A 288,358-nucleotide genomic window follows, 5' to 3' on the forward strand; every position below is an offset into this window, starting at 1 on the left:
TAAGATCACCCATTGGGTTTCCATGGCTGAGGTGAGGATTCCAACCCAGGTCTCCAGAGTCATAGTCCAACTCTCAAACTACTACACCATGTAGGCTCTCATTCGAATATGTTACAGTGACAAAAATGTTACCCATGACAAATACCAAGAGATAAGATGGCATATCCTTTAGAAAAAGAAAAGAAAGTGACTGACATCTGGGAAGATTTTGCAACTATTCAACTGAAAATTCCACAGTGTTTTAGGTCTAGTCCTATATTGTGTCTGTAACAAAGTATGTGTCCTGTTTTATCAAGGTTAATAGAAAAACAACCTTTTTCCTTTCTAAAAATTAATATTCAAACCCAATTTAAAAATTGTCAGCATTGTAGTGTTTTTTTCTTCTTCCTGATATCAATATATAATATGCTTTGGTTTAGTTTTACTTCCTTTTTCTTTTTTGGTGAGATTTATTTAACCATTGTTTTGCCTGCCGGACAGACATTTGTACTTTATTCAGTTATTGCAAAGTAATTGTAGTTTATTTATGTTGCCCAACTGCAACATGAGGACATGAAATTATGACTATTTCAGCAGAATTTGTGTTGGTTTCATCAATGCATTCTCCAGTGTGGGGCTGTCTTTGAAGGGTGTTCACAATAGGCATGGTACATATGACAGATAAACAGTGAAGAAAGCAGACTGGAATAAAATCAATTCATTTGAGATGTGGTGCTGGAGAAGAGTGCTGAGAATACTGAGGATAGCCAAAAAGACAAACAAATGGATCCTAGAACAGATGAACTCTCCTTGGAAGCAAAGATGACACAACTGAGGCTGTCATATTTTGGCCACATCATGAGAAAGCACAACTCATTAGAAAAGAGAATAATCCTTGGGAAAGTAAAAGATAGTAGAAAAGAGGAAGACCGCACACCAAAGGGATCCATGTAACCAAGGAGGTCATGGGCTTGAATCTGTAGGATCTAAGCAGAGCAATGGATATAGTGAAGATTGGAGATGTCTCATCCACAGGGTCTCCATTAATCGGGATCAACTCAAGAGTAATTAGTAAAACATGAGAATGCATGCATATTCTGTGCAGAAAACATGCTGCCTAGAACATCTCTGATTTGGGTGGAAGAGAAATGTGAGGATGGTTATGAAGAAGACTTTGATACCAATTAGCAGCATCTCCGAGCAAGCCATACTGGAAAAGATCAGTGGCTTTGGCACTAAAAGAAAGAAAGAATCCACAAAAACAGTGTTCTAGACAAAAGTTTCAGTTCAAATATCTTTTTTGCCTTTAATCATTAATATATGTCACTGATGATACTGTGGGACAAGCATAAATGAAACATTTGTTTTGCAGTTTATAATTTACTACCCAATTGGACTGTGCAGCTCAAAAACATATGTGTTGAAGAGTTTTTATGCTTATTTGCTCTTCGGAGCCGAGTTGCCCCTTTCTGTGCTGTCAAGACATGTTGACCACTGTTAACAAATATTAAGAATACATCCACGTGAAGTTAGGTGCCCCCAATAAGTACAACAAACACTCAGAGTGTGTTCTGACCTCATATGCTGTGCCCTTGACATGCACAGCACTGGGGCAAATGGGTGGCTTGGCTTCTGAGAACAAAGTACTGTCAGCTCATTTGCAACAGCTCCAGGTTTCCAATGGAGAAACCAGGCTTATAATGGGGAATATGTGAACCTCTAGATCAGGGCTGGCTCTAGGTATTTTGCCACCCTAGGCGAGAAATATTTTGGCACCCCTGTTGCCCCTCATAATTATTTTCACCCCCTGATTTCCGGTGTTTTGTTTGTTAAAGCTAAATATAACCAGAGCTCTCCAACAGAGAAGGCTAAATATCTCACAACAACATTATCTGCATTTAATTCAGGCTGCTATCACACTGCTATCAATGTTGTTTAACACCACTTTAACTCCTTAATGCTAGAGTTATGGAATTTGTAGTTGCGTCAGAGATCTCCAACAGAGAAGGCTAAATATTGCATCTTTTCTGCCTCTTCTTACCTGGGTGGAAAGCACACCTCAGGGCACACAGGTGCTGCTGTCATGTCAGAGCAGGAGGAATAGAGAAGGGAGATTAGCCTTTCCCCCCTTCACTTTCAAAGCAAAGCCAGGAGCATTGCAATTGGTGCCCTGGCGCGCGTGCGCTCCAAACAAGCGCCCTTCGTTCTCCTTACCCATGGCTTTGCTGCTCTTTGCTCCTTGCAAAAATGCAAGGAGCAAAGAACAGCAAACCCAGGAAAAGGGCCCTTTGTTCTCCTCCTGGCTTTGTGCACGCTCCAGGAAAGCACCCCTCACTCTCCTCCTGAGCAGCAAAGCCAGGAGGAGAGCGAAGGGCACCCTGGCGCTTGCCTGGGGCTGTGCGCGTGCGCACTCCAGACAAGTGCGGTGCCGCCCCTAAACTTTTTATGCCCTAGGCAAGTGCCTATGTTGCCTATAGGGTGAGCCGGCCCTGCTCTAGATCTTTTTTGTTTACTGCTCTCAGCATTCTCCTGCATTGGCAATGCTAGCTAGGTCTGATGGAAGTTGTGAGCTAAGGGCATCTGGAGAGACTTGCAGCAGAGGGATGTGATGCTGTTGCACAGAAAGCCAAACATATTTTAGCCTGCATTAACAGATCCATAGTTTCCAAGACAAGCAGTGTTGCCAGTTTCTGGGATTTTCCCCAGAAATTGGGAATTTAAAAAGTTTTTCCGTGTCATTTCTGGGATTGTTAATTTCCAGGAAGATTCTGGGAAATTCAGCCTTCAGGGAAATTCAACCTTCCCGGCCAAAAATACCTTCCCGCCCCCAAAAAACCTCCCGACATATCTCCCATCCTGGAAGTCCCGCCCCTTTAGCTTTGCTCAGTTATCCCCCTCCCACTTAACCTTGTAAGGAAGGGTCTAATTAGGGGAATTTTAATTAGCTTAATTTGCTGAGAGGGGGTGTTACAAGGAACCTGCGAAACCGCTTTCCAAACTGTCCTTAAGAAATAGCGCAGAGACAGGCTTCTTCAATTAAAGTCTAAATTTTATTAAAAGGGAAAAAATCACACAGCAACACAGATATACACACACTCATACACGGCTCAGGGAAATCAGAAGGTGGAAATAAGGGAAAGTTTGAGGCAATACTAATGGCTATACTTACTCTAGAGCAGAGTCAGCAGACCTTCTCCTGGAATCCAATAGAGTGATGTTAGGGGTTGAGACAGTCATAAAATGACTGGGCCAGAGCTAGACCAGAGTAACAGAGTTCCCCCCTTCCTCCAAATTAACATAATGAGAGCAAGAACCTGTGAGTTTTTAAAGAGCAAAACTAAGCTCTGACAAGAGATGCATAATTGCTTGGGTGACACCTGGAAAGAGGTTTCTGATTGTCTTGGTGCACTAATTCAGTAGGACAACAGTCGAGGAGAGGTGTTAAACTCATCAGTTGGAGCAAACGTAGGGTTGCCATAATTCTCTACTAAAAACCGGGACAAAATGTAGGACAAAATTTAGACCAAAATATAGGACAATTGTAGGATAAAATTTAGCCCAAAATGTAAGAAATATGGAGGACCTTAAATGTCCTACATTTTGGGCTAAATTTTATCCTACAATTGTCCTATATTTTGGTCTAAATTTTGTCCTACATTTTGTCCCGGTTTTTAGTAGAGAATTATGGCATCCCTAAGCAAACGTTACACCTTTTCTGGGTTATTTGGATTAAATGATAGTCTCATCTGCAACTCCCAGATTATCTAGAAGGTATTATATTATATATCCTTTCTCAGATATGTTTTCTCTCCCCCCCCCTCTCTTTTTTTAAAAAAGAAACATGAGCAACAGTGTGCTAAACGCATCGAACTTAAGGATGAATATATGGAATAGCAAGTAAGTTTCCTGGTTCTAGGTCATTCACTTCTTGGTTGGGTCAAGAATTTCTCAGCACCCCCTCATAAAAAGGGTCTCAGCATAATGCAGCCTAACGCCTACCATTAATTGGTCCAAAACAATTCTGCAGATTCAGATTCCACAGGAGGCAATTAAGAAATTAAGCCAATTCAGAAATTACATCAGTCTGAAAGATGATGTCAGAATAATGGAAAAGACACTGCAGCCCACTCTTCTTTGCCAAATTGTAGCTGAGATGCACTGACGTAATTGCTCTTGCGGCTGGGAAGAAGAGTTCCAAAGGGCAATGCTACCCTCTGCTGGTTATTCATAGTATTATTCATACAAACTTCCCCAACTGCTATAGAATCATAGAATCAAAGAAGTTTATTGCGTAGGCCCTAAAACGGTCGCGCTGCATCCTAAAACGTGTGCACGCAGGGGCACGCACGGAATGGGATGTGTCATTCTCAGAAATGGCGCCCTCTGGAATGGAGGGAGGATGTGATTGGAATGCCTGGTGGCAGTGGTGGCGTTCCAGCGTGCAGTAAAATGCCGTCCTTAGCCCCATCCCATTCCGTGCGCGCCCCCGTTTTAGGACGCAACAGGCCTGTTTCAGGGCCCATGCGATAAACTCTATAGAGTCGGAAGAGATCCCTGATCATCCAATCCAACCCCATTCTGCCATGCAGGAACTCAGAATCAAAGCACACACCCGTGACAGACAGACACTCAGCTTCTGTTTAAAAACCTCCAAAGAAGGAGACTCCACTCCGAGGAAGTGTGTTCCACTGTCAAAGTGCTCTTACTGCATAGAGGTTCTTCCTAATGTTGAAGTGGAATCTCTTTTCCTATACGTTGTTCCAGGTTGTATTCTCTGGCGCTGCAGAAAACAAAGCTTGCTCCATCTTCAGCATGACATCCATTTATATATCTAAACAGGGCTATCATATCACCTCTTAACCTTCTCTTCTCCAGGCTAAACACCCCCAGCTCCCTATGTCTCTCCTCATAAGGCATGGTTTCCAGACCTTTCACCATTTTGCTCGTCCTCCTCTGAACATGCCCCAGCTTGTCAACATCCTTTTTGAATTGTCGTGTTCAGAACTGGACATATAGTATTCCAGGTGGGGCCTGACCAAAGCAGAATAGAGTGGCACTATTACTTCCCAAATGAAAAGGAAGAACAGATGTGTACAGGAGCCATGGTCCGGCCTCTTTGCAAAGGAGCATTGTGGCTTTCTGCACAACATGGAAAACTGAGGGGAGGTGTGGTGGAAATTCCTTTTTGAAATATAAAAACTATAGAAAAATGGAGTTACCTTTGTCAGCCAGAGAGATGGTTTTTGAAATAAAGGCTTGGAGTTTAGTGAAACTAGAGCAAAGGAATAGTGAGTGCATCTTGACCTAGATGGAAGCTGGCACCAGTAAAAAGACATAACATAAACTACTGAGATAAGGACATTCAGAAGCAAGGTTAGGAGGAAAGCCACTGAATTCCTACAGGAGGGGGTAAAGAGTGATGATGCAGTTTTAATGTATGCATGTATTTCTGTTCTGATTGTAAGAATTCTATATGTTTAAATTGTAATTAGCCAATCAGGTGTATTGAAGAAGCTCCTTTGTCTTGAATAATATAAAAAGAGCCATTTTGTCTTGTTCGGGGTTCTCAGCTTTTGGAACTTGAATTCCACTGAGTTCAATGTTTTCCTTTGTCGACAACTGGAAATAAACTTATGGATTTTCAATTATTAGGTCCTCTTGCTGATCCTTTTGCTCTGCAAAAACCTAGAAATCTAAGTATCCTGAAATTTCTATTACATATTTGGCGAGCCAGCCAGGAGGCAAGGCAAGCAGGAATTGGCAAAGAGTGGGAGAAATTAACTCCTTCCTGGCTGTACATGTTTCTACCTACTGAGTAGATTCTTATCAATGCCCTGCGCGCACTTCAATACCTTTTGATTGAAGAGGGATAAGATAAGGATTGGCTCAAGTGGTGGAGTCAGAGTCTAGCCAAGGAGACCACTTAATAATTTGAAAATTCACTGGGGGGAAAAGGAAAGGGAAAAGTAAAAATAAAAAGAAGAATCATCTCTTCAGGAACAGGTAAAGTATAAAATATAGGAAAAGTGCACTAAAAAGGGAGCCTCGTTGACCGGTCCAAATCTTTGGATGCGAGTGGGAGAAAGGACCCCCTCCCTGTGTTAGCTGAGCCAGTAGCAAAGGTTCTGCCCAGAGAAGCCTTCTTGCCAAAACTCAGGAACCGGGCCCCTAGGGAACATAAGTAAGGAACTGGGAACTGAAACATTGTGATGTAAGAATTGATTGCCAAAGTGTGGAATTAGTGTGGAGAAGTATAAGGCACTTGCTCAGTTGTGCTGGGGGTAGTTAATCTACTGATCTCCAAGTGCCAATACATTGTTGACCTTTTGTGTGGTGGCAAACCTTTCCCTTCTGTGGTGTTTTGTTTTAAATAGCTAGAAGTTAGGTGCTGGTGGAGAGTTGGAGGAGAGCATTGGTCTATTGTGAGTATAAATTGTGGTTGTGGTATTTTGTTTCATTCTGTCTGGTTGTGGTGGATGCTCCAGTAAAGACTGTTGAGTTCCAGTAAAGAGTAAAACGTGGGTATATAACGTGTGGAATTTGTCTGCTGATTAGTGTCTGAGATTTGTGGGTTTTGCAATCTGTCCTGTGTGTACTTTTAAATCCTAATCCTATAGTGTTTGCGCCTGTTGAAATTGTGCTTGTGGTCTTTTGTTGTTTTGTGTCTAAGAATGGCTGAGGGAGGTAAAACTCCTTTGGGTTACATGGTTGGTCATTTTGATGAATGTTTTAGGAAAGGCATGGGGAAACATTTGAAAAAGGAGCGGTTAATCTTTTTGTGTAAAGATGTTTGGAGTCAGATTTTGCCAAATTGGCCGAGAGAGGGTAGTATAGACATTGACATTGTCTTGCAGTTGTATTCTAAAACATTGGAGTCAGAAAGAGGGTTACTCAATGATTATTTGTATATTTTCTATTGGTATAAGACTGTTGAGAAGAGCCCACCTGGGTTGAATAGTTGCAGAGAATTGGTGTTTAGAAAGGATGAGAGATTAATTAGTATTAAAGAAGCTGTGTTCAAGATTCAGATTGATTTGGCTCAGATTGTGGAAGAGATAGAAAGGATAGAGATAGACTCTGTAGAGAGAGGTGCAAATCAGGGAAGAAGGCCCTCACATGACAAGAAAAGTTGTATTTTGAATTAGCTTTGTGTGTTAGACAGTGGCCAGGAGCAACCCAGAGGTAGAAACTTGTTGTTTGGAAAAATTGAAATTGTTTAAATTATAAAAATTGGAAATTGCCTTTGTGTATATTGTGGATAAATTTTGGGGAAATTGGTGTTTTAACTTGAGGTTTTCATGATTTTAAATGATCAGTGCCTTTGGGAAAGTTCTGCCCTAAATTTGAATGCATACCCATTTAAAGCCAAAGGAAAATCTAAATTGAATATTAAGCCTGTGCCTTCCCAAAGACATTGCAAATTCTTTTGTCAGTGAAAGTTTTAACAAGATGGGCAGAAATAAGTGCTTTATAGTGTTGTTGTTATGGCATAGTAATAATAAAATAGTGAGTTTTAAGCTTAGCTAGTAAGCTTCAGCTGTGGCCTGATTTTGTAAACTGGACTGTGGCTGGAAGTTATCTAAAAGAGGAGAAAATTGTGAGAAAGATAAAAGAAAGTGTTTGAAGGTATGAGGATGTGAAAATGATGGTGTGTGAAAGTTGAAAGCTTATGGAGCGAGTAGCAAGTGGATAATGGTTGGAATGCTTACAGAGGAAAGTATAAACAAGGTTTGTGTTGTGAAATTGAAGGCTCAAGCATGTTGTAAAAGGTTTGAGTATGTTTAAGTGCTGAGAAAGATTTAGAAATGAGTTTGGTGCAGAAGGACAAAGTGGTTTGAGTTCTGGCTGGAGTTAGAGAGAGAAAGGGGGGTTACAGAAGCCCACGGTTTGCATTTTAAAACTTTTCCTTTGGCTAAGGCTAGAATAGTAGAAGCCTATAAGGGGGAGTTAATGAAATGTGGCTAAAGTATACCTTTAATGTATTCATAACATTCTAATAACTTGTCAATTAGTATTTTTCAGTGTTTTTGCTTTTCCTTTGCCTGAGAAAAGGGGGGGGGGCACAGATAAAGACAAGAGGAGCGAAGTTTAAGCCCCACTTACAACCGGAAGCTGAGTGGGCTCTACTTTGCCATCAATCAAGAAAAGCTAGGCTGCACCTTTCCAAGACTCCAGGTGCTCTACGCCAGCTCCTCTGAAAGAAAGATTTCAAATGCTCTCTATCACCATTTTTCTCTTTTATGATTTCCTATATGTTTGTTATAAGTGATACACAAAATAATAATAAGAATACACATACAGGTGCATGTCCCATTTTCACACCCCGGAAGCTGAAATGGGCACCACCTTGGACTTCAATCAAGTTTGAGCTGAAGCTCCATCAAAATATTATTTTTTTCAGAGACATTGCCTCTTTTTCTTGTCTATATTCCTTGTTTGTGTTCTCTATTTATGTTTCTGTTTGTTGTCTGAGGTTTTTATAAGTGATTAATGCTAAAAGTGATAAAGTTCAATCATACATATTCTCAAATCAAATCACATCCCAAAACATAAGCCTACATATACATGCACATATGTTCCTGACATAAGCAATAAACATATGATTTTCACAATAAAGTTAATAAAGCAACCCTATTGAAAAGAAGAAATAAGCTCATCAAGCTCCATGATCAAAGACATAATTGTGTTTGTCGTCAGGATTCCTATTGTTAACTGTGGAATTGGCATAAAATTCAAGTCAAGCATAGTAAGTTTTTTCTCAGGACGCTCTTTGAAAGGAGGGAGACCTTTATACATCTGGAGATAGTCTTAAAGTGTGAAGGCCAGATCTATTCTGATTAAATGGCATTACACAACAAGAGCTATTCCATAGTGATCTCCCTGAGGAAACGTGAGATGGAAGATCCCCCTGGAGTGGAGGAACATCTGAAACATGGTGGCACCCTGGGCATTCCTATTCTGTTATGAGAGTAGTCCAGAGAAGCATAGTAACAGTTGCTTGGCAAGAGTCTGTAACATCAGGCTAAAAATTATAGTTTCTCAATGAGAGGTGATTCTGACAGCAGATACAATATTCTTTATAGTGGAGTTTTCCTATTGAATCATGAAACAAATACACAATACATCACTATTAGAAGATTAGCTTGGTGTCCAGAGTAAACTCCAGAGAATCAGATCCAACAAAAGTGTCAAAGGGTTAAAAGCAATGAGAATATGTGTGTTTAACTAATGCTATACACTGTCTTTCTGAAATTGGACGCCTGGAAGATGTTATTGCCTGGTGATGGTAAGAATATTAATATTTTGGTAACTGCTAGACAGTTTTGTTTTGTTCTGAGTTTAGTGTCATATAAACATAGTTAATAGTTGATAGTATCATGCAATATGAATATTGATGAAACATCAAAAGGGGGGAATGTGGTGGAAATTCCTTTTTGAAATATAAAAACTATAGAAAAATGGAGTTACCTTTGTCAGCCAGAGAGATGGTTTTTGAAATAAAGGCTTGGAGTTTAGTGAAACTAGAGCAAAGGAATAGTGAGTGCATCTTGACCTAGATGGAAGCTGGCACCAGTAAAAAGACATAACATAAACTACTGAGATAAGGACATTCAGAAGCAAGGTTAGGAGGAAAGCCACTGAATTCCTACAGGAGGGGGTAAAGAGTGATGATGCAGTTTTAATGTATGCATGTATTTCTGTTCTGATTGTAAGAATTCTATATGTTTAAATTGTAATTAGCCAATCAGGTGTATTGAAGAAGCTCCTTTGTCTTGAATAATATAAAAAGAGCCATTTTGTCTTGTTCGGGGTTCTCAGCTTTTGGAACTTGAATTCCACTGAGTTCAATGTTTTCCTTTGTCGACAACTGGAAATAAACTTATGGATTTTCAATTATTAGGTCCTCTTGCTGATCCTTTTGCTCTGGAAAAACCTAGAAATCTAAGTATCCTGAAATTTCTATTACAGAGGGGGTTGGAGTGGGGTATTGTTTTGTTTTTTCGTTTTGAACCACGAACTCCCGGTTATGTGCGTTCATTGCTTCCACTCTGCAATTTTATTTGCGCAACTTTCTGACAGGTGTCTCGTGGCATTTCTCCCAGTCTTCTTTGCTTGATCACATAGTTCCTTGGGACAGGGAGGGCAGGCAGGCCTGAAGCCCCCTAGCCCCAGTGATCTGGAAAAAAATGGAGCATGCTCAACAATTTTCAATCAAAAGTGTACTAAGAAATATTTAGTCTTCTCGTCTGTCTGACACTCCCGGAAGGAATAAAGCCTGCTTCCATATTTTATGCATATTTATTTGGGAATAATCTATATTGACTGAGAGCTAGCGCAATATAGTGGTTTGGTTGTTGGACTGTGATTCTGGAGACAAGGGCATTTATCAAACGGGGGTTTTCCCGCTCAGAACCACAGTGAGTGCGGATTGAGCAATGCGAATTCACGTCATAATGTTCATGTATTTTCACACCTAGTTGTTTTCAATGTGAGTCCCTTCCATGGGGCTTCCGTGGGGCTTCCGAACTAAATCATTACTGGCTCCTCATTTGGGGGAGTTCGCTAAATAAGTGGATTGACGGGATTTGCATTCAGGCTCGGTTCGAATTCACTGCAAATTGGTCTGGTGTGGAATGCCAGTTTGCTTGTGCTTTGGAACCACCGCAAAGCCCCCGGGTTGCAAATTTCCCATGATGCCGTGCTGCAATTTTGCCCCATTTGCTTCTGGTGCTCCCCCCTGAATGAATAACGTGGACAGGAGGCATGCTGGCGAGGAGGGGGGGAGATTGCAGGGGGAGAGAAAGGGAAAAGAGGGGGGCAAAGAGAGAGAGAGTGGGGTTAGTAAAGTTTCTAAAGGACTCTTTGGGTGTGGTGGGGGGCAGGACGTCCTCCAAAGTGGGGCCAAGGTGGAGGCAGGATTTACTTCCAAGTAGAAATGTAGTTTCTACACTGATTATTTTACAGTGAAAGAAATTCATTATTATTATTATTAAAAATTCTTTCACTGCAAAATAATAACAATAATAACAATAATTTTGCCAGTGGGTGATACATTCAGATGAAACAGAGGGCATGTAGAGATAGGTGACATTCCCTCTCATTCATGTGAGGCTAGGGATGGAGATCCAGATGACAGATTTGAAGAGAAAGATACAGGAGGCTGGAGGGAGAGAGGGAACTCCCAGAATTCCATAGCCTCAAGCCAATGACCTCACAACAAACTCCAACTCCCATAACGATAATAATTTATTTTTAAAAGAATAATAATAATTTATTATTTTAAAATAATAATATTATTAATAATTAATTTTTAAAATAATATTAATAATAACAATAACAATAATTTAAGTTATTAGTTTGCTGAGGCACCAGAGCTCTCTGGTAGAGAAGGCTCAATGTCTCAGGACACTACAGTTCCCAGAATTCCATAGCACTGAGCCAGGACAGTTGAAACCGGATTATTTCCCCAGTGCAGATGCAGAGGCTAGCATTCACATGAAAGTGGAAAGGGATGGGAGGTAGATTTCAATCCAGATGAGAGATGTATGTGAAGGAAATGAAACAGAAGGCTGGAAAGAGAGATGGAACTCCCAGAATTCCATAGCCTCGAGCCAAGGACCCCACAACAAACTCCAACTCCCATAATAATAATAATAATAATAATAATAATAATGTATTATTTTCAAATAATATTAATAATAATAATTTAAGTAATTAGTTCGCTGAGGCACCAGAGCTTTCTGGCAGAGAAGGCTCAATGTCTCCGGACACTACAGTTCCCAGAATTCCATAGCACTGAGCCAGGACAGTTAAAGTGGAGTTAAACCAGATTATCTCCACAGTGTGGATAATATGAGGACAAGAGGATAGATCTTGATGTGGCTGAAATGGAAAGGGGCTCTGACACAGAGGACCCCTTTGAATTTGGCTGCCAGGGATGGGGAAATAGAAGGGAGGAAGAAAGGGGAAGCTGTCATTCCCGTGAAAGTGGAGCCAGGCTCCCTTCTTCACCCCGGAAGTGCATAGGTTCAAGATGTGTCCAGAGCTCCACTGAACATGCGCAAGGGTCCCAATTCAAATCAAGTTGAATCCGCATAGTATGCACCGGTGTAGTAATACAATTTGCACTACACTCCGCTTTGCATGAATCCGCATCACGTGACTTGCCTTGAATTTGATTCCCCCTCGATTCGGAAGGGCAACCAGGTGTGATAAAACACTCACGTTATGACGTCAATTCGCATCATTCGACCGGCAGTCACCCCGATCTTAGCTCCAATAACCTCAGTGTGATAAATGCCAAGGGTTCGAATCCCTGCTCAGCCATGAAAACTCACTGGGTGACCTTGGGCAAGTCACACGCTCTCAGTCTCAAGAGGATGGCAATGGAAAACCCATCTGAAGGAACTTTCCAAGAAACCCCATGAATAGATTTACCTGAGCAGCCAGCGCCATAAGTTGGAAACGTCTTGAAGGCACACAACAACAACAACATCTTGCATTGAGCTCATGGAGGGACTTCAGCATTGTGCTTGTAGGGGTGTTCATATGTAAGGAGTTTTGAATGATAACAGTGGAAGTGATTTGGTATTAAATTTAATTTAACTCTTATTTAAATTCTGTTTTCCCGCGGGATCTCGCTAGTGTAATAAAGCTCATGGTTGTGCCAAAAAGCTTATGGCTGAAGGAACCATCTTATTCAAAAAGCCACAAGGGGCAGGAAGGCATTGTGACCAGGTGTCCTCACCACAAAGGAGGACAAGGCACCGCCAAACGGAGGATCTTCAAGGGAAAGAGAGCCTTTGTGGCTGAAGAGCAGGGTATAAATACTCACAATAAATAAATAAATGTAGGACATGACCAAATAAAAGCTAAAAACACTCAAATAAAAATAGAAATATAAATTCATGCTTCTTAATTCTGCTCAAAATGGAGGATGTTAAATGGAATTCCTCCTGGACAGAAGTCTGAAATGGAGGCTATGTCCAGAAAAAGGAGGACTTGTATTAAATTGCAAAATGAAGGTTTGCTTTTGGGAACAGGTATGGTTTGGGGATGTTTTCAAGCTGTGGATAATGTTTGAACCCGTGGATGTGGATGGACAACTGTATCACAGGGTGACCAGATGTCCTTCCTGCAAAGGAGGATGAGGCAAAACCTAGGACACTCAAGAAAAATGTAGGGAGATGACCAAATACAAAGCTAAAAACAATTAACACACATATAAACTCATGCTTCTTAAGCCCGCTCAAAATGGAGGACATTTTGGAACTGCTCCCGGAAAGAAACCTGGAAAGGAGGACATGTCCTGGAAAAGGAGGACATCTATGAAATGGTTGCTTTTGGGAACAGGTATGTTTTTGGAACGTGTGGATAATGGTTGAAGATAGATTACTGCACTACACTCTTATAGAGCTGCTATTTCACTTTAGCTGCTCTGGCTGATTCCTGTTGCATTCTGGGATTTGCAGTTTAAAGGGGAGCATTTAGAATTCTCACACAGAGAGCTCTTAGGCATCACTGGACCACAAACCCCAGAATGCAACAGGAGGCAGCCAGAGCAGCTAAAGTGGAATAGCAGTGCTGTAAGAGTGTAGTGTCATGTGATAATATGGTCAGTGTCTGAGATGTTTACAGTGCTACCTCGGGTTACGAAATTAATTTGTTCTGCGGCGCCGTTCGTAACCCGATACATTTCGCAACCCGAAAAGGCTTTCCGTTAGCGCTGGAAAGCCGCTAGCCGCGCTTCGCATTTGAATTTCGCGCCGAAACACGCCAAAATGAATTTCGTTTTCGTACCCCGGAAATTTCGTAACGCGATCAATTCGTATCCCGGGGTACCACTGTATATGATTTTCATCACCGTTGTCTAAGGCAGTGATGTCCAAACTCTGGCCCTCCAGGTCTTTGGACTTCAGCTCCCAGAAGCCTCAGACACCTTGGCCAATGGTCTGGGATGCTGGGAGCTGAAGTCCAAAAACCTAGAGGGCCAGAGTTTGGGCATCACAGGTCTCACTACACTTTAGAGCTGCTATTCCACTTTTAACTGCTCTGTCTGCCTCTTGTTGCATTCTGGGACCTGCAGTTTAAGAGAAAGGCATTTAGACTCCTCAGCCAGAGCTCTTAGGCCTAGCTGGACTACAAAACCCAGAATGCAACAGGAGGCAGCCAGACTAGTAGAAGTGGAATAACAGTACTATAAGAGGGTAGTGCAGTACTATGGTCAGCGTCTGAAACGTTTATATGAGTAAATGGCACTAGACTCTTTATAGTGCTGCTATTCCACTTTTCACTGCTCTGTCTGCCTCCTGTTGCACTCTGGGATTTGCAGTTTTAGCATCCTCAGCCAGAGAGCTCTTAGGCCTCACTGGACTACAAGCCCCAGAGTGCAACAGGAGGCAGCCAGGGCGGTAGAAGCGGAACAGCAGTGGTTATAAGAGGCTGGTAGAGCAGTGATTTGGAAAGAAACCGTGGATATGGAGGGGCGACTGTATCACTCTCCTCCTCCTCCTCCCTGTCCATCCTGTCCCTCTGCTGGTGGGTTCCGGGAAGGACGGCTTGGGGCTCCGGGCGGCTGCTGCTGCTGCTGCTGTCTCTGGTCGGTGTGCCAAGTAGTCCCAGGAAGGGAGGGAAGGGAAAGGCAAGAGGGAGGGAGGGAGGAAGGGAGGGAGGAAGGATCCAGGCCGGCCATGGCGCGCGTCCTGATCGTGGGGGCCGGTCTGACAGGCAGCCTGTGCGCGGCGCTTCTGCGGAGGGAGCTCCCCCGGGCGCACCTGGCCCAGCTGGAAGTCTGGGAGAAGGCGAGGGGCGCAGGTGAGTCTCCCCCGGGGGCCAGAGGGGAGGCAGGCAGGCAGGGATGAGAAGGGTCTCCCCGCCCAATGGAGGACCACTCAGGACACCCGTGGAACTCTTAGACCCCTGCTTCTTCTAGGTCCTGCTCGGAATGGAGGACCTGGAGGGCCAAATGGGAAGCTAAAAGAGAGGGTCAAAGCTTTAGAGCCCGTGCTTCGTGGTCCTGCTCAGAATGGAGGACGGTCAAGAAAAGTACTCTGCTAGGAGGACTAGGAGACGAGGAAAGGCACGGCTTCAAAGCACGCCTGGAACTCAGGGCATTCGTGCCCCTCGGTCCTCCTGGCCAGGCATCTCAGGAGGACCTTCAAGGGGAAGCTTACAGAAACACTCAGGGTGTTACATTCGGATCATTAGCCAGGCTCAACATGGAGGACGTTCCAGAAGGAGGGAGGACATGCAAAGCTTTAAAAAAGACACTCACTCCCAGGGCATTAAATTCGGGCCTATTAGTCAGGGTTAGAATGGAGGGCGTTCAAGAAAAAAGGAGGACATGCAAAGCTTGCCAAAACACTCCTAGCAATATTCAATCCGTGCCTCTTAGTCAGACTTAAAATGGAGGACGCTCAAGAAGAAGGGAGGACTTAACGAATACAAAGCTAGACACCCTCATAGAAGTATTAAATCCGCGCCTCTTGGTCCTGCTCAAAATGGAGGACCTTCCAGAAAAATGTAGGAGGACATGACAGATACAAAGACTTTAAAAAACACTCATCAATATTAAATTCTTCCTTCTTAGGTTCAAAATGGAGGGCATTTTTGGAATGCCTCCTGGAGAGGAGGTTGAAATGGAGGGCGCGTCCGGGAAAAGGAGGACGTCTGCTTACTCTGCCTCAGAAGCCAAGGCTTGCGTGGGTTTGCTCCAGCTGTGAGCAGGGTTCGAATCCCGGCTCAGCCATAGAAACCCACTGGGTGACCTTGGGAGAGAGTCACATTCTCTCAGCCTCAGAGGATGGCCATGATGGCAAAGCTCCTCTAAAGAAACCTTGCCAATGAAACCCTAGGATAGGTTCGCCTTAAGGTTGCCATGAGTCGGAAACGACTTGAAGACACACAACAACAAGTTTAGTCAGTGAAACCCCGTTGTGCAAGGCAATTTTGATCCGAATCAAAACCGATCTCCCCAGAAAGGAGTTGAAAGGGAGATTAAAATATTATTATTATTATTATTATTATTATGTCATTCCATCCCTTATAGATTGGCTTGGGAGCTATGTTTCTTCTTGTTGTTGTTATGTGCCTTCAAGTCCTTTTTGACTTATGGCGACCCTAAAAAGGGTTTTCTTGACAAGATTTCTTCAGAGCAGAATGACACCTAAACATAAAGGAGGACCAGGCGCTGTTAAATGTAGGACAGTCCCAATGTAGTAGGACCTGACCCACAACACAAAGCTCAAATCACTCATAGCAATAGTAAATTCATGCTTCTTAGTCATGCTGAGAAGAATGGAGGTCATTTTGGCCTCCTTCTTCGATAGGAGGTTGACATGTAACAGGGCCAAGCAAACTTTGCAGTGCTCTATAAATAAATGTTAATGATAATAGTAATAATAATAATGTAGGACGTGTCCAGGATAAGGAGGACATGTCTGGGTTTTCTTGGCAAGATGTGTCCAGAGGAGGTTTGCCCTGGCCTTTCCCTGAGGCTGAGAGAGTGTGACTTGCCCAACGTCACCTAGTGGGTTTCATGCAGGTATCAGAGCCACAAAGGAGGACCAGGCACTTTAAATGTAGGACATTCAAACACAAGGGAGTAGGACATGACAAAAACAAAGCTAAAAACCACTAGTAGGAACATTAAATTCTTTCTTCTTGCTCAAAATGGGAGGACATTTTGGAATTCCTCCTGGATACAAGGAAGAAATGGAGGACGTGTGTTGGAAAAGGAGGACGCGCCTGGTCACTCCTTACAAGTTCTTTGTGACTTATGGCAACCCTATGGGTTTTGATCCATATGGACAGGCAGGATATAAATATATTATTATTATTATTATTATTATTATTATTATTATTTCCTTGGCAGTTTAGCATTGCCTCCCCCTGAGGCTGAGAGTGTGGCACAGGCAAGATCACCCAGTGGGGTTCCATGGCTGAGGGAGGACTCGAACCCTGGCCTCCAGAGTCGGAGTCCCAGCACTCAAACCACTATGCCACACTGCCTTTCATGACTTGGGACTCAGGGGTCCAAAACACACTGGAGAAATAAACCAGTTTGAGACCGCTTTAACTGCCCTGGCTCAGTGCTAGGGGATTCTGGGAACTATGTGACAGACATTTAGCCTTCTCTGTCAGAGCTCTGCACTTCCCAGGATTCCCTAGCACTGAGCCAGGGCAGTTAAAGCGGTCTCAAACTGGATTATTTCTCCAGTGTGTTTTGGTCCAAAACACTGTCCCTGAGGAGTCTAAACTTTGGTGTGTGTTTGTGAGGAGAGTTGTCCTCCCATCTTTTGCCCTGGGTGCTAGGGAATCCTGGGAACTGTAGTTTCTTATGGCACCAGAATTCTCTCTCTGACAGAGAAGGCGCAAAATGATTCACAAAAACTACAGTTCCCAGAATCCCCCAGGGCAGTTAAAGCATCCTCAAAGTAGATTGTTGTTTGTTTCAGCAGTGTGTGTTTTTGTTGGACTAAACTCCCATTCCACAGCAGCCTACTAGAGCCTTGGCTCAAAAGCTGTCAGTTTGGCAACCCAGGGCGAAAAAGATGGAGGACAACACCTCTCTCCTCACACAACAAACACAGGGCAAGAGTGGAGCGAGTGGCTGGGAGGAGGAGGAGGAGGCGGTGGGAACGCGCTGTTACTAACGCCCGCGTCGTTCCTGCCGCTTCGCCTTGTTACTAGGCGCCAAGGAGGGCGCTGATTGGCTCGCCACACTCGGCGCGGGATTGCTTTTCATGAAACCCTTCTTGTCTCCACGCACGTGACCTTCAAGGGGGAAGAATGGCCACCAGCCGCCGAGGCGGCGCTTCGAATGCCGACTCCACCGCCGACCTGGGAGCCCAGTACGTCACGCGGGGGCCCGACTCCGCCCGAAGGCACCCGAGGTGAGCCGAAGATACCCGAGTGGCAAGCTATGCCTGCTGCTGCTGCTAAGCACCATGGCTCCAGGCTGTGAAATGGGAGTTTGGTTCAAAACACACTGCTGAAACAACAACAACCCAGTTTGAGAGTGCTTTAACTGCCCTGGCTCAGTGCTGGGGAATTATGGGAAGTGTAGTTTTTGTGACACATTGAGCCTTCTCTCTCAGAGAGAGCTCTGGTGCCACAATAAACTACAGTTCCCAGGACTTCATAGCACCCAACCAGAGCAGTTAAAGCAGTCTCAAACTGGGTTATTTCTGCAGTGTGTTTTGGGATGGTCTTCAATGGTTGAATGGGTGGGTATGGAGGGATGACTATCTCAGGGTGGCCAGAGGTCCTAACTGCAAAGGAGGACCAGCCACTGCAAAATGTAGGACCTTCAGGAAAAATGAAGTAGAACATGACCAAATAACCCCCCCCCCCCAAAAAAAATAAAACCCTCATATAAATATAAATGTTTGCTTCTTAACCCTGTTCAAAATGGAGGATGTTATGGAATTCTTCCAGGACATTGTCCTGGAAACAAACCACCATTCCCAGAATGCCATAGCCTGGAGCCATGGCAGTTAGAGCGGAGTCAAACCGAATTATTCCTTTTACGTGCGGATGCAGCCCCTGTCTGTCCCTGTTAGTGTTTGGTTAGTTGGTTTTGTCACCCCCCCCCCCCCTTTTAGAAGGAGGCATTCAGGTGATATAACAGGTGAACTTACTTACTGGTGGCATCCTCAGAGGATGCAAAACAACCCAAGGAGAGAAATACATTTTTAAAACAAACAAACCAATCTAGTGTTTGACTTTGGGAGGAAATCACAAACGTTAAAATGGAAGGAGGCATGGAGGTGGTATAACAGTTGGGACTGACTTACAACAACAAATTCACACAAGTTGATATGGAAGGAGGCGTGCAGGTGGCAAGGTTGTTGTGTGCCTTCAAGTCATTTCTGATTTATGGGGACCCTAAAGCAAACCTGTCATGGGGTTTTCATGGCGAATTTCTTCAGAGGGGGTTTGCCATTGCCATCCTCTGGGGCTGAGAGAGTGTGACTTGCCCAGGGTCACCCAAAGGGTTTCCCTAGCCGAGTGGGGATTCGAACACTGGTCCAACATTCATATCACTGCACCAACCTAGCTATTTACTAGAGACTTACTTATTGCTGACATCAGAGTTTATCACACAGGAGGAATTTCTCTTAATTTCAAATGAAAAGAAAGTGGGGTCAGAACGCATTCATGTGAATTCACTAGTTCAGCAAATTTATGTGAATTCAAATTGTGTTCGAACTGACTTCCCATTGCTCGAAAATAGCATGCCCTTGCCCCAAATTGCGTGTGATCACCTCTCACACAATAACATGAAACCCCATGATTGTGTTTGGACTGACTTCCCATTGCCTGAAATTGTGTGTGGTAGTCTATCACGCAATAACGTTAAACCCCATGGTTGCATTCGAATTGCCATTGGATTATACTTCCAATTTCCCTTGTCTGATAACGTCCATCTTCAGAGGCTACAAATCACCAAGAAAAGATACCCATTTCAAAACTAACCAAACAAACCAATCTAGACCTTGACTTTTAGAAGCCAGCAAAAAAAACCCTTTGGAGGATATCACATAAGTTGATATTTTTACAATTTTTGGTCCTTACTGAGCCTTTGAAAAAGAACTTCAGTCTCTATGACATTTGCACCCCTCTCTTCCTCCCTCAGTAGTTGACAGTGCAAGTTATTTTTGAAAAGAAGAGGGCTTTAGTTTTGCAGACATGCTTCTAGTTAACCATAATATTTTTTTTTCCCCTGTGCTGAGAGGGCTCTCTAGCATCACCAGCTCCAAAGAAAATGATTCTGCTTTTCCATCTTTTGCTCCTTGGGATGACAGAGGAGGTGATGATAAAACATGGGAGGATTACAGATGGGAGATGATGTCATCTGGAGCCACTAATATCATTCTGTCCTTGGAGCAGGATGCTTACACGTTTTGTTTTATTTCTTTACAAAAACCTCATTTGGCAGTACCCCTTGTTGAACATTAGTGGTGCTGGTGGTGCGTTTTTGTCTGTGCATGAGAGAGATGGTGCTGAAGCATCCTGAAAACTCAAACTGCCTTTCCTTTGCTTTAGTCACAAGTATACAACATTCTCATTATGCAAAAAAGCTGGAGGTACAAATTACAAAATGGTGTTTAAAGAATTCCTTTGAAAGACCAGATGAGGTTAGTTTGTGAAGTCTGACACGCTGCTTCCATATAGCTCAGGCAAAGCCTAAGGAGTTTATCACACGGGAGGGATTTCTCTTAATTTCGAATGAAAAGATTCAAGCATACACAGTTTGAAAATGTTCCAAAAAAGTATAGATTTACCTTGATTTTCCATTTTTTATATGGGACACAATTTTGCTATGTCATTATATTTAATGGAACACGGATTTTGTTATCCACATGGGATCTTGGAACCAAACCCCTATGTATAACAGGGGTCCACTGTATGTTGTTTAATTGCAGACCTCACCGAAATAAGGTTACATACATACACTGATATTTTTTATATATATATAGAACATGATCTTAATCTGCAAATGGATATAGTTGGTAAACAAGAATGGGGGGGTGGGGAGTTGAAAATTTGTTTTGTTAGCTCAGTGCAGACAGTACATTCTGCATATACCAGACTATTAAATTTGGCTTGGATGGACTTTCAGTTTGATGTTTGGGGCTTTTTTTTTCTTTTTTTTTTTGCAGCTAAGGCCCATAGTGAACTCAGTGTCCACCAACTTCTCTCAATTTCCTGTTTTGACAATGATTTTAGGGGCAGCTCTGTATGAATACATTGGCTGGTGACAGTGTGTGTATATCCATGCTATAGAAAGCTTCACCTGTTCATTTTTGCACACTAAACCACCATAAAAAACACAAAAGCAAGGCAGCTTGGATACTCCCCCCTGCACACACACACACACACACATCATTTCACAGTCTAGAACTAATAATACATATTATGTCTCCCTTATCCCAAATGCTTTGGACTGGAAGTATTTTGGATTTAAGATTTATTTATTAATTTATTTTGGATTTTGGAACATCTGTATTTGCATATATGTACATAATGAAGTGGTAGCACCCAGGTCTAAACACAGAATTCAATTACGTTTCATTTACACCTTATAAACATATACACATAGTACTTTTCTACACAGCATTTTTAATAATTTTGTGCATAAAACAAAGTTGAATCCCATTCTGGGAGAAATCCTGGAAATAAATAAATAAATAATACACCGAGCCATCAGAAAACAAAGGTGTCACTATCTCAGCCACCTTTGAAAAAAGTTTGGGGTTTTGGAGGATTTCAGATTTTGGAATTCCAGATAAAGGAGACTCACCCTGTAGTTGATTCTGATTTTACTTCAGTGCTTCTGGAGGGGCACTGGCAAAGGGAAAGAAATAACATTTATTATTATTGTCATCAGCATCACTGAAAGTCCCTAAATATAAATGTAAACAATAGGAAGGTGCCTTTGGGGGCATTGGTCCATGTACTTCAGTACCGTCTTCAGCAGGGTTGGGCAAGTGGATCCCTCCAGCTCTTGTTGGAGACATGTCTCCCAGCATCCCTCGCTAATTGCCTATGCAAATAGGGTTGATGGACAGTCCAGCATTGTTTGGAGGGCCATAGTTGCCCGTCCATGGTTTGCAGTGCCTGGCAGTAGCTCTCTGGCGACTCAGGGGAGGTCTTTCCCTGCAACAAGCTGGGATTTTCTATATCCAAAGTGTTTGTGCTTTTGCACATTCTCCCTTGCTTTGCAGCTTCTGAGATTTCACCCGGCATTGATCATACACTGAGGGGCTTTTTATTTCTTTTTCAGGAAGCTAAATCCTGCCCCTGTTTTTGCATCTGATGCGTGCGCATAACCCTGATTATGAGCAGTGCCTTGTAAGAATACTGCAAGCCAACAAAGCATTTTAATGAAGATAAGTTCATCAGAAAACCATGATTGAGTAAATCATACATAAAGAGAGTACATAATGAGAGCCAGTTTGGTGTAGTGGTTTGAGTGTTGGACCATGATCCTGGAGACCAGGGTTCAAATCCCCGCTCAGTCATAAAACTCACTGGGTGACCCTGGGCAAGTCATACTCTCTCAGCCTCAGAGCATGGCAACAGCAAACCTCCTTTGAACCAATCTTGCCTAGAAAACCTCATGATAGGGTCACCTTACGATTGCTATAAGTCAGAAATGACTTGAAAGCAGACAGCAACAAACAAATTATATCATACATCCAAGAAAGGGAACCTATGGCTCTCCAGCTCACTCAGTCCCTTCACCAATGGCCCTGCTGTCTTGCGATTATGGGATTTGAATTCCAAAACAGCTGGAAGGCCAATTGCAAAGAAGGCGCTGGGCAGACTTGGCTTGAAAGCAGCCAGTCACAGCTCAGGAAGGCTGTGAAGGGGGGCTCCTGGGGAAACAGTGCGTAGCAAAAGCAGCAGCTTGTCTCTTGGAGACAGTCGGATAGGGAGAAGAAGAGATTCAACAGGGTTTGGATTTGAGACCTGGTTTGAAGCTGACACTGACAGCATGTTGAGCTGACAGAGACAGAGTTTTGAATTTGAGGAAGAAGAGGGATCTGCCTATGATGGCAGGGAGCCTAAAGAATACAATACTAAGGTTTATTATATTCATATACTGTGTTTAATAAATCTGTTATTGTTATTTTAAACCTGTCACTGGTTGTCTGTGAATCCTGAGTTGGGAGTCAGGCCACACATACGAAACTAAAGAACCCATGCAACAACACAACCGCATGCCCACATTTATAGGGGTTAACCTAAGGCCCAGTGTGGTGTAGTGGTCTGAGTGTTGCACTTGGAGGCCAGGGTTTGATTCTCCTCAGCCATGAAACCCACTGGGTGGCTTTGGGAAAGTCACATGCTCTCAGCCTCAGTGGAAGCCAATGCCAAACCTCCTCTGAACAAATTTGGCCAAGAAAACCCCATGATAGGTTTGCCTTAGGGTCTCCATAAGTCAGAAATAACACAACCCCAAGTTCACATTTATAGGGGTGATCCTAAGGCCCAGTAACCCAATGAAGCAAGGATAGAATGGGGGGAACAAGGGCAGGGTGAGTGGCAGGACTCCTACGTCTGAGGAAGTAGACCAAGTCTACAAAAGCTTATGCTACAGCTTCATTGTCACAATTAGTCTCAAAGGTGCTATAACATGCCTTTGTCTACTTATATTCCAGACTAACATGGCTATGGCTGCATCTGCTTGACACCACTTTAACTAATGGTTCAGTGCTCTGGAATCCTGCTGTTTGTAGCTTTGTGAGATATTTAGCCTTCCCTGTCAGAGCGCTCTGGTGCCACAACAAACTACACACCCCAGGATCCCATAGCATTGAGCCATGGCAGTTAAAGTGGTGTCAAACTACATTATTTCTGTAGTGCAGATGCAGCCTAACTCTTAGGATTCCTAAGGGTTGGAGTTTTGGGACCAGCCTGGGTAAAAGGATCTGTCACAACAGTGTGTCCCACCCTGTCTTGCGTCATAGTGCTGAAGTAGTTGCTTAGGTTTCCATGCACCACTCATCTTTCTAGTACATATGAGTTGCTCTACCTAATCTTCAAAACAAGTAAGGTTCTGATATCAGTCCTCAGTCCTTTTTGTTGAGCTACAGTAAAATAGTTTTCCATTAAATCTGAAAGCCCATTCAGCTACTTGTACATGTGTAAAATCTGTTGATTGTAATGGTTGTAGGCCCATCATACCTTGATAGATACTGTACTTTGAAAGAAAATGCCATAATTACATTTTGGGACGTATATGTCCACTTGGTCAGCTAAAGCATTAACTATATGTTTTATTTATTTTTATTTTATGTTTTATGTGTTGTTTTTTGTGGCTTTTTAAAACTTTCTTTTAGCTTTTATGAAGATCTGTTGGCCCATGGAATACTGAAGCCATTAACTGCTGTATTAGAAGGAATGGTGGTGAAGGAAGGAGCAGAGAATTTTGTTACACCTCAAGGAACTTCATCGATTGTCAAGCACTATTTAAAGGAGTCAGGTACAGTAATAGTGATCTGGCATGTTTGTGAAGGATGGTTTTCGGAACTGACTATTTCTAGACTAACACATGTATGTTGACATATATGTGGGACTTTAAATAAGTGGGAAAGATTTTGGAGCAGAAATACAAAAAGATTTTTGTGGAAATAGATCCTACGTTTGAAAGTGAAAATTAAGAATACAATCCTAGACAGAAAGTAGATAACGATCTACTAGCAGATTTTCCAGTGATTTGCCACAGAGGGGCAAGCATTCCTAACTCCAGAATGCCACTAGTAAAGGGACCAGACAGATGCAGAGCACTTAAGAGCTTAGGCATAGTGACAGAGATAAGAACTTGTAACATTAGGTTTAACATGTTAAATGTTAGAACCTAGGAAATTAATACATTAGAAATAAATTAATATAAATAAAATAAATTACCCAAACCCCCTATGTTTCTTTAATTGGTTAAGGGCCTTCACAGACCAGTCTGAAATGCAGGCCTGGGGGCAGAGTCAGGTCGCAGCATCCTGACAACGCATGTCCGACCCTGCCCCCCTCAGGCACCTGATGCCACGCACCGCTCCACATGGCGTGCAGCATCATGGAGCGCCTCTGGTGTTGTGTTCAGGTGACGGGGCGCAGACAGGGCGCCATATAGCCGCACCTCCACAGCTATGGCACCCTTTCAAGGGTGCAAAAAGGAGCCGCTTTTTTGGGGCTCCTTTTTGTGCCCTCAAAAGGCTGATGGGGGCCACGGCATGAGGTTGCTACAGCCCCAGTCCGGAGTGAAAAGTGGCGGCTGCAGGCCAACCCTTCAGGATGTGCTAACTATAGAGTCCCTAAATTATCATTAATCTCACCATTGAAAACAGGCAGAGCAAGGGATTTACAGAAAATGGCAAAGAGATTGCTCACATTGATCCTGGTGTTATATATCTTCTTGACACCTTCAAAAGTGCCCTTTTTCTTTTTTTTAAAGTTGTCTTTCTCCAGCCTAGAATTCCTTTAATGTACCACAAAGTAGATAATGCAATTCTTGCCTGGGGATACTGGGACTTCAGCGTGCCTGGAAATGGTCAGGCTGTCCTAAACAGTGTGATTGCATCTTACAACCTCAATTAAGTATTTTCATTGAATCCTTTTCCCTCTTCTTTTTTAATCTGCTTCTACCCTCACCAACGAGAGCCGGCATGGCGTAGTGGTTTGAGCATTGGACTATGACTCTGCAGACCAGGGTTCGAATCCCGGCTCAGCCATGTAAACCCGCTGGGTGAACTTGGGCAAGTCACATTGTCTCAGCTCTGAAGATGGCAATGGCAAAAGCTCTCTGAAGAAACCTGTCAAGAAAAACCAATGATAGGTTCACCTTAGAGTCACCATAAGTTGGAAATGTCTTGAACGCACACAGCAACAAACAACAAACATGTGGCCTGTTCACTTCTCCTTCTATCGCCTTGTTTATTAAAGGTTAATAAACAGAGATGCTAAAGGAACAATACAGTCCACTAGAAGTTGTTAAACTGTAACTTTCAACATTCCTTACAATTGGCTATTCTGGTTTAGGACTACTAGGGGTTGTCTGAGTGCATCTAGCAGGCAAAATGATTCCCACCCTGTGTTAAAGGCTAGTAAAAAATAATGAGTTAATTTCAGCTAGGAGACACAGATTCACTGCAAGTGCAACTATATATGACTAGCTACAGAGATCAGTCTTGAATAAAGGATGACGAATTCTAAACCAGAAATGTTTGGAGTGTCTCTGTGTATATGCAGAACATTTTTCTTTGTAGCTGTGTGTGTGTATATATATATATATATATATATATATATATATACCGATCAGAAACATGTAGCCGAATATATATTTCTCCACAGTAGTCCCCATGTATTCACATGTGTTCTGAAGTGTTGTGGAATATTATTCAATATTCTGTGAAGAAATATACATAGTTTTTTAATGCAAAAAAAATATGCTTTCTTTGGACAGGAAATGGTTTTACGCAAAGAAAAGCCATTTTCTATGTAGAAAATATTTTTTGGTGCATAAAAGTATATTTCTCCACAGAATAATTGCTCCACAATACTGGAGGAAATTCTAATACTGAGGGAAATGGTGTAAAAGTCTTGCTCCTCTACCATTTATCCCCATGGGGTTCCTAATTGTCAAGAAACCTGCATTTTGACCTGGAAATGAATAATTGTGAATATTCTTTCTGTCCCTACTTCAGAATGTGTGATACTCTGAAGACGGGTGTGGGTAAAAAAACAGAATGAGTGAAGTAGGGAGGATAGAACTAAAGAAAAACCGAAAAAAGAAAATAGCAGAAACGTTCCGTTAAGGAATACTTGCCATGTATTAGCCATGTTTGCAGTATTGTGTGAGTAATAAAGGATTACCATGGAGTTCCATGGCATTTTTCGGCAAGGTTCTGAATCCCATTGTGGGAGAAAAGCAGGCTATAAATCCTTGAAATTAATTAAATAAATAAATGAACAGCTCCAGGGGTTTCTGGATGAAACGGATTATGTATTTCCATTTCATTCTGGTTTCAGGTCTTATTATGGGACACAGACAGCTTTGGTCACCTTGGTGGATGACCAATGCCAGGAGCTAGACAGGGAGAGTGTGTCTGTTGGCTCTGCTGGAGCTCTCAGTGGATTTCAATATCATCAGCCATGATATCTTTCTGGGTCACCTTGCTGGGATGGTGTTTGGGGAATAGTTACAGTGGCTTCATTTCTTCCTGGAGGGGTGAACCCAGAAGGTGGTGCTGGGAGACTCCTGTTCAGCCCATTGGCCTGTGGGGTGTCTCAGGATTCAGTTCTCTTCCCCATGCTATTTAACATATACATGAAACCGCTGGGAGAGGTTGTTGGAGTTTTGGAGTTCAGTACCATCAGTACATCAATGATACCCAACTCTATTACTCCTTTCCAGCACAAGCTAAGAAAGCTGTTTTGGGATCTGTCATCAATAATGGACTGGGTGAGGTCAAACAAAGTGAAATTTAATCCAGACAAGATGGACATGCTGCTGTTCAGTCGAAAGGCAAATGGGGGAATAGGGATTTAGCCTGTGCTGAATGGTGTTACACTCCCTCTGAAGATGCAAATTTTCAGCTTGAGTTTGCTCCTTGATTCAACCCTGACATTGGAAGCCCAGCTTTCAGTGGTGGCTAGGAGTGCATTTGCACAGTTAAAGCTTGTATGACAGCTGCGTTCATTCCTTGAGATATCAGATCTGGCCATGGTGACACATGTCTTAGTTATCTCCCAGTTGGATTACCGTAATGTGCTGTATGTGGGGATGCCTCTGAAGAGCAATTAGGACCTTCAGATGGCCCAAAGACCTGCAGCCAGATTACTAATGGCTACTGGCTATAGGGAGCACACAACTCCCTTGTTGCAACAGCTCCATAGAAAAGGATGCCCTTTTCTATGCTCCACCACCCTCACAGATACATCTGGTGGGAACATGAAGGAGGGTGTTTTTAGTGGCTGCCCCCAAGCTCTGGAACTCCCCTCCCAGAGACGTTAGAGGGGCACCCAACTTACTTTGTTTTCACAGACAAGCAAATACTTTTCTATTCCAACAGGCATTTGAGGAATGATTATATAAGGCCCATCTTACACAATGTGCTGGATATTGCTAATTGTTGTGCTGATGTATTTGTGTTTTAATGATACATGTTGTAACCTGGATTTGGTGTTTTCCCCCTGGTTGTTTAATTGTGTTTTAACTTCTGTATCTTGTTGATTTTTAATTGGTTTTTTTAATCATTGTAAACTGGTGAAGATTCAGGATAGAAATAATTATAATCATATACTCCCAAAAGTGTGTGATACACAGAATGAGTGAGGAATGGAAAGCAGAAGAGAGGGAAGAAGAAAGAGGAGAGAAGCCGAAAGAAGTGAAAAAGGGGATGAGTTGGGGAAAAACTTTTCACTTTGGTCCAAAACACACTACAGAAATAATTCAGTTTGAGACCACTTTAAATTGTCCTGGCTCAGTGCTAGGGAATCTGGGGAACTGTAGTTTATTGTGGCACCAGACTTCTCTGACAGAGAAGGTTCAATATCTCACAGAACTACATTTCCCACAATGCCCTAGTATTTATCCTGGGCAGTTAAAGTGATCTCAAACTGGATTATTTTTGCAGTGTTTTGGACCTTTGCATGTTATACAATAATAAATACATAATAGAAACCAGAGCAAAAACAATAGTGGATGGGGACTGAAGGGACCTACAAGGTAAGATTGAAGGGAGGGAACTCTAGCCTTTCAGACCTAAAATGGCCTGACATTCTGCAAAGGCTGTGACTGGTTGAGGGCTGGGCAAACAAATCCATCCCGTGTCCCATTTCATTTCATGTCCGGACACTCTTTCTTCTTTTGTTCCTTTGCTTCTTAGTTATTCTTTTGCTGGGTTTCCAGAACTTCCTCTGCCTCACTCTTCATGGTAGCAGTGACAACAGTAAGCAGAGCAGCCCGCTTAGCAACAAGGCCATTTCCTCCAATCCTGATCCTTCTTCTCTTCCAGCCTTCATGTCTTGCTAATCCGCCAGCGGATATAAAACCACCGGCTTTAATTAATTCAAAAATCCTACAATCGATTAACTTGATTTTGAACTTATGACATGAAATTAATGTATATCTTAATCAATGAACTTACGGCATGGAATTAACTATGCCATTAATCAGTCAATCTAATGAGTTAAGCCACAATATTAGAAACTTCTTTTGAATTAATAACAATTTAAATCAATTAGTTGTTCCCAGTCTCTGGCAAAGGAGGGTCCAGTTGTAGACTCATATAAACAAGGACTGGGCAAAGGGTAGCCCCAATGCCATGAGTAGCCCTAGTAGTTCTGTGTAAATTTACAGCGCTTTATAAATAAAGGTTAATAATAATAATAATAATAATAATAATAATAATAATAGAGCAAAGTACAATAATATCCCAAATCCACAGAACAGTGATGCCTTTAATCGAACAACCAAAATGCACAATATACATGTTGCGAGCTTTTGAAGCTTCACTGGCTTCTTCATCAGGCAAAGATGTAAAAATCATAAAGGATAAAGAAAAAAATGATGTTAGTCATAGTCCTGCATTTTGCCAAGGTGTTGTGGTTGTCCTCAGTTCAGATGGCATAGAGGGGTATTCTGGTTATGTGGGTACTGGAACATTCTTAAAGTCCAGGAAATAAAATAGCAAGACAAAAAGATAATAGTAACCACAACATCCTGATGAAAGGCAGGCCTATGACTAATATCGACATTTTGTTTCCTTTCTGCTGTGCGATTTTTAACAACTTTGCCTGATGAAGAAGCAAGTGGAGCTTCGAAAGGTTGCAACATGTATATAATGCATTTTGGTTGAGCCCTTAAAGGTATCACTGTTTTGTGGATTTTTGATGTTGTTAAACATTTTAAACATGTTACACATCCCTTGCATAATTTTGCCTAAAAATACCTTTCAAAATCAGAAATGGATTTACCTCTACTTCTGGGTGTGTAGAGGGTTTTTGTTGTTACATTTTTGTGAGTTCAGTTGCACCCCTTCCCTTTGCAGTTGCAGTTGTTCAAATGGGTGGGCAATGGGTATTCTTTAAGGATTCTGGCCTTCAGCTACCTAGGGCTTTGATGGAAATAATTTTGGGGGCCTTGGAAATGTTACTTCTTTCGAATTAGAACTTCCAGAATCTCCCAACCAATTGGTCATCGGCCATGTTAGTTTAGGGATACTGGGAGCTTTAGTCCAAACAAATAGCTTTTAAAAGTGCTAAGAATGTGTTCATTTATTGTTCAGTGAATTTATATGCCACTATTTTAATAAGTACGGTTGGCCCTCCATAGCCACAGATTTTGAATTAACAGGGTTCAACCATCAACGGCTTGAATTTTTTTTTAATTCCAAAAAGCAAACCTTAATTTTGCCATTTCATATAAGTGACAGTATTTTTACTACCCATTGTATATAATGAGACTTGGCCATCCACAGATTTTGGAATCCACTGGGGTTGCTAGAACCAAACCCTAACAGATATCAAGGGCCCACTATATTTGGTTTTAGTCAATTAACAATCATTGAAATTATATTCACAACATGCTGCCAGTGGAGGCTACTAGTGGATCCTATGTCTGAATATCTGAAAAGACATCCACATTGCCACTTTTCCTGCAATGTGGATGTGGTTTTGTGCACAGAAAACTACAAGTTTCCTGCACAGAAGACAGCATTTTTGGTACAGAAAATAACAACCCTGAATAAGAAATGCAGGAAACTAATTTTCTGCACAAAAAATTGAACAGAATAAGTCCTTAAATGCAGATAGTCTTTAAAAGGTGCATTTTTCCCAAAGATTTTCTCACAGTGATAAAAAAACTGGTAAAGTTATTTATTCTTGGAAGAACAAAATTTGGGGAGATTTATATCTCAAGTCCCATGTTTTAGGCTGCTGCCACACTGCAGAGATAAAGTGGATTACGCTACTTTAACTGCCATGTCTCAACACTGGAATGCTGGGATTTGTAGTTTATTGGGGCACCAGAACTCTCTGACAGGGAAGGCTAAATATCTCACAAAACTACAAACTCCAGAATTCCATAGCATTGAATCATGGCAGTTAAAGTGGTGTCAAACTGCTTTATTTCTGCAGTGTGGATGCAACCTGAGTTTGAACTTGAAAGGATCTATTCAGGGTGCTAAATCTATTGGGAAAGATAGGTTCTTTTAAAGTTCAAAGTAAAACCCCAAATGTTTTTTGTGGTTTTTTTGGGCTATGTGGCCTTGTTTCAGAAAACCCCAAATGGATTCACTATTTTATTGACACAGGAGTTACCATCTGCCACTGCACACTACTATAGTCTAGTCTGAATAAGACACAGGTATCTGTGATGTTAAAGACATCATAACTGCTGTGCTGGATCAGACCCAAGTTGTGTAGTTCAGCAGTCCTTAAAGTGGTCTGTGAGAAGTCCTCAAAGCAGAACATTAATGCAACAGCATATTCTTGTTCATATGTTAAAGTAACTGATATTTAGAGGAATCCTTTCCCCAGTGTTTGAGTTGATATACAGTCATCCCTCTGTATCCACATTTTTTTATCCACAGATTCAAACATCCATGGGTTTGAAAATATTTCCAAAAAAATATAAATTCCAAAAAAGAAACCTTGGTTTTCCCATTTTGTATAAGGGACACCATTTTACTATGCCACAGTATTTAATGGGACTTGAGTATCCATGGACTTTAGTATCCATAGGAGTGGGGTCTTGGAACCAAACCCAGAGGATACTAAGGCCCATCATAATTGGTAGCTATCACCCCTTGCACATTAATTTGGTTGAATGGCACTCATTAACTAAGAATAATTATACATAAATTCATCTGATCCTTTTTTAAAAAAATCTATATTGACCTCCAGCACTGCATCGTTTGTGGTGGATTCCATAGTTTGCTGTGTGAAGAAATAGGTCTTTTTGCCTGTCCTAAATATCCCACTAGTCAGGGCATTCAGTTCTAGTATTGTGAGAGGAGATAGTCCTCACCTTACCCATTTTCTCCACACCAAGTATAATTTTATATACCTCTACCCTATCCCTTTCCCTCTCTTAACGTGCCCCTTTCAAACACCAATGTTGTAGTCTTCCATTACAGAGGAATTGTTTTGGCCCCTTGACCATTTTGATTGCCCTTTTGGGTACTTATTGATTCTTTAGTTTGCTCAGACACACAATAATTTGTGTTTCTTTCTGAAGCAGATGCAGATATCTTCTATGATCGTCAAGTTACTCACATCTACCTCAGAGATGGGAAATGGGAAGTCTGTGTTAATACAGGCTCCTCAGACCAGTTTGATGTGGTTATTCTTACAATGCCTGTCCCACAAATTCTTCAGCTTCAGGGAGACATTGTGAATAGTAAGTGTTAACATTCAGTCTTGTTTTACTTATCTATTGTATTTACTAGCTACATTGATAATTGTTTCCCTCCTGACACCTTATGGTAGTATTCATGATACTTCCCCTCTTTTCTGTTCCAACAACAATCCTGTGAGGTAGATGAGGCTGAGAGATTGTTACAGGCCCCAGTTTACCCAGTAAATGTTTTGGCCAAGTAAAAGTTCAACCATAGTCTTCTTGGCCTTAGTACTACACCCTGATAGCTATATCACACTGGCTTTCTATCTGTTTTTACTAGCGTTGTGAAGGCTACCATGTTGAGTTTTTTGTGTGTCAATTTTAAGTACAGTATCTTTTAAAGAAAATCTAATTAGGTTGACTTGAAAAATGAGAGAATTGTGGTCTGAAGGTGTGATGTTAATATGTAATATATGTTGTGCAGAACTCTTAATGTAGCTGTTATAGCAGATGAAAGTCTGTTGAACAGAGAGAAAGTGGTTATTTTATAATGTGCTGTGGCTTGGGGCTTTTGACAGTAAAATAGAGGTTTGCTATGTCAGATTGAAAAGAGAAAAACAAGAGATTCCTATCAAGCTAAAACATCAAGAGTTTGCCTATTTCCGGCTTTATAGTCTTCATTACCACATATTTAATTTTTGTTCAAAGTCTTACTAATTAGGTATGAAACTGGATATGGCTTGGTACCCCCCATACCTGAAGCACTTTCTACCACTCTGACCTACCCAACTGTGTGTCCACCATCAGACTTTCAAATCCCATCTCTATCCTCTGTTATTTAAAGCTAACTGGGTGATGACAGTCTTTTTGGTTTTGCTCTCCTGATAATTTGGGCAGAAGGCAAAACATTTTTCGTTACCTGAAATTCCAGAACTTCCTGTCAGCCAGACCTGAATATAGTTTGATCTGTTGTCTTAACCATATTCAAGAGAGAAAGAGAATAGAAAATGAAAGGTATACATGCTACTGTGGGCAGCAGCTACATGTTTAACATAACATGCAATTTTTGCCAGCTAGCAGGAGAAATGGCTTTAACAGATAACTGTTGTTCAAGGACATAGTTTCTTTTTAATATCTATATTTTGCTTATTCATGGATATGCATGGATAATTATGTCAGTCAGCATACTGATGCTAATATTGCAAGTTGTACCTGCTTGAAACTAAATTCTGTTGAAGTCTGTAATGACTAAATGCTGTTGAAATCAGTAATGACTTAGGAGTAAATGTGTTAAAGAGGGAAGTGATAAGCATAGATTATTGCAAAAGTAGTCCTATACAGTATTTGATTGCTAGATCTGTTTTTACTGCTTTGTGCTGGCTGTGTGCTATAATAAATGCTGCTGTTGTTTTCAAGTTCCATAATGAACGAAATAAATGTGATAACTAGAAATCCCCACATGTAGAGTTTTCTGTGATTGCAGATACATTTTATATTCATGGAATCAATTCTTCTATATTTCTCCTCTGTTTTTATTTTGCTTTTGCATGCTGCTTTAATGCTGCTGCTTTTGTGGGTATGGTCTATTGATGTTCTAACAATAGCGGAAAATAGAATAAGTCATTCTATTATTTATGAGGGTTTTTCCCCTCTTGGTTGCACCAAGAAGTCCAGATGAAGAGAACTAGACTCTTGTAAGAAGAATCGTAAAGGATGTGTGCCTGATTTTGTTTTGTTTTTACTAGAACATTCCTTTAGCAGCTTCACCTTATTTGAACTATGTGCAGTGAATACTATTTTGACATGTAGCTGCTCAAAGCATGTTTAGGCCTGGGACTTCCTTGCTTTGTTATTTCCTATGTGTGAAAAAGGTTTGGCATTTCAAGGGTTAGCAGAGAATGAACCTGGAAGTATTTTACCTGTTGCACTGGAACCAATCTCTTAGCAGATGAGGCAATTCTGTATCTAGTTGCAGTATTTTAAGGAAACGGTGGATGGCAGCATTCTAATGATCTTTGAAATGGCTAAATCAAAAGGTCCTAAAACATGTAAGCTGGGATCAGAGTGCTGTGAATAAATGTCAGCTTTTACGTGAAGCTGAATTTTGGCCTTTAAGTTACTGTTTTCATTAATTAAAATACAAGGTAGCAAAAATGATTTGTGGACTTGTATATGTTTTATTAAAATTTTGAAAAATGTATCAGTAATCTGTATTGGCTGTTCCCCTTCCCCCTACATCTATACTAATATAGTTTACCAACATACATTTGGGGAACTGAGATTCAGATCTTTTATCTTGTTTAGCTTCATGTGTCACGTCTTTAGACTGAATTTTGAGTGCCAGCTCAACATATCAGCTAGTTCCAGAAATGCATTGTGGTTGAGGTGTCATGTGAAATTTATGTCTCTGGTGACAGAGTTTTGGTGGCAAATTCACACATATGCTGGTCAGCAGGTACGCATTTATGACTATAAAGTCATGTGCAAACCAGTTCTGGGGTTTTTATTTTAAACAAACAAACAAATATCCAGAGACATTTTAGAGGACTGGAAAATTTTTCCAAAATCAGTAAATATCCCCTACCCAATATTAAGGCCCATCTGAACTGCCTCCCACCTGGAGGAACAAGAGATAAGTCCTTTTCCTAATTTTACGCAAGGTAGGGAGGTTTCTCTGAAGATGCCAGCCACAGATGCTGGCGAAACGTCAGGAAGAAACTCTTCTAGAACATGGCCACATAGCCTGAAAGACCCACAAAAAACTACGGACGCCGGCCATGAAAGCCTTAGATTTCACATAGGGAAGTTTATTTGGTTCCTTTTGTGGCTTCCAGCTTTAGGTTCACAGCTTTTATTTTTTTGTGGGTTTTTCGGGGTGTGTGGCCATGTTCTAGAAGACCTTTTTTGCCAATATTGCACTTTCAAAGCAATCTTCCCCATCACAATTTGGGTGTGAAGGAATATACACTGTTGATCTTATGTGGAAAATAAAACAATATGAAATAAGCATCTGCATTGTGGTGGATGTCTGTGCCATGCTGTGCCTGAGTGCCCTTATTCCATATAAATACCACATTCTCATTTTTAAAGTATACTCTTTTTTTTTTCTCCACCCCAAATCTCTGTTGAAGATATTCCAAAATCTGTATACCTCCCAACATTTGTCATCCAGGTTTGTTTTGAGAACTGAGCAAATAATACCTTGTACCTTGTTTGAACTATGTTTTGCAATGGAAGAATTTGAGATTCTAAAGGGAAGAAAAAAATTAAAAAACAACTCTCTCAATAATTAGGTTTCATACCATTTAGTTCCTTTTGCATTAATGAAAATGCCGATAGGCATGATCATTCACATTTGTTCTCAAATGCCTCTCAGAACAATTCCCCACGCCTTTGTTCCATACAGTAACACAACACAATTGTTTCGTAGCACAGTCAGTCATCTGTAGAATCTTCAGTCAATTATCTTTCTTTCCCATCTTAATGTATGGTTGGGGATGAAGTGAAGTAGCCAAGCTGTCAATCTGAGAAAAAGGAGAGTCATTGAGGCAGGATAACCAGATGGTTTCTTCTGCTGCACTATGTGCCTTGTGCTTGTCCCAGCCTTTCATTCAAGGGGCATTGCTGTCTTTCATATATGCGTGGTCACTTGTGTGATAGCAGTTTTAGAAGGCGTGTGCATGAAACCGAGCAAAAAGAATACTTCAAAATAATTGAAATTATACATTACCTACTTAGTTTATATGCAAAGCTTGGAAAAAGTACTGTTAAGCATGAACATGCGTCTTCATCATATATGTGCATGCATACAATTTTTCCATGTTTAAGTTAAAAGGAAATTGAAAAGACTTTACAATACATAAAAATAATGTTAATATAATTAATAATAAGAGAAAAAATAAGTAAGAGATAAATAATAGCATCATTTCTCAAACAGCAAAACAGTGAATTAAGTAAAATTATAGACAGAAATTAACGAGTAGTTTCAAAGTCATGAGAAACAATGCATACCAGAATTTAAAGGCTGTTTCCCATAAATTGTCTATTCATATCCCTTCCCTTGTTTTAGCCTTCTTCCAATAACGTCCCTCTTTCATATTCATTTCTTTCTCCTTTTCTTTGTTTCTTCTTCTTTCCGTACTTTATCTCTGGCCTTCCATCTTTCTTACCCTTCTTGTACTTCTCATTCTTTTTCCATTTCTATTTTCCTCTTTCCCCTTCCTTTCTCTTTTTCTGCTTTCTCCATCTTCTTTGGGGTGCTGTACATTTGCTTGTTCACTTACAATTTTGGAACTGAATTTCAGTGGCATACCACAATGGCGGTAGATTGCACCACCAAATTTCACTAATGGCTTTCCACCATTATCATCAGGAACACTTTGGAGGGTGCAAAAAGGGGCTAGAGGGGCTGTATGTGCCCCAGATACCACACCTCTCCCCCATGTCTCACATATGGAATTGGTGTTAAATCAGGAGCAGTGAATGTTAGGTTTTTGAACTCCAATAAGCTCCCAGGTAGCATGGCCACTGGTAAGGAATTATGAAGTCCAAAACATTTGGAAGACCAAAAGTTCCTTACTTCTGTCATTGTCCTTTTACTGGATGAATCTCTCCCTTTCTCAAAATTTATAATACCACTAGCATCCTTATAAAGGTTCTCCTGGTGGAAAAAAAAATCCTCCACTGAGATAATGGAGAGGCTTGGACCAGGTCTGGGAGTACTGGATTCATAAGCCCATCGCTGTGAAGGTCACTGGATGACTCTGAGCTGGTTTCACACTTTCAGCCTAGGTTACATGAGAATAAACTGAGGGACATCACTGTTACTTTGAATACCTTGATGGAAAGGTGGGATAAAACTGTTGTTGATTTTGATGATGATACTAAGCTGCTGTTCCTGGTTTACGTGGTTTGAGATACATAGGCCTGTTACAGACTGCTAAAATAAAGCTGCTTTGGGTCTCTTTGGAGGTATGCTGTTTAAATGATGCATGCATCCTAAGAATCCGGAAGCTGCACCAAAGCTGCACTCCAGTCCTTAGGAATGGAGTGTGGCTTTGGCGCAACCTCTGGACTCTTAGCACCCCTGCATCATTTAAATAGCATACCTCCAAAGAGACCCGAAGCAGCTTTATTTTGGCAGTCTGTAACAGGCCATAGTAATGCAATTTTGTCATATCACCATCTTGCAACTAATATAACTTGGATTTTTAACCTGCACATCTAAGAGCACCTTGCAATTACATGTTTTCTTTTTATAAATGACACTTTATACTTAAATTTCAAAAAGTGTGCATGCAGGCTTGTACAGCTTGCATCTGACCTAGCCAAGCCCATTTGCTGTTTGCCTCCTGTTTTTGTAGTCTCAGGCAGCCAAGTAAAAATAAGAAATGTATTGAGCCACTGTGTGTTGTTCGTTGGATCACAAATGATTCAGATCCAACAGTGTTTGGGCAGGCTTTCTTCTTATTGTGGAGTGTTACCCCATTCTTTTAATTTGAGAGCCCTCCTCACTCAAGCAGATTTATTTAATAAAAAGATGGTAACAGAAATGGCCAAAACATCCATGTTCCCTTGGTTTCATAATACTGGTGATTTGTTTTTCCCATGCCCTATTGACGGAAATGTCTCTATCACACTTGCCAGATTTGAAAATACAGTTTTGCGGGTTCTTTGCAAGTTTGCCCCTGAAAAAAATTGTAGCCCTGGCACATCATTTTCTAAACAGCCATGATGTAAGGAACCGTGTCTGTGAAAGAAGTGAGATTTTTCAGTTCACATCGTTTCTTTGTAGTGGGGATATCTGAAAGGAGGGGTTTGTTTTTGCTGAGTAGTAGGCATCTAGAGATTTGCATAACTGAACAATTCTTTTAGGAAGGACAGAATTTAACTTCCTCTGTGAAACTAGTTTTGTCTTTCTGGTTTGAATGCATTGTTTAAAAGAAAGTATATCGCCCTGGGTTTGGAGAAAGTAGTGGGATGCTTTGCAACATAAAAGTTAAGTTTTACAACAAGATTCAGAAACCCTGATTATTATCTTGGGTGGGGTAGGGCATTCCAGAAGTTCACATGCAACCTCTGGACCTCACTCTGGCCTCTGAAGTTGCCCACCAACCCCCCCCCCGCCAATTTTTGAAGCCCTCCAACTTTTTTAATATTGGCATGTTTTTTATGTGATCCTTTGCCTGAAAACTGCACAGGAATCCCCTAAAATGCACAAAGCATCTCAAAACTACTCCTGCCCAGCCCCCATATTCATTTTTGTTGGATTCTCTCTCAAAATAATTCCTATTCACCATTTTAAAAGGGGCACTGAAGAAAAACTGAGATATTTTGGCATTTTGGAGAGTACGGATACCTGAAAGGAGGGCAAATTTTCCCCCTGGCCCCAAAAATGTTGCTCTCCTAGATCTAAGGAGTTGAAATAGGTCTCTTTCATACAAATGTCTATTAAATGTGTGCTCCACTATTATTCCACTTGCATTAGATTCTTTTCACAATTATGCAGCCTACCAATAACTAGCACTTATTTCCCTATTTGCTTTGCATAATATTACTCAGTTTTTTTACTTTCTGGTAGCAAAATGTGCATTAAAAGGCTGATAATGATTTGTGGGATGTTAGTCTAGCTAAGCTGCCTCTGATCTCTCATAAACCAGTGTTTAAGGCAGCTTTTCTATATAGGTGTCATCTAGATGTGTTGGACTATAAATGTCATTATCACTACCCATGGTGTTATAATTTGAACACATCTAGAGAGCTCTTGGTTGAGCAAGCCAGGATGGAGTAGATACGTAGTACAGAACTAGCAAAAAGGAGAGAAGAAAAACCTATGTTATTTTAAACCACACAATTCCCCCCCCCCCCCCACACACACACTTGTGCTGCTAATTATTATTATTGCAGACAAAAATCTCTGGCATAACAACTCTGTGTGTGTATGTGTGTGGTGTTACCTGCACCTACTGCACTGACAAGTTTGCATTCTAATATTAGATTAGTGCAAATACGTCTCTGAAAGAGATTTAAGAATACAAAGACAGCAGATGTTACATGATTGACTGTAAAAAAAACAAAAACCCAAAACTGGTTGGCCAAAACCTAATTATTATTCTGATCCAGAACAGATCTGCTTGCCTCATTGGGAACCTGGTAATTGATTCAGTGGATCTTTTTTAGTTGGGACTAACCATCAGTTAAATAGTAAGACAAGTTGTATGCTCATTTCGTGAAATGCAATGTAATTTCTGAATTTTTAAAAAGATTTGTGAGGTTTTTCATGATGAAATTTGGCCATTTGGGGATTAAATGACATTACACTTCCTAACATCGTCTACCCCTCATTTAGGTTTCTTTTTTTCTAAACGTCTAGGGGGAAACTCTCCTTAGAAATCAAACACCTGGCATCCCCAAAGTTCCCTGAAAAAGACATTTTGTTGGACTGGTTTCAATCAGAAGTGGTCTGTCTTGTCAGTCTATATGGAAAGCAGATTTGGCTAAATGACTAATTGAGATCCCCCCCACCCCACCCCAAGATCTGAATTCAGCACATGGTTGTAAATGCGGTGAGAATGTTACAGGTGTTGGTTAGTGCAACATTAGGTACTTTAGAAATAACTAATGATAACCATTAGAATCAAAGCGCGTAGGGAGAATGCCATTGACGTTCAACACAAGAGGATCCCAAACAGATCACTGGGTGGGATGCAGTGGTGTGTGAATAACGGACATGACGTTGCACTGTTCCTCATTGTACACTGAACATTTTGTGGTTCCCAGAGCATATTTTTGCAAATGGCAATTCAGTTGGAAGGGGGGGGTCATCCTGGCTTTTCTTGCCTGGTAGAACTTGAAATGCATGGGAATTATTCTAGCAGAGTTCCTCCTGCATGTATCTGTGTGCTGTTCTTAATGGTTATTAAGGATAAGCGCTGAGTCAGTTACCTCCCACACTAGGCTCTGCAGTTATATAACTTGTTAGGTTGCGGCAGCTTGGGTCAGCTTGTGTTGAGCTGAGTCCGGGTCCGTGTGGGAACAACCGGAGGACAATCTGAGCCTTTGGATGCCTGGAGACGAAAAGGAGAAAAGTGATAACCAAGCTTATTGTTGTGGTGTCTGATCTTACATGTAAAAAAAACAAACATTTAAGCATGTCTTATGAAATTAGGAAGAAGTACAGTGTGTGTGTGTCTGAAAAGCCAAACTGGTTAGTTGCACAATTATCAGTGACAATGACAGTGGTGCTTGTTAGTAGCCATGCTAACAATATTAATAAAGTCACATGAACTGTACCAGTGAGGGCTGTGCCTCCCATCTGTTGAAATTTTAATTTGAATATGAAGTTGTGGAATTTTTCCATCCATGTTGCGTGCAGTCAGTATTTACTCTTCCCAGATTGTTTTTCAACATGAAAAAGGATGAACATCTGTTATGCAATGTCAGGAAAGAGGGCCTTCCCCAGACCTTTCCACTAACTGAGTGCTTTATATGACACCCTCCAGAGCTTCATCTCAGTGAACAATATTCACCAATTCACAACTGCTAAACTCCGGGAAACTGAGACGAAAATGGACTGTATAATTAATGTTAGCGTGCCACACTCTGTGTGCTTACCAAGGACATTGCTAGGGAAATTATTCCATTATTTAGCATTATAAACCAATTCTTTGGAACAGCCCAAGCTGCTCATGCATGCAGGCTTTCGTTTCCACTGCTCTGTTCTCTTGAGCACACGCTGTCTCATAGTACAGTACAATAAAAAAAAAAGGGGGGGGGGAGTCTTTGCAACTTAAAATTTTGCTTTAATTTCATTTATTTTCACATAAAGAGCCAGAAATGAATCACTGGGGGATCACTTGCCTGATTTTGTTCTCCCGTTAATAATTCCTGTACCAAATGTTTTTTTGTTGCATCGCTCAAACTTTCACCCTGCAAAAGTGTGTGAGAAACCGAAAGGATAGAACACTGCAAGTAAAAGACACATTTCTAAATTCCTAGAGGCAGTGGTAAGAAGCTACAGCTGGATGTTAGGAGTGTGCATCACTTACAATTTCTCTGCTACATTTTAATATAATTGTCAAATCAATCCTGTGCATCTCTACTAGGAGATTACTCCCATTGAGGTAAATGAGCCTTATCCTCATTCTCTAGTAAGCATCTAGGATTCCAGTTATATACAAGCAAATCTCATTTAACTCAGTGGATTGAGACAAACCGCCTACATCAGTTATGCAACATGACATGTCAAGACAGCCTCTCACTGAGAATGAGAAAATGTGTGAATATTCTAGGCATCATGCAACTAGTTAAATTATATGATTTTATTTATTTTTATTTGGAAATCCCTTTGTGTTGATTCTTGCTTTCCTTCTTTTTCCAAAAGTGCTTTTTTAAATAATGTTTTTCTCTGTGTGTGGTTGCTACCCAGTACCCTTTGTGTTTATAGGATTTTCACAAGGTTTTGGTTTTGTTAATTTCCAGCTTCTGCAGTTTGGGTAAGAAAATGTGAAGTGCCATTATTATTATTATTATTATTATTATTATTATTATTATGACTCAGAAAGTCTCCAAGGGGTAGGAAAAGGTTAGGATGCTCAGTCATAAATTAGGTCCTGGTGCTAGCCTACCATAAATTATTTTAAGGTAAATCCTTTTAAATAAGGGGTGTACCAACTGAGAAAGTCCCAGGGGCTTATGTCTTAATAGAATGTATAGGGTGGCCGTGCATGCTAGATAACTATAGGATAGAGACTGTTTTTATAAGTTTTTAAATATTTATATTGTGGATATTTTATAAATATTTTATTTTATAAACATTTATATAATAAATATATGTTACATTACATTTTGAATAGATTTATATTATGTTTGTAGTATTTATGTTACAAATATATTTTTCAGTTTTATATTTAAAACAAATTTAACTACACCAAACCCAATATAAATGCGATGTGATTGTGAACAAAAAGGAGACAATTGTACCCCAAATGCAGAAAGAGGAATTTTAATTGTCTGCTGACAAATGCCATAGGAAATTTCTGCCATTTATACAATTACAGCAACTACTCTTTCAAAATGGAAAGGTATTTTAAATCTTAATAGAGATTATTGTTTATAATTTGGGAGGAAACCTAAAAACAGGAATTCTAAAAACAGATGGGGTTCATGCATGGGTTTACAGTTCATGTATTTTTGTTTTTTTAAAAGCACAAACCCTCTTCTTTTAAGTTCAGCTCCTCTGGTTTGTATTAGACTGTTCAATAGTTCCTTGATTTCCAAACCATTTCATTATTATGGATGTGCTGTAAGCATAAATTCTTCTGCCAACTTTTACTATTTTTGTACATGAAGTAATACCTGAGGAGATAAAAATAAAATCTGAAATGGTATGAATAATACCAGATGGAGTAGTTATGTTTCATCAAACATCTGTCACTTTATGAACTCGCCTGTGTCCTCAGACTGCCCTCAGATGGAGTTTGCTTTTTGTCTCGTTACCTTGGGTTGTACATTATTCCCCTCCAGCTATGCTCTGACTGTGTGGGGGAGAGGTTTGCGTACCCTAATGAAGTTGTGAGCTATGCTGGCAGTGGTATAATAGCCACCGGCAGGGCCTCCCATGCCAGACAGGTCACAACCAAAGGGTCTGACCAAGAGCGCCAAAGGGCAGGATGGGCTCTCTAGCCTTATGGCAACCATCCTAGGAGAAGGAAAACTCTAATCCCAAACCTGGGCAGATGCTGCTCGTCTAACCCTGTAAGGTCAACCATCTAAGAGAAGGACACTCTAATGAAACCTACGACCCGAGGACCTCACTGCCACTGTCCATGCTTGTCAAGGCCTCAGCAGTCGAACCTCTGGTTTAAAGGGTGAGGCCAGTTCTGTGCACGCTGCGCTCCACCAGAAAAATCCATTCCACAGGCTCGAAGGATACATCCAACGTCATCAACGCGCTTGTAGAAAGCACGGATGAGTCCTTCCTGAATCTTCGTTCGCGAAGTAAAGCCAAGAAGATTTGTCAGCCATAAGTAGAAGAAGCCAAGTCAGTGCAGAAGTTCCTAAGTTCAGCATGTGGTGTGATGCAACACTGTACACATTTTCTTAGAAGTACACTAGGCCCTCCACATTTGTGGGGGCTAGGGATGAATAACCTCTGGAAAACTGAATATACGTGGCATTCTCTTTTCTCAGTAGGACCCTCTTAGAGGCCGGGAGGAAACACGGGGTGATGCAGCTACCATGATCCCCAAGGGGGCTGGCTCACCCTCCTTGCCTTTTCTCTACCCACCCTCCCTGCCTCCTTCTCCAGTGGCTAGGGTGCATGTGGAGGTGCCAGGAGCTATGGAGTGAGCTGTGGGGAGCAGAGCTGCTTCCCTGCCTTCTTCCTTTGCCAGGCACTGCCAGTACTGCTGGGGGGGGGGGGGGTTGCTCACCTACCCTGCCTGTTTTTCCCACAGATGTTGTGCACATAGAAGCACTGGACATAGAGGAAAGAAGCATCTGTCCCTTCTTTCCACCCGCCCCCAGACAAACTTGTGAATAATCAAATCTGCAGATGATAAACCCGCAAATGCGGAAGGCCAACTTCACATCCCACTGATCATACTTGGAATGAACACTAAACCATAGTATCATGCTATGCACATGTGCAGGAAGGATCCCTCCACTCCACACACAGACAGGAAAAGGAAGAAATCCGAATTCTGTTTCCCTTTGGCCAATTCCTGTCTTGTTGTTAACCTGTAAACCAGTACTTTTAGTTAGAATAAGCATTTGCTTGTTAAACTAATTGAGCATTCCGGGGTTGATTTGTTAACATTTGACTACAAGTTGTTTCAACCCACAGTTTCTAGTGATCATGGATCAAGAAGGAGGAGAGGGAAGTGTGCAAGCACAGTCTTTTTTCCTGCTCATGTGCTTACCTGTCAAATCATAGTTTGTATTATATGTATATCTGGTCCAAGGAGCTCAGTGAAACTTAATTCCAAAACTGGTCTGGAAGAAATATCTAGGGTTTGTAATAGAAGATAATTTATGGTCCTCACTATGGACAGCCTCTTTGTTAAAATCAGTTTCAGCTACAATATGTGAATAGTGTTTTAAAATTATTTGTAAGTGATACGGTACTCCACTGAAACTCACTTATATAAATAAATAAGCATCTGCTAAGTCAGTGACTGCCAACCTATGGCACCCGTGCCAGAGTTGGCACTCAGAGCCCTCTCTGTGGGCATATGTGCCGTCACCCCAGCATGGAGTTTGCCAGAGTTTGTTGTTGTTGTTATTATTATTATTATTATTATTAACCTTTATTTATAAAGCACTGTAAATTTACTAGAAAGCTAAAGGGATATGGCACTTGGCAATAAATAAGTGGGTTTTGGATTGCAGTATGGGCACTCAGCTTCTAAAAGGTTCACCATCACTGTGCTAAGTGTTGGACAAACTAACACACTAAGGCGGGTTATAGACCGCCCATTTGGGGCGGGCTGCACCCGCCCCTTTCCCCGCTGTATCAGGGCCTCAGCGTGCAGAGCGGCAGCCGCTGAGGCCCCGATCCGCTGCTTTTCAGGCTGCGGGGAAGCAGCAAAACGCCGCTTCCCCACAGCCTGAAAAGGGGTGTCCTTGGGGCTTCAAGCCCCAAGGACACCCCGCGGCGGTGGGGAAGGGGAGAAAGGGGCCACTTGGCCCCTTTCTTCCTTGCTTCGCTGGGCGCAGCCGTCTGAAGGCTGCGCCCAACGAAGCAAAGCGGCGCCTCAAACCAGGAAGGAGCTCCGAAATGGAGCTGCTTCCTGGTTCGCGCAAAGGGCGCCCTGGCGTGGAGCGAAGACATCACGTCCGCGCCGCCCCATGTAGAGGCGGCGCAGCCGTGACGTCCTCATGACGGCAGCCATCTGGAACGGCTGCTGTCATTTTTTATGCGCGGAGTGCGTATTAGGGTTAGGGAGGTGCGGAAGCACCGCACCTCCCTAACCCTAGTACGTGCTTTGCGCGTACTTTCATGGCGGTCTATAACCCGCCTTTATAAATAATTCACTTTGGGACCTCTTTAACTGCCCAGGCTCAATGCTAGGGAATTCTGGCATTTGTAGTTTTGTGAGATATTTAGCCTTTTCTGTCAGAGAGTTCTGGTGCCACAATAAATAACTGTTCCCAGGATTCCCTAGGACTGAGCCAGAGCAGTTAAAGCTGCCACAGACTGGATTATGTCAGTAGTGTGGTTTGGACCTAAAATGATGTAGATACCTCCTTTCACATGTGGTGGTGGTGTCCTTAAGTCCATTTGGGTTGGAAGCTTTTTGATGGAAATGGCAGAAAATACAAATAAAACAAAATACACTTTTGCCAGCAGTAGGTTTACTCTCTTTGTAGAAGAAAACAAAAGTCATATTAGAAAAAAACAAAAAAACTAGTATATTTGTTGTTTGTTTAGTAGCTTGTATGGTGTTTGCTCAAAAATGGATAAGACCGCATTCTTTATTTTCAAACTATTGGTAAGAGAAGTTATAGTCTATTGCTCTCAAAGAAAAATTAACACAACTTGAATTCACAACTCGAGAAATGAACTGCATGAGGACTCCTTTATTATGGATTGGTTTCCTTTTATTTTGTTTGTTTAATAAAAATGGATGTAATCTAGATCCACCTGGTTCTCATGTCATTCTCTGGAGTGGCATCTTGTCTTGAAGGCTAGAAAAAGATATGTTCGTTACATGTTTTGTTAAGAAATGCTGACAGTCTGTAAATGTTACTCTGTTTTGTGGAATTTTTAAAAGTTCTATTACTTTCAATAAAAACTTAAAAATTAAAGTTAGCCAGAATAGGAAAGGGAATAGGATTACAAACATTATTTCATGGAATTACTTCTCACATTTTTCTTCAAACGGCATGTCTCTGCTGCTGCCATTTTCTGTGCAGCTCAAGTCTTTGCCTTATGAAACAAAAAATGGGTAGTATTAGTTGCATTGGGAGGCTCTGAGTGTTGCTGAGTCACAGCATATGAAAATGATGAAGCTGTATGCTTTACTTCCCCAATTCCAGTTTTAGATGTAAAACTAAAGGGCTTTCTGATATGCTCTTCCCTTTATTTTTATTTTACATTCAACTGAAGTTCTAGCACTGTGCACGTAATCTCTGAATTGACATATTAGTTTATATCAGTTCATCCTTTTGGTTCAAAATGATTGTCCTAGTTGGCAGTCTCATTTCAGAATTTCCTTTTTACTCAGCTTAATTATAATAAAATGCATTTGCACGTGAAAGGTAGAAATATTTTCAGAATGAACTGGTGAGGTTTAGTTTTTCATTAAGTACAAAAATGCTTTCACATTCTCTCAATTAAAATCAAGTGCTCAGCTTGGTTTAGTTTGATTTCTTCGTACTAGAGATGAGTAATATTCCAGTGCACATAGTTATTCGTTTTAAAAAATTCTGGTGTTTTATGCACATGGGAAGAAGGATGATTTCATTTTAGAATTTTTACAGCCCCCCTCTCCCCCAAAAATCTGGCTATGATCCATCTAAAAATAAACAACAACAAAATCAAGGTGAGGTAGGATCCAAGCTAGAGTGTGAAACAGAACTTGGATCTTTCCTGCAGTAATGTTTGGAAGCTTTTTATGGGTTTGGCCTTTTGTTGCTACACAAGTTTCTTAAAGATTTACTCTTCTCTGTTTCATCCCAAGCCTTTATTCTTTCATTCTTTTTAAAAAGATTAATTTACTAAATGGCTACATGTGTGTTTAATGTCCCACTCCAGCTGAGAATAGAAGCAGGCTCTGTGTGTCTGTCTATCCCTTACAGAATTTATAAGCCAGTGCATGCTCGGTTTTTCTTTCCTTGCCTTGATGCAACAGTTAAAGCATCTTTTATTCTCTGCCACATGCTCTATTGCATCAGAACCTTATATGTTACAAACTTTGGCTCCTAAATGTTCACAAAGGGAACTCCTCCTTCCATCTTCTCTCCAAGCCCTTCATACCATATCCCACATGATTGCCATTAGGGATGTAGTTCTTCACTAAGTTTTTTCTTGCATATATACTCTAGCAGCAAATAATTTCAGCAATTTTCTTCCCGTTGTGAAAAAGTTTTTGAGAACGATGTCAATTTCAAAGGTTATTCACAATTCAAAATTTATTCTGTGCAAAATTTGCACACAGTGGTTTTGCGAGGATAGGAAACAGCATTTTCTGTGTGGAAAATAAAATTTCAGTTCAGAAGTATAGATTCTTGCACATAAATTGTCGGTTTCTGCACAGAAAAATGCTGTTTTTATGCAAATCAACCATTTGCAAATTTTTCACATAATAAATTCCCAATTGTAGCATTTTTTTGCACAGGAAAGAGCATTTTCTGAGTGTAAAGTAATATTTCAGTGCAGAAGATTCCTGCACAAAATGATAAGTTTTCTGCACAGAAAAAAATGCTGTTTTCTATACAAATCAACCATGTGCAAATTTTACATAGAATAATTTCCGAATTACAGTGAGCCCGTGTCATACGTGGGCTCATTATAGGTGGCTTTCAGCTTAATCCGCCCTACATAATCCGCCCTCAGAACATCAGGGACATACCTACTTGAATACCCCAGGGTAAAATTAGTAGCTACTCATCAGAGAGCCTACACGGCGATAGCTCCCGCTCACTGGAACGCCCTTCCCGAAAAGATCCGACTATGTTCCACACTGGAAGCCTTTAAGAAGGCATTGAAAACTTACCTTTTTCAGATAGCATAAACCCCGGATTCACTCTAGAGATAGAACACCCTAATTAAGATCCGGATGCCCAACCACAACTGATAGTTTTTAATTGTTTGTATATGGTATTAGACTTTTATTGAACTGTGTAATATTGTTGATATAACTGTTGATATATTGTATTCCTTGATGTATTGTATTGCTTTGTATTGTGACATATGTCACATAACTGGCATTGTGTGAACCGCTTTGATCAGATGGAAAAGTGGTATACAAATAAAAGTTACTTATGCATAGTTACTTTTATTCTTATAGGATAATAAACATTTGCTAACGCTACTATTTATTTTTTTAAAAAAAGGAGCACTTACTTTTATTATGTAGGCTTGCTTTCATATTATGGCAAAAAATGCCCAGCAACTGCATGTTAATCCAACACAAAATTTACACATACGTTTCCTGATTCAGAAAGAGAAGTGTAGGAGGAAGCATCATGATGGTAGCATAACAAGAGCTGCCCTAGTTTTAAGATATCTAGAGAGGCACTTCTCTGGGTCCTAGAGCACATTTCGGAGGGACAAGAGATGGGTTGTGGCGGTTTGGTATCTGCTGCCAGGCTCAGGAACACTCTTCCAGGGAAAGCTAGGCCAGATATCTTTCTGCCACTTGGGAAAGATATTTTAATCCAGGCAGACTTTTTTTGCAACTGACCAAAAAGAGTTTAATGGGAATTTGGACATGCCATGAAAAGACATGACTCCTTAGAAAAGACAGTAATGACTGGGATGGGAGAAGGCAGTGGGAAATGAGGAAAATCACATTACAGATGGATAGATTCCTATCAAGAAAACCACAGTCCTGAATTTGCAAGACCTGAGCAATTATGTTGATAATGCTTGGAGGTCTCATTCATAGGGTCACCATGTTGAAATTGACTTCAATTAACAGCAACAAATTTTTTCTTTTACTCCTTTATACCTCGTATTTCTTTTTTTTAAGTATTTTAAAATTGTTTTTAAATCAATGATTATTGCAAAACACTTAACTCTGTAATTTATTTTTAATTGTATTTGTTTTAACTTTTGCAATACCAGGGAAAGGGTGAATTGTGTTTTAATCATGTTGTGAGCTGCCTTTGGCAGAGAAGGACAAGCTATAGATGAAATAAATTTTATAAAAAGCCCTTTCCTTCCTATGCTGAAAGTGAGGGAAAACAGGTTGGGAGGGAGGAATATTCCCCTTCAGGCTTAGACGACAGAAGATTAAAAAATATCTGACTGTAGCAGGCCAGTGTTGCACTGCTGAAGTGACTGACTGTTATCTTATTTTGAATTATCTTTGTTCTGCTTTAGCCTTCATCAACTTGGTACCCTCTCAGTACCCATCTTCCCTAACCTGTTTTGTGTCAGTATTTTCTTTTCATTTAAAAATACATGTAAAAGAATTTAAAATGAAATAAATTAGTAGGGAATTGAAGAAGTGCATGTATTAGGCTCTGAACTTTATCAGATTATGTGCATGAGTGTAAATGAACACATAATTTAATTATAAAAAGGTATTCCATTGCTGAAAGAAGACTTAGTGATTTTTCCCCTCTTTGAATAAGCTGAATATCTTTCTCCCAGATTGGGGGAAAAAACATAGTTTTTTCTTTTGTTTTTATTATTAATTGTAAAGTACCCTGATTTTTATATTTGAATGCTAACTTTCTCATGTAATTTATAAGCAGGTTTTAGGGCGATTTGTTTATTACACATTTCTGCCGTGTTTCTATTCCTATTAATCCTTCAGTTTTTGTTGCCACCACAGAGTTCCATTTTCTTGTTGTTGAACGAATTACAGTCTAGTTCTTTGCATTATTCAGGGCCCTTTTTAAATGTTAAAGCAGAAGAGTTATAGATTGCCACAACCACACCACTGCTTTGTGTCTAAAAATAGGCTTCTCATCCCCTGTGTAAGGTCAATGATACAGGTCTTTCCACCCAATCACTCCTCCCCACACACACACACTCAATTTGACTCAACAGTGGTTTCATGGAGCATCATTCTATGTGATTCTGTCTACAGGTTGAGTCTCCCTTATTCAAAATTCCAAAATCCAAAATATTCCAAAACCCAAAACTTTTTTCATTGATGGCTGAGATAGTAACACCTTTGCAAAACCTTTGGTGGTTTAGTGTTCAAAAATTTTGTTTCATGCACAAAATTATTTTTAAAATAATATGTGAAATTACCTTCAGACCATGGTTATAAGTTGTGTATGGAAACATAAATAAATTTTGTGTTTAGACTTGGATCCCATCTCCAAGATATCTCATTTTGTACATATATGCAAATACAGTACAGGTATTCCAAAATACAAAAAAAAAAAAAAAAAAAAAGGGGGGGGAGCCCAAAACCTCTGGTCCCAAGCATTTTGATTAAAGGATATTCAACTTGTACTATGGTGGTGGAGTTTAAAATGTTATAGATATATCATAAGTTGAATGCAAAGAGAAGCTGCCCCCCGTGCCTTTTTAACATTTCAGAAACAGAAACATGAAGATTTGGGGAAAGGGAATAGACTCCTTTCCCATACATTTTGTTTTGCTTCTTTCTGAACCCCCATATCTCCATTGACAACTCAGTATTAAACTGGTTTTGCTGTCTCAATAATTATTTCCATAGGTGTTTGAGTGTTCTTTGATAACTTGTCAATAAATTTCAAAATGAATGAAGATTATAAAGCTTTCAATAAATGATAAATACTTCATATTAGTTGAACTTCCTGAGAGTTGGTCTGTATTGACCAAAACGACCTTTTGACATTTAAGTCTGGCCAGATTCAGGTGTTCCCTCTCTCCCCTTATGCACATAAATACAGCACTCAAAAAAATTAGGAATATAATTCAATTTGAGAGACTGGTTGTGGAGACTAGGCTGTAATTCTTCATTAATTTCATTCCTCAAGGAGAAAGCAAGTAATTTTAGAAATTTTCTTCAAATTATGACAAAGTCATTGTAATCTGCACAGTGTTCAAAGACCAACTTTATTTATTTTATTTTTATCCTGCCTTTCTCCCAAGCTGGAATCCAAGGCGGCTCACAACACACATTCAGAACCCAGGCCTGCATGATTTTAAAAAGCTTTCTGCAATAAAAATGTTTTTGCTTGCCAGTGAAAGGCCAGCAGGGAGGAGGCCAGCCTAGTCTCCCATGGGAGTTCCATGGGATGGAAGCAGCCACTGAGAAGGCTCTCTCTCGTGTCCTCAACAAACAAACCTGGGATGGTGGTGGGACCAAGAGAAAGCCTTATCCTCGGGATCTTAGGGCTCTAAGTGGCTCATATGGGGAGATACAATTTCTCAAATAGTCTGGACCTAAGCCATGTAGGGCTTTATAGGTCATGACCAGCACTTTGAATTGTGCTCGGAAACGAACCGGTAGCCAGTGAAGCTGTTTCAATGCAGGAGTTACACACTCCCTATAACTGGCTGTAGTATTTTGGACCCGCTGAAGTTTCCTAATAGTTTCCAAAGGCAGCCCTACATAGAGTGTGTTACAGTAGTCCAAATGGAATGTAACTAAAGCATGTGTCACTGTAACCATATCTGATATCTCAAAGAATGGGCACAGCTGGTGCACTAGTTTTAATTGTGCAAATGCGGTCCTGAAACCTGGGCATCCAGCCTCAGAGTTGAGTCCAGGAGCCCACCCAAGCTGCGAGCCTAAAATTTCAGGGGGAGTGTAATCCCATTCAGCTCAGGCACAGACCCTATTCCCTGATCTGCTTTACAACTGACCAGGAGCACCTCTGTCTTGCCTGGATTAAGCTTCAATTTGTTTGCCCTCATCCAGTCCATTACTGACAGCAGACACTGGTTCAGCACAGAGACAGCTTCCTTGGAGTCAGATGGAAAGTAGGGATAGAGATGGGGGTCACCTGTATACTGATGACACCGCACCCCAAAACTCCAGATGACCTCTCCCAGAAGTTTCATGTAGATGTTGAACAGCATGGGAGACAAAATAGAACCCCATAAAGCCCCCACAGGTCAATGGCCAAGGAGTCAAACAGGAGTCCCCCATCACCACCTTCTGAGTCCACCCCTCCAAAAAAGACCAAAACCACTGCATACCAGTGCCCCCAAGTTCCATCCTAAAAAGTCAACTCAGAAGGATGCCATGGTCGATGGTATCAGAAACCCCTGAGAGATCTAGCAGGACCAAAGGGACACACTTCCACTGTTCAGTTCCTTGCGGAGGTCATCCACCAAGGCAAACAAAGATGTCTCTGTCCCATAGCCAGGCCTGAAGCCAGATTGAAATGGATCTAAATAATCCATTTCATTCCGAAATACCTGGAACTGGGAGGCCACCACTCTCTCCAGAACCTTGCCCAAGAATGGAATGTTAGAGACTGGCCAGTAGTTACCTAGAATGGTGGGATCTAGGGAGGTCTTTCTCAGTAACGGCTTCACCACAGCCTCCTTTAGGATGGAAATTTGCTTTGCTGCAGTGAAGCATTCACCACTCCCTTTACCCACTCAGCCCTCTAGCTGATTTCAGAAACCAGGAAGGGCAAGGATCCAGTATGCACGTGGTGGCTCTCACTTCTCCAAGGATCCGATCCACATTCTCAGACTGCACAAATTGAAATTTATCCAATAATATGGGACAAGCAGGCACTATGATTACATCCACTGGATCTGTCACAACTACAACATCCAAGTCAGAGCAAATCCAAGCGATTTTGTCTGCAAAGCGTCTTGCAAATTCCTCACAGCGAGCTGTCGAATGGTCTTTGTTTCCTTTTGGGGGGGCAGAATGTAAGAGGCCTCTGACAACTTCAAACAGCTCTGTTGGATGACAATGGTGGCAGAAAAGTACAGTTTCTTTGCTGCCACCACTGCTACAGCATAAGCTTTCTAGTGGATTCTAGCCTGTATTCAGTCGAATTCACTTTGAGTCTTCCGCCATCGTCTCTCTAGTCTCCATCCTATTCATTTCATTACTATCAGGGGCAGGTCTGGTTCCACTTTGTGTGAGGGGATGCAAAGGGCGAATTGTGTCTAATGCCCTAGCCATTTCCCTATTCCAGGGATCAGCCAGGGCTTCAACAGGATCACCTCCAAGGCAGCAGGAAATTCCCCAAGAGCCATCAAGAATCCATCCGGACCCATAAGCCTCTTGGAGCGGACCATCTTAATCAGCCCTCCACCCTTTCAAAGGATCTGAGTCCCAGTGAGTCTAAATCCTACTAGGCAGTGATCAGTCCATGACAACGGAACTACTGTGAGTTCCTCCACTCCCAAATCACTGTCATCCTGCCCTGAACAGAAAACCAGGTCCAGAGTGGGTCCTGCCACATGGGTGGCTCCTGATATTACTTGGTTGTCATGGCAGACATGAAGTCCTGAGCCGTGCCTAACTGTGTAGTCTATGCATGGATGTTGAAGTACCCCAGCACCACCAACCGAGGGGACTCCCAACACCACCTCAGAGACCAACTCCATCAGCTCAGGAAGGGAGACTGTGTGCAGCAGGGTGGTTGATACACCAATAGAATCCTTATTCTGTCCTAACCACCCATCTTTAAGTAAACACACTCATACCTATTAGACTGTGGAACAGGGCACCTGGTAAGGGAGATGGAACCCCGATAGACCACTGCAACTCCATCTCCCTGCCCCATGCCTTGACTGCTTCTGAAATGAGAACCCAGGTGGATAAAACTGGGAGAGATTAGCCCCCCTAGCTTCATCCAGCTAGGTCTTCGTAATATAAGCCAGGTCAGCATGCTCATCCAGGATCAAGTCCTGGATCAGTAGTGTTTTACCATTTAGTGACCTGGTATTGAGCAGCAGCATTTTCAGCCCAGGGAGTCTGCTACCAAGGATATCCAGGCTATTTGAATTGGGGATCAGTTTGTGAGTAACCAGTACCCTTTGGGGCTTATTCTGTGCAACTTTTGCACATGGGGATTTGGGGGGGAGCCCACAGCATTTTCTGCACATAAAATAATATTCCTACACAAATATATTATTTTATGTGGAGAAAATACTCTTTTCTATGCCGAAAATGTTGTACTTTGCATTTTTTTTTACATAGAGAACAAGTTTTGTTCAGGAAATATTTGTGCAGGAAATATTTTCTTTCCAAGGTGATTTGGTTTGTTTTACTAAGATTTGAGACTATGAGGTCCTTGGATCCTGGTGGCCCTGAACATGTCGTGTTAAATTTTATGGCCTAGTTCATTGGGTCGCTATAAGTTGACAGGCAACTTGAAGGCACATACACACAGTGAAGGCTCCAGTGTAGTCTACGAAATAAGCTTGAATAGGAACTGGGGAAATGCCATGGATGTGTCAGTGGGAATCCTCATGGATATAAATCATCATGGTGTCTTAACCTATGAGAGTTTGGGGTTCAACTCATAATAAGCCTCCTTCCAAGCTTTAGTTGCATTAGTACTGTAAAATTCAAGATTTTAATTCCATTCCATTGTCTCTAGGATTTTGCCTGTTTTGTTCTATTAAATTTAGTGTCATTTAATGATGGGGTTTTTTTTTTGGGGGGGGGTGTTCTTGCACATTGAAGTTCCATGAACCTTAAGACACCACCTCACAGAGGATCTTGGTTATTTGAACAGTTTGTCACTTGTCAAGTAAAACCAAGAGAAAATGACATAAACCTTTGTCAAGGTGTTGCTATCTTTTGTAGTTGTGGGGAGGGAGCTGCAATTGGTGAAGCACAAGGAAAGCTTATTGTTGGTTTTTTATTCCTTACTGTGTTTATTTCTTTCTAATAAAATGGAGCTGCATGTACAGGTCAGTAGGTTTATGCCCAGTGAATTCATAATGGCTTCCCAGATGTTCCCTTTTAACAGCAACCATCTTTCTGAACGGAGAGATGCATTCAAAGGTTATCTCCTTGATTAATTACTTTTACTAGTCCCTACTTTCAGCTTAGTGGTTTTTATCATCTGCAAGAGAAATTAACTGTATAGTTTCCCAAACAGCAACAAAATAATCATACCACATGCTGTGCTCAACAAATGATACTGATTTTTAATTGGGTCTTACATATGCACCATACAAGTCAACACCATCACTTGTCCATCACTTCCATCACTTTATAGCTGTCAGACAAAGTGTCACTTGAAAAATATTGAGTCAATCAAAATATATGATCTAACAATATATGTCTACACATAAGAATAAAAAGATCTGCACTTTGGGAGTGTATGCATGCCATCACTGAGTGAATGATACTATATGTGAGCTAGATATCTCTGCATATAAGATTAAATTGGCCCATAAGACTGTTGTGCTTCAAGAATGGGGTAACAGAATAGCACAAATCCTCATTTTGTTTACACTGTGGTGGGCACAAAATTTCTTGCTGAAGTTCGTTCTGATGTCAGATCGCTGAACAAACCTTTTGGGTATAACTTATTGTGGTGTGACATGAAAGTTATGTCTCTGTGACTGCACATGAGAAAGACTTAAGACTGCAGAGAATATATGATGAATGTTTCTGGATGAAATCTCATGGCCAACCTAGTTTTCAAATGGGAGGTTCAGTTTGCTTTGAATTCAAGTCACTGCAAGATATGTACATCCATGTGAGTGATTTGCATCAGAGCTACAGCACTACATTTTATTTGCCTTCTCCCTTGCCCCTCCCCTCCAACTTTTTCACAAGATAATGGTAGCCACAAGGTTTAAACACATTAAAGGGGGATAAGGCAAACTTGCTGCATAGCTACCTGCAGGATCAGAACTACAATGCCAGAGGGATCAGAGATAGCACTTAAATACTATCATGTTTGGCTTGTGGGTTTCTTATGGACATCTTGTTGGCAACTGTGCCGAATTGCATGCTGAACAAGGTTGGTCTGATCCATAAGGCAATTATATTCTTGTTCTTTCTGGTTCATCCATTCTCCATGTGATGCATGATGGATCCCATCATGGATCTCCCATGCCATGTCTTTTGGCCCTTAGAATAATTCAAGATGAAACACAGATTGTCATTAGGGTTGCCATTTCCTGGTTTTCCCCAGGACAATCACGGATTGGAGGGTTCAAAAACTGTCTCGTCCTGGCTGAGCATATTTGTCTCTCCAGTCCCAGATCCCTGCTTTGACCAGGCCACATTTTGTCAATCTCCAGTCAGACTGGAGATTGACAGAATGTGCTTGCCTGTAACAAGGCAGGATTGTCTCCTTCCCTCATGTAACCTCTTCAGCTGTGCCCCTTCCTTCCCCGGCCTTGGACTCTGCCTCAAATAGAGCCTAGTGAGAGAAGATGACAGGGCCAGGCACCGATGGGATGGAGCTGAGGAGGAGGGGGGGCGATGGGGCTATGAGGAGGAGGAAGGAGGGAGGGATTAATTAATTAATTAATTTCTGGGAGGGAGGGTTGGAAGGAGGCTAGGAAGAAGATGAGGGTGAGCCCAGAGTGATGGTGGGGCTGCTGCTGCTGCTGGAGCCAGAGCCACCAGGCTTTTTGTCCTCTGCTCAGCCAGGCCACTTGCTAGTCTGGGCTGGAGGCGGAGGCCAAGGAGTAGGCAACTCTTGGAGCCAGAGCAGCACTTCCCACTGAGGCTGAGGCCCAGTGGTAGTGGTGAGGCCATGCCATGGTTGAGCAGAGGATGGAGATGGCAAAGGCAGCAGCAGCAACAACAGCAGGAGGTGGCGGTTATGGGGCAAGGGACAGCGGGGCAGCCTCCTCCTCCACTGCCACTTCTACCAGGACTGGTCTTCTGAAGGGTCTGCTCCCTCGTCCTCTGGAGGAGAGCCATGGCCCCCTGGAGCACTTCCGCCTCCTTCCACAGCTCCTTCTCTCCACTTTGATACGCTGCTCAGTAAAGAGGGGGGCAGATCATGGGGTCAATGAGGCAGCAGGTTACAGCCCCTCCATCTCCTTTGACCCTGGCTTGTTGTGTACCTTCACATTGTTTTCTGACTTATGGAGACCCTAAGGTGAAACTATCCTGGGGTTTTCTTGGCAAGATTTGTTCAGAGGAGGTTTGCCGTTGCCTTCCACTCATGCTGAGAGCATGTGACTTGCCAAGGTCACCAAATAGGCAGGGAATTGAACCCTAGTCTCCAGAGTCCTAGTCCAACACAGAAACCACACAAAGCTACATCCCAATCTTCTGTCCAGAAAGAATGTAAAAATGTCCTCCATTTTGAGCATGACTGAGCAGCATAAATTTATATTGTTTTTTATTAATGTTTTTGGCTTTTAGTTGGTTGTGTCCTCCATTTTTCTTGAACGGTCTACATTTGTCCTACATCACATCCTACATTTTTCCTACACTTTGTCCTGGTTTTGTGGAAGAGAATTATGGCCACCCTAATTGTCATGCAATTCTACACGTTCATTTTTAGTTATTGAATTGCTATTATTTTCATTACCTCTTTATTTGAACTTGAGCTAACTTATTACCATTGCTGTCAGGGGCTGCAAACTGGCTTTAAATCCAGGTACTCCATATCATTGATATACTTCATCCTGTGTTTGATATTCCTACAGCTTTTATTTCTAGACTGATATTTATGGAATAGTAACTACCTCTCATACTACATTAGTCTGTGCACTTTTGTCAGATTTGAAAACATTATTGGCTGCTGTGCCTCTTTTTAACGACCTTGGGAAGTAACACAACCTGTGTGCTGACAGATGGAAGTTTTATGCACTCTACAATATAGAAATTCAGGATTGAGTTTACTAGTTATCTTGACAGCTAGGTGTTTCCAAGCCCGTATTCTGGGATATTTTCAATGTAGTGTTGTGGGAGGCTAGCAATTAGAAGAGGTGCTTTTTCCTACCTGTGCCCACTGATTCTCCTGAAAATCCTTCTCCTATCCCACGCCGCCATGGGCTTTTTTCCAGCTGAGCAGGTGCCAGCTGGGTGGGTTGAGTGCAAATTGTTAAACAGTCTGTTTACTGGAAGTCACTCTTCATATAGAAATGACAGGTCATATATTGCTGCTGAATCCTTTAATTCTTTGTTTAGTTACATTAGATCACTTATTACAATTCACCATCTCGGTGCAGCAGGAATAATCAGCCATGATGGGATAGGGGGATGCTCCATTAATAATGGAATAGTAATTAAAGATTCGGGACATCCTGGGTGTGTTCACATTAACACATTATTTGTGGATTAACAAAGTTCAACACATTTATAGCACTTGCTGAAAATTGATTTGGGGGGGGGGGGTTGTGTCTCTTCATGTTGTTTCTGATTTATGGCAACCCTAAGGCAAACTTATCATGGGGTTTTCTTGGCAAGATTTGTTCAGAGAGGGTTTGCCTTTATCTTCCTCTGATGCTGAGAGAATGTGACTTTTCCAAGGTCACCCAGTGGCCTTTCATAGCTGAGCAAAGATTTGAATCTTTGGGTCTCTTTTTAGGAGAAAGGCAGCATAGAAGTGATATAAATAAATATCAACTCAAATCACTATACCACACAGGAGACACTTTAAATGTTGCATTAGATATATTTATGGCTTCTGTTTGGACTCACAGGCAGACAAGGAGAATAGATGTGGATTGTCCCATGGAGGTGGCCTCTGTTTCTTATCAGTTTCCTTACTTGAAAAAGGCGCCATTTCCTTTCACAACAAATTTGACTATGTGCCAACTGGACTGTAGCCAAAACAAAACCACTGAGGGGGCAAAGGGGGAAAATGAGAGTTTGCTTGTAATCACAGATGGCAAAAAGTATAAAAATGCTCTTGCTTTCTCTGTCTCTGAGAGTCAAAATCCTTTTCAACTTGCTAAACTGGGGGGATGGGGATGGTGTTGGTGATCTTATTCCTATTTTTTAATTTTTGTGTCACTACCAATATTTGAGGCAGTGTACTTCTGTTTATTCATTGCTAGCAGACATGAGAGGGTACAGTTGTATTGACGTCCTGCTGATGGGCTTCCCTTAAGCATCTGGTCATCCAGTTTGAACAGAATGCTGCACTAGATAGGCCTTCAACCTGATCCTGCATGGCTTCAGTTATTATCTGCTCTTCTGTGATGCACACTTGTTGCTAAGATGTTTGTTCAAACTTGCAAAACTTGTCCAGCAAATATTTATGTATTTATTTATTTCATTGAGCTACTTTTATTCTGTCCCGTATTGGAGGATCTCAGGGCAGTTAAAGTAATTTTAAGAGCTTAAAAGAAAATTGAAAGTAATTTGAAAAGACTGGAGACCTGCTTTAAAAAAATTAACAGGTTAAAACAACTTATAAGTTAAAACTACATTTTAAATTAGTAAATTTTACTTCAAATAAAAAGCCTTGTTTTGAATTAATGGCAGAAAGAATCTATCATTACGACCAGTTGGCCCTCCAAGGGGTGGTCATTCCAAGAACAGGGCGCCGTGGTGTAGAAGGCCCCTTTCCATGGATTCCCACAATGAACTGCTTTCATGGTAGAGACAGTTGGCAGAAGAAGTGGGTTTTCTGTTTAGGAGAGAGCACAGAAGTGAAGAGGTACAGCGTGCTCTCTCCTAAACAATGATCCAAATAATATGAGATAGCATGCCTGTTGTAGCACCAGGTACAATGAGGCTTAATCACTAATGAGTGCGTCAGATGCTGCCACCATCTTCAAGTAATTCTTCTTTCAAATGTTGGTTTCTGTATCCACTTTATCAAGGCTAGAGAAAATTCCATATGATGTTGAACACCAGTCCGCATCAGCCCTCACAAGCATAGGCAATACAATTCAAAGATATAGCCGTGTTAGTCTGCTACCAACCTCTTCCTTTCAGACAGTCTCAAAGGTGCTACAAGATCCCTTTGCAGACATAGGCAATGTTGGGGTAGTAGTGCATCAGACTTTAGAGGACTGAAGGTTGGACACCCTTGCAATATAGCCCAATCCAAGCAATAACATCTTTGGGTAGATTCTTTCGCTTTTCCCTTTGTACATTGATGTTTTAATGCAAATGCCTTGTCTAAACTAGCATAGCGCATTCATAAGATTAACTGCTTTTGATGTCACTAGTTCAGAAAGTAGGCTTTTGTTTGCCATTATTTTGTTGCAAGCCCACCCAGTGTGAAACGGCAGGAGGGAAAAATGAAGCAACCTCGAGGTTGCTGAGCAGGAGAAGAGTAAAGTATTTATTTTGGAGATCAGAAGAGTGGAAGCTGTCATGGGGCAACAGAAGAGAGGCATCAGAGAAGATGGTAGCTGAAACATCCCAAGTCCATAGGGGTTTCTTAGTGTGCCCCCCCCCCCCGATATATCTTGATGCACCGGCAGTTTTCACCCAGATCCCTGAGTACTGCAGGGCAGAAAAGGACAATTCGGAACCAATCAGGAAGTACAATTGTAGCCTCTAAATATGGTTAGGCAGTTTTAAGTGGTTATATATAGTCTAACTGTCCTAATTTTGAACTTTTTCTGTCAGCTCCATGGTAATGAAATATTCATTATCTTTTGAAGTTTACATTGGACTGTACTTCAAAAACTATCAGCACATCAAATTATAATATATAACTGCTCTTTAAAAAATCTGATAGTTGTAATCCTTTGTGAGATGCATTTTTTTTCTTTTTGCAATTTCTTCATCAGTGCAGATGTTAGCAACTCATGCGGGACAGCTAAAAATGTCTTTCATAAAAGCTACAGAAGAAAGCTGTAAATCATATGCTCCAATTAAAAGAGAGAAACTGAGTTTCTGTAGCTCACAGGAGTGGTTCATGGGGGAAAATTAATACAAGAAAACTTATAACACTAAGACTAACATTTTTCTTCCTCTTCATTATTATGTGGATCTTCATTGCCAGTGATTGGAGTCCTTTGTAGGGATTTGTGTCAACACTTTGTTTTCAACTCTTAGTCTCTGCCCAGGGGACCGATTTCATGATCCATAAAACCAGAGCTTGGGAAAGTTCCTTTTTTTGGAGTACAACTCTCAGAATTTCATAATCTGTGATGTAGTAAAGAATAAGCCCTGTATAAAATCAGGTTCATCTTAGGAAACATAGTACAGTAAATTGGGCATCTATATCAGCATATGCAGTGTATATCTGCCTTATCAGAAGCAATATATGGTGGCAGGGTCTAGTTTGAACAAGTTCTTTGTGAGCCATACCCAGAAGCTTCTGAAGCTTGGCATAGTCATGCTAGGACACTACATGTTGGATGCCTTCAGTCAACTTGAGAAACAGCAAACTTTGAGTGAAACCAATAAGGAACTTGGTGCCCAAATAATATTAGCATACAATAAACGGTGACAGTTCCAGTCTATTTATCCTGTTGCTGTTTTCTTGTTTCGTGATCCTGTTTTGTCATAGGATGTATCAAGGTATTGGGCATGGGCTAGTGTAATTCAGTCCATTCCTGAGACATACATGAGCAGAGTGGGTTTTACATCTGACCTGTCATGGCCTTCATTCTCATCTTAATTTTGTTGTGGTAAAGTTGTCATGGCTGTTGTAAGCCGCCTCAATCGTACTGAAGAGGCAATATGCAAATAAAATTTTACTACTACTGTTATTATTATTATTATTATTATTATTGATTTTATTTGAGGCTGTTCACCTGGAATTTGTTGTCAGATCTGACATTGTTCCTCCTGTTGGATTAGGCTGTGGGCGTGTGGAAAATCACTGCATAGAGCCAGCACAGCTATCCATGAACAGGTAACATCTAGGTTAAGACTATATGTGGAGACTATTCTGAAACTTCAGTTAATCCAACATACCATAACTAAATTAGTGATATGATGAACCATGTTTTGTCTTGTTAATGCATCTCTTTTGGTTTCTTTTGTGTTCCTAAGTACAGCTGAGGAGGAAGCAAGGAGAACCACAATGGTAGGAGCAGCTGTGGCTAGTTCATCTCCCAGTTTATTAGGACATTTAATGCTAATATATGTTCTTCAGATTGCATTGTGGCAGTCTTACAGTCTGTACCATCTATAAGTTGTGTATAGCATGGTGTGGGCGTGGCCGGCGCGGCGGGTTGCATGATGGGGCATGTAGTTGTCGTCGGCTTCGACACGTGCGTAACAAACTAACCCTGAGTTACAGATGCTGCAACAACGACCCCTTTTATTGGTAACAGTTAACGTAACAAGGTGTGCAGAAACCAATAACTAAGTCTCAACAACAACATGTGTCCACCCTCTTCATCCAGGTTTTCCAGTCCCCGTGAGGTTGGGTTCAGTTTGGAGCCAGGGTTCTTCCACCCAAATGCTTCTCCAGGCGCTCCCGGTCTGCCTTTTCCCAGTCCTGCGGTTCGGGTCCTTGCTCCCACCTCTGGCCCTTACTGTCCCACCATTCGCTCACTAGCCTCGGAGCCCCCGCTTCTCCCCACCCCTCATCCGTGGGATAGGGGAAGTCGCCCTCTTCTCTAGGGTCCCTTAACTTTAGGGACTCATGAGGGCCGGGGGGTCTAGGGCTGGGTTTTGTCTGCAACGAGACTGGCCTTCCTACCCGCTGAGGGCTGTGGGTTACCTTTCCTATCCCTATCTCGACCGCCTCTCCGCGTCCTCCTCTTCCGCGTCTCAGCCCTCTCCCCGCGCCAGGCTGCTCCTTCCTTTTTATCCCCTCCGGGGGCTCCGCCTCCCTTCCCGCTGGCTCCGCCCCTGGTTCTCCTTCTCTGATTTCTCCCACCTGATCGCTCCCTCCTCCCCCAACTCTCCCTTCCTGCACCTCCACCTTGCTACACATGGCTAAGGATCAGATGGTGGTTAGAAGAAGGAACAAGTACTCAGAACCAGCTTCTTCCCCACCTCTCACCCCTACTATGCACCAGTTGTCTAGCTAAGCTGTGTAGGACTCCTTCCTGGTTTGGTCTGCTCTCAAATGCCAGGTGTGCATGCTGTGCCTCTTTCTCTTCCCTTCCCTCCTCCCCCCACCAAAAAAAAAATTCAGGTCACTCAAGATTAGGGGAGAAAACATGTCCACTCCAATTACAGCTGAGTTGTTGTGGAGCCACTGTTCCTTCATGTGGTAATGAATGTCTACAGGTGCACTGGCAAGGCAACTAGTTCCTCACTAGGAGCGGAGCAAATATCTGAGGACAAAAATTGAAAACAGATTAAAATGGGGGTTCCCAAGTGTTGAGAATTCCCAACAAGGAGAATTCTGCCCAAAGCCCTGTCTCCAGTAAGAAGCTCCAGTCTCCATTTTTTGTGGGGTGGCATGGAACATAGGTGGCTGACATCTATGTCCACATGCTCGTTTCCTTGCCAGAAGCCTGCATGTTTTTCATGAACTTCAGGGAAGGTAACCAGTCAGGTAGCTGAGCAGCATTTCAAGGAGGCTTGTCCTCATAGGGAGGCACAATAAGCTGTACAGTCTCTGTATCACTTAACAGTTGGCCCTTGCAAGTACATATGTACCATTCTGCAGAATTACTTTTCACACCAATTTGCATTGTAAACCGCAAAAGACACTCAGCCAAGGAATTGTTGAATCTGGTCATTATCCATCATAAAATAAGAGTATGCTTGATAACCAGTGTTCTGCTACAACTTATTGTAGAAGAAAACTAGTATGGATGAGCAAACTGTCTTTTTGGTGAAACTTGTATTCCATTAGTGATTTTATCATGGAGGAGTTCTTGGTGAATAATCCCAAACTGCAAGAAAGTCTTTGAAGTTTTCTTGTTTTGAAGACATTCTTGCAGCAGAGAGAAAATTGAATAAATAATATGTTCTTCCCTGCAAGGACAGAATTAATGACTTACACACCCACCTCATATCATGTACCTCAAACAACTGAGACAGCTGTCCAGCAGCTCCTTCCAGTAATGCTGACTTATCAAATCAGACAGTGTCTGTGTGGTTCTTTAAGTTTCATTTTCTAGTTTCAGATTTGCCTCCAGACATGTTGAATAGGTACGAATCTTTCTATCATGTCCAATTGGTTGGGTCTTACTCTCTTCAACTGGATGTTTTACATAAGCTTTCTCTGACTTTTGTTTTGTTAACAGACTTGTGTAAATATTGGCAATCCCATAATTCTGACACACACACACATACATACACACACTGGGACCTTGCTATCCATGGACTTGCCATCCACAGATTTCAGCATGTGCGAATGACAAGCCCCTATTGTCTCCAACAGCACCAAGTGCACATGGCTGCACTGCCATTAAGGACAATGGGATGGGGGCTTACCTGAAGTCCCATTGTCCCTAATGGTGGCGTAGTTGTGTGCACGCTCCAACAACGGGGGCTGTCCCTAATAGTGGTTTGGCTGCGTGCACATGCTGCCATTTGGGACAACAAGACTTGGAAGTCCCATGGATTTTGGTATCCATGTGGGGGTCAGGAACGGACCCCCCGTGGATACCAAGGTCCCACTGTGTATGTATATGTATATATACAGAGAGAGAGTATAGTGTAATTTTGCTAGTTTTTGCATTAAAAAATCAGCATTCACCAAAATTGGGTTAATTACTGCTTTGTATGTTTTAATCTGAATTTGTAAAACAGATATTTTTTAACTTGTGTACTGGACATGTCTAGCATGTTAATCATTTGATGAACTTCAACTATTACAGAATATCACAGCTAGATTAGCCACATGTAAAATGATAAAAGCTTCTTGAAATGTTTCAAGACCAAAGCCAAAATTTTGTTGGGCAGTTACAAATGCATAACTTAGAGTTTCACACCTGTAATAATTTCTTATTCATGATCCCTGCATAGTCCCTAGTTAGGAGATACATAGGGACCATGAAAGTTCCCCAATTACAAGGCAGTAGCCACTGTGATCACTGGGGCTCTATTCTCATGACATTCAGGAAGCCGGTGGCAGTCAGCATGAGGAAGAATTATGACGGGGTCTTGCTTCTGCCTGTCTCATTGGAGATCATGGTGGGAGGAGGTGGGAACATCAGCTATTTCCTGATTGACAGGGAAACAGTCCACCCACCCACCCACTGCTGCCTCATAAGTGGGGATCGGCGGGGGGGGCGCGGGAATCAGGACAGGATTGTGTTTGTAGCATTGTAGCAGTGCTTAGACATATGCAAATCCCCACCAGGAATCTAGCTCTAATCAGTGCCTGAGGTCATATTGGATTTTGGAGTTCCATGCCATCAGTATACTGATAACAACCATCTCTATTTCTTTTCATTAGAGTCAAGTGAGGTTTGTGGAAGTGCTGAAATGGTTCTGGATCCCAATAACATAAACTCTGTGGATTGGTGGTACCTAGGTTCAGGAATTAGGTAGATGACCTGCCCTGGATGGGTTTGAACTCCCCTGAAGAAGCTGGCATGAAGCTAATGAATGTTGTTTCCTTGTAGAAATATGTTTACTTTATTTGTATGAAGCATTTTTTATCCTAAGCTATTATTACACATAAAAACAGGATTAAAAAGGTAACTGCTTATAAGAAATTCAAGCAAATAATACCTCATACTCCATCATCTTCTACAGAGAGTTTCTCTAACAGATCAAAAGGGATAATTAGGGTTGGGGATGATATTGGTGAATTTCTTATGGCTGCTATTCCTGCTTCAACAGAAACAAGAAATTAAAATAAATGCCATAAACTAGAATTCCCAAGTAAAATCGCAAACCTTCTAATTAAAAATAATAATTGTAAGCCGCTCTGATAGCCTTTAGGGCTGAAGGGTGGGGTATAAGTACTCTAATAAATAAATAAATAAAATTTGATTCCTGTCAAATTGATTATTGTCTATTTATTATTGTGCCATTCACAATGGTTTTTATAGTGTTTGTTTTAATATTTTCATGGCTTACTTTTTCTTAATTATATTTCTTAACTGCAAGAAGTGCCTTTTTTAGTATAAAAATGGTTTGCAATATGTGGCTTTCATTCAGTGGGACAATGAATCCACTCTAAACTTTAATGAATACAATCTCCCAAATGTGTTCAGCACCCTGGATAGCTCCACTTCACTAAAACATGGAACAAATTCACTGCCACACTGACATGGAAGCCACCAGCTAGTGTAAAGGCAGGTGACACAGTAGACACCTTATTTCTCACAGAGAGACATGTAAAATGGCACCAATAAATGTGGAACACATTTTGTAGATCAAATAGGCACATTCTTGCATTGAACAGAAAGCTGTTTTGATTTCTCCATAAGCCTGTGTTAACTATCTGCCTATTATTATCAACCACCAAATATGTTTTCTGTAGCTCAAATAGTCAAGGGAGCAGCTTTGGACATAGTTCTGACATGTCATTATCTGCAACAGCTACAGTGCCATTGTTAGGGTTGAGAGCCAACCCTACCAGAAATAAGTACCAACCGCCTTAGATCCCATTTTGGGAGAAATACAGAATATAATTAATTACTTTGTCCTCTTAGACTTGATTTGATGCCTTGACCACCAGTTATCTAAGCTTCATCACCACTATTTTCATTGTACAGTGCTCCCTTGCCTTATGCGGGGGATCTGTTCTGGACCTGACCCTAACCCACCCACCCCCACGTAAGGCAAATATTGCGTATGCTTGAGCCCCATTGAAAATAATGGGGCTCGTGCATGTGGTGAGCACTCCATTGCCGGTTCTGTTGTGCAGCTGAAAGTCGCATATAGCGCACTGGCGTATGACGCGGGTGCACCGTATTGGGTTCAGAGCCAATTGCTTACATGATGGTAATACAAAAATGAGGCTATACCAATATAGCCCATAAAGGGGATGTGTGGGTGGGGAGAAGTAGGTCAGAAAATAAATCTATAAAAACAAGTATTTTTTATTCCTCTCTACATTCTAAAAGTAGAACTATCTGTCATTGGAAATTAGATTTTGCATTTCCATCCCCACCTGTAGGAGCTTATGACTAGCAGTAAAGATGTGTAATTACTCTTTCCTGTAACTTTTGGCAGTAATTTGGCTGGAAGTCAGTTTTACTTTCTGAGAGTACAGGTTGTGATTCATGACTTTTAGGATTGCAAAATCTTGCTCATGACTTTAAAAACCTCGTTCTCAATGAGAACTCTTTTTCCAGCTTTTTCCCAGCCATCAGGTAGAGAAGGGGTAGGGGTTGTGGAAAACACTGCTTTTCGTCTGATATATTAAAGACAAAATAAAAAAAATTGATTGGGGGAAAAAACAGAGAATTAATTTTTTACAGCGTGTGTCTCTCAGGGCCATGTTAATTTCCTGTGGGCAATTGTGTTGCATAGAAAAGAATGATTTTTCATGTGTTCATTGAATGATGTTCTATGACCATCTGAAAATGCAGATGCGAAGGAATAGCAGTGTCATAATTGCACTGGCATATAAACATACTCCTTCCTGTCGCCTTCTCCCATTTCCATTTCTCTCCCCCCACCCCCAGCTGTTGCTTTGAATTCTTTTAAGAATAGTTCTTTCCATTATTTATTTATTGGAGCTGTATTCTTTTAGAAAGTGTAAAGCAACTTTATTTAACTCTCTAGAACAGGGGTAGGCAACCTGCGGCCCGCGGGCCGGATGCGGCCCGGCGAGGCCTTGGGACCGGCCCCAGCCTGGTCCTGCCGCCGATTGCCACCGGGGCCTTTGGCCTCTCGTGCGCAGGGGCAAGGGGGGCAATTGTCTATAGATGCCTCAGAAACATGCATTTATATTAACATTTTTTTAAAAAATCAGCAATTTTTTTTTTGCGTGTCCTCCACATTTTTTTAAAAAGTGTCCACCATTTGAAAAATGTTGTCCTACATTTGTCCCGGTTTATTTATTTATTTAAATTTTTTAAAAATTGTTTCATTATTTATTTTTTGGTTTCGGCCCCCCAGTTGTCTGAGGGACAGCAACCCGGCCCCCGGCTCAAAAAGGTTGCCTAGCCCTGCTCTAGAAGGTCTTTCATCCAAGCACTGACTAGTTGCTACAATACACTTGCTTATCATCAGTATAACTTCACTATATTATTAATTCTGAGTTATCAAAATAAGTTAATTTTTAAATCTAACTTGGAGATAAAAATGCATCTTCTAGTCACCCAGATTCTTACAAGGTCCTCCACCCATACTTCAAAATTCTTCTTAGCCTTGGATCAAATTGTGGCACATTACCTCTACCAGTAAAACCTACCCACACATTGGGTTGGATCCAGATGGTTAATTAAGTTTAGATTCCACTGAAGTGAGTAGAAACACTTACCAGTAATTTGCAACATAATGTAAATGCTATTGTTTTAGTTAGGAACGGATTTCCACTAACTTTTGAAGCACAGCCCTATATGTCTACCAGAAATAAGTCCTATTTATTTATGTGGGGCTTATCCAGCAGAATGCAGTTATAAGATCAATCAGTTATAATTACTCAATCAAGTTTGTTTCATTTATTTTGCTTAATTCATAACTTGCCTTTCGGTCAGAAAAAAGACACTCAAGGCAGCATTTTATTGCATTGTATTTGTTGGTGGGTGGGAGATGTCAGTAAGTGCAGTGTGGGCTAACGAAGAATTTGGAACCTTCAAATAAGAGTAATATCATTTTATCTAGAATGACATGAAAGCATAGAGCCCTGATGTAAAGACACACAATGATTTTCTCAGATATGACTAAACAATGGATAGTAGTGCATCTGAAATCAAAGATTAGACCTAAACCCCATTGATTTCAATGGTTCTTCTCTAAATATGTATACATCTGGATATAATAATTTCATTCTACTCATAGTTCTATTTATATCTAATTCTACTTCATATCTAATCCACAAGTTGATTGGGTAGATTACAAGAAAAATGCTTTGGGGCAGTAACCCTCAAATGGTGGGGTGGGACTCTCTGGGAGCACAAACGTGTTAATGAAGATACACACACTAAATAAACAAAATAGTTTTATTAATAAATAAATATTAATAAATATTAATAAACTACATCAACAAGCAAAGTCCTGATGTAGATGTAAAGGCAGGTCCCAAGGGCAAAAGGTTTGACTACCATTGTTTTGGGGTAAAGCCTGTGGCTTTTCAAGTAACCTGAACCAATATCCCATTGCATAGATATGTTTTGCAGCTCATATCCCAGCTTAGCTTGTAAAAAAAGACCACCACATAATGTATTAAATAAAGCAATAATATCACTAGGTAAAGTTATCATTGCCTTCCATTACCAATGAGTGCTAAAAGACAGCAGCATTTGAAAGCCAATGTGGCTTAATTGTCTGGTATCAGACTTGGGACCCTTTAACACTACACTGCTACAGTGCTGTGATTCACTTTTAACTGTCATGGCAACATCCTGTGGAATCCTGGGAAATGTGATTCAGAACCTCAACAAACTAGAAACCCCACGATTCTGGAAGAGTGAACAATGCCAATTGATATAGAATCCTAGTGTTGTAATTGTGTAGCATGCAAGCACCCTAGAGCTGAGAAAACCAGGTTGAAACCACCACAAAGTTTTCCAGGTAACTTTGGAAAAGTCTCCCACTTGCTCAATTTAGCCCCCTGTGCCCAAATTATGGGAAACCACATATACCCCTTTTTGAGTTCCTTGGAAGAAACGCAGAGGATATAAATGTATGACATAATCCCAAAGTTCACACTGTGAGGAAAACTAATTAGACTTATTTTTTTTAAAAAAAAATATTGATTAAAAGCAAAGTTAAACATCCAAAATTTCATATACATCCAAAAATTAATTGACAAATTATACAAGCATTCTTATCCTATAATTACCTATTACAACACTTCCAAAGGCTATTTCTTTTCCTACTTATTTTATCTTTTATTTTAGACTTACTGTATTTTAATAGAGAGGTTTTCTCCTTTTTGAGAAACCTCTGTCCAGGAAAAAACTGCAGACAGAAACTGGACTCTGGTTTGAACTAGTGTCATTACAAGCAAGATGAGGCATCTTGTCTGCCTTCATGTTACACCCTACTTCTGTGAAATTCTTCAGCAAAGACTGGATTTAATGAGTTTCCATTCATTAGCATGGACTGGAGTTGGCCCTTTCCTGTTCCCAAGTGATGGAATGATATCTCAGAATAGGTTCATGTAGAGAAGAATATCTCCCCTGCCATTCAGGAAAGGTTGTAAAATAAATTTATTAGAAAGGAAGGAAACATTTTGACAACAACGCACTGGGGAGGAGAGGTGCTTTTTACTCTTTACTTTAGTAAGGGTTGAGTGTGTGTGTGTGTGTGTGTGTGTGGTTTTTTTTTGGGGGGGGGGGTTTGCTTGTTTGGCTTTTCCTTGTGTTCATCCCTATGATTTTAATTACTGTCATGAGGTTCCATCCAGTTTTTGAACAGGTGGGAGGCAATACAGTTGGCCTTCCTCATCTATGAATTTTTTTATCCACAGATTCAAGCATCCATAGCTTGAAAATATTTTTAAAAGTATAAATTCCAAATAGCAAACCTTGATTTTCCATTTTGTATAAGGGACACCATTTTGCTCTGCCATTATATTTAATAGAACATGAGCTTCCATGGATTTTTGTTATCCACAGGAGATCCTGGAACCAAACACCAGCGGATAACAAGGTCCCACTGTACTTTAAAACCAATAATGCCCAAAGTGTGGTCTGCCAGATGTTTTGGACTTCAGTTCCCAGAATCTCTGATGGTTGATCAAACTGGCTAGGTCTTTTGGCAGTTGAAGTGTAAAACCTCTGGAGGACCAAGTTTAGGAAACACTGCTTTAAACAGATGCTGTGTCTGAACACCTGCATTCCTGCTAGGCCAGGGATGGGCCCAGTGGAGGTGATGTTGCCAGAGTCCAACAACACTGGGAAGCCTACACTTTACCTAGCCTTGTGTTAGCTGGTGGCAAGACATTCAGTTGCTTCCTCTGCGTATTCACATAGATCAAAGGTAGATGTTGTTGAACTACAGATATCAACTGTCCCAGTCAGCACAGCCAATCTACAGTAGCTAGAGAACTGCATGATTGCCACCTTGCAGTTGCCTCTCCCAAGGAAGTGTATGCTCAAAGAAGTACTTGCTTTGTGCTCCATCTTATAGTCTACTCTTCATGTTGGCCATTGTTACCTTTTCTACCACCCAACTCCCTTCTCCAGCTCTGACTTGAATGTCCTGCATCCCTTCCCCCTTAACCAAATTGCCAAATCTGAGTCCAGGCTTTGGAATACTGGTACCAACTGCAGTTAAGTCACAGGAAGGCCAGAATGACCCACTTTTTGCTCTCCTTCAGTTATCAGGCAAATTGATTATTGTTGTTTTTTAAAATTCTGACAGGCCAATAATAATAACAATAATAATACTTTTATTTCTTTCCTGCGTCTTCTCAGTGCTCGAGGCAGGGTACAACATATTAAAATACAGAGCACAATTTAAAAGCACATAACACCAACAGTTAAAATACAGTACTATAAATTTTAAGAACTGAAGCTTTTTTTTAAGATGAGGCATTTAAGAGCATGCAATACTGTTATAATTGTGCTGTTTTCAAAACTGCTTTCTACCATTTTTTAAAACAATATGTTTAAAACTTTTTATTCTATTCAATTCCATTTAATGTTTATCTTGTGTATTTTGTTAACTACAGTGTGCCCTTGCTTTACACAGGGGATCCGTTCCGGACTCCCCCGCGTAAAGCAAATACTGCGCATGCTCAAGCCCCATTTAACTGAATGGGGCTCTTGTATGCGGTGGCATGGGCGCGCTGTACAACATATATGTTTTAATTTATAAGCTGCATTAACATCTGATTTTGGGAGAAAGGGAGGGATATAAATAAAATTAGTCGTTGCAGTCATCATCATCATTATAGATAGGTGGTCATCTGCCTTTGGTTTTTGTTCTTCCATTTTGCCATACTTTCATTTTGCTTGTTTTCAGCCTTCTTTTCTTTTCCTTTTATTGATAACCAGACCAAAATAAAAATTTTATTTTGATTTGGTTTAGCTATTATACTACTTGTGCTCTTAATTTTTTCAGTTTACTGAGCCTCGGCAAATGTTTTATTGGAAAAATAAAGGCCCACATTTACCATTTTAAAAATAGGCAGGCTCTTTTTAATTTGTGGGAATCCCAGCATGGATGGAGGCGATTGCATTGTCTGAGAGCTGTGTGGGCTTTATTGCCCAAGTATGTTAAAAGTAGGCATCTGTTATCATAGCTACCGCCCCATTTGTTCTGAAATCTTAATTATATGATTATTACAATATGTAGACTTTTTCATGTTTAAGGAGAAAAGGGACCTTTGAACTTAAAAGGGGGGGGGTGCAAGGTTTTGTTGCATTATCTGTCTGATCTTATTCTGTTATTTATTGTTTTCTTGACTGTGGACCGGGGTCTTGTGTAAGCATTGTTCCTTCATGTTCATTTTAAAGGGAGCTCCCACTCATAAACACAGAAGGCCCAGACATCCCTAGATGAAAAGAACGCCTTTTCTGTCCAAACAGTCATCTTTTGTAGAATGAAAATTGGCTGCCTGATATTTAATGAACAGAGGTTTTACTTATCATATAAAAATAAGTGGGAGCATTTACAGCATTTCTAGTCTGTTTGGTTTCTAGGATTTGGAGAACATTCTGTTGTTGCTGTTTTTAAAAAGTGACACAGAACTGGCATCCCTTATTTAAAACTCAATGAGCCCAATTCTCATCTGCCACATATGCTCCTATGCACACAAGAAATTCTATTTTAAGGTTGGAGAAACTTTTGGACGTCTAGATGTTTTTGACTACAACTCCCATAATCCCTTGCCAATGGGCATGTGAGCTGGTACTTTTGGGAGCTGAAAGGGCTTCTGGAGAAATGGGACTCACCCTTGCTCTATAATCATGGGCTTCTCTATCCACAACAATGTTAGATACAATGCTGTATTCTGTTACTCATGCAGGAGATAAGACTACATCAGTCTTCATTTCCTGTACCAGAAGTATTGGACAAGAGAGAAAACCTGTTTCATTGCATTTATGTAACATCGTCAACAGACTCGATTGAGAAAAACACTTGTGTATTAATTCTGTTTTGATAAACTGAAGTACACAAGTGTACTTCATAACAGCACAACTGAGATGATGGCAGAATAACAATTAGCTTCATATGGAAGATGCAAGTCAGAAAGAGAGGCTATGACCATGTGCATAGGAATATATTAATATGCCTTATACTGAATGAGAACATTGATCCACCTATTCCATCATTATCAAATCTTACTTGGAACAGTTTTCCAGAGTTTCAGCCAGGATTCTTTCCTAGCCTAACTTGGAAATACCTGATACTTCTTGGTGGTCTACCATCCAAGTGTTGACTTGGCCAGCTTATTTGTATATCTTATTTGTCCTTTTGTCCTTTTAAATTGATTTAACTGATGTCTTTTTAACTGATGTTTGTTAATTGCTGTTGTTCCCTGCCTCGATCCATGGGGAGAGGCGAATAAGAAATTATTATTATTATTATTGGCCAGACCCTGCTTTCCTTACAAATTTAGAATTGTTCAGGTGTGTTCTGGGTAGGATGGTGGTAATGGTCTAGTAACTTTATGGTTAAGGTAACTAAATGGAAGGTTTTCAGCTTACACTCATAACCACAGTTTTATTTTATTTTATTTTTTGGTCATTTGAATTGATTTAAAAATCCCTCTCTACTTTATCTGGGTATGACCATGCTTTAACTTGTTTGGGTGTCTTTTAAGCATAACTTGTATTATTCATTTACTGGTTATGCAATACTTGCTTGGTGTAAAGTGAGTTAAGGCCTTGTTAACATGAAATAACCATTCATGTGAACAAGCTCTGAGACAACACAGCTACTTGAAAATTCAAGGTGAGAGAAAGGTTTAAAAGTTCTCTGTTATTATCTTTTTGTGCCAAAGATAGACATTCCCTTTTAAGACATGTTGAAAATTCCAAAGGTTTTGTAAGGACTTGGCCACGTTGAATGTGTGTTTCATTTTCTCAAGGTGTGGGAATATATTTGAGTGTTCTTCATTCTGATCCTTGTTATAGCTAAAGCCTGGGAAAGCAGTGACATTCAATGAATAGAATATGCTGAAAAAAGGAAGATCAGATTAAGGGAGCAATGTATGAACCTATTTACACTGGCATAGGTTTTTGTGGCATACCTTATTGTGCATAGTGAATTGTTATCTTCAGCAACTGCAGCTGTAGCCCCATATGAAATAGCTCATATAGTTAAATATAGTGGCATTGTGTGGTTTGCATGGTGAACGAGTCTGTCCTTGGGCTATGTGTAATTGCCCTCCAAAAAGGTTATTATTGAGTATTAGTTGTATATGGTTGTACCAACATAATCTGGCTCTGTGGGTGGCTGGAATGCCTTTAGGAAGCTTTGTAGGTGTATTGCACCTGGTTACACACCCCTCACTCCTACACCTCAGCCCAATCTGCATCTCACAATAGCTCTGAACATAATATCTACTTGTAGTAAAAAAAGAACACCATTTTGTTTTGTGGCATAGCTTTTTGTGCTTTTTAGCAGCTGCACAATGGGAATTTTTTTTATTGGTGTTCATGTCTTCAGCAGCATGACAGGAAAATTTGTCACCATCATGCAGCTTTTAAAAGCCCTAGTGCCTCTCAGCAACCATGTTATATAACACCTCACCACTAGACCAAGCAAGTGAAGATGTGATGCTAGTCGAGCAGACATTGCACCTTATTGTAAATGTTTGATTGCTTAGAGAAACTGTGCATTTTTCATTTTTAGCTCTTTATTCAAAACATTTATGCCCAGTCTCTCCTACCAGGGCAATAAAAAACCTCAAAGCCAAAAGCACCAATAAAACATAAATTAAATATAATTAAAATATTATTTTTAAAAACATATGTCCACTAAAAATAATGGGTAATTCAATACATCCGCTTTTGAGCTTCGCTGTAGCCCAGTTCAAGTATGAAGAAGCATATAGATTAGATATGCAAGGAGGGGAATGTGCTAGGACATTCCCCTCTGTTGTCATTTTGCTTGCATGAAAAATGAAGGCTCTAAAGAAGAACACCTTGTCTATTCATGGAGGATTTCCAACTGAATTAGAACCCCAGTTTGTCTGAGTTCTTGCTCAGTTGGAGAGCCTCCATAGATAAAGGAAGCACTCTTCTTCTTAGGACGTCTTGATCAGACCATACAAGGAAAGAAACAATGAGCTGGTGCACTCCTCTCCTCATGTGTTTACTTAAAAGACTTGAATAGGGCATTTATTCTGGCTAGATTGTGGTATTAATGCAAGTAAACCCTGGACAAAGTGTTCTCAAATACCATCAGCTTCTAATAGGACTGCTTCTGTTGAGCCTTGTAGCATTATTTGGGTTTGGGGGGAAATATGAAGGATGGACAAGAAGGTTCCAGGAGTGGGGAAAGGAAAGAACCCTCCCCCCAATTTCTTGCTTTTCTAGAACCTTCCCTTGATGACTGTTTCTAAAGGGCCTAAATTTGTAATTGAATGGTGGACCTTAACTTGAAAACCTTATTGCTATATTACAGAACTTGGGAGATGTTTAGCCTTGCAGATATTCCTGGATTCCAGTTCCTGTTTCCCCACCTCTGCTGTATATAGAGTGCATAAAGGGTATGAGAGTTTTTGTTGTTGCGTGCCTTCACGTCATCTCCGACTTATGGAGATCCTAAGCTGAATCTACCATGGGGTTTTCCTGGCAAGATTTGCTCAGAGGGGGTTTATCGTTGCCTTCCTCTGAGGCAGAGAGCATATTACTTGCCTAAGGTCACCCAGTGACTTTCATGGCTGAGTGGGGAATCAAACTCTGGTCTTCAGATTCATAGTCCAAACCCTCAAACCACAAGTAATTTTCCAACCTAATGGTGTAAACCACTCTGACCTTGGGTGTATCTCAAGAACACTATAAATGTATTCTAGGAGGCCAGTTCCAGAATTTCACAAGCTACAGTATTCAGGCAGTTGCGTTACCTCTGAAATTCATGTTCATGAAATGATATCTGTCATTTATCTGTTGCTCACATGCTCATGAAACAATATCTGGTTTAAAATCCATGGTTTAATCAGGTCACTTATAGGTTTAGTGTATGCTGAGAATATGGAAAGACTGTGGTGTTAGTGCACTTTGAAAGAGTGCATGGTTTGTTTGTTTTTAAATCAAATACTAAAGCACATTGAATTGGAGAGATGCCAAACGAATATATGAAACTTGAAACTTCTATACATAGGTGTGGAGGCTCCCTGTAATTAAATAATCCCTTAGAACATTTTATGAATTACTGTTCTTAATTAAGCAGCTGCCACTATTACTATTATTATTTCAATATAAAGATTTACCCGTAACAGAAAGTATTCCTTCTTAAAGTAAATCTTTGTGGCTGAGTTTACAATAACTTGCCTTGGTACACCGTTGTGTGGTAATCTATTTGTAGTGTCTTGCCTTTTTTTTCTTTGTATTTAAAAAGTCCCATTGGTGACATCATTTAACGTAGCTAGTTTATCCACTTAAAATCTGTGGTGGTGTCGTAATATTTTCCCAGAAGGTTCTTGACTTGAGACTTAGATCCTCTTCCATGAATGGAATGAAGGCTTCAAAAGGACACAGCAAGATCTTATCTTTTATTTCTTAAAATTAAATTAAGCTTGGAACAGGGATGGTGCTTGGTACAGCAGAATGTTCTGTTGGCAAATTACAATAAAAATGTGTGTGTGTGTGTGTGTGTGTGAGAGAGAGAGAGAGAGAGGTTTTATCATTCCTCCACCCCATTTGGGTATTTTGCAGACGTAATTTTAAAATGGATGTTTTAAGAACATAATTCCAAAATAATACCAGCAAGGGATTGCTAATAGTAATAATGTAATAATGCTGAAACTCTGAGAAGTTGCCATCATTATGGGAAGGAACAGCATTTACATGGTTATAGTGTAATTCAGAACATCATTAGAGGGGTAAAAACAATGGAATTAGAAGTAGGTCATAAGGCGCTTTTAAATATTTCAGTGCATCTGTTCAGGTTTACAGTTTGTCCATTAAAGGCTTAATCATACTGTACTTTGGGATAGTTTACAAGTAATACCAACAGTTGACTTGCAGATTTGCAGTATATTTGCCTGACCAGAATAAAAAAGCTTTTAAAATTCATTTTACTTCAGTGAATAATTGCATTCTACCTGTATGTGCAATAAAAATGCTGTTATTATTGCATACAATAATGATTTAAGCTGAAGGACCATACAATATACCCCATTTTCAAGTATACGTATAAGATGTTTCAAGGATACTGCTAAACAGTATCAACCTTTTATTCTTGAATTCCCAAAACAGTGGGTTAGTCCTGCCCATGAACTCAAGCTTCTCTGTCATTTTGCATGGAATGCTCCAGGAAGTGTCCCTGTCTTTTGAGATTTTGCAGAAGTCCTACTGTTTTTCTCATTTCCTACCCTTTTAATATTTCATCTTCAGTATATTTGCTACTCTTTCTTTTGTACTTTTCATTCCACGCAGTGCAACTCATTTGTGCTGAAAGACTCATCTTTACAATGCATAACCCCTTTCTATTTCAGAGTTCAGACACTATCACACCAACCTAAGTACTCACAGCAATCATGTCATGAAAGGGAACATGAACATACTACTTTGAAGATGTTTCCTATCACACTTCTGCACTGCTTTGAAACCTCCAGGTGTGAGAGGTCTCTTCACTGCAGTTCCGGCATTACAGCAGTCAGTGCCATTAGGAGGTCTCCTCTTTTTGTCTCTCCCTTCTTCCTAGTTTACAACCAGAGTAGCTGTTGGGTATAATAGCTGGAGGGTATATGTTACCTCTAGCACAATGCCATCGCCACCATTATCATGGCCACTCTTCTGTTTCAAAAGACTACCAAGCCTACTGATAGGACCTGTTTCTGCTTCTTCCTGCTTCACTTCTCTTTCTGCTCCTTCCATGAAAAATTTAAAAATTGCCCACGCTTATATTAACTTATCTTATTCAGAAGAGGAGGAGGGAAAAGGAGAAGACTAGGAATGTAACTCTGCTGATTTCATTCTCAAGAACAGTAATACCTTTCTTAGGCCAACTTTAAAAACTATATAACAAAATACATCATGCAAACTCAATAGAGGTAGTATCACTGTTATGTGGATTTTGGAATTTGTTGTTTGTTGCTGCATGTCCAGAATGACTACTTGTGAATATGTTTCCTTCATTCTCAAGGGAAGTGATGAGTAATTTTAGGAATTTCTGCCGTTTCATTTTTTTGCAATTCAGGGATTAATCTGTGCAAAATTTGCAAGGTATAATTCTCACAATTTTCTATGCAAAACACTGCCAACACAGGAAGTGCCATTTTCTGAACAGAAAATAGTATTTCTCCATATAAATATTTTTTATGTAGAAAATGTTGTTTTTTGTACTAGAAAAGTGGGTGAACTTTGCACAGAATATAACTCGCACATTTTGAGGATTCTAGTCGGTCCAGGATTTTTCTTGTCCATGTTTCCTGACACTTGTGAAACATATTTTTTGATAATTTTCCAAATATTTTTGAATATATTTTTAACCCTAAAGAAGGCAGGAAGGCTTAGTGCTGATAATACCATCTCCCATGCTTACGTTCTTGCTCTGTCACTCTGTGAAGTTTGAGGAGACTGGAGGTAGCTCTACTTTTTCAGATTTCCCACAACGTTTCTCACCTAATATAAGGAATTATGGGAAGTTTAAAGTCACCCAACCATGCTTTTTTCCCTTTCCAGTCAGGAGGGCTGTGCATGGCTCAGTGACAGACAGGGGCTCTAATCTGAAAGTGTTTTGCCCAGGAACCCACTGGGCCCAGAGATGACTCATCCCCATCCAGTGCCATTGACATCTAACCAGAACTAGGTAACAACAGTTGTCAGATAAGTTGCCCAGTTCTCTTCTTCTTATACATTAACAGTATGTGATTAATGTTTTTACAGTGTGGGAGAGCAAACACTGGGGTAGTACACTTGTGTATGAACAAACTGATGTTACATAATGATATACCTCAGTGCAGTGTTACCCTGCAGCCTCAAAGCTAAATGAGATTTAAGTAACAGATACATGTTATTAGTCTCTGGAAGGGTTTATTTGTTCTCTTATAATATTAAATAAAAAACACCATGAGCAGAGGGAGTCCTAAAGGAAGAGAATATTTAATTGTTTCCCCTCTACCTGCTTTTCTCCATGGACACAATTATTTATTCCGTGCAGAGGAGGAGAGATTTGAATGTCGCAAAGCAAGTGGACATGATCATGATGAAAAGGAGTAACAGCCACTCAGACTTTCTGTTTGATTGTGTGGGCAATCATATTCATTGAACAGGAGGCTGTGGGGCTTGCAAAAGGTGTAGAGTTTATACCTGAAGGCATGGCTATTACTTTTTACAAATATTCAGTGCTTGGAACTTTGTCCAGTGCAATGATGACTTTGGGCAAGGTATGTAAATCTTTCCTCATGGTATTACTGCATGGAAGAATGAATAATTTCAAGAGGGTTTCTTTGTATGTGCATTCTTAGAGAAGTTTCTGCACTTCTGGAGAAGAACTGCACAAATCTGATTCTGCACAGGAAACGATGTATTTTGTCCTATCTATCTATCTATCTATGGTTAGAAGAGACCCCAAGGGCCATCCAGTCCAACCCCCTGCCATGCAGGAACTCACATCAAAGCATCCCTGACAGATAGGCCATCAAGCCAAGGGAAATATAAGTTCCCCCTCTTTTAAAACCTGTTGTTTCCCATTATCTTTTGTATCAAATGAAAGAAGAGAGATTGTGTGTAAGTTTACAAAGCAGAAGAGCAACTCTTCATGTGCTAGATGCCTCCTATTGAAGGCCAGGAAACATATAAGAAGGAAAGCGCACTTACTAGCATATCTCTGTCTTGAATAAACAATGTAAAATAAGAGAGAGAAGCTGTGTGTGTGTGTGTGTGTGTGTGTGTGTGTGTGTGTGTGTGTGTATGCAGCATCTCTCTCTTATATTTATACTGTTTTTTGTGCAATGGTTCGGCAGGCTGTGTAAACAGTTTTTCTTAAAAAAAAATCCCTTAATGTCTTGGATTCACAGTATCTGAAGGGCACTGGGCCTTTCACACTGCAACATTGCAGTAGTTTGATACCACACTGCAACATTGCAGTAGATTAATTTCTGGAGACCCACAAATCGTCAGATGCATGAAAGGGAAACCAGTGAATGTGAGGGACTGACTGTATTGTATTTATTGTATTGCTACCTCTCTCCTTTCATCCTAGGAACTTAAATTAGTACATATTTCTCCTACTACATATTTACCCTCTTAGCAACCCTTTGTGCTTGATTAGGGTAAGAGAGAATTACTTCCTCATCCCTTGAAGAAAAGCATCACCCACCATGTTATTTTTTATGATTTCAGGCCTTTTATAAGTCATAACAGCAACTTGATTTATGCCCAGTAGCCAGTGAAGCAATTAAACAAGGTGCTCGTGTGTTTCCTGTAATTGGTCACAATGTTTTGGTCTGGTTGAAATTTCTAAACATCACCAAAGGCCATCCTGCATACAACATGTTACAGTGATTCAGGCATGCATCTTGGTGGCCAGAATAGACATCTTGTGGAAAAGGTTTAGGTGAGGTAATTCACACCTGGCCACTGCCAAAACCTGAGCATCCAGACTTAGGATTGAATCCTGGAGAAAACCAAGTTGTGTTTTCAGGGGGAATGTAACCTCATCCAGTGCAGACTGAACGTTCAATGTTTTCTTTTTAAAGGGTGGTGTTATTTTGTCCTGGGGGTGTCAGAAATTATCTTGGGGACTACATTTAGCCCACAGGCTGCAGTTTCTCCATGCCTCATGGAAATAAATTCCACAATGTAGTAGCATTTCTTGTCCCAGGAATTCACAAGAGAATTTTAGGAGGCTTTTCTTTCCTTGTCCTTACATCAGTTTAACTTAGTGAGTCATTCTGTTCTCTGAGTTTGGCTGGTTTTATTCCAGACTGTCAGTGCACTGTAAAGAATGACCTTTTCCCGTGGCTTTCTATCCAGTATGAAAATTACCATGCTGTTGACCAATAATTTTCAAATATCAGTTTAGGGATATTTTTAAAGCTTATTCTGCAAAAGAAAATAAAAGAGGGGTAGGAGCAGATACAGAAATTCCCTGGGGCAGAGCTAAACCAAAATCTCTAAAACTGAATTATATACTTGCTGTGTTGCTTTGTTAACATACTGTAGGTCCAGAGAGATGACCTTGGAGGGGGGGGGAGCTGCACAGTTTTCAGAAGTTAAATGTAATCAGTTACAAACAATATTCAAACATCCAGCTTAGGAAAAGCATGAGACCTTGATCCTTGTGACTCCTACTACAGTATATGGCAACTATGTTTTTAAACTTACTTGGTGGGGGGAAAGCATATTTCTATTCTGAGATTTTTCATAGCAATGTATTTCCTTTGTCCTTACTCAGACTTTGGTAGGAACAAGCAGGATAGTTTGCTAAATGTATTCCGGTGTTTGTCTGTAGTAGGATGAACAGCCAGTGTGGTGTAGTGGTTTGAATGTTGGACTAGGAATCTGGGAAAACAGGGTATGAAAAACCCCACTTGGCCATGGAAACTGACCTTGGGTAAGGTACACTCTCTCAGCCTCAGAGGAAGGCAATGACAAAACCTTGTGATAGGTTCAGCTGAGGGTTGTCATAAGTCAGAAATGACTTAAAGGTACACAACAATGAGAATGTAGTAGGATGCAAGTATGTGTGCTGTATTTCCTATTAAACAGTAGTGCCTCTTTGATTCCCATAAGAAGTAGAAATAGTGTATACGTATTATTCAAAACACAGATTCTTTTTGTGAGGTCACTGTTATCCCTCTGTGCCAAGAAATAGTTCATAATGTTTCTAGCACATTTAATGGGCAAAATGTTTTATAAGCACGATGACCTCATTCCATTTTATGCCAAGCCAGTGAGATATATAGGTCATTAATACTCCCATTTGGTTGAGGCTATTAATAAGATTGATCATTAATACCCCTGTGAGCTTCAATCCGATGGAATGAAAGGGTTGGTTGCAGGTCATGGTGTGATTAGAGCTTCTGCCTGTTGATGGGTTTATAATGGCCAGAGAAACTTAAGTCTATGAGATACGTTAGATTAGGAGCTAATGACTTGACCAAAGCTTCCCTGTGTTCCTCATAAATTTATTCAAGTCCTCCCTGACATAAGGCAAAATACTCTAATCATGGGCAGACAACATATCTATGTATAATCAATATGTGGAGAATGGGACAGACTGGGACTGCTTTGCCTTCGGTTTCCACTTGATAAGGTGAAGGTCTGCTCAGTATATCAATGGTATTGATGGCCCCCTCAGTAATGATCAGGGGAAGGAATCACACCTGTCTCCTGACAATGGGGCTTAACAGGGCTTCACCGGGACCTGACTCAATATGCCAGGCCTTTCCTATTGTGTTTCAAAAAGCTTGGAGTTTGTTAAACTATTGGATAATTCCTGTTTAAAAATGTGAGTAAAGATGGCGAAGCTAAAGGACAGACTGATACAGCAAAAAAAAAAAGCAACAACGTTGAAATAATCAAGCCAGACCCAACTCATCTAATAACACCATTCCTTAATAAAACGATCCTATTAAGTCTTCTCTAGTCTCTTCTCTTTGTTGACTCATATTCTGATAGTTGTTCTCTCAGTCTCTGTTATCCCCTCAGCCACTCAGTTATTTTATCTGCATTTCTAATTTACTTATTTACCAAGTATTATAGGAATGAGGGAAAAGACTGACAAAATGGAGGGGTAGCAAGTCCAAATTATTAGGGCCTGGCAATCTGAATGGGCCCTGGGCCCTGACTATGGCTGCATCTGCACTGCAGAAATAATGCAGTTTGGCACTAATTTAACTGCCATGGTTCAGTACTATGAGATCCTGGGATTTGTAGTCGGTTGTAACAGAGCTTTCTCACAGGGAAGGCTAAATATCTCACAAAGCTACAAATCCCAGAGTTCCATAGCATTGAGCCATGGCAGTTAAAGCAGTGTCCAATTGCATTATTTCTGCAGTGATGATGCAGCTTATGTTGTATATGCTTTTTGTTTTTAGGGCAGAGCAGGCCAAAATCCTGAATTTTCCCCCCATCCAGTGAGAGCAGGAAGAGTGGGCACTAGCCAGGCTCACGATAGACTAACCCTTAAGTGTTTCTACACATAGCAAAATAGCCTCAGAGTACATACCAAATGTCTATTGTGAGCTCAGCTGGCATCCACCCTTCCTGAGCTCAGCTTTAGATGGCCAGTCAATTGAGGCAAGTAATAAGCAGGACAGGCCTATATAAAATCCACCTCAAATCTCGTGACAATAGGGCAGGAGTTCTGGGTTCTGCATGATTTCTGATCTCATGCAAGCCTAGAACAATCAAGACATTTTAAGTGTGCTTTAGGCCCTGCCACATATGCACCAGCGAGTCTTGATCTGACCTGGCAGTACAGGAGGATATATTATCTATTGTTGCTCAAAAAACCTGGCAAGCGTTGTTGGGAGGCCTGAAAAAAATATTTCACCAGGGCCCAATCCTGCTCTCAGATGCTCTGGGTGGAAATCATGTGGTCTTTAAGGTATTGTTGGACTGCAGTTCCCAGAATCCATTGCCAACATAGCCCATGGTGGGGAATGCTGGAGAATGTAGTCCACTGAAAAAAATAGCAGGGAGAAACTGGCAATGCACTGCCAGTTTCTCCCTGCTGTTTTTTTGGTGTTGTTTGTGAAACCCTCCTGTTGTGTTTGTTCTGAGAATGTAGTCCAACAATATTTTGAGGGTTACATTATTCCCACAGCTGTTTGCAATATACAAGAGATGATCTGAGTGTTGTAGAGCAAGGCTAGGGACTAGGATTCCCAGAAGGAAAACTGGAAAGGGTATTTTACATAGGGGTGGGCATAGGGTTGCCATAAATGAGGAGCTCCGAACCGGGACAAATGTAGGACAAGGCTTAAAAATGTAGGACCATTTTTTTTAAAGGTCCTACATTTTAAAACCTTGTCCTCCTCCTCCTTCCTGGCTTGGGAGGAAGCCTCGGCCTCCTCTCAGGCCGGGAAGGATGCAAGGGCTGCTCCTCATCACCGCGGTGGGAAGCAGCCTCCTCCCGGCCCCCACTCCCTTTCCCGGCCTCTGTGAAGGCTTGGGCCTCCATAGAGGCCGGGAAGGAGGGAGGAGAGCGCCCGCGATCGCGGGCGGCCCCCACTCCCTTTCCCGGCCTCTGTGAAGGCCCAAGCCTCCACAGAGGCCGGGAAGGAGGGCCAGGGCCGCCTGTCATCGCGGCGATCGCCGCGGTGGCAAACGGCCTCCCCCTCCTTCCTGGCCTGGGAGGAAGCCTCGGCCTGCTCCCAGGCCGGGAAGGAGGCGGAGGCCGCACCTCATCGCGGTGATTGCCGCGGTGGGAAGCGGCCTCCTCCTCCTCTCGGTCTGGGAGCAAGCCTCGGCCGGCTCCCAGGCCGGGAAGGAGGCGGAGGCCGCCCCTGATCGCGGTGATTGCCGCGGTGGGAAGCGGCCGCCTCCTCCTCCTCCTCCCTGGCCTCGCTGGGGCCCGGGAGGGAGCGTCTCCACGGCTGGAGCTCCAACCGCGGAGAGCCCTCCCAGGCCTCAGCAAGGCCTTGGAGCCGCCGCCGCGGCTGAGGTGGCCGCGGTGGGCGGGGCCGTCCCGGTTTGGGCGCCAAACCGGACCGGGACCGGGATGGCACCGCCCAAACCGGGATTGTCCCGCCCCCCGGCGGGATATGGCAACCCTAGGTGGGCAAAATGTGCCCCTTGGGCCTACCTGCACCCCCCAGGGCCATTTTTGTGGCCCTGATGACCCTCCAGATGTCAGTTCTTTTTTGTAAAAATAATACTGTATTGTGTATATGTGTGTGTGTTTAAAAAAAGTGTTTTGCCCTGAAATGCTCTCAGATGCCTTGTAGGTGACAACAGGGACATTTTTACCATGTTTTGGAGGCCCTCTGGCTTTTTTTTTTTTTTTTTAGGCCAAAAATGTTTTTTCCCCCCCCTTGAAAGTAGGATTGCCATAATTGTCCACTATTACCAGGGACAAAATGTGGAACAAATTCTAGACCAAACTGTAGGACAACTGCAGAACAAAACTCAGCCCCAAAATGTAGGACATTTAAGAAAAATGGAGGACCTTAAATGTCCTACATTTTGAGCTGAGTTTTGTCTTACAGTTTGGTCTCGAATTTGTTCCACATTTTGTCCCTGGTAATAGTGGACAATTATGGCAACCCTACTTGAAAGTAATACTTCTAGTCACTTCCTGTTTTGGGGGGGGGGGGAATCTCCTGGCCCTAAAAGCATAGCAAAAATGCCCCTCACATACCCTAGAGCAGCCATGTCCAAACTCTGGCCCTCCAGCTGTTTTGGACTTCAGCTCCCAGAAGCCTCAGCCACCTTGGCCAGTAGTTTGGGATTTTGGGAGCTGAAGTCCAAAACACCTGGAGGGTCAGAGTTTGGAAATCACTGCTCTAGAGAGTGTGTGCGTGTGCCTCCCCAAGGTCTCCGGGGGGGGGGGGGGGCTACTGCAGCCTTTTGACTTGCTACAGTTAACAATCTCTGCTTAAATGGTTGTATAGAAGAGAGAATTTCAGCAGGTGTTGTTGTCATGCAGCCAGATAACAAGCAACACCTGCTGAAATTTCCTCTTCTACGCAACTATTAAAGGTACTTGAAGACTCTCCAGTTTTCACTTTGGCAAGCCTGCTAGGGAATCTTTGGACCATATAGATGTTTTGCCTTACAGCTTCCATCAGCTCCACCCAGCATGGATCAGTGAAAAGGACCTGTGGAAGTTGTTGGCCAAAACATCTGTAAAGCAAAGATTCTCCACTTCTGTTACAGGAGGAATGGTGAGGAGCAAGAGACCTTGTCTCTTCAATAGAATATGTACCATCTACTGGAATATTTCGCACAAATCTTTGCAGTGTCTAACGTGTATATTCAAAGTGTATGTCTTTGCAATGTCCAAAGTATGGCGGTTACAGAGATGTTGCTGGGTATATAAATTAGTACAGGAAGCAGGTCTGTAGAGTTGGTGTGGGAGTCATGGAGTTGAAAGAAATTTGGGGTGGTGTCAGAGTAGGTAGCTGCTCCAACTCTTGTTTCATAATTAAACTCTACAATGTTATAATATGATGGTAAATTTATCATTGTATATTTATATTTTATACTGAATTAGATCAGTATATTTTTGTCCGATGTAGCCTGATAATTCACATGGTGGTGATGAAATGTTAGCCTTGTGTTCACCTTGTGATGATGTTAGCCTTGTGTTAACATTTTACTGAAGTAAATTTCTTATTACTAATTCACATACATTTGTCATTTATGAAGGAATCAGAATTGGAGAGTAGAAAATAGGGGAGGTGTAGTTATGTTCAAAGAACATGGCCACATAGCCCGAAAACCCCACAAAAAACTATGGATGTCGGCCATGAAAGCCTTTGACTTCACATTATGTTCAAAAGTTTGGCATACCAGCGCTAAAGATCTGATAGTAACCCTTCCTTGAAAATTAATTATTTGGGCTTTTAAATAATTAAAATAATAATTAATAATTTTAAAATAAATATTAGCAATAGTGTCTATTTTTATTTTTCACATGCTTGTAAGCAAGTACTTTTCACTGTCTTTGAAAAGTGTCATATGGATTCCATTGCAGGTTGAACAAAAGATCCAGTTCATAATCTTCCTACAGCTATTGCTAAGAGTAGTGGAATAAAAGGGTGTGGATTCAACAGAAATGGAAGTGTTTCAGGCAGGCAGGTCAGTAGATGCTCAGCATTCTCGGTAAAATCCATTTGTTGTCTAAGTGGTTGTACTGTTGTGGCGCCTACTTTAATTAAGGCCTTGACAGAATTTCCATTATAGGCCATGTTTTAAGAGGTTTATTGCTCAGTTGTAAAAAAAAAAAAAAATGCTCCAGGCAGAATGTCTCAGTCTGCCAACATTTTCTCAAATTTTGATAAAATAAAACAAATTAGGGTCAAAAGTTACACAAATATACTGCTTTTCAGTTGCACAAAACTATGTCATCTCTCAGATAAGAGCCCAGTTTTGTGTTTCAGGGTCCGCAACAAAGAGTTGCATATTGAAATGACTTCATTTCAGCTATTTAATGCAAATATTTTGCTCCTTCATGCTTGAAAGATAATCTTCTATCATATATCTCATCACAAGCCCTGTAATCAACTAAGGGAGCAAGTATTAGTGCATGTTTGCATGGGGGCATGTAAAAAAGATATTTGTGGTACCTAGCCTGTAGTTCTCAGAGCTTTCTAGACTAGGGCCCCCAAAAATCCTCCACAATGTAGTCTGGGGGGAGGGGGGAAATTCCCAAGCTTTGGTGATTCTTTAAAACTCCTCAAAGTCTGCCCTTGATGCACCTTCTGGATATTTGTTCATAAATCTTTTGGATTTAGTTTAGCTTTTAGTGGTAAGAAATAAAATGCCCCAGGGAACAATTGTGGTATTTCTATAGCACCATGGGGATAGCTATGCTTTTTTTTTCCCATCACTTTTTACAGGACATCCATGTAGTCACCTGTTCATTGTCAAGATATTTCCCCTTTGTTTGTATGTTTGTTTTTTAAATCTCTTTTGAGGCCACAGTTTGCAATTTTCTTAGATGCTAATGTGCACTTGAGGCAACCAAGGTGTTTCTATATGAGGGACATAATACATTCCTAGAACAGAGAGAGGGGATGCAGAGAGAGAAGTGATGGGGGAGAAGAGATGGGGAAGAATTTGTTGGTTTGCATCTTACACCACAGACTTGAGGCTAGAGCACACACTTCTTTACATTTTTTGCTCTTCTCCAAATGTTGCAGTGCGTTTCTCTGGTTTTAAAAAATTCATTAAAGATGTGCACACTAGAGATAATTGCATGCAAGAAGGCATTCATTAGGAAATATGTATTTCTCCCAGTGTAAGCCCTTTTGTATGAGCATGTCCCCCCCCCCCCCATGTCTTTTTGAATGTGGTAGGAAAATCTGTCAGAATATTAATGTGTCTTTTTCCTTTTAGAAAGAAAGAAAGAAATTTGATTTAGAAATGCAACAGTATAAAGTGTTTCAGAAAGCTCCAAGGTTGTAAAACCTGAAACAGTTTCCATAACCAGAATGCCTGCTGGGCCTTCTGAAGGTATTTTGGTGCCCTGTGTAACATTCAGTATCCACCCCACACACACACACACTTTACAACAACATTGTTATTTCCTGGACAGCATAAAATGTGTTTCGGAGTGAACACAATTTTCTTGAGATACTGATTTCTGAAGTTTCTCACATTCTCATGAGCCTTTGGACTATATTGAGCAACTCCCTTTTTAAAATATTATCAGTATTATAGTTTTCAATTTTACATTTATTTATAAATTATAATTTTAAATATTATCAATCTGAAATTCAATATTAAATCAAAAGAGCCAAATTCCTTCAACAGCACTTCTCTAAAATGAAGGCTATAGTTCTATGCATGCTTACCTGGGGATTAAACCCCACTGAATTGTATAAGATTTACTTTTCATTAGGCATGTGTAGGATAGCTTTCGTTAGGCATGTGCTGGATGTCTCAGATTGATCCAATAAAGCTATGGTATTAACCATACAACCATCTGTGTCAGTCTTTAAGACATCACAGGTTTATTTTAAATTTAACAAGAAGAAACACTCTCTAAGGAATAATTCTATGCACAGCTTGAGGCTGCAATTATATATCTATGTACTGGGGATTTAGCCCCTTTAAATCAGTGGGGCTTACTCCTGAGTAGGCATATATATAATTGTTATTAAATATCTTTCCCTATTTCGCATTCCCATCTTAAAACAAAAGTATACTTTAGGAATTCATATTCTCAATCCATATTTATGGCTGGGGACAGTGTCACCAAAAACATATAGGGAAAGAACAAAATACCTTAAAACCTCTCAACAGGCAGCAAATCCTCCAGCACAAACCAGTGTCACTTAGCATGGGAGCATCCCAGCACAAACCTATGACACAAGGAGCACATAAACACACACACACACACCATGTCTGATGTGTGTGTATTCTGCCCCTCCCCCCACAAACACACACAGAGATCATCCAGATTGATCTAAAGAAGTGTGAGTGCCCCCAATATACCTTCTTGGTGGTTGTCATCTAAGCATGTACTGTATATACTCACGTATAAATCTAGAAATTTTTTTTCAAGAAATTGACCCCAAAAAGCTGGGTCAATTTATCCATGGGTCAATATAAGTAGTGTATTTTAACTCTTCTCCATCTCTGAGTAGAGTGGCAAAAGCTTAGTTTATCCTGGGAACACCCAAAAGATGCCCCACCCTCCTCTGCTCTTTCCACCTTGATGTTGCTTCTGCCCTTTTTGAATGCTTGGGTGGGAAAATAGCAGTGGTGGCACCTCTTTGGTGCTTCACCTCAAAAGAATTCCAAGAGGAATTGGGCTTTGAAGGACATTTCTATATGAAGACAGTAAACTTTGTCCTTTGTTGCATTCCCCTAAATTTTATCCTCAACTTATCCACAATTAGTTTGGGGGCCAAAATCCATTATTTTGGCCCCAAAACATGCCCTCAATTTATACATGAGGTCGACTTATGGTTGCATATATACAGTACTTGTTTCATTTTAGGGGACTGTTTATAATGATTTCTTGGATCTGCACTAGGTCTGTTACCAAGACTTTTTCCAATGGGTAGCATGGTTGGAAGAGCAATTTTTTCTTCTCTCTGATTTTTTCAAAACAATTTTAGTATTACAGGTGGCCCTCCTTATACATGGATTTTTATACACAGATTCAAGCATCCATGGTTTGAAAATGTTCAAAAAAAGGATAAATTTCAAATATCAAACCTTGATTTTCCATTTTTTATAAGGGACACCATTTTGCTATGTCATATTTAATGGGACTTGAGCATACACGGATTTTGTTATACACGGGGGATCTTGCACCAAACCCCAGCATATAACAAGGGTCCACTGTATATTGTTCTTGTGCAAGTGCCATTACACTTATGTTCTATAGCACTATAACTTAAAAATATTAAAGAGAGAATGTAGAGGAGAAAATACTGTTTTGTTCCATTGTTTCATAATTAAAAAGAAACCCACTCAGGAGTGGGAATAAAATGTTGTAGCTGGTACCAGGAGTTGCCAGAAGATAGTTCAGAACAACAAAAACACCATTTGGATATTTCTTTAAAAACATGGAGAACTGCAACAAATACTGTACTGCAATCTTTTGCAAGCCCCAACACATCTGGAAGAGCTTCTATACACTAAAAGCAAGGAGAACCTCTGATCCATTGTCTCAATACAAGAGGACATGTGAGCAGTCAGGAAGTGATATTGGATTCATTTCAATCACCAGAAGTCCAGGTAACCTTAGTAGTAAATAGCACTTCTACTCACCTGGTACCTCAGGTACAATCATTCCTGGACAAGAACAGTCTCCCACCAGTTATTCTCCTTTGGTAACCATGAGATTGGACTGTACATTGAGCCCTTGATATCTGATGGGATTTGGTTCCAGGACTCCTGATGGATACCAAAATCCATGGATGCTCAAGTCCCAATGTACAATGGGATAGTAAAATGGTGTCTCTTATATAAAATGGCAAAATCAAGATTTGCTTTTTGGAATTTGTATGTTTTAAAAACATTTTCAAGTCATAGATGCTTGAATCCATGGATGAAAAGGTCTGTAGCTATGGAGGGCTGACTGTATATAATACATGGGGATGAGGGTGCTCCTTCATTTTGGTTAGATGGTTGTAACGCTGCTCAGTGGAACAGCTGGGCTGCTTGCTCACTGGGACCTCCCACTGTGTATGTGTACCTGTTTTGAAAGATCTGTACTGGTTGCCAATTAGATACTGAGCCATGTTCATGGTGTTATTTTTTGTTTATAAGGCCCTATATAGTCAGCATATTAATATTCAACTGTTTCATTCTCACAAGTGAGGATGAATGATTTCCATAGTTTTCTTCCCACTGCAGAGAAAATGAATATTTTTGTACAGTTCTCACCTGGTATTTGCATATTCCAAAGTGTTTCAAGAAATACAGGGAGTGTTTTGTGTGAGAATGCCGGGGGGGAGGGGGGGTTGTTGGGGGGAAATCCTACTTCTTTTCAGGCAGTCCCATGTGTTTTTTGAACAAGGTTGCTGTTGCAGGGGGTTGAACTGGGTGGCCTCTGTGGTCTCTTCCAACTCTGTGATTCTATGCAAAAACAACAGTCTTGAAAAACAAAAACTCTGCACAGAAAACAGCAATCTCGCACAACAAAACTATGTGCTTTTTTGTACAAAATTCCTCTTTTTGTGCAAGATTTTTTGTATAAGATTTTTGATGAACAAGGTTGCTGTCACAATCCTTATGCAAAAAAAAAAGTGTTTCTTGTTGTAGTATAATTTTTCAAAACATTTTGGTACGTATGAATACTTGGCAATAACTGCACAAAATTCTAGCTAGTGTAGTATTCTTCCTTACTGGGTTTCCAGAAGATTAATTGGGACTGTCCCTGCCAAATTGGGATAGTTGGAGGGTAAGTGAACCTATTTTTGAATGAATAACCATGGATTTTATTGTTTAGTGTTTTACTGGTTTTGTTGTTTTGTCACTGTATCCTTTTAAATACTGTTATATTGCGCCTGCTTTTATTGTGAACCATTTGGGGATTTTTTTAAATGAAAAGCAGTATATGAATACTGATCAAAGAAAAATATATAAACAAATATGCCTCACCAGTTCTGATTACATCAAACTAAATGACAAAGTGCAAAGCCGCTCTGATAGCCTTTAGGGCTGAAGGGCGGGGTATAAATACAATAAACAAACAAACAAACTTGGTGAAATAAACTATTTGCTAAGAGTTCTTTAGCACATGCAACTGAGCAATAAAAAGAGAGCTAATTGGTTGTTAGCTTCTGTAGCTCAAGCTTGGAAAGGAATTAGAAAAGTAGGAAGGGAAAGGAAATGGTCCAGTTGGCAAAACAAGTGCCAAGGAGGCATAATGGGATGCCCACTGCTGTATGTCACAGCTTCCTTCCTGCTTAAAGTCTCTGTCTTCCAACTACCCAAGAAATGACCAGGTTTGGTGGTGATCTGGAGGGCAGCTAGCATCAAGAGAAAATAGCAACACCACTCAAACCAGCAAAAAAGTGCAGCATGTATGTGTTGATGGCTGCCACTCCTTCTTTCTGTGTTCCTGTTGAATATTGGCCCAAGCAAAATGAGTGAGCTTGTATGGCACAAGGAGCAAAGCCACAACTTCTCACATGCTGCTGAAGGGTGTGGTTAAAACAGGATATGCAAGCACATATAGAGAGAGCAATAGGGTGTGGGCATGTGTGTGCACTCACCCACACAACAGTACATAGGGCCTAGGAAAACCACCTCCCTTGCATATTCCTAAGGAAGGCCCAGCCCCTTTTTATGGAAGCAACCCTGGTATAGAGAGTACTATATAGTCTAGAGGTGACATGGTTGTAATAGCAATGCCCTGTTGTTTTCTGTTTGTTGTACTACCCTTCTTCTGTTTCACTACTGAGAACTGTGCAGCCTGTGTACAGAATTCCTCACTATTGGTTATGCTGGTGAGTGTTGCCTGGCGTTGCAGCCAAACAACATCTGTAACATGACTCCCACCCCTCTTTTACTTTTCATTGAGACTGTGCTGACCCTTGAGGTGCTGCTGAGGGAAGACACAGGTGCATGCAAACCCTTTTAGCAGCTTTGAGTGTTTCAGATTCTTCTTTTTGTGTTTCAGCAGGCTGAAATACAAAATGAAGGAAATTAAAATATCTCTCAATGTCCCCTTCCCAAAACAAGTCTGCAAGAGACTTCCTCCTGACTCATACATCCTCCTTACCATACATCAAGGAATTTTTCCAGGTTTTCAACCCATTTGAAAGGAATTTGTTTCCTTCAGTGTGCTTTGACTTTTTTTGACCTAATCAATCCAATTTAGTCTGTAACTCAAGACAGATGAATGTTGCCCTTAAAATAAATAGCGACATCCAACATGGCTACCACCAACAAACACTGTAGAATTATTCTTGGAACCACACAGTTTAAGCAAAATTTTGCTGATATTATGAAGACAGACTAATATTAGCCATAACATGTCTCCCAAAGGTTTTAAAAGACTGGATTAAAAATTACAGAAAACAACTAATGGAAATTTATTTTGGGCAGCATGTTGTGAAATCATATATGTTAGTTACAGAGCATTACACAACACATTAGTTTGACGTACAGGTGCATGTATGAAAGCCCTTTGTGATACTACAGGTGCTAAGAAATAAAAATTTAATAATCCAAAACTCAGTACCTCACAATTAAGATGAAATAAGTATATCATTTTGTTATCGAAACAATAAAAGGCTTACAACTGCAAAATCTAATGCTACCTTAGAACAGTTATTTACAACTTTTAATTAGAGGTGTGTGTGTGTGTGTGTGTGATATAAAATCTCACTATTTATTTTAGTAGAGACAAAATAGGAGGATTACTATTCTGAAATGAATCAAATTGCTGTTTATTCTCCTAAATTGTTGATTAAATCAAAACCATCAAAATTACGGATAAGGTTTTTTTGTGCACACAGAAACACAAAGTTGTGTTTTCTTATCTTGTTTACAGTTAATGCAAGGATTCCAAAGTATTTTGTGCCCCTTGTGCCCCAAAGTATTTTTACCACCTTTTCTCCTCAGAGGGCTCCTGTGCCTTTAAAAACTGCATAAATTAAGGTTAAACAACAGGTATCATTTTTTTCAGAACTGTGGCTTCCACAGAGTTTAAAAGCCTACTTGAGGAATCTAAAATTAGCTAATTGTTCCTTTGCTAAGTTTCATGGCATCACCTGTAAAATGGTACATACTGAACTGACTTAGGGTCACTATAATGATTACATATCTGATGTAGGAAAAGCGTTTTGTATCCTGAGGGGGGGGGGGGGAGAGCTTGAAATGTTGCTGTTTTGGATTACAACTCTCACAATCCTCCAACCAGTAGAACCATTGTGGTATAGAGATCAGTAGGTCCATCAGCAGTTTTGAATCTCTAAGAGCCCAAAAAGTGTGATGGGAATCAAAGTTATGGCTGTACACATTAGATAAACACTGTAGGCATTAGCAAGTGTGTTTCTTGCAGAACAGTTGGGCTGAATCATGACTGCACATTTTGCGTCGTGTCTTGATCATCCTAAGTAATTTGAGATAGCTGAAGATACCCTCTCAGAGCCATTAATAGTCATGACTATATTACCTCCAGTATCAGAGGCAGTATATTTCTGTATATCAGTTGCTGAGATGCATAAGTGAGTCTACTTTTGCACACATGTATTACAGTGTGTGGTTTCCAAGAAATATCTGTGTTGACATCTGCAGTAACAAAATGCTGGACTTTAAACTGGCATTTAGTCTGATCCAGGATGGTTCATCTTATATCAATACTGTACCACAATAGTAAAACTAAAATCAGTTATTTGCAAAATTTACAATCAGCCTTATCCCCATATCAGTGGTCAAAGCAATTTGTGGAAGGGTACAATCAGCAATACAATCTTAAAAAGGGAAACAAAACAGATGTCCAAAATTGATCATCCAGTTCCAGCAGGGGTGGAAACCATACCGTATTTAAAGCACAAGTGAAGAGGCAATCTTTTGGCTTTACTAGAATACGTTAATGTTAGTGCCAGACAAATTTGTGTAGGGAAGGTAGGCTACCACTGCAGGAAAGGTCCTCTGTCCAGTGGCAGCCAGAGGCCTTTGAAGGAAGGAGTCCCTTTACAGGTCACCTCACATTGCCTCCGCTCCGGGTGCATCTACAGTGTAGAAATAATGCAGTTTGACACCATTTTAACTGAATGGCTCCATCCTACAGAATCCTGGAATTTGTAGTTTTGTGACACACCAGCACTCTGGCAGAGAATGCTAAAGATCTTATAAAAAACTATAAACCCTAGGGTTCCACAGGACAGAGCTACAACACTTCAGCAACACTGAAACTGAATTATTTCTACAGTGTAGCTGCACCCTACTTCTATCTACTCTGGTGGTGCCTAATACAGGTAATGGTGTTATATAGGCAATTTTAAACTAGTAGGAATGTATAACATTGGGACAGATTTTTACCTAGCAGACCTATCTTTCATATATTGTTTGCTAGAAGGAGCTTTAGGTGGTTTGAAGGGATCAAAAAGTGTCTCATGGAAATAAAGAGAAGAAAAAAAAATTAATGTATAGTATTCATAGTACTTCTCTACAAGTAAACTGGATTTCCACCTGTGTTTTGGTTTGTAAATTATACATTAGATTTCTAACTGCTGCAAGCATCACCTCTATTATTTAATAGACTCCCTCATCAATAAATTATGGAATCTCAATATTATGCAAATTTATATCAATATTTGGGTCCTTGAAAACTTCAGACCCCCAAACACTCTTAAATTATACATACTAATGTAGTGATTCTCTACAAAAGTGTTTTTATCAAGATTGGATGGTACTTTATATAATGATATGTTTTGATCTCCAAGAAGTTCAAATTCCTGCTATAGAGGCAAGAAAAGTTTTCCCAATTTGCTTTCCTTATAACTGAAATTGCAATTATACATTGTCGGAAATAGACAACTGCACTGTAACAGATACCAACAAAAGGAGGAGGTTTGTCATGTGTAACAGTGATGAGGCAAGTACAAGTTCAGTAATAGGGCAAATGCACACAATACAATAAAAGTGTTCTCTAGAGATGAGTTGAAATTCAGGTGAGCAGTCAGACTAGATTACATTTTTCTCCCAATGTGTTTCCTTTTCAGTTTGGACTATAGTTTTCTTTTTTTATTTGTCTCTTCCCAGCTCAAGTAAACGTATTTCATCCAGGAAAAATCCAGTTTTGTATGGGGGGGGGGGGGGGGAGACATGAGAACCCTCCTTTGACACCTCCAGATTTATTCCCCAAAATCGACCCCCCCTCTCTCTTACACACACACACACACACACAATATATATATATATATATATATATACACACACACACACACACACACACACACACACACACACACACACTTACACTCTTCCCCCCATGCCCATAATTCCTATATATTAGTAATTCAACATGCTGGTTTTGACCTATAAAGCCCTAATACGGTTTGGGTCCAGGCTATTTGAAGAACCGTATCTCCCCAAATGAGCCCACCAGAGTACTGAGATCATCTGGAGAGGCTCTTCTTTCTGTCCCACCTCCCTCTCAGGTGCATTTGGTGGGAACAAGAGAGAGGGCCTTCTCAGTGGCTGCTCCCAATCTTTGGAACGCCTTCCCTAGAGAGGCCAGGATGGCTCCATCTCTGCTGTCCATGTAACAACAGGTAAAGATGTTTTAATGCCACCAGGCCTTCGCATGACATGGATGCTGCCTTGTTTTTGTTTTTGTTTTAAAGAGTTTAAATTTTAATCATGTAACATTTGTAATTGTTTGAATTGTTTAATTGTTTTTTAAACTTTGTATTTTTAATGTTTTATACTGTTTTAACTTGGACTGTTTTAGATTTGTTAGCCACCTTGAGTCCCTGTACTGGAAGGAAGGAGGGTTATAAATGAAATGATGATGGTGGTGTGGTGTGTGTGTGTGTGTATGTGTATGTGTATGTGTATGTGTATGTATGTATTCATGAACCAGTGGACAAATCTGCTGGGGATTGTTTTCTAATTACATATTTATTTCTGTTTCCTCTCATTATGATCTTATTTTCAGTTCCTTGTTATGGATTTCTTCCTTTAAACATCATTTTTTTAGCTTTTCTTTTTCATTCTTTCCTTCCTCCTTCCTTTGTTTTGTTTTATTATTTTATTTATTTTTTGAGATATGCTTTTGTCCTATTTTCTTGCTTTGGTACATCAAACTCTTCTAGGGTGGAAATTAATTCTTATAATATTGGTTACTAATTCCTCAGGCAAATTTTGTTGAGTGTAATGATTAAATAATGACCTCCGACTGAAAAAAATAATTAGGGATTTCCATCTAAAACACTTCTGTAGGCTCCTAGGAATCTGATCTCTCCATTCATGCCCCCATTCTGTTGATGTAATTTCATGTCACACTGCCTTTTTAAATTCAGTGCAGGGCAAAAATCATAAGCATGGAGCTTAATGAAACATGTCATACTGGGTGAAATCCAGATCTATTAAAATTAATGGGAGAGTTTCCATTGACTTCACTGGACTATATATTCCATCCTTAGTGCAGTGATTCTCAAATAGTGCATTGAGGTAATTCTTGGTGTATAGCAGTTAATCAATTAACTAATCATTTAAATGGTGCCAGTAACATAACCAGAAAAATGAACACTATGATGTCTTAGTTCTGTTCATCAGCCACTGTGGAACTTTGTACACTGAACTATCAAGATTGTATATCAACAATTTCTATGGAATAAAATTGCCACCTTCTTTAACCTCTCACCCAAAAATCAGATTTGTGATATTCTTCTAGTTGAAGTGCATTGCCTAGCTAGCCAACATATTAGCCACTAGATACATAGTTGATTGTGGATCTCTGGTGGGCACTATAACTTTGTGGTGCTATACTTTGATAAGATTGACAGGTTAAACCCTACTCCATAATTAAACATTTATCTTTTGATGGTGATGTCTCCTATATGACATGTTGGACTATGTCCCAAAAAATTGAAAAATGCATTCCACAAGATGGCTTGGACACTCAGTCAGCCTTATTTCACTCTTCACCTAGCTTTAGCTCCACCAATAGTTTCCCCAGAGATGGGGGCTCCCTCTTTGGGAAGGAGAACATTGGCCATTTCAGGGCAGGGCTTATACAATACCCCTGTCTCTGGCGATGGTGCACCACTGCTTTGCTATTATGGTGGCCGTACATGTTCCAGTTGGAGAGAGGGATGTCATTCTTTTGTGCTTACTGTGCCATTCTTCTGCAAAGGCCATCACTTATTGGAGCCTTATCATTTCAGTATGCATAGCGGTGAGAAGGGGTGAGCTCCTGCTCTAACTATGCTCAACTCTAAAATGTTTTAAAGTATGCTTGCAGAATGTACACATGCAAGTATGTAAGTCATCACTGAAAGAAGTATAGTTAGTTGCCCATAAACAAGCTGCCTAATTTTAAAAGCAGAAGCCATAGTAAATCTTACTGTATTCAGCCATTTGTTTCTTTTGAACAAATAGAATTTCATTTTAGCCCTCTTTTTTCTTTTTCTTTTTTCTTTTCTTTTTTTGGGGGGGCGGGGGGTAAAGGTACTTGGTATATTTGCTGGAGCTTTTTTAAAACTGAATTTTTAAAGTGTCAAACAATATCCACCAGTTAAACAGGCCCTAAAGTTAATTGACCTAATTCTTCTTTGTGGTCTCTGTGACTCACACAAATGGGTTATCCTATCTACCTTGTGATGATTTTTTTTAAGGACATTACATTCACAGAATGGTCTTTTACATTTTTCTTGCTCCAGCTGATTAACTGGGTTTTTTATAGCTGATCTTCAGTATGCACTCTAATGCAGATCCTATCTAGATACGAACATGTGAAACTAGCCTGGCTTCTCTGGGCATTAATTATGTTTATATTTGTAGCAAGGAAACAGCATTCTCACTGGGACATGTTCAAGGACAGGAAAGGAGCTTAAATTTAAGCTCTTCCACTTTCTATTATCTAAAACAAAAGGTTGTGTTAATATGAACTGTTACTTATGTGCATTCCAGCAGTGGGAGGTACACGAAGAAAATACGGAGCGTAAGCGGAGTGAGAAATCCAAACCCAAAAAACTGAAGAAAATGAATCCTTCAGTTACAATGCTTTCATCTCATCAATTCAGTGCAGACTGTGGTCTGAAAAGTGGAAAGCTTTTTGCTTTAGCTAGAAATAGAGCAACGTTGTTGAAAACAAAAATCTGGCAATATTTCAGAAATTAAATATCACATTTGAAATATTGAAAAAATATAGAAGCCAATTTTGAGGAGGAGAGCTAAAAATTCTAAAAGTATTATTTCTTGTTTAATATTTAAGCCAGCTAAGTTTCATGTGTAAGTTTAGAATTAGCCAAATTCCATATTCGTATATTACAGCTGATTTCCCCCCAGCTATATTGTCTTAGGAAAATAGAAACAAACTCGAAGGAGAGCTAATTTGACATTTCCTCTCAAAACCCATTTTAGGTCTAGTTTTAACATGCTCACTTTCATTTATTCTAAGTTTTTAATTAATTAATTAAATCTGTTTAACATTATCTACAGTTTCTATCTTAAAAGGGTAACTTCACCACTTAATTCCACATAATTCCACCACATAATTTTAATAGACGTGCTCAGTGTGGATAATAAGTGGAACATGCTACATTTTTGCAAAAGAAAATAGGAGAGGGACCTATCCTCCCAAATCTTTCCTGAAAACCTACTTTTAAACATCTTTTTGCAAGATCTTATCTTCATTCCTAACCTCTAAGGGCGCATCTGCACTGTAGAAATAATAAAGTTTGACACCATTTAACTGCCATGGCTCCATCCTACAGAATTCTGGGATTTGTAATGAGGCAAGAGCACTCTCTGGTAGAAAAGACTGGAGACCTTGTAAAACTACAAATTCCAAGATGGAGCTACAGCACTTAAAGGGATGTCAAACTGCATTTTTTCTACAGTGTAGATGCAGCCTAAGTCAAAGCACCATTATAACTGCATTTGGGGCACTTAGGATGGGAAAGATGCCAATAAGGGAGAAATTTTCTGCAGAGGGACCCAATTCCCCATAAAATGATTCATGGGCATAAATCCACTACCTGTAGATTGCTGACAGTATGGGGACAATGTGGAGCCCCCGTGTGAGGCAGAGGCAGCCTTGACACCACTGGATCCTTAGCTCTACTCATGAAGCTCCAGAATATTACCCATGCCAACCTCGGGCTGTAGATAGATATCTTCTTGGAACAAACAGAGCAGGAAGTAAAATATAGAAAAACTACAGATGGTAGTGAGGGAGACTTCCATTCACACACTTGGGCCAGCAGGGCTTACAACAACATCAATAATAGTAGTAATAATATTTATTTCTTACCCATTTCTCCCCATAGATCTAGGTGGGGAACAACAACAGACCAACAAATATACATCAGTTAAGAACACAACTTGAGTTAAAAGAACAAACAAGACACATACGTATTAAAATAAATCCACGTTTAAAATTTATCATTTAAAATTCACTATTTAAAGATCATCTGGATACGCCTGCCAGAAGAGATTAGTCTTCAAGGATGTTTTAAATTTGGATAGTATATTTAGTTTTTCAATCTCTTCCAGCAGGTCATTCCACAGTCTCGGGACGGCTGAAGAAAAAGTTCTGTGACTGACAATCACCAACCTAGTCCTGGTTAGCTAGAATAAACGTCAACCAGAGGACCTGAATGCACAGGGTGGATTCTATGGTAGGAGGTGATCCTGTAGAAAGTGACAGGCAACCTGACACGTCATTCTTCCTCCAACTTGTCCCACTTATGATTTCTCTGTTACCCATCTATCCTTACATCATGCATCTCATCTTGCCTTCTAGTGCCACATCCATTGTCTACTATTAGTTACAAATTCCTAGCTTCTAAACTCTTGTGTTTTGGCTTTACTTTTTATTTTTAATATTGGAGGGGGGGGGGGGTTGAGCCTTTTGGGGAAAAACTGGTTTTTTAATGTGTAAGAACACTGGCTTTCACAGAAAATCCTGTTTTAAACAAACAAAAGAATCTCCTAGAAGTTGTCCATTTTTTGACATGGTGTCTTGACACATTGGGGATGAAAAATTCTCTAAATATGTTCCATTCACTGCATGGTGCAATGGTTAGATTTTTCTTAAGTTTTGAATCCTACTTAGCATGAAGCTTCCTAGGAAATTTGGCCAATCACTCCCTCTCAGCCTTAGCTACCTCACAAAGTTCTTCATCCTGAAAAGAAAGTGCAGAGAAGACATAGAGCTATGTGCTGCCTTGACATTATTGGAGTATCTGTATGCAAGAAATTAAATTTTTAAAAAAGTAACTGAAAACTTTAGACATCATTTTGATTTTTTGCAATGTCTATTAACCCCTTGGTATAGAATAGGAATGTACAGCTTTACATATTTCATTCCCATATGTATGATTAATTTCAGCAATTTTCCTCCAGTTCTATGAGAATAGGAGGTTTCTGCTCAGTTTAAAAGGACTGTGACCAAAATTTGTTACCGTTCAAAAAAACTGATTTGTGCAAAAAATACTTGTAGTTTTCCTGCACAAAAAGGTATGTATGCTCAGGGTCATGGTTAGGCAGAAACCTTGTACAGTATTTGGAACAAATTGTGTAAATTTGTGTAAAATTTACTGAAAACCCACATGTTCCTGCATATGTTTTCTGTGCAAACAAACAAATCTCCACAACACACCAGTATTTCCCCACAAGGGGAGGGTTGCACAAAAACAGTTTCTACACAGGAAAAACCACATGTATTTTTGCCCAGACAAATTTTACTTAACAATGTCCTAAATTGTGAAGAATCTCATGGCTGGTCTTCTTTTGCTTAGCAGAGTTTCACAAGTGTTTGAGAGACTCTTTTTCCATTGAGGATGCACATATAAATGAGTTTCTGCTATCTGCAAATAAGCCTTATACAACTCTATAAGATTTATATCTCAGTAGACATGCACTGGGTTGCACTATGACCCACTTGTAAAGGAACATATGCAGCAACTACATTGACATTTCCTTTCCCAGATCCCAGCTTTTCTTTATTTTCCTTTGTGGGCTCAGCATTTCAGTAGCATGAAGTAGTATGTAGGAAAATAAAGGAAGGCAATAGCCAGTGTCTATAAGTATTAGCCATAGCATCAGGGTGTTGGGTTTGGGGTGCCATTTTACATAGCAGAATGTCTCGGGATGGGCATATTCTGGAACTTTGGATGTTCCCATCATTGTTACATGAGGAATACATTTATTGTTAAATGACTTTAAAGCAAAAAGATAGCCGCCTCTGTAAGTTTGCAATGCCTTTAGGGAGAGGACACTTCCCTTTTTATGGTTCATTCTTTGGCTGGAGTATTAGTGATGAAAAAGAGAGTGAGAGAGAACAAAAGAGAAAGAGAGGGAAATCTGGCAGATGAAAATTCATCTCCCCACCCAACTTCTTAACTTATTAATAAGCCATCAAAGCTTAGCACTTATTTCCTTTTCTCTGTGTTTTTCCGCTGCTGTTTATAGACATATTAGTAATGTCTTTTCTACTTTTGCATGTAATAATTAAACATAATGTTTGATTTAGCATATTATTAATCCCCCTCTCCGTACTCACTGTGCTTCCCAGGCAGTCAATTCACTTGCCATTAGTGGCAGTGGAAGGAAGGAAGGCCTTCCCACCCTTGCAGTCTATTGCCAGGAAATTACTAAGGTGATGATGGTATTGCAGCCAATACTGTTGTTGCCGTTGTGTGCCTTCAGGTCATTTCCAGCTTATGGTGAACGTAAAGCAAACCCGTCACAGCGTTTTCTTGGAAAGATTTTTCAGATGTTGTTTGCCTTTGGCTTCCTCTGAGGCTAAAACTTGTCCAAGATCACCCCATGGGTTTCCATGGCTGAGCGAGGATTTGAACCCTGGTCTCCAGATTTGTAGTCCATTGCTCAAACCACTACACAGAGCTAAAAGAATACAGATCAGCACTAATGGCAAAGAACCTCATTTCCTCTGTCTGAAGCAATAGAACGTCATGACTGTTTCACACTCCCTCAACGTAAATGGTTGTCTGTTGGCAGGATAACTTCTCAAATACTAACTCTTCTTCTGTTGTTACGATATAGCCACCAGGAATTTTGCGTAGTGAACCACTTCATTGCCCACCACTACCTATGTTTAAAATTCATATACATACTTCTTAGTGTCAGATTACTCAAAATCAAACATAATGGATTGCGTACAGGCAAAGGTCTCATTTATACTGAGTAATTATAGCATTTTGATACCACTTTTAACTGCCATGCCTTTATCCTGTGAAATCTAGGGATTTGTAGCTTTGTGAGTTATTTAGAATTCTCTGCCAGAGAGCTCAGCAAACACCAAAATCCTAGTAGTCCACAGCATGCAACAACAGACATTAAACTGGTATTAAAGTGTTATACTATATATACTCAACTATAAGTCAACCTCATATATAAGTTGAGGGCAAGTTTTGGGACCAAAATTATGCATTTTTATATGACCGGTGGATAAGTTGAAGGTAAAACTTAGGGGCATGTAATGAAGGATATAAAGGATGAAGTAAAGGAAAACAATGTCAAAGAACTTAAAAGATTCCAGCAGGCATAACTATTTGTGCACATATTAAAGGCTGGATGGATGAGAGTGTAGAAGGGGGTTATTGCTTCCAGGACAGATTAAACCCTTGCCTTTCACCACACACACACACACACACGTGCACACACGAGTTAAAATACAGTACTTACATTGACCCATAGATAAGTCAACTCAGTTTTTTGGGGGTCTATTTTTAACCTAAATTTTTAGACTTATACATGAGTATATACAGTGATTGTGCAGTGTTAGGCACACTTAGTTTCCATTGCAACCAGTGGAACAGATTAACCCATATAAGACCCTTGGAAAGAAATAGAACTGATTTAATCAGAATCCAATATAAAGAATTTCAAGTTTGATAAGCAACATAGCATACATTCCTTAGTTACATAGAATTGTTCTGTGCCATGTGAAAAAATGTGTATATCTAAAAAGTCTTCATGCTCTTTCACAAATAGGGGAGCTAATTATATGCAATGAATTTTGTGTTATTGTTATTGTTACGATATAGCCACCAGGAATTTTATGCAATGAATTTTGTCTTGAAATACTGAGATCTAAGGGTAGACTGCAGTACCTAATGATTTGGGTTACTTAGGCCATTCTTCAACAGGCTGTGCTGTATAATCACAGCACTAATGGAACAAACTCCCTCGGAGTGTAGTGGAGTCTCCTTCCTTAGAGGTCTTTAAACAGAGGCTAGATGGCCATCTGTTGGGGATGCTTTGATTTAGATTTCCTGTATGGCAGAGGGTTGGGCTGGATGGCCCTTGCGGTCTCTTCCAACTCTACCATTCTATGATTCTATGATTCTAATGCGAAAACCATTAACCATTATCTACTGGAGTGATGGGCAACTTCCCCAGAACCTCCCTCAGACTCTGCGTTTAAACAAAATTCTGAAAGAGGTCCCCCATGCTATCAAGAGGCTATGGAGGCAAAATTGTACGGTTTCAGGGCCTTCTTTGTATAAAGTAGACTCAAGAGGCAACATTTTTCACACCAAGAAGTAACCAAAAGTGACCTCTAGTTTTGAGGGAGGAAACAGAGCAGGGATGTCAGACTGCAGAGGAGTCAATGGCTATTTTCACTCCATACCCCAAAACCCCAGATGAGCCAACATGACCAGAAGTGATGTCACATTGCTTCCTATTTCATCAGTTGAATTTCCTGAATTTCAGCTAATGGGGGGGGGGGGGTGTTAGGATTTGGGGCAAAAATGCATTTTGCAGTGATTTTGACCAATTTCAGTTGGTTGGCAGGGAAAATGTTCTGAAATAGACATTTTAATTTTGAGGCGGGGATCTGGAGACTTTAGAGGGCTTCAGGGGTGACACCCTGACTCCAAAGAGTCTTTTCAGGAAAAAAAAGAGCCTAAAATTTCTAGTGTGATGTAGGGAACCACACCAAGTGTAGGCTTTTGGACCATGCTTTGTTCATCCCAGACCTAGTGTCAAATTCTTTTTTACCATGATCCATGATTCTCCCCCACCCCATGTCATGTGCCCTCTGACTCACATCTTTATCCATCATTCTTCCCTCCTAACCCCACCCAAGTTCTCACATACAAAAGTATCCCACTTTTCATCAGGAAAGTGTTGGAGGATATAGTTGAACAAGGCTGCCCATTCGCTTCCGGGCACAATACAAGGTGTTGGTAATAACCTATAAAGCCCTACATGGCCTGGGCCCAGGATACCTGGAGAACCGCCTCTCTCCATACATTCCGCCCCGCACCCTCAGAACATCTGGGCAGCAACTACTGAGGGTCCCAGGGGCTAGACTAGCCTCCACAACGAGGAGGTCATATTCCATCGCCGCCCCGGCCCTCTGGAATACGCTGCCCATAGAGCTCCGCTCGGCCACCTCCCTGGCCCAGTTTAGGAAGGAGCTAAAAACCTTCCTATTCCAATTAGCATTCCCTGAATCAAGTTCCAGCTAGCCCTCCCCCCTCCGACAGCAAGGGTTGCTGGCTGATGGGGTTTAATACTGTTTTTAGTAGTGTTGTGTAGTGTATTGTATTTTAATATGTATTGTATTATACTGTTTTATCAACCTGTTGTTCACCGCCCTGATCATCGGAAAGGCGGTATACAAATAAAATTTTTATTATTTTTATTATTTATTTATTCATATCACACCCATGGACAGGAACCTTGGAGGTTATTTGAGATGCTAATGAGAAAACTGTAATAAGTTTTGGGTGCTGTGAAAGAACTAGAAGCCTTGCTATCAAATTTTGCAAATTCTTCATTAATTTCTAATAGATGAGTTGGAATAACTTGATACATTTCAGTCACAGGTAATTTAATACATGTTTTGAGTCATGCCAATTACTTCCCACTTATCTGATCCAATCGCTGTAATATAGCCAATCAGTGTGATATCAAATTTGTGGAGAAAGCACAGAATTTAATTTCCTTATTGAGCCGTGATTTTTGGCTAGGACAGTGAGAATTACTTTCTGTCACTAATAAACTGATTTAGTTAAACCCAGCTGGCTCAGCAGACATATGGTGGGACAAGGAGAAAGATATATGGATACAGAGATATATAATTTAAAATTTCCTAATATATGTCAAGAGAACAAATTGTACAGCAGATTAGCATATGCTTGCCAGCCCCTCTGGTTTTTCCATTTGATTCAGTGACTCCACCTAGAAGAAAACAGCTACTTGGTCCAACACAGCCCACTCAAAATGTATGGGAGCAGGAAACAAAAGTTGTCCTTTATACGCTATTCTACCACAGCAATTCCCATATCACTTTTATAGAGTGTGAAGTTATATTTGGTTTCCTGTTTCACTTTGTGGCTTGGAGTCAATGGATATTGACATGATCTGAACCTTATAGCTATTTCCTGCAGTGAGATTGTGTGCTAAACAATCTCAAGAGAGTGGATCATCCCAACCTAAGTAGGATTGTGCCAATTGTTTTCTTTTTAAAGTTTCTTAAGATAGGAGAACAATGGAAAATAAGATTTAATGATAGGGAATGGGTCCCACCACTATCACAAGTACAGCTGATGCGGACCAAGGGGAGTATATCCTCAGTAGCTGCTCCCAGGCTATGGGACTCTCTGCCAAAGGGAGGCTTGGTTGGCCTCTTCCCTACCTCCCTGTTTACTAGCAGGGAAAGATCCTTCTTATTTAAACAGTCCCCCAACATTTAACTGGTTGGAGTAGTGTAGTGGGTATGCTGGCTCTTAATGTGTTTTTAGTGTGCTTTTAACTGTTTTAAATTAATTGTATGGTTTTTAAAAAAATATTTCCATTTCACACACTGATTTAGCTGTATTGTTTTAGCATATGCTGTTAGCCACTTTGGGTCCCATATGGGAGAAAAGCGGCATAGCAATTAAAAATAAATAAATAAAATCTGTTTCCAAAGAAAAATAGTACCATGCTTCTCCAGAAAGAAAAGGTCTGGTTTCTTGTGGAGAAGGTTTTGGGGGGAGGGGGAAGACCCAGATCAAATGCATGATATGGAATCAGAAGAAACTCCTTTGGGATTTGACTGCTGTTAAATAGGGCTGATTCAAGCTAAATCTAATTTATGTATATGAAAGAGAGGTAAATCAGAGGTAATAATCAAGTTTGACTTGCAAGAAAGTGGAATTTGACTCAAGGTGTAGATAGGTGATAGTTTTGAGTCAAATTTAGGGAGAAGCAGAAGTCTTTTTAAAAGAGGGGGAAAGGGTGGGAGGTGGGGAGGGATGATGTTATACACTAAAATTGTGCATATATTATATGTATTCTGTTTTATTTGTGTGTGTGTGTGTGTGTGTGCGCGCGCACGCGCGTGCACATGCACACACACACACACCCCACACACATATGACCTCCGTCTCCTGGTTTTCCTTGCAATACCAAATAAAAATAATTGAATTAGAAGGGAAAGGAACCCTGCTGCCAAAATATGAATTGATGTTTGTAACAAAAATTTGTCTACAACCTCTCATGGATGTTTGAGGAGGAAGGAGGCAGAGGAGGAGCTGGTGGTAGTAATACTGACTGCACTGGGGTAGTAACAGTAATTAAGTCATTCTGAATTGAAATGCCGTGGGTGGGGGGAGGGCACAAACAGTACAACTAACCTTCCCAAATGTTAAGGATATAAACATTATCAGACAAAAAAAAGTATACGCTATCAGGAATGAAAAGAGAGAAAACTGCACAAAAGGTTAACATTTCACTGGGTGGACTGTAAGAACAATATGAAAGAACAACGTATCATGAGGTAATGGAAGTGAGTGGTATACATTGGGAAAGTCTTCAGAGAAAGAAAAGCAAGGAAGAAAGCATGACAAGAAAAGCCAAGGATTGAACACACTGACAGAACATACATAGAAGTGATGAAAGATTTGTTTTATGCATTTGTCTTTTGTGTTGTTGCCCGTCAGCTGCTTCCAGTGGTGTTTTGATGTGGTTTTGCTGACTCACTTGAGGACTCAAGTGGGAGTAGATGTCAGTTCTTTGTACTGGTTTCATTATTTTCTCCAGAAGACGTCCCAGGCGGATAGGATGGGTCAGTAGATATTTGTGTCTTTGTATGTGTTTTCGTATATGAAGATCTACTCTCTGCCCACTGCCATCTCAGGTAATAGGGCATCAAAAAGAAGTGAATGGAAATTATTTTCAGTCTCCTGGTAGTACCAAGCCTTTATACCCATTTCCAGGACTCTGCAAGATATTTCTGGGAATCATCTACTGTTTCTGGCAGTCCCAGTAGCACAACTGAACAGACAGTGGCTGCAGTTTTGCTTGACAGAGGGACCACAGTAGACTAAGAAGACTTTGATGTAGTTACGCTGGTTCCCAAAGAAAAGAGATGCAAAAATAATGTGCTGACAGACTCTTGAGCCTATGCTGTGTAGGAGCATTCAAGACGCATTGCACATTTTGTACATCTCCCCTGTGCCACATCTGGTTCAGATGGAGAAGAGTAACAGATGTGGTCATGTTGATGAAATTCCATACTCCTTTCCAGTGGCTCCATACAGCTATTGGAACATGTGAGTTCAGAGGGATTTCTGGGGAATTTCAGAAGACTACTTGCACATGGGAGAAGAGCATTCTTCTAGCATTGTCTTTTGGACATTTGCTGGAGTAGTAGTTCGACTTGCATAAACCAGTACCTTCTACTTTCCAGCCATTGTCGTCCATATAGAAAAAGGATGAGCAAAGTGCAGCCTGCAGACTCCATGCAGCTCCTGAAGTCTCCCAAAGTACACAAACAGCCTCCCATTTTTTTAAAAAAAACTCACAGGCAATTTTTCTACACACACACACACACACTGCTCAACCCACCAACCCCTTTGCAGATAACATTTTTGTCTTTTTAAAAAAGATAACTGAATATGGGCTGAATTCAAAACCAGAAGTGATCTTGCACTTCCTGTTTCTGTTTTGGCTGATTTTTCTCCCTAATACTCTGTTTCTTATCTGACTGGGTTTGGTAGGAAGAGGATATTGGGATTTTCAAGGTATGTGAAGGACCTAGGTGTGAGGAAACAAACCCAATGTGTTTTATCTCAGCTTTGAACCTTGCCAGGGGTGTTGGGGTGAAAAAAAATCACTTGGATTTTTAATGGGATCTGGGGGCTTTGATAGTGGAGTCAACCATGGAGTTGTGAAGCAACAAATGGACCTGTACACTCCGTAGTTGTCCACCCCTGGTTTAGAGGTATAAGAATACTCTCAAGAGGTTTGCCGGACCAGCATTTCACAGAGTAGAATGGCCCAATATTCTGTTCCCTCACTGGCTAACCAAACACTCATGTGAAACCCACAAACAGGACATAAGTACACAAACTAGAAGTATTTAGATGCATAATTTTCTGATTATAGGGGACAATGTCCAAATACTTACACACTTGTAACAGAGTGTGAATATATACAAGCATAGTTACTGTTTTTCTACTCATACATTAGTCAACTTCATGTATAAGTCAAGGGCATATTTGGGGGCCAAAATTAGGGATTTTGGGATGACCCGAGATTAATTAAGGGTAAAACTTAGGGACATGTAACAAAGGGTGTAAAGGATCGAGCAAACTGTTTCAAAGAATTTACAAAATTCTGGCAGGCATAACTGCGCTCATTGAGAAGCCTGGATGAATGAGAAGGGGATGTATGGTAAATGATGAGTGTGGGGGAAAGGCAACCAAGCGTGGGTAGGGCTAAGAAAATATGCACATCTCAAAAAGGATGTAAAGGCAAGAGTTAAGGTGCAGTGTTAACCCTTTTTTAAAAAGGAACCATCCTCTTATCTGACTAGAGTGACGAAAGGCGAGAATTTAGTCTATTCCAGGAAAACCTGAAAGAAACACTGAGCCCCTCTACTCTTTTGGCACTCTTTTGAGAGAAAGTGCCAGAGCCACCGCCACCACTGCTGCTTTCCCACCCAGGCATTCAAAAAGGCCAGAAGCAGCGCTGTGGCAGAAAAAGTAGAGGGGATTGGTGCTACTCTTAGATTCTCCTAGAACAAAGCTGTTGCCTTTCATCACTCTACTCAGAGAAGGATATGGTTCTTTTTACAATAAGAGTTAAAGTACAGTGCATTGACCCATGGTTAAGTTGACCCAAGTTTTTTGAGTTGATTTTTCGACTAAGTATACTATGAGTATAGAACCCATAGTCATGCAGCTTATTATACACCAGGCAAAAAGGTTTTGCGCTCAACCATTGTATAGTGATCAGTTAGCTCCCTACTCACCAAGTCAGAAGGGGGATGTTTTGTGGACTAGTGTCCTGCACTAGGGACCGCACTTATCCAAAACTTTTGTTTTTTCTTTCCTTCCTTTGTTTTCCTTCTTTACTTTTTTTTAAATGTGGAATTGGGGATACAGTGTATCATCTACTAGATTTAAGGAACAATGCACATATCCAACTGCTGCCAGTTGATTTGTGTTGCCTTGAGTCCTGGTTAGCTTCCTTAAGTCTTAGTTTTGGAGAAAAGGCAGGGTAATAATAATAATAATAACAACAACAACAACATCAAACTAACAACAACAGTACTAGAAATGTGCACAGTATTCCAGCTGTGGTTGTATAAAATATGTTATATTAGAATTAGCAATTTTAGCTTAGGTTTACTTTTTTTTTTTACAAATTCCCAATAATGAAATGCCTTTTTTAAAAACAGCTGTACATTGGTTCAGTATCTTCACAGAGCTGTTTACTGGAGTTACCAGCAATTTGGGCCTCAACCACAGATATGTAATATTAGGACTTCATGTCTTTATGTGCATCACATTATATTCTCTTACACTGAATTGTAGTCCCTATTTTGATGTCCAACAAGCCACTCTGAACAGGAGCTCTTCACAACTCTTCTTCATTATAACCACAAACGTGCCTATTTTGTTGCTCATCCCAAATTCCAGGTTTTTTATGCCCAAATTAACAAGCACTTATTTATTTTATTTATCTAAATCCTGCCTTTTCCCCAATAATGGGACTTAAGACAGCTTACAACATATTAAAAACAGTACATGATAAAAACTATACAAAAATATCAGTTTAAAAAAATAAATATTTAAAAATTAAAATCAATTAATCTGTAAAGTCAAAAGCATTGAAAATTAATTCAAAGACAATATGGAAACCAATAGCACAGTGCATCAATTTTAATACAGTTTCTGGGTGAATCATATGGTTTGTGTTCCTCCATTTTTAAAATAGCCCAGTTCCACCTACTATCCACTTTCTTTCTGTTCTAAAATAAATTATCAAGCCATATATATTATAGATTATTTTTGGAGCTCAGCTAGACCCAAATGCACCCACCTCTGCTGTTGAATGTGTTTGTGCTTACATAGTCCAGAAGATAAGGCAGGCACCAAAACTTACAATTTTGGTGTATGAATGAAATCCTGAGTACAGTGGGATACAGACCACCCAAAAAGGGCAGTCTGCCACTGCCTCCATTTCTGCCGGTGGGAAGCCTCAGCTGCCAAATGGCGAGGCTTCCCGGTGTTGGAAAAAGAACCCGCAAAAAGCGGTTTCTTTTTGCATCGCACTTGCAATGCCCAAGTGCTCAAATGGCGCACTCGTGACATCACAAGCGCGATGGGACATGTGGACGCTATGTGTACGTCACATCAAAATGGCAGCGCCCATGTGTACAGGGCGCCACCATTTTGACGCCCCCGTCACGTGCTAGGGGTGAGGCCAGTATGGATGGTGCGTCCTCGGCCAACCCCTAGCATGTGACGGGGGCAGTGCAAAGGCCCATCTAAATTGGTCCTATGTTAACTTTTTCCTTAAACCAAAGGATTTTTTTATCCATCACAGGTGTAGAGGAGATAAACAGGTCAATCAAGATGACTAGACGTTCCTTTGTTCCCTAATAAGGGAGGGGCCATATAGGAAACCCACATTCTCTTTTGTGTGACTTGAAAGGCTTTTAGTGCCGTTTCTGCAAATAGTGTCATGCATGAAGAAAATGAATGCTCTCATCTCATTGTTCACCTCAACTGCTTGAGGCATGCTATGCTTTATGCAAAAGTTATTTGCTAAGTGCTTTGTAATTAAGATTATATAAGCAATGAGATTTTTACATTTACGGCATGTACCATGAGAAGATTCATTGTCTAAAGCTCTGCACTTCGAGGAAGGAAACAAAACTGCCATGGCGCATTCCAAATTACTAGAGAGGTCACAAAGTGATTCCATCTTAAATAATAAATATATCAATAAGGTAAAAAAGTTGCTGCTGCGGCACACCTCTTTGCTGTCTTATGGCAAATACAGCCACATGCAGCTCAGCCTCAAACTCTCCAAACTGACCTTTCTCTACCCCCACAAAGGGAGACAATTCACCTTTTGAGCAGATTCCATCCTCCTTCCCCATGTCACAGTATGCCAGCAAAATATCATTCCGATTTTTAAAAACAATTTTTGGTAATCTCTCTGGCCTCTGGAGGGGCCTGGGGCAGATAAATGGCCAGTCACAGTTGCCTATCCTACCCTAGTGACCAAGAGTGGAATTCATATTATAACTTGATAAAAGGTTACTTGTTTTGCAAAATTCATAATGCAAAATGCAGGAGTCATGCATCTCAGTGGAAGCTTGCAAATAGAAAATATTTAGCATTGACAACACTGAGATATATATCCATGTCGTGTTTTGAGGTAGTAGTGTAACGCAGTATGAGTAACATAAAGGCCTTGTATGAATAAGCACTTAAATTTCTTATTATGTTAGCCAGATTTACATTTTGTCTGTAAATTCTTTGGATTGATACATGTATCCACTAAATTGTCATAACCCATTAACAATACTTCATAAAACTCATTGTAATGCAACTTTTTTTAGTGCCTTTTCCCCTACTCTGATTATATAAGTCCATAAATGTACCCTTTACATATCTTTCACGTGTCACAAACTTTAGGCAATAAACTTTATAGGAAACCATTCATGACAACAATGATTGGAAAATGCTGCTCATTAATAGACAATTGCCAAAGTGTTTCTAAACACTGTGTTCTTGTAGGGATAATTATTATACTCTAGTGTTCAATATATATACAGCACATACACAGAATATAGAATATTCAGTATGCTATTAATTTTTTTGGTATATTTTTAATCTCTGTTGCTGGACCAGCCTTAATGTGCCTGAATCTGTAGTGCTGCCCTTTAAAATCTAAGACATGATAAGGAAACAGAGCTAGAGGACTATTTCTCATAACCTTTGCTACCTCCTACATAAGTATAAAAACAGTCAAATGCTCTACAGCTGGAAATGGCCTATGTAGTGGCACCAAGCCAGTATCATTGCACTGTGTCAGTTTTAAAAAAATCCTTCATGATTAACAAATGCTTTTTTCCTCTTTAAGAGTCTCTTCTTTATAGCCTCCTCACAGATAGTATCTTAATAAGCAGCTTCTGATTCTCTGGTAGAAAAATCCCACAAAAGAAAGAACGGTTGTCTTGCATGCTGACTTCATCAACTTTTGATGTAATGTATAATTTTGTATAATTCAAGACCTCAACATGAAGCTGTCTACCATTAAGGCTGTTTGGAACAGTGTCACTGCTGATTGCAAAATGTCCCCTGTTTTAAAAGAGGAGGCCTTTTAGGCTCATTGTCACATTGCATTTTAAAAATACAAATCTGCCTGTGTAGATGTCACAACAGTGTTTAATGCCAGATTCCTATAATATAATTCCAGTTCTCAGAAGTGTGTCCAAAAGATACCTCCATGAGAGAGGGAATATACATGGGGACATGAATTTAACAGTGTTGAATCTATAAATATCCTCTACTTTTGAAAGCCCACTTTAAAAAGAGAGAGAGAGAGAGAGAGAAGCTGACCATAAGTTGCTTAAATAAACATTTTTTTTATTTCTGAAGCAAAGGTATATCACTATAGAGTGCTACTTCATGAGAAACTTTTGTTGTTGTTTTTTATTTTATTTCTTACCAAAAAAAGGCAGAAAACAATAACAAATAGAAACAAAAAACAAGCTAAAATACAGTTCCTTAAAAACCAACTTCAAAAATTCAAGGTCACATGGGATGTAAAAGGGCAACATTACATAAAAACAGGGATGGACTCAGAACACAGATACCTTCTTTGCACCAGTTCAGTCATCGAAAGGGAATAATATTACAGAGGAAGACCCACTTCTGCTCCAATGTTGTTAAGATAAGATATAAGTGGGGACCATCATTCTTCAAAAGGCAGAGGAAGATTCCACCCCTGCAACCTTCTAGATTGGTCAGTGAGCTTTTCCATAAACCAAAAATTCCAAAATCGAGACCACCAATCAGTCATACTGACATTTCCAGTTTTCCAAGCTCTGGCAATTTCAATCCTGTCCAATGCCAACAAAAATGCAATGATATCTTTATTGTGTAATGTCTTGTTTTCATTAATAAACACTGAAAGCAATAGGTTCTGGAGAAGGGACAATTTTTTGATCAGTGATTTCTGAAACTAAGGCAAGATACAGACCGCCCAAAAAGGGTGGTCTGCTGCTGCCTCCATTTCCGCTGGCGGGAAGCCTCAGCTGCCAAACGGTGAGGCTTTCCGGCGGCAGAAAAAGAACCCACAAAAAGTGGGTTCTTTTTGCATCTCGCTTGCGACGCCCAAGTGTGCAAATGGCACACTCGTGACATCACAAGCGCTACGCATCTGTCGCATCAAAATAGCGGCGCCTGTGTGTACAGGGTGCCACCATTTTGACGCCCCCGTCACGTGCTAGGGGTGAGGCCAATATGGACAGTGCGTCCTCGGCCAACCCCTAGCATGTGATGGGGGCGCCGCAAAGGCCCGTCTAAATCGGGCCTAAGTTAACTACTGAGTGCCAAAATGCAAATACACTTGGACAATCGTACCACATGTGCAGGAAGGTACCTCTGTTACTACACTCTCTCCAACAGCACAAGGTGGGGTTCTTAGTAATGCGTGCAAGTTGTAGTAGTGTGAGGTACCATCTATGCACAACTTTATAGAATTAGATTTATATGGGGGAGTGTTCCAGATTTTAAGCCACTCTGAATCTGTTATTTGAATGTTTAAATCTATTTCCCACCCCACTTTATGTATCAGCCCACAACCGAAAGTCTCATGTAGCATCCACTTATATATTTTTGCCACTCTGCCTTTAATGCAAGTATCTTCATTTATACACATGCATTCAAACAGAGTAAGTGAGCGAGGGAGTTCTTTCCCCCTAATGAGCTGAGCTAAAAAGGATGCAATTTGATTCAGTTGCATCCAAGAGGGCTCAAAGGAGGAAAGGGCCTTGATCAGACTCTGGACCTGGGTCTCCATGTACAAATAGGTCTCTCACCATAATCCCCCCCCCCCTTGCTGTACCATGGATGGAAACAAGTCCACCTATCAGGCTCCACAAACAGGGGAAGAGAAATAAATGGTTGTATTAGTGAAGGGCTTGGAGCAAGGATGTGCCTCCACTTTTTCCAGGCTATGAGAGTATGATACAAATATGGATTATTAATTCTATGAATTATTTTCCTCAGTGAGGGTGAAAAAAATGCACTGAGCTCTGCAAGGGAGGCCAGATCTAGCTCCAGGGCAGCCCAGGAAGACCTGTCTTTTTGGTGGAAAAATTGAATGACATTATTGATCTGGAAGGCATTGAAATAAAATTCCAATTCAGGCAACCTTAGGCCGCCATTTTGCAAAGTGCCATGCCTAACACTCCTGGAGAACCTGGGTAAATTACCTTCAAAAATAAACTGGCTTATCTCTGAGCGCCACGTATCAAAATATTGCTTGGGAGGATGGAGAGGGATGGTCTGAAAAAAGAACAAAATTTTTGGCAATGTTGCCAAATACTTCCTTTTCACTTAAATAATACTACCCGCCCCAACATAGAAAAGTAAAAGGACTTCCACTGACGTAGTTTCTTCTTCAGCCATTTCGTAAGGGGTTTATTATTACAGGGCACCATCTGGTACAGGTCCTTTGTTATTAAGACCCCTAGATATATGAAACCGGATGGGGTCAGCCTTAGCTTAGTTTTCTCCTGACACTGCTTTTGTAAATCTTTTGGGGTATTCAAACAAAGCAATGAAGACTTCTGTTGGTTTATACGAAAACCTGAGAACCTTTAGTCAGCTGATATGGTGGCAACCATCTTGAAAATATGTACAGTATTCATAAAGTGATGTGGTGGGAGTTAGCATGCATATATCTTCAACTTATAACCTTAAATAAATCATAGGCGGGATACATACCGCCATATAGTACGTATAGGATACATACTAGGGTTAGGAAGGGGCGGTGCTTCCGCACCCCCCTAACCCTAGTACGTATCCTATACGTACAAGATGGCGGCGCCCCTTCCACATGGGCGCCGCCATCTTTACGTATCGGACGCTGAGCGTCCGTACGTGTCGCAGCCTTTATGACGTAGTGAGTGCGCCCCTGGCGCCTCGCTACGTCACAAACGCGACTGAAAAAGAAGCTCCATTTTGGAGCTTCTTTTTCGGTCCGCACGGTCTGAAGGCTCCGGCTCCCCCACGGATCTACCGGCGGCGGCGGCAGACCGCTGCAAAGCGGCGGTTTGTACCCCGCCTTAGGATACAATCTTATACACACATATGTGGCAGTAACCCCCACTGAACTCAAGGGGGCTTATTGCAAAAAGACATGCATAGCAGTAGTAGTGTGGGTTTTTTTAACTACTGAAATGGTGTGCTATTGTACTATTTAGATTGTTCTACTTTACTATTTAGATGATTCAGCAAATTATCCATTGCTATGACTGCAAGACCCTTCCGCTTGCATGTATATTTTACATGCCAAATGCTAATTTAACAGTTTTGAAATTGAGGTACAGAATACATGATTGAATGGATATAGATTGTTATTAGAATTCAGGTTTCGTTTTAAAGAGTTTAGGATGCTGTAACATGTGATAGTTCTTCTCTTAGCAACTTTCCCCATTATCTTTCCATATATATTCAAACCTACCTATTATGTACAAGAAGGAATCCATTAAAATATTATAGGGTGAAAAATCTTACCAAAACAACAAAAATAACTGTAGAAAGTAGTCTTCCTTTCCACAAAAATTAAAAAATAATTCTGTAGTCCGGGCAATCATTGCTCTCGCAGAATGTAAAAATGACTAAGTGGGATGCAGATCTATTCACTCAAGAGATCTCACAATCCAGGCCATGCTGGCAAACAAACAGTGAGCAGGTGCAGTGCAGCAAGAAGATACTTGCAAATAGCTGCAGATGATTCAGGCAAAAAGCCCAACCACACCATGCAAGAGGAAGACAATTTCCCAGAGTCTCCTGCCAATTTATTGGATTTGGGAGGGGGGAGGGCGCTTGAGAAATAGGATTCCTTCCCAGCCTGAAGTCTGTTGATCGGTCAGATCCCATCTAGTGAGTCATCCCAAAAGAACATTTAATTGGGCACGACCTCAACAATCCTATCACAAGTTATGGCACAATACATTGCTTCTTGTTTCTGGAACATTCCAATTTGCAGACCTAAAACTGCATCTTTCTAGTATCCCTTTCTTTGTGAAATTTGCTCTTGGTAATGCTCCAAAAGTATTTTTTAATGGTCTAGCTACATAATCTTAAGGGGCTATGTTCTTTTGAATTCTGTTAACATAATGCCCTCGCTAAAAATACCTATGTTACAGTTTAACCACAATTTCCTTTTTAAACTTAAAACAGCAATCAGCAGCAGCTTCAAAATACTACAGCTTGTTCAGACAATCTGTATCTAATTGACTTGTTTCAGATTCTTTGCCAAAGTACAGTTTAGTCAGACACTACAAATAAAATCATCTTAAACAAAACAATCTGTTGAAGGAAGAAATAATATATGTACTGTAATGCACATGATTCACTCATACGCACACACATTCACTTGCTAATTTCCATGGAAAGTCAACATATATCAAAATAGGACAACAATTCTGGATCTGTATACTGGGATGCAACCCCCTCCCCCTTAAAATAAATGGAAATTAGTTCTGGTATAGGATTGCAAAGTAGGTTTACTCATTCTTTCATCCGGCCTACTGTAAACTAGATTTTTACTTATAATCCCATGCTATTTAAAAGGTAGAGGGTAGAGATTGAAAGGTAATGGTTTATCAGAGGTAACCTACTCTATTTATCACTTAGTTAAGATTAATACTAGGCTTCCTTGCTCACGTTCTTATGCCATACATAGTAGCAGGTCTTTGCACCTGTGGTAAGTAACAGCACAGCTCCAGAGCATGAATTACTTATAATTAGTTCCCTTTCCCCAATAACAAAGGTTTAACTAAGTTTGATTATAATGGTAACTTTAAAAAGGATAAAGACATTTAATTCATGGTATAACAGCAATTTTGTACTTTGCAGAGATGTTGCCTCAGTAATTGATGCTGGAAGACCACCATCGTTTTTACACTGTTTGTGATAATTCTACATTCAGAATTTTTTTTAAAAAAAGTAATTGGTATAGTTACTTTTGAGAAATAGAAAGGTAATTTTTAAAATATTAATAGCTACTTTTGTCTTAGAACTATAATTAACTACTTTTTAAAGTAAATTTCCAAACTTTGTGCACCTCTGATTTCAAAATGGGACCACATATTGTCATTTGTACATCTCTGTCTTTGTACAAATACTGTACTACCAGCATGTTCTATGACAGCTGAAACACCATTTTTCTTGTCACGTGAAGAGTTATCCAATTGTTCCCTAGAAGCTTATATAAGATTATATAAAGTTGCAAAATACACCTGGTAGTCTTTTCAGAACGAACAAGTACTCTAACATAGAGGCACATGTGGCTTGTACAGCTTCACATGCTAGCCATTACAATCCCTAAAGTAGAATCCTTTTTGGCATAGAACTGTGACTATGAGTGTGTTTTACTTATCTTAAATCTCTGCTGCCTGCGATTGTGACTATTGCATTGTCTATGGCTGTGACCATTGCATTTAGATAAACCATGCTTTCAAAGTTTAGTTTAGGAAATGTGCTTTGACAATTAAATGCAGGCAATTTCAGACCCCTTTCTTTTTAAAATGCTTTCGAGAGTTACAATGCAACCCTGAATTATTTTTAGGTTGCATTTATTTTTCTGTTTTGAAAGTTTTTTTTTAATCCATTTTGCTGTGACAGCATGTATTTATGTTAACTGTTCCATGTGAAAAGGAAGTATTTTCACAGTAGTTCAAGTGTGTTCACTGTATCTATTTTACAAATGTAAATTGCAAATATATTAATGTGGTTACTTTGGATATTTGTTCAAGCATTCTTTCTGAGCTATTGGAGCTACTTTCAAAAACAACATAATGGTGTTATTCACAAAAATAGTTGTTTTTCTGTATGGTTGAACCATGTATTAAACTCATGTACTTGTTTTGTCATCTCGTTGACAAAAGTAGGGATTGGAATTCTTGATGAGAAATCAAGCTGGAGGGGGGAGTCTGGAAGTCATCAGCCCAAACCTGACATTTTCATGCTCTTAAGTCAAAGTATGGGGGGGGGGGGGGCTTAATGGTACAGTTTAATAGAAAAAAAATACAGTTTTATAGAAAGAATTTGAACCTGTTCATCTGTATATACTCCTTACATGATCTGAATGGTTGACTAGGATTCCGGGAGACCAGGATTTGAACCCCTGCTTGGCCATGGAAACCCACTGGGTGACCTTGGGCAAGTCATACTCTCTCAGCTTTGAAAGAGGGCAATGCCAAACTCCTCCTGAACAAACCTTTTCAATAAAACCCTGTCAGTTGTCAAAACTGGAAATTACTTCAAGGCACACAGCAGCAAAGGCTATCATAGAAGCAGTCTAAATAGTCTAAATCAAATTGTTAATAAAAATAGAGTAGACCAATTGAACTGTAAGTGTTGACTTACCAAACATCCATTGTTTTAGTGGATCTACTCTGTTGGGACTAACAGTTGGATTTAGGTCATGGGAGGCTGTTGGTCCATGCAACTCATGGATGGCAATTATGTAGCCCTCTAGATGTTGTTGAACTGCATTGCAAAATATTACAGTTGGCCCTTGTACACGGATTCAAGCATCCACGGTTTGAAAATGTTCAAAAAAAGTATAAATTTCAAATATCAAACCTTGATTTTCCATTTTTTATAAGGGACACCATTTTGCTATGTCATTATATTTAATGGGACTTGAGCGTTCACGGATTTTGTTATCCATGGGGGATCTTGCACCAAACCCCAGCGTATAACAAGGGTCCACTGTACTCAGTATTGGTTGTGCTGACTAGAATTGCTGGGTATTACAGTTAAACAAACTGTAGGGCCATATGATTTCTATCCTTGCTATAGCTTAGTACTGTCTGCACTGATTCATCCTTTTCCCAGTTTCTAGCCTTACCTGGGGGGGAAATAGATGATGTTGAAGACCTCTTCTTGCAACCGCAGAGAGTCACTAATGGGGCAGACAATGTTGGATTATCATATATACTCAACTATAAGTCGATCTCATGTATAAGTCAAGGACAGGTTTTGGGGGACAAAATTATGTATTTTTATATGACCTTTGGATAAATCGAGGGTAAAATTTAGGAGCTTGTAACCAAGGATGTAAAGCATGAAGCAAAGGGAAAACAGTGCCAAAGAACTTAGAGAATTCCAGCAGGCATAACTATCTGTGCTCACACTAAAGATTGGATTGATAACAGACTAGAAGGTGTCAATACCTTTAGGACAGATTACACTTTTGCTTTTCACCAGGGTATAAGAGTTAAAGTACAGTACTTACATTGACCCGTGGGTAAGTCGACTCGGGTTTTTTGGGGGGGGTCAATTTTTTGACCAAAATGTTTAGACTTATACATGAATATATATGATATATGAACAAATAGTGTGAGCCTACAAATTACTACATTTGTTTCTCTTAAAAATTACTATATCTTATGGAATGGCCACGAAGCATATTCTGTGTGTGTGTGTGTGTCCAGCTATTATGTAAGGTACCTTGGGTGTTACTTTAAACAGATTGGGGGGGGGGGGGATAAGTCTTAATTATAAGTAATATATTGGCCTCAGCCAGAGGAAGGAGACAATGGGGCAGTACAGACGGGTGGGTCTGTGCTGCCCGTTTTTGCCCCGCGTCTGTGCTGCAGCGTTCCAGTTCCTTCTTCCTGGCACCTTTCCTCACAATTCTTCCACTATCTGCCGAGGAAAACAGGAAACACCCTTGTGCCATGCAAGTGGTCCATCCGGATCAGTATTGTTACTGGTTCTCTCCTACCTTTTTCAAGGATGTGTTTGTGTCAAAGACCACTGAGCAGCTAATCTGACAAGCCAGCCCTAGTTGACCCTAGTACATTACTCATGATGACCATTGACCCATGGTTCTTTCACATGTAAGTTAACAGCCTTGTCTTAATTTGGCCAGGATACTCTGGGGGCATCCCAGAGTATCCAGGCCTGCAACTGCCCTGACATGGCTCCATTACCTGGCCCTCCATTCCTCCATCGTCTGTCTATGTGGCCAACCCATTGGGCCGCCTGGCATGTCTGCCATTGCCATGGGTTGCTTGCTTCTGTCAGAACGAGGCACCTGGTGATGGTCACATACTGGATATCTCATTCTGATCTCAGAACGAGTGATCTGCAAAAGTAGCAGATAACCGGGTGGCCCAGCAGGACACCCATACAGACAACCATGGCAGTGTGAGAATAGAGGGACCCAGTTCTTCCGGAAGATCTGGAGCAACACGTAACTTTAAAAAATTCATTTTAACATAGTTATCTCCTGGTTTGGTGCAGAATCTGATGGACATCTGGACTCCTTGCACCAGAAGCAGGGATTAGGTTTTGTGTCGTCTGAATAGGACAGTGTCAGAATGTTGGCCCAACAGACAAGGCCAATGTTAAATATTCAGGCTAAATTCTCACTTCATTCTCGGTGGGGTTTGTTTCGTTTCTTTATATCCTCTAGATTTCTAAAGGTTAATTTCTTATTGTTTGTCAGAGTATCTTTCTGGATTCTGTACATTGGTGTCCATATTTTTATGTCTTGGTTTCCAGCCCTTGGAAAAATTATTTTTGAAAATCCCCTCCAGCCAGCATGCCCATTGGACTTGCTGTCTGGGGATTATGGAATGTGTTGACAAAAAACAATAAAAAACAACTTAAGCTTTGATCCTTAGAATCCATAAAATGGTAATGACTTTATCTCATCTACAGCAGTGGAATGATAGGAATATTTAAAAAAAAAATGAAAGAGGTGTTGCATACAAATGATAATTCAATTTTGTTCTTGGTTTCTGATGAATACAACCACATCTCTGTCTCATTGTAATTAAATTGCCAGTGGAACAGTTATGAGCAAGAATCCTGTTTCTGCCTCTGTTGTAGTGGTGTGTTCTATCTATGACTCAATTAACTTACATTTTCAAAATCACGCAATGCTCCAGCATCTCATACTTTATATAAGTGTGCAGTCTGAAAGCATATATCTCCCTGAAAATCAGGCACTGAGAATGTGATATTACCTAAAGCAGATCTTTAGAAGAAAGTGTTAGGCACAGTGCGAGCACACACACGCGCACGCGCACACACAAACACACACTTATTAAACCACATTACCTGGCTTTACAGAAATGAGGGAGGGATGATATTTTGTGGTTCTTGAAAGTGCACTAGTAAATGAATAATCATATAAACTTTTATTTTAAAAGATTAACTGGTGGAAGATTGTTTTGCTTGGCACAGGCCATGGTAAGGAGAGCTTGTGTTTTATATGCTGTTTTAGTATTAACTATTTAAGTGACAATTCAGTTTGAGGCTGAAGCCATGTTCCTGAAGGATCATTATTTTAGAGATTAATATGATTGAAGAGTTCCAATAAATTGAGGCAGAGGTGTTTTTTTCAACAGTCTAAACATACAGGAGAACTCCAGGGGCTGGATTAAAACATCCTGAGACCCTGAAATATATAAAATTCAAGAGATCCCATATATTTTACAGACTTATGTCCTAAAGCATGGTGAAGAAAATACAGATTGCAAATCACATGTGGCCTCAACCCCCAATTTTTAGCTCCTAAAATCCTCACACACCTAAAAGTCGGGGGGGTGGGGGACACAAAAATCACCCATCAAATGTCCAAAAAAATGCCACCTGGAGCAGTATTATGCAGTAATCCCACCCTTGATTGAACAGCTTGTATGGCCTCAAATACTCAGAAATTTAAACTGGAAGTGACTTCTTGTCATTTCTTAGTCACATTTCCCACTATAAAAATGTGATTCTGTGGCCCACAACCATGCAAAATTCATCCCCACATCTACAAGGGTTGAATTCAAAGATATAACCATGTTAATCTGTTGAATCATTATGTAGAGAGACCTTGTAGAACTTTTGAGACTAACTGGAAGAAAGAAGTTGGCAACATGAGCTTTCCTAGATCTAAGTCAACTTCCTCAGATGCATTTAGCGAAGTGGAAAGCCAGGGACAGACCTGCATATGCCATTAGTGTGTGAGAATGTCAATTCAAATTCCAAATCCATTGTGTATGGAAGTGAAGTGGCAAGTCCAGATTTAAAAATGGTCATTTGTAAACAAAGTTCATTCTACTGGACATGCCATTTCATTTTCATACACAAAGGCTAGTTTCCAGTGCCTTTGTTCACAAATGACCATCGTTAAAACTGGACTTGCCACTTCATTTCCAAACGCATCAAAAGCGTCTGAAGAAGTAGACTTTTTTTTAATTTAAAGTTTATTCCAGCTATAATGCAGGTTATTCTGATTTAAGGTAGCATCATGTGTCATACTTCTGAGTCCATTCCCAGAATATTCTGTTCTACTGGTCCTGGTCTGTTTTAGAGATGTGTGACATTTCTGGCACTTGGGGATCATCTGGACTTGGGTCACATAGCAGTGAACAAATGGATAAGAGAGCTTTAGAAATAGTTAAAACAGGAGACCACTGTGACCTTAGAATATCAAGGCAAATGCTGCCATTACTGTTAATGTTTGGATTATAAATTCTTTTTATAGATGCAACCTTGTGTGAAAAGGTAGTCTGTAGGAAAATGAATTGTCAGGAAGAAAACACCACCTTGATATGGACTGCCATTAGGGCCCATAATTGTGGCTTGCCAGTGAAAAATGTCGTTTCCAACTGGGCCTGCAGAATACTGGGCTGGTGAGTCACAAGCTAAGTCACTAAGTTCCTGTGCCATCCTTCCTGGGTGAAGAGCGAGAGTCGCTGGGCTGGGGTGGTTGGTAGTGGTGGCCACTGTGGCTGATGGTTGCTGTGGCTGCCGCACTGCCTTCCCCTCCTTCACTGCCACAGCCTGGTTGAGCCTGCCTCTGTGCCACCACCGTCACCACACTCCCTCCCTGCATGTGGAGGATGGAGCCGCTCGCTCACTCCCTGCCTCTGAGGAAGTACACTCAAGTCTACGAAAGTTCATGCAGCCAACTTCTTTCTTTCAGTTAGTCTCAAAGGTGCAACAAGATCTCTCTATATATCTACAGGGGTTGTTAACCTTGCCATAACCTTTAGCTTACTTAGCCTGTGCATAAACTCAACATTTCTCAATGTAGAGAGCATGATCACTAAATGTTGCCTATGAGTGTTTTCTTTGCCAGCTGGCCTTCAGCTGGATTTATACATGAATGGCCAGCGTATGGATTATTGTCTCTGAATAATTCTTGAGAACCACAATCAAGGTTTTCACTCCACTTATAAGAATAAACTGTAGTCCAGCACCTTTATTATTCTACAGTTTCATATTTCCAAGTTTTGTGTTTAGGCAAACAACAACAATAGTGGGCAGGCATAGACTTGGCCTGACAGTAGCCCACACAAAGCAGATTATGGGATTGTTGCCAATGCCAAATTGGACATGAGCAAGCAGTGTGATGGAGTTGCGAAAAAGTATAATGCAGTGTTAACCTGAATATTTATAACCTATTGGCAACTTGACAGATACTGGTCTTACCTCTCTAGCAGAGTAATTAACACCAAATGGAATTGAACAGAATACAGAGATATACAAACATCCATTCAGTTGATAGGATAAAGTAAACAGTTGTCTTTTATTAATGTGTATAAAGGTGTAGTGGTTTGAGTGTTGGACTATGACTCTGGAGACCAGGGTTCAATTCCTGCTCAGCCATTAAAACCACTGGATGTCCTTGGGCAAGTCACATGCTCTCAGCCTCAAGAGGAGGAAGTGACAAACCTCTGAATTATTATTTCCAGCAAAACCCCATGATAGGTATGCCTTAGGATCACCATAAGTCGGAAACAATGTTAAGACACACAACAATAACAACAACAGTCAAATTGTTTACTTGCAATCTCATTCATGTGTACAGAGACACAGGCTTAATTTTGGGGGGAAAGAATGGAAAATGGTATCCAGGTTCTTTAGCTTTGATTTTAGTAACAGCAGCCTCTAGTTTTTACTGCTGCCCAGAGCCATGAAGTGATCAGGGCTGCAAAGAGAAAGAAGAGACACCCATGAAGAAAGAAAGAAAGAAAGAAGGACAAAATGGTGCAAGTAAACAACAGAGTAGAACATAAACTTTGCCTGTGTCTTAGTAGACTAGCATACAAAGTTTACCTACTGCAGCAGAATCAAGAGTATCCAGATTGCAAAAAGTAATGTTGCATTTTAGTTGGACATATTTGAATCTGAACAGGTTTAAAGGAGGGTAATAAAGATGTTTGGGATTTAGGGTAAGGAAAAGTTGAAGAAAATACTCAGGACATGGTAGTGGTGATCAAATACATGAAGTGATACATAAACTTGCTCTTTGCTGTCCTATAGGGCAGAGTCAAAACTAATGGTCCAAAGTTAAAAGAAAGTAAACGTTGATGAAATATAAAGAAAAACTTGTCAATAGGAGAAGTTTAACACTGAAAACAATTGTCGTGAAGGACGGTGGGCCCAGGAGCCAGCATGGTGTAATGGTTTGAGTGTTGGACTATAACTCTGGAGACCAAGGTTTGATTCCCAGCTCAGCCATTAAACCCACTGGGTGACCTTGGGCAAGTCACATGCTCTCACCCTCAGGGGAAGGCAATGGCAAAGCTCTTCTGAACAAATCTGGCCAAGAAAACCCCATAGGTTCTCCTTAGAACCAGAAGTCAGAAACAACATGAAGGCACATAAGAACAACAAAATGGAGGTCGTCAAGCCTCTGGAAGGCCAGCAGTTGGAAATGTTGCAGATTTGTTACATTGATTGGTAATTGGTTCTGTATCTTGCTTTCACAGAGTTGCCATATTGCAACTCAAGTGATTCCCACCCAACTCAACAACATTGAAACAGGAGATGAAAGAGGTGTAATAAGCAGGGCTCCTAAGCACAGTGAGTCCCAAACTTTAGTCCTTCAGGTGTTTTAGACTACAGCTCCCAGCAGCTCCTGCCGGCTTGGTGAATAGTGAGGGATTCTTGGGGCTGAAATCCCAAACATCTGGTGGACCAGAAATTTGGGGATCACTGCCTAAGTAGATGAGAGAAGGAACAAACTAGAGTATTTGAAGAGGAGTGTGAACAGCCAGCTTGGTTGCTGGCATTCTTTCCCTTAAATCGGTGGTTCTCAACCTGTGGGTTGTGAGCCCTTTGGGGTCAAATGACCCTTTCACAGAGGTCGCCTAAGACCATTGGAAAATACATATTTCCGATGGTCTTAGGAACCCAAGACACCATGGGGGGGGGGGTATTTCCACAACATGAGGAACTGTATTAAAGAGTTGCTGCATTAGGAAGGTTGAGAACCACTGCCTTAAATGGTGGCTGTAAAACTCCAGGTTGTAAAAGAACTTGGAAAATGTTTCAGTGGTTCTCAAGCATTGATCTTCCAGGTGTTTGGGACTTCACCTCACAGAATTCCTGACTTGGCCAGATTGGCTGGACCTTCTGGGTGTTGAAGTCCAAAACACATGTTAGACCTAAGTTTTGGAACCAATGTTGTAGCTATTGTGGCCATTGGGCACACTGGCTAGGAAACTGAGGGAATCGTAGTCCAAAAAATAATTTCCCAATATTTAGATTACTACCTGGAAACTGCAGCCTTTCCTTATGCCTTCCTTTCTCCTGGTGGTGAGTTTTGTTGCACAGATGTCACTGAAACCTAAATATGGGTCACTGTGCAAGATGCTGCATATTCTTCAGGAACAGACAAGCCGTGCAGGCTAGCAAGGGGAAAGTACAGTTACCCATGTGAAGAGAAGCATGCCCTGTTTTAAAGAGTAACTCAGCCTCCCTGCCCGTGGGTGACGTAGGTACTGATGGATGGATGAGCCAAGGGGTAAGGGTGGAGGCTCCAAATGCAGTCAAAGTGTGTGACAGTTCTGGATTAGCAGCCCTTCCTATTGCCCTGTGGGACCTGTGACTCTAAAGTTTGCATTAGCACTGCCACTGGGTGAGGCAAAGCAGTATACAGCCCACAAATGCCTACTGCTGACACTGGCAGTTCCCACAGTTTTAAGGAAACGTCACTTTCACTTAGCCAATAAAACTTCTTTCTCTTTGCTTTACGCAATATTCTTCCTTGTCCTTTTCCTCAAGCTGTGTCGAACACTTTCATGTAAAGATCTGCTTTAGGTAACATCACACTCTCAGTGCCTGATTTTCAAGCCAGTGTGTTACATTTTGCTTTTCTTATTGTTACATATGAGGAAAAGGGAAGGTTTGTTGCACAAGAGGGTTTCTCCCAATCCACAACTGTCCCATGAGTAGCATTCCTCCAGAATCTGACCTGTGGTTTAAAAGATCATAAGAAAGCAATCTACTTATATTTATAAAACTTTGGGTACCACAATCAACTGAAACAAGACTGCTTGTTGTTATGAATAAAGATTTTGATGGCAACACTCCCCCTTAGAATACTGTCCTGAAGAAAATGAATATACAGTGGACCCTTGTTATATGCTGGGGTTTGGTTCCAAGATAAAATTCATGGATGCTCAAGTCCCATTAATATAATGACGAAGCAAAATGGTGTCCCTTATTTAAAAAATGGAAAATCAAGGTTTGTTATTTGAAATTTATACTTTTTTTGAACATTTTCAAACCGTGGATGCTTGAATCTGTGTATAAAAATTCAGTGTATAAGAAGGGCCAACTGTACCAATATATTAATAAATCACTGCAGGTTTTTAGAAAAGTCAGCAGTGGTTTATCTCTTCCACCATGCTGTTGAAAGCGAGGAACAGGTAAAACATTTCTCACCCGAATGCTGGTCTTCATCAAAATTCTATATTTGTTAAGGGATCTGTAATTATTAAGCATTGTTATGTTTTTATGTTTATGATACAAGTTGCTATATATACTCATATATATGTCTAGAAATTTTAGTCAGAATATTGACCTCAAGAAACTTCCTCCCACAGAGCCTCACCCCACTACACACGCACACACACACATTTGTATATACTCACACACTCATGCATGCACACATACAGTTGACCCTCCGGATTCGTAGGGGATCCATTCACCCCCCCCCCCCGCAGATTCAAAATTTCGTGAATATTCAAGGCCCTCCCTCCCCTCCTCTCTTACCTCCTTTCCCGCCCCCCCCCCCCAGGCCTTGGAGGCTGGTAGGGGGCCTTCCTTCAGTCCAGTGGGAGTGAGGTAGGGCACAGGGCCTGTAATCTGCACTCACTGGCCACCATGGAGATTTGCCTTCCTAGTGGTGCTTGGAGCCCGACATACCCTGCCCCCCTCTCTGCCGCAGCTAATGGGTGCCTGCTTGCTTCCAATCTTGTCCCTGTCACCCTGAGCTTGGCTTAGCTGAGGCGGCTACAGGGCAATGGGACGACATGAGAAGCAAATGGGTGGGTGCCCCTGCTTCCCATCTCATCCCTGTCACCCTGTGATTGGCTCAGCTCAGCCAGCTATGGGGCAACGGGGGTGAGATGGGAAGCAAGCAGGCACCCATTGGCCGCAGCGGACGGGACGGGGCGCATGTATGCCAGGCCCTGAGCACCACCAGGAAGGCAAATCTCCATGGTGGCCAGCTGGTGTGGATTACAGGGCCTGCCTCTACCACCCGAGTGAGGGAAGGCCCCCTTCCAGCCCCCGAGGCAAAGCTAGGCCTGAGGGGGGAAAAGAAGGTGGTAAGGAAGGAGGGGAGGGAGAGGATGGAAAGGAGCAGGAGGGAGGGAGGAGAGGGAGCATGTGTGGCAGCGACCTTGTGAATTATCAAAACCGCAAGTTCCAAGGCCATGAATCCCAGGGGGACGACTCTGTGTGTGTGTGTGTGTGTATGTGTATGTGTGTGTGTGTGTATAAAAGAAATTATTATTTTTTAAACTTAAGATATAGCACGTCTTACCAAATTTTAACTTTAATCACATGAAACTATGTGCATGTAAATACATTTAGGCTATATGTACAATATTGTAATTTAAAGGCTTAATTTTTATTTTAGTAGTTGTTTATGTCACAACTATTGCCATTACATTCAGTGATATATGTACATGAATTATAGTTTATGAGTAACATTGCTACAAAAAAACCCTTACTGGTGATTCTGTATGGCAGGGGTAGGCAACCTGCGGCCCGCGGGCCGGATGCGGCCCGGCGAGGCCTTGGGACCGGCCCCAGCCCGGTCCTGCCGCCAATTGCCGCCAGGGCCTTTGGCCTCTCGTGCGCAGGGGCAAGGGGGGCAATTGTCTATAGAAGCCTCAGAAACATGCATTTATATTAACATTTTTTAAAAAATCAGCAAATTTTTTTGCGTGTCCTCCATTTTTTTAAAAAAAAGTGTCTTCCATTTGAAAATTTTGTCCTACATTTGTCCCGGTTTATTTATTTATTTAATTTTTTTAAAAAATTATTTAATTATTTATTTTTTGGCTTCGGCCCCCCCAGTTGTCTGAGGGACAGCAACCCGGCCCCCGGCTCAAAAAGGTTGCCTACCCCTGCTGTATGGTGTGGTATGGGAAGAGGTCACTAAGAGGGGGTGACACAGTGAGTTACTGCACCGGGTGACACCAAGCCTAGTGATGTTACTGAGCTGACCCATCATTGATAATCCTTTCCCAAGCTTATCAGATCCAGGGGCTAGCCTGGAATGTATAGGAATATTAATTGTTCTAGAAACCATGGTGTACAACAATCATGTAAACATCATGTACAACAATCTGAGATTTCTAAATTTATATCCTATACTAAAACAGAGAAATTTTCAAGAGCATGGCAGGAGATCTCAAGATTGAGTTTTGTTTTTAAAATACAATTGCATTCTTCTGGGGTTGAAGAAGAGTGTATGACATTTCACTGTAAACCTAAACTCTGAAGGTTCACTCAGGAACATTGCCTCTTTTGATCTCATAATTGTATCTCTTCAGGAAGAAGGGGGTTGATTTATAGTGACCTAGTATCATTTTTGGATTGGATTTTGTTGTTGTTTCTTCTTCTTCTGGTAAATTTTTACTTTTTAAATTTACATTCAAAAGGGATCTCTATTGTATGCAATAATGTTCCTGTGTAAGAAAAGCAGGCCACAAAAGAAGGAAAATTAACCATTTTAGTTGCACATTTCAATAAAAGCTGACCAAGGCTGCATTAGCAATGTAAAAAACAATGCAATTTGACACCATTTTAAGTGCAATGGCTCAATGCTATGGAATTCTGGGGTTTGCAGTTTGGTGCCACAACAAACTACAAATCCCAGGATTCCATAGTTTTCAGTCATGACAGTTAAAGTGCTATCAAACGGCATTATTTTTGCAGTACAGATGGAGCCCAAATGTCCAAATATACAGTAAGTCCATTTGTAAATTTCATCTGGTTTCTCTTCAAATGGTATAAATCTTTCACATTTCATCTTTGGATTGGATTTAAGATGGTACCTGGTCTCATTACTTTTGGAATTTACTTTAACTATTGAAATTCTCTAAATTGTATGTATAAACTTGTCATATGATATTTGTCCGAGAATTAATTCTTTTTCTCCCCCCACTTTTTTTTTTTTACATTAACTGGTAATCTGGTTACATATATTTTGTACTGTTTCTGATACAACTTTATAGCACCCCCCTTTCCTTTTAGTCATAATAGGCTCTCAAGATTCTGTTGTGGTAATCTTTTCCCCCTTTGGTTTGTTAAGTGGTTTCATCTAATTGTTTATTCCTTTCTTCCCTTTCTCTGCCCCCCCCCCCCCATCCGCACACACATCTCTCCACCTCTTCTCATTCCACTTTGGGCAGGAAAAAAAAAGATTTCATCTTAAGGTCACAGACTCTAACATTTTCTAAATTTTATCTGACAAATGTATGTGCACTAATAACAAAGACTCAGGGCCAGAATCATGTTCCTTTGTTTTATTATTTATTTAAAGCTATGAAGTGATGCATAGCCTTTTTCTAGGCACAGATGAGTGCTGTTTTAGAGGAAGATTAAGCGGCTTAACCATAGTATTATTTGCAGGTTTAATGCTCTGAGAGAAAAGTAATTGTCTAATTCTGGTTTTTTCCCCCCCTCCTCCACAGTAATTAACAAAAGTCAAAGGCAACAACTGGAATCTGTGAGCTACTCCTCTCGCTATGCTCTGGGCCTTTTTTATGAAGCTGGCACACAGATTGATGTCCCTTGGGCAGCACAGTACATCTCCAATAATCCCTGCATACGCTTCATCTCCATCGATAATAAGAAGCGCAATATAGGTCAGTGCTCCCATTATTCCTTTTAAACACAATAACAATGAAAAGTGTAGATCATGGCAGTGAGGGGGGGGGGGAGGGAATCCTACTTAATTGAGTGTTGCTATTCTGAAAGACACAGGTTAACTCCACGCTATAAGGAATAAAAAAAAATGTAATGTCACATTCAGTCCATAATAAAATGCACAATGAACCAGCAGGGTTTTCTGAATGAAAAAGAAAATACATTGGCAAGCACATGGTTCATGTTATATCTTTTCATAAAATTGGTGTCAGAGAGTTTTTTAAAAAAGAAGGAAAGGAAAGGAAACATCAAAATGCTGTTGTTCCAAGCAGTTGTCCTTGTTCTGTTATTTAATGTTTGATTCATGCATGTACTGATTTCTTCCACTCACAGTTTTACAACCCTTCATCTATGCCTCCATAAACATGCTCAGGTCCAGAAATGGATTGTATAGTCATGGCTGCTGAACCCAGATCAGTATTTGATTGTGTTTATTTTCCCCATGGACAAAACAAACAAACATAAAGCTACAATCATTCAGTGTAATGTCTAAGGTACCCCCTCACCTCTCAGCAGATTCCTGCTTTTGTGGGTCTTTGGGGACATACCATTGAAAGTGACTATGGGCAAGATGTGTTGTACTACAGTGGGGCCTTGTTATCCACTGGGGTTTGGTTCTAGGGCCCCCCATGGATAACAAAATCCATGGATGCTCAAGTCCCATTAAATACAATGGCATAGTAAAATGGTGGTGTCCCTTATATAAAATTGAAAATCAAAATTTGCTATTTGGAATTTATACTTACACATTTTATATATCTAGGAGTGTGTTTGCAGTAGGAGGGAGCCCTAAAGCACCATAATGTTTTAACCAAACCAGAAACAATTCAGAAGCCATTATGGCTTCACATTCTTTGATTATTATTTTTATGGGCCTAGTGTGGTCCATAGAGGACCCAAGATGCTGAAAACTGACCCATCCTTGTACCAAATCCAGACTTATAGACTCCTCTCTGTACACAAAGGGAAGTGTGCTATCATGATGATCTAAATAGTGTGATAAACAACCTTGTCTACTGAAAAATCAGTGTGCAGCTGGACTGTAGATGTTGCTAGTAATTTCTGTGAGACAATGAACATGAGATTTCATCAGGGCTGTAGCACAGGGAGAAAGGATTAAAGCCCAGAGGGTTCCCCTCCCCTGCACCTTATGCTAATCTTTAAAAATATGCACAAATGCAAATCAAACATAGTTTGTTTCAAGGCCTCCAAAATTATATGTCTTGCTTGGACCTAGTGATGTGTTAGATATGTGTACAAATGACAGTGCTTGGTTTTACCATAAAGCCACAGATCAGATACTTCCTTTCTCATCCCCCTCTGAACTGACAACTGACAAAATGTAGAAAGGGTTTAGAGCCTTTGCTCCAAAAAGACCTGGAGATGTCCACTGACTGGTCATCTGACTGACGGGTCAACTATGAGGACAGTGGACATCTGCATCTAATACATGCAGACATTAATGTACTGGGGTCATAAAGAGGTAAAGCATGAGTAGTGGATCTGGTAGATTAATGGATGGTGAATTTAAATAATCCAGTTTTTTAAAAAAATATTAAAGTATATTAAATGTATTATTTAAACATTTCCAGTACCTAAGTAGCCTATTCAGGCTCTCAAAGCAGCTTACTAGATACTATTGTCTTTTCAACTAATTGACCTCATGTAAAAGAGGAATTTTGATCTATATTAATGTACACCTGGCACCACATTTCATATAATGCTAGAATATGCTGTTAACCCCATGAATTTAGTGAATAGGGATTTCTGTAATCTACCTTTAAAGTTGAATAACAACTTCCTTAAGCTAATAATATTTTCCCCCCAATCTTTCTATTCGTCTTAGTGATGGTGCAGTGATATTTCTGTATATGTGCAAGATTGAGTATTCGTCTAAATTTTTATGGTCCTTTTCATTGGAACTCTTATCTGGACTGTACAGGTCAAAGCTGTCCTTTCTGAGTTGTTGAATTGACACTCACCTGAGGAACACAAACATATTCTCACAGATGGATGAGGAAAATCCATCAGTTTTGCTTTCTGTCACATTGAGGTTTTTAAACTTCAGGTTAAATTTGTCTTGAATATGTGACTTGTAAATTTGATAAATTCTTTAAAAATAAAGTGAAACAAAATTCTCCCACACATGTAACAGCAAAATTCAATAGGTGAAGACATTCCCAATATGAACAGGACTTGCTTCTCATAGAGGTATTAAAATGATGAGTTTCTCAGGAAAAAAGAGGTAATAACCTTCTTTTTTGACCAACCTGGTTAGATGTACTGGAACTTTTAATAGCTTCATACTCAAAATTCTGGGCCTGGATGAATGAATTAGTCAGGTTTTAGATTCTCTTACAGTCTGATTTTGAAGTCTCTGGTTCTTTCTGTTTTGGCTATGAAGCAATTTGATAAAGTTTGGCCCGTTACAGACAGGTATAAAGTACGGACTGGGTCCGTATTAGGGTTAGAAATGGGCCTTCCCTTCCGGACGCCCCTAACCCTAATACGGACCGAGTCCATACAAAATGGTGGCGCCCATTCCACACGGGGGCCGCCATTTTTACGTAGTGGACGTGCTGCGTCTGCACATTGCACAGCACATATGACGCTGCGAGTGAGCCATTGGCACCTCATGGCGTCATATCCGCGCCGCAAAGAGAAGCGCCATTTTGGCGCTTCTTATTTGCAGCGCGGAGGAGTCGCGCGGTTTGGCTGCTGCGGCTCCTCCACGCTGCAACCGGCAGCGGTGCAAGACCGCCCATTTGGGCGGTCTGTAAAGTGCTATTGTCTGAAAGGAACTTAGAAACAAAACTCTTCCCTCCCTTCCTCACACTTAAACATAGGGTGTACCCACACTGCAGAAATAAAGCAGTTTGACACCACTTTATCTGCCACAATTCAATACTATGTCATATCCATATGTCTATGGATCTGTCATGATAAGGAATGTGAGAGAATGGGTATAAAATGATATGGTGAAATAGCGCTAGAGCTAACTGAAAGAAGGGCGAAAGAAGGGAACAGCAATTGGAGGGGGGTACATGTGAAGCAAACTGAATGTGGTGAACTGCAGTTTATGGCCTTGTTTATTTCCTGAGGTAGAGCACTGATGGTAAACAGAGGACTCCTTCCTGCCTGGTGCAGATGATATGATAATGAAGGGGGGGGGGGGAATTGAGGAAAGAAGAAATGTTCAAAGAACCCTTTGATCTGGAACAAAGCCAGGGGCCCTGGGCTGGGAAGGAAAGGGGAAACCCTTAAAGCAGTAGTCTCCAAACTATGCTCTTTAAAAGATGTTGGACTTCAGTTTCCAGAATACCAGACTGTTGTCCAACATGGCTGAGGCTTTTGGTCGCTGAAGTCCAAAATCTCTTAAAGGGCACAGTTTGAGGACCACTGTCTTAAAGAATAGTCCATTTGGGGAAAATGCAGATTTGCCATAGCCAAGTCTGTGGTGAATTTCTGTCCGGAAGTCCAAAATAAAGCTCTAGTTTTCTACATATCATGCTGTCTTGGTTTCTGAGGTCTGAATCCACTAAACATGATAGGAATTCTAGATTTGTAGTTTTGTGAGATATTTAGCTTTCCCTATGAGAATGCACTGGTGTGCCACCAAACTACAGATCTCAGAATTCCATCGTATTGAGCCATGGAAACTGAAGTGGTGTCAAACTGTTTTATTTCTGCAGTGTAGCACTAGCCTCTGACACACATACACATTGACATGCACACACACACACACACACAGAGATGCAGGCTACATGTGGTATCCAAGAATACATTCTTTCAGGTAAATTGTGCCAAGCCTTTAAAAGGAGCTGCTGTTTTAAAGATGTTGCTACAGCAGCAATTTGTGCTGACAAGGTTAGAATAAGGTCTGTGGTCCTTTGAGCCACTTCTGTTTAAAGCCCCAGCTGTGGGCCATCTGCGAGAAAGTCTTGCTCCTCTTTTTGCTCTTACCCATTTCACTCTTTGTCCCATAATTGCAGCATCCCTAATGAATGCAGCTGTCATATAGCCCCTATTGCAAGGCCATCAGAGGTGCAGCTTACTGGGGGCATAGAAGGTCAAGATCTGGACCTTGACCTAAATCCAGTATTGAGCAAAAGGCAATGAAGCATGAGGAACACCAGAGTGCCGTCCTTTTGGCTGCCGCCTGCTGTTTTATAGGTGGAGGAATTACATACGTTAGTCTTAATTCATAGATGGGTGGATTATAGGTTTTCCAACCTTTTCATATCTGTCCTCAAAATCTCATTCACTCAATATAAATGGCATGGACCTGGGCCATGTTAGAAAGAGTGCATTTCCCAGCAAAACAATGTTGTTAAGGCTGTAATCTTATGCATGCTTAGTTAGGAGTGAGCCCACTGAAACACATGGGGGGGGGGGTTGTATCAAGTAGTGTAGAAGCGTTTCATATTGTAATCTGTCCTTTTCACAACACAAGGAGAATGGGCTTGACACCTCTAATTGTGGGTGAGGTTATATAGGCAACTGCAGTTACTTCTGTTCATCTCCATTATTTATCAAAAGCACCTTGTATTACATTTATTTTCTAAATTTGTGCCCTTCAGCCAAACTCCCAGAGTGTTGTTCCAGTTTTCATTTCTGCCAGTGCATCTTAAAGTCAAATAAGAAAAAAAAATCACTGAAAATTCTAGGTTTTATTCCTGTACAAACCGATTTTATTTTGGAGGTCCACATGACTTTTTCCACATCCTGAAGTATTCCCAGAGAATTCCCAGCACTATCAAGAATTTTTCATTTCCACTTCCTAGGTCACTTTAAATTAACCATTTATTTCCAAAATGAAATGTACCTCTCTGTGGCTGTCTGTTTGTGTTATAGCAGCACTAGCTAAACTGGCCGCCACCAAGAGACACAGCAATTGTTTCCAAGACCCAGGTTCAACAGAGATCAAGCAAGAAAAAATAAATGCTAGCAATAAAAGAAAATTATCCCAATGCTTAAGCAATGTAATATTGCTAAAGCACTTGAACATTTTAAGTCTTGAATAATAATTAAATAGGGCTCAGTGGAAACTGGTGAAAGTCAGTTTCTGAAACATTGCCTGAGGTGTGACACATGATCAGGGAAAGAGGAAGAACCCAAAGGAGAGAGGAAGGAAGGAAACCCAGGATATTTCAAGAAAGAGTTTGGATGTTAACCATGAAAACGCAGGTAAAATCAAAACAAAAAGAACTGGAAAGCCTTGATAATTGCAGAGGCTTTTCCCCTTTCTGGATAAGCAATTCCCAACCTTTCATTGCTCTTAAATAGGACAGTAATATATATATTTATGATGTGGAAAAGATATTTTAGCCATCCTTTTGTTTTCTTTGGTATTTAACAAAAATACACAATATCATTGCATCTAATGTGTATGTAATGTGGGAATTAACTGTAGCTGCCATCTTTTCCCAAAAGCCCCAATAGCGACATCATCCTCATTCCACCTCATTCTCTTTCAAACCATCAGAGAATGAAAGGAATTCCGAGCATCTTGTGTCTCATAAAATCATAGAGTTGGAAGTCATCCAGTGCAACCCCTTTCTATCCAGGAACTCAAAATCAAAGCACCCCCAACAGATGGATGTCCAGCATCTGTTTAAAAACTCCAAAGAAGGAAACTCCACCACACTCTGAGGCAGCATGTTCCATTGTCAGTCTCCCTCTGTCTTCTTTTCCCATCTATTGCCATCTCATCAGCCAGCTTATGTCCTGTGAACATGACAGCATCTAGGGTCCTTTCACATTATGCCATTATGCCATGGGTGGCATCCTATGGAATCCTGGGGTTTGTAGTTTAGTGAGGCACTAGAGCTCTCTGTTTGAGAATTCTAAATACTCTTCTCTAAAATGCAAATCTCAGTGTTCCATGGGGTCGAACCACAATAGTTAAAGTGCAGTTGTGGTGCTATAACTGTGTAGTGCAAAAGGGCCCCTAGAATCTCACAATGTTGAAGAATTCTTAATATTGGCCCAGAAGCATTACTATAGGTGTGACCTTGGCTTTGTTTGAACACTGAAGCCAGTCTGAGTTTACCCATTATTCTGCCTACTATACATTGTTCTTTAGTACTCTCATCTTCCACCTTACTCCCTGCCATAGCCCTTCCCAGCCCACACCAGGCCTGATCTCCACACCAATGTTGGATTTTGCACCAGAATATCAATATCCTTCCTCTGTTGACCATTGTGTCTGTATATTCATTAAGCCGATTCAACCAGCTGCTCCTGATGGATTAAAAGAAAGCAACTACATTACCAAAGCAAGCTCATCCTACATGACACAGATTTATAAAATGAGAGTTCGGCAGGGAATAGTCATTGGTAGTAATTTGTCTAAGAAAACCAGGTTTCTCATGGGGAGTGAACTATATAACTGTTGTATCTTTTTTTAAAAAAATGAAGACCAGCAATTGCAGATGAATTGCTTCCCACAAGACCTCATTATGACATATGGTCCTCCTCCTCTTTTGTACTATTGTTGTTCCTTGTTAACTTGGTTGAATTTTGCAAATTGCAACTCTGTTCTAAGAACAGCAATAGGACAATACTGTTTATTAGCAGCAAAACAGAAATACTTGTGATGGTGGGCACTTCTGTTTAATCTCAAGAGGTTTTGGAAGATGGTGCCTTATTCTCTCTTTAAAAAAAATAATAACTATCAACATTACTGAATAGGAAGAGTAAGGGTGTACAGGATTTTTGTTCTTAAGCACATACTTAGCTCATCACATTCACTGGATATTACTGCAACCACTCATAATGAAGACTATTGAGCCAGCACTGCAGACGTTTTTTGCCAGATACTAAACACAGAGACATTATTGATACTTCACATGTGCATATTTAGAACCAAATTGTAGCATTCTTCTCACTTTTCAGTGCATAGCATGTTTGGCCAAGTGTGATGTATGGAACCTACAGAGAGTGGGCTTTGCCAAGAGAAGAAACAAACCGTGGGATGTAGACAGAAGGCGGCATTCTTCTTTGTCTTGCCTACATGCTTTGTGTAGGCACTCTGACATGGTGCCAGTTCCATTGCACCAATATACACAAAAGGCAGCAGAAAATGGTGTTTCTGGAGCTACAGGTCTTAGTCTCACTGTGTAATACATAGCAGAGAATAGTTTTAAATACCATGAACAGGTGGCATCCAAAAATGATGATCCTGTAGAATCTGCAGTGCAGACCACAGAGTATAGTGAATTCACTACCCAGTTGGCAAGATATCTGTGCAAAAAACTGACCAATAAAGGCAAATGAAGATAACAAAGGGAAACATTCACCATACGGTTCTTGATAGTTCCAGGTTTCTTGTACTTCAAGAGGTGCAAGCTGATGCTAGCAATGAGCAGCTTCTTGTAGTTGAGAAATTGTTTCTGGAAAAGTCAGAGCCAGATGGAATAATAAGAATACTAATTATTAATGCAAGTATTAAGAATGCTAAAGGGCTAATAGTCTTAACCCTTCATGGAACAGGGTAGTCAAAGAAATCTGGCTTTATTCCAAACTTTGGACCTATGTCAATAAAAAGGAGCATAGCTGTGTCATTTTCTTCACTTGATAGACTTCATATTAGTTCTTTATCATTACAGGTATGAACAGGCCAGTGTTGGGGATTTTAAGCAGCCTGCAGAGGCTGAGATGGAATACTGTATTAGTTCTGCTCAGAAACTTCTTCATAGTTGCCATTTGCATGCAGAGAATCTACAAGTGAGTGAATGTCCAGAAGTACCACCCACCCATTGTTAGTGAGCATTGGACCCAGTCACAAGAGTGCTGATCTCTGGAAGAACTATGAGACCCTCTGATCTCATTCTCAGTTTTGGTTTGAGATTTTATTTTTGGTACTTATCTGCATTGTTGGCAGAGTACCATATCATGACCTCGACTGACCCAGTGGGTTGGCAGGCTTGGTTGACAGTTTAACTGCCATGCAGCCAATTAGCCAAAGAAATGAAAGTGAGATCTAATTATTTCAACAAGAAAAACCAGGCCTTGATAAAAAAAAAAATCAGGAGAGAGAGTGGAGGAGAGAAGAAATAAAAGCATTGTTGATCTGTAAAAATGATATCATTTCCATGCTGTTGGTCTACTGGCTCCACAAGGAGGTAACTTGTGCTTGTCAGTTGCTCCTCCTAGTAGTTCCCATATGGTGAAAAGGAAGTGACATATTACCCATTTTTATGCTGCATGATGAACTGCATGCTAGCTGATGTAGTTTTAAAAAACAACTGCTACTACAACTGACAAAGTCCATAGTGTTGTTATTAGAGTGGAATGAACCTTGAAGAATCAGGTTCACAGTGTAGTGTTATTTCTAAATTGCCAAGTGGCAGCCGTATAAAAATGCTTTTGCACAGATTCAGCTCGGGCACCAAGTGCACCCTTTCCAAGTATTGCAAATTTGGCTACTCTTCCTTCAAAAGATCTCTCTTTGGAAGGCTGCTTCTGAAAATAAAACCGGAAACTTCAACTCGTGCAAAATATATATCCTGCAAAATGTTGAGTAGAGCTCATTTTTCAGATCATATCAGTAAAGGGTTTGGAAATTTCAGTAAGTGTAAAAATATGGCTTCTAGATTGTTCTCCAGAGCTTGTTTCCCCCCCCCCTCCCCTCAGGGTTTTTAGTATTGATTAATCTGCTTTGGTTACCAGTTTCCATGAACACTCTGAAGTGCTGGCTATTATATATAAAAGCTAGGGTAGAATATTTGAAAGATCTCCTCCTACACATTTCACCCACCCAAATATCCTGATGCTAATTCATATATATATATATATATATATATATATATATATATAATAGCCAGCACTTTAGATTGTTCTGAGATTCACCTGACTGAGATATGTAACCATACCTTTTGAGTTGCAGCAGTTATGGAACTCTCTGCTTTGAAAAGTCCAGTTGGGCCCATCATTTTTGGCATTTAGTAAATATTCTTCTGCTTTGCCAGGTATTATTTATGAATTCAGCTTTTAGTCCAAACTAGAATAGACTCACTGAAACAGTGGGAATATGGCAAGTCAGTGCTTGTGTAAATCCCTTTGATTTAGTGGGTCTGCCTTAGTCAGGGCTAATAATATGGCTTCGGCTGTATTAAATTATTCAGTGTGTGTGTGTGTGTGTGTGTGTGTGTGTGTGTGTGTTCTTGCTGAAGAACATTTAGATGGTTAGTTTTTAATCTCTGTTCATTCTGTTGCTTTGACTATGTTATATTTTTAATTGATGAAGTAAGCTAGCATCTTGGCTTGCCCTTTGGTAGCCAAAAAGTGGGGTAGAAATGGTTTTATAAACAAATTCTAAATTCAATACATTGAGAACCACCTGAATAGGTATTCCATGCATCTGCATTGACTGTTCAAGTTGTTGTTATTGTTGTTGTTAACCACCTTCGAGTCAATCTCCACTTGTGCCTGTCCTGTAGATGAGACATCCCCAAGACTCCCTATCCTCCACTACTTTCCTTAGTTCTTGCGGATTCATACCCACGGCCTCCTTAATGGAGTCCATCATCTGCTGTGTGGTCTGCCTCTCTTTCCCTCCTCCTTTCCTAGCATTATGGTCTTCTTATGACATGGCCACATATGGGAGCCTGTTTAATCATATTGGCTTCCAGGGAGCTCTCAGTCCGGATCTGTTCTAGGACCCCCCTTTTTTTGGAGGGGGGGTTGGCTGTCCATGGTATCCTCAGCACTCTTCTCCAGCACCACATCTCAAATGAATTTATTTTTATCAGTTTTTCTTAATTTTCCAGCTCTTACATGGTAATGGGGAATTGCTTGTACAATTCTGACTTTCATGCTTGGTTGTATGTCTTTGCTCTTTAGGACCTTTTCTAGTTCTTTCATAGCTGCCTTCCCCGTTCTTAGTCTTATTCTTGACGACAGTCCCTGTTCTGATCAATGTTTGATCCAAGGTATAGGAATTCTTTTACTATTTCTATTTCCCCATTGTCTAGGTTGGATTTATGAATATCTTCCATGGTCATTATTTTTGTTTTCTTTATGTTTAACAGTAAGCCTGCCTTTGCACTTTCTTCCTTGATCTTCCTCAGTAGTTGCTCTAGGTCTGTAATGTGTTCTGTTAGTAATATGGTGTCATCTGCATAACTTAGATTGTTGATACTCCTTCCTCCTATTTTCATACCTCCCACTTCTATGTCCAAGCCTGCTTTTCATATAATATTTTCTGCATATAAATTGAACAGATAAGATAAAAGGATGCAGCCTTGTCTGACCCCTTTGCCAATTGAGAACCATTCTGTTTCTCCTGTTCTGACAATAGTCGCTTGTCCTGAGTACAGATTCATCAGTACTATTAGATGTGTCTTTAAGGTGTTTGAAAGCCTTTCATGATCTATGCAGTTAAAGGCTTTGCTGTAGTCAATAAAACACATACTGATTTTCTTTGGGAATTTCTTGTTATACTTCATTAGCCATCATAGGTTTGCAGTGTGGTCCCTAGTGCCTCTGCCTTCCTGAATCCTGCTTGCACCTCTGGAATTTTTCTTTCCACATATGGTTGAAGTATATGTTACAGAATTTTGAGCATGATTTTCCTTGCATGTGAGATTAGTGCTATGATCCTATAGTTGCTGCAGTCATTTGTGTCTCCATCTTTGTGGATGGGGATGTATATTGGTCGTTTCCAATCTGTTCACTACAAAGGAGCAAAATCAGCTCTGGAACAGTTTTCCAAATGGAGCAGAAGTAGTTTATTGCTCCAGTCAGTTGGCGTGAACCTAGTCCTGTTATATATCCCAGACCCACAATGGCACATGACATTTCTTGTCTACTTTTATAGCTAAACTATCTAAACTATCAGAAGCCACACTCTTTTAAAAGAATAGAGCACAGTCATTCAGATTTTCACATGATTCACAGCCAGCCAATTCCTCTATTGCAGATCTTGTCCTCAACCAATAAACAGGTGTATCATGCTCAGGGTTTGTGTAATGTAAAGCAGCTGTGTATTTGGCCTACTGACGTCTCGTTGTAGGTTACGTGAATATTAAATGGTTGTTATTATTATTATTATTATTATTATTATTATTTCCCACCTTTCTCCCAATATAGGGGCTCAAGGCAGCGAGCAGTAGATTTAAAACAATATAGTTTAAAAACAATACAACATTAAATCTATAAATATAAAAAATTTTAAAAATATAAATGGTTGAAGTGAGGGGTTGTTTTTAACACAGTTCTTCAGTATTTGTAATCAGTTTTGTGGGAAAACTTAATTTTGCCAGCATGAATTATCAGTGCAATTTATATCTATGCAGAAATCCACCCTACCTTTACATTTCTCTGGTATTGCTTAAACCCTGGTACCATTAAAATGTAACGTGGCATCTCCTCGTATGCATCTTGCTTTAAATCTATGAAATACAGAATGAACTATTTTCAGCTCAGTGTAATTACTGTATATTTAATTATATTGTGGGAAAGTCTTTTATTTCTTCTTCCTTCTTCAGAATGTCACTTCACCAATGCATTCACCTCCTCTTCACTTATCAGTTTGCTTTATAGCCCCTTTCCTAGTTCTGTACAAGGCCACTGTGAAATTATTCAGGAAGATAACAAATGACTGAATACATTATCCAGCATTCTCTTCACACAAGTCCCTCTAATATGTGGTCTATACATTACAGTGATTCCATGAGGAATAGAAGAAACTCGGCAAGCCATCTGAATTTTTAATAGAAAAATCAAGAGCAGCCCATCCGCTTGCAAAGTAGTACATTAACGTCAGTGCTGACATTTCAGAGGAAATTCCAAGTTTATTTTTAGATTCGAAGGAATTTATTTTTATTCATTATTCATAGCTAGATACATCTTATTAAATCAACCTATTTTTCTCTGCAGAAAAATATTGAGACATTTTATAGACATCCACTTCTCTAAAGAAATTGATTAGCCAAGATTCTCTGATTCTACTGGTCATAGGAGTTCCATTTTTGGCTGTGTCATGTTTCCTTATAGATTGCTTTTCTGGCCTTAATTCCTTATCTGGGGACAAGGGAAAGGGAACAGTCATAAATCTCATTCCTCCCCATACAGTTGAAAGCAATTGTGATGGTTGATAACCTCCTTCTTTATTTATATCATTTTCATATTTATGTAATTTTTTTTACACTGGGTTCATGAATTGGCCATCAATATATAAAGATGTGCAATTAGTATAACCATAATCCAAGTTTATGCTCTAACTACAGAGGCATAAGAAGAAATTGAAAGATTTTTATGCTGGAATCCAGGAGGAAATTGATGACACACCAAAACAGGACTTCTTGTTAATCATAGGTGACTAAGCAAAATCAAAAATTGTAGGAATGTTTGGCCTAGGATCAAGAAAAGCAGATTGACTGATTGAACTTTGCAAGGCTAACAGTATCCATTGCAAATTCTTCAGTCAGCTCAAGAAGCAACTGTATGTATGGGCATCATATGATGGCCAGTATAGAAATCAAATAGACTGCATAATAGGAAGCAGAAGATAAAGAAGCTCTATTCTGAGAGGCATCACTAGCAGGTGCGGGGGTTCAGTCTGCACCGGGTGACACCCCAGAAGAGGGATGACACCCAGTCGGGCTGTCCTCCTACTCTGCCCCTCTCAGCTTTGCCAGGGCAGCAAAGTTCTCCTCATGAGGAGAACTCCATTGCTGTGAAGAAGGAGGGGGCTACAGCCACTGCGTCCTGGCACCCACACACACGCTGGGTGACACCAGGTGTGGGGATGCCACTGTCTATAAAACAAGACCAGGAGCCAGAAGAACTCTGGACTAAATCCAGGGACATGATCAGAGATGAACATGTAAGTAACCTGTCTGTACATAGCCAAAAAGGAGACACCTCAATGGATGATAGATGAAACTCTTCCAGCAGTTAAAGACAGATGAGAAGCAAAAGTAAAAGGTGACAGACATGCGGTAAGAACTCTGAAGGCAACTGTTTAATGACTTGTGTGCAGGGACTAGGAGAACTGCAATAATAATCAATGTAGAGAAATAGGAAATGACAGCAAAAAAGGAAGAAGAAGAGGCCTCTTCCACAAGATCCAAGAAACAGAAGGGAAATTTAAACCAAGTATGTGGAAGCTCTATGACAAGGAGGGGAACACACTACTTGACCATGTAGAAATAAAAAGACAATGGAAACAATGCACTGAAAAATTATATAAAAGAGATGAAAGGATGACAGATTCAGTCAAAGAAAACCCATGTAAAAACCTTCCTCCAGTTTTAGAAAGTGAAGTGGAAGCTACGTGCAGAGCACTTGGGAGAAATAAATCACCACTAACAGATGGCAACAAACATGAAATACAAAACAATGCCCCACAGATTAGAAACACTCAATATACATTTCAGTCATAAAGAAAGGCAATAGTAGGGGTTGCAGTAACTACAGGACCATTGCATTAATTTCCATGCAAGCAAAGTGATGCTCAAAATTCTACAACAAAACCTTTTACCGGATATGGAGTGGCAAATACCAGTTGTCCAAGCTGGATTCAGGAAAGGAAGAGGCAGTAGGGATCATATAGCACAGATATGCTGGATAATGAAATATAGTATGGAATTTCTAAAGAAAATCATCTTGTGCTTTTAGACAATAGCAAAGTATTTGATTTTATAGATCATGAGAAACTATGGATCACTCTTAAAGAAATAAGTGTTCCACAAGATCTTATTACCTTGATGTGTGACCTGTAGTCAGGACAAGAGGCTATTGTTAGAACAGAATATAGAGAAATCGAACAGTTTCCAGCTGGCAAGGAGGATAGACACGGCTGCATTTTATCCTATTTATTTAATTTGTATATTGAACATATCAAACATAATTAGACTGCATTAGACTCAGAGGAAGGAGGTAAGAAAATTGGAGGAAAGAACATCAACAGTTTTAACATATGAAGATGACACTATAGCAGAAAATAGCAGACCATTACTGAACCATTACTGAGGAAAGTCAAGGAAGAAAGTGCAAAGGCAGGTTTACAGTTGAACATTAAGAAAACAATAACCACATATGATTTACATAACTGTAGAGGAGATAATGAAGAAATTAAAATAGTTCAAGATTTGATTCTTCATATTTTGGCTCAGTCGTTAATGAGAATGGAGACTGCAGTCGATAAATCAGAAGAAGACTAGGACTTGGAAGGGTTATGAAGGAACTAGGTAAGATCTTGGAGTGCAAAGATATATCACTGAATACTAAGGTTAGGATGGCCCATGCTGTTGCATTTCCAGCTTATATGTAAGGCAGTGAAAGCTGGACAGTAAAGAAAGCTGATACCATGATGTAAACTTCTTTCAATGCAGACAATATCATAAAACCAATTCAAAACACATCACTAACTGAAATGTATTTGGTTATTCATCCCTTTGCCAATAGTATTTGCATTGTGGTGGAGAGGACTAGGTCTCAGCAGCATACAAGCTGAATATCAGAGAAATGATGCCATGTTGGCAAGCCCACTTGAGGAAGCAGGATTTCACTGGTTTTATGACACTGCCTACATCCATGGTGGCGAACCTATGGTGCATGCCTGTTCCTCCTCTTCCCCCCACTCTCCTGGGCCCCCAGGGAGGTCCCGCCCCTGGAAGGTGGAAGTCCCCCACCCCACCCCGGACATCCTGTGTTCCACCCCCAGCACCAGGTAACACCAGTGGTGGAATGCCTTTGAGTTTGGGCACTCGGTCCCTAAAAGGTTCACCATCACTGGCTTACATTGATCATTATATACATGGTGGACAGATTATGCACATATTACAAGGAGCTTCTTAGCTCACACATGAGTTTTGATGGATTTAAAAGGGAACTGGACAAATGGAATATAAGTCTATCAGTTAGCTATGATTATGTGCTCTTTCTAGCTTCAGAAGCAGTATATCTCTAAATTACCAATTGCCCTTATTTTCTAGTACCTCCAGAAGTATCTAGCTGGCTTCTGTGAGATACAGGGGGAAGTAAAAGATAAGCCTTTGGTCAGAACCAGAAGGAATCTTCTTAGGTTACAATATTCTCCATGTGGTGCTGGTGTGCATGTTTCTCCAAATCCTTATGGTGAATCTGGTTCAGTGAATACTATATGAAGAACCTGATCACAGGACTGAATAGCTGACCAGGCCTGAAACTTCTAAGTGTTTATGGTTCTTAAGAAAGTTTCTTGATTTTTACTATGCCTTTACACATAAGGAAAATAAGTTCGCTTCACTGAACTGCAGGGCAAATACACATATGGAAATGAGCATTTTTTTCTTTTTCAGTTTGCCCTACAAACATCACTTCAGTCAAAAGCCAGAGCAGCCACTTCTAACAGCAGTGTGGTTTCATTTCTCCTTGCATTCTGTTCTTCACATCCCTGTGGAGAGTGTGAACAAAGATGTTGATTGTAGTAGTGACTGTGCCACCAACTCTTTTAAGATCAGAACTGAGTAACAATTACCAATTCACTCCACCCAAAATATAATTGCAATTGGGCAGATAGAGTTCTTTGTAAAAATGTTTTTGTTATTATTGTATTAAAAGTCTTGAGTTCTGTGAAAAAAATGGATCAAGAGGCATATAAAACATTAAACATAATGAACAAAAAACATGCTTCAGAGGCAGAGAACTGTTTTAGCAAGATTTGAGGACAAGTTAGTATGGGAAGTTGTATACCCATTAACAAAGTCATGTGTGCATTTTCAGTCCTGAGGGCCATATCCAATATCTCCTGGAAACACATGTGCATTCAAAGAGAGAGTGGGTCTCTCTCCTCCACACACATCTCAGTTCCAGAGAGTTCCAGAGCCTGGGGGCAGCCACTGAGAAGGTCCTCTCCCATGTTCCCACCAGATTTACCCATTAGGGTAGTAGGATGGAGAGAAGGGTATTCTGAAAAGACCTCAAAATGTGGGCAGATTTCGTATGGGAGGATACTGTCCTTCAGATAACCTGAGCTTGAGCTATATAGGTTTTATACATAATTGCCAGCACTTTGAAATATGCCCAGAAACAGATGGGCAGCCAGAGGAGCTGTTGCAACAGGGGAGTCGCATGCTCCCAAGGTAACAATCTGGTTGCGGCAAAAATCCTTAAAACATAGCCAGAGCCTAACCAAAACCATATCTGTTTTATTAGCCCAAAAGAAATATCTTCAGGAGTTATCATGACATTTCATTTTCCCTACAACATCACCGTAAAGAGTATAAATTCTTCAATGATTGTTTGGCAGAAACAGCTCTGAGTATAAATGTAGTGAAAACAGCATCTGTAAGGTTCTTAATTTGACATTACGAGGAGAAAGATTTTTGCAGTTTCTCTACAATTCTCAATAATGGACTTTTAACAACTGGGCTATCAGTTGATTTTTGCTTTCTCTGTCTTACCCAGACATTTCTTTGTTCTGGAAGATGAAAATTTTGGGGATTTGTTGTGAGTTTGTTTTATATGCCTAATTTTGAGGCATTTTTAACTATAAAAACAACATGGCTTTAGAAAGGATAGTAAGCCTCAAAGAAATGGAGTTCTTACAGCCTGTGGGGTGAATTTGGTCAAATGAATAGGAAAGAAAATACCAACATAATCTTTTTAGGAGTTAATAGTAGAAAGGAACACACCCTTGTACCCAACGTACTTGAGACAGAACACTCATCTGTTGACTCAATTCATAGTGTTTCATAGCCAGGATCAAAGAAGACTATGGAAAAATGCTTCCAGAAGAGATCATTCCAGGTGACTTGATCAGGAAAAGGAAAAAACAAAACAAATGAAATGCAGGTAAAAAGAAAAAGCCCCTTAAAATGGGTGAGTGAAAGCAAATAATGTATGACAAGGTGGGGGGAGGGTTTAGACTGCAGCTCCCATGATCCCTCCACTGGGTATGTTGGCTAAGACTGCAGCAATTGCAATTCTGCAATATCTGAAGGGCCACAAGTTCACATCCCTGGTGTATGTATATAAATAAAATTTCAGTTTATCAGTAGGTGGAGAAAAAAGACTTGGTAGGAGAGAAAGAAGAACAGCATTCTCAGTACCATTCAAATGCTGCTCCTGCATGCAGTTGAAAAAAGATCTCCTTTATAGTTTGGAAAACATCCTAGAATTCAACTGAGATGCCTGTTTGTTGGCAAGAAACAAGATGAAGACCATTACAGTCAGCCCTTCTTATACACATATTTTTTATACACGGATTCAAGCATCCACAATTTGAAAATGTTCAAAAAAAAGTATAAATTTCAAATATCAAACCTTGATTTTCCATTTTTTATAAGGGACACAATTTTGCTATGTCGTTATTTTTAATGGGACTTGAGCATCCACAAATTTTTTTATCCACATGGGATTTTGGAACCAAATCCCAGAGTATAACAAGGGTCCCCTGTACTAGTACAGGTCAAGGACAGTTCTACTGTTAGGTAAGTTAAGGCAAGGCAGCCACCTCAGACAAGCAGATTTGAGGTGTCATGGAAGGGAAGCAAATTGCTAGGTGCTTCATTCTTATTATATTTTTACTGCCAAAGATGGAGAGGGATGCTTATGGAATTTTCTGACTCGTGTGCTGAAATAACGTAGAGCAAGTCTACACATAAGTATTATTCACATTGCCTCAGATTTTCACACATTCACATTGGCCATTAATTGTCTTTACTTTCCTGCACAAATTTGCATCTGTTCATAGCTATTCACTCTCCAGCTGCCGAAAATGTACAACGATCCAAATCCATGCAAAGCATACACATGTGCGATAGTGTACATTTGTGCAGACACTCCGGTAAAAACTGTAAAGCCTTTGTCTGCAGAATTTAAGGAATTTTTCAAAGGGTGGCCTGCAAAAATCACCGAACTCTTGAGAATTGCCAGATCTTATTCTATTCAATGCAAATGAGGAGTATTTTAATTGTATGCGCGCGCACACACACACACAGATACCATTACAATTTCTTTTTACATGCATTCATCTAATGCAGTCTTGAATATTTTTCTGTTGTTAAAGCACTTACCCGAAACAACAGTCAGAGTTCTCCTGCTAATCCATTGTTATATGTTTATACTGTTGTTTAAAACTGAATTATGTACGTAGTTAAATTCCCGAACTAAGGGCAATTTTTTTTTCTAATTCCTGTCTTTATTCATGCTAAATCAAAATGACTTGATAACATTATTAGCTATCTGTTAAAATCTGATGTTTCTTTGTTGTTGTTGTTGTTCTTATATGCCTTTGTTTCCAACCTATGGTGACCCTGAGGCTTCTAGGCAAAATTGGTTCATGGGGGGGGGGGGGGGGGGTTGCCTTTGCTTTTTTCTGAAGCTGAGAGACTGTGACTTCCCTAAGGTCACCCAATGGGTTTCTGTGCCAAGTGGGGATTTGAACCCTGGACTCTACAGAGTTGTAGTCCAATGCTCATGCTAGCCCTCTGCTTCTTTACTAGCCATGTTTTTTTTTTGTCTCTCCCTTTAAAATTTTATACATGTCAATTTAAAAATGTACACTTTATACCAACAGCCATAATTCCATACTGAGCAGTTTATGGGTTTTCCAATATTTGGCTATCAAAAATTTCCCAATAATAATTAAGCCATTATTTGATGTTTTGGCTGAGAAAGATCTCATAAGTTTCTTTTTATTATTATTTTTCTAGTTATGAGTATATAGCCCCCTTTCTTCATTGCTGGTATGTGTATATGTCTCAGTTAAACTTGCTGAATCTATTTGCTTATTTTTCCCCATTTGGCAAGAAGTAGACAGTGATACTTCAGTATCATAAGCATATGATTCTTGATAAATAATCCCCCCTGTTCTTGAGTGGTAACATGCTTGTCAGGTTCCTTTGTAGAATGCCATGGTAGTCAACAGAACTGGGGGGAGTGTACCCAGTGTTTGAATGCTGTTTACATTTTGGCTCCAAAATAAGGCCAGAAATGCAAGTGTGTTTGACATTTCCTAGTGATAAATGAGTTGTGTGCCTGTGATCAGATGAGACACATGCTAAGTAAAGTGTAGCAAGGACACCAAATAGGCAGAGTACACAAAGATGTAATCCTGTTATATCACTTTTCTTTTTCTTTTCTTTTTGTCAGCTTCCCCACTTCACCTTACCACTATTTTCACAGAATTTAGCTGTTATCTTTTTTCCAAAAATCTTGTTGCTTTCAAAATCTTACTCTGTTCAGTGTGTTTTTGAATGTTAGCTTCCAAGAATAACCCTTAATTTTAAGAAGGATCTTGCTCCAGTAACCTCAGTGTTGAATCCATAGCAGTTTAGGTTTCAGCCGAAGTCACACAAAGTTCTGTGCTGCTGTCCCAACAAAAACAGCTTTTTGATTACTATTCCTTATTGCTGAGTGAGCACAGTGTCCCTCTCAGCCATCCCCTCATTTACTTTGCTGTTACACTTCCCATCTTCATTATGGTTCATTGCTTCTGGACCACATAACTCCCACAGCACCCCTTTTCGGGGGACAAACTGAGAAGAGTTTGTACTGGCAAATAAATCATTTACACTTTTCACAAAATTCAGACCAAAGCAGCCTCAGGTGGCTTGAAGGATTCTAAGTTCCAAAAAATGTAAGAAGGAAGGAATATCTTAATCTAGGCAAAAGCAATAGTTTCTCAAAGACTTTGAACAACTATCATTTTCTCTTGTGAACCCGAGGCGTTGGCCTTATAACCAGACATACAGTTTTAAAATGTAGCAGTTCCCAACTTTGTTCCACCAAATAATGTTGGGTGCCGCATCAAGTAGCCTTCCATGAGCTTAAATTGAAACCTCACCATGGAATATTTCCAGATGTTTGAACAGATTTAGAAACTCTCCCAGATTCTGAGTAGACTGGGTAAAGAATGAAATGCTCCCAGGAGAGAAGACAAATTAGAACAGATGCTTTTCACTAGCCCCATTGACTCTTGGAGAACTACTCTATAGTTGTTTGCTTGTGGATTCTACTCAAGAAACCCATTTAATAAGTGGGAGATTTTTCCCCCTGAAGCCTACTATCTGGAGTTTTCATCACTTCTTGGATCAGCAGAGATACTTGTTTAAATGTTCTAATTTTGAACTTTTCTAAGTTGTAATTAATACTTGGCTGGAAATGTAAATGTTGCTTGGTACCATCTATAGAAATCTTTGTTTCTTTTGCAGAATCCCCTGATATTGGCCCATCTGTTGTTGTCCACACCAGTGTATCTTTTGGAACAGAGTATTTGGAGTGTGATAAGGAAAAGGTACAACAGTTGATCCTTGACCACCTGAAAGAGATCATGCCTCAGTTGCCTGAGCCAGCAAGTATCAAGTGCCAAAGATGGAGATATTCTCAGGTAATAACTAGTAAAAATTAATAATAAAGTAGATGAATCAGTTTCTGCCCACCTCTGGAAGTGATGGAAGGAACTTCATTTTTATTACATTTGTGAACATTTCAGCAGCCATTCACTGTGGGATGCTTCTGGATGAAGACCGCTATTGAAATATCTAGGAAATAATATTGTACCAGGATCTTGTATCTTACTGAAGCTGGTGTGGCCAGCCGCATGAGAGGACAGGGCTCTTGCATCTTTGATAGTTGTGAAGGAGAGGAAATTTCAGCAGGTATCATTTCCATGAACTGTGGAAGTTCCCTCTTCTACACCAGGAATATATAGAAAGTAGATCTGAATCCACTGATCGAATTCTAGATTATTTTCAGTACCGTATATTGACAGCGCTTTCTAACTCCCAATTCTGCAATACCAGCAAAATGACTCCTACCATTATCATTCACATCTGGCCACCTTAGCAGAGGTTCAGTGGTAACAAGGCAACATGTGAGGAGATACATATAGAATATTCACTTAAAATCTGAGTCCTTTCAAGTTTATGGGGTGTTTTTTTTTAAAAAAAGGGCCTAGCAACCTAACTACATTTTGTAGACCACAATGGTTTTCAGTAGTCTAATCTGCACTGCAGAAATAATGCAGTTTGACACTGCTTTAACTGCTGTTGTTCAATGCTATGGAATTCTGGGGTTTGGAGTTTTGTGAGATATTTAGCCTTCTCTATCAGAGAGCTCTGGTGCCACAACAAACTATAAATCCCCAAATTTCATAGCATTGAACCATGGCAGATAAAGCAGAGTCAAACTTCATTATTTTTGCAGTGCAGATTAGACCAATGTCTAGTTCTCCACCTCTCTCTGTAGTGTATAGCTAGGAATGCAGAGCTGTGGCTCTCCATGTGTTGAACCTCACTTTCCTTCAGCCTGATCAGTCTTGAGGGATTGTGGAAATAGTTGTTCAGTAATATCTAGAGGACTACTGTATATACTCATGTATAAGTCTAGAAATTTAGATTAAAAAATGGACCCCAAAAACCTGAGTCAACTTATCCAGGGGTCAATGTAAGTACTATATCTTAATTCTTATTTAAAAGAAAGAACCATCACCTGGTGAAAAGCAAGAGTACAAGCATCGACCCCCTCTCCTCTCTCATCCATCCAGTCTTAAGAGTAAGCACAAAAAGTTATGTCTGCTGGTATTTTATTAGTTCTTTGACATTGTTTTGCTTTGCTTCATCTTTTGGATCCTTTGCTAGGTGCCCCTAAATTTTATCCTCAACTTATCCATGGGTCATTGCAAAATCTATAATTTTGGCCCCAAAACATATCCTCGACTTATACATGAGGTCAACTTATAGTCGAGTATATATGGTATTTGTTCTCCAGCTCTTCTGTGACATTTAGCATATAACTTGATGGCATAATTTGGCTACTCCTTTGCTGTTGTTGTGTGCCTTCAAGTTATTTCCGACTTAAGGTGACCCTGGCATGGGGTTTTCTTGGCACGATTTCTTCAGAGGAAGTTTGCCAATGCCCTTCCCTGAGGCTGAGAGAGTATGACTTGCCCAGAGTCACCAGTGGATTTCATGGCCAAGGTGGGAATTGAACCCTGATCTGCAGCATCATAGTCTAACACTCAAACCACTACACAACCCTGGCTCAATTTCTGCCACACATAGGGAAATTCAGCATGTAGTATTATTAAATCGCTTCAAGAATTTCACAAATTGGTATAGATGAGGGGGAGGACTAATCATGCAGAACCTGCTTTGAACTACTGGTTGACCCCATCTTGTACATTTGGGGTCTGGTTTTTTGTCTGTTGTTTTAAGAAGTTAACTATTGTTGTTATTTTCCATTTCAGAGAGTTTAGCTGTATTAGTCTGTTGCAGCATAAAAAGAAATTTAAAAAGGTGGAGGAGGAGAGAAATCTAGCAGCACCTGAAAATCTAACTGATTTATTTTAGCATGAGCTTTTGTAAATTTCAGTGTACTTTCTCAGAGGCCCTGATAGAGTTAATATCAAGCTTCAGGTATATTAGCAGTTACATAATTGTTGGGGTCAGATCACAGTGTAATAGGAGACAGAAAGAAGCAATTTGTGACAGTGACCATAAACTTTCAAACAGTTGTGCAAGGTGATACTGGTTTCTATACAGTTGTTTCTATTCCCAGTCTTGGATTCTTTCTTTCTTTCTTTCTTTCTTTCTTTCTTTCTTTCTTTATTCATTTATTTATTTATTTTATGTTTGAGAACTGCTACTTGTAAGTCAGATATTGTATGTCCAGGATGGTTGGAATGCTCTACAACTGGTTTTGGAGTACTGCCATTTCTAATGTCAGATTTCTTTCAGTTTGTCATCTTGTGCAGGGACTATCTGGTTTGCCCAGTGTAAATTTCAACAATGCAGACAGGCTTCCAGGCACCTCTGATTTTGTGGGTGGTTTTACTAGTACCTGTAATGTTGCTGCCACGGTATTTGTGGAGTTGCAGTTGGGATCTAGATTTGTTGCATAACCCAGCACACATCTCTGATTAATACTATGGCACAAGTGGAGAACCATTTGCCTTCTAAATGTTTTGGCCTACAACTCCCATACTTCCATACTATTAGCTATGCAGGTTGGGTCATCTGGAAATTGAAGTCCAAAACTGCTAGAAGGCAAACAATTCCCCATCCCTGTATTATAGATTTCATTTGTACCTTGTCCTTTAAAATTCAGGCATAAATGCACTAGCATTCAAGGCAAGCATGGGGAATATTTGACCCTCCCATTATCCTGGATTTACAGAACCGCTGGGAGTTGTAGTTCAAAAACATTTGGAGGTCCACACATTCCCCATTCTTACTTTAAAAGGTTAGCACAACCTGACACGGCTTGTGTGAACCAAGCTTTATCACTTTCACTGCTCTCTACTTTCCTTTGGCTATGGAAGTGCTACACATGCTGCAGTGTGGCAGGAAGCAGTCTGCAAACCAGCAAGAAGCTGTCAGAAGACCAGAGGTTAAAAATACCACCATAAGGTAATCTGTGTTGATTGTAATATAATAGCAGCAGGATTTCCAGAGTGCTTATCATAATGGCAGCTCAATTTTATTACAAAGATTAAAAAATCCAGCTTGTTAATTAGGTTTATTGTGGTTATCATAATTCATCATTTGTACTACTGTAGTGCCCGCCATGCCTACATTGTAACAGCTTGCTGAAATTAGGGGCAGGATATTCATAACCCCTGGAGCTGTGAGAGAGGCATGTACAACTCTACACAAAATTCATTGATCTTTAGGCTGTTTCACATTATCCATGGAGTAACGTTGGAGTCTGCCACTCTGTCAGCCACTCCTGACTTCTGGATGACTTGACGTGCTTCGTATATGTGTTGGTAAGCAGATGTATGCCTCATCCATCTTTTAGGTGCACACACAAGGCTGCAGTCCTAGGATTCCATCCTTTCAGATATGATCACCTAGGAACTGAGCACACTGGGGTTTACTCTTGAGTAAACTGGCATAGGATTGTACTGGATGAAGTTTTAGGGGTATGGCCTAGGACCTAACTTATAATGATAAATGAGTCTTTGCATTTAAAAAAAGAAAAATTCAGGATGGAGTTAATAGCTACTAATATCATAGCTGACATTTTGCAGCAAATTAAAATCTTTTTTCCTCTGCTGTGGCCTAGATGAAAATTGTTCCCTTTAAGAAGCTGAATGCAGTGGAAGGAGATTCTCCATTGGCACTGATGGGAACTGTTCTCCCCATGCAAATACTCTCTTAGGTAGAGGACCACAGTAAGGAGAGAAAGGGGTTCCCTGCCAGCTGAAAGTTTAATAAATTTCACCTACAACACCTCACTTCTTGTTTACATCTTTAAAACATGCCTTTTAATGCATGTTGTAAAATATCCCCAGGAATATAGCACATCGTTTGCATGCAGAATGTCCCAGGTTAAATCTCTGGTACCTCCAGGTACAGCTGAGAATGTCCTCTGCTGAAATCTTAGAACTCCAGTGTTGTTGAGCATGGGGAGTACTGAATTAAACAGACTGCTTGTCTGACTCATTGTAAGTAAAAAAAGTAACACATGAAGAAGCCCTTTGCGAAATTAGTTCTGAGTTAGAAAGCTGACAAAGAGAAGAGACATCAAACAACAAAAGCACAAACCATGGGATTTTCTCTCATGTGACAGGTTATATTAAAGTGTAGTTTCTATATGTTTACTCCTAGCTGACTATATCACTGGAAGTATAAATTAAGGTTGATACCAAATAATAAACTAAGCTGTGATTATTTTAAAAGGTGGAACTGAAATATCCAAATTTCCTGCCAAAGCTCATATAGCAAAATGCTCAGTTAGTCATCTTATCTGGCAGTTCTTTTTTCCTTTGTCTGGGCTTTTCAAGGCAGCATCAAAGGACATGGAGGCATATGCCCCCTGACATTTCCATTCCTTGTAATGACCCACTTGCTATATAACAGCCTCTGCAAATGAAGTCATAAAGACAAGAGGCCTTCACCCTTCACTTGCCCCATTAATCCATACTTGGTTATATACTGGATGTGGCCAATGCATAAGAAGCTTACTTGTTCAACCATAGATCTCTCAGGTTTAATATTAAGTGAATCTTAAGCTCAGGCTGAATTTTTAGAAAGGGAGCTCTGTATATAGTTAAGAATTGACTATATAGTGAGTCTGATAAATTTCTGATAAATTAAGTATCATACAGTGGTCCTTACCAATTATCTTACAGCCATATTTGCTTCAAATTTCCAATCTACTATTGACACCACAACAGAAAAGGGAGAGGGTGAACAATGGACAGGATTTCTCTCCCTGCCCCCATTGCAGAGCCTTTCAAGTGGGATTTATCCTTTTTTGTTAATTCAGTACTGCCATTATGTCCTTCATATGGGCCAAATACAATCCCAGGATTAAAATGCAGACATTACAATTATCCATGGAAGACATGGGATTAGTCCTCCCCAACTTCTATTGATACTACTTAGCAGCACAGCTGCAGTGCTGTATTCCGTGGTTTAATTATGATAAGACAACATTAGTATCAACGACCAAGGCTTCCCAATCCAGAAAGTCTTTTCAACAGTCATCTTGTGGTGATGTGAGAGCACAGTGCAGCCAAAACAATAAGATTGTAACATATTTTTAAATATATGTATGGGGGAGAGAGAGGTATTATCTTTGGAATATCATATTCTTCATCATCATCATCTTAGCAGCATCTCTGAAAAAGTATAGTACACAGATAACATTCTGGTACCTTGGAGAAAACACCAGTTAAAAAGTAGACAACCCCTCTTCCCAGATGCAAAGGGTGAAGAGAAGCAATTGCTTGGTCTCTGTTGTGATATCTGAAAAGCATCTCCACCACAGCTGATATATAACCAAATATTAGCTGGGATGTAGAGCTCTGTTTATTTATAATGATCATTTAAAGGCGTGTTGAAAGTCCAGTGTGCCATAGCATGAAGAACCCAAATTTTGTAGGGAGTGGAGATACACTTTAGTAGACTCTGGAAATCCATGGAAACCTTGGGCAAGTTACAAGCTCTCAGCCTCAGGGAAGGCAATGGCGAACTACCTCTGAACAAATCTTGCCAAGAAAACCCCATGATAGGGTTCAGGTTCAAGGGTTCAAGAAAACCCCATGATTAAAGGTTCGGGATCCCTGTCAGGTTCTGTATCTGGCTACCCTGTTGTTTTTGTGTGCCTTCAAGTTGTTTCCGACTTATGAAGATCATAAGATGATCATCTTAGAGTCATCATAAGTCGGAAACAACTTGAAGGCATACAAAAATAACATCAACCAAGACTGTAACTAGGGTAGACAGATACAGAACCAGACAGGGATCCTGGACCTTTAATATTTAGATAGAAAAAGGAATGGCAGGAAATGTTGCTTGTCATACAAGGTACACTTCCTGGAATTCCATTTTGCATTTCATCACCCTAGGTGCAACTTAGGAAAATGAGATGCTTGGTAAGGTGTATGGAACCTTGTTTCCCTGTATCTGTATATTTCCTGTCCAGATTTTGAGAGATTTGCTGGAGGCAATCAGGAGCAGAGTTAGAGCAGTACAAGCAACAGTCTGATCTGGCCCAGGCCCTACTCTGGAGAACAGTTGATGTGCTTGTCATGTTAAATTAGGACTTGCAGTTTGAGCGGGGGGAGCTTTGTGCATTCCTGTGTGATGTTCTTTCTCAAGAACTGTCAGTCCCATAGCTCCTTGTTCATAGGAAGGAAGGAAGGAAGGAAGGATAGTATGTGGGAGAGAGGAGGACAAAGCACCACACTAACAGAGACAAAGATCCCAGAGCCATTGTTTCTTGTAGGATTGAGTTCACATATACCATACTGTTTGGTTAAGAGTAAATACAAATCAGGCAACTAGAAATGTAAGGATGGCAGCCCTCATCCAATAAGCTTGTAAGGTAAGGCTAGTTATCGTTTTCATTTTATAGGAATAGGGCTGAGATAAGTACAATTTTCTAGCACCAAGCTCATGAGCTTAACTACTGCCCTATGACTTGCCTTTCATCCGTTACAGTGAGACAGTGAGGTAGCTTGGGTTCATCACACATATAGGCCCGGGACAGACTGCCCCAAAAGGGCGGCCTCCCGGCGGCCTATTTTCCTCTGCAAGAATGGCGCAACCCCTAACAGTGCGCCATCACTGCAGAGGAAAACTTGGGCACCGCAATGACGTCACAAGTGCACCAGTGGCGCACTCACAACATAAGCAACGTACAGCAGCGCCCATATGGATGCAATGCCGCTATTGTTATGCTGTCCACATGTACTAGGGTTAGGGAGCGTGTGGTTGGCGTGTGCTCCCTAACCCTAGAATTGGCACCAGTACACCGCTTTATGGCAGTCTGTATCGCGCCATAGTCTCTAGTTCCCTCACAATATCTTTCACAAGGTTGTATAACCCTTTCCCCCCAAGATGCCATTGAAGTCCAGATCCCATCAGACCTAGGCAACATTTCTATTTGTGGATGATAATGGGAAATGTAGTCTGGCAACCTCTGGATAGCCACTGTTTCCTTATGCCTGCCCTCTGAAGTCACTCCATTCTTGCTTTGTTCATTCTCCCCATCACTGCAAAGGATCAGGTGAACTTGCCTAACTTTGTAAATTTCAAGTCGCAGTTAAGCATAATAGGCAAATAGTTTATTATTGTTTGGACTATCTTGCTGTTGCTATTGTTCAGTGCAGTCTTATTAGCAAACGGTCTCTGTTTCCAGTAGCAAACATAACATAAGGGAACTAGAGCAGTAAAATGACATTTGTAGTTTGGTTATACTATTAAACAAACCTTTGATGCAGAAGAGGCAAAACTGAATTCAATAACACAAATATCAACAATAGCAACAACGTCCAGGAAAGATTAAAGTGGGAAAATGTTTTTGGATTCCTTACTAAATCTTTCAGATGTCATTAGTTCCATTTTTTTACACTTTCATCTGTTTTGCTGTCTTCTGCAACTATATCGTTTAGTCTCATTAACTCATGTACCAAGAAGAGGAGAAAATAACTGCTCTGAGCAAGTAGAAGACTATTGTGCAAAATAGTGGTTCTGAATAGTTCATTTCTGCAAGGTACCAAAATGGCTTTCAGTCATTTTCAGTTTGTCTGATTTTTTCTCTGGCTTTTGAGAAGTTGTTTTCAAATGACTGCTGTAGCATTTTATTTCATTGACTAGTTTTTATTAAAATATTTCTGTCTTTCCTTTTCCCTATTAGTATGTAAAGGCAACTAACATTCAAACCAAATTGCAGCTGTACAAGGCCTCAAAGGCCTGAAAGGGCCACCCCTTTGAAACACAATGATGTTTGCCTGGTAGGCAGCTCAAAGATCTCAAAACCACCATTAAAAAGGTTTTTTTGGTAAGATTACCCCAGGTAATCTCCTGCCATTCTCCAAATGACAGAAGGCCTTCAAGGATTTTTTTAAAGACTGGTAGATTTGTAAGAGAGGCCTGAATACACTAAAGCCGTAGAACCTGTCTGATCTTGGAAGGCAAGCAGAATCAGCCCTCATTCATACTTGGATGAGAGACCATCAACGAATACCAGAGCCTGCAGGCTATATTTCAAAGGAAGGAACAGGCAAAGCCACCTCAGAGGATTCCTTGCCGAAGAAAAACCTGTGAAATTCATGGGGGTCACCATAAATCGACAGCCAACCTGAAGGCACATATACACACAGATTTGTAAGGCAGGTGTTGGTTCTTTATATAGCCTGAATGCAAACCACTGAGGACAGAGGGGGAATCCTGCAGCCGTCCAGATGTTGTTAGACAAAACTCCCAGTATACCTTACAACTGGCTATGCTGGCTAAACTAATAAGAATTGCAACACAGCAACATGGGAAGGATTGTGTGATTCCCATGTCTGGTTTAAGGCTTCAGAATTTAACCGCAGCATTTTAGATTTGGTCTCAGAATGAACCAGCAGATGACAGAGCTATGTCAGAAAATGATATCACATGTTGTCTATAGTCTGGTAGCCATTTTTGCCTTATTTGCTGTTTCCAAGAATTCTTGAAAGGCAGGGGGTGGGGTGGGTTTTGTTTTTTATGTTGTTGTGTTTTTTTAATAGTGTAGTTTGAATATCACCAGGGCATGACACAGAGAGCATTTTGGCCAGGGAGGAAGAAAAACAGTGTCAGTTTCTCCTGTAATAGCAGGAGGGTCAGTAATAGGAAGAGAGAACAGGTAGTGCTAACAGATGTGTTCCAATGACACGCTAGCATTTTAGAAAATTGGTTGTCCGGTTGAATATCATACTATGGAGCCATTCAGACTACCTTTTAGCCCGAATCCCAAGCCGGATTAAAAGTGGGAAGTTCCCACTGGTGCTGGTTTTTACACACCAGGATTGGGGTTTTGCACACCGGATCTGGGGCAAATCCCCCTCAGAGCAGGTTTTCTGAAAGCGGTTTCCCCCCCGTTTCTTTTGGGAAAATCTGCTTCTTTCTGGGTGCCTGCAAATGTGAACTTGGCCCTGGTCATAATCAGGTCAAGCTCGGGGGGGGGGGGGGAATAAAGATCAGAGGGTGGGCAGTGGGCAGAACATGCCTCCCCTCTTGCACCGGTCACTTTGCAAGCGGCATTTTTTAAAATCTGTGTGTGTGTGTCACAGAATATGTGAATGCTTGTGCTACATATGTTTCCCTTTCAAATTTGGCAAATTGATACAATGTGTGAATGCTTGTACTACATATGTGTGTATATGTACACATATTGTACATGCTTATTGTGCTACATATATGTGACCGGAGATGGCATTGGGGTGAAAAGAGAAGGGAAGGAGTGATGGCATTTATGGGGTGGGCATAGGAGGGAAAGCAAGGGCATTATGGGGTGGCATCGGAGGAAAAGCAAGAAGAGGATGCAAAGAGAAGAATCTGAAATGACGCAAAGGCACACAGCACATGCACATACATGAAGGTTTTTAAATTTGACAAGTTGACAGAATATGGAAACGCTGCTGCCATTTGTTTTTTTTAAAGGAGGGGGGAAGCACCCATTCCGTTGGCCAATGGTTGTAGGACACGTCACCTTTGACGAAAGCGGAAGTGAATTTGATTGACAACAAAGGAGGTTCCATTTTAAAGCACTACTGCAAATGTGAACTTCAGCAGGGCAAATTGCATTGACCAAGGTAAAGGGTTGTGGAAACTTCTTTCCGGGGAGATTCGGTACCGGCTTACCGAATTTGACCCAGTTCCACCCAGGGCAAATTCCCCAGTGAGAATGGGGCCTATGTATGCACCAGTTTGAATGTGCATGTTTTAGCATTTTAAATCAGTTTTTCTGAAACAAGCAATGAAGAACTAGGCTGAAATTAGCAAAATGAAATTCAGTAGAATTAAGTGCAAAGTTCTGCATTTGAGAAAACACACACATATAGAGGAATACAGTACCTGCTTTGGACAGGAATGCGTATGAAATGGAGGGGGAACAAAGTCAGTGTGATTTCAGGCTGCATAAACAGAAAGATAGATTGTAGGTCAGAAGAATATCAGTTCCACTTTTCCCCACACTGCCTGGCATTGTTTTTCTGGGTCTCTGCAGTTTAAGAGTTATCTGGGAAAATCAGAACAGATTCTGGAGGGGGGCAAGAAAGATGGAGAAAACACTAGTAAAGGCCTCTTAACAATAGTAATAATAGTTTTACAGTAGAACCAATTAGATAATAACTTGCTCACTGGAGATCTGCAAGTGTTGGACCACTTAGCATCCCTCTCACTCTGGATTTCTATCAAGAAGATTGAACTACTTATCCTTTAAGGCTCCTTCCAACCCAGTCATTCTTTTTCATTGCTTCTTAAACTCTGGATTTTAAAACCAGGGTTATTTCATCAAAACATGTCTTCCTTTCCATGACCAGGTGGCTGGTCCCAGAAGTCTGGACTCAGGTTCTTCCTGCATGGATTTTCTCTGCAGACAGGGTGACCAGATGTCATAGCTGCAAAAGAAGACCAGGCAACATAAAACATAGGGCATTTTAAAAAATGTAGGACATTACAAAACAAAAGCTAAAAACACTAATATAAATATAAATTCATGTATCTTAGTCATGATCAAAATAAAGGACATTTTGGAATTCATAGAATCGTAGAGTTGGAAGAGACCACAAGGACCATCCAGTCCAACCCCCTGCCATGCAGGAACTCTCAATCAAAGCATCCCCAACAGATGGCCATCCAGCCTCTGTTTAAAGACCTCTAAGGAAGGAGACTCCTCTACACTCTGTTCCTCCTGGACAGAAGGTTGCAATGTAGGATAGGTCCTGGAAAGGGGGGAACCTCTAGACCCCTGTCTGCAGACTGACACTCCTAGTCAGTGACATAGACACTGTGCCCTTCTGCATGTCCTCTGACTAACTGCAGTCTGGCATTGCATTACAATTCAGGGAAGAAAGAATATTTCCCCCCACCACAACCATTAGCATCCTCTACCACCACCACCACCCTTTTTAACTTCAGAATTGGGGCTTTAAAGAGGTAGGCATATAGATCCATAATGATAGCCGAAGTAGCAGATGCCACTGTAATATTCTGCATGACTCATCTACTGTACTCAGCCCTCTCGAGAGGCTGCTTTTTATATGGGCTCATTTGCTAAAGATGGAATCAAGCAGACCAAACAGGCTACTGCAGGCTGTCAGGTCTCAGACTGTTTCTTAAAAGCATATATCCCTTTCCATTATTAACGAAAGCTCAGTGGACCACATATAGGACAGCTGGCTTGCAGTGAGTGGAGACAGTTGTTCCTTTTTCTTTTTTCTTTTTTGAAATCCACATAGCTATGCCTTCTAAAAAGGTTAAAGGATGTTGCTGGGAAAAGAGAAACTTTGTGAGCTTATCACACAATTTGTTCTTCGCTTTGGATTTTTAACCATGAAGATAGAATGCTTAGGAGTTGATAAACCCACTGTGGGTTTTTCCCCAAAAAAAGTCCAAAGGGCAAAAAGTTTAAAATGTTTATTGTCAAAGCTTTGTTAGTTCCTGTTGCTTTGTTTTTCGCCCTGTATTTCCTATCCTTTTCTTGTGTTATATACTTTTTCTGTCCTCTTCATTCACTCACTCTGTTGGCTCAGCTGTTCTGTTTCTGCCATGGCTCATCTCAGTTGCAGGTTTTCAATGGACTGCCTTTTCTTTCTACCCGAAAAATACATTTAGTTACATTTTTTGCATAATATTGTCTTGTATTGTAATATTGTATTGGTACTTTTTTTAAAAAAGATCTTTATACTTAATATAGCTTTCAGTATATCTAGATGGAACAATAAGATAGGACAAGTGCAGTCTTCTCTTCTGAATGCTATTTTATCTGTTTCAGACATGTTATAGAGACTGTAATGGGATAGATATTGTAGAAATTATTTAAGGTTTGCCTATCCCATGATACCATCAGTGGGAACCAGTGGTTAGAATGATGGGCTAGAATCATAGAGTTGGAAGAGACCTCAAGGGCCATCCAGTCCAACCCTCTGCCATGCAGGAACTCACATGAAAGCATCCCTGACAGATGGCCATCCAGCCTCTGCTTAAACACCTCCAAGGAAGGAGATTCCACTACACTCCGAGGGAGTTTGTTCCACTGTCAAACAGCCCTTACTGTCAGGAAGTTCTTCTAATGTTGAGGTGGAAACTCTTTTCCTGTAGCTTTCATTCATTGCTCTGGGTCCTAGTTGCTTGAGCAGCAGAAAACAAGCTAGCTCAATATGACATCCCTTCAAGTATTTAAACAGGGCTATCATATCACCTCTTAACCTTTTCTTCTCCAGGCTAAACATCCCCAGCTCCCTAAGTCGTTCCTCATAGGACATGGTTTCCAGACCCTTCACCAGTTTGGTCGCCCTCCTTTGGACATGCTCCAGTTTCTCAGCATTCTGGTGCCCAGAAATGGACATAATATTCCAGATGGGGCCTGACCAGAGCAAAATAGAGTGGGACTATTACTTCCCTTGATCTAGACACTACTTGGAAAATTTTGATTCAAGTTTCTCCTGAGCCATGAAATTCACTGGGTGAGCTTTGGCCAGTTACCTTCTGTCAGCCTGATTTCCTCATAGCCTTGTGAGCATAATGTAGGAACAAAAAGAGCTCATTCAAGTAAAGTGCACCACAGTGAGCTCACTGGAAGTAAGATGAGATAGAAATACAGTGGACCCTTGTTATATGCTGAGGTTTGGTTCCAAGATCCCCCGTGGATAACAAAATTTGTGGATTCTGAAGTCCCATTAAATATAATGACATAGCAAAATTGTGTCCCATATAAAAAATGGAAAATCAAGGTTTGATATTTGAAATTTATACTTTTTTTTAACATTTTCAAACCATGGATGCTTGAATCCAAGTATAAGAAATCCATGTATAAGAAGGGCCAACTGTATAATCAGTAGATAAATAAGTAAATCATTTAATACTGCCAGCCAATCATTCCACTCAGGTCTACCTGAAGTACGCCTAAACCCAGGACTGATTGGTTGAAAATCAGTGGATTGGTTGAAAATCAGCACACAGATGATGCACAGCTACATTTCCAGATGACAGAACAGGTTAATAACTTTGTCATGTAGAAAGGGGTTCCCTGTTCCCAGTTAAATTCTGAATTCTCAGTTCAAAGTACTTATGCTTATTTTTTTAAAAAAAAAATCCCACGTGATTCTAGACCCAGATACTTGGCCTTTCTTTTGCCACATGTACTTATTCACTGCAACCAGCATCAGATGCCATTATTCTTCTGAAATTTAGCTAGTGAATAATAGTTGAAGAGCCATCTCAATTTGCTTGGCCTGATGAATGCTCTAAATTGATACCATTTTAGCAACAACAAAGAACTCTTTTATTTTACCAGCTATTTTAATTTTTCTTGTTTTCCAAGCACTTGGAGGAGGTGTTGTTTGGGTTTTTGTGCCTCCCTGATTTTTTTTTTAATCTGCTGGATTTAATGTTGCCTTTAATCTTTATAGTGTTTTTATTTTGCATTTTGTTCATCATCATCCCATCAACCTTTATTAGGCATCTCAATAGACAATATACAACAAACAATACAATACAAATTAAACTAAAATAGTTTACATGAATGCTTTAAAAATTTAAAAATTTATAAAAATTTTATCATCCATAAAATCATCTAACACTAAACTCTAACCATTAATTAATTTGTGCCAGATTTTTGTTGCCTCCATTAGAAAATTGGCCATCAATCGTGTAATCTGTACATTACAATCCTCCAATAAATGTACTAGAGTTATATCCGTTAAGCAGTAATTCATTTCCGATAGTTTCTTTAACAATTTTGCTCTCGGTTTTTGATACAGCGGGCAAAGAAATATAATATGTTGGAGAGTATCTGGAGATAGTTCACATATACATATTCGATTTGCAAAAGGGATCCTCAAATATCTACCCCTAGTGACACAGGAAGGGTGAATGTTCAGTCTTGCGAAGAGGAAAGCTTTCCTCGAAGCCTGAAGGGACAATGAATGAAAGTACTTTGGCATCTCGCCACAATAGTGGGGAATGCCAAATACAGAAGGGGAGCACACTCTGGGAGGAGTGGAATAAGTCATCCTGTAGTCCCAACTCAATAAACAATCCTTAATTGTCTTAAAACACTCCTCCTCAGTTAGGAGGAGTAAAGAGTCCAGACTTAGGCCTTTTAATTTTAATTTATCTTCATAGATTTTTGACCAGTTAGTATAATAATTATCAGATAAAAGAAACCAAATTAGACTAGATCTATTTGGTCTATAATGGATTTTAAGCCAAAATTTGTACGCCATCAACCAAGCTGTGGTCTCGAGTGAATCCAGGCCAAGCTCAGCATATAATGTTAGGTGATGAACACATGGTGGGATAGATAACAATTTCCTGCAGAGTTGTGTTTGTAAACTTTCAACCTCCTTGTTAAAAGCTGTTACCCAAACAGATATACTATATAGTATTTGTGGTCTTATTTTGGTTTTACAGTCGGCCCTTCTTATACACGGATTTTTTATACACGGATTTAAGCATACACGGTTTGAAAATGTTCCAAAAAAGTATAAATTTACCTTGATGTTCCATTTTTTATTAGGGACACCATTTTGCTATGTCATTATACTTAATGGGACTTGAGCATACACGGATTTTGTTATACACGGGGGATCTTGGAACCAAACCCCAGCATATAACAAGGATCCACTGTATAAATTTTCATAGCTGCAAGCAAATCTTGATTTCCCTTCTTATAATAAAAGGATTGTAAAGTCGCCAGAGATCTTTTTCCAGATTGAACAACCCTTTCTCTCTGCTTTGCCCAAAGACCATTATAATGGAAAAGAACTCCCAAATATGTATACATTTTTACCTGCTCTATACTTTGATTATTCACCTTCCATTTCTTTGGAGTGAATCTTTTTGAAAATACCAAAACCTTTGATTTAGTAACATTTATCTGTAGGTGGAACTCAACACAATACTCACTAAATCTATTCAGGGCTCTCGATAAGCCCACTTGAGTCAACGAAAGTAATACAGTGTCATCAGCATATTGCAACACAGAAAGTGGGCGATTTCCTAGCATAGGAGGATGGGTGTTGTATTTGGGGGGTTGTTGTTTTGGGGTGGTTTTGTTTTGTTGTTGTTATTTTACTTTTCTCTTAATTATAAATCAACCTGGGAATATTGTACTCTTGGAAGTGTGAGATACATATACTGTAAACTCACTTGGTAACGTTGGGTTGTCATGCTGTCCCAATCTTAGAGGAAGGCAGTAGCAAACCACCTCTGAATAAATCATGGCAAGAAAATCCTAGGATAGAGTTGCCATACATTGAAGTCTACTTGAAGGCATGTAACAAGAAAAAATAAATAAATAAACCTGTCCTAGGGCCCACGTGGCTTTAAGCTTCACAAACATTTAAGTGTGCTTCTTCAGCAATTTTTGTCAAACAGTTAAAGACACAGTCAGCAATGTGATGTCACCATAGTGTTTTCTAGTAATATAGCATTGATGGTCCTGCCTCTTTCCACTTGATAAGTGTGAGTACTAGCTTTATGAGATATACATATATATACATATATATACATATATATACATATATATATATATTGTGTGTGTGTGTGTGTGAACATGCAAACCATTCTCAATTATTCAGTGATCCCAGTTAGCATACAATGTGTACAACCCTCTTCTTTGTAGTCTTGCCAAAATATCCCACAATTATATCTTTGATTTATTAAATATTAAACAGGTATATAAGAAAAGAAGCAAGGCAAGCTTGCCTGGCAATGTTGGCAGAAATTAGCATCAAGGTGTAAATATGAAACTAGGAAGAACACAAATGTTAGATCTTTTATTAAGATTAGATCTCATCTGTTTCTTTGTCCTCCTAGGCAGCCATTAGCAGAGTGCATGTTTCTTTGTCTCGTTAACTTTCACACAACTTTATTCTTGAGATTTTCAGAAGACTGTAAGGATGCACAGGGAAGCCATTGAAATCCACAGACACCTGGACAATTTCAACAGGAAAGAGGAAACCCTTAAAATAAACAAGGTTTGGCTACCAGTCCTGAAAAATAGGAAGATCAAAACTCAACAAATGCAAATGAAAAATCTCCCAGGGTCAGGGGTTTCCCAGCAGACAATGAGCACTAATCAAGAAGACACTAATCCTCTTTTGCAGGCCCTCCCACTCTGAGGCCTGCCATTAGCAACAGAAAAATACCCTTGCAAATCATTCCTGCCCTTCCAGGTCACACAATATATATACCCAACTCCTTTCCAGGCAAGCATTCTCTGAAGATGCCAGCCACAGATGCTGGCGAAACATCAGGAAGAAACTCTTAGAACATGGCCACGTAGCCCGAAAAACCCACAAAAAACTATGGAGGCCAGCCATAAAAGCCTTCGACTTCACTCTGGTGAAGCTGTTTGACTATTAGCCCAGTATTCTTGTTGATTACACAGGAATGCTGAAGCTTTGGATTCAGAGTTAGCCATGTTTTAAGAGTGCCATCTATCAAGATGGTGCATTCAGTTTAAGACTACAAAGAGTTAAATATTAAAAGTTATGGCCAGTCCGAGCCATTTTACTGTGGAGATACAGCAGAAAATGGGATACCCCCGTCCAGCTAATTCAAAGAGCATAGCAGACCACGCCAGCCAAATTATTTGATCTTTCAGCACATTTCCCCATCGATGAATGAATGAATGAATATATGTGTGTGCATGTGTATTTGTTGTTTATGTATACTGAAAATAATAAGTATACAGAAGTATGCAAAATCCAGCCTTCCAAAATACAGTACTATAATGTTGTATCCATTATTCATATAATTGTTATACATGGCAAAGAAATCTTTAAAAGGAGGCACAACTCAAGGGAAACTGCGATGAAAATATTTTCACAAGTATTTACCTAAATACTACTGGAACTTCCAGTTAGAATACATCCACTAACAAAATTGGAATTAGTTTATGTGTTGACTCTCCAGTCAGCGGTTGACAGAACTGCTCAACTCAACTTTTGATGAACAATCAAGATTACAGTCAGTGTGTGCATACTTTGTGTGTACTTTTATGTGTATATATGAACCTTTTTTTTAACCTAAGTATCTTTGCTTTGTGTGAATATATTTGTTTTTAGATTTATTTCATACTGAATACAACCTGCCATATTTTTGAATGTGGAATACAGTCTACCCTAGAACAAGTGGTGCTTTAGATGTCTTAGTAAAACCTGTAGTCTATGCAAAGCTGACAAAGACTAAGACTGCATCTGTACTGCAGAAATAATGCACTGCTTTAACTGCCATGGTTCAGTGCTATGGGATTCCGTGATTTGTACTTTTGTGACATATTTAGCCTTCTCTGTCAGAGTTGTGATGCCCTGCCAAACGACAAATATCAGAATTCCATAGCATTGAGCCATGGCAGTTAAAGTGGTCCTTTATTTCTGAAGTGCAGATGCAGTCTGAGAGACTGAAGATCAATCTATAAATGAGGTTAAAATGTGTGACTGGAAGTTGTATATATATTTCTTTTTTTCTTTTTAGTAAATAGGAGTTGGGAGGAGATTGATCAGTACAGCAACATATAGTGAATTTAACAAACCATCTTGTTAAGCCGTCTTTGCATTAAGGATGGGAAGAATCTTCATAATTATTCATTGCTATCTAGATTGAAAAATAGGGTTCCCAACAATAACCTCTTTCCTCAAAAATAACAGCATTTCTCCTGAAAGCTACTTTTCCAAAATTTCTCCTGGAGTTACTATTACTCCTAGAGCAGAAAGGCCTCTTCTGACAGGGAGCTACAGCATAAAGTAACACTGCAACCCCATGACATTTGCAGCAGTAGCCAGTCAATCTTCCCACAAAGGTTTGCATCATTATAAGGTCCTGCATTGTCTGAAGAGTATGTTGAGCTTTTTATATGGGTATCCATATCAAATCATCCAGTCCATATTACAAAAACTTTATGTACCTGCTGCAGCTAGGGCAAAGTGCAAGGCAGGAATCTTAAGTCCTGGATTCTTCCATCCTTGCATGCAAGCACAAATCACTGCAGTAATTTTCTTCCTGCTGAGGGGAATTTTCCCCCCCACAACAGTGTCCAGAAATGGTGTTGTTGAGGAATTATTTTGTAGAGAGAAACACAGTGTTTTCTGTAGAAGAACCCCATTTTCTACACAGGAAATTTGGATTTTTTTAAAAAAACATGTGCCTTTGTCCACAGGATAATTCTTCTGCAATACTTTGTCAAATATCAGAGGAGAAATGCAGAAAATTCTCTCTGGTCTATTATTCTTCCCAACAGTATTTTCCAACTGTCAGGAAACCCATTTTTCAACCTAGAAATGAATAATTATGAATATTCTTTTCATCCTTAATGCAAAAATAGCTTAGCAACAATGATCGACAATGAGACTGGAATTCTGTGCACTGTGTGCATAGTGGCAGCAGGAGGGAAAAAAGACCATCATTGCTGCAGTCATCAGGAGTAAGGCATTGGAGAAATAGGCTACTTGGAGCCAGCAGATTTTGTCTGCTTTCACTTGCCAACATTTCATGGCTCTGGAAAAAAGTGTGACCAGTAACATAGTGCACCAGCAGGATTCTGGCTGAGACGGAGACCAGCAGAAGCAAGCAGCCACCTGCTCAAATACAAGATATTTGGTGCATGACAGGGCAAGGTTTTTAGAATTAGAATTTCTACATTTCAGGGGAAATAACGCTTGTATTAAAGAGCTATGCTCCTTGGAAGGAGCCACTCATCCCAAGAAGGCTGCACCTCTGTAAATATGCTTCTGGGATATGGCTGAAACAAGGCTAACAAGGCTAAATGAAACTTAAGGAAGAAGGAAAGAATAAAGAAGATTGTGGCATAAAGGAAAGTACAGAGGGTTAGGACAAAAGTAGGGAGGAAGGAGATAGACTAGAAAATGAAATGGGAAAGAAGCAGAACTTGGAGCAGTTGTTTTCTTAAAACTGTAACTCCCAGAATCACCCAGCCAGCATGGACTATGACCATGCTAGTTGGGACACAGAACTGTTATCTTTAAAAAGGTTACTCTTCCAAGCCCTAGGACAGGCCTGCACAACATACGGCTTGGGGGCCGCACGCAGTCCGCTAAAGGATTCTGGGTGGCCTACAAGTATGTGGAACAACTTCAAGGCTCCTCCACTTTTTTGCCTTCTCCAGAGGAGAAGGCCAGGCAGCAGGGGAGGAGGATGGGCAAATGCTTGCTGAGCAAGCACCGCTATCTGGCTTTCTCCTGAGAAGGAGGCCTGGTGACAGTGGAGGAGGAAGATGGGCAAATACTTGCCCTACAAGGCTCCTCCGCTGAGAAGGCTGGGTGGAAGATGAGGATGGGTGAATATTTTCAATGCTCCTCCACTGCTTGGTTTTCTCTTGAGGAAAAGGCCAGGCAGAGGAGGAGGACGGAACTAGTATTAATAATAGTAAATATTTTTAATTAATAATTATTAATATTTAACTAAAACCTATTTTAATTAATATTAAATTAATATTTAACTAAAACCTATTTTAATTTTGGCCCCTTCCTACTGCCAAGTTGTGCAGGTCTGCCCTAGGAAGAAGCAGTGGTGGAAGGAAGGAAGCCAGGCAAGCAAGCAGTACAACCAGCTGGAGAGGCAAGAAAAAAGGAGAAATAGGAAGAGTGGGAAAATGTGTCAATTTTACTTTCTTTCACATCCATTCTTTTTTAGTCACAAATTCTTTCCATCCTATTTATGAAGACATTCATTAATTAGTTCTTTTTAAAATATATATATATACACCACACAAAATTCTCAGAACAACCTAGATGTAACAGGTGAATGAGCTAAGATGAGCAGGAAAAGAAAAGATGGAAGCCACGAAGACTTAAGAGGAGTTACAAGATGTATGGACATGCCCAAGGTTTAAGGTTTGATGGAGGGGTCCTCCTCTGTGTTCCATCAGTCAGAACAATATGCTATGTAAGGCCTTTTCTGTTGTAGCACCCTAGTTATGGAACAGCTTCCCCTTGGAAACCCAGTGGGCACCAACATTGCTACTGTTCACATGGCAAGGTTTTTTTGGGGGGGAGGGGGAATTGTAATTTTGGGAGCTTAATTACATTTACAAAATTGTACACTGTTTGAATTCACTGTAAGCTATTTTAACCCTTTTCTATCTGTTTTTTAATTTGTTAATTGTTTAATATATTTTAGCCTTTTCAAATTATTTTTAATTATTTTAAAATTATTTTATTATTATAATTTATTTTATTAATTTAATTATTTTAAATATTATAGCTATATTATTTCTATTATTTTCTTTATACTATCTTAATTATTTATCTTATTTTAAATTGGATTGGTTTTGTTGTATGCTGCCCTGAGATCTTTGAATAAAGGGCAGGATATCAATATTTAATAATAATAAATAATGTACATACATATATACATACATACAAGATGAAGGAAACTAAGGCCGAGGGAACAGAAAAAGAAGCTGCCATTTCACCACACACAGAACTGTAGTCCTGCTTTTATTAATACATTCCCATGCACATTTCCGCCATTTCGTTGCCATCTCCATACTACAGGTCGAAATATTTCTATTTCACTTCTTTCATCTCAAGTCACAGGCTTTGATAAATAACAGTGGTTGTTTGGTCCTGTTGATATGAATCTGTCAATCTGTCCTATTAAAAAGCTTAGGGAAATTCCATATCTGTAAACATATAAACAGTTATTTCCATTTGCATCAGCAGTAACCACAGTCTATGTTCCGTTTTTATTTATACTGTACTCTTGTTCTATAAACAGGTCTATTGATGCTAAAAAGAATCTGTCCCTCATTTCTTCCAACAAAGTCAAGTCAAGGGACAAACATGAAGGGCCTGTTTTGGCTGGAAGACACCATTTAGAAGATGATTTTACCATGTGTTCTGCCACAGGCCAGACATATATTTATACCTTAGATATAAAGTATAAGGCTGTTCATGGCTTGAACTGGTGTGCCTCACCAACTGCCTGTTGTAAACAGTAGCAGCAAGAAAGTAAAAGGACCCAATCCCAGCAGGTCTATGTCTACATCTGCACTGCAAAAATAATCCAGTTTCACACCACCCTGGCTGCATCTGCACTGCAGAGATCCTCCGGTTTGACACCACTTTAACTGCCATGACTCAGTGCAATGTAATTCTGGGAACTGTATTTTTGTGAGACATTTAGCCTTCTCTGTCAGAGAGCTCTAGTGCTACAACAAACCACAGTTTCCAAAATTCCATAGCATGGAGCCATGGCAGTTAAAGTGGTGTCAAACTGGATTATTTCTGCAGTGCAGAAGCAGCCTCTGAATGAAATAAGGCTTTGAGAAAAGTGGCTGGTCAGAACTAGCATAAAATCAAAACAAAGCTACTATGACTAAAATCCTGTATCATGCCAAAAGGGAGTTAGTTTCTACCAGTATATTTACAGGAAGTGGTAGAGGATGATCCCTCTCCCCAGTTGCTTCTGGGATGCACAACAACAATTAGTGGGCACCAAGCACAGGTCCATTTTCTAAGCCATTGACTGGTTTTAGAGGTGCTCATTCTGACTGTTCTCGAGCATAGAAGGAGAAGAAGAAGGAGCTGCTTCCTCTTCCAGTATAAGGCTACCCCCTCCCTCCCTCGGTCATGTTATAAGATGGAGCATACCCTAATACAGTCGGTCCTTCTTATACACGGATTTTTTATACACGGATTTAAGCATACACGGTTTGAAAATGTTCCAAAAAAGTATAAATTTACCTTGATGTTCCATTTTTTATTAGGGACACCATTTTGCTATGTCATTATACTTAATGGGACTTGAGCATAAACGGATTTTGTTATACACGGGGGATCTTGGAACCAAACCCAAGCGTATAACAAGGATCCACTGTAACTGGTTAGTGACTAGTGACTCAGTCTCCTGGATTGTTGTTTTGAACACCAGGTTAGGGGGCTTTTGGATGGAGTTACAGGATACCTCTTTCTACAAGATCCAGCAAAACATATTTGAAGGTGTAACTATCCGTTATGCCCACATACATCACCACCAGAATGCCAGCCCTTGTTTGTGTTCCCTTGGCACTACCCCAGAAAAAGTATAGTGTCTAGTGCAGTCCACCAAAAGGATTCTGCCCTTTGTGTTTTTGTTTTCTACTTCTTTGCTTTTGTCCCTTGGGAGATTGAGATGTTATTTGGTTCCTTTTTCCGCCTTTAATAATGCTGAATATACAGACCTATCTGCCAGTAATTTGGTTGAGAGGGAGGGAAAACATAAAACAATTCTCTCAGCAGCAAAGTTGCAATAATGGTACTGGATTAAAAACAGTCTCCCTTCTCCCATATTCCACTAATAAAAAATTACTTGGAAAAGAAATGAATAGACAGACCTGTACAAGCTCAATATTTTTAAAAAGGTGTGATAATTAAATAATATGCATACAGGACCCCCATGAAAGTGGGAAACCACACCAAAAAAACCACTACTTTTTTTACCTGAAAGACCACCTTTCTAGGAATTGCTAGTTCCTCTAGCACAACTCTGTATTCAACATATGCCAAAAGTTTACCATGGAATCATGCTGGAGGACCTACACATGCCTAGAGAAGTGTTTTCTCTAGTAATCTCTAGGTCCTCCAGCACAACTCTATGGTCAATTCCCAGCAGAATTCCTCTGAAAGACCTAGAGATTTCCAGAGAAAACATATTAATCAAATCTGCAAATAATCAAAACCACAAAAGTCAAAGCCGCAAATGTGAAGGCCCGACTATACTACAGTAGTTATGGTAAAGAGATGTTTAGTTCCAACCATACCAAGTGAGACTGAAAAGTAGTACCTCATTAAGTAACTTGCAACTCAGTGGCAGAACAGACAGGCAGGAAAAAGCGACTTGATCCTACTTTTTCCAAAAGCGGGTGGAAACCTCACTGCCCGAATGGCCCACTGCCAAGGCAGGCCAAATAAGCATGGGCCAACCACACAGCACAACATCAAGCCACACCACTGAGTAATTTCTTCTTGTTGCCTTCCCACTATGTATGCACACTGTTGCACAAACACACCACTTGCAACATCCAAGTACCTCCCACATCCTGCCCAGATGCCATCCCATTGATCGGCCACCCCTTTGACTGGCCATGCAGTCACATGTGCAATGCTCGGCCAGTACAGGGCATCAATGTGCAAGTGATACATTGGCAAAGCACAATGATGGAGGCCCCTCATACATGTCCCTTCACTCCCATTCAACCCATGCTCCCCTGTTGGACTGTCTGGTTTGTGAATATTGTAATTACATCCATTGAAGTTGTTATACTTTCATTTCTTTACTTTGCCACAGCCCCACACTCTCATCAGGGCATTTATATATACAGGTGCAAAGATGCACATTTTCTGCCTTGAGTCGGACTATCCCAGCCCCTTTTTGCTCCAGTTTTTAGCCCTAGAGTGTGGTTTTCGTCTGGTTTCCAGCCACTTTCGAGGCGTGCATCACCTAAACACCTCACCTTCAAAACAGCTGCAAACTACTTTATTTTGCCTGTCCATTTCACCCCTCAGATTGCAGACATTCAGCTCTGCACATGTTCTGGGCCACAGTTTTTATACGGGGGGGGGGGGGGAGAGGAGATGGTCAATGATAAGGGAGATTTGGACTGCAAAACATCTAGAAAATGAAAATTTTCCCAATCTACTGTAGGTGGAGTTATAATCAGTAGAAAACATGGATTTAGACTACCCAGGAAATTCAGTTTTTTCACATAAATCTGTTCGACTTCCCCCCTTCAGATAGAAGTTACTCATTTTATTTGCTTATTTATGATAAATTTATATTCCTGCTTTGTTCTGTCCTATGATGGAACAAAGTCAGTATACTTTTGTTTCTTCAATGGCATCCCATCCAAATACTAACCACACCCAAATCTGCTTAACTTCGGCAAGGTGGTCTAAGACCATGCCGAAATGGATGGGTATGAATAAGTAATGGACATACTCTACTGGTCCGGGTCACCCGCTCGCTTACCTGACTTGCTGCTACAAAGGCCATACTGCAAAAATGCATTTTTCATTGTTCTGGCACACAGTTGCACCAGCATGTCATTCTCCAGAGAGGGGAAGGTGGAGAACTTACATTCCACCACTATCTGACTCAAAAGCAGCAAGGAAAGAAGTCAGTAGTTTAGTAGGGAGGAAAGAGGCATTTTGAAGTAGAAAAGGAGGACTTATTCACATTTTGTAAGAGATTATTGTGGTTCCATAAGATTGATATTTCTCAGGTAGGAGGCAGAACTTGGGGGGCTTTGTGCAGAGTGAGACATAAAGGACTTCAGTTGTTTGTATTAGGTTAGAGACAAGTATTGTGGTTTACTAAGATTCATACAACTTTCAATATCTGTATTTCAAGTATTTTGTACATTTTGTGAATTTCTCTTTTCCTCCTTGGGTCATTATGCATATTAACCAATAATAGTAAAGTGTTAGGTATAAACTATTTGTTGTAATAGATGCCCATTATTATTAAAATTTAGGGTCCAATCTTTTTTTTTTTTTTTTTTTTTTTTTTTTTTAAGATAGGAGTTGCATATTTATTTATTCTTCCTACATGTTCTCTATTACAGGTGACCAAAGCTTTCCCTGGGAGTCCAGGACAAATAACTCTCCATGCAAAACCATTCCTGGTCTGTGGAGGTGATGGATTTACTCATTCCAATTTTGATGGATGCATAGATTCAGCGATGAGTATTGTGGAGGTTTTGAAGTCCAGTTTGTAAGATTATATCTTCGCTTGTTTCTGATGAAGTATCAACTTATTTTTATGATCAACTCCCAGTATCAACTTATTTTTATGATGAATTATACATTAATATACTAAATCTTGGTGTACTAGACCTAATTATCCTCTGTTTTTAAGAAATAAATCATGACAAGTCTTTAGATGTTTCACAGATTTATTGAAATATTAGTTAATGTTGCTTACTTATTTGTCCCTATCTTGAAGATGCTAACTATGATAGTTTCTTCGTCATGGTCTCTGTGAATCACACAGAGTGCGCAGATGCAGGAAAACCCATTTGTGTGAATTCACAGATGACCACTCAAAGAACTACAGTTAAGCAACCTGTCTTTTTCATCAGGTGTTAGAAATAAATGAAGAATGACAGCATACCTTCTGTCTCTACCAATATGAACCCTTGAAATTGACACTGAGAATTGGAAGGAGGGAAAGAAAGGCTACGTTGTATAATTTGGAAAATACAAAAGCAGTCTTCTGGATGTGATTGCAAAGAATCAGGAAGTGCAGAAAAATGGGCACAATCTTTTTTCGTGCAGAAAAAAGGGGGGAAACATTTGGAGCCTTGTTGCAGTAAATTTTAATCTTGCCCTTTTTCATATACATGGGACCATGTAAACAGTGGAAAGGAAATACTACCTTGTGCAGTATTTTATATATATTTAAAATATAAAATATTTGAGAATGTTTTCATATCATTTCTCTTTTACGAACCCCCCCCCCCAAAAAAAACAACTCAAAGCAGTTTTGTAATTTTAAAGGTTACAATAAATCCAGTAGCTAAAAATAATGAAACAGTAACATCTAATAAGAGAGCCAGTATGGTGTAGTAATTCAAGCATCAGACTACAACTCTGAAGACCAGGGTTCAGTTCCCCACTGGGCCATGGAAACCCACGTGCTGCCATTGAATAAAATGTGTCTTGGTGATCTGCAGTGCTCAAATCAGCAGATAGCTGGCTCACAGATACGGCAGGCACACTGTAAATGAAATTTACATTTCATAAAAATTTGGATAACTGGGGTTTGTGGTTTGGTAAGGAATTTAAGCTCCTCTGCCAGAAAGCTTTAGTTCAGGGAGGTGCAGTAGAGAATCCTGTGTGTCACACCAAACTATAAATCCTAGGATTCCATAGAATGGAACCAAAGCAGTTAAAGTGGTATCAGACTGCTATATTTGTGCAGTGTGAACAGATCCCCTGGTTCTAACCTGTATAGGGTATGCGATATGCCAAAAACAACATTGTAAATCTGGCTCAGTATGTAATTAAGGTCACCATTTTGCACTATATGCTGCTTCTGGTCCAACACGTCATCTCTTCAAAAAATGCATGTTAAAAGAATTCACTCTTGAGGTTCCAAACAATGAATCACTATGGCCATCCCTGTCCAGGAATAGTTATAGTTGTTGTGCTAGTATTAAAGGACATTTGCATTATGAAAGAGAGAAAATTACATGATTTCACTAGAGGTTATATTTCAGACTATTTGGGCATCCAGTTTTGTCAAATTAGAGCAGTTAAACCTTCTAATCATTGTTAGACTGGAATTTCCATAATCCTAATTATTGGTCATGCTGGTTGTGGCTGATGGGACTTAGAATCCAATAACACCATGTCTGCTGTAATGAAACTATTGTTTATCAAACTTTGAATACCTGGGGCATTTCCTCAGACTGGAGGAATAGTTCATTCTTATTTTCCAACATGTGTGTGTGTGTGTGCGTACTTTCCCCAAACAATGAGGAGGAATCCTGCTTAAAACCTCAAGGTAATATATAGCATTGCTTCTTCCCATCTAGCCCACCTATTTCCCTGTGAGTCACAGATTTTTATTTTTTTTTTTGGGGGGGGGGGGCATGTTTTCTAGAAAATGGAAGTGCTGCTGGGATTCCCTCATGCCTAGCAGCAATCACAAGGGCTACATTAGCAATTCTCAGGCCAAAATCCTCCATCACAAAGCACATCATAAAAGTTTTGCAACTAGAACTGCACTGTTGCTCACCTCTCACCACTCCAGTGCTCACTGTTCCATAGTGATAGCCACCTTTCCACAACCATTTAATCACAGCAATATGGTGAATCCGGAGCAGGGGGCTTTGGTCACTGAAGGGGGAGAAAGAGAATATCAATATCTGCAATGACAAAAAAAGGACATATTCAGTATGTTGGGGTTACACCCACATATGTCACTAACAGGATGTGCATTTTAGTGTATTCACCTTCTGTCCTTTGGATATAGGTTGGCTTGGCAGCTGATTAATCTTGAGTAAATTAAAAAAAAAACCTTCATTCAACTTCTGATGCTGATGAATTCTTCCCCACTTCCCCCCCCAAAAAATTATGATTTTTTGAAAAAAAATTAAATGTAGCAGTCTATCAAACACTTTATTTACACCTCCCTTTTTCACAAAGAGTCAGGATATTATCACACAAGCCTTAGTCTCACCACAACCACATTAGTAAAAGAAAATGTAAACATACTGGTTTAGAAGTATTCATTATTACACATCTCTGTAATAACACAAAGGTGCAGTTTTGCTATTTAAAATCCCTTGCACTCTCTTCCACATTCCTTATTTTTATTTTTAACACATTCAGAGGCTATATTCATGTGATTTAATTTTTTAAAAAGAAAAGAAATAGCAAGGAAAGGGAAAAAGCTTGCATGGGAATAACGAAAGGGATCTGGAGCAGAGCAGGAGAAGATACTGACACCACATGACTGTCAATATCAGAACTGCCACAGCAATGACATTTTGCACCTGTGGCATACGGGAAAGTCAGCACATTTGGGAGCTTATGGAAGGGTTTTCCTCATCAAAGAAAAGGGACGCTCTAACAACACTTCACAGGCACAACAGCAATGATCAGAGAAAGACAACGTCATGCAAGAAGTATTTTCAAAAACGCTATTCTCCAACCTCAATTGCTGTTTCAAAGCCTTGTCTGATACTGTCCTCAGACTTGAGGAGGTATTGCCACAGATGGAATGCAAAATTAGACAATTGTTCAAGTTCAACATGATTAACCATTGTTTTGGCCCTTCCCAGGAACTCTTACTAGAAAGCTTAATGGCAGTCAATTTCCTTCAAAGAAGAGGAGGACAAGGATGACAGCAACAACAGTGGTGGCAGCAACACAAATTCCAAGACTGACAAAACGTCTGAATGAACTCACTACAGATAGGATCAGAATAGCACAATTAGAAACAGTGATGTTACTTTAGACGTATCACATTATCCAACATTACCTCACTGATTCTGGCTAAAACCCAAATCACTGATGGTCCAAAACTCCAATCAGTAACACCTGGTAGACTGTAAAACTTAGATAATATTAATAATATGAGAATAAGAATAATGGAAATCTCTAGGAGTTGACAGAAAGCTGATCACTAAAAAATAAAAAGCATATGTGTGTCCAGCTGAGAAATTGGGTTAGTAGCTGCATGATATAACGGAGGTTAGCTAGTAAGCACAGCTTTGGCCAAAATAAAATTTTATGATGCCTTGTTGGGAAAGCTCAATTAACAAACTGTCAGCCCACATGTCCTGTTCAGGAGCTGAGGATGACGAACGATCACATGTGAGCAGTAATTTTCCCCCCATCTTGAATGTTTTCTGCAGGAAGAAAATTACAGGAAATTTGGGGACAGCAGGAACCTGATACTGAAAAGGAAATTAGTTTGTTTTCCATATTTACATGAGGATATTACCATAGATCCGCATTAGACCAGTAACAACCCTCCTCCTTTCTGTCCTATTGGTAGTAAATTTAAGCAGTCCACTTTAATAGATGGTACTGCAGATAGTTTTTTTCAAAGCCAAAGGTGCAGTCCCCACCAATGCAACGATTGAGTCATGAAAAACATAATTCAGTGCAAGTAAAGTAGCCATCCTAAGGTATCTATCCCAACCTTGAGTTTTTAGAACAGGGAATTGTCACGGTATTTACAAGAGTCTTGCCAGGAGCAGAGTCCTGCTGAGCAGCTAGTCCATTTTCATGCACAACAGATGTTATGATCTACATCTGTGCACCATTTCCAGACTAGAATTAAGATACAGTCCCCAAATGTCTTTTTTTCCAATTCTGAAATCCTTTACACCTGATCCAGGGCTTCTTTTAATCATTTGAAACTCCCTCCCTGAAGCTATCTACAGGCCATCTTTTAGAATGCAATGATCATTTCTTTATTCAGACAGGCACCAGGCATATAATCTTTTAAGATATTTTAATTTTGTTGCTTTTCTTTCAGTGGCTAGGTTTTTATATGGATTTTTAGTATTTATGTTAGTCATGTCCACTAATCTGGATACATTTAATGCTGAAAAGGAAGAGACAAGTAAAATGAACTAAACTTTAAGGACCTTATCACATAAGCCTCATTCCCACTGTGATTGCATTAGTAAAAAGAAATAGCTACATGGTTTTGGAGGTTTTCTTATCCCTCCCTAGCACAAGTAGGGCAGTTTCTGTCATTGACAGTACAGTGGACCCTCGATATACTCTGGGGTTTGGTTCCAAGAATCTCATAGTAGTCTCGCTGGCCACTGTTAAAAATCACAATACTGAATTATATTGAAAAAGTAACGTTTATTAATATTGCACCATCTCAAGATAACAAGAAGTCTAGAAGCTGTTCTGAGGAACTGGAGGAAGGAAGAAACTGCAACATGGCTGCCCGCAAAATTGCTTCTCCAATTCCACCTGAACATGGTGGAAACTGTGGAGACGTGGAGAAATTTGGACATGTTCCAAAGACAAGTTTCTAGAGCTCACCCCAAAAGAGATACATGTTTATTCAGTGGCAGCACGCCACTCCCATTGTCAATCCAGTCTGAGTTTTAGTCCAAATTTTAAAGCAGCTATCCAAAACATTGAACCCTATCCCCAAAATAGGTTCCACAGTTTAGTGAACTCCTGTTGTGTTCAGACTAGAACCCAGAATAAATTCATCATCCCATTGCCATGGGAGCAACTAATCACCACTGGGTGCATTTGTATTAGAGATGTTCCATTCAAATGGGCCCCACTGCTCCAAAAATAGTACAGTGGGCCCTTCCTATTTGCTGGGGTGAAAGTGAAAAAACTGTAAATTAAAAAAAACACAGGGTTGTTTTTGACTGGAAGAACACCTCTCTAGGAATTTCTAGATCCTCCAGTGCATCTGGCAAAATTTTACCATTGAATTGCACTGGAGAACCTACAATTGCCTAGAGAATTGTTTTCTCTAGGTATCTCTTCATCCTCCAGTGCGATTCTATGGACAACTTCTGACAGAGTGACGCCAGAGGATCCTAGATAGAAATATTAAATCCATGAATAGTCAAGTCTGCAAAAGTAAAAGAAACAAATATGGAGGGACAACCGTATTTGTGTCTTTACTGTGGGAGAAGACCACAAGCCCCTTCCTGGAGACCTTAGAAGGCCATACCACCATTGCACCTTCCACCTTAGGTATGTTGGGGGACAATGTTTTTAGGCACTTTAGAGCCTTCTTTAACAGCAGGGAGTAATCTGGAAGTCACTTTCATTTCTTTCCTCTTTTTATTGTTATGGCCTCTTTTGGGCCTAATATAGTCCAAGACAGCCAAAAAAAATGTGGCAAAAATGTTCCCATTGCTCTAGCAAGTGTTTCTCCAAGAGAATAAAGAAATCCTTTTTCTCCCAGCACTTCTTTCTGAGTTATTTCAGCCCGTGATACAAATGCTTTATCTTCAGCCTACCAATAAAGCGCTAGTGGAAACCAAAACCACCAAATAAAGTTATACTGTACATACAGCTGGCAAGTGAGTTCTACATTAATGTTTTATTAGTTGGTGGAGATCACCATCCAGATTCCTCTTCAGCTTTTTATCTTGTTTATTAATCCTGCCATTAGGCATACGCAACAGTGGAATCCTCCCTAAGCTCATATTGTTCATTTGTTCTATTTAAACAGTAGCTGATATCTTTTCAGGGATGTAGATGCAAATGCGTGCAGCCTCAGCTCAAGATTTCAATTGCACTTTCTGGGAACATACTCTCCCTTGTGCGTGCGTGTGTTGTTTAATTTACAAAAGAGCCTATGCACATCTGGCCATGAAATCCTAGCATGTCACAGAGGATTTTGTGGGACATACCCATTCAATCTCTGTGGGAAACCATGAGGCCTGTAGGGCTTCATCATTCAACCTGCATCAGGCTGCCAGGTGAAAGACAGGGCAGAGCTCCTGAATCTTGAACAGTTGCACAAAAGGTGATTCCAGCAGATGGACTTTGCATGACAAACAACACTTGCTGAAATTCCCTTTTCTCCACAACTATTAAAGGTACAGGAGTCCTGGTTTCCACCTGACAACTCCAAACTTTCATGAAGTGTCCTAAAATATTTAAAAATATCTCAAAATTAAAACAAAAATGTTTCATTCTCACATGATTCAATGGGTCCATAAAGTTCCCATAAAGTATGGTGGGAAGAGGAGAACACATGATAGATAGTCCCAGTACATAATTTCTCCATCACTGCCATTCCCCAGATCTATCTTATTAGACCCACTGCTTAAGTATAGAACCATTCAGTGGGTACCAGTAGGATGTGAACTAAATATTCCCTTCTCCTAATGTCACTAGACAGCAGGGATGTAGAAAGTTGCATTATACTGTGTCAGACCTATTAAACCAACTGGCTTATTGTGAGCAGGGCTCCCTGGTTTCAGGCAGAAGTATTTTCCATTCTTATCTGGAGACACTGAAGACTGACCCTCAAACATATTCAGCAGCAAAGCTTTTTCCACACTGCAAATGCAAGTCCTTTTTAAAACAGTTCATAATTAATTAATGGAATGTGCTGTCAGGAGATGCAGTGAGTATGCCAATGTTAATTCCCATCAAAAGTGATTTGACAAAAGTATATAAGATTGGATTGTAAATTAAGCCTTGTTCACACAAGTAAAACACTCACATGTTGAAAGAGGAATGAGGATCACACTGCTGGCCTTCACCTCCACATAGGATAGCCAACTTACTCTCATCCTCTGATGTTGTTATGTTCACATGGGCATCTGTACAGCTCAGTGAGAATGGGAATGACAGTGGTCCCACTCTTTTAGACACATGCCTTCTTGTGTGTAATGCATAAACAGGGCTTTAGATTCACCCACTACTAAGAAAACATGGAAATGATGTTCCATCAACGTTTTTTCACAGAGTATTTGTACACATCATAATTATATTTTTGTGAGCTTGTGGCAACATAAGGTATACCAAATTGGGAGGGAAAATTGAGAATACACTACAGTGTACTAACTGAGGGCCCATCATGATCAGATTGCCTTTTCCACTGAGATCTTCATTGCTTCATCCAGAAGCAGTTGAAGATATTTTGTTCACATAAAAATAAAAAGGGGAAAGAAATGAAAGCCACCACCTTGATAATAATGACAGGTGGCATCTTGCATGGCAGTTACAGACTTGTAACCAAGAGTTGTGAATTCATAACTGACCCATGTTCAGCTAGGCTATGTATTCACAATCATGACATTATTGCCACAATCGTAAATGCCCCCCATGTCCAGTGAGCTGCTCCAAGTGATGGAGATCTGCATCCTGGTTGAGTAAAGCACTTCAGGATGACATGGCTGGCTCCCTCTGGTCCCCAATCCACTGTATGACATCACAGTCTGGTTCAGGGTCAGGACAGGGCTGGAAACATCATCCAATGTGCCCCTCTTGGCCATACCACAGACCTCTATCATTTGAAGTAACTCCTCCGAGTTGAAGGTGGATGTCGAGGGCCAATTCCTTAGGTTATTTGTACCTACATTTACATAGCTACAAACAATGCAGAATCTCAGCCAGTGTTTAGAAAGAAACTTTATTGACCTAAAATACTCAGTGTTTGGAGACTACTCTTGTATACTTCTGACATGTTGAAATAACAGAAGTTATGTGAGCGGAGGGGGTGGACACATTTATTTTGCCAGGAGTTCAGAGCTACATCTGGTGAAGAAAATGGTAAGCACCACAGGATTTATCTATGCACTTTGTAACAGATGCAGGTGTCCCCGTCCATCATATAGAACCATTCTGCTTGAACCTCAATATTACTACAACTATTACAAATGCTCTTTGCAACCAGGCCTGTGGAATACCTGGAATGCATACTTTGATTTACTAGCTTCATTTGGGTCCAGGCTGCAAGTTACATTCTTCCCTATCCTGCCCTTTCAATTTTTCACACCAGCCCAAACCATACAGAATTTTACATTACCACTGTTTCAACACTGCATGTAGATTTGTCTTTAATGCATTTTAGTATAAAAACAAGCTTAATACTTGGATCCAGTTTAGCTCAGTCAAACTCACAATGCCTTTCTTCAGATAATTTAAGAAGTACACACTTTTCCCTCTTGTTCACAATCATACCAATCTTTACCAAATAGCACACCAAGGTCTCATTCCCATTTACACCTTAAACTGATTTCCGATTCGCCTTCACTCTGTGTTGGTAATCGATTCCAAAAGGTCCATCGTTCCGAAACTGGCTATTTTCATTATCCTGTATAATCACTTCTTTTTTGGTATGGTTGTCATCCCCACTAGTTTGCGCTGTTTCAAAATGAATGTCAATCATCAGTGACATAAGCGGCAACCTGGGCTCACCATCCATAGAGTTGAGCATCCGTGGATGGCAAGTGTGTGGTGGGGGGTAAAGGAGGAAGAAGAGAAGAAGAAAGGTGCTGCGTGGTGGGAGGAGAAGAAAGAGGGGAAAGAGGAAGAGGCAGTGCAGGGTGAGGAGGAGGAAGAGGAAGGCGAGGCAGGAGGAGGAAGGAAAGTGAGGCAGGGGGAGGAAGAAGAAGAAGCAGTGCTGCACGAGGAAGAGGAAGGCAAGGCATGGTGCGAAGCAGGAGGAGGAGGAAGAGGAAGGTGAGGCGGAAGGACGAAGAAGAAGAGTGGGTAGAGTGGCACGAGGAGGAGGAGGAAGAGGAAGGTAAGGTGGTAGGAGGAAGAGGACGAGGAAGGGATGGTGCAATGCAGTTCAAGGAGGAGGAAAAGAAGGAAGAAGAAGGCAAGGCACAGGGCATTCAATGTTTGTTTTTTCATTGATCAAAGACTCAATGTTCTATTAATTTTATTTTGGGGAAAAAACTATGTACCCATAGGTCACACCACAAGCAAAAAGGCAGCACTGGGGTGTATGTGAAATGCTGGATCTACCAAAAACAGAGGAGGGATTGTAACCACCCCTCTGCCATTAGTCCCTCCCCTCCAGAATGATGCAATTCAGATCTGTCGTTCCCACTTGTTGAACACGGTTCAGAATCGATTCTTTTCAAAAGAACCGCTAGGAAACTAGTGTCTGGAAAAGCTGGGTTTTTTACCTTTGCCTTGCCTTATCGCAACAGAAATCAATCAAAGTACGACAGGAACTGGTTTCAAATGGGAATGATGCTCATTTAAACTGATCGGCAATTCACTTTATTTCATAGTGAGAAAAAGCCCCAAGACATATCTTCTCCATTGAACCTTCCAACTTCCATGCAGAAAGGGGAGAAGATGGTTCAAAATCCCATCAAAAGAAAGTAAGTTGAAAAAACCCATTGGACTCAATTTAACCTGTTGATAGCTGGGATCAAATTTACCCCAACAATTCTACAAAACGTCATAAAACTTTAATGTAAGGCTTCCCTACTCCATCTTCAGGATATTTCTCAATGATGATATGAATTACCAAGTGTTGTTTCAGGACTTGTCCTGTGAAATCTAATGAAAAATGTATGTGTTTATTTTCACAGCTTCTTGGGTCAATTGGAATGGCTAAGAAAACTAGAAAAATACATATAGAACGGTAAGCATCAACATTATCTCATAAAAGTCTATTTAATTTTTTAGATATCCATGTCCTCAGATGCTTAGGCAAGAACCTGTTCTTTCTTTTCCTTGTGAGGAAGGAACAAGGTGACAAAAGAAACCATCCTGAATCCAACTGTGTTGTTGCTGTCTAGCTCAATTTCTGTTCTGCTACTGAAAAAAGAATTTCCAGAGTTTAAACAAGGGAGGGATTTAATGCACTTTTCCACTGTGCAATTGGTTTATGTATATTGCAAATAAAACCTGTTTAAAGATTGCTTAAAACATAGTACTGTGTCCTTTTCTTTTGTTTCCATCTTTGCTTGATTTCTCTAACAGTAGGGGGGAAATGGATGTTTTGGAAAACAACAGATGTCTGATGTTTAGTCCAGTTGAGCACAGTGGATAACAGGTGTACACTATCTCTTGTTCTACCATTGGTACAATGGTTAAACCCAGTGCAATGATACAAGTACTAGCAGTATTTTTCACTCTCCTAATAGCACAACATCTCATCTAGGCAATTTAGGCTGAATCTACACTGCAGAATCAATGCAATTTGATACCACTTTAACTGCCATACTCAATGCTGTGGAATTCTGGGATTTGTGTTTTTGTGACATAGCCTTCTCTGTCAGAGACCTTTGGTGCCATAACCAACTGCAAATCCCAGGATTCCATAGCATAAGTTAAAGCAGTGGGAAAGTGCATTAATTCTGCAGTGTGGCAGCAACCATAGGCTGGCATCATATTCAATATTTATGAGATTGTAAGCCAAATTTACTTTCTCATTAACTTGAGATTCACATTTACTGTTATTAATGACTGAACATGACCCTAAAACCCTGTCTCTTAAACCAGAAAAGTAGCTGCAGCAGGACCTCAAAGGGTCTCTCCAGCTGCCTGTCTCAGTACGCCCTGCGACCAGGACAACATTGCAGGGTTCATTTCCCAGCACTCCCAAGGTGCAGTACCTAGAGACCCTTCAACTGAGGCACAACCTGGCTTAAGAGATAGGTATTTTGTAGGGATGGTGGCATCAGCAGAAATAGCTACAATGACTCTGTCATTGTAGTGACATCTGATGATACAGGATCTTGGATATTTTTTTTACTTGTGTAATAGACTAATTGCTAGCTTTTTATTATAATGGTGTTAGGGATCACTGGTATTTCATGTGTTTTATTGTTTGTTGTTGTGTGCTTTCCAGTCATTTCTGACTAAGGCGACCCTATCACAGGGTTTTCTGGGGCTGAGAGTGTGTGATTTGCTCATGGTCAATCCATGGGTTTCCATGGCTATCAAACCGTGATCTCCAGAGTCACAGTCTTAACACTCCAAACCACCACACCATGCTGACTTGCTGTTCCACATGTTTATATATGCTATTTTATTTGTTTTTAAATCCCTGTTAGAATCTTACTTGTGCCTCAACAAGAAATGTTTCTCATTATATTTACTTGTGCCCCAACAAAATATATATTCTCATTATATTTATAACACTCATGTTGACAAATAATTACATATTCTGCTTTTGAGCTGATTTCGACCCCAATTCTGTCAATGCATAGAGCTCCAAATTAACTGTAACAACTGGCAACTTTTCACCAATATGTCTCTAGCCAGAGATTTAGCTTTTTTAAAAAAGTATTCTGGTTGGCATACTGGTTGGGAGAAGACCCAAAATTCCCCTAATGTTTGTTTACCACTAATCCACAGCCAGAATCCTGTTGGTACATTATGCCAGATTAACTATACTGGGATAGGCAGTGGCACCAAGAGGAAAATGGCCAGGACACAGCAGCCATGAAGAATGTAGAGAATTGTAGAGAAATAGGCTGCTCAAAGCCAGCAGATTTTAATTGGTCCCCATGCTACCAGTACACAGCCCCTGAAAAGTAACACTGCTAGCACAGCACACCAATAGCATTCTGGCCTGGATGTGTCAAAGACAAGGCTTGGAAATAACTAGTTGTTTGAATTCTTGAGTCATTAACACATTAGATTTTTCTGCTTCTTTGGCTTAATGCACTAAATTTCATTATTGTCCCTGAAGTTAAAATTGTGCTTTAACAATTGCAAAAGAATGGAATGGAATAAAGGATTGGTTTGGTAGGTTGGTAGGCTGGTTTTTGCTTAGCTCATATGAAGCCATGCCCCTTACAAAATATCAAGCCCTTTAAGCCATTTCCTCTATTCTTGGCCCTTCACCCCTTATCTGTTGTCTGGGTTGGTGGTAAGGAATTAATTTCTTAACTATCGTTTTAATATTATCAAATTAATTTTCAAACTTGATGCTCCAGGTGTAGCTTATGGCTTTTGTTTGCCAGTGATTAATCAAGTCTATCCTATATCAGGAAATTCTTCCCCCTCCCCTCCCACCACACAGACAAGGAAAACAGAGACTTTTTACACAAGACTGCTTTTAATTTATATTTCTGTTTGGGGGGATCTGTGTGCATCCATATATGCCAAACTAAGGGAAAGGGTGGTACTTGGTATTATTATATGTGCAGTGTCAAATGCTGCATGTAATAAGCTGTTAGCACAAACAAAGGCTTCAATGCCAGAAAGATTGTGAAGGTACAATAGGGAAAAGAGTAGTTCTGACTGCATAGCACTTTTGAAATCAATGCTGTTTTAACAGGAGAAGCACCTAATACAATAAGGTTCTTAACAGATCTGGATTATATTTAATGGAATCATCCTGGTAGGAAAAAGCTATCATGGCTTTCTCTAACTTGCTTCCCTCCAGTTGTTTTAGACTACCATCCCCATCAGCTCCATAAAGAATGGATTCAGGGATTCTGGGAGCAGTTGCTCAAATCATCTGGAAAGCACTAGGTGGGAGAAACGTGTCCTATTGCTTGCAGGAGCCTCATGTTCACTCTTGTACAAACTTTGATTCCACTTGTGCAATAGCCAGGCTGGCTATTCCATCAGCTGTTAGAGTAGTTGCTCACTAACTGGATATAGCTTCATTACACTAAGTGTTCATCTAAGGTTGCTCATAGTTGTGCTCATTGTTCCAGTAGCTCTTACACAGCCACTGGGTGAACACTGCCATCCTTTGTGCTTTTCCTGCTGTCCCAAGATCGAATACAATGCTTTATCAACTGAAGCTATGACCCCAGTACTCATTAATGTATAGATACAAAGAATCAATGGACAGGTTCATATGTAAGCCAGGATGTATCAAAACAGGGAGCAAAACTCAATTTCATGCACTCTCTCCTACAGAACCTTTATATAGGCAGGACCTCCTCAATTACTTGCCCTAGGTTTGAGGCTCATTTTCACAGCAGATAGGCCAGGCCTACTGTGTCAATTTTTAAAAAATATTTTTATTGTTTGGTTATACCTGAATGAGCCCATTTCACAAGTAGATTTCTTCATATTGTAAGGAGGAGAAAAACAAGAACCTGGGGGTTGCTTCTGTGGCTCACCACATGTAAAATCTATGAAACAAGAGCCATGTGTGAAATGAAATTTAAACTATGAAGTTGAAGGCTTTCATGGCCAGCATCCATAGTTTTTTGTGGGTTTTCGGGCTATGTGGCCATGTTCTAGAAGAGTTTATTCCTGACTTTTTGTCAGCATCTGTGGCTACCATCTTCAGAGAAACTAAACTCTTAACTATTTTGTACCCTTAGGCCCTATACAGATAGGCCAAAATAAAGCTGCTTCAGGTCACTTTGGAGGTATGATGTTTCAATGATGCATGCATCCTAAGAGTCTGGAAGCTGCACCAAAGCTGCACTCCAGTCCTTAGGACTTTTGGTGCAACTTCTGGACTCTTGGGATGCATGTATCATTTAAACAGCATACCTCCAAAGTGACTCGAAGCAACTTTATTTTGGCCTGTCTGTATCAGGCCATAGATACTGAAATAGCCAGTAAACAGGGGGATTTTATCAGATGAAGGCCTAACATAGTAGGAAAATCTAATAAGCTGAGTGTTGTGATGATCTGATTTGTCTGATTCACATCACTCATTCTTCAGTTGATGAAAAATATATGCAAGCAAATTATCACAAAAATAATACCAAAGGTAGAATGTTCCTAACACTTCACTTCAACTCAAAAAAAGTTTTCCAAAGGAATCAAGGGCACTGTGCTGGGATGTTAAATAAATATTGTTGTTGTTGCTGTGTTCCTTCAAGTTATTTCTGACATATGACAACTCTATCATGGAATTTTCTTGGCAAGATTTGTTCAGAGGAGGTTTGCCATTGCCTTCCCCTCAGGGTGGGAGAGTGTGACTTGCCCAAGGTCTCCCAGTGAATTTCATGGCCAAGCAGAGAATCAAACCCTGGTCTCCAGAGTCATAGTCCAACACTTAAACCATTACACCACGCTGGCTCTCATTAAATAGATACATACATAAATAAATTCATTCAGCTGCTAGTCACAAAGTAATCAAATACAAGGAAATCAAGTAATGTAACATGTTAGTGTGAGCAAGCCCTAAGATGTTCACACAAGGTAGCTCTACTGAGAGTGGTCTCTATATTGCTATGGCCCAGTGGAAACCTATTTAAGCATTACCTGTGTACATGGTGATAATCCCAAACCAGGGCTCTAATGTGAGGAGGCTCTTGCCTTTACAGTGCTACACATCAGATGAAAAGTAGTTACAGCAACATCAGCTATGACAGAAAACCATGCACCCTGCTTGCCATGCAGGCAGAACCATTTAAAGATCCAGCAGACAAAAAGCTAACTTGCCCACACCAACACCTGGTGCTATCTATTTCCCATTAGGGATTGAGTAAGTACATTGCCAGATGGCAGACAGCAAAGTCATTCCATTAAAAAGTGTTCCATCCCCAAGAATGAAAGCCTATCAACTATATATATATATATATATATATATATATAGAGAGAGAGAGAGAGAGAGAGAGAGATTTGGTTTTTACTAGGAATAAGCAGAAATCATTTATCCAATTTTGTGTGCCCTTTCAGTGATTTATGTGGACGTACTTTTGGAAAGGGGTTTAGTGCTGTTTAGCACCCTTTTATTCCCTGATCGGTGGTGATAGTGACGGCTGCTGCTGCTGCAATTGGTCTATTTCCCCCCATTTGTCATTCCTTGATCCTACATCAAGTGGGCACAGTTCAGTGCTCCACCCATGCAAATCTACATTCTCCCTGCCCCATTTGGGAAGAGCCACTGCAACTTCTCCCTATTGATATGGAGTAGGGAGAGCAGAGACAATTCAGAGAAGATGCAGCTGGTCTGAACTCATCGGGGAAAGAAATGAGGGCACACTCCCAGATGAAGTGCATCATCCTTTCCCTTCCTCTTGGAATGAAGACTAGCCCTTCTTCCTCTTTCTTTGACCTCTCCACCAATAAGAAGCAACAACAGCTGCCCTTTCTGGAGCTTGACAGTTTTTTTTGGGGGGAGATATTGGACTGTGCACGAAGAGCGACAGAATAGCTTCCTGCATCCCATTGATAAAGACACATATGAGTGCCCAAGTCACACTTACATATGCATTAGCCACTAACAGGACTCTGCTCATGATGGATAAATCTGTAAAATAAATCCATACACTGCATGTTCATTAGTTTCCCTTCTCTTTCTTTCTTTCTAAAGCATTTTCTTAAGGCGGAAAGGATAAGTGCCACACACCACTGTTTTGGGGTTTTGTTTTTTTCTTATTTCAAGAGATCAGATTTAAGAAATGTTTCAAAAAGGCATTAATTTGATTTCCATCAAGAGAGCTATCCACCATTATTTCTTGGAAATAAGATCAGCGTAATTGCGGATATTCACTGCAGGGGTGATCTCACAGATATTATTTCTCTAGACTTTCAAAAAGCCTTTGACAAAGTCTCTCTCTGTAGGATTCTGATTAAACTTAGCAGTTGTAGGATAAGGGAAGAGAACTTTTATGGTGCAGATAGAGGGTGGAAGATGGGAAATAAGGAACAGGAATATAGTTATTTCACAGTGGAGGAGCAGAAGGAGAGAGGCACACAGAGAACTGCACTGGGATCAGTGCAATTTAAAATTTGCAAATAATCTGTGGGTTTGGATGAGCAACAAAAACTCTGAATTAGAAAGGACTAGTGAAAAATTAGTTTATGATCCCCTCCAAAAACAGTCAAACGAGAGTCAATATGAATAAGTACAAAGTGATCCACACTGGAGCAACACCCAACCTCTCCAGTTAACTGGTGAGAGCTGCACTGACTGTAATTAACTAAAGAGATCTTGGGATCATGGTGGAACGAACATTCAGTGAATACATCTACATATTGGTTGTATTCACACAATTTGGTAACATTTGGCTTGTCATAAATAAGCAGTATGCTGACTCACACTACTTGGTCGCTTGCTTCACTCTGCAGTTGCTTCATTGTGTCATCTCATGCAATAGCAGGTTAGTTTGTCCTATTCTAACAAACCAAAGACAACCATTGTCTTGCTGCTCATTCAACACTTGAAGCCAGGTTTCCTTCAGATCTTTGACGTTTTGTATCATGCAGGCACATGCAACATTTGTGAAAAAGACAAAATCCATGTCAGAATTTTTAGGAAGGGAATTGAAACACATCTATATAGAAAACTGTGCTGTAAACTTAATCGTAAAATGTGTGTGTATGTGCCTTCAAGTCATCTATCCACTAATGGTGACCCCACGAATTTCATAGGGTGTTCTTAGGTGAGGAATACTGATAGAATCAAAGAGTTGGAAGAGACCACAAAGACCATCCAGTCCAACCCCCTGCCATGCAGGAACTTACAGTCAAAGCATCCCTGACAGATAGCCATCTAGCCTCTGTTTAAAGACCTCCAAAGAAGGAGACTCCATCACTCTCCAAGGGAGTGTGTTCCACTCTCAAACAGCTCTTACGGTCAGGACGTTCCTCTTAATGTTGAAGTAGAATCTCTTATCCTGTAGCTTGCATCCACTGTTCCATGTTCTAGTCTCTGGAGCAGCAGAAAGCAAGCTTGCTCCATCCTCAGTGTGACACCCCTTCAAATGCTTTAACAGGATTATCATATCACCTCTTAACCATCTCTTCTCCAGGCTAAACATATCCAGCGCCAATGCTATATGTACAGCATTCCCTTTGTCTACCAACCTCATAATTTTATCAAAAAAGGAGATCAGATTAGAGTGGCATGACTTGTTTCTCAGAAACCCATGTTGACTTTTTGTGATTATGGCATTCCCTTCTAAATGTTCACAAACTCCGTTTAATGATCTGCTCGATCATTTTTCCTGGTATTGATGTCAGGCTAACTAGGCAATAATTGTTGGGGTCCTTTTTTTTTTCCTTTTTGAAGGTGGGAACAATGTTTGCCCTCTTCCAGTCTGCCGGAGTAAACCTCTCAGAGGTAGTTAACTAGTTCCTCATCTGAAATAGAGCCTACAGCACCTGGTATTCATTGGTGGGCTCCCACTCAAGTACTAACCAGGGATCATCCTGCTAAGCTTCTAAAATCAGGCAGGATGTGGTAGCTTTAGAAGGTTACATCAACTGACATCCTGCTCATTGATTTTAAGTAGGGCTTTTGATTTGTCTCAGTCCAATATATGCCTACAATCAAGGATTTGTAGAATGGACACTTAAAGAAAGTCATCAGTCTTATGAAAATGCTGTTCCTTCAGCTATCCCCAAGATTGCTCCAGCACTTCCTTTAAGGAAGAACCAACACATGTGATTCCAGTCACATCTGAGGACCATTCTCTGTCTTTTTCTTAAATATCAGCCAAATAGCCAATCTTGAAGTGTGCACAGTTCTTAACAGTTGCTCCTAAAACTGCAGATCGTTACAGCCGGTGAGTTCCTATTTGTAAAATGCAGAACTGGTGTGGTTATATAACCAAGCAAATAATGCAGCCACATTTAAGTTTTGCTCACAGTAGTAGATGGTATGCTTTCCCTGCTACACCCCCACTTGCCCAGTAGTAAACCTGAAGTGAAATAATGAAGAGTGAAGTTCAATATCATGTCATTAAGGCATGTTTATGAGTGGTGCTAGAGAACAGTGATTGTGTCTGGAGGATTAGATGGTCCATATAAGCAAGGGGAGTCCTTTTTTGCTTTAACCAGCAACAGACTTTGATGAGAGATGGGGGGTGATGTGGGGTTTTTTCCCCTCCCTAATCCAAGTTCTGATGTGCAGTTGATAAGCTGCTTTGCTGAAATCCAGAGACATTGATGATGTCACCTTCAGCCTAGGCCTTGTATTAGTTGGATAATAGCTGGTTGTTCGAGATTTGCATTTTCAGCTGAATCAATCTGCATCCAGAAGGATACCAGAGTACTATCTGGGGAAATGCTTTGATATTTATATGTTTGATGAAGTGATTTTACATAGCGAAAGGCACACAGCTCTAAAGCCATCAGATGCCAAAGGGATGGATTAATACCACCCAGGAGGATGAATGCTTATCATGATCTTAGGTGCAGTCTGGGCCACTAGAGACTGAAAAGAAAAGGTAAATGGATGCCCTGTGCTTTTAGAGATTGAGAGGCGGTCGCTACAGTACAACTGCAGAAATGTAAACCAGAGTTTGGAAAACTTACTTTTTGGTTCACTGTTCTCAGAATTTCTTAATCAACATGACCAGTGGCCATGCTGATCGGGAGATTCTGGACTTTGAATCCCAAAATGGAGCTTTTCCAAGTGCTGAAGTTAGACACAAGCAAATAAATGGACAAATGGTTAAAAAATGTAAGGCGCAACACAGTGTGCTGTTTTATGATCTGCTACAAGCTTTTTGGATGTGAGACTTACATCTAATCCCAGGAGCTGTAGGCTATATTTCAGAAGAAGGGACTTGCAAAACAACCTCTGGGGATTCCTTGCCAAAGAAAACCCTATAAAATTCAAGGGGTTACCATAAGTCAACAGGCAACTTGAAGGTACAAATACACTGTCATTCACTTTTTGACAACAGAGCTCAGCATTTTCCTCTGCTACATTTGCCTGCTTCCTATTTCTTCTGAGCAATTGTTGATTTTCCTGCACATCTTTGTTCACTCGCTGTTTCAGGGTGACTCATGTCCATACAATCAAAGCTCCAGACCTGGTCGAAAAAACATAATAAAGCATTCATCTCTTCATAGTGATACCAAAGATATTGGTGGGAATAATGTTGAACAGTAGTGGATATCATTGACAATGGATGTGAGTCATGCAAGGGTAGGAAAGGCTTAAGTCTCCCCACCCCTCCCCATGACTGCTCCCCATCTCTTAATTCACCCCACATAAACGCAAGAGCTAAACGGGGGATGCGTCCATTGGCACCATCCATCTCATGGCAGAGTAAAGCCTGCAAAAGATTATTTTCAACATTATATTTTGAGCTCCCTGCTGTGTTCACCATAAAAAAAAAATCTAATCGGGTGTGGGGAGATAACTGTCCCACTTGATAAGCCATTCAGGGTTATCATTAAATTACAAGTGGAACGGCTGGAGTGCATATAATCATAAAAAGAAAATTGAACTGCATTAAAACGACCCTTTCATTCCCCCCCACAGCCCCCAGCACAGGAGGATTAGTGCTGAAAGCCATTGCTGCAATCACAGATGATACTTTAACCCCTTGTATTCCACATGCATCCCATACCTTTTAAACATCACTGTTTGATAGCAGGGCAAGAGAAACAGCGGTGAATTTGGCTGAAGGGATCAAATAGCACCCAAAATATCACCTTAATGTTGCCCGCTTATCAGGTTATTTCTACAAGCAGTGCATAAAGTGCTTTACAGTGAAAGAGGTAAAAGATGTAAATGTAAAGGTCCAATATAAAGGACTGAAAGAAAAATATTTTAATTCCTTATATATAAATAAAGCCAACTTTATTCTTCTCTCTCCCCTTCTCACACAGACCCAGAGAGAGAGAACATGCAACCAACCAGACCAACAAGAGTATTTTTTTTAAATGGTCTAAAATTGTATGGCAAGGATGGAAAGTCTCCAGATGTTGTTAGACAACACATCCAACAGTCCTAGCTGGTGTGTGTGTGTGTCTGTGTATAGAGAGAGAGAGAGAGAGAGCCAATGGTGAAAAAAGCTGTGAGTCCCAGTCCAACAACATCTGGAGGGCTGCATGATTCCCACCCCGATGTGCAGTCACATCCCACCACACCTCCTGAGGAAAGGGATGGTATTGTTTTGTGTCACTACTTCAGGTATCCACCAACTGACTCTCCTCCTTAGAGACACTTTGTGGGCTACATGACAACTTGGTCATTCTGGGAGTTGTAGGCCACATAAGTAACTCTTTTGAATTTGCTCCTGGGGGCCTGGAACCTTTAACTGGATGTCAACAGACCTCCTTTGATTCCCATTATATAAGGCTCCTTCGAGTTTTAAAATCAACAATGTTCCATTGTCTGAAGACCTGGAGATGGAGGGATCTTTGTTTATTTCTGGCATCAGCTCTTCACAGAGAAAGAGAGCGTGCTAGGCTCTCATGGCTTCTTGAACTGTGAGAACACATACATCAATAATGTACTCAAAAGCCTGCTTATGTTTATAAGTGAAATTGTAAAAGGGAGAAAGGGTTAGGCTGATGCAATTAAAAGGACAGAAGCTTGTTTGTATGCTGAGGTTCTGCTTAAGTCCAAGTCACAAGGGTTAGGGAGAAAAATGTCTAAAGCCTCACTGCAGCCAACCTCTGTAATGCAGAGATGACCTCTGCATGCATGCACAGAGGTTTTGTGTGAGCACAAGACATATGCGGATGTGTGCCCATTTCTCTAACTGTGGGAAAATTACTTTTAGTCACCCTCTGCATCTGACCACCCAGCTGATCAGTAAGACATTGTGGTAAACCACACTGAGCTTCAAATGTCTTTTTTAGAACATAGTTCCGCTTGGGCTAGATGGCACCTTTTGCACTACCTGCTTCTCTGTCAACGAGACCTTCTTTCCTCATCTTTTATCTTTTCATCTCATCATTTCTGGAACTGATTGCACCCTTTGATAACACTGTTACAAAAAAACTGAGGCCACTTTCGCACCAAGAAGCAGCCACTGCATATCAGTAGGGTTGCATGCAGGCAAATACAGGCAACTGAATGACACAGTCTGGAATTTAGTGAGTGAAAGAGAAAGAAAGAGGAAGGAAGAAAGGACGGAAGGAAGATTGGTTTACACAGAGCACACTGATTAAATAAGAGGAAAGATGGTATTACAGTCTGAGCAGGATTTAGTAAAGTGCACCGGATAAGAGCATCTAAACCAGCCTTCTCCAACTTTTGTTGTTGTTATTATTCATGTCAAATCGGCTTTGACATATGCTGACCCTATGACTTCCAAGAGCGCTGGTCATCAGCAGCCATGTTCAGATCTTGCAAGTTCAGGGCCCTGCCTTCACTTTCATTAAGTCAATCTATCTGTAATGTGGTCTTCCTCTTTTCTTATTGCCATCCACTTCCCCAGTATTATGTCTTTTCTCGTGATCCACGTCATCTCATTACATACATATTCAAGTACAGTAGCTGCAGTTTTTCTTCACTCTAGTTTTCACATAGAAATTTGAAATATTATGTCATGGTTGAGTCTGGCATTGGTATTTAATTATATATCTTTATATTTGAAGATCTTATTTAATTCCTTCATAGCTGATCTTTCAAGTCCAAGTCTTCATCTAATTTTTCCAGCTTGCTACCCTCCAGATTTTTTGTGCTACATACAGCTTAGATCTTCCCCACCAATCTTAATGGTTGGTGGGGGAATGTGTGTGATGAGAATTAGGCTGTAAAGAAACTCTTTGGGTGTATCTGCACTGTAGAAATAATAGTATGACTCCATTTAATTGCCATAACTCCATCCTACAAAATCCTGAGATTTGTGAGGCACCAGCATTCTTTGGCAGAGAAGGCTAAAGACCTCTCTTGCTGCTCCTCATTCCTGGAACCTTCTTCCCAGACATTTGCGGACTATCACTTCCTTAGTTAAGTTTAAGTCTGAACTAAAGACAACTTTGTTTAGGGAAGCTTTTCGGCTTACAGCTTGATTTTGACCATCAGATAAGTATCTATTTGTGTGTATTGTTTTTATAGCCTGCTGTTTTAGAGTTCTTTTAATGTTAAGTCATTATTTTATAATTTTGTTGCTTTCCCATTTAGATTTATCTTGTTTGATGACTATGTAAAGCGCCGTGTAAAACTTATGGCGCTATATAAATAAACAACAACAACAATAATAATAATAGTGAAATTACGAATCCCAGGATCCACTTAAAATGGTGTCAAGCTGCATTATTTATACAGTGTAGATGCACCCTTAGATACATGATGGTTTAATTCCTAGCTATCAAGGACAATCGATTGAGGGTGGCCATACCCAAATCTGGACCTGGAAACAAAACTTGGAAAACAGCCTTTTTTGAACGACATCTTTTAAAATTCCCCAGACTGCATGTCCATTGTGGGATTTCTGGACATTTTAGTCTTCAAAGTTGACTTTTCCAAGGTCTTCCACAGGATTAGGTGAAGAGCCCTACAGTATGTGGCTAGATCTAGAGCTTGAAGTAAAGGAAGCAGAAAGAACTCTGGAAATGAAGGCAGAAACCAGCCCTTGAGTATTTTACACAAATCCCAGCCATTCCAGAGACATTTTACAACTTGCAACCACTTGGAGCCTGAACTTCTTTTGTGGCTGAAATAGTCTCTGCTGAAACTCAAGTGTACACAATCTATGTTCATTTTACTAAGCGAAAGATCACCTTCAGTAGCATTACTGGCTTCAGGTCTTGATGATGTTTGGACATCATTCTCTTCCTGTCCCACCCCCAACCCTACCTTTGCCCCACCATTCCCCATTACTGTTAGCACTGCTTTCCATCTCTTTCCAGGCTCAAGTCACACAAGTTCCCAAAAGGGAGAACACAAAGCATGTAGAAGATTATTTTCCCCATCTTCATATTCTTGTCCTAGGTGTGTTTGTATTCAAGGAGAGCAGGCAAATATATATAGCACCAAGGAGGAAGCACAGAATGGTGAAGATGTTGGGCTAGTTAGCAGGGGACATTTTCAGGACTGAGGGACCCTGGGACTGTTTGGCAGGCAAGTTGTTATTCATTTTGCGTATTTGCTGGTACAGTGGGTCCTTGGTATCTGCAGGAGTTTAGTTCCAGGACTTTTTGTGAATATCAAAATCCATTGAGTTTGGGGTGTTTTTTTTTTTTGGGGGGGGGGAATTCAAATTGTTTGGATCACATTTTTGTACCAGAAGTGTTTGGGATTTCAGAGGGTTGTTTTGTTATTATTTTGGATTATTTGCATATACATAATGAGATAACTTGGAAATGGGTTGCTGTTGTGTGCCTCCATGTCAATTTTTACTTAGGGGGACCTTAGGGGAAACCTATCATGGGATTTTGGTGTCAGGTTTATTCAGAGGGGATTTGCCATTGCCATCCTTTGAGGCTGAGAGAGTGTGATTTGCCCAAGGTCACTCAGTGGGTTTCATGGCTGAGAGGGGAATCAAACCCTGGTCCTAGTCCAACGTTCAAACTATTATGCCACACTGGATCTAAACATGAAATTCATTTGTGTTTCCTATACACTTGTCCCTCTGCATTCACTGAAGTTAGGGGCAGAAGACCCCCATGAATGTGGAAAGACTGCAAATAACAGAAACATTATGTTTTTACCTGAGAGAACATCTGTCTAGGAATCTCTGGGTCCTCCAGTGCAACTCTGTGGTCAGCATCTGCCAGACATTGACCATAGAATTGTGCTGAAGCAGCTACAAATGCCTAGTGGAGTGTTCTCTCTAGGAATATCTTGGTCATTCAATGTGACTTTTGATTAAAGTTGGCCATAGAGTTGCGCTGGAGGACCTAGATATTCCTAGAGAGAACATATTAATAAAAATTCGTGAATAATCAAATCCGCAAAAGACAAAGCCGTAAATGTGGAGAGATGAGTGTATATATTTTTATACACAGCCTGAAGATAATTTTATACCCAATTTTTTTAAATAATATTGTGCATGAAACAAAGTTTGTGTACACTAAAGCAAAGGTTTCACTAGCTCAGCCACCCATGTGGACAACTTAAGATTTTGAAATAATTTGGATTTTGGAACTCTGGATGAGGGAGACTCAACCTGCACCTGCCTTAGTGCTTGATAATTCAATACATTTCTTATGGTTAATTCCACAGTAGGTTCAACTACATAGGATTCTTGGTGGTCCAGACTTACCCAAACCTTTCAGGAGAATTCAGTTCTCTTTTGCTTAGTCTACGCCTATATATATATATATATATATATATGCGCGCGCGCACCATTCTGGGGGCAGAGATATAGATCCAGTTCAGGAACCTGGTAAGAGCTGCCTCAACAACTATTCAATAAACTGCTGGTACTGTACTAGCTTTCTGAGAGGTTCCCTTTTGAAATCTAGATATTATCTAAAGTAGAGCTGATATGTGATGTGTTTAGACAAAGAACAATAATTCTTACTATGCCATTTTTATAGCACTTACAGTAAAAGAGGGGGCAAATCAAACTGAGTTGGATTCTCCCAGGATTACTTTTACACTTCTATGTACTCCCCACAATCCGCTTCAAAGCACTGATGATCTGGGTTGCAGACAAGTTGGATATACAAAGCTGGCTGTTCTTTTTGATTTTCAGCTTAAGTAACTTATCTGTGCAATGCTTAACTCAAGCACATCTTACTCTAATGTGCTGGAATATGGGTCAGCTTTTGCTGGAGACATTGGTCTTGTAGCCTAGCCCAAAACAAACCTATACACCCCTATGTACATCTTGAATAAATCAGAATGCTTGAGTTTTCAAGGCTGAAATATATAATGGCCAGAAGGATTTACCTCTGGAATCCAAACATATTGGATATGGTGCAGACAGTAGCCCTGTGCAAGTATTTTAAAATACTACAGGTAAACCTGCATTGCGGTGGAGCAGACCCACTAACATATATAAGACTTTGGTTTTTAGTGTGTCAACTACAGGTATGGCTGAGCAGCTGGCAAGCATCCCATAGACAACTGTTGGACTAGATATATCATTTGTGTGATCCATCATGTAACTTCTAATTTTCTTGGATTCTTAAGTTTGGCTCTTACCCATTACTTTGGAAGACATTGCTTATAAGGGTCAAACTGGATGTGAGTAGCATTACATAACAGTATGAGTGGGTGGATGTACAAACAATTTACCGTCCCATCTACTCTTACCAAGATACAGGTTGAATCTCCCTTATCCAAAATGCTTGGGACCAAAAGTGTTTTGGAATTTGGATTTTATTTTATTTTATAATCTTGCCTTATCAACTCGCCCCATCCAGCATGTTAAAAAATGATAGATTTGTAAGTACGCCGAACAAAATGGAAATCATAGGAAAATTGGAGGCTGGTGAAAGAAAAAGTAATCGCTAAATACATTCTGGAAGAAGCCTTCAAGTGGCCTCTAGAAGATTCAAAATGTTTTTGTTTAGTCATGCAAGGCTTCCCTGATCTGACTGTTTCATTTCACATGGGCGTATTTTTAGTTTTGATTTTAAATAAATATTGAAGCATGTTGAGCTGCTTTTCTTTTTCATGGTGTAGGGACCCATTCTTATGCTTTCTGTGTTATTTCTGCATGCCAAGGAATACCTATACTTCTTTAACTGAGGTATACTTGTATAATATTTTGATTCTACTTTGACTACCATGTTTCAGGAGACACTAGAACTCTCTGGTTGATAATTCTAAAAAGAAGAAGAAAGAAACTGCAAATCCCATGATCCCATAAGGTATTATCATGCCAGTTAAAAAGGAATCGTAATTCTACCAGTGTGTAGTGTGAATGGGGTCACAGAGAATTTCCTCCAGGTACAGTTTCTTCATTAAAGGTAAAAAAATACCTTTTTACAGTTTCTTCATTAAAACTATTCAAATCCAGTCTATGTCATTTTGGTGCTTAAAGTGGAAAACCCTAACCGCCTATGCCAGCTAATTAATGTGGGGTGTAATCCAATCTGCTGCACTGCTTAAACTCATCTGAAAAGAGTGGGAGCTATGTTGAAATACAGTAGTGAACACACCCCAGTTGCTAAGCTTGTGCCTAGGATTGCTGCTTACAGCCCATATTGTGAAGCAGGAGTAAGTAGGCAGGAAGAAGAAACATGCCTGCATGTCGCTCCAGAAATGAACATTCACGTACTAGCCACAGCTGAGGAAAAAAGAAGTTGATAACTGAGAGTGCTCTTGCTCCATCTTGGTTGGAGGGGAGCTGGCAAGATTTGGGAGCAACGAGAGTCATATTGAGGCATTTAAGAAACACTAGAAAGAGAGGGAGCAGGCTTCCAGGTCATCTGGAACATTTCAAGTTTCTAGATCATGTGGGCGAGCCAACCTGATGTAGTGGTCTGAGGGTTGGACTACAACTCTCGGAACCAGGGTTCAATTCCCTGCTCAGCCATGAAACCCACTGGGTGACCTTGGGCAAGTCGCATGCTCTCAGCCTCAGAAGGCAAGGCCAAATACTCTGTACAATCTTGCCAAGAAATCCTCATGATAGGATAGACATAAGTCAGAAATGGAGTTTATCACACACAGGCACATGGAGGCAAATCCTGTGCAGAAACGGGATTTTAAAATCCGCTAAACACCCACAAATGGGGGTTGTTTTTCAGATGCATTGGCGGAAAGCGAAATAATGCAAAAATAACCCTAACAGAAATCAGACAAAAACCACTCCTCCCTACTTTTGAAATTTCCCGAAAGTAAAAAGCGGGCTTTGTCGGATTTCCATTTGAGGTGTTTTCACGTTATTTCTCTTTCACACAAATGTCATCTGAAAAATAACCCTCATTTGTGGGTTTTTCTACTTTCTGTTTGGTTTAACCCTGAACTTCATGTGAAAAACAACCCACAAAAGCAGTTTCTAGTTTCTGCACAAGATTCGTCCCATGTGATAAACTCCAATGACTTGAAGGCACAAAACAGCAACAGCAAAGATTATGTGGAGAGCCTCCATACAACTGTGGACAACTGTGAGAAACTGGACGATCATATTAGTCCCACAGGAGACCTTGGATAATCTCTCTCTCTCTCTCTCTCTCACACACACACAATGTTTGTCCCCCAAAGGCATCTGCAGACCCTCTAGGGGGCATGGAAAACATTTTCATCATGTTTTTACCTTCCTGAGCCAAAGTCACTAGCTAGCATCCTGTTTGTCAGTTGCAATGTTGTATGTTAGACCTTGTAATTTATGACCTTAGGCAATATCTTTCCATGTGCCTTTGTCTCTCAATGCGCATAGTTAAAACTGAACATTTCACCTCATCACCATACCCACAAGTTTTGCATTTCTATGTGTTTCTTTGCAATTCATACAGCCTGACTATAAAGGTCCTTCCTGGGCAACAGTTCACTCCATACCTCTGAGGAAGCAGACCAAGTCTATGGAGTTTATCACACTGGGGCTAATTTCAGCATTAAAGAGAGATTAAAGCACATTTAAAGCATCCTGCAAATAAAGCAAAAATGGCGAGTAATTGTGCAAATAAAGTGACTGGAAATGCCATGTCTCTGAAATCCCGAAAGTAAAAAGATGTGCATTAATGATTCTTTGTGAGCACTTTAATGATGGTTTTGTGTGATGTTGTGTGAAATCATTTCACATTATTATGCGATTTTTCCAGGATATTAACGGGATAAACTCTCAATCGCCTTCATGTGATGAAGTCTTATGATAGCTTATGCTACAACTTTTTTTTCACACTGTTTGTCTCAAAGTTGCTACAAGATCCCTTTGAATACTGACTTTGTAACTTTCCTATCCACATTTACAATCATGGTACCATTACCACAATGGTAAATACCCTGAAACCCACCTTAAAATCCAGCCAGCCACACTGAAGAAAGGAGTTCTGTGCTGCTGGCAAGCAGAGAGATTAAGGATGACGTATCTAGCCAGCAAATATCAGTGCCTCAATGCGTTGCAACAGGACCCCACAGGAATCTCTGCTTCTGCTCAGCACATTGTCCCTTACTGACACAAGGGGGCTGGAACTGTTTTTCACTTTATATATTGTGTGCACTAGGATTGCCAGATATCAGAGTCTGGCTCTGAGCATTCAATTTTTGTGGGCCATCTCCAGACAAAGTGCAGATTTTCCAGGTTTGCTGAGTTCCACTCCAGTTAAGAAGAAGTGGCTGTGTATAAATCTCCAGTTCACCTTGTGGAACATCAGATTACTACAATTTTCTAGGCTTAATTAATTTAATTTAGACCAGGGCACTCTATGTACTGTGGGCCCTCGGTATCCGTGGGGGATCCGTTCCAGATCCCCCCCCCCACACCAAAATTCACAGATGCTCACATCCCATTGTCCTTAATGATGGCACAGCCATTAAGGACAATGGGACAAATGTCCCTCAAACCCCCCCCCCCGCTTCCTTCCTTCCTTCCTTCCTTCCTTCCTTCCCTCCCTCCTCCTTTCCTCTTTCCTGCTCCCTCTGAGGCATCTGCCCTGGCTTGGCTGTGGGGGCAGAGTCTGCCACCTAGTCAGCTGCAGCTGGGGCTAGGGCCGAGCCTTGAGTCTCAGAGCCTCATCCCCAGGTCTAGTGCCCAGAATGGAGCCTCTGAGCTCCGAAAGCCAAGCTCTAGCCCTGGAGCTGGCTCCCTCTGGCCAACAGGGTTCCAAAGGAGCTTGGAGGCAAGTCTCATTTCAGCCCACCCCCATAACTACACTTATATGAACCTCTTGTTAACAGTTTACAGAGCAAGGCATGGATTTACACAGACATATGCATTATGTAACATCCCCTCAACAAAGAGCCACTGATCCACACAGTTCCTTAGGAGCAAACAATTCCTTAGCAGCAAAAAAAAACAAAAACAAAAACCTACATGTAATTTTAATCATATAGTCTACCATTGACATTTTCTTACATATATTGCTGAGGAGGAGGGGAGATAATTTGAATCATGATTCAGATGTATGAAGAGGTTCTTAACTTTTAATCCACTACTGTGGATCAGATCCACAGCAGCAGATCCACAGCTCGATTGTATACTGGGGAAAAAGTGGTCATTGGGGGAAATGGGATTTTTTCTCCCCAATGCAAATTGAATAGGAGGCCCAGATCCAGATCACAATCACTGTGGAGAGCAGAAGGGTAACCCCTACCAAGCCAATCATGATACCAATCATATCAGGATCCTGATACAGATTAAACCATACCTGTACATCTGTTATGATAGCCAAGAAGTATGACAGTACACTAATGGCAAAAACAGCTCAGCAGGAATTTTGTTCTATTCTGGATGCTGACGAGAAAGATGAAAGTCTGGCAGGGCTGTAAAATTCTCACAACTTTGCAACTCAGAAGAAAAGAGGATGTAAACAAAGGATTGGGCAGATGCACTGTGTGTGAGAGACAGAGAGAACATGCCTTCCAACTTTCTAACTCTCAGTTTGGCAGGAACAGTCCCAGTTAATCCTGTTATCCCACTTTTTCAGCTGCTTTTTAAATGCCCCAGTTTCTCACTCCTCCTCCCATCTTTGTCCTCAGCTGATTTCAGTTGCTGAAAACTGAGTTCAAAGTGGGAAAGTATTTTGCCCTTTATTTAATTCAGCTGAAGGGAGAGAAGACAGAATCCTGCCCTTCCCAGTAGGCTCAGGCAAAAGTAAACTGCTGCAGCCTCTTCTACCTTGTGTGTTCTCCCTCATTAATAACATTTGGCATATTGGCCACACTCTGATATTTCTTGGCCACACAGGTCTTGGTTTTGATCGGTGAAATGTGGGGGGAAAGAGAGAGAAAGAGAAAGAGAATGGGCTAAATTGCAAAGGATGAAGGCTTTGTGCCTATGTGGCTTTAAGATTTTGGGGGGGAAAAAGTCATGCAAAGAGTGTAGTCACATATGTTAAGGACATGGTAACACCAACAGTGGAAATTCAGTGTAATTAAGGAAAGGGAAAGAGACAGAAAGGCAGAAACCTGAAAAGACCCTGAGGAAAAAAATGAGTACAAAGAAATGCAATTCAGCAGAGGACTGTGTGTACTTCCATCATATACTATTCTGGGTGTCCCAGAGGAAGGAGTCAAGCTGTGTAATTCAATGACGGCATTGCACATATGAACATGTGAAAACTGAAGAATATCCTGTTTGCTGATATTTAGTTAAGTATATTTCTTAGTTAAGTATACTTAACCAAGTAATCTCTCTTGGCCTGACCACTCCACAAACCTGATGGAGGTTGGAAACACACTGCAGAAATAATCCAGTTTTGAGACCCCTTGGACTGCCCTGGCTCCATGCTAGGGAATTCTGGAAATTGTAGTTTCGTGAAACGTTGAGCCTTCTCTGTCAGAGATCTCTGGTACCACAATAAACTGCAGTTCCCAGGATTCCCTAGCACTGAGCCAAGGCAGTTAAAGCGGTCCCTCAAGCAGGATTGTTTCTGCAGTGTGTTTTGGACTGCAGACATCATTCACCAATGCTCAGGTTAAGAGCGGACCTCCTTCTCCCCATTCAGTCATGATTGTTACATAGTGATGATTGTAACACCATTGCCACAACTATAACCTCACTGCCTCTGAGCCTGCTTTATGGGCATCATCTCATAGGGAGAAGAAGGTCCATTCTGTTAGCAACTGGAGCACAGGAGAATGGCATTTCCATTAGGTTTGGGAGGTAAATGTGGAGGGCCAACTGTGTACACACATGCACATACCTAGATTTACTCATTTACTCCTCTGTAATTGGTGGATATGTCCCACGGTTCCTCCAGCTTCAGTAATATGCCCTGAACATTTCAGATAATCAGTCATTATAAAAGGAAACCAAATATTTCTACCTTTCCAAATGGCCATATCAGTTTCACCACAAATCTATTCTCCAAACGGGTGTCATGTGTTGGACCGCACTGTCCCTTGAGTTACAGGAAGAGGACTTGGATGGGTTAACCACAGCGAAGCCAACCTTTTCAAGTCATTTAGGGAGAAGAAAAATAGGAGCGTGTTTGTCCTACAATGAGTTGCAAGGCCGTGTAGGCAGCAGAAAACCCTCACCAAAAATGAGGGAGCAGGGTCTTTGTGTCCTACTCTTGATGCCTCCGGCCTGCCCACATAAAGTCAGTAATGCTGATTCTTCATAAGAGCAAAAGGCAGGCTTTAGGATCAGTAAACAGTGACACGACACAGCTCTGAAACTGCTCCGAAAATTACAGCTGTGGAGCAGACATCTCGGCAGTACAACCTGCTCCTGCGTGCATTTCTCCAACTGCAGCTGAGTGATGTCATTCCTCACTCCTAGAGCTCTCAATTATTGCTATTCTTGTTGTTTTCATAACGTCTGGGAAGCTGTCTGTTATTTTTGTTAGCTGAGCATGAGTGTTCTGTAAATTCCCACCACGTCGCTGTGCAGCTGACGTACTCCACGTATCGCTTCAACTCCCACTGCTTTGGCTCAGAGACTCGGCTGCTCCTTCTTCCCTCCATAGCAAGGACAAAGAATGCAGAGCTTTATGGGAGCAAAGGGTCAGCCCTAATCTCCTCCCCACCTTTGGCAGGGTCACCGATAACAAAGCACTCTTGTTGTCGTGTTCTCCCCTTTGCCACTGTCCTGACACAAAGACTAAGAATTGGAGTCTATGTTGAGGTTGCAGCTCAGCAACTCATTTCAAACAGGGACATGTTTTGAAATTAGCAAGAGCCAAAAGCCCAGAAATCCCGATTCTGCCCACTCACTCTTCATTCGCCTCCCATTCCTGCAGTGAACATGGCTGGATGCTTTCCTACCTTTAGGCCAAGGTTTAATCTGACCTTTCATGGTGCTGTCCAGAGTGCTGAAAAAGAGGTTCAGCAGCATTTGATAGCTCCTTTGATATTCAGACTAAATGCCAAAGCGAATTCACCATCTCATTGTCACAGGAGCCACCAGCCACTGTTATATTTTTGTTGTTATTAGCCACCCTCGAGTCAATCTCAACTCATGGTGACCCTGTAGATGAAACATCTCCAAGACTCCCTATACTCTACTACTCATACCCATGAATTCCTTAATAGAGCCCATCCATCTTGCCTGTGGCCTTCCTCTCTTTCTGTTTCCACCCACCTTTCCTAGCATTATTGTCTTTTCCAGTGAGTCATGCTTCATGATGTGGCCAAAGTACAACAGTCTCAGTCTTGTCATCTTGGCTTCTAGGACCCACTTGTTTGACTTCTTGGCTGTCCATGGTAACCTCAGCACTCTTCTCCAGCACCACCTCTCAAATGAATTAATTCTCTTCCTATCCACTTTCTTAACTGTCCAGCTCTCACATCCATACATGGTAATAGGGAATACAATGGTTTGTGGGATTGTAACTCCTGCTCAGTTGTATATCTTAACATTTGGGGATATTTTCTAATTCTCTCATAGCTGCCCTTCGCATTCTTAGTATTTCTTGACTGCAGTCCCCACTGTGATCAATATTTGATCCCAGGTATGAAAATGCTTTTACTATTTCTATTTCCTCATTGTCTAGGTTGAATCTGTGTAAATTTTCTATGCTCATTATTTTTGTTTTCTTTATGTTGAGCAATAAGCCTGCCTTTGCCCTTTCCTCCTTGATCTTCCTTAGTAGTTATTCCAAGTTTGTGATCATAGAATCATAGAGCTGGAAGAGACCACAAGGGCCATCCAGTCCAACCCCATTCTGCCATGCAGGAAATCCAAATCAAAGCATCCCTGACAGATGGCCATCCAGCCTCTGCTTAAAGACCTCCAAAGAAGGAGACTCCACTACACTCCGAGGGAGTTTGTATGTAGTAGTAGTATTAGTACTAGTAATATGGTGTCGTCTGCGTATCTTAGATTGTTGATATTCCTTCCTCCTATTTTCACACCTCCTTTTTCTGTGTCCAATCCTGTTTTTCCTATAAAGTTTTCTGCATACAGGTTGAACAGATAGATTGTTATATAAATATTTGTTTAATAATAATAATAACAACAAGAACAACAGCACCCTTAGGGTCGGATCAGAACTGGAACTGTGACATGACAAGAAAGGGGGCATTAATTCTTCCCACATACACTATAATCCAGACAAAAAGATGTCCCTTCTTCAACAGTAGAATTAGTTGAGTGAGAGTTGAATTAAGAAATATAGAGCCTTCAGACCATCACAACACAGAAATATGGAGAATATTTTTTGCAGATGGATTTGGTGCAGATGGGAAATGTCTGGTTGAATGGCTTGTGGTTAAGCAATTGAAGAGGGCTGCAAGATTGCAAAGACCCTCCTCCTTTCAGTGCTTCTGGGTCATGCGTTACACACACACACACGCACACACACACCCCACCCCAAATCTAACTATTATACTTCAAGAGATGTTAAGCACTGTTAAGACTAAAATTCCTTCCTCAGGACTGAAATTTGTTTTAAATATAAACTGTAGTTAGCTGTAACCACAGTTAGCATTGCTACTGACTTAACAGTTAACTATGGTAATTCCTGATCCAAATGTAAGGGAGGGAGAGGGATTAAATGACACCCACAAACCCCAGCCCACTGCCAACTGCTATTGTCAAACACTCAAGAATGCTAGAAAATATTTTAATGCACATTAATTTAAAATTAGAGCAATACCCCTCTATTTTGCCTGAGGTAAAATCCAGTGGTAGCTGTCAGGTTCCATAGAAGTGGTCTGCTGAATCTACTCTGGGTTTTATTCTTAACTTTAAAGGGCCTTTTCAAAGTGCTTAACTTTGTCCTCAAAATAGGCCCACACCCTGGATGTCAAATGTCAAATTAAACCCGAGTGCAGATTCACCACCCAACTCACATGGGAACCACCAGCAGCTAATGATAGGACTTTCTCAGAAAGCAGGTTAGCCACAAGTTAATCTTTAAGATGCTACAGGGCTCATTCTTTGAGCTCTTATAGAATTATGTGGCCACCCTTTTGGAATTTGTTCCTAATCTTCTTTGTATAGCTGAGTTACACGTCCTTATAAAATTGTGATTCTGAGAAACCATTAGAACGTGGAACTCTCCATCACACTTCCAGCAAGAACAGGAACAGCAGAAAGGGAGGCAAAATGGATGTTGTCAAAAATTCTGGAACCTAAAAAGCTGGGAAATACTGGAGCATTTAAGAAATGGCCAGGGGCCGCACATTCTCACCAAGGCGAAAACAGGAAGCCGGAGTCTGTGTGTCTAGCTCCAGCAACCCCAGGAGAAAAGGATTCCTGCTGCTGACTCAGTCAGAATTTCTCATGGGTTCTCTCCCAGCAGAAAAAAGCATCCAGCTGCCATAGCAACACTTTTCCCTCTCTAATTATTTTATACATCTCAAAAAGTATGCACCATACTGTGTGAGTGGAGGCAAATCTAGTAGACTCTCTTGAAGGAAGAAAGATGAGGACTCTGCAATCTTTACTCACCAGCCAAAAAAAGTTAAGAGTGCATCTATAGCAGAGTAGGCATTTTGCATCTTACAGGGAAAGACCCAGAGAAAGGGGACAGGAAGATTCTGCTTTGGACATCAGAGTAGATTGTCTCCTCTTTTCCTCCTCCTTCATAAACCTGTCTGGAGACTTCATTCTTCTTCTAAAGCCCTGTTATGTATCCCACCTAGCAAGGTAGTCTTGGAAAACAGACCCTTTTCTGTAGCAGGACAGATTGAATCTGATCCCTCCAGTTGCTCCATGTGCAACACAAGGAAGTTAAGTTGACTGTGTTTTCAGATGTTTTAACTTTGCATTTTTAATGGAATTGTTGATTATTAGTTTTTAAACTTTAGCACTAACAGAGTAGCTGTAGTTTGTTTTAACTAGTTGAAAGCCAGCTTGAGTCCTGTGCTAGGAGAAGAGTGGGATAGAAATTAAAAAGCAGAATAAAACCAGTATCAGGAAGGATTTACAGCAGAAGCAAGGGCCATATGGGCTTCAATGGAAGCAGGCATTAGGACTGTGCCCTTTAAGAGATTTTGGACTTCAGCTCCCAGAATCCCAGACTATTGGCCAACATGGTTGAGGCTTCTGGAAGCTGAAGTCCAAAATTCTCTTAAAGGGCACAGTTTGGGGACCACTGCATTAGAGTGATGGCCTGAACCCCTTTTGTGATAAGGTTTGTTTAGGCAGTTGCAACACGGAAGGGATGAACATATAAATCATGTGAGATAATAACACCTATACAAGACAGGAATCATAGGAAATTACTGAAAGTTATCCAACTTTGTAAAATTTAACAAAGCAAAATGTCAGAGTTCTTACATGATTGTACAATGAGAACATATATGTGCGTGTAAAAAAACAACAAGCATATGCTTGAAATTGTGATTAATCTAGGAACCCAAAAGAAGGCCAAGAAAACAGGAAATAACAAGATTATAAAATGACAGGGAAAGCAGAGATAAGTATCAATCCAGGCAAATTCAAATGAATCACAAATCCTGCAGGGAGGAAATTTAAAGGATTGCCATGTATTGGGCAAGTCATCCTCAGAGGATGGCAATGGCAAATCCCTTCTGAAGAAATTGTCAAAAAAACAACAACCCTATGATAAATTTGCCATAAAGTTTCCATAAGTCAAAAACAATGGGAAACACAGCAACAAAGTCTATCAATGAGAGGTAGGAAAGCAGGACACAATTACTGTCCACTGTAGATAGGGTTGCCATATCCCGCCTGGGGGCGGGACTTTCCCGGTTTGGGGCATGGTCACACGGTCCCGCCCCAGTTTGTCCCCGCCCCCGCCCCCACCCACCCACCCACCGACGCCAGGCAGGGAAAAGAGCCTCGCCTCAGCAAGGCTTGTTCCTTGCTTGGCCTCCTCCGCTGGCCAGGGAGGCGGCCTGGGAGGGCCAGGGGAAAGGGTCTCGCCTCGGCAATGCCCTTTTTCCCCTCCCTTGCCGCTTTCCCCTCCGGCCATGGAGGCTTCAAGGCAGGGACGAAGGGTCTCGCCTCGGGGAGACCCTTTTCTCCCTGCCTTGAAGCTTCCTCCGTCGGCCAGGGAAGCTTCAAGGCAGGGAGGAAGGGTCTCTCCCCGAGGGGAGACCCTTTCCTCCCTGCCTTGAAGCTTCCTCCGCCGGCCAGGGAGGCTTCAAGGCAGGGGAAAGAGCCTTTCTTCTTTTTTCTCCTCCTCCTCTTCTTCTGTCTCCTCTCCTCCTCCTCTTTTTCCTCTTCTTCCTCCTCTTTTTCCTCTTCTTCCTCCTCCTCCTCTTCTTCTCCACCTCATCCTTCCCCTCTTCCTCCCCTTTTTCTTCCTCTACTTCCTCTTCTTCCTCCTCCTCCTTTACCCCTCCTCCTCCTCCTCTTCTTCCTCCTTTTCTTCTTCTCCGCTTCCTCCTCCTCTGCTTCTTCCACTCTTCCTCCTCTTCTGGTTTTTGGCCAGAAAGGGAAGCACATTTCTGCCATCTGTCTAGGAATAATGCCAAATGTCCTCCATTTTTATCATGCCTAAGAAACATGCATTTATATGAATTTTTTTTAAAAAAAAACATCAATTTTTGAGCATCCTCCATTTTTTCAAAATGTGTCCTCCACTTGAAAATGTTGTCCTACATTTGTCCTACATTTGTCCCAGTTTGGAGGTCCTGACTTATGGCAACCCTAACTTTAGATTTATTTATTCACTGCTTTTCTTTGTCTGTATGTTTGATTTGGTTTTTCCCCCTGCCTTTTACACATCACTTAATATGCAATTCAAATGAATCAGTACACACAAAAAGGGTCATTTATTTATCCAGTTCTTAACATTTCTCTTTTTGTCTTATGCAGGCTTCATATGATTTATTGCACACATTTAGTGGAACAGTTCAGATCCACCAGCTTATTCCACCTCACTCTGCAAATGGTTTTTAGAAATAAGGTGATATAGGATTACAAATTAATTAAAATTATAATAAACACAATCTCATATCCTGAAAAACCCACAAAAAACTATTAACAAATAAGATTTGGAATCCCACTTACTGGTCAGCAGCCACTGCAGTCGATGGGGATCTATTCCCCTGTTGATCAGGAAAAGCTGGCTGATGGTCCCATCACCCCTCCTGTGAGTAATCTCCATGGCAAGGGGGGACTGCAACAAGAATCGTGTTTCTGTCTGTCACAATAGAAATCACTTGTGCAAGGGGGTAGGAATATCAGTCAGCCAATTTCCAAACTACAGGGGAACAGACCCCCATTGATCACGGTAGCTGCTTACCAGTAAGTGGGGATTGGGAAAGCTGGACGAGGATTTACTATGTTGCTATATACCTACTATAGTAGCATAGCAAAATAGTGTGTAAAATATTCTGGCCATGATTGTTGTTGTTGTTACTATCTGACCAATATCTTAACAGATAGAAAAAAGATTCAAAGTGGTCTTAGATGGAGAATTGAGTTAAAACTAAGTAAGGGCCCAAAGAGACAGGCCAAAATAAAGCTGCTTTGGGTCACTTTGGAGGTATGCTGTTTAAGGACTGCAGATTCTGGCCTCTTAGGACGCATGCATCATTTAAACAGCATACCTCCAAAGTGACCCGAAGCAGCTTTATTTTGGCCTGTCTGTTCTGGCTCTAAGTTAATAACAACAGAGAGACCTTGCACCTAATATTGGAGATTTCCCACTGAGCCCTTCAAGGATCCTAGGGAAGACACTATTTCCCCAAATCTCCACCATCTGGAATGGGGGGATTCCCTTTAGCACACTTCTTTGTTTCTCAACTGGAAACATTCTGGTTGGGGAATACTGTTCTCATCTCCAGTCACTTTTAGAGATAAATGCAGGATTCTGCCCCACCCCACCCCAGTTGAGAAGGAATTGTCCATTGCGTGTGGGAATCTTGTCATCTCCAAGCAGCCAGGTGAAGGGAATAGACATTGCCCTTCCAAATCAACAGTCTGCTATAGATGCTGCTTTTCCCAACCTTTGGTCCTCCATTTATTTTAGACTTCATCTCACCGAAGCCCTAATCAACTTGGCCAACAATCAGGAATTATGGGAGCTGAAGTCCAAAATCTGGAGAACCAAAGGTTGGCAACTACTGGTCTAGAGCAATACAATGGGCCCTTGATATCTGCTGGGGTTTGGTTGCAGGACCCCATGTGGATACCAAAATGTGTGGATGCTCAAGTCCCATTAATTACAATGGCATAGTAAAATGGTGTCCCTTATATAAAATGGCAAAATTAAGGTTTGCTTTTTGAAATTTATAATTGGGGGGGGGGGGATACTTTCAAGCTGTGGATGCTTGAATCCATGCATAGAAAATCTGTGGGTATGAAGGGCCAATTGTATTGCCTTCTCCTAGCTGTGCAATTGCAGTCGGAGAAACATACACACATACACCAGTCACTAAAAGGCCGAAGAACCATACTTTGGGGCTAGGAAGCTGTTTTCCACAGGGATCAGAAGGCATAATCCATCAGAACAGTATGGATAAAGTTCTTGGGCGATGTCTTTTACTCTTGGTATCTTTTTAAAGTGTTCCCAAAAAAACCTGTGGGAATCAGAGGTTGGAGTGGGTGGTAATTGTTTACAGAGAGCAACCCAAGTGGCATCCCTTGATTTATTGTCAGGATTCAGTTCTGAGAAGCTAAGTGTTGGGCTCAGGAAAATGGGTAATTTTAGAAAGGACATCTGTTTAAAATGAATTTTTATACTGACGACCAAAGTGGATGAGCAGACCCCTACATGTGTTTTGCCTCTCTGGGAGTCCATATGAGCACCACACTCTTTTCTCTAATGAGAAACATGCACAGAACTTCTTAAGTGCATTGAAGGCCAGAGGAGGGAACACTCAAAAACAATAACCTTGAAAGAGTTAATTCTCCCTTTACCTCTGCTCCCCCTCTTCCTTATTTAATCTGAATAATGAAATTAGTTGTTCCACAGTCTCTTGAAGAACAAGTCTTGGTCTTCTTACAGAATAATACATGCTGAGCTCGCTATGAGAATGCTCTTCCAGTGAACTTTAATCTCCACATCTGTTGTAGAGAAATAACTCTTATTCCCAATTGGCCATTACTAGCCGAAGACTCCGAGTTCATCTATGCTTCAGTATATTTTTTTATTAGATGTACTTCAGCCTTACGGGCATAAGAGATTGTTAGTTGCTATTTATACACCTCATTAAAATGTATCCACAAGTTTTATTCTTTTCATTTGACAAATGGGAGCTGAGACTCTGATTTTGCAAAAGGTGAATGGTTGACCATTATCCAACATTATCCTTTTGGAGCAAAAGAAAGGGGGTGCCTCAGTTGCCTGCTGCAGATGTGCAAATGACAACGTGCAAAGACTTTCCTTGAGGCACGGTTGCTTTATGTTGCTGCTTCGTGTATGAATTAACATTAAGGGTCTTGGGAAAATTGTGGCAGAAAGTGATTGATAGTCATCTAATCTTTCAGGAATAGCTTTTCACTTTCTTGCAGATTCTGCTTTCCTGGCGTCCTGCCAACGCTTTTGCCTTTAATTTGGTTTCGATGAAATGACTGGGATAGAGAACTAAAAGGCTCTGGTGATGTGAGTTCAAGTAAGAGACTTGTACTTGTTGCCAAAGAGCACTGACACGGCTCTTTTGCTTTTCTGTTTTTCAAATGGTCTGCCCATCCCCTGCGCTGATTGGATGTGATTTATGGTAAAACCTGATTTAATGGCCTCTGTTCTAAAGGGTCAAAGGTTCTGTTCATATCTGATGGTCCATTTTATCTACTAAGGCTGGTACCTAACAGAGAAGTAAGAAAACTGCCCCAGATCACCAGATGACAGTGGACTTCCACACACCGAACACCCCATAATAACTGTGTCACGCCGACTGCATGACAGGTGGCATCATGGCTCTCCTTTGGCACAGAATTTATATGACGCACCCCAAAAGGAGTGCCAAAAAGATTTTGCCAGCTGTAAAAGGAACGAAATTTTGTTGTTTCTTTTAGAGCCGGCAAAGTGCAAGATTGGGGCTGTGGCATGTGGTTGCCATGGGCCCAATCCAGCGCTCAAAGGGGCAGCAGCAAGCTGCTCCTTTGGGGCTGTCTATTTTGCCCCTAAGGAGTTTATCAAACGGGAGGAATTTCTCTTAAATTTGGATGAAAAGAAAGTTCGGCCAGAACGCATTCACTTAAAGTCGCTAGTTTCGCACAATTATGTGAATACACATTGCATTCGAACTGGCTCCCCATTGCCCGAAAATACCATGCCATTGCCTGAATTTGTGTGTAGTGAGTTATCACGCAATAACGTTAAACCCCATGATTGCGTTCAGATTGCCATCGGATTATACGTCCAATTCCCCTTGTCTGATAGACTCCTAAGTTTGGATTCAAACCACTGTAGTACGCCCTACTGGCCCAACAGCTGAACTATATAACTTTTATTTAAAAAACTTCAGAAAACATGTACTTTATAACATTTTTAAAGATCATCTTCAAAACTAAGTCTCATAATTTCAAAATTCAAGTACTGTTATCATAAGTAGTTTCCAACATGAGGAAAACATCACCATTACAGGGTGACTATAATATCCTGACAGTAGGTAACAAAATATCTGTCAGAAGCTATCGGTATAACCTGCTGAACCACATTGCAAGCTGTGGCAGTGAGGATATCAGCATAAGCTATACAAGTGTCATGCCTTCGGCTTGTCAAAAGGCTTTTCAGAGTGCATATTTCAGCTGACTCCCTACACTTTTAGATTAACACAAATGCACACCTAAACTGAGAACACAGGAAATTGTTATGCAGCCACACCTACAGGAAATTCTATCTTCTTAGAGCCAGCAGAGTCAGAGGCTTGTGCAAGAGTGTACCTAGCCTAGATATTGCTTTGGCACTGCCAAGCTGAGAGAGCACCTTTAGATTGCTGCTATGCCTTACTAGGAAGGCTGTTGGAGCCAAGTATGCAATATCAGATTTGCTGACTAATTCAGCATGGCCTCACATCATGCATAAAACTATGAGCATTTATTCAATGCACAGTGATGACCATGCAAATCATTTCTGCCTTCTTAACTTGGATTTATTTGGCTTTACTATCTGTTCTAATTTTGAAATTTAATGCAGAAAGTAACACTAAACCCACTGCTAGCAAAGATTTTGGTTCATATCTGTTGCCTATATCCAGGCCTAGATTATCAATGGAAGCAAATGCTCCAAGACCCATGTTGGCTAGGGCACCATGCTACTGCTGACATTACACACACAGAGAGAGAGAGAGAGAGCCATGCACAGCGGAAATTGCTTTGCACTCAGTTCTCTTGTACTATATGATGTAGTCAAGAGAGAAATCTTTCAATAGAAAGGACTGCTGTACGTGTCTTTCCCACTGTTCTCCTCAAGGTTTGGTAGCATTTCCCCACACATCTTGAATCCCGTTTCCCAGATGTGGTGTGAGTGAAGAGAGAGGGGTATTGGTGTTGATGCCCCTGTGTCTCTGGGGTTATTCCAACATTGTGGGGTTTTTTTAGCATCGCCATCCAAATAATATCATTCATGCATTCCAGTTTTGCTTTTGTTTTTCATCAGAACTGCATCTATGCACATGTCTATGAGATCTGTTGCTCACACGTGTCAGCACTTGACTAAAGATAGAGTTGGTGATGCAGATGTATTTGGAACACATTCAAGGCATGTAGAGTTTTTTCTTGGTTTATCCCAGGTCTATTGACATCAGTTATTCACATAGCCAACAATGCAAATCTTTTAGGAAAACAGGGAAAACCCAAGATCGATTGTCCCAGCTGATGTGTTTTTTTTGGCAGCCCCCCCCCCCCAAAAAAAAAAAAAAGGCTTATTTGGATGCATTCCAAATGCATGCGAACAATAAAGATTCAAGCCATATTCTACCAGGATTATTTTCACCGTCAATCTTCACTCATGGCATCTGGGAACACAGGCAAAAGCAAGGTACCCCTCAGACCTGGTGAGGGAGGGAATTGGCTTTGATCCTAGGGAGGGCTCCTCTTGGCTTGGCAGCATCACTCAAGCTTGATCTATCAGCAAAATTAACAAGGGCCCATTCATGCTACAGAAGCCTGGGGCTTGTAGTTTTGTGAGACACTACTAGAGCAATCTGACAGACAAGTCTAAATGCCCTTCCTTAAATTATCAATCCTAAAATTCCATGGGACATTGCTATGGCAGTTAAAGTGGAATATAGTGTTACAATTGTGTAGTGTGAATGGTCCCCTGCCATCCAACAGGATAGTTCAGATATATGCATATGTTCTTGGAATCACTGCAGGGCCCCAACAACCTTAATCCAGCTGATCCTGCCTAAATCCCATGCAAAAATGGGATTTAAAACCAGGAAAAATCCCACAAAATCAGAATTGTTCTCACACTCATGAGGGTCATTGAGCATTAATGCGCAAAAAAAAAAAAAAAAAAAAAAAGCCCGCACAGAAAGTGGACAAAATCAGCCATTTTTTTACTTTTGGGAGAATCCCAAAAGTAAAAAGCAGCTGATTTTGTCCACTTTCTGTGCGGTTTATTTTCATGTTAATGCTGAATGCCCATGACGTCATGTGAAAACGATCACACTTTTGTGGGAACTTTTTATGTACATGTTAATATGTGATGTTGTGTGAAAATGATCCCACTTTTGCAGGATTTTCCTGTTTTGAATCTTGTTTCTGCACGGGAAAAACCCTGTGTGATAAACTTCTATGATAGCTTGAAAATGTAGTTGAACAAAAGTAGTGAGTTAGGCTTTACATCTGGAGCACTTCTTTAAATGTTTCCTTGTATTCCTATGATTTCTGACACTGTAAAAAGTTTCATGGTTCACCATCTTCCCTCCTTTCTTATCATTCTCTTTCCTCAAAATTAAATGCCAACCACACAATAGCCATGAGTAAAACTGTACAATATAGAGACTTTTCTTGCTTATGTGCCTTCAATTTGACTCAGACTTATGGTGGCCGACTCACATGGTTTTCTTGGAAACGTGTATTCAGAAGAAGTTTGCTGGCGCCTTCCTCTAAGGTGAAAAAAGTGTGGCTTTCCCAAAGTCACCTAGTGTGTTTCTATGCCAAAGTGAGAATTTCAGACTTCTCCTGGAGTTTTAGTCCAGTGCTCAAACTACTAAATACACCACACTGGCTCTTACACTCTAGTTTCATTATTTATATACTGTAGTGCCCAGCAATTGGGGTTTGGAAAAGCATCATAAAGACTTGCCTGCCGTGTGTTAGTGTATGTGTTTCAGCAAGTTATTCTCCATGCTCATACCACTATTCTCGAGCCAGTATTCTGTGGAACTGTTCATTCAGTGGCTATCCCACTTAGAAACCACCACCTCCTCCACCATCCAAATACTGTTGAATTTCAGCTCCCAGAAATCTCAGCTTTTGGAGAAATAGGTTTCAATGTCTTGCATGGCGTCTATAAACTTCAAGCTGTCTTTCTCACGTAGCACAACAAAGCCCAGTGGAAAAGTTAGTTAAGATCTTGAAAAACTTATCAGGTCCTTCAGAGGATGTCTCAGTCATATCAAAGTGGAAGAGAATGTCAGTCTGGGAAAACACTGTATGAATATGCTTCACTTATCGCTGTTTTTTAAAATATGTGTTCACTGGCAAATATACACTGTTGCTGTAATTATTGTTATTGTGTTCCTTCACCCTGGATCGTTGTTGTTATTGTTGTTGTTATTGTTGTGTGCCTTTAAGTCATTTCCAACTTATGACACTGTAAGGAGACTGGGTTTTCTTGGCAAAATTTGTTCAGAACAGGCTTTGCCTTCCTCTGAGGCTAAGAGAGAGTGATTTTCCCAAGGTCACCCAGTGGGGACCTTATCACACACACTTTTGCCCCTAATCTAGGCATGGGCAGGGGATGTGTGTGGGTGAGTGAAAACGTATTTTATCACATGCCATACTGTCCTCAAGGCGGCCCCATGCCATCGCCTGGCGCTAAGTCGTCCCCGATCAGGGCTTAGGCAGGTGAATTTTGAAAGGCAGAAGCTTTCTGACTAAGCAAAATCACGCAGCTGAGTCCTAATCGGGGACGCCTTAGTGCCAGGCGATGGCATGGGGCCGCCTTGAGGACAGTATGGCATGTGATAAAATGTGGTTTTCACTCAGCCACGCGTGTCCCCTCCCCGTGCCCAGATCAGGGGCAAAAGTGTGTGCAATAAGGTCCTGAGTTTCTGTAGCAGAGAGGGAATGTGATAAGCCCGAGGGCAGGGAACCGTCTAACTAAAAAGATTGCATGTACAGCGCTGTGTAAATTTACAGTGCTTCATAAATAAAGGTGAATAATAATAATAACCCTGGTGTCCAGAGTCATAGTCCAACGCTCAAGCCATTACACCATTCTAGCTTTCAAATGGACACTGCCCCTCCTCCTCCTCCTCCTCCTCCTCCTCCTCCTCCTCCTCCTCCTCCTCCTTGGGGATGGGAAACAAAGAGAGAGAAACAAAAATAAATGGAAAAAGGAAAAGCCAGAGCAATCCAAAACATTTTACTGCCTGAGGTAACCAGCACCCCAAGTTCCTGTCCAAATCAAGATACATGGTAAAGCACAACCCCATGTGTTTGTGTGTGTGTGTGTATACTTTTTCTCTTCCTTAAAATCCTGTAAAATCCTTAAAATCCTGTAAAATGCACTTACTTATTTTAGTCAGCATTACTGCTTTGTAATTTAGCCAACCATATAGTCAGAAGGGAGAACATGTGGAACATTTTCCTCACAAGTTTCTACTTTGCTGCCCCAGAAAAGCAGCCCTTGAATGACCTCTGCTCTCCACACGCAGTCGCAAGAAGGGCCAGTATTATTTAAACTAAGTATGCACTCAAGGATTTCCGTTTCCTTGGGGCCAGCCCTATCATTAGGTAGAGTAAGAGGGGGTCATTTCTTGTAACTAATTTGAAATGTCGCAGAGAGGCAGAAAATGGGTAGTTCTTTCATTTATTTTTATTGTTGCATTTTGATTCCTAGAGAAGGGAAGATGGGCATCTGGGATCTGTGTGTTTCTCAGGTGAGACAGAGGAAATATTACTCATAATTTTAAATTTAGGGGTGTAAAAATACTCAAAGTTTTGCATCTTCAGCAAGAAAGGGTGTTTCAACACATTCATACACCCCATTCGGGACAAATGGTCAAGTTCTGCAAGATTTATCATTGTGCTAACAAAAATGCAAAGAACAATTGAGTCCTTTTAACAGAAAACATAGGGGGCAAAAAAAAAAAAAAGTTTCTGTTGGAAAACCACTGGCTTTGGTAGAAATACAAATTTTTGTACAAAACAAATTGTCGTGCAAATCATTTTCCCCCCACAAAAAAAGCCCTGAAATGCAGAAAGAAAGAAAAATAATTGCCAAAAGCTCCTCACACAGAAAGGAGAGAGAGAAATTTCACAAGTAAAATGTGTCAAGACAGAAATTCAGATGTTTTAATTTATATAATAACAGACATGATGAAAGATTTTTATCAGGAACAAAGTATGATGGAATAGTCCTTTCCTCTGCAGGTATGATGTGACAAAAATTGCCCCCACTACAGCTATGAGTCATCGGAGGAAGGTTCCCACTGATGTCAATTGGAGTGCTCTCCCGCATAGTTCTGCAACTGTGTGGTAGGAGGGACAGCATTTTTGCTAAACTTTTCAGTATACTATGGCTCTGATGAAAATCAAGCTCCCCAACACCTGCCTTTAAATAACATTTTAAAATGTGTACAGATGTGCTGATCTCTTCTCTGGAGGCCAGATTTAGATCTTACCACCACCACCCCCTGCATCCACCCCATTATCTTTCCGGCCAGGCCAGGCCACATCTATGTGAAAATACCTCTGCCTTTCCCTTTTCGAAAGGACCTGGCAATGGAAGGAGAGATCTGGAGGCCATTCACACTACACAATTATAGCATTATCATCTCACTTTAACTGCCATGGTTCCATTCTATGGAATCCTGGGGTTTGTAGTTTGGGCCCAGTGCTATTCAACATCTTTAGCAATGACTTGGATGACAAAATAGAGGGCATGCTTATCAAATTTGCAGATGACACCAAATTAGGAGGAGTAGATAATACCCCAGAGGACAGGATCAAAAGGGTATTTAGGGCTCAGCCACCCCTTCACACACCCTTTTTGGATTGCATTGAGAGAGAAATAGACTGGGGATAACAGAAAGCCTGAGAGAAACAGAGATGGGGAAAGAGAAGTTAGGGGAAAAACAGGAAGACCAAACCCATCTCTATCACTTGGGTCCACTACAGAAAGGAATGAGTTTTGTGATGAAAAATGTTCCCCTCTCTTGATTTGGCATCATGTTATAAGAATGTGCACCCATTTAATCTCAAGGGGGGATAATGGAGGCAACAGCAATGTTCATATTTAATAAAGCACCAATTAAAATTAATCAAAAGTAACCATTGAGAGGGTATTTTTAATCTTTCAAAATATCATCTGCAGGCAACAGAAGATGTGGTGGGTACTTCTCATGAAAAATAACCGTGCCCAGAAATAGAATTGAATTATATATTTAAAAATGAATTAACTAAATAGGAGCAAATATTTTACAAAAGAGAGAAATTGTGGAAACAATGTTAAATCCAAAAAAATGAAATTAAGAAAGAACAATTATATTTCCCAATGTATATCTCTAAGCATATTAAGTTGGACTCTTACCTGCTGGAAACTGAAGAAGAAAGCTACAGCATTGCCAGTCATGCAGATTCAAACCTGAAAGAGGTATGGAAGGGTGTGGGAGGAGGGAGAGGGGAAGAGGAACATTTTTACAGATGTTTAATGGGAATTAACATTTTAGACTAACTATACGAGAGAAGTTGTAGAGTTTGGGCTACTTCCTCAGATGCATGGAATGAACCCATGCACTCCACGCATCTGAGGAAGTAGACCAAAAAGTCTACAAAAGCTTATGCTACAACTTCTTTCAAACATTTAGTCTCAAAGGTGCTGCAAGATCTCTTTGTTTATTGGCACTAGTCCTTTGCGGTTTTGTGCCATATGTGTATTTGTGGGAGGAGGAGGAACTCTTAGAATAAACTTTACTCTCAGATAATATGTGAAACAAAAGTTGAGATCTTGCATCAGGAGATTTGTGTGGCATCTTGTAGCTATATTTCTGTAGCTACATCTCCTAGTTCTAGTCCCCCTGTCAACTTTTTTAAATGGTTATGTCCATGTTCTTGGAGAGTTCTATAGGGATCTATAGGGATGTATTGAGCTATTTCCCTGTAGCTAGACATGCCACAACAGGCATCTGTATGCATCCTTTCCAAGGTCCCTGCAGACAATGCACTTGCAATGCATCCAGTTACAGGATAATAGTTAGGACATGTCTCCACTGATACCCACACTCTTCAACAACGCAGAAAAGGCTGTGTTGGGAGGCCTGCACTACCTTCAAATCACTTGGAAAAGGACTGATTCATTTATTCCCACATATGGTTCAAGTTTATAGAAATTATCAAGTACATAAGCTTTGTTTACGTCTAACCCCACAAAAATAAAATTAGGGTAAACATACTCTTGCTGGTCATGCAGCTGACTTATACAACATCCAAAATGGCACTGGCTACCCAAGAGTTATTTCTCCTATCACATACAGTAAGCAGAGAAAAAGCAATGCCTAAGGACTGCTTAACCTTATGGTGGCATTTTTATTTTTATTTTTAAAGCAGTGGCCATGCATGCCAATAAAGCTAAACGAGGAAACCACCAGAAAAGACCACAGAGGGAAGTTTTGTTCTTTAACCAGACATTCTGTGCAGGTTCAGTGGCTGGACTGGGAAATATTTGGTTATGTCAGAGTCTAGTTTTGCACCTTCATTATGAGAGGTGATAGGATTGTTATTATGATACAGATTTAGAGTTGCCAAGTCTCAGGGCCCCACCTGTTTTCCTTAATGTTTAAGTAAATAGCCAGTCAAAAATCTCCCATCTGTAACTTAAGCAGTAGTCCTATGGTCTCCAAAGAAAGTGCCTCAGAGCCATACGTTTGCTCAAATCTCCACTTCTCTGAGTAGAGAGCAAGCCTATTTCAAAGGGGCAGATTCAGCTGCAGATATTCATTCCCAAAATCTATAGAATCCTGTTCATCCCTTAGCACTAGCAAAAGCAAGTGCATTTCTATATCACTTATTAGTGAACTAGCACTTCCTACGTGGTTTAAATGTGTAAGTCCATTGCCCCCAACAAGCTGGGTCCTCATTTTACTGACCTACAAAAGGATGGAAGGCTGAGTGGACCTTGGAGCCCTCCTCTAGGATCGAATTTACAATGTTGTGGTTGCAGTATTAGCATTTAACTACTGCGTCACCAGGACTCCTTATTTCCCTTATTTCTCAGATAGCAATACCACCTTATCAGAGAAGTGGAAATGGGGGTATGCCACAAGATGTGGTCTGGGAGGGGATCCATAAGATATGATAGAGTGCAGTTATCCTGGCCCCCAAGAGACACACTCCGAGGAGGTAATAATAATAATAATAATAATAATAATAAATCATTTATTTATATCCCGCCTTTCCTTGGAGATCAAGGCGGGTTACATAATGATAAAACATACAATAAAATACAAGATATAAAAACAGTAACAGACAAAATTAAAAATACAAATTACAAAACAACAAGACTAGCTGAAGTACAAGTGCAAAGGAGGGGGGGAGAAGGGGCATTACAGTGTCTGGGGGAAGGCTTGTTTGAAGAGAAAGGTTTTTAATCTCTTCCTAAATAGGTCGAGGGAGGTGGTTGAGCGGAGCTCGTCGGGAAGGGAGTTCCAAAGCTGCGGGGCCGAGATAGAAAATGCCCTCCGTGCAGTCATAGAATGTTTAGTATCTGGAACCCTCAAGAGTAGCTTCCCGACCGATCTGAGTGTGTGGGGCGGATTATATGGGGAGAGGCGGTCCTCCAAGTACCCTGGGCCCAAGCCATTTAGGGCTTTATAGGTTATAACCAGCACCTTGTATTGCGCCTGGAAGCGAATAGGCAGCCAATGTAGATCCTACAGGACTGGTGTTATATGGCTGGTCCTGGAAGATCCAGTGACCAGCCTGGCTGCCATGTTCTGCACTAGTTGAAGCTTCCAGGTTTGGTACATGGGTTGCCCCATGTAGAGCGCATTACAGAATCCAGCCGAGAGGTTACCAGAGCATGTTATCACTTGATTTATTAATTTGGCTTACCTCTCCCAGTTTAAATTTCAATTTGAGCTGCATCCTGATCTTATCAGAAAGTTTTTGTCACTGAATTTGCCCGAATTGAAATTTAAACTGGAAGAGGTAAGCCAAATTAATAAATCAAGTGATAAGCTCCCTACACCATCCAGGAAAGGGCATGGGATAAATTCCCTCCCATTGTTTGGGGATATAAGAAAATGATAAGAATATATCTCATCCCTCTCTTCTGCCCAGATCCTATTGGTGAACTCTCAGAGTTCTTTCAGATATGGAATATCTTTACCATTAGACCCTGCTTTGTGAAGAAGCAAATTCGATTTAAATATTGCATTATATTTTAATTCTTATTTTAAAATTACAGTATTTCCTCCTTTTTTTAACTGGTCAACATTTTTAAATGAAGCAATTTACAAATGAACTGAGTAACCTTTGAAGATGTTTAGAGTCACAAAATATATTTTATTTTTAAAAGTAATAGAAATTAATTCTTTGCCTTGGCAGAATTTTGAAGTGTAAGTGCATGTACAAGTCATATATTCCTGATTTGTTCAGATTAGGCCCAATTCTGTAGTTTACATTCCTTTTACCTCTTGAGTTGAAACTGAAGGAATAACAGGCAAAACATAAGCATTCCCCCCCTCCTTTAACTACACTCATAGTTAATTCTACTCCCAAATTTCATTTCATTTAATGTTAATGTTTACTGAATGTTTATTAAAATATAATGGCTTCTTCAAATCCTGTGAACAAATTCTGATCGTACACACACACACATTGAATTTGTTCAAATGTTAGTCATATGTCACATTAATTATTACAATTAGTGAATGTACTACATTATCTTTTTTCATAAAAACAGTACAGAGGAAAAAGGGAAAAAAAGATAAGCAGAGATCTCAGATCAAATAATACTGGGAACAAACAAATGAAATCAACAATCATCTTCCTATATCATTGGCATTTTGGCATCTGAGACAAAAAATGAATAAATCCCAAATGGCCCATTCCTCCATGTTATTACGTCCTCCAGTTTTCTACATGGTGAGAATTCCCTGGAGTGCAGCGTTCACAAAGGTTCAGTTTCTTTTTTTGAAGAGTGGTTCTGCTGGGACCTCACCCACCTTCTGGAGGTGGCACCCTGCTGAGGCAGTTCTTGGCCTTTTTCTCAGACTTTCTTATAGGTGCAACAAGTTTGATCAACACACCCCATGAATAGCCTCTATGGAAAGCTTCCTCCTGGCCAAGTCAGCTCAGATTCCAGTTTGTCAGGGTGTGGAACAGAAATGCATTTCTTTCCATAAAGCTGAATCCTTGATTCACCAGGCCTGGTTCTCTAATTTCTCCTAAAGTTTCTGAGGAAGGAAATTATCTTTCTATTCCAAGACTCTTATGCAATACTTGCATTTATTTACAAATACACAAGTTGGGCCTACATGAAGGAGAACAGCTTGACATTCCTACAGACATCCAGAGTCTTCTTTTTCCACATCTTACAGGATTTATCCATCACATATTTTGTTTTTGTTTGTTGTTAGTCTCTTCCTTGTTGCAGTTCAAATATTATTTTATCCATCCATCCATCCATCCATCCATCCATCCATCCATTTTATTTTGTATATATTCTGATCGATTATATTCTGTTTTATACATGTTCCAATATGAAACCCACACATACAGGCAAAGGTGACCAATTCAAAACTATGCTCATAACATGGAGAATCAATTGTGGATTACATACTGTAGAGTAGGCCTATGGTTAGAAAAGTACAACTTCATGGAAGAAAAGATTCTGAAATCTTACTCATATAAAACCCTAAAGGGGTCTATAGCTTGTTTGAGTACTGCGTTTCTGTGAAAAGCCAATGCCAACACTGTAAGCATAGTAGTTGGAAACCTTCCCTTTTCGGATCACAATGTCCAGAATCCCAAAACCACCATGATCTGTGGGTCTTGGCATCTGCAGGCTCCAGAAGCTGAAACCCAAAAAGTAACTTTTTCAAGCTCTGAGCAGTCTTCACTCATTCCTGTGGTGGCAAATGTCTTTCAGTGGTTCATGTGAATAGATAATCCATACTGCTTGTTTGTCAAGAGATCCGATACACCACAGTTTTCTAGAACCCATCAAAAATCCATGGGATTATTTTATGAGAAAGCTGTGAGTGACCCAATTTCATTAAAATTGCCACATGACTTCAATCACATTTAGCCCATCACTGTGTTCATGATCCAGGGTTAATTATACTACCAGGAGCCAACATTTAGGGCAGTTTGTGGTTGCCGTAAAATTGAATTCCATATGTTCACATGACTAGTTTCTTATGGGTTGCAGTTAGCACAGGGTCAGCATTTTCTCATGGACAATACACACTCTGAAGTGGTTGCTGAATTATCACATGGTGATCGTTCAGACTGTCCTAGGACTTACAGAAAGATAAAGCTGTGGCATTGGCACTGAATAAAATCTGTTGTTCAGCTGATGGAACATTAAAAAACTGCATATGAAGAAAAACAAAATTCTGTATACACAATATTGCAGTGCAATTGTTCTGCAGGCAGATGTGAGTGAGGAAAAGCAGCCATTTCCATAACATTGTGTATATATTTGCTCAGTTCAGTATGACTTACATGATTTTAGAACATTAAAGATCAGGCTATCACAGTTTTAGCAAGTAGAGCTGAGGTTCTCAAGTATGGGGGCAGCGTTCCACTAAAAAGCCCTTGTGGTGTATCTTAATAGAACTCACTCACGGACACAATCTAGCAGTATTAGCCACTAGTATGTGAAACCCTTCATCTGATTCATCCCTTCTGTAGTTCTCATTTTGTCATTTTGTTGTTGTTGTTAGAAAGTTTTTTTTTAATGGTTATTTTATCACCTGAGGTGGGAGTGCTCATGACTTTGAGCTTCCTGGAGTTGAGTTAGATTTAGACTTCTTAGAGTAAAATCAATATATGTATGAAATCAGTATAGCTGTGAAATATATTGTAGAGCCGTGGTCAACACCTTGGGATGCTTCTTTAAAGTTGATACTACACCTCAGAATGGATTCATCACCTTACCTGTTTGGAAGCCATCAAAATCCACTGAGAGGTTGTTTCACATGTATTACAGGCAGCTTTTCACATTGGGCTCAGCAGCCAGGCTCACATGAAATCACTGGACTCTACCCTTGTAAGACCCTCTGACCATAACCAAGTTCTACCACGATCCAGATGGCTCAAGCTCCCAATCCTCCTCCAGACATCCCTCCTTGCCCACCTCTGAGCGGTATATAAATGAAGCTGTTTGTTTGATCAGAATCTTTTTTTTTAATCAAAAGTTGGTAGCCCTACCTCTTGGAATCATGCAGCCCTCCAACTGTGGTTGGACTATGAAACTTGGAAGCACTAGCCAGCATAGCCAATGGTGAGGAATGCTTCAGGTTGTAGTTCAGCAACATCTGGGGGAGGGGGGGTGTTACGTAATTTTTACTCTTCGTCTATGAAAATCACTGACCGAGGCCCGGGTTGTTTTGAACTATCTTGATTTGTTGTACCTGTTAGTTGTGGTGCTTTTAAATTTGTCTTGAACTTTTTGTAAACATTTTTAATTTGTTATAGAAACTATCTGTGGTCCCAACCGGAGAGAAAAGTGGCATATAAATAAAGTGACTAAATAAATAATAGTTTCCGGGCAAAGTACAAAGTGTTGGTTATTACTTTTAAAGCCTTTTGTGGTTTCGGTCCAGGACTCCAGGTTACCTATGGGATCGCCTCCTTCTGTATAATCTGCCCCATACGCTCAAGACCTCATGGAGATATTTACTTCAATCAGCCAGACCTAGATTGGCAGCTGTCACCCAGAGGATGATTTTATCAGCCTCCCCTAGATTAGGAAATGACCTGCTGGGAAAGATTCAACATTGAACCATGGTTTCTGAATTTAAATCAGTATTAAAGATATATCTCTTCTGGCAGGTTACCCAAGTGATTTCAAATTATGAATTTAAAACTGTATATTTTAATTTGGATTTTTTTAAAAGTGTGTAATGGCTGTTTTAATCCTATGTTAATGTGTTTTAATGCTCAGTTATATATTGTATTTTAATCTTTGTTGTACCCTGCCTCAAGCCTTGTGGGGAGGTAAGTGAAAAATAAAAATGTATTATAAGCATTATTGTTGTTATTATTATTATTATTATTATTATTATTATTATTATTGCAGTGGGCCCTTGATTGCTGTTGGGTTTGGTTCCAGGACCTTCTGTGGATACCAAAAAACATGGATGCTCAAGCTCCATTATATACAGTGGGGTGGTAAAATGGTGTTCCTTTTATGAAATGGCAAAATAAAGATTTGCTTTTGGGATTTATATAGTTGTTAAATATTTTCAAGGCATGGATGGTTGAATCCGTGGATAAAAAAATCAGTGGATATGGAGGGCCGGCCATATTGTAGTTGTTAATTGTTGTTTAGTAAAGGAAACCCTGGAATAATAAAATCAAAATTTGCTATGAAATTGTACAGTATGAAAGATTTTGAATTTAAATAAGCTGCCTAACCAGGGAAGCCATGCTGTCACTCCCCATTCTCAAGACAAGGATGATGCTTTTTGCAAGCGGAGGTCACTGGAGAGTGTGTGGAGTCATTAATCCTGCACCTTGATCCTTTGGACCCACAAAGAAACTCAAACGTCTTCCCATCCCACTTGACAATCATGCATGGCATAAATGGCTTCCTTCCAATGTCCTCCACTGATATATCAGCACCTTCCTCACTGATACAAATTGTGCCTTTTATATATATCTTATTGATTACTTTCAGTTGTTCAAACCTCTTATTTGAGCCTTACACGTGCATCTTCAACCATCAGCATAAAAAAACCCAATAAGCATCCCAGAGTTTGCATGGCAACTCTTAGCATTGTGCTCTATATGTAACCAAGTCATGATCAATGTGATTATCCAAGACATAGTCAATAGTTAGCAAAACTGATTGACTGTGTTTATCCCAAACACTGGGCTTACCGCTAAGTTTGAGTCAATGCCGATTGCCTAACAGTAGAATTACTAATTGGGTTGATTGCCTAATCAATGATGCTGATTGCCTTTGTCTCGATAATTTCCTTGAAAGAGACTGGGGGGGAAATGGATGGGGGGGAGGAATGGATAAAGGGAAAAACTAATGCTAACCTAATAGGACTTGTGCCAGGGGTGGAACGGCACGTGGGATTTGATCTCCTTGGATTGACTTTAAAAGTAAATAACAGGATGAAACTATTTATGAATCAGGCCATCTGTGGGTATTATTGGCAGATTACCTCTGCTACACACACATTCTTCTGAACCTCTTGAATCCAAAAGGTCAGAACTGTCGGTTTAGTGTACCCTGATTTACAAAAGACTATTTCTTTGCCTCTCGCCTTCCACCCCCATCCCATCATTATTCCAGCTGATCTCTCAGCTCTATTTCCTCTTCCCAGAAACCTCAGGAGACTAAAGCTGTGCAAAGGCACCCCTCCTCCTTCCTTTTCAAGGCTAGCTGGAAAAGATAACAAGATTCCTCCCTCCCTCCCCATTGCCGTCCTCCCAGTTGCCTACTATAAATCAAGCCAGTGGTATGCTGGGAAATTCCCTGTCCAGAGGGCTACAGAGTCTGCCTTCTGCAGGTGGATGAAGGCTGGAAGACCACTCAAGAGCCCTCTCTGTGACCAATCTTCTGCCCATCTTGCTCCCAGAGCTGTTCAGAAACAGCACACGCTAACCAAGGAAAGCTGCCTTTCTCTGTCATTCCCATCCTCCACGAAGCATGATTCAGATGAGTCAGCAGTGAGGTTTTCCATATTATTTTTAGCCTTTGGATGTGGTAAGCATATGGAACAGATCTCCATTCCCAAGGCCAGACCCATATGCCCATGTTGTTATCATTCTCCTTCAGCTCAGATAGGATTACTCCTCAAAACGATACACAGCATGTGGGGATGCTAGATATTTAAGTCGCTCTTCCAACACAACGCCGCCCCCTTACAACTAAAATCTTCATCCACCACCATCTTACCTGATTTAATAAAATAAAAAAATAAAAAATAATAAAACTTTTATTTCTATCCTGCTTTTCCGTGATAAAACAATCAAAGTGGCTAACAATTAAAATATCCCCAGACAAAGCTACAGCAGTATTACAAGATCCCCCCCTTCAAAAAGAATTAAACATATTACAATTAAAATTTAGTGTTTAAAATATCTAATTAACTAAAGAGAACATGTAGTACCTGGTGTGATGGGGGTAATCATTCTGTGGCCGAGCGTTTTCATTCAGGAAAATAAAATTCAGGATTTTTTTTTACCTCGCAACCTCTTCATTGATAGTTGTCAATTTTACTCAGAAAGCTGCCAGCTAATGATCAAATCATGCCACATCTACTACAAGGGGAAATCAGATCCCTCTTATGGAGCTGGGCAATGGTGTGAAGGGTGCCTTTTTGTAACAATTGCAGCAGGCACATAGGAAGTTGGAAGTATAATCCAATGGCCATCCAAAAGCAATCATGGGGTTTCATGTTATTGCGTGATAGTCTACCACACGCAATTTTGGGCAATGGCAAGCTATTTTCGGGCAATGGGAAGTCAGTTTGAACGCAATTCGAATTCACGTAAATTCACTGAACTAGCAAATTCATGTGAATGCATTCTGGCCCCACTTTCTTTTAATTCGAAATTAAGAGAAATTCTTCCCATGTGATAAATTCCATAGACAGGCAACAGTTGTTGTCCCCTTCAACAGTTTTGAGTAAGACCCACCCAAGAATTTGCTACTGGAGCAGAGTAACAATTAGCATCCCACTGCCATACTAACCTTAAACTGGATTTAAGCTTTAACATTTAAAGGAACATGGTATTTCATATTACTAGACAGAACTATAAAAAAATCATATTATTATGCCATCTGCCCACCCTTTCTTTGGTTTTCCTATACTTAAGAACTGCACCAGAAGCAGAGATGAATGTTTGGTCCAAGCTGTAGTATGCCCCATGTATTCATACATGCTTTATCTCCACCTTTTAAAAAAAAGGCTGAATTTAGCCATCGCATTACACAACTATAGCACTATGATTTAGCTGCCATGGCTACATCCTATAAAAACCTGGGATTTGCAATTTAGGCAGGGAAATGTAGAGTGCTGCCACACTGCAAAATTAATGCAGTTTGATACCGCTTTAATTGTCATAGCTCCATCCTTTGGAATCCTGGAATTTGTAGTTGGTTGTGGCACCAGCTCATAAAGATTTCCTACACAATTGCTTTAGTTTTTCCCAACAGCTATATCTGTCAATGGGTTTATCATCTGTGGAAGTGTATCGGGGCCTCAGCTTTGTCAGACTGATGTCTGATTGACATATAGCAGCACACATATCTGGCTTTGGAGCATACTTTATAACGGCAGGTTTGCTATTTTTATCATTTTCCTGCAGTATTACATTGCTCATTTTTAAGACTTTTTAAAAACCCACCTTCTCTTTTTCTTAGCTTCTATACTTACAAAGACTATTTTTAAGATATTATTTGCAAGAAACCTTTTCATGAATTATCTAGTATTTAGATGGCTGCACAAAGGAAACTGGAGGAGAGGATTCCCAGAGACTTGACAGTAGTATCGTAGATTTAGCACTGCTTGTGGATGCACACACACACATATATTTTCCCCTTGTCACTTCTTGGAATCTGATCAAACAGATTTTGTAGGGTTTTTAAGCACAACAAGAGCATGCCACTCCAGGGAGAGCAGATGTTCTCCTTTTCCAGGAATATCCTCCATTTCAGCTTTGTATCCAGGAAGAGTTCCAAAATGTCCTCCATGATGAAAATGCACGAATTTATATTTATATTAGAGTTTTTAGCTTTTATTTGGTAACGCCCTACATTTTCTTGAATGTCCTACATTTTACAGTGCCTTCTCCTCCTTTGTGGTTATAACATCTGGTCAACTTGTGCCCGTCCTGTTTAACAAAGGGCAAAAACTAGATAAGAGACTAAAGACAGTAACACTGCGGAAAGGAAGAATTCTCTCCACAAATCATGTGCCATTTTCGAATGAAAACACACACACACACACACACATACACACACACACACACACACACACAGAGTTATTTGCCCTGGAGTTATGGGGTTGTTGCTTTATTTTCTCTGGAGAAATAGTTTAACTTCTCTAACTCATAGGCAGAGTTCTAATCCAAGTTGGAAGCACAAGAGCAGTAATTTTTAGAAAAATAAACAGATGAATCTCCATTCTGTTGTGTACTTAGGTGGACATGGCTTAAAAGACCATCACAGAAAGGGCAGGAGGGTGGACTTATATACCTATGAGTATCAGCTGTTCATATCTCTACAAACCTATTCTCTGTACTCAGTTTAGCTGTAGTTAGTTATGGACCCATCCTTATCACCATCCCATCTTTATCACCATATCATGAGTGGCTTTGGGCGTAGAGTCGTCACTGACATGTAGATGCCCGTCTTCCTCATGCCTTGTGTCCTGTAGTCTCTTATGCATCTTTGAGATGTCAGATAATAGAATAAGGTCTAATGCAGAGCTTAACCAAAGACTCACATGAACATTGAAATGAAATGAAATGAGGTCCTTCTCTGCCACTGCTCCAAAAACTTGGAATGACCTGCCAGAAGAGATTTGCCAATTATCCTCACTTGAGGCTTTCAAAAAGGCGACAAAAACCTTTCTCTTCTGGCAGGCCTTCTCCAATGGATAATGTCCAGAACCAATTGAATCCCCTTCCTCTTATTATTTTTCTCATTTGTGGATCATTTATTAATTTCAATATATTGTTATGTATATTTTAACCATGTTTTATTGTTTAATTTTATACTTGGGAGGGATGGTGGGGCCGGGGTGTTGTAGGGCTTGTTGTTTTTATTGTTGTGTATTGTACAAACTTTGTTGTTACCCGCCTCGATCCCCAAAATGGAAGAGGCGGGATATAAATAAATAAATAAATAATAATAATAATAATAATAATTATTATTATTATTATTCAAATAAGGAAATGGTCTTGACACACGACTCAAAAAGAAACCTACCACAAGCCAGGACTACTCCAGACTCCAATCTTGTGATTTCCCTCCTCCTGTTTTGGAATGCATAATAAAAGAAAATAAGGGACACAATGCATTGTCATGCACCAACACCCACTTTATTGTCTGCTGCTTGTGGGAAAAGGGGAACTTGTTACAGCAAAGCCAAGGCATGCATTTGGTTTTACTAGATTTCTTCAGGAAGCCAGGAAGAGATGTGCGGCCACTGCTTCTGGCAGACATGTCACTATCACCACTACTTCAGTCACATCTAGTTCCAGCTTTTGGGCCAAAATTGTCCAGTGAGTAATTGTTTATGTGGGTAATTAAAATAGATCAAGAAGAGCAAATGCAATTAATCCAATAATAACTTTAATAATCATTCCAACAAGCCAAACACTAACCAGCTATTCAGTTACGAACCCTCCGTTTGGATCAGTTCTTGTCTTTGTGTTTGCTTGTTTAGCTTTATTGGTCTTGGTTGAGGTCATCTAGCCAAGAACATGAAATCTGCTGGGGAATTTTTTTTTAATGGTACTGCCTCCAAAAATTCATTGTTCAGAAATAAAGAGTCAGTAATCTTTCCCATGAAGTCCCCAAGCCATGTACAAGTTTCCATAAAGAGAGTGAGGGAGAGAGAAAAGGGGAAGGTCGAGTAGATCTGGCTGAAACTAGCCTATTGAGAGGGTGGCTGGCAACTTGAACACTAAGTCCATGGCATTCTGGGAGCTTATGCAAAGCAGAAGAAAACTCTCTCTTTGTGTTTGTGTGGTTAGCAAAAGCCTTTGTTGCTAAATAAATGCTATATGTGAATACAAGAAACTCTCACATTTAATAAATGGTGTGATCTTTCCTAAATTGCCTAGGCTATAAAACTGATTTGATAATCTTCTGATTTGGGGAAACATAATGCCAGTGTGGTGTGATGATCAGAGCATTGGATTACCACTCTGGAGGCCAGAGTTCGATTCCCTACTTAGCTATGGAAACACACTGAATGATCTTGGGCGAGTCACACACTCCCAGAAAACCCTATGATAGGGTCACCATAAGTCTGAAACAACTGGAAGCCACTCAACAATAACTACAACGAAGAAGGACATAAGAGGCAGAATTCCATTTTCCTCTAAGGATACAGAGTCATTGCATTGGAGTAATATGCAGTGTGTTGTGCACTCAATTTGCAAATGCAACTGACTAGAAAATGAAATCTTTTTAAGACTCCTACAAAAAATGGAAAATTTCAAAGTTGATAAAATTGATTAATTTCAATAAGATGCTACCAGCCATCTGAAAGTTTTAATGATTATGTTCAGCTATTTCCATGGTTTGCTATGACCTGATGTTATTATACAGCTAATTGTTTTGTTATTTTTGTTGTTTTCATTTCCTGATTTGGTCATAGCTTATGCATTTGATATTAAGGGTGTGTCTTAATATCTGGGACCTAATCCTGCAGTGAAACCAAACTGATTTCAATGAGTAAGTTTTAAGTAGGAGTTTTAATTTTTCCATTAACTCAGTTTGACTTCAAAGTGCCTAACTTTGTCTAGATTGTGTCCACGGAGTTATATTTGGTATATCTCTTAACTTGATATAATACATTCCACATTTTGATCCTAGAGTCCTTATTGAAATGGAGTTATATAATAATGTTTTGACTGTCTGGAATTAATTTGCATTCAGCTTTCTTTCATGCCTCCTGTTTAATGGCATTTTATAAGAAAATTTCTCTTGGCTTCTTATGATATGCCTTTTTGAACTCATATGGTATCATCTATAGTCTGATTATTCAAATGCTTTCTGTTTGCTCTACTGCTCCAGTACAGTCATCGTCCAATGAAATATCTTATTAAGTTTCTGGAAGTTGCTTGACTTCAATTTGTGCCTCTTGATGCAAATACTGAACTATTTCATTTTGCTATAACAACACTATGCATCAATTAACTTATTCCAGTATTTCTGATTTAATGACACTTTAACCCAGGGGTGGTTGTGGCCTTCTAGATGATGTTGGACTTCTGACCCCATCAACTCTAGTCAGCATAGCCAACAGCAAGTGATAATGGGAGATGAACTGCCACAATATCTTGTTTACCTCTGCTTTAGCCCTATCCATTAGTTACCCAGGTGGAGGGCACTCCCATGGTGAACAGACGTTGGACTCTCAATTATCCAAGCAACCATCACCCTCCAAAGTTATCTTGCACAGTCATACAAAAGACATGCCTGTGTGTGATCTTGGGCATAGAAACTTAGCTCAAGCACTATCACTATACTTGATTGTATAAGTATCCTGTAGAATTTCCCTTGTAGCTGACCATACCTGAAGCGTAGACACTTGAGGATGGAACTTGCAGAGAAACAAGGAGGGATTTGTTCTTCATGGTCAGTGTGACGATCCTTATCCATGGAGACACAGTGGAAGAGTAGGATCCACTGTAGTTGGTATGGAGAACCTGATAGGCAGGGATTCAGAAGTTGAGATGCTTGAGGAATTTAAACTTTGTGAACTTTATGAATTCCCATGCAAATTGACTTGATTTGGACCGCTTAGACCACACCCTGGGAAAGTGCTTTATTTACTACATCTTCCAAAATTCAGGTGGGAGATTCTGGGAATTTTATTCTAAATTGTAAATTTTCAATGCTCCAAAAGAATTTAATGGTGTGAAGAAATTGAGGGCTGATCACATTAACAATCAGGTCCATAGCATTCATAGAACAACAGGTGATTAAAGGTATCCTGCACTTTAATCACAAGACAACCAAACAATTTGCAAGTTGGAAACAACATTGTGCTAATTTCAGCTGCATGCAGAAGAATTAGGACAGAATGAGTGGTCATTATTTTACAATCTCAAGACTGAAGAGCAAAAAAATGCCCTATAAAGATCATGAATCTGGAGACACCTATCTTTCTACGCTTTTATGTGAGGAGACTGTGAAGCTCTGTGATCTGGACTTGTGCCCAAGGCACCACTCCCTCACTTGATCTTTCTCTGCCTGGAATGAAGGCCTATCTGGAAGATAAAGTGACTAGAAGGGCGGGTGGACAGTGCATCCTTTTACCAGAGTTGTCAGCCAAGTATACCAGCATGGAAGTCTACTGAAGCAAGGCAAGACATTTCTTAAACTCATGAGATGTTAAATATTAAGGTTTTGTAATGTAATGCTTATTTGTTATCCTTACAGGTGGGAGAATGAATGGACAAGAGAAAGAATTGCCTATCTCACCCTACTAGTGGACACTCTGCTGGCCTAGAGGTCATCTAGCTGTAGAGTTAAAGGTAGACTTCTATCTTCAGAAATAAATAAAGATGCAAGCTCATATGACAAAAAAAAAGGTTCATGGAAAGAAACTTTAGACAGCCATTGTAGAAGGTCTGGGGCATTCTACAATCTTCTATCCCTTCTACGTGTATTTGGGATATTTTTGGGCTCTGATTGTCTACTAGTTGATTTAGAAGCTGTATATTTATTTCCAAAATCTGGTTTCTAATACTCTAAGGTTGGAAAAGCCAATAACCATGCTATCTGAGACATTATTGGAGTTGTAGTCCAAAAAAGTAATCTTTCCAAGCTCTGGCAACAGTTCTTGACATCCTGCAGGGGAAAATATGCCTTTCTCCCCTCTTCTCAGCCCTACATCTCCTTCTTCATCATTTGGCTTTCTTCCTTGCCTGTTCATTATATTCTGCCACTTCCCTGGATACTAATCCCATATCAATTTTGTGAGGACATGGTAACTCTCCCATTTGTAAAACTAGGGCCAACATGTCATCCATTAACTCCACTGGGGAAGGGTGAGATAAGGTTGTTCTGGAAACATACCTCTTTTCTTCCCTTGTTTTAACTATTCTCCCATCTTGTTTTCACATTTCACCAGCTGACTTTCTTGGAAAGCTCAGCAGTTCGCTTCTTATCTCCTGTGTTCTTTATATGTTATGATTTGTACCGTGGCTATTTTAAAGATGCAGAGTTGAGCAAGAATTACCAGACATTTTATGGTCTGTTTCTTAGAAAGGTTAACTATCTCTCTCAGAAAACATTCTGATAAAGCAGGAGGAGATTAGGAGAATCTCACAATACTGGATGCATTTGAGGACTCTCTGTCTGTCTTTCTCGCCTCTTATGTGAGCGAAATGTCCCAAATGCTCTGGAAAGGAGGCCTTGTTCAGAATCTGCCTATGTAGGGGCAAGTTGCCTGAGAGTTAAATCCATAAGGGTAGGCCTAAAATATGGTGATGCCTGAGGTGAAAGATAAAATGCTGCCTTTCTCCATTCCATGTTCAGCAACTGACCAGATTGGTCAAAGGGATAGTACACCCAGCACATCTGAAAAATATCTGAAGGGATGTCATGTAGAAAATGGAGCAATTTTGTTTTCTGCTGCTTCAGAAACTAAAACATAATGGATTCAAACTACAAGAAAAGAGATTCTACCTAAACATTAGGAATAACTTCTTTATTGTAGAACTATTTAGCAGTAGAATAGACTGCCTTAGAGGTTAGTAGACTCTACTTCTTTGGAGAGCTTTAAACACAGGTTAGATAGGTATCTTTCAGGAGTGCTTTAGTAATAATAATCCTACCCCCTGTTCCATGAAGCACCAGAGCCCATGTGATTTTGGAAGCTAAGTAAAGTCAGCCTTGGTTAGTACTTGGATGGAAGACCACCAATGAATACCATGTGATTCATGCTTTATTTCAGAGGAAGGAACTGGCAAACCACCTCTGAGTATTCCTTGCTTAAGAAAACCCTATGCAATTCATGGGGTCACCATAAATCAACAAGAGATTTGAAGGCACATACACACGCACACTTCAAATATAGTGAGCCCACGCCATACGCAGGCTCCTTATAGGCAGCTTTCAGCATATGCTGAAGCCACCCGGGAAACAAGCGAATGCCCGGTGTGCGCACATTGCCTTGTGGCGAGCACAAGCCCCATTATATCCAATGGGGCTTGTGAATAGTGCGTGTGGCCACAGGGCGCGCACATGGCTGCACAGTGAGCATGAGCTCCATTGGATATAATGGGACTCAAGCATACACGGTTTTTGCTTTACGGGGGGAGGGGGATCCGGAATGGATCCCCCGGGTAAAGCAAGGGCCCACTGTATATACAATTAACTTAAAACATCAGTTAAGGATTTAGAAACACAGTTCAGGCATCAAAAGAAAAGGATTTAGTAGAATTCTCAAAAATCCCAACACAAATACGTCACACACTTATTAAAAATGTGTACAGTCGACCCTTCTTATACACGGATTTTTTATACATGGATTCAAGCATCCACAGTTTGAAAATGTTCAAAAAAGGTATAAATTTCAAATATCACACCTTGATTTTCCATTTTTTATGAGGGACACCATTTTGCTATGTCATTATATTTAATGGGACTTGAGCATCCATGGATTTTGTTATTCACGGAGATCTTGGAACCAAACCCCGGCATATAACAAGGGTCCACTGTATATGTTCAAGAAACTCTTCCCATACATGTAGATTTTGTAAGCTACAAGACCCACCTGTTGGTCTGTCTATAGCTGTGTGTGAAAATTCATTCTCAACTTTGACACAGGAGCTGACCCCATATAGATGTTTGGTGCTTCGTGATCAAAAAGGAGAAATAGTAATCATGGATTTTGAAAGTAGCCTAGTTGAAGGAATTTCAAGTAGAGAGTTTCTCTGCAAGTCTGCAAGGAATCACAGTGCATTAGAGTTTTAACCATTATAGTAGGATGACCTGCACAATATACATTTACTTCCTAGTCACTTGTTATTTAGTTTACACAGCTATTTTTCATGTGGCAAATTTTAATTTTTACATTGATTTACATTTTTGGAAGCTTCACAGCAGACTTTCTAATTAGCTTCACAATTGACTTTCTAATTAAAATTCATTGCAGATTATTTTTGTCATTACCTATGAAAACCCTTTCTCATAGAAATAGATTTGATAGTGACTAATGACTAATGTCCACCCCTTCTGTTCTTCCTCAAATTTTTATCTCTTCTCCACCGCCTGTGAAATTGTCTAGCTACCCACCCACCCCGGTTCAATTGGTTCACTGTAGATCTCTTTCACAAGGATACACAAAACCATTGAGAAGGAATGGTGGCATATTCCTATTCTTTTTTTTAATCACTAAAACATCAAAAAGATTTTTTTTCCCCTAAACACGTGAGTCAACAGCTTCTTAGGCCTATTCCAGCTTCTCATACCGCTTGAAGAGTGAAATACAATCAAAGGCTTTTTTATTTATAAATTATTATAAACAGGATAATCGGCTACATAAATGAAAGAGAGTTAATGGGAACACAGCATGCAGACTTTCACTTTGAGAGTTTACTGTAAGCTTGGACTCTGTTTTCACAAAAGGATGCATTGTATACAAATGCTTTCCTAAGTTTATTTCCGCTGGTGAAAAATAGGCTCCAATTCTCTCATATATATATATATATATATATATATATATATATATATATAATTGGTTACATTTCCATGGCCCTACATGTGGGAAGGGATGGGTAAAAAGTACAGGTTCACAACAACATTTCCAGAAAGAAGACATGTTTCCCCCTTTTAAAATCCCAGTTGTCCTTCCCCATAGACTTGATGACCCAGTGGAGCCAACTCATGAGAAAAACTACTACAGCCTCTTTTCCCAAAGTGGAAGTTTCCTAATTTAAGCCAGTGGTAGGCCACTGTGGAAGATCTATGGACAGTTGTTTGTTCCTGCTCACCTCTGGGGGCCACATGAAATCCCAAACAAAAAAGGCCAGGAAAACATATTGCATTATGACATGTTACTTCTGTGCCATGTATGGGGAGAAAACTAAACTCAGGAAAGTGAGGAGCTGAACAGACCGCCCCTTTTAGCATTGGAAAGGGCACCATAGCTGCTGGTGCTGTGGCTTTTCGGCACTCCTTTGGCACTTTGTCATCTGCATGCAGCACTAGAATAGTGCTGTGACACTGCTTGCCATGTGGTGCAGTGTGTGGTGTCACGCTGGCATGGGGTCAGGGCCGGGGCGTGCATCATGCAGACACCACACCCCATGCTGCCCCCCATGCTGGCCTATATGACCAGTCTGTACACCCTGGGAGTTTACTAATAGAGGGAATGCAGGTACCAGTTCCAGATCCCTTTCCTTTAGCTTTTTTAAACTGCAGGAGTTCATCTTACAGATTAAACTATGTTACTGAGTGGAGGACTATCACCACAATTGTAACTCCCCCCAACCTACTTTACATCTAACCTACTTAATATCATCTGCATGAGGAGAAGGAAGTCTATTTTGCCCGCAACCCTCTCTCTCTCTCTGGCTTTGCTTCGCGAACGAAGATTCAGGAAGGACTCATCCCGCGCTTTGTACAAGCACGTTGGTGACTAAAAAGGCCAATTCGGGATAAACAGGTCCGGTTGCAGAAAGCACAGCAGAAAGTCTCCTTGGGTGATGTTTCCAGGTTGCGGTTCTTTCTGCGTTGTCGTTTCTCTTCGAGGCTCGTTCGGCGTGAGCTTTCGAAGAAGGCTGCAGCGTCATGGATAGTGCGTCTCCATGCCTCCCGATGCAAGGCCAGGGCAGACCATTGTTGGTGATCTATCTGGCCAAGCCTGAGATGTTGTTTCAGGGAGTCCTTGTATCTCTTCTTTGGGGTGCCCCTCTTACGCTGACCCGTGGCGAGTTCACTATAGAATACTATTTTGGGGAGGCGATGGTCCTTCATCCTAGAAACGTGTCCTGCCCAGCGCAGCTGCGTCCTCAGAGCATGGATGAATGACATTTCTGTCAAGTTTATTAAGGGGTGAAGCCAGGGGAGGTTATAGCTGATACAGAATGTGTGCCAATAAAAAACATATTTCAAAAACAATCAGTACTAAAAGTAGCCATTGATAATCAAATAGCAAATCCCCCCTTCCCCATAATACACATAAATTGATGCAACCCTAATACATACAACCTGATTCAACTCACAATGACCAGAACACACAATCATCTGGCCATTACTTATGTCCAAACGTATGACAAAATGAATCTGTCTTCACCTGGTGCCAGAAAGATTACTTGGTGAGTGAACCTCTTTGAAGAGAATGCTCCATAAATGTGAGGCTAGCACAGGCTGTTTCCAAATGGCCACCTATAACCTTCAACTTAACTTGGTGGTGAACCATATGTTTGATAGGTTTCTAACTACTGGACAGCTATTGCTATCCAGGTACCCTTTAAAGGAACAAAATTATAGAATACAGAAGAGAAAAATGAATAATGCATACATCACAACGACTCATAAATAAGGAAACAACACATAAGGCACATAATCATGGTATTTGTGCACCTTATGGTGCCATTCCAATAGATACTTATTTGTTTTGGCTGCCAGTCCTTTCTAACTGTAACACAGTTAAGTGAGATTTTCCTGCTATTTCACATTGTGTTTATTTGATTGTTCATCTATTCCATTAGCTGTTATAGTACAAATATACATGGGCAGATAAAGATATAGATGTACTAATGTGGATATATACCAGCCAACCAATATCAGAATGCCATCCTTCTGATGTAATGTATTAGCCACAAGACTTTTATTGTCATTATTTATTATATATTCTTAAATCTGGTGAAATAACCATAAGAAGCAGAAGAAAGAAAGAAAGAAAGAAAGAAAGAAAGAAAGAAAGAAGAGCTGCCATTTCTGATAAAAGGAATGGAGAATATGTAGCCCTCCATAACTAGTCAGACTGCAGCTCCCATCATCCCTCATCATTAGCTGTGCTGGTTAGGACCTGATGGGAGTTGTAGTCATGGATAGCTGCATATCCCCCCACCCCTGTATTACAGACATCTAAGAAAGAAGAAGGTATTACCTTATGGTATGCCTGTCTAACTTGTGGCCTACTAAGCCAAACGCGATCTATCCATTAGTTCAGAGTATTGAAATGTTACTTTTTTGGACTAGGCCTCCCAGAATCCCCCAGCCAGTATGGCCAATGGCCATGTTTGTTGGGGTATTTCTGACAGTACTGTTCAAAAAACAAAGCTTCCACGGTCTGTGCAAGGTATGGCAGCCCAAACACATTCTTTGGGATTGCTTTATCTCTTGCTACTGCTATCTGCTTAAGGGTGAAATAAGGTCAAGGGAAAGAAGGTCTTTCCGTACCTCACTGTCCAGTAGTCTTCTTTAACTCCTGTGAAATAGAATTGGTACAGGCTTGCTTAAATTAGATCCCAAATACCCGGAGAATCAGAACCTCGTGAACTTTATCAAATATGATCAAAGGAACTCCCTTGATTTGGAGAAACAAGGCGTTGAACTCATGGGGAACATTTTTATGGCCAAAAGAAAAGAGCATTCAGTAATGACATAAAACTTTAGCTACTGCTACTGCCAGGTGAGTGGCTTGCACCGTTTCCCCCGCCACCACCTTATCTTGATCTCCCCAAGAACCAAACTTGTTGCCAAAGAATCTCTTTTAATAGCCAGTTGAACTTTTGCAATTTTGGCCTGATAGAGCCACAATACAAAGGCCTCATATGGTCAAGAAAAGAAGACTCCACATGCTGGTTTTTTAAATGCTGCATGCAATTTCTGACTGCTGTTAACTTTGTCCAGATGCGGGTACTCTGTGTGCCCATGGAAATTAGACAGATCTTTTTCTTTTCAGCTTGTCCAAGAATCTTTGCACTCTGACTCACTCCAAAAAAGAAAGAAAAAAGAAAGAATGGAAAGAATGTGAGGCAACGGCATTCAGAACATAGTATTTTATTAGTATGAGGTCTATTGAAAAGTGGGGATTTGAACATGCAAATGGCAAACAATTGGATATTTATAAGGGTAAAACATTATTTTATAGTGGTTAAAAATTATTAACTGAGATGGACCAGTCTCTATGGCAGCAGACTGTCAGCTGTTATTAATTTCTGTTTCATGTTTTGTCCCTGGCATTGAAAATTGATGGATATGGTTTCTGAGTTTTTGTTACTACACTTTCTTTTTCAACAAGCGTAGTTAGTTGTCTGCAGCCTAAATTATTAGTATGTCGGTCAAAATTGGAAGCAATATTCGTCACATATGCACCTGAAAACATGTCAATTTCCTGTTTGGATAGTGAGAGGTGGCATCCTGGGATATAGTACGTCAAAGGTTTTAGTAAACAGTGCCTTTTTCAGTCATAGAATTTGATCCAGATTTAGGACCCTTTTACAATGCACAACTATAGTGTTATACTCCACTGCTATGGCAGTATCCTATGGAATCTTGGGATTTGCAGTTTAAGGAGAGGTAGCTGGTATTCCTAGATGGAGAGTGCTAGTGCCCCCAAACTACAGATCCCAATATTCCCTAGGATGCAGCCATGGGTGTTATAGTGGAATCATAGTGCTTTAATTGTGTGCTGTGAAAGGACCCATAGTGAATTTTGTTGGACTTAATATCCCACTGATTAGAGTGGGTTGATACTAACTAATGTTAATAGCCATTCCCAGTTTCACTATATAGTCTCTTGGGTTGTCCCCCACCATTTGAATAGATTGTGCAGTCCTTTTGGTTCCTCCTCAGCTCCTCTTAGGATGGATTATCCTTGGATTACCTATAGTAATAAATAGTTCTGCTCATGCCTTGTGCACCTTCCCTGTTGGGAAGGGAGAGACCGCCTCTAAACCCTCTGAGAGCTGGACTAGAGCTGTCCATGGGCCAGAGTTTTCTCTTCTTCAGTTCATTCCTTTCATAAAACCCTGTGATTTAATGGCCCCAATTTGGCAGGGCACCACATAAAATGACTGCACAAGATGTGAAGAAGTATTACTTGTTGGCTTGTCCTGAAGCTCAAAGTACTTACGAGAAGAGAAATATGAAGCTGTTGTATCTAAAGTGACCAAATACTTGTGCCAAGAACCTGGAACTGTTTTGTATTAGAGGAATGTTTAGTGATAGCCTAAAGTCATAGGTTTTTAGATTGAATATATATATGAGCCTGACATGTCTATTTACTTATTTAATATTTCATTTTATATCCTTTGATTAACTATCATTCTAAAATGGCTTATAAATCAAATGATACATAAATACAATAAAATTTGTGTTAAGATGCCTATTGATTGAATGTCCAAGCACCTAGCAATTAAAAAAATACAGATATTAAAAGTCTTTGAGGAATAAAAAGATATTTGCTGGGGATGTATGCGGTAGTAAAGATGGTGCCAGGCGAACCTTTGTCAGGGGCAGGGGCATGGAATTCACTTGGTGCCACCACCCCATGATAGCCCTTGCTCTGGTAGCCCATTTCTGCACATGGGACATCTTTCATAAGCCACTTTCAGCTGATCTTAATACCGAGACAGATATATACAACACAAGCTTTAGCATATTCCTCATTGCAGATGTGTTTGTCCTATGTTCAGTAGCAATTAACAAGCCATGTCTGAGAATACGCTATGCTTAAAGTATCCTAAACAGTGCTTCGGTGAAAACCTAGGAAAACCCTCTGGGCTATGGCCATTGCAAACCTACTCCAAAACTTTGCCAGATTAAACAGTAACACTCACCTATCCTAAAATAAAATATAAATATAAATATCCTATAAATATAAATATATAGAATATATTTATAAATATACATAAAGATCCTAAAATGCAAAGATATACAATCAAGCACAACAGTTAGAATTATACAAGCCACTGTATTCACCGTTACCATGTATGGATATGAGAACTGGACACAGAAGAAAGAAGATAGGAAGAAAATCAATGCATTTGAGATGTGTTGCTGGAGAAGAATGCTGAGGATTCTGTGGATGGGCAAAAAGACAAACAAATGGATCCTAGAGCAAATCAAGCCAGAAATCTCCCTGGAAGCCAAGATGACAAAACTGAGGCTGTTGTACTTCGGACACATCATGAGAAGGCACGACTCACTGAAGAAAACAATAATACTGCAAAGGTGGAGGGATGTAGAAAGAGAGGAAGGTCACATGCTAAATGGATGGACTCTATTAGGGAGGTCACAGGTATGAGTTTGCAGGAACTAAACAGAACAGTGAAGGACAAGGAGTCTTGGAGAGGTCTCATCCACAGGGTCAGCATGGGTCAAGATCGAGTATCTGAGGTAATGGCCGTCACTATAACTCAGTGGTTCTCAGACTTTTTACTCTTATGACCCCCCCCCCCTTTACATCTACATATGGATGTTGCACCCCCTGCTCAACACTGTATATGAATAAAAATATTTATTCAGTTAACAACAACAACAACAACAACAACAGCAAACTTACCTATAAATTAAGAGTGGAAGGAAAAGGAGATTTCTACATTACATAGGCAACCCCTGTGTGCTGTAGCATATTTCTAAGCAATGGCCAAAACATGCTACCTTCCCTTAAGAAACTTTGGGTCCATACAGACAGGCCAAAATAAAGCTGCTTCAGGTCACTTTGGAGGTATGTTGTTTAAATTATGCATGCATCCTAAGAAGCCAGAAGTTGCGCCAAAGCTGCGCTCCTGTCCTTAGGACTGGAGCGTGGCTTTAGTGCGGCTTCCAGTCTCTTAGGATGCATGCATCATTTAAAAAGCATACCTCCAAAGTGACTTGAAGCAGCTTTATTTTGGCTTGTCTGTATGGGCCCTTTCTCTCTAAGACTTGGACCAGGGTTGGATGGCATGTATAACTACTATATGGAAGCTAAATATGTTGTGGGAAGCTAAATATGAAACTCGCAATGTGGAGAAACCCAATTAAGCCTGATCAGAATATTGGAAAAGTGGTTTTCGCTTATTTATTTCACATACTCTACTTTCAGGTCTAAGGAATCCTAAGGTAGCTCACACACAAAAAAATTAAATAATATCATTTTAAAACATGTTTCAAAAATATCAATAAGTACAGAATATAAGCTGACAAAAATTAGAAAAGCATGCAGAACCAAAAGCCAATGCAAATGATGAGGTTAGGTAGGCCTCTTGTTGGAAGGCATACTATAACTGAGATGCTTCAACTTTCTTGTGCTTTGTAGTAGTTCTTTTATGGCTTCAAGTCATTTCTGATTTACAGCAATCCTAAACGCCTATTGTGGGGTTTTCTTGGCAAGATTTGTTCAGGAGAGATTTGCCATTGCCTTCCCTTGAGACTGAGAGCATGGGTCATGCTCAAGGTAATCATATGGTTTCATGGCTGAGCTGGGAATTGAATCCTGATCTCCAGGGTTGTAGCCCAACATTCAAAACACTATGCCATGTACCTGCTACAATTCAAGCGACCTGGGGTAGGAGAGATGCATAGTAGGGCCTCAAGTATTGATTTGAACACAGAGATATGTTCACATGGGTGACAGTGACTCTTCTGGTATCCTGATGATCCCCGATCTTTCAAGGTCAGTGTTAGCCCAGACACGGAGAGATGAACACAGATGAGTCTAAAAGATACATAGGATGGAGGCACTCACAGATGCACAAATAGTTCCCACTGCTCCCTTTCCTCCTCCAGAAATCGTTTGCTATATCTGTGTATTTAATGTGCATACCAAACTCACTGCACCCCTCAGTGATGCTGAGGTTAGAGGAAGTGCCCTTTTTAGAAGAGGTGATTTATGGAGTAGGCCCTGAGGCAGACTGATAACTTATCAGCAGCAGGTTGCAGATGCTTCAAGCAAGATACCACATGGATGAAACAGCAGGCAGATCCATTAGTCACTGCTGAAACCATCAGAAGTCTTGGCAAGGATCGGTGAGTGCTGACTCGTGATGAGCGCAGTCTGGAAAGTGAATGAAATCTCAAGAGAACAGAGAAAGTCCATAATGAAATTGGTACGCATACAAAACGTGATGTGTAGGCCTTCTCACCGTTTCACTGGGGGGGGGGGGAAGAAAAGAAAAAGAAAATCTGAGAATGATTAATTTGACTAAATACAGCAAGCTCAAGAAAAGGAGCAACAGAGGCAATGTATGAGGACGGTTCCAAACGAAATAGCTTGTTTATTGAGCTTATGGTTTATCTTCCAAAGAGAGAGGCTACGGATGCTTATAATAATACATAGCACTTACATAGTGCTTTAGAAAATGTTAGAAGTGTTTTATATACATTATCTTAATACTCCTTAGGGTAATCCTGTTTCAAATCAGGGAGGGGTGAGTTTGATAAAAGGCAGCAACCCCAAGTTCATGGGAAATGTCCTCTGTGGAATCTCAGATGGTGGCAGATATGTGTCTATTGTTATAGGGTCCCTGAATAAAACCAAGGTCCAAGCTGTTGTGGGACAACTCAGCTGTACAACCATTCAAAAGCCTGCTTGTGTCAGAAGCATTGGTAGCTATGCCAAAGAAATAATGCACAGTCTGAGAGCTCCAGCTCCAGTATCTGAAGTGAGACTGAAAAGGAGCCTGGAATGAAATTCTAGGATCATCTAATGCAAGCCTTTAGGGTCAAATATCATTGGGGGAGAAGATCAAGAATTAAGTGCATATTTTCCATTGTGAAGAGAAGACCAGGACTAAAATACTGAACAGAGATTGACCTTCCTTTCCAACATCCTTCTTGCCTACAGAATAACTGCTGAGACTATGACTTCCCCAGCACTAGTTTCAAAAAGTGGAAGTAGACAGTTACTCAAAAGTTGCAACTGGTAGAGATGCGGGAGAATTTTGTTACAGTTCTTTTCTTTTAAACAAGACTGACCAACATTGATACAATTTTCGATGTGAAAGAAAGTTAAAATGATAGATTTGCCCTTCTTCTGGCAATGGGTGAGAATTTCACTGTAGTTCAGGTTGGTGAAGAAAATACCAAAATTCACAAATTTGACCGTAGGAAAGGGAAGCAAATTTGATATAAGCATGAGATTCAACATGGCCTCTTCTCACATGGTCCAAAGCCTTCCTACTCAATTTGATGTCCTTTAGATGACTTGGACTACAACTCCTATCAGCTCTAGGTAGTGGTTGAATGTTCAGGGGTGATAGATGCAATACTCCAAAGCAAATGGCTAGCCCGCAGCTCCTTACATTACTGTGGCAAAAAGCCTTAAGACACATTCAAACATATAGTAAAGATCAAATCAAAATTATCCGCAAGAGATGTCCCCTCATTTAATGCATGTTGCTGTAAAGTCACAAAATAATTTCTAAAGTCCCTTTAGTCTTTCTGGAATAGCTTTTTATACATAGAATTTGGCCTTCTCTGCCTTTTACACTGAGATAGGGATATCCTTTCTTTCTTTTCCCCTGCAGAGGCAGATCCATGAAATTTTGTGATAAACAAAGGCCCTCTTGTGCCTTATTAGACCGGGTGAAACCGGCCAGCTACAAATCTGAAGGTTAAAGTGTACATTCCTTTTGCACAGTTGCATTTGGACAAAACGTTTCAGTTACCCCTTGTGAACAGTCTGCCGCTGTGAGCAATTCTGCTACTTTTCAATTTGGGGGATGATGGGACCTCCAGCTTGGGGACTTTGCTAGGACAAACTGCTTAGCCAAGGAGCTTTCAAGAAAGAAAAGGGGGGCGGGATGATTACTGCTTTGAATATGAGACTTTTAGATGTTCATGTATTCAGTTTGGAATGTGAAAGATTAAAGCATTTTCAGTTTTTGTTTTTTTAAAGTTCCTGCATGGGGGAATGGAGGGGGGCAAAGGAAGAGAAGCAGTTGCAGAGAGAAAGAAAGAGAGAGAGAGAGAGAGGATGAGAAGAGCCTGACAAGTGGATTAAAAATAACAGATGGAAAGGAAAACGCCCCTGGCCCTTCCAAAACCACCATTACAGCCTCCCACACCCTGGCCAAATTAAAGTGAGTTCAACATAATGAAGTCAAATGTTGCATTTGTGTGAGAGAGTTTTAACAAAAGGAGCAGGGATCATAGGAAAAACAAACAAACAGGCTGGAGCTCACTGGGACTTTTTCAGAAGGAATATTTTCGGGATCTCGACATAAGCAACAAGGGATTAGATTCCAGCCTAGCCTTTGATGTGTCTGTGTTGTGCATGGTTTTTGAGCTTCTCCTCTGAATGCAACTGGCCTCTCTTCCCACTCTTTAGACCTCGCTTTCTTACAAAGCGGTAGGAACGGTATAAATGTTTAATTGCCATGGCTCCCTGCCAAATTATACCTCAAATTGTAATTCTGTGAGGTGCTGAGAGTACTCCCCCCAAGAAAATTCTACTCTACCCTCTCAAAATCATAAGTTCAAAGATGAAGGAGAACACAATCAGACCAGTGTGTGAATGAAATCCTGTGCATGCTTGCTCAGAAGTAAGCACCACTGAATCCAATGAGGCTGAATCCCAAGTAAGTTTCCATCACACTGCAGCATACATATGCTCTCTCACAGTGTTATACATACAACTGGCTTTCCTCTTTTCCAAAGGGCCCACACCTCTGACCTCTTAGGACGCATGCATAATTTAAACATCATACCTGCAAAGTGACCTGAAGCAGCTTTATTTTGGCCTGTCTGTTCGAGCCCAAAGTCTTCAGTCCTGTCCATTTCCTCTCGGGCATCAACCAAACCATGAGCAAGTCCTATTGCTTTAGCATGAGATACCAAAATCTGGCTTTTGCTTTCTACTTATTTGACAGGGCTTGGTGTTATTGTTGTGTGCCTTCAAGTCAGCCTATGACCTATGGCAAAGCTAAGGTGACCCAGTCATTGGGTTATCTTCAGAGGAGGTTTACCATTGCCTTTCCCTGAGGCTGAGAGTACGTCACTTGCCCAAGGTTACCCTGTAGGTTTCATGGCCAGGTGGGGAATCAAACCTGGTCTCCAGAGTCATCGTCCAACACTCAGACCACTATCCCACACTGGCTATCTCATAGGACTGCTACCTACTATTAAGGCAGAGCGATGAAGCTGCTTCATGCAATAGATCTGAAGTGTCATAAAAACAAAGCAAATTGTCAGTGGTGGTGGTGTGTCCCTTCAAGTCATTTCTGACTTGTTATGACCCTAAGGCAACCTATTACAGGGTTTTCTTGGCAAGGTTTGTTCAGAGGGGCTTTGTCTTGCCATCCTCTGAGGCTGAGAGAGTGTGACTTGCATCAGGTCACCCAATGGATTTCGAAAGCTGAGCTGGGATTCCAACCCTGGTTTCCCAGAGTTGAGTCCAGCACTCAAGCCATTAGCCCACACTGACTCAAATTTGTTGTTATTGTAGTTTTACTGTTAGTGATGGAGAAAATTGCTTGTGGGATTTTCTGCTTTGTGTGCTAAAATAACTTGACTAGACTTAGGGAACTATGTTTCTTGTAAGGGGGGTTATTGAATGATCAGCTGGTCAGTCTCAGGCAGTAAATGTCTTGTGGTGGTTCAGAAAAATAATAGGAACCCAAGGCTGTGTGTGTGTGTCTTCAAGTCGCCTGTTGATTTATGGTGATTCCATGAATTTCATATGATTTTCTTAGGGAAGGAATATTCAATGGTGTGCCAGTTCCTTCCTCTGAAATATAGCCTCCAGCACGTGGTATTTCTTAGTGCTCTCCCATCCAAACATTAACAAGGGCTGATCCTGCTTAGCTTCCAAGTTCAGACAGGATCTGGTGCCTTTAGGGTATTTAAGCCTACTTGTAGAAAAACAGTAAGAACCCAAGACTACCCTCTCGTCAAACCGAAATAGCTAGCAGTGTTACATACAAGACAAGGAATGCATTTACAACCAAATAAAGGCCATAAAAGTTCGTACCATGGCAGAGCTAATAATGATGTGCATGAGAGAGAGAGAACTGGCCAGAAGACACATATTCAGCAGTGCCATAGCATTTGATCTCTGGCAGACAGATACAAATTTCAATCAGAACATTGCTAGCTGCAGTACAGTATGGGTTTATTTTAGTGATATAGGTCAACAGAGGATAGGCAATAAGTCTGAGCATAAATCCGGTTCTTTGTCCCAACTAGAGTCAATCAATATGGAGAAATGGGAGGTGAGCAAGTCAAATTATATAGATTTCATTGATTCAATGGGACTACTCTAGTTGGGACTAGGTTTATGCTATAAACTGCACTCTGGTTTGCTTTCAGATAATTCTACAGCTGTAATGCTTTCATACTCCAAGGCTGCATCCGCACTGCAGACATAATTCAGTTTGACACCATCTTAACTGACATGGCTCAATGCTGTGGGATTCTGGGAACTGTAGTTTGTTGTGGCACCAGACCTTTGAAAGAGAAGATTAAATATATCACAAAATAACAGTTCCCAGAATTCCTTAGCACTGAGCCATGGAAGTTGAAGTGGTGTCAATTTGGATTATTTCTGCAGTGCAGATGCAGCCTCAGAAAACTTGTCCCAGGGGCTGTCAGGTCAGCTTTTCCCCTCAAAGGACAGGATCTAATTCTGGAGTTCTGTTGCCAGAACAGCTGAATCTTCTGAAGTGGGAGTGGATGATCTTCCCTTCCGACTCCTGTCCTGCCAGTGTATACTCAAAACCTGTTCTGGGGTGATGGGAAATTTCTATGGGGCTGGATTTCAAGTCACTACACAGGGGGAGCGGCGGATGGGAAGTACCATTGCTCTAGCCCTGGAGTACCAGCACCATACTAAATTTAGACAAAATCTGGTGATGGCTTTGCAAAAGCACTCTAATGCCTTGTCATGGTGACTTTGCAAGATGTGAAATACATAACTATGTGAGAGTAATGCCAAAAGCATTTTGCCTCAAGTGTCGATACACCACAGGAGGGTTTGCGATCTTCATTCTAACAAGACTGAAATAATTCCAGTTGTTTCTGGGAATACAATGAGAAGGAGAGTGATTTGGGGTAGAAATTATCAGTCTCTGCTGAAGTGAACAAGGAATGCTAAAAAAGCAAGGGATGAAGTTCAGCCCTTGGATTTCTCCCTCTGCATCTATGGAAATTAAGTTTATCTTGACGGCTTCTTTCTGAGATGGTCCAGGAAGAAGGTTTTCCTAATTCTGTGACTCCTTGATGTTCCAAGATTCCTTTTCTGATGCCGATGTGCCTGTGTCTATTTCTTTGGGGCCATTCAGAATACCTTTTGTACCTATTTGTAACCCAGAGTAAAAGTCGGAAGTTCCCATTGGCACCAGTTTAAACACATCAGCATTAGGGTTTTTCACACCTGATCCAGGGCAAATCCCCCGTAGAGTGATTTTTCCTTTTAAATTTGGCAAATTGATACAATGTGTAAATGCTTTTGCTACATATGTGTATGTAATGGCATTCTGGGGTGGCAATCGGAGGGAAAGCAAAGAAAGATGCAGAGATGGCATTCTGAGGTGAGGTATTATTATTATTATTATTATTATTATTATTATTATTGTGACAGATTGTGCAAATGCTTTTTCTACAGGTTGATACATATTGATAGAATGTGTCTGCTTGTGCTACATTTCCCTTTTGTTTGCTTGCTGCCAGCATGGCACCTCACTTTGAAAGAGGCATTTTTTAAAATTACTTTTTTGTGTGTAATATGCGAATGCTACAATGTGAATGTTACAAATATTTCCCTTTCTATTTGGCAAATTGATACAATGTGTGAATGCCTGTGCTACATGTGTGTATGTAAGGAGAGGTGGCATTCTGGGGTGGCAGAAATGGCATTCAGGTGGCCTCCCCTGCAAGCGACATTGTTATTATTATTATTATTATTATTATTATTATTATTATTATTTTGACAGATTATGTGAATGCTTTGGGCGGGAAGTGAAGTGAAGGGAAGAGGTTCCAAAGAGGAGGAAATGCTGGGCGGAAGCGAAGAGGAAGCTAGGGGCTGACAATAAGAGGGAAGGTGGAAACCCATGATTTTGAGGGAGTCACACTCTCTCAGCCTCAAGGGAAAGGCAATGGAAAATCTCCTCGGAACCAATCTTGCCAAGGAAACCCCAGGATGGGGTGGTTTTAGGATTGCCATAATCTGTAATGACCCAAATACACACAACACACACACACACACCTGGAGGTTTTTAAATTTGACAAGTTGACATAATATGCACACATTGCCGCCAGGTTTTTTTTAAAAAGGAGGGGAGAAAGCACCCATTCGGTTGGCCAATGGCTATAGGATATGTCACCTTTGATGAAAGCGGAAGTGAATTTGATTGACAACAAAGGAAGTTAATTTTAAAGCGGTACTGCAAATGTGAACTTCAGAGGGGCAAATTGCCCCGATCAAGACAAAGGGTAGTGGGCACTTGTAACTGGGTTGATTCAGTATGGGGGCAGCTAGATCTACCCAGTTCTATCCAGAGCAAAAGGGCTAGTGAGAATGGGGCCTTAGTTATGAAACGTATCAATCCAGGAGCTTCAGAGGTTCTGTCCCTGCAAATGGTGAACATCTATAACTGCCAATTTTTTATTCAAAAATTCTAGTGTCTAGGCAAAAACAAGACAAGACTACAGTTTAGACACTGGAATGAGTGCAACTACTAGAATTAGTTTTCCTTGGCGGTATGGTGCAAATGCTGACAAAAGATGCTTAAGTGCTAGAGATGAGCAACTGTAAAAGGATTCCGCAACAAAGGGGACAAAATGGGCAGAACAATGTCCATAGCTGTTGGTATGAGTTCCCAGTTGTCACTACACATTCCAGTTCCTGAGGTCAGCAGAATGGGGTGGGACTTTGACAGCTTTAAATAAATAAATATATTCATAGTTCTGTGGTGTGTTTTTGTCCTTTTGTTTTTAATTATGTTGAAAATGCATTTTAAACTATTTATAACTGTCTGCTTTTAATAATGTTGGGTTTTTTAAAGTGTAATATTTTAGTAGGCTTCTGTTTTAAATTATGTAAGCTGTCTTGGATTTCTTGGTGGGAGAAATGCAAGGTATAAATAAATAAATAAACAAACACACTTTGAAAGAAGCATGCACATGAATACACCCTTTGTATCATAATGACCCGGTACTTCAGTAGGAAGTATGGCAAAATCAGACAGGTTCACAATTCAGCATAAATTTACCTGATTTTATACTTTGAAATCAACATATGGGGGTGGGAATCATGCATTCTCTTCCCCAGGCCATTTCTGTGAGTTCCTGGAACCCTGATCTCACACAGGAGTTTATCAAACGGGACGGGAGGCTCTCAATTTCGAAAGAGAAGATAGCGAAGTCAATTCAAAAATTCACGCAATTACGTGATTACTTATTGCACCTTAAATTCGCTGTAATGGCCTCCCTGAACGCGACCCAGATTCTGTGCAAAGTAAGCCAGCACATCGGTGGGTTCTTAATTGCAAATTGGCACCCTTGCGCATGCTCAGTGAGACTCCAGATGACTTGAGCATAGCATATTTAGGTGTGTGAGAGAAAGGAACCAAAGAACCCCACAATTTACAAAAGAGGTTGGAGGGGGGCAGGAAGAATGGTTGAAAGAACATGCTCTATTCATGTTAAAACGAGCATATATTCACTCTTGTCATGTTAAAACATGAATATAATGGTTATCCAATAGCTCCCGGTCCATGCCTCTTAATTAGCAGGCAGCAGCCCCCCCTCAGCAATGCTGAAGGACAAGCAGAAGCAAAATTGAAGCGGAATTGCAGCGTGGCTTCATGGGAACCCCTCCTTCTAGATTGGGGGGGGGAAACCAGGACCAAAGGAGACATGCACATCACACCAAACAACAGTGCACTGAGTGTGAAGTTGCCTAGGGATAGGGTTTGTGACTTCGCTAGTTCACCGAATGTACTTAGCTGTGGATTGACATGTGATTGCATTCAGAGTGTGTTCGGACTGCCAGCGATCGCATGTGGTAACCTTTCATGCAATAACGTGAATACGCATGATTGCGTTCAGGATGACACTAGATTATACTTCTAATTTCAGTCGTGTGATATCCTCCACACACATACACACAAAATAGCCAAAAGAAGATTACACATCTGGCAGCCTCCTGGAACACATTAAAAAAAACAACTCCTTTCCTCTGCCACACTTGTTTTGATTCTGAAAACTGAAAACTGCTGGTCTCATAAACAGGGGCTTTTGCTGGGTTGGAAAATGGCCCCAGACCCTCCACAGGTCCCTGCTATGCAGAAAGTAATACACAATTCTCTTTCAAATTTTGCAACAACAACAAAATCAAATCCAAAAAATACATTAATAATTGCTTATCACCTGCAAGATGACAAAGTATTTTCTGATGGCATCAATAAGCATTTGCTGTCCTCTGAGGCTGAGACCACAACTTGCCCAAGACCAGAATCATAATCCAGTGCTCAAACCACTACTTCATACTAGCTCTCATTGACTCTTACAAATGAGAAACATTGGACTGGGTTGTTTGCATCTTTTTAATCAGTTAGGCAATTTTTCTGTGTGTGTGTGTGTGGTGTGTTTTATTCACAAACAGAAGATACAGTAGTTTTGCACTTTCTGCCAAATTGCGGAAATGACGCATTATCCCATTGCAGATGGGAAGTCTTAGGGAGGCTGGTAATTTCTCCATAGGTTGTCTCAATGGCAGCTGGGATGTTATCTCGCAAGAAATTACAGCAGTCTGTTAGTACTTTAAATGTCATGGTTCCATCATATGGAATCTTGGGAATTGTAGTTCCAGTCTCCTGAACTGCATCACTAGATATACAGCCCTCCACATCTACTGGAGTTAAGGGTACAGGTTTCTTGTGAATGTGGGGAAAGTGCAAATAAAAAAACCACTATATATTATTTTACTTGAAAGGACACCTCTCTAGGAATCTCAGTGTAACTGTGTGGTCAACATCCAATAGAAAATGACCATAGATTAATACTGGAAGACCTACAAATGTCCAGAGAAGGGTTTTCTCTAGGAATCCCTACCCTCTCCATCACAGCTCTATGGTCAACGTCCAGCAGTGTTGTGCTGGATGACCTAGAGACTCCTAGAAAGAACATATTACTCCATCCCATGAATAATCAGATCTGCAGAAGTAAAAGCCACAAATCTGGAGGGCTGGTCGTATCTTGCAAAGAATTCTAAATACACAAACTACAAATTCTATGATTCCATAGGAGACAATCAGGACAAATAAAGTGGGATTGAACTATTATAAAAGCACAGTGTAGATTCACTCCCAATTTCACAAAGAATGAATAACTCTATGAACATGCTTCATGCCCCTAACAATTCCCATCAGCACCAAGTCCCTCCTCAGAATAGCCAGTGATAAGACAGTATGGGAACTGTAGTCCAAACATGTCAAGGGCCAAAGATTCCCCACCCCAACATAAAATAATTGTCTACCTCCCAGCTACTATTGCTGATACTTCTAAATAGGATAAAACAGCCCATTTCCCCCATTAAACCCACATGCAAGTGCATCACACCCTTCCCAAGGAGATCAGGGTGGCATTTTAATTTTATTTTAACTTGCGAATTGTTATGTAGCCAAAGGCCCAGGGTGAGGTACAGAAACACAAAACAAAGCATAACAAAATCCAATTAATTGCATCACAGTTAAACACAACTCTTATGGGCAGGTCCACACACTGCTGAAAATAGCAAAGGCTAGATGCAAAATAAATATTTAAAAGATTAATGGAGATCAAACAGCTGTAAAACCCAACATTAAGTCACTTGTGGGCAATATAATTTATTGCAAGTAAAAAAGGTCTGAGCGAATATGATGACCTTTCGCTGTTTTATACACACAGATGTCCCATGGCATAAGTAAAGTTGAGAATTAGGGACTGTCCTAAGATACTTCAGAAAGTTGTTTAGCTGGTTGCACAGTTGATCTTTAAGTCTCTTTCATAACACAGTATTGTAGCATGGATACCACTTTAGCTGTCATGGGTACAGTCGGTGGAATTCTGGGATGTCTAGTTTGGTGAGGCACTGGAGCGCTCTAAGAATTCCAAAATGCTCAGAAAACTGTAAATCCCAGGATTCCACACAATGGAATCATGGCCATCAAAGTGATGCAAAGTCCAGCGTGAAATAGTATTTAGACACCCTAGTTGAAATCTAACACTGTGTCCAATACAGCACTCTACATGGCAACATTTTGTTGGAAATCCCATTTAAACAAAAATGAGGAGAAAAGGAAGAGGAAGAGGAGAAGGAAGAAGAAGAAGAAATAATAATAATAATAATAATAATAATAATAATACAAAACATAGCAAGTTCCTGTTGAAAAAGGAGGTTACTTTAGAGGACACTAAACTACATTATTATATATAGCATTTCTAATCAATTTATATTTGGCTCAAAGCTTTTCCACTCAGATATAAACGGATACTACCACCAGAAGCATCACATCATCCCATTTTCAACTTCAAGGCCAGTATGTGGCTGACACCACTCAACAGGCCAATCTCTGCACTGAGCAGCCAAGTCCCCAGATAAAGCCGTCAGGGTTGAAAGGCAGCTTTTTTCAATGGACACCACTGAAATGAATACTACATTTTGGAAGGAAAATGATTGCCCAAATTGAGCATTCGTTATACAGAGCTACCCATACCCATACTGTATGTGCATACTGTTTGTATCATCCAGCCTACTGGGCCCATTGAAGAGACACCTGAACATTCATTTTGGTTGTATGCTTCCTTGAAGGAGGAATTTGTCGTGGGTGAAGGATGCTGGGAGATGGCAGTAAAGTGCTGGAAGAGAAAGTGATTCACCCCTTAAACTAGCCTGGGGCCCTTAGTAAAACTGGGGAATGCTGCCCCATTGCTGGTTCACCATGGGCAGAACTATGACAACATGAGAAATAATTCTTTGGTATTTCTGTCAGCAACAAGATGAGATGAAAGAAACAAAAGGATATATCAATTCCATGGTATGTATGGGGAATCTCTCTCTCTCTCTCTCTCTCTCTCTTTTCATATTTGTCCTCACTTGTGAATCAGTGTCTGTATCTGCTGTGTAATCTTCCATTTCAAGGCAGCTCTGCCAAAGAAAGGTGTGGGGTGGCGGGGAGGGAAGAGATGTCAAAACCTATTACAAAAAGTATGTTGATGATTATCTAGAACAGAGTGAACTTTTTAAGGTCAAAGGAAGGGAGCGGAAGTCAAGACGGACAGCCTGAGCAGTTTTCATCAGACCTATGAGAGCATCAAAAACATCAAACAAACGTAGTTTCATTTCAGGTACGTCACATCCTGAAACATTTTTAAAAAAAGCCTTGAGGATGAAAAAACAAGGCACTCCTTCTGGCAGCTAATTCACTACTTGAAAACTCTAAAAACAACGTGGAGTTAAGAAGCATCTCTGGAGAATGACAGAACTGTCACCCAACACAAGGAAGCCATTTGAGTGAATAACTGTAGGGTGGGAATTGTGTCTATTTTCCAGCTGAGTCCAAAGATATGGTTTGTGTATTTATTAAAATCTCTAATGAAAATATGTTAAGAATTGTTTCAGTGAGGGGAAAATGTATAAAGACGATCAGCAATTCCTAACAACATGCTTCCTGGATATTTCATACTACAACTCCCATCAGCCTCAAGATGTTGAGGATTATAATGCACTGCAGCCAGAGGCTACCCATTGTGTGTAGAAGAGAGCAAGTAACCCTTCTTTGAACTGGTCTTTGCCACCACAGTTGAAAAAGCTTCCTTTGGCAATCAAAGTTGGATTCTTCTTCTCGTTGTCTCCTGTCTTCTTTTTAACTTTATGCATCTGTCCCCCTAAACTTTGAGTTCTTATCAAAGAGCCTGTGGTCATCCAGCAACATGAGTAGTCATTTGCTAACTCAAACTAGCCACGGGACCACATGAAGAAGACCATGGTAAGAACAAAAATGACACAGGCATTAGCATGTAATAAGACCATGGATTGGGGAGACTGTGAGTACGTACTGCTCATCATGAAAATGCTGTTGTCTCTTAGCTAATTCAAATTGTCCTGGAGAAACATCCAAAATATGCAATGAGCCATGCATTTGCATAAACAAGAATTCTGTTTATCCAGACTTTCACTGACACAGTGGCACCTTTTATGAATTTAAAGAATTCAGAAAGGATCTCAAGTCGTGACTTTTAGTGAAGCAGATTCTCTTTTATTTTGGGCAGAAGTACACATACCAAGTGTTAACTTTTCTACAATGCAAAACCAACAGGATGGCCCTCTATGTTTCCAGCAGAATCCCTCCTCCCTGCCTGCCCCACTTTCTCCCTTGTCTACTCTGACATTCAATAGCTCCCAAGGTCTCAGACCATCTTTCCCATCACTTGCTGCCCAAACTGTTTATTGGAATTGGAAAATGTTCCATAAATACAAACATAACTTGTCAGACATACCTAAGCCCACCTTCAGATTTCCCTAGTCCCAAATGCCAGGAATCCCCAACACCTTTATCTGACAGCTGCAGTTACTTTTGTTGTGGTGGTGGTTTTTTTGTGCTTTCAACTAGTTTCTGACTTGTGGTAACCTTAAGGCAACCCTTGTTTTCTTGACAAGATTTGTTCAGAGAGGATTTAGCATTGCCTTCCCCTGTGGATGAGGGAGTGACTGGCCTAAAGTCATGTAGTGGTCTTCACTGGGGGAGAAAGGATTCATACATTGGTGTTTAGGAGTCCTAATCCAGCACTCAAACCACTGCACCACAATGGCTCTTTACAACTATTCAGCTTAAGCAAGTGCAGAACCTCAGGACAGAGGGGATTGTAGTGGCAAAGAGGAAAGATCATTTCCTCTTCCTCCTCCTCCTCCTCCTCCTCTCCCCTTCCCTCCCTCCCGGCTTTTCTTCATCTGTCACCTCTCTTCCTCCCTTGCTCCTTGCCTCTTCCAGTGCTGTTCTTGTCCCATTTAGAGTGTCAAAGGGATAGGAAAGATGAAGAACAGACAGTGAGTTGAAAGAGTAATGAGGGTGGAATGGAAGAAGGGAAGGAGATGGAATCTAGGGAAGGAGAAGAAGACTGCATTACAGATGGATAGACTCAATCAAAGAAGCCGCAGCTCTGAGTCTGCTGTTATCAGTTTCGGCTGATACACCAACTGTGACCCTTCCTGAACCCGGGTGACCTAGAAACAGTGGTACATGCACTGGTAATCTCTCGACTTCACTTCTGCAATGCACTCTACATGGAGCTACCCTTGTGTCAAGTTCAAAAACTGCAATTGGTACAATATATGGCAGCCAGATTGGTCGCCGGCACACCTAGAACTGAAAACATAACACCTGTACTGAAATCTCTGCATTGTTTCTGGGCACAGTACAAGGTGTTGGTTATAACCTTTAAAGCCCTACATGGCTTAGGTCCAGACTACTTGCGGGAGCATCTTCTTCCACATAATCATCCCCGCACTGTAAGGTCCTCTGGGAAAGATCTGCGACAACCCAGAGAGTCTTTTCTCCTGCCAGTCTGAGGCTTTGGAATGGCCTGCCAGATGAGATCCATCACATCACCACCTTAGAAGCCTTCAAAAAGGGTGTTCAGACGGCTCTCTTTTGACAGGCCTTTCCAGATTAGCCTTCTCCTTGCTATCACTGACATTGACACAGTTACCCTGACCACCCTGCGAAGATAGAAGTTCTCCCCTCAGCCTCGCCACTTTAATATTAGTTTACTTATTGTAAAAAAAAAAAATTTATATTGTAAAGGATTTTATATTATATACTTTTTTATAACTGGGAAGGGGGTCAGGGAGAGGGGGCTAGGGCATGGGTGTGTGTGTGTGTGTGTGTTGTATTTTATTGTTCTTTTTCTTCTGTAACTTGCCTTGATTCCTTTGGGAAAAGGCAAGATATAAATTATTATTATTATTATTATTATTATTATTATTATTATTATTATTACCTGAGCAGGGCTGTTGAAAATAGGGGGAATTGGATGTCTCTCATTCATAATTTTAAAACTAAAAAATGAAAAATTAATTTTGTTGAAATTTGAAATTTAAATTTAAAAAACCCTTGGGCCTCCTCTTTCTCCTCCCACTGAGCCTCACCCCACTTGCCCCATGACTTCAGCATTTTAAGAGGACACAGGTGAATGCCACAGCCTGTTTTTGTCAAAAGGCAGAAGTTTGGGGAGCAGCGGTGTCACCCCTCTTAGGGTATCACCTGGTACAGTCTGCAACCCCTGCACTCCCTGATGATACACTCCCCTAGTAAAAAGAATCTTTTTTTTCCTCCCAATTACAGACAGAACTATTTCCCACAGTGCTGAGACTGTCCTTCAGACTAAACCTGAGTAAAGATGGCCATTGTCTTGACAACCTTGGCAAATGGGAATGGCACTCTTCTTGATTCAGTTTTCCTGATTCAACCCTCAGCCAGCCTTAACAGTTCATTTTACAACAGTTTGTAAGATCTCATAGATTATACAAGAAGTGCCTTCCCAGTGATATTGGTGGACTGCCATGATTAATTTTACAGTTGCATATTTCTCAATTGTCATTCATTCTCAGGGCAGATATACTGTCTGTCAGAAAGTCCTAATGTGCCTCCATTGGACTCTACACGAAGATTTTTCCTTGTTGAATGTGACATCTGCTTACCAGAGCCATTGTAAAACCTATCCCATTTATGTATCTTGCTATCTTATATTACAGCCTGCAATCATAATATTGTTCTTATGACCAATGACCTGTAGATACTCCACAGGAAATGACTTTTTCAAACTTTTATTTAGTTGGGTCACATTCATGAAGATGTGTATATTTCTATTTAGCTTGTCAGTGATAACTGCTAGAGCTTGTTGGTGGGCTCTTGACCAAGTTCAGTAACCTCTATTTCAATATTTTTTTTCTTACTTTGTCAGTGATTGACACTGTGTTTAGGAACATGGATAGAGAAAGGGCTATGGTCTGTTTTCAATTTCATCTTATATAAAAATCCAACCCAGACTCTGGAATAGTGCACAGGTATTCTGCCTGTGGATTGACTGCTGACAATGTAATGCTACTATCATAGGGATTTAATCACCCAGGTCTTCACATGCTCTTAAACCTGATCATTTTAATTATTTGACCACATATATCATTCATCTGATTTCTTTGTCTTCATATTTTTTGCCGTTATTCTATGAGGCTGCTCTGAAGCGGGTTCCTTTAGGTTTTAACCAATTTTAGAAGGCTCTGCTTTAAACATCCAAGGATACCACTGTGGCATATAGTGTAAGCCTCCTTGGGCTTCAAATGGGGTAAAAAAATAGAACATAAGTGAAATGAAATGAAATTACAAATTCATAAACTCTGGCCAAGAGTCCAGTTTGAATTTTATCTCATGTCCATTCATCTTGATTTCTGGCCACATGGTTATACACCAATGTTACAAGAAACCTCTTGGTTATCTACCAAGGTTCCAAGAAAGCCAATGAACTTAGTTAGAATTTGTCACACCACTATAACTGAAAAGCATTCTTTCATAAAAATCCTTTTTTCTTGCAAGTATAATAAACATAATGCCTTACATGCAAAACTTCATCAATTTTTTAAATATTTCTTTAATTCCCCCTATTCATCCTGAATTAGAACAGGATATCTTCTATCTGATCCTGTATTAGATATACAGTGGGCCATTGGTATCCGCTGGGATTTGATTCCCTCAACCCCACTCTGGATAACAAAAGCCATGGATGCGCAAGTCCTATTAAACACAATGGATGTAAAATGGTGTCCCTTTTACAAAATGATCAAAATCAAGGTTTTGTTTTTGGAATATATATATATATATATATATGAATACTTTCAAGCAGTGGATGCTTGACTCCATGGATAAAGAATCAGTGGATATGGAAGGCTGACTGTATCAGCATGTTTATCTGCTCATCTTCTGGTTTCCTTTTGATCCTGCAGCTATCTGGAACCTTTCAAATCTCCTCCATCAGGCCACTTACTATGGCACTATCAGTGGAAATAGATCATGGGACTGAGTATTAAAGACCATCTGACATTCTCACCCTGCTTCAAATGTAGGCTTGCTCTTATCTTTATTCTCCATGATATATCTTGCTGTCGTCACCAGGTAGTAACAGTAGCGTCATTGAGGGGATGCAGGGGTGTTGGCCACACCGGGTGACACCACAGAAGATGGTTTGACATCCAGTTGGCCCCCTGCCCCTGCACATGCTGTCAAGGCCTGTGCAGGTGCTGCCCAGGCCTACGTGGGTGATCCTTGAGGGCTTCACAGGTGCTTCTTGGGCCCGCACAGATGCCCCTTGGGCCTGCAGTAAGGTTCCAGCCTGCACTGGCACCGTTTTGGCCCAGACAGGTGCACTTCCGGCCATGCGGGCACTTCCGTCCACCTATGCCCTGAGGTCCCACCCCCAGAAGTCCTACACACACACACACCAGGTAACACCTGGTGCGGGATCGCCAATGGGTTATACGGGTGTGGACTGGGCAGCATCTATCATTCAACATTCACCTTGATCAAGATATTCCACAACCAAGCAGGGCATAGTTTCCTTCAGGTTGCCTTCCAGCTGTTCCTTGACATAGTAAGTTTTTCAGTTGTATGACTTTATATTTTAGAAAATTTTCTAGTTCTCTCATAGCTTAGCCTTTTTACATCATTTTAAGTGAACACCATGGCTAGTCTTCTGTGCAAGTAGCATTTGCAGTCATGTTGAGGACTGTAACCATTGAACATTATTATAGTGTCTCATCAGGCCTTCTGGCTCAATGCATGGAGATAGCCAGGGGAGAGAAGCCAATACTGGGAGGCACATTTGAGTATGTCTTCAATGCTTCCCATTTTATGACACCTGAACAGAGCTTGAATTAGGCTAGATTACAGTGGGCACCCATAACTCTCCAGATATTGCTGCAGTCCAGCTGCCACAATCTCTCACTATTGACAATCTTAACTAGAACTGATGGGCCAAAAATGTCTGAAAGGCCACTCCTGGGGTAGATAATTTAATCTAACCCTATCCTTTTCAGACGTATCATTCCCCTCCTCTTTCAGTGACTGGAATGATAGAGAGTACAGCAAGAAACTGAAACAGACCTGTTTGTTTTTTTCCCCAAGACCTAAATCTATATTATGTATTTTGAATATGGTTTTCTATCTCTTAGTTCTGTCCTTTTGATGCTTGAACTTTGGAAACTCGTTGAAGATGGTCCAATAGCCACATTCAGGGCTCAGATAAATGCTTCTGGTCCACCTCACCTTAAACTCATCCTTGGGACCAGCCAGTTGGTTCTCATTTGGTCTAATCCTGCCATGTGGCTAAGTAGTGTTCTGGTGCTGCTAACTACACAAAAAGATGGACAGCAGGGGCAAATATTGTTCTTATTTAGTAGGCTCTGGGACATATTAATCTTTATACAGCACATACTGTCTTTTTGACCTATGAATAAGTAAGCCCATCGGGGAATTTAGAGAGATATCCCTGCCTTGGAAGCTTTCTTTGATTACAACATAGTTGCAAGCAGATAGGCTAATGAAGTGGCTTAAGATCGGGGCGCCAGTCGCATTTTAGCTATTTTCGTATACAATTAAGCAAAACGTCTGAAGATGCAAATAGGAAGAGGTCAAGATAACCCAGCACTGCAATGTGACCCAAACCAGTCAACAAAACACTCATCTGAAATACTTAAATGTAATCCAGCATAATCCTACGGGAATCAGTCATGTTGTTTAACTCATTGTAAAAGCAAAATGTCCTGTTGACCGGAACCTTCAGTTCCTTATGTAGCTCAGCAGTAGATACAGTAAAACATCCTCTTTATTAGAACAAGGCACTGTTAAAAGGTTTTAACTATGAAGTTAAGCATATTTGACTCCTACTGAGTTTTACAGGAGATCTAAGCATGGATTTATATCTTTCCTTTAGAGATTAGTGTTTTCCAGCTTTGACTGGATCAGGTCTAAGGTACTAAAGATGATCTATCCATTTGTTCCTGGGTGGATTCCCAATATGTCCAGTGTATGGGAATGGTGGGGTGTGGATGCAGTGTCTAGAAGGCCACAGCTTTCTCACAACTTCGAGAATTGTTAAATGCATTTTTAAAAATAAAAACACTAATTAAAGGAGGAAAGAGGGTGTTTTTTAAAAAACCAGTCTGATATTATACCATGATATGCATTCTTACAGACTACAAGAACAGTTGACTCCACATTGTCAACTACTTGGAGTGAAAGAACTAAAAGGCTAAATAAAATTTGTTAGTAGGGAAGGCTTGCCGTAAGTGACTGAGATACAGCTTGCATTTTGTTTCTGTTTCTCAAGGTTTTATGCAGTTATGTTTATGAAGAGGCAAGAATGATCAAATCTTATTTAAGTGCTTTAAAATGACTATTTCCTTTCTGTTCTGAGGAAAGAGAGTCAAGAGGTGATCTTTTCTCCTTCCTGTGCATGCAGCTGATCATAACTAGTCAGAAAAAATGAAAGGTTGATTAGGCTGTGAAGTTTCTTCTCCTTATTCCACCACTTTTCGCATCAGGTGTAAGTTTCTGCTTACGTCACTGCCACCACGTTATGTGAAGTCTTCCACAAATCTCACTGCTATCATCAAGAATTAGAGTTTTCCCTTATTCCTGCCTCTGATACCAATGTCAGGACCTCCTCCTGTCCCACTGCAATGGCCACCAATTGTGTGGAGACCTACTAGATACTCTCAAGATTCCTCTGTGGTTTATTATGGAACTTCTATCCCCACTGGACACCAAATCTTTTTATACTCTGCTGCCACCACAAACACCAGGTCTGAACCTCATCCTTATATACGTAGTGTTCCTGGAGGGCAAAGGCATATAATACACAAACACAATACTTTCTTAATGGAAGGTGGATACAGTCACCTCTCCACATTAGCAGCTTTGACTTTTGCAGATTTAATTAGTATCTTCTCTCTAGGAAACTCTAGGTCCTCCAGCAGGACTCTATGATCAACTTCCACTGGAAGGTGACTATAGAGTCAGGCTAGAAAGCCTGGAGATTCCTAGAGAATAATTCCCAGGTTTTTAAAAAAAATGTTTTTTTGTTATTTGTGGCTTTTCCACTTTTACAGGGATCCTGTGCCCCTAACCCTAGTGAATGTGGAGGGCTCACTGTACAACAAAGCAGATTAATAATTTAACACATTTAAAGCAACTATGTGTCACTCTCATTCTTCTCTTAGATAATTTAGGAGATTATCACATTAGCTTCGCTGCCAGGATACACCCGGGATATAACTTTCTTAAGGCGGATCTTATCGCATTCACCCATCAGCTTTTCTTTTGAAAAGATGTGGGATAAGCCCAGAGAAGCCTGGGTTGTATACAGGTTGCATACTGCCTGGTAATGAGTGAATGCAATAAGATCCACCTTAAGAAAGTTACATCCCAGATCTATCCCGGCAGCGAAGCTAATGTGATAATCTTTTTAGACTCTTAAATAATTTCACTCAATTCCTAAACTTGACTGAAGTCCTCTTTTCAAAGGCCAAATCAGTCTCGTTCATCCTATCTTGACAGGGAATCCAGATGAAGCATGACCCAAACCCTGACTTTGGTGCAAACAGACAATGTCCAGCCCCTCTTCAGCACCAAACCCAGGGTATACCATTTTAATATGACGTTTAAAAAACAACATCCTTGTTTTGTCCAGATATTCCTGGACGGTCCTGAGCCCACCATTCTGATGCTAGCCAGCTGTTTAAAATGCATCCTGCTCTGCCACCTAAGTGCCTCATTCTGACCTCAAAGCAAAGTGCCACAGCATGGTGCTGGATGCACTATGTGGCACACTGGGATGTGTGGGTGAACAGCCAGACCTGAGGTAATGGGGGCAAATAGGGGCAACTCCAGGGTCAGGATACTCTGGGCTGCCCTTAGCGTATCCTGGCCAGTGCAGACAGGACCTGACTGACTCTCTTAACCCTAAATCTCACAATTCATCACACTCCAAACTACTAATAACTACTACTGCAGACTAAACTAAATGTTGCTCCAAAACATTGGCTCACAAATACTAGTTCTCAAATAGGTTCTTCAGTGTAGGAAGATACAGACCCGTTGGTCTTGCAGAGGCTTGAACTACCATCTCTTACTATTGCCTGCAGATTCTGAGCATTGAAATCCATAGTATCTGGAAGACCAAAGTCATCTCACTACTGACTTAAAGATTGACTGACATTTTTTGGCCAGATGGGATCTTGGGGGGGGGGGGGAGTAAAAATAGGTAATGGCAAATGGAAAAGAAATAGACAGAAGCTATCTTGTGTATAAATAGCTTTGAGATAGACACATCTGGACTTGATCTCTTCGTATAAATATAGATGTATTATGGATAAGCAATTAAAAGAAATGCAAACTGTATGCATTGTACTTGTGGTTAGCATTCTGAAGGGTCTTTTAATTCCTGCTACCTGGGGCCCTTTCACACTACACTATGATTCCACTTTTAGCTTCACTCTATGGAATCCTGGATTTGTAGTTTTGTGATCATTAGAGCTGTCTGGCTGAGAATTCTTAATACCCTTCTCTAAACTACAAATCCCAGGTTTTAAAAAGTACAGGATCAATGCTGGGTGTGTGTGTGTGTGTGCTAATCCTACCACCTAATATCATAAATCTTTTTGGAAGGATAATCTGTTTTGAAAGGTAGTTTAACAATTCAATAAGCAAAAACAAGAAAATACAGACAGACACATTAAGGAGCAGGGATGAGCAAATTCCAGAAGCCAGGTGGGGGAAGGATTTATATTGGTACCTATGAAAGTACTGTTGCATATACACACACACACACACACACCCCTTTACACTGCTTTATTTTCTTGAGAGTGACTACAGAAAAGGTCTCTCCCTCTCATAAGCCAAAGTGCATGTTCCTCCCAAATTAATGCAGAGTGGAGTTTCACTTCTCCATAATGTGTACATGCATTATGGATAAGCAGTAGATGCAAACTGTGTATGTTGTGTGTATGGAGAAGTACGTGCCTTATTTTCAAGGAAAATGTGATGTTTTTGTCATTGCAGCAGCAGCAGCAGCAGATGTAGCAGCAGTGGAAATTGTCAACAGCAACGAGGACCTGGGAGCCCTGCAAAAACAGCTGGTTGGCTGTACATTGCCTGTGGAACATACATTACCCATGGTTATTGTTGAGTATATTCCAGGGCACACTTGCATGTGAGATAATGACATGGGCTGTCTTGGACACCATAATATTTGGATGCACTCTGACCCCTCCTCCCAAAATATGTAACACAAACTTCTCCAACTCACTGGGATTCTGTGTAGACATTCAAAGTTTCTTTGGCACACAGGGTGATATGGAAGAGTTTACTTTAGGACAAAAGGGTGAAAAAATCCAACATATCACCAAAGGAATACCACTTTCTAATCAGAATGTGCAGGTTTTGCTGAGCAACATAGAAAGTTGCCCTTCAGTTTCCAAATACCTTTCTGTAAGATAAAAAAAAGTGTTATAAAAAATTGGCACTACAAAAGCACAACTTAAATGAAAATAGATTTCAAATAATTTCACTTTTATCTTTCTTCAAACTTTTCATGACCTGCAGAAGCAACCATTTTACAAACTCAAACAGATCTTGGATGCAAGATTATTTTGGCTGACCTATGTAGGCATGAGGGGATTCAAGAAGAACATTGCATGATACCACAACCTAAATCTGGCACAAATGTCAACAAACACAAAGGAAGTATCATTCACAAGCAGCTCTGGAACCTCCAGTATGCTATTTGAAAGACACAGAATGTACACAGACTTTTGAGGGATCATGGCCAACAATAACTCTAGGTTTTAACTAGTCCAAACCATGAACTTGAAGAGTAAGCTGTGTGCACACTGATGGCGCAAGAAAAGTTGAGATTCCACCAAGGCTTATTTAGGAACAGTTCAATATTGGCAGACAAGCTTCTCTGAACAATAGCTTAATCAATATCCAGTATTACTAATTTTGATTCACAATGTACACAAAAGAACATGGTGTGGATCATGTAGAACAACAGTAAAACTTCCTGGCCAGTGCTACACACAGTTGTAGAGTACACCTTAATATATTTTCCATACATTTCTAAAACATTTAAGGTTCCTTGGCTGATGTTGAAAGATTTTTTTGCGAATACTAAATTGGTCTTGATTCTGCCCATCATAGTTTTCAAAGGCAAAATTATGGATCTTGATAGGACCTGTGGATAGGTTGAAGGTAAAACTTAGTATGCACCAGTGAGGCTAAGAAAATGCACACATTTCAAAAAGGATGGAAAGGCAAAGCAAAGAAAACTATGTTAGCAATCATTATAGCCTTTAACTTTAATGTTATAACTTTGCCTGATTTTAACCCAGTGCAGTGGACAAATGTACCCAAATGTCTTATTCATATCTTTCAAAGCCTGATTTCTCTCTACACTTCTTTGAGGGGAAGCACCAAACAGCCACCAACATTTTCCCAGCCAGGCATTCAAAAAGGTCAGCCATAGCAGTGGGGCAGAGAGAGTAGAGCAGGTCAGTGCTTCAGACTCTCGCCTTTTGACACTTTACTCAAAGAAATTGTTTCTTTTTTTATCAGAGCTCAAGTACAGTACTTACATTAACCTGTGGACCAGTCAACACAGGGTTTTTTTTGGCCGATTTGTTAACTTAAATTTCTGTACTTATACACAAGTATATATGGTAATCCTTAGGCATTGCGGCCAAGTAGAATGAGGGAATTGGTGGCTGAGCATCTCTTTAAAATCAGTGCTGAAAAACATGAGGTATTAACTAATCCTAAAGCTGGAGGATTCATCCAGAATAAGTAGTTTACCATTGTCGGACAAAACCTTATTCTACTATCCTCTTATATCTGTTGCAAAGCACCCATTAATCTTCAGTACAGAATAAAGAAATCATTTTTTTACATCTACAGAAGTTTCATTTACATAATAGGAATGTTATCTCATTATTTTTGCTTATTTAGGCTGCAGTCCTGGAGTATAAGTTTAGACACTAAATGCCTAAGTACGTAGTTGCAGAAGAAACATAATCCTGGTCTATTGCCTCTATGCCACATCTATTATTCCAAATAGCATGTTTAATGCACACACACTGTACATCTAACACCAAATAAATCCTGCCAGATGACTTAATGTAAGTAAATGTATTTTTAAAGGGGCTACATTTGATCTTGATTATAATTAAGTAGACAGTTCCAAGTGATTAGGGCTTGTAGTGACTAGTGTCTTGGCATCCAAAAACTAAGGAGAAGGCATAGTGTGTTTCGTAATATCAGCTCCTCCACAGGGCCAAAACATCCACAGTGCTGAATAAGCTATAGCAGAAGGCCCAAGTCAAAATCCACATATGTGTTGGGGCATTATTATGGGAGAGTTCCCCAGTGTGCAAACCATGTCCAAGCTCATCCTTTTTGCACCAGACTCCTTTAAAATGGTCTGCATCTCAGAGGAGCTGGTTGGTTTCTCATCATCTGTGTGTGATTTGAATAAGATCTACAATATGGGCACAAGAGTTAGACTTCTTCTTCTATGCCATGGCCACAATCCAGATCCTTCCATTGTAATATCTACTGAGAAAAGTGACAAATCCAGGTGGTAAGAGTATGGTCAGCCCTCCACATTTGTTGGGGCTAGGAGCACAGGACTCCTGCAAAAGTGGAAAAGGCATGAATAACTCCAGTTCCCCCCCACCACCACCACCACCATATTTAACACACACAAAAAGTATGACCCACATATCCAACTGTGGATGCCTTTGAGGAAGTGGGGCTCTTTTGCAAGGAAGAAATGGGAAGTTGCTGGAGTTTGTTGCCACTGTGGCCCTACACCATTTTTAACTGAGACTTACTAGTCTCGCTGCACCTTCTCAGTCTTGTGAGGCTTGTGGTCCCTATTAAAAATGGCATAGAGCATCAGTGGAGGCAGCAGCAAATAATCCATGTATAATCAAATCTGCAAAAGTAAAAGATGCAAATGTGGAAGGTTGACTGTATTTCTGTACCTTGTTTGGTTTGATCCACAATGATTTCTGCACAGACTGGAAGAGATGTGAAGAAAATTGGGCCCTTCTGATATTTTGGACCTCAGCTCCCAGAAGGTTCAGGCAACACAAATATTGGTAAGAGATTGTGGGAGCAGTCGTCCAAAAATCTGGGAAGTGAAAGAGAGCCACTTGTGAACTCAGAAAATCATACATTTTGAATTGTGATTACTATTATTATTAACCTTTATTTATATAGCACTATACATACAATCTTTTTAATTAGATGGTTCCCTGCCCTCAGGCTTATGATCTAAAAAGACATGACACAAAAGGAGAAGGGAATGGTGGTGGGGAAGGGGATTGGGTCCAGCAGTTCTTCTCTACCTCCAAGGCCTGGACCAAGGCAGATGGACCGGAGGGAGGGCTCGGCTTCTTAATGGATAGTTAAAATGAGGCATCCTGGGTCAGAGAGGGGCTCACCCCTGGGAACGCTTCTCTAAACAATATAGTCTTTAACTCAATTTTGAAACTGGTTAAAGAATTGATGAGGTGCACACGTGGTGGAAGAAGGTTCCAGGAGTAAGGGGCAGCAAGTGAGAAGGGACGAATCCTGGAGGGGGCAGTGGCAGTCCTATGCTGGGACAGGAGACCTTGACTACCAGAGCGGAGGGTATGAGTAGGAATGTAAGGAGAAAAAAGTTCAGATAAGCAAGGAGGGGCCAGTCCCTGGAGGGCTTTGAAAGTCACAACAAAAGCTTGTACCAGATGCAGAAGGGGAAGGAGATCCAATGAAGGGAGGATAAAAGAGAAACATGGTCAAAGCGGCGAGCAGATGTGATAATACATGCAGCTGAATGCTGGACAGAGATTAAAGGATGGAGGTGAGAGAGAGGAAGCCCTGTCAGAAGAAGGTTACAATAATCTAGTTGCGATACCACTAGGGCATGGACCAGAGTCTTGGCAGTAGAGGTTGAGAGGAATGGACGGATCTTGGCAATGTTGTAGAGAAAGAATCTACAGGCCTTGACGGTGGCCTGGATCTGGGGAATAAAAGACAGAGAAGAATCAAAAATGAAACCAAGACTGCGGGCTTGAGGAACCAGTTGAATAGAAGTGTCATCGACAGAAACAGAAAAGGAATATTGAAGGGTGGGTTTAGGTGGAAAGACAAGAAGCTCTGTCTTAGTCATGTTGAGCTTCAAGCGCCAAAGCCACATCCACTGAGAGATAGCAGTCAGATAAGAAGAAACTTGCTGTTCAAGCCCCGGCGAAAGGTCAGGGCTGGAGAGATACAGCTGAGTGTCATCGGCATACAGAAACCAAAAGAACTGATGAGTTTACCTAGGGACAATGTGCTGAAAAATATTTAATGACAGATTTGCAATGATCACTATACAGAAGCAATGTGTGGAATATGATACCTGTTTAAATTGTTTCTACATTAATGCTGTTGTTACTGGGATAACTTAATTTTTTCAATTATTGTTGTTGTTGTTGTATTCTGTTTTAAATATATGTTTCAAGTTACCTTAGCGCCTGTATCAGGAGAAAGGACGGATAAAAATAAAATAAATAAAAATAAATAAATAGTGGAAGCTGCTGCTGCTGCTTCTAAGGTTATAAGAAGCAAAAAGGAAAACTTCTGCTATCTGAAGCAGTTTTCACTTGAAGCCATGTAGGATTCTTCAATTCAACCTCACAATTACAGAATTTGGTACTGGGCAACACATTCAGAATCCTGAGGATATTAGCTTTCTTTTTCAATCTTTTAATTTTCAGGACCATGAAGAAAGCCTAATAAATTAATGTTCAGCTTTCAGGCTACAACGTTAGGTGTCTTTTCATGTTTCTATAGTAGATTGAAATGACCACACACATACAAAATTTTACATAAAGTGTTCATCAGAGTACTATAATAAGTAGAATAAATGAGCAGAAACTAGTATCAGAGGTCTTTTTACACTACATGGTTATAGCACTATGATTCTGCTTTAACTCCTGACTGCATTCTGTCTGGAATCTGTGTTTTGTTGGGGCACTAGATCTCTCTAGTGAGAATTCTAAGTACCGTTCCCTAAACAGCAAATCCCAGAATTCCATGGGAAGTTGCCATGGCAGTTTAAGTGGAATCACAGTGCTGCCACTGTGTAGTGTAGAAATGGGCAATATACAAAAATACATAATATCATGTCATCACATTATCTTGTCATCACTTCAGCGACTAATTCCTTTACCTACCATCTATACTCAACTATAAGTTGACCTCATGTATAAGTCATAGGCAGGTTTGGGGACCAAAATTTTAGATTTTGATATGACCTATGGATATGTCAAGGGTAAAATTTAGGGACCTGTAACAAATTATGTCAGGGATTAAGCAAAAGAAAAGAATGCCAAAGGATTTACAAAATCCCAGCAGGCATAACTGCTTGTGCTTATACTAAAGGCTGGATGGATGAGAGAGTAGAGGAGGGTCAGTGCATATAGGATAGATTATGCTCTTGCGTTTCACCAGTGGTTGGTTTCTTTTTTAATAAGGGTTAAAGTACAGTACTTAAACTGACCCTGGATAAGTCTACACAGGTTTTTAGGGTCAATTTTTGGACTAAAAATTTCTAGACTTACATATGAGTGTATACAGTATTTTCTGGAAGTTACAACAACACCCCAGATCCACAAAAGTGATACTTTTATGGGGCTGACCAAAATGCATAAATATGCGTTGCAAGCTTTTGAAGCTTCACTGGCTTCTTCATCATGCAAAGATGTTAAAAATCATACAGGAAGGAAAGAAATTATGACGATGTTAGTCACAGGTCTGTGTTCTGTCTTTCATCTGCTCCTGGTCTTGGGCATGGTGGAGCTGCGCCTGTCTCCTTCTCTCCCTCCAAGGCCAAGGCTCTTTCTCTTCCTGGCCTCATCCTCATTTCTGAAAACTTCAACCCTAAAGCAAAACAATAACACAAAGAGAGATAGGGAAGCCAGAGACTACTGTTCCATTCCTCTAATCCTGCTAAATGTGCCCTTCAAAAAATAGCATCAGACTCCGTAGAAGTGCCTCCCTATAACCGAATGACACAAGCCAGGCATGTATCAGTGTCTATAAGCTGTGGGGAGGAACATTCTGCTCTTAGTTTTTCTTTGCCGGGTCTGCTCTAGCATCAGAGCAAGCCACCGAGACCACAAACAGATGTCAAATCCTGGCATGCCTTGTCCCAAGAACAGCATCTGGTTGGCTTCTTCCCAGGCTTGTTGTTTGGCTCTCCACAGCTGGCAGCTGGTATGGCTACAGTGCTGCCCACAGGGCCTTCGCAATGGGCTTACCAGGGTTCCCAGTCATTGTGTCCATCTGAATATCCATTCCATCTCTTTCCCCTCACTGGTATGATCCCTGTGTTAGACGTCTGTGGAACATTTCTCGGTGCTTCCAAAATGGTCATTTGCCAGTGCGATGAAAAATTATGATGATGAACAAACTGCAAACTTAATGTAAGATTCCCAACAGCAGATGGTCAAGCAGGCATGTGACTGTTTGGAGACTGGCTCACGGTGAAAGGTTTAGAAGAACACTGTTACTTTAACAAAGAGTTATTCTTGTCATCGGACCTGAGCCAAAAACTTACAGCACTGGAGGGTTTGCAAACATTACAGCATAATAACGAGGTTAGAAAATGTCCCTGTACACAAGGAAATATGAGTGGAACAACATAAAATATTCCTGCTTTGCCTAAGCAGAGACTTACTTGACAGTTACCTCAAGCAAAGGGAAGGAAAATATATATATTTTTCTCTAAAAACCACATGGGCATGTGCACACCATGGCCATACATATGTTAATCTTGCTAGCCATACATACATTAATCTTGCTTTCTTGAGAATATCAGTGTGCTGGGCCTTCTCATTTCATATTCCATGCGGAATATCCTCAGCACATACATTAGAGTTGAATAGCAGAAGAAAGTTTCTCCCTACTTGATGTCTTCCTAAAGATCTATCACTGGTACCACTTTTTCTGTCTGATAGCCCTGCTGGAGTTTGTTGTGTGCCTGCAAGTAATTTTTGACTTATGACAACCCTAAGGACATATTTCTTCTGAGGGGGGTTTGCCATTGTCTTCCTTTGAGGCTGAGAGAATGTGACTTGCCCAAGGCCACCCAGTGGGTTTACATGGCCAAGCTCAAACCCTGCTCTCCAAAGTCATAGTTCAATGCTCAGACCATTACATCATGCTGGCGCTCTGGGTTTTTGGGAGTCCTAGGGCAAACATCAATTTGGAAAAAGCAGATCTAAAGGCTTCTATCAAGCTAGTTTTTGATATATTGAGTATGGAACACTAACACATGCTGTAACTGTCCATAATATCTCCATCTCTTCATTTCCTTTGTTGACTGGAAATGGCTTGAAGGAGGAGAGATTAAATATACTGTATTCTCCCTGAATATAAGTAGAAGCTTCTGCATGACTACAAAGTCCTGATCAGTAGTGTAGCAGAGCCAGGGTGCATTGGTTGAAAACTTCTGGGACTGTGGCATTATCTGCCACCACAAACCCACTTGGCCTCTGATGCTCCTTGTCCATTTAACCATAGCCTTTCCAGTAGATGGAAGAGAAATGGACTTTCACAGCAACAATGTATTCGTATGAAGTACCACTTTTGTAATCCAACATATTTTGGGATGCCTTCATCTTGAGTAAGCAAGAGCCATTAAACTTACAAAAGCCTTATTCCTGGCAGAGATTACAACTTTCCAAAAATAGGGAGGGAGGAAGGGTGGGGAGAAAGAGAGAGAGAGAGAGAGAGAGAGAGAGAGAGATGCCTGCATTATTTTTAGACTCTCCTTGAGGTTATTGCTGTAAGGATTTATGATAGGTAGATCAATAGATTATATACTTCAAATGATACTACATTACTTAATGACATGAAGCCTTCTACTTGTGTTCAAGTGAAAAAGCACAAAGAAAGCTTTCTTCAGACCTTCCTGTTCATCTGGGACCTGAGATGGCTGAGCTGCAGTGCTACTTGCAGTAGGAAATATCAGTGGATTCTTTACTGACTTGAATCAATTAAAATTGTCAACCTTGCTAATCCCATCCCAGTAGCAAAAATGCAGTGACAATGAAGTAAACACCTAACAATGCTATACCTTTTCAAGGCACTCCCAATCTGCTGCCTGAAATCACTGTGCCTAATGGCTGAATCCTGGCTCAGATATGTAAACCCAAGGGGTGACCTTGAGCAAGTCACTCTCTCTCAGCCTCGGAGGATTGCAATGGCAAACCCCCTCTGAAGAAACTTGCCAAGAAAACTCGATGATAGGTTTTTGCCTTAGGGTCTCCATAAGTCGGAAACAACTTGAAGGCACACAGCAATAACAATGATCAGATCAAGCCAGGCATAGATGCTGTACAGCACAGCAGGAGTCTGTCCCACTACAATTCCCAGAATTCCCATAATAAGAATGTTGATTCTGGAGAGCTGAGATTTTGGAGAGCCTCTGCCAGTCAAAGTAGACCAGCACTGAATGAACAAATGCTGTGAAGCAATATGAGAGAGTTTCATTATGAACATTTCTCCAAAGGTTGCTGTTTGCAAAGTAACCGCAACCATGCGTGGTTACCTGTAAAATCAATAAACCCGAGAAGATTTTCTTAAAATGACCCACACTGTGGCTGGGATCTCTGGTTGATAGCCTCTGGTTATGGTCCGTTGTCTCAAGATGTAAGCCTGTAGGTGGTCATCACAGGATACAGCGGTTGTGGAGCCAGTGTGGTTTGGTGGTTTGAATGCTGGACTAGGACTCTGAGACTGCATCTGCACTGCAAAAATAATCCAGTTTTGACATTATAGCTCAATTCTGGCAATTTTAATTTAGTGAGACGTTTAGCCTTCTCTGTCAGGGAGCTCTGGTGCCACAACAAACTACCTTTCCCAGAATTCCACAACTTTGAGCCATGGCCATTAAAGTGCTGTCAAACCAAATTCTTTCTGCAATGCGGATACAGCCTGCCAGACCAGATTTCTGTGATGTCATGGACTTGTGTTAAGAAATATTGTTTAATTTATTGCTTGTAAAATAGAATAGAAAGTAAGGCACTATATTATACCTGCTTTACTTTATTGTACCCTTTCCTGTATTGTTATGTATTATGTATATGTATTATGCTATTATTTCTTAGATTGCATGCTATGGGCAGGTTTACTTTACCTATTTTATTGTTTGTATGTACAGCGATCTGTAAATCTACAGAGCTATATAAATAAAGCATAATAAATAATAATAATAATAATACTCTATAAGTGGGGAGAAAATGAAACATTTGAGTGAATACTCATTGGTTGAATACATGTTTTGAGGAGATTTGCATAAGACTGAGGAATGATAGTTGATGTTTTAGGCTGCATCTACATTGCAGAATTAATGCAGTTTGACCCCGCTTTAACTACCATGGCTCAATGCTATGGAATTCTGGAAATCTCTGACAGAGAAAGCTAAATGGCTTACAAAATGACAGTTCCCAGGATTCCATAGCATTGAGCCAGGGCAGTTAAAGTGGTGTCAAACTGGAATATTTCTGCAGTATGGATGCAGCTTTGGTTTAGTTGGACACTTGGGATTAATGAGGGGTGTGGATGATCTGTGTGGGTGGTTTTTAGGGGTCTGAGTTAGCTAGAGAGGAGTGGGAGATAGAGTAGATGGTTTTTAAAATGTTAAAAAAATATTCTGCCTTATGTAAATAAATAATTGCTTTTTATTTGTATAGACCTTTGGCCTCTGAAAACTCTATGAACAGTTGGATTCAGACAAGGTGTCCATGGTGGAAGCATTGAACACAGAAGGGTAGTGTCCATTGGGAATAGCAGTTGCATAAACCTTCACAGGAATCTTGAGGGCCTTTAGAAGGTTCCCAGAACTGTGTCACACAAAGGGACTTGGAGGAAGTCCCTACATTGTGGCAGAGATGGAGATCAGAGAAAAACCCTGATAATGGCAGTACTCACATTGGTGGGTTAAAGAGTAGAAACCACACATTGAGCCACAGTGGTGGGATTTCCCAAGAGGAACCCCTACAGAGAAGATGGGGGGGGGGGGATATGGGTTGGAATGGAAAACTCTACAGAGCTAAAGCCGGTGTGGTGGTATGGGAGTTTTAATTCATTACCGGACATTTTTATTAATCTTAAATATGTATTTAAGTTTAACAGATATATTGATTTGATTTTCATAATTCTCTACCAGTTTACTGTTGACTTATTATATTCTTTATTGACTTAATATAGCATTTTGCTGATAATGCTAGATTTCCAAGCTCTTCTAAGAGTCTGACAGCCCTTCTCATGGACACTTGGTAGTTCAGCCACCCTCCTCTCCTTTCCAATTCCCTTGCCAGGCAGCTCCTTCCAAAGATCACAAAATTACTGGAAAAGATAGCTATTTGCACTAAAAAGCTTTTTAAAAACAAGCAAACAAACAAAAACATTAATTTACATTTACACTTTTTTAAAAGGGGTGTTCATTGAGGCTATGTTCGTTCAAAGTTGGTGCTTAAATTTATATTACGTTGTTTCACACAGCCTTGTCCAAATGAAGGTGAAAAAAGGACAATTTTACTCTCTCATCCCCAGTGTTTCAGAACAAGGAAAGAGTTACCTGAATTTTTGAAAATCCCATTTCACGCCCACTGAAAAGGAGCAAGTGAGATTAAAAAGAAATGCCTATATTGGAAACAAAAAATTATATCCACCATATTGGATAGGAAATGCCCTCAGCATTAAATTTCATTGGAGAAAAAGTAGCTGGTGTTATTTTTTTAAAGTATAACTTAATGTAATTAATACCAACCCTTTTGTTCTGACCTCTGGTTCCCGACACCAACATAAAATAAGACAAATGCAATATCAGACATTTTATACACACCAAGTGCACACATGGCTTGTGGAAACAAGCTCTAAATGTGGGATTGGCACTCAAATGTATTTGGACCATTACGGAAACATCTGTCTCTATGAAACATGCTCCAGAGAACAAGCCTCTTGATTCCAGAGCTTGGAAAGTGATGATGGAAAAGACAGAGGAAGGAAGAAAGAGAAAAGACTCTGATGGAGGGTAGGCCCACATTGCTAGCTTTTAGGAGTCCCATCCGAAACAATCAAGATACTGCAGCCTGCCTAACTTTATGTTGGATGTACAATAATGTTCAAAATCTGCAAAACAGTGATACTTTTATGGGGCCAGCCAAAATGCACAAAATGTGTGCAGTCTTTCATACAGAAGAAAAAGTGGTTCAATCATGATCCTGCTGAGATGTCTGGTGATCTTGCTGGTGGCTATAGTGGCATCATTAGGGTTGGTGTCATGCCAATGTGGCTCATGGTGTCACCTCCATGGATACATCACTCACCAGCTAAAAGTTGGGGGGCAGCCATCATGGCAGCTGGGGAGCACACACATGCACAATAATCCTTCCCACCATCAATGGTCATCTGCTCTATGTGCAAAAGCATGCACCGGGCTGCAAAGAAATACCCCATATCTCCTGCCATCACATCTGTGACTTGGTGTCACCCAATATGGTGCACTCACAGCATCCTGCTAGTGACACTACTGCCTGGTTAAACAGAAAGATAGCCCATGATGTCAACAGAAATACTTCTCTAGATGTCCTCTTCTAACTGGCAGAGCTAACCCAACCCATGATCTACTAAAAGATTGGATTCAATAGAGCATTTGAGGGCAAGTGAAAACAAAGTTAGGATAAATCTGACTGAAGACAGGTTATGGCTCATATTATCACTTCTGGCATTGAAAACATCTTGGCTCACTGTCATCACAATGCCATAAAGCAGAACTGTGCCGGGCTGGCATAGGGATTTTGAAGTGTAAAATGCAGCAGCCAGTGTTAACTGGAGCCTACAGGTTGGATTACATCACTGCACAACCATTTCTATGAGCTACCAATTAATTTTCAGACTCAGTTTAGGGTTACTTTTCGTCTGCACAAGTTAGACAGTCTGAGAACCAAAGTACTTAAAAAACAAACTATCAATTCCAATATGAATTTGCCTTTTTGAGACCAATATCTGCAGCTCAGGTGTCTCTTATCACCACCATCAGATGCTTGGTGGACGAGTTGAAAAAGCAAGGCCTTTTTTGCAATGGCACCTAGAATGTAGAATGACTTAACTTGATTTCAACATTGGGTTTTCAAATGGCAGTTAAGATTCCACCATTGCAACAAGCATAGCCTTGTTATGTAGAAAATATAAGGTGCCCCTGCTTTGTTTTTAGTATTTTAAAAAATTAAACTGTGTTGTCAGAAGTGTTCTCTTCCCAATGTTTTATACTAGGCTATTTTAGACTATTCAGTTTGGAAGATGTTTTGTTCATTGCCAATAGAAAAGGAAAACTGGAAAATTCACTGAACTAAAATCAATAAAGTAAGGCAAAAGTTGGCTGTAGAAATCTGCTAGTACATCTTCCACATTCTAAACTACCTCTGGAGCCTCATTCTAATCTGTTTGGTCCCTCTGTGACATAAGACATCTAAGCCACTGGGAATGAGACACTATTATCCACCATTCACTATCAGACGATGCTAGCCTTTTCAGCTGGCACCCCAAATCAGTCAGTTGTAGCCAAAGGAAAGTGGAGCCTTAACTTTGTATTGAAGAACATGAACGTAGCTCACCGACTGGCAGCCCTGCCACTAGCAATTCCTGGCAGATGTGCCAGAAGAAAAGAGGTCCATGTTGCATCACTGTCTGCCACTGCTCCTGAATCACCACCATCTTTGCCAAAGCCATTCTCCAGCCATGTTATGCAGCCACCCTTTGTTTTCCACCAGCCAGATACACAGAGTTAGGCCTGCTTATACTACGGACCTTACATACAGGATGATACAGATGTGTGGGACTACAACTCAATTTAGAGTTCACTGAACTCTTTGCTTTGGGAAGGAAATTGCCGTTAATGAGTTGCAGCAAACCCATGGGCTCGTGGCCAGTGTAAAAAAAAAAAAAGGGGGGGGGGTTGGAATCACTTTAATGGGCAAAGCAGATGTTGCTTGAAACTCATTGCAAAAGTTAAGAGGGCTCCATGCCAAGCACTGCTTGGAGAAAAACAGAAAAGCTTTCTTTCTTTCAATACAAATGCAAAGACAGAGGAGGGGGGAATAGAAGTCTGTGTAGTGCGTCCTTTGGTGCAAGATAAGATCAGATAGGATGACCCCAAAGAATGGTGGGCTCACTACCTTAATGCCAATGAAAAATGTATTGCAAACAGCTAGAATTAGCAAAACTATGCTGACCTGACTGACATATCTCCTTAGCATTCGTCTGCCAATGACAATTCCCTACCCTTCATTCATCAACATGATACTCTCCCCCTCCATTGCTATGTAAGTTACAGCCTAAAGGCACCAGTTCCTGTATGATCTTGGAAGCTAAGCCGGGTCGGCCCTGGTTAGTACTTGGCTGGTAGACTGCCAATGAAGACCAGGTGCTGTAGCCTGTATTTCGGAGGATGAAACTGGCAAAACCACTTCTGAGTATCACTTGCCTAAGAAAAGCCTATAAAATTCATGGGGTAGCCATAGGTCAACAGGCATCATTTCCCCTCTTTTTTCGTTAAATGGAAAAGTGACAAATAACGTAATAAGTAAATGGGAGGGGGATCAAGCAATGAAGAGCAACACTGAGTCTTTTAAGGAGTTTCAATCTCTTTATTTCTGCAAAGGAAGATTTTTCTATATGCAAAGATTTCCTTTGTTTCTTTTGCCTCTTTTCTCTTCTTCCTATTTCCTTATCCTTGCCTTCCTTTCTGGTCTCTTTCATCTACTGTCTAAACCAGGGTTGGGGGACCTTTGGTCCTTCAGATATTTTGGACTACAGCTTTTACCATTGGCCATGTCAACTGGGGCTTCTAGAATACGAAATCTATGCCATCTTGTGGACCAACGTTTCAGATTGTACAGTTCTGGTTTAAATTAAGATGGCTACAACATAAGGATAGCTGTTTCCTTCCTTGTGAAGCAACTGCTAGCCAGTTTTCTTTTTCCGCCTCAAGTTGAGTAAGAGAAGCAATCCATATGCATAAGTTTAGGGGTGGGGGACACAGAGCCTTTATTTTGTGCCACAGACCCATTGACAGCTAAGGCACCAGCTAATAACATGAGTGTAGCTATTCTGTCGCATTACAAGCGGGATATAAATACCTAAATAAATAAATAAATAAATAAATAAAACATGAAGCAAATCCCCACGTACCTGAAACTCACTGGGTAATACTGGGCCTGTCACACTCAATAACAACCTAAACTACCACAAAGGATTGCTGTAAATATTTTTTTATTTTATTTTTATCCTATCTTTCTTCCAATATCAGATCCAAGGCAACACACAAAATGTGAGCAAGGAAAGCATAACTTAGATCACCTTGAGCATCTTCGTAGAAAGATGGGATGCACAGGCAATCAATCAAAATAAGTGACAGCCATGACACTTTGGCTCTAGTATCATACATGAAGTAAACTGATGATCTTAGATCCTCAACTATTCCTCTGCAAAAATTACTTTGAAAACTGATTTGAACACTCAAGAGTATCAAGTTCATTATTATGCAGTTTAAATTAAGTCACCACAACCCCAAAACTCCTTTCCTCTACAGAAGTCATTACTCAATGGAAGACTCAAAGTACAGTAATAAAAACATGGGTTTAGTTGATTAAAAAATTACATACAGAAGAATGGGTACCTTGTGGTCATGGGGCATCTCTGAATTCACCTATGTGATTTTCTGTCTACCTAGAAAACGTTTGGAAGCTTCTAGAGTTGAGCGACAGACTTTCATTCGAACCATGCCCTTCCACTACCAATGACAAAAGTGGTATGTGACCTCCAGTGAGATCAAGGAACATGGGTTTTGAGAGTTCTAAGATGCCTACTGAAAATTTGATAGAAGGCTAAATATCTCACAAAGATACAAATCCCAGAATTCCATAGCACGGAGCCAAGGCAGAAATAAAGTTCTTTGACACCACTGCTGCAGTCTACAATTTACCAAGTCACCCAGCCCTTGGGTGTCACAGGGTGCTCCAAGGAATGGTCCAAGCTCAAACTGTCCTACAAGAACTAAAATTCATGACTGTCCTGCTCAATGAAATACAACATGGGAAGTAAAAATCACTGGTGAGGATTATGTATCATCAAAGGTATTTTGGATGACACCTCTGACAACCCTTGCCATGTGCTAGCAATAGATTCTGCAGGATGACTAGAGGCCCACCTTTTCTAGGACTCATCCTATATTTCAACCTTCTGTCCGGGAGCAATCCCAAAATGTCCTCCATCTTGAGCATGACTGAGAAGAGCAAATTTACATTTATATGAGTGTTTTTAGCTTTTCTTTGGTTATGTCCTCCATTGTTCTTGTATAGCCTACATCTTGTAGTGTCTGGTCCTCCTTTGCAGTTAGGACATTTGGTCACCCTGGGAATTATGGAAATTACATCCAAAATATTTGGAGGCCAAAAGTTTGCCACCCATGATGTATGCCATCCTTTTGCAGAAAGAGTGCAATGGCACACTACCAGCAGGGATGCTTTAAGCACAGTGTTTCCCAAACTTTTGTCCTCCAAATGTTTTGGCTTCAGCTCCCAGAATTCCTGATTGCTGGCTGAAATGGCTGTAATAATTAGAGAGAAAAGCCTCAGCTAAAAGATGGATCCACCCTGCAAACACTGGAAATCAACAATAGTTTCTTCATCCTTAAAGTCCCATGGATAGTCCTGCATGAAACCTAATACCATCGTAGGTGGTAGTAAAATCTCCTCTCATATTCTAAGGCTGATTAAAATATACTCCATGGCCATTTTCCCCTGCCACCCCCCTCCCATGATTTCAGTTGTATCCGCACTGCGGAAATAATGTAATGTAACACTGCTTTAACTGTCATGCCTCCATCCCATGGAATCCTGGGATCTGTAGTTTGTTGTGGCACCAGAACACTCTGACAGAGCAGGCTAAATATCTCACAAAACTACAAATCCCAGAATCCCATAGCATTGAGCCATGGTAGTTAAAGCAGTGCCAAATTGCATTATTTCTGTATTGTGGATTCAGCCTTTGTTTTATCCTCTAACCTGATCTAGATTTCTGGAGAACTTGAAAACGTATTTATTGTTTTGAGACATTCTGGTTGTTCTGGAGAAAACAAAAAAAGGATTTCCCATAATACAGATTCTGTGCACGTGTGCACGCTTGTGTTTGTATGAGCAGCCAACACATCTACTTTGGGTGTGAGATAAAATACAAGCAGATTCATTCAAACCTATTTTCTCTAAATCTGGAAAAACAAATTATATATCTATTCAAATTTGTTACTTTTTCATACTTAATTAACTTTTATCGTACAGTCTTCCTAACTGAATTTTCTTGTATGTATGACAAGTAAGTAAGTCTATGCATATATATTTACGTTGGCTTTCATAAAAAGTATCTCTGCATGCATTATGTTTTAGGGGCACATCTGTTAATACTACAAAAGCTAACCTAAGGCATTTTCTTGCCTGCGGCAAAACAACAACAATCAGACACTCCCTCTCCAGTCCACATTTAGAAGCTGACTGGACTGGCAGCTAAATCTTACTTTAGCGCTCGCAATGGGACATCATCTTTCACCTCACCTAAAGTAAGTAGGCTGATTTAGGTCTCACAACCGGTTGTGTGACACAATGCAGCTTTTTCTTTCAACAGAGGACATTGTAGATGTCATAAATGGGACTGCCACTGTCATTCCTCTGAATGCACCAACTTGAAGCAGTCTTTAGTCTGCCGTATGGCACCCTGTGGAGTGGTTTTTCAAGGAAAAAATAAGGCCTTCACAGAAACCGACATCTGTTCCCAGTGCTGACCCTGAGAATGCTGAGAACAACAACAACAACAACAACAATAAAAACTTAGGCTGACATTTGTAAAGCCAGCAGTTCTCTCTCCATTAAGGTTGGTTAAGGGCTCCCTTACATTCCTGAAAGACTGTGCCTTTGATCTACTGTGTTCTGTTTGGTTTTGAGGCATTTGCTTTGTTTATTAATTTGTTTTAATCTTTCTTGGTCAAAAAGGCATTTTCCCACATACCCAAATTTGCCTCAAATAAAACCTGCTTGCTAACATTCATTCCAGACAATATTTTCATCTCCTCCCCCCTTCACCAATCCCCTCTCCAGCCTTAAACCTAATTTACAGCTTGTAGCTCCAATATCTTGTCTAGAATAGCTGTGTATGTTCACTGGGGCCCTCTCAAATTACCACTCTCCCCTTAAAACAACAAACTTAAAACTTCAGAAAACTTGTCGTACTTGAATACTTATGCCATACCAGTAAGTTCTCAGCGCTGGAAAAAGTAGATTGCTATCATTTCTAAGCAAGCAAGAAGCAAATTACAATGAAAAGTGCACATCTGGAAAACTTTGGGAACACATGCAGTCTGTAAATACAAGGATGAGATTTAGTTGCCCTACTATTGGCATGGAAGAAGAGATGGTGTGCTCAGAAGGGAAACTCTTCAGCAAGGAAATGGGGTCTGGGGGAGAGTAGGACAAGGAGAAAGGGCAAAGAAGAGGCTGGCAAGACAGAAGGACAGGCCATAGAGATCAGGACCTCCATATCCAAGACAGAAAAGGTATCAACAACAACTGTGCCCCATGTCTGAATTAAATGACGGTCCTGGAGCAGAAACCCACTCACTACTGTGAATCCTGGTTTTAGGGGAAACACAAGATATAAATGTGGGTGGGAGGTAGCAGTAAAAAGAGTGAGATTATTCTGTACTTTCCTTGTTCAAAGGGATCTTGTAGCACCTTTGAGACTAACTGCAAGTAATGAACTTTTGTAGACTTGAGTCTATATCCTCATATGTTAGCAACCACATTATAGGAGAGGCATGTTGTTATTCCTTCTACCTAACTTACTAGGTTTTTAGATATTAACAAGGTTAATATCCTACGAAAGCTCATGCAACTAGCTTCTTTCTTTCCATTAGTCCTAAAGATGCTATAAGATCCCTTTGCATACTCATTTTCCAGACTAACATGGCTACATCTTTGAATTCCTTTTTCAAATTACTGATCATGTAGTTCCCCCCCCCAGTTGTATCACAAAAAGGTGAAGTGTAAAAGACCATGTGAAAACTGACTCTTGCCTTAAATAAAGATCTTACCAGAATTCTAATTGCAAACAGTTAAATCAAATGGAAATCCGCATGGACTCAATTGTTCATGTGTCCTATGTAACATGCTGCTGTGACCAATACAGATGGGATGAACAGGCATGGCCCAACATATACAGTCATAGAATCATAGAGTTGGATGAGACCACAAGGGCCATCCAGTCCAATCCCCTGCCATGCAGGAACTCCCTATCAAAGCATCCCCAACAGATGGCCATCCAGCCTCTTCTTAAAGATCTCCAGGGAAGGAGACTCCACTACACTCCAAGAGAGTTTGTTCCACTGTCAAACAGCTCTTACTGTCAGGAAGTTCCTCCTAATGTTGAGGTGGAATCTCTTTTCCTGCAGTTTGCATCCATTGTTCCACGTTCTAGTCTCTGGAGCAGTAGAAAACAAGCTTGCTCCCTCCCCAATGTGACATCCCTTCAAGTATTTAAACAGGGCTATCATATCACCTTAACCTTTTCTTCTCCAGGCTAAACATACCCAACTCCCTCAGTCGTTCCTGATAAAACATTTCCTAAGGTAGGAGTAGGGAAGTGGTTTGGGGTGGCAGATTGGGCCAGTGACCTATTGACTCCCTGTAGGCCAAAGTTTGGGGCAGGGCCACACCATCAGTGCCACTAGCTCCTTGGCTGGAGTGCTATAAAGCTGGCTTCACTCTCTTCCTAGCATGGGACATCTCAGACATTCCTAAAAGTTCTATAATACATTAAAAAAACTTGTTAATATCTAAAAACCTAGTAAGTTAGGAAGAAAGAATTACAACTTGCCTCTCCTATAACGTGGTTGCTTTCAGTTGCCCCTAACCCATGGGGCAATTCAGATCACCTTTCTAAAATAGCACAGCCTGAAATACATGTTCCCTTCTCCAAATGCCCTTTAGAGATCAGGTGAATGGCATCAAAAGGCCTTGAAGTGGTGGCAACTCACCACTGGAGCATCTTTCTCCAGATTCATGTGGTACTAGTATTATCCCCATGGCCAGCTGCCAGGTGAACACCATGGCTAGATTTTTAAAATTCTCCAATATTGAAACTCAGCTGTTCCTGTTATCCTTTACTAACTCATTTTTATTCTGTGCTGTCACATTTATATTTCCCAGTTGTTATTGTACTGATCTGGGGTTTACTGTTTTAATATTATTATTGTTTTTTTAAAAAATATTCTAAATTGCTGTCAAAAATAAACCCATATTAAAAAATACGGCTTCCCACAAATAAAAATGTTATAACTCCTCAGCATGTTGCTAATTGATAAAGAGACTACATGCATAATAGACCACAACTTCCCTGTAGTGTACAGAAAATAGTGTTTAC

The 288,358-nt window shown here is 40.5% G+C and overlaps 1 protein-coding gene and 1 pseudogene across 4 annotated transcripts; one reads left to right on the forward strand and one right to left on the reverse strand.

Annotated features, from left to right (window-relative positions):
* Positions 1–14,653: 14,653 nt before the first annotated feature.
* LOC149318725 (renalase-like) lies at positions 14,654–186,145 on the forward strand. Of its 4 annotated transcripts, XM_089510349.1 has the most exons (10): positions 14,654–14,793; positions 17,762–17,873; positions 23,832–23,974; positions 31,727–31,888; positions 130,693–130,866; positions 151,075–151,250; positions 175,916–176,064; positions 185,561–185,653; positions 185,867–185,919; positions 186,019–186,145. In XM_089510349.1, the coding sequence occupies exons 1-9, from the start codon at positions 14,670–14,672 to the stop codon at positions 185,913–185,915; spliced, it is 1,182 nt and encodes a 393-aa protein (XP_089366475.1). In that variant the 5' UTR covers positions 14,654–14,669; the 3' UTR covers positions 185,916–185,919; positions 186,019–186,145. The 4 variants fall into 4 exon arrangements, with proteins under 4 accessions (XP_089366475.1, XP_089366474.1, XP_089366476.1 ...); XM_089510348.1 differs by having other exon boundaries at positions 185,867–186,145; XM_089510350.1 differs by lacking the exons at positions 185,561–185,653; positions 185,867–185,919; positions 186,019–186,145 and having other exon boundaries at positions 175,916–176,229.
* On the reverse strand, positions 122,995–123,418 carry LOC149318726 (ubiquitin-conjugating enzyme E2 D3 pseudogene; annotated as a pseudogene).
* Positions 186,146–288,358: the final 102,213 nt, after the last annotated feature.

Source organism: Sceloporus occidentalis, unplaced genomic scaffold, assembly GCF_023333645.1.
Source record: "Sceloporus occidentalis isolate IW3139 unplaced genomic scaffold, rSceOcc1.0.p SCAF_2, whole genome shotgun sequence".
NCBI lineage: Eukaryota > Metazoa > Chordata > Lepidosauria > Squamata > Phrynosomatidae > Sceloporus > Sceloporus occidentalis.

Excerpts from the sequence above, each read along its gene's own strand:
- LOC149318725 (XM_089510348.1), top strand. The coding sequence starts at position 14,670 with ATGGCGCGCGTCCTGATCGTGGGGGCCGGTCTGACAGGCAGCCTGTGC. Across the intron at positions 17,874-23,831 it reads TCCGCCCGAAGGCACCCGAG|CTTTTATGAAGATCTGTTGG; the intron begins GTGAGCCGAAGA and ends ACTTTCTTTTAG. Across the intron at positions 176,065-185,560 it reads GAGGTTTTGAAGTCCAGTTT|TGAGAAAAAGCCCCAAGACA; the intron begins GTAAGATTATAT and ends TTTATTTCATAG.